The sequence below is a fragment of the Oncorhynchus gorbuscha genome, linkage group LG05 (assembly GCF_021184085.1).
Source record: "Oncorhynchus gorbuscha isolate QuinsamMale2020 ecotype Even-year linkage group LG05, OgorEven_v1.0, whole genome shotgun sequence".
Classification (NCBI taxonomy): Eukaryota; Metazoa; Chordata; class Actinopteri; order Salmoniformes; family Salmonidae; genus Oncorhynchus; species Oncorhynchus gorbuscha.
The window spans coordinates 97272316-97560673 of NC_060177.1; the positions used below are offsets into that span (position 1 = coordinate 97272316).

At 42.0% G+C, this 288358-nt stretch overlaps 1 protein-coding gene across 1 annotated transcript; it reads right to left on the reverse strand.

Moving 5' to 3' along the window:
* Nucleotides 1-739: 739 nt before the first annotated feature.
* adamts3 (ADAM metallopeptidase with thrombospondin type 1 motif, 3) lies at nucleotides 740-211522 on the reverse strand. Its single transcript, XM_046348366.1, has 25 exons — nucleotides 211405-211522; nucleotides 211179-211272; nucleotides 210765-210786; nucleotides 159848-160323; nucleotides 135577-135733; nucleotides 123634-123908; nucleotides 122490-122573; nucleotides 121176-121332; nucleotides 113241-113346; nucleotides 110534-110677; nucleotides 101708-101840; nucleotides 77951-78064; nucleotides 77714-77859; nucleotides 63123-63298; nucleotides 61782-61915; nucleotides 60743-60866; nucleotides 52112-52195; nucleotides 51313-51393; nucleotides 48629-48792; nucleotides 25021-25177; nucleotides 24553-24685; nucleotides 15220-15427; nucleotides 13064-13181; nucleotides 2883-3271; nucleotides 740-1216 (listed from the first exon to the last, which is right to left on the reverse strand). The coding sequence occupies exons 2-25, from the start codon at nucleotides 211239-211241 to the stop codon at nucleotides 740-742; spliced, it is 4122 nt and encodes a 1373-aa protein (XP_046204322.1). The 5' UTR covers nucleotides 211242-211272; nucleotides 211405-211522.
* Between the last annotated feature and the right edge of the window lie 76836 nt (nucleotides 211523-288358).

Genomic DNA, 288358 nt, shown 5'->3' on the forward strand with positions numbered 1-288358 from the left:
AGTCGCTAAGGATGATCATATTTATTTTACAGTTATAAGCAAAGTGAAATCGCACAGCAAGTCATTTATAATTTTATTGTTACTATATTTAGAAAGCATTTCAAGCCCCATTGCCCCACTTTTGTTGAATAAGGAAAAATATAATGTATGTGCCTCGTTTCAGGAAGCTAGGCATATGTCGCACTTCATTACTTCACAGGAGAGGTGTTTTAATGTAATTCCAAAAAATATATATGTATTTTTGGGCAAAAATGCCTTCTGGAAAACAACATTTTGCACTTTAACTTGTAAAAACCCAACTGTTTCCAGACAGAATACTTCCTGTAGGTTCAGCCTTACTTGTCGCCAATCTTTTATGTCTCGTTGGTTTCATAACCACGCCTTACTAAGAATTCAGTAATGATGAGACAGGAGACAGGAATTAGTTCAACCATTTATCTAGAACGTGACATCCACGACATACTAGAACCCCCATGATGCTCTCTACAGTAAATATGGAGGGGCAAATGGTACAACCCTAACAAACTAGCTAGCGTCCTCAATCATTAAAAGCTTTGCATAACATTAGCAGCAATGTCTTAAAGACAGCACATTAACCTTAAACGACAGGGGAAAATAAACTCACTGTAACTCTGAGCACTGTGTGTTTCAGCATAGTTTGAGACACCTACTACCCTCTATGTTCTCTGTGTTCAGTGTCTTGTTGGTTACTAACACAAGATCGTCTAATCTACCCACTCTACGTTTGACTGGCGGACTGCGGGTTGATTCCACTGGCGGACAGTGGGTTGATTCCACTGGCGGACAGTGGGTTGATTCCACTGGCGGACAGCGGGTTGATTCCACTGGCGGACAGCGGGTTGATTTCACTGGCGGACAGCGGGTTGATTCCACTGGAGGACAGTGGGTTGATTCCACTGGCTGACAGCGGGTTGATTCCACTGGCGGACAGCGGGTTGATTCCACTGACTGACAGCGGGTTGATTCCACTGACTGACAGCGGGTTGATTCCACTGGCGGACAGTGGGTTGATTCCACTGACTGACAGCGGGTTGATTCCACTGGCGGACAGTGGGTTGATTCCACTGACGGACAGCGGGTTGATTCCACTGGCGGACAGGGGGTTGATTCCACTGACTGACAGCGGGTTGATTCCACTGACTGACAGCGGGTTGATTCCACTGGCGGACAGTGGGTTGATTCCACTAATGATGATCTGAAGTGAAAGCGTTGAGCTGGAATGAGGTGGTTGGTCTTGATGTTGGGTTTAGTTTGGTTATTATTAGAACCTATAATAATAATGTTGTTTGGTTATTTCTACAACACCTCGGCAACCAGAAGGAGCTGCACAGGAAAAAGAGCAGTACCACTATCTTAATAAATATTGACCTTCTAAATCCTATTTACAAGTACTATAAACGACAACACTAGGTCCTATAATGACAACACAGGAGTAAGAATGATCGGTTGCACATTGAACTCAACTGAAACATTGTCAACGGTTTGTTCGCTATTGCAGTCAGATGCATTGTGGTTGGCAAAATCATTTTACAATAAATAGCTCTCTCTCTCCCTCTCTGATAAAGCTAGACATCTATTATCATTTGCTCCCTATAAAGATATTTTGTAAGTCCATCTTCACAAAAGCATTGGCATGGAGAGCTCACACAATGTGTGTGTTAAATACTAACAAACCCCCTGGTGGTATAGAATCCATAGATTCTCTCTCTAAAGGGCTTTAGGGATACTATATATCCCTCTCAGATGTGTTGATGGTCTGTTGTCTCTGCCTGTTGTCCCTGTGTCTTCATGAAGACATTAAACAGAGTATTGACAGCCTGATGCATATTCTGCTACAACAGCCTGTAGCCGAGAACTCTAGGGAACAAATAATACACCACCTGACATTTCATATTATGGTTCTGGAATATCTGCATATGGGTCTGGAATATCTGCATATGGGTCTGGAATATCTGCATATGGGTCTGGAATATCTGCATATGGTTCTGGAATATCTGCATATGGGTCTGGAATATCTGCATATGGGTCTGGAATATCTGCATATGGTTCTGGAATATCTGCATATGGTTCTGGAATATCTGCATATGGGTCTGGAATATCTGCATATGGTTCTGGAATATCTGCATATGGTTCTGGAATATCTGCATATGGTTCTGGAATATCTGCATATGGTTCTGGAATATCTGCATATGGTTCTGGAATATCTGCATATGGTTCTGGAATATCTGCATATGGTTCTGGAATATCTGCATATGGTTCTGGAATATCTGCATATGGTTCTGGAATATCTGCATATGGTTCTGGAATATCTGCATATGGGTCTGGAATATCTGCATATGGGTCTGGAGATGTTAGTATGTCTGTGGGCCTGTAGTTTAGGAACCAAAAGGTGATTTAACCTGTGACAGAGTCATCTTGCCTTCGTTATAATAATACTGACATTTTAACAATGTTTAACATATGTACTGTATATTATATAGTTTTTACAGTGACTTTTAGAAATATCTAGATTTGTTGAAGAAATAAGAGAGCGCCAGTAAACAAAAATAGCTGGATATTGAAATTCTATACAACTAGAACAATTTCCTAAGGGTAACGTTGTAACTTGACTGGGGCTTCAGTCCAACTGCTCTGGTGATACTGTATATGGTGGGTTTCAACTCAAACAACCTGTCACTGCTGCTTAGGGGGTCTCTAACACGAAAGTGAACCAGCACTTCTCCCTCCCTCCCTCCCTCCCTCGCCCCTCCCTCGCCCCTCCGGTGATGTAGTGAGGTGAGAAAGGCAGGGTGGAGTGATATCTGCATGGAGTCCAGAGGAGGAACGATCCCACTTCATCTCTCCGCCTCCGTTAGAGCCACCTTTGTCTCCCTGAGCAACCGGCTCTTCCTCAACGTGTCCGAGCTTTGACCCTCCGTGGCATGTGACTGAACCGCGCCACCGGCAGTAAGTGGGACCTTGTGGGCGTGTCTGATGCTGGGGCATAGCGTTGAGGATCCACGGGGGGTCAGTAGGGAGCGAAGAGACAAATCACGCATCCCATTGAGTGACTGAGTCTCCAGGAGCTGGGAGGCGGCGGCAAAGCGTACTTCCTGGTCCATCTCGGCGGCTTCTACTAGGAGGGGGGACAGGCTTCCTCTGCGTCTGCTACACGAGTCACAACACAGTTTATTGTATCCCGGGATAGAGCAGTATCTCACCAGGACCTCCATCTGACAGAATATAGACTTATCCCCATTACACGGCTCATCTGAAACACAAACATAATATCAGGCCTTTAAAACAGAGGATATTCAAAAGATTTGACATGGTAATGAAAACATTCTCTTTTATCATAGATTCCCACATCTGTACTTTCGTGTCATTATCTGCTTGGTCCAGTACACAGTGAACCACCACGGTGAAAAGCAGTTAAATAAAATAAATAAATAAATAAATATATGCCATTTAGCAGACGCTTTTATCCAAAGCGACTTACAGTCATGTGTGCATACATTCTACGTATGGGTGGTCCCAGTTAAAGGTTAGGGTATATCTCCTTATACTATATTTGTGAAAATCTCATCAGTTTGGTGTTATGGTCTTTAGTCTGAATAAAGCAGTGGATTTACAGCCTCCCTCTGCTGAATGCTGTGGAAATAGGCTAATTAATGTCTGCTATAGTTATTCAGCTCCCTCCCTCCCTCGTTATTCAGCTCCCTCCCTCCCTCCCTCGTTATTCAGCTCCCTCCCTCCCTCGTTATTCAACTCCCTCCCTCCCTCGTTATTCAACTCCCTCCCTCCCTAGTTATTCAACTCCCTCCCTCCCTAGTTATTCAACTCCCTCCCTTGTTATTCAACTCCCTCCCTTGTTATTCAACTCCCTCCCTAGTTATCAGCCACCTGGACGGCTGATGAAACCGAGGAGTATTTCTGTCTGTAATAAAGCTTTTTGTGGGGAAAAACAAATTCTGGTTTGCTGGTCCTGGCTCACCTATGGTGAATTTTTGGACGCCAAGATGGCGTAGCAGTAACTCGTCCTGTCGTATCGTCTCTCTGTAAATATCGTCACTTTTTCGTTTTAGATATTTTAGATATTTTTTTCTTCGCATATCTTTAAAAACATTTTGCTAAACCTAAGCTTCCAAATACTCTTCTGCAACCCTCCAATGTAGCTACTTTTCCTAAAGTAGTTATATTTACTTCGAAACCGAAACCGGAACCCTTCAACTGAAGCTAGCCAGCTATGCTAGCGGTCTTCAGCTAACCTTTAGCTCGGAAAGCTCTCGCCAGTTCGAACAACGCGACGCTAACCAGAGCATAACGGACCTATTTATTTTTTACCCCCGGATTCCCACCACAAACGGAACATTCTTCAGCCGGATCTTCACAACTAGCTATCGAGCTAAACAGCAACCCTGGTTGATTACTCCTGGCTAGCGTTTCCACCCACGTAGCTTGAAGCTAGCCCGGCTAGAGCTCCTAGCATATTCCTGGGCTTCTATACCCGGATCCACGACCGGTCTATTGATGTCACCGCATGAAGAGGAATAAACAGACTCACCCCATCGCAACGTCCTCCAAAGGCTAACTCACTAGCCCTCGCTATCTCCTTGCTTGCTAACTCGGCAGGCTAACTGCTAGCTTGTTTAGCTTGTTTAGCCCAGAACACACCCAAGAACCTCCAGAAGCTAACCAGCTAGCTACAAGCTATTTAGCTACCAGCTAGCTAGCTACAAGCTATTTAGCTACCAGCTAGCTAGCTACAAGCTATTTAGCTACCAGCTGGCTAGCTACAAGCTATTTAGCTACCAGCTAGCTAGCTACAAGCTACTTAGTCATTGTTAGTTTTCTTAACCTGGATAACACTCGCCAGCCCCGCCCCCCTGCCCCATCCACCGCTGCCCTTGGACTCTGATCACTTGGCTACATAGCTGATGCACGCTGGACTGTCCATTAATCACGGTACTCCATTCTGCTTGTTTGTTTTATCTGTCGGCCCCGTTGCCTAGTCAATGCCTTTTTACCTGCTGTTGTTATGCTAGCCGATTAGCTGTTGTCTCACCCACTGTTTTAGCTAGCTTTCCCAATTCAACACCTGTGATTACTGTATGCCTCGCTGTATGTCTCTCTCAAATGTCAATATGCCTTGTATACTGTTGCTCAGGTTAGTTATCATTGTTTTAGTTCACTATGGAGCCCCTAGTCCCACTCCGCATACCCCTGATACCTCCTTTGTCCCTCCTCCAACATATGCGGTGACCTCACCCATTACAACCAGCATGTCCAGAGATAAAACCTCTCTCATCATCACCCAGTGCCTGGGCTTACCTCCGCCATACCCGCACCCCACCATACCCCTGTCTGCGCATTATGCCCTGAATATATTCTACCATGCCCAGAAACCTGCTCCTCTAATTCTCTGTCCCCAACGCTCTAGGCGACCAGTTTTGATAGCCCTTAGCCGCACCCTCATACTACTCCTTCTCTGTTCCGCGGGTGATGTGGAGGTAAACCCTGGCCCTGCATGTCCCCAGGCACCCTCATTTGTTGACTTCTGTGATCGAAAAAGCCTTGGTTTCATGCATGTCAACATCAGAAGCCTCCTCCCTAAGTTTGTTTTACTCACTGCTTTAGCACACTCTGCTAACCCAGATGTCCTTGCCGTGTCTGAATCCTGGCTCAGGAAGGCCACCAAAAATTCAGAGATTTCCATACCCAACTATAACATCTTCCGTCAAGATAGAACTGCTAAAGGGGGAGGAGTTGCAGTCTACTGCAGAGATAGCCTGCAAAGTAATGTCATACTTTCCAGGTCCATACCCAAACAGTTCGAACTACTAATTCTGAAAATTACTCTCTCCAGAAATAAGTCTCTCACTGTTTCCGCCTGCTACCGACCCCCCCTCAGCTCCCAGCTGTGCCCTGGACACCATTTGTGAATTGATTGCCCCCCCATCTAGCTTCAGAGTTTGTTCTGCTAGGTGACCTAAACTGGGATATGCTTAACACCCCGGCAGTCCTACAATCTAAGCTAGATGCCCTCAATCTCACACAAATCATCAAAGAACCCACCAGGTACAACCCTAACTCTGTAAGCAAGGGCACCCTCATAGACGTCATCCTGACCAACTGGCCCTCCAAATACACCTCCGCTGTCTTCAACCAGGATCTCAGCGACCACTGCCTCATTGCCTGTATCCGCTACGGTGCCGCAGTCAAACGACCACCCCTCATCACTGTCAAACGCTCCCTAAAACACTTCTGTGAGCAGGCCTTTCTAATCGACCTGGCCCGGGTATCCTGGAAGGACATTGACCTCATCCCGTCAGTTGAGGATGCCTGGTCATTCTTTAAGAGTAACTTCCTCACCATTTTAGATAAGCATGCTCCGTTCAAAAAATGCAGAACTAAGAACAGATACAGCCCTTGGTTCACTCCAGACCTGACTGCCCTCGACCAGCACAAAAACATCCTGTGGCGGACTGCAATAGCATCGAACAGTCCCCGCGATATGCAACTGTTCAGGGAAGTCAGGAGCCAATACACGCAGTCAGTCAGGAAAGCTAAGGCCAGCTTCTTCAGGCAGAAGTTTGCATCCTGTAGCTCCAACTCCAAAAAGTTCTGGGACACTGTGAAGTCCATGGAGAACAAGAGCACCTCCTCCCAGCTGCCCACTGCACTGAGGCTAGGGAACACGGTCACCACCGACAAATCCATGATTATCGAAAACTTCAACAAGCATTTCTCAACGGCTGGCCATGCCTTCCGCCTGGCTACTCCTACCTTGGCCAACAGCCCCGGCCCCCCCGCAGCTCCTCGCCCAAGCCTCTCCAGGTTCTCCTTTACCCAAATCCAGATAGCAGATGTTCTGAAAGAGCTGCAAAACCTGGACCCGTATAAATCAGCTGGGCTTGACAATCTGGACCCTCTATTTCTGAAACTATCCGCCGCCATTGTCGCAACCCCTATTACCAGCCTGTTCAACCTCTCTTTCATATCGTCTGAGATCCCCAAGGACTGGAAAGCTGCCGCAGTCATCCCCCTCTTCAACGGGGGTGACACCCTGGACCCAAACTGTTACAGACCTATATCCATCCTGCCCTGCCTATCTAAGGTCTTCGAAAGCCAAGTCAACAAACAGGTGACTGACCATCTCGAATCCCACCGTACCTTCTCCGCTATGCAATCCGGTTTCCGAGCCGGTCACGGGTGCACCTCAGCCACACTCAAGGTACTAAACAACATCATAACCGCCATCGATAAAAGACAGTACTGTGCAGCCGTCTTCATTGACCTTGTCAAGGCTTTCGACTCTGTCAATCACCATATTCTTATCGGCAGACTCAGTAGCCTCGGTTTTTCGGATGACTGCCTTGCCTGGTTCACCGATTACTTTGCAGACACTGTTCAGTGTGTCAAATCGGAGGGCATGTTGTCCGGTCCTCTGGCAGTCTCTATGGGGGTGCCACAGGGTTCAATTCTCGGGCCGACTCTTTTCTCTGTATATATCAATGATGTTGCTCTTGCTGCGGGCGATTCCCTGATCCACCTCTACGCAGACGACACCATTGTATACACTTTCGGCCCGTCATTGGACACTGTGCTATCTAACCTCCAATCGAGCTTCAATGCCATACAACACTCCTTCCGTGGCCTCCAACTGCTCTTAAACGCTAGTAAAACCAAATGCATGCTTTTCAACCGATCGCTGCCTGCACCCGCATGCCCGACTAGCATCACCACACTGGATGGCTCCGACCTTGAATATGTGGACACCTATAAGTACCTAGGTGTCTGGCTAGACTGCAAACTCTCCTTCCAGACCCATATCAAACATCTCCAATCGAAAATCAAATCAAGAATCGGCTTTCTATTCCGCAACAAAGCCTCCTTCACTCACGCTGCCAAGCTTACCCTAGTAAAACTGACTATCCTACCGATCCTCGACTTCGGCGACGTCATCTACAAAATTGCTTCCAACACTCTACTCAGCAAACTGGATGCAGTTTATCACAGTGCCATCCGTTTTGTCACTAAAGCACCTTATACTACCCACCACTGCGACATGTATGCTCTAGTCGGCTGGCCCTCGCTACATATTCGTCGCCAGACCCACTGGCTTCAGGTCATCTACAAGGCCATGCTAGGCAAAGCTCCGCCTTATCTCAGCTCACTGGTCACGATGGCAACACCCATCCGTAGCACGCGCTCCAGCAGGTGTATCTCATTGATCATCCCTAAAGCCAACACCTCATTCGGCCGCCTTTCGTTCCAGTACTCTGCTGCCTGTGACTGGAACGAATTGCAAAAATCGCTGAAGTTGTAGACTTTTATCTCCCTCACCAACTTCAAACATCAGCTAGCTGAGCAGCTAACCGATCGCTGCAGCTGTACATAATCTATTGGTAAATAGCACACCCATTTTCACCTACCTCATCCCCACAGTTTTTATTTATTTACTTTTCTGCTCTTTTGCACACCAATATCTCTACCTGTACATGATCATCTGATCATTTATCACTCCAGTGTTAATCTGCAATATTGTAATTATTCGCCTACCTCCTCATGCCTTTTGCACACATTGTATATAGACTCCCCTTTTTTTCTCTGTGTTATTGACTTGTTAATTGTTTACTCCATGTGTAACTCTGTGTTGTCTGTTCACACTGCTATGCTTTATTTTGGCCAGGTCGCAGTTGCAAATGAGAACCTGTTCTCAACTAGCCTACCTGGTTAAATAAAGGTGAAATAAAAAAATAAAATATGGCTGCGCCCCTGCCCAATCATGTAAAAATCAAAGATTAGGGCCTACTTTATTTATTTCAATTGACTGATTTCCTTACATAATAATAAAACAATTATATTATATCTGTTTTTTCTTTAGTTTTAGTAAATATTTTCTTAACCAAATATCTAAATGATCCATAGTATGACCATCTTAAAACAATTCCATATGTCAGCTTAACAATCCCCCCCCCCCCCTCTGAGGGGTTAGCGTTAGGACTCCGGTTTCAGGAGTGGTTAGGGTTATTTAAAAAAAATATATATATATTTTTATTTCACCCTTATTTAACCAGGTAGGCAAGTTGAGAACAAGTTCTCATTTACAATTGCGACCTGGCCAATATAAAGCAAAGCAGTTTGACAGATACAATGACACAGAGTTACACATGGAGTAAAACAAACATACAGTCAATAATACAGTATAAACAAGTCTATATACAATGTGAGCAAATGAGGTGAGAAGGGAGGTAAAGGCAAAAAAGGCCATGGTGGCAAAGTAAATACAATATAGCAAGTAAAACACTGGAATGGTAGTTTTGCAATGGAAGAATGTGCAAAGTAGAAATAAAAATAATGGGGTGCAAAGGAGCAAAATAAATAAATAAATTAAATACAGTTGGGAAAGAGGTAGTTGTTTGGGCTAAATTATAGGTGGGCTAAATTATAGGTGGGCTATGTACAGGTGCAGTAATCTGTGAGCTGCTCTGACAGTTGGTGCTTAAAGCTAGTGAGGGAGATAAGTGTTTCCAGTTTCAGAGATTTTTGTAGTTCGTTCCAGTCATTGGCAGCAGAGAACTGGAAGGAGAGGCGGCCGCCAAAAAAAGAATTGGTTTTGGGGGTGACTAGAGAGATATACCTGCTGGAGCGTGTGCTACAGGTGGGAGATGCTATGGTGACCAGCGAGCTGAGATAAGGGGGGACTTTACCTAGCAAGGTTTTGTAGATGACATGATAGACTGCATCCAATTTGTTGAGTAGGGTATTGGAGGCTATTTTGTAAATGACATCGCCAAAGTCGAGGATTGCGGACGACACAACAGTGGTAGGCTTGATTACCAACAACGACTTGATTACCAACAACGACTTGATTACCAACAACGACGAGACGGCCTACAGGGAGGAGGTGAGGGCCCTCGGAGTGTGGTGTCAGGAAAATAACCTCACACTCAACGTCAACAAAACTAAGGAGATGATTGTGGACTTCAGGAAACAGCAGAGGGAACACCCCCCTATCCACATCGATGGAACAGTAGTGGAGAGGGTAGCTAGTTTTAAGTTCCTCGGCATACACATCACAGACAAACTGAATTGGTCCACTCACACTGACAGCGTCGTGAAGAAGGCGCAGCAGCGCCTATTCAACCTCAGGAGGCTGAAGAAATTCGGCTTGTCACCAAAAGCACTCACAAACTTCTACAGATGCACAATCGAGAGCATCCTGGCGGGCTGTATCACCGCCTGGTACGGCAACTGCTCCGCCCTCAACCGTAAGGCTCTCCAGAGGGTAGTGAGGACTGCACAACGCATCACCGGGGGCAAACTACCTGCCCTCCAGGACACCTACACCACCCGTTGTTACAGGAAGGCCATAAAGATCATCAAGGACATCAACCACCCAAACCACTGCCTGTTCACCCCGCTATCATCCAGAAGGCGAGGTCAGTACAGGTGCATCAAAGCTGGGACCGAGAGACTGAAAAACAGCTTCTATCTCAAGGCCATCAGACTGTTAAACAGCCACCACTAACACTGAGTGGCTGCTGCCAACACACTGTCATTGACACTGACCCAACTCCAGCCATTTTAATAATGGGAATTGATGGGAAATTATGTAAATATATCACTAGCCACTTTAAACAATGCTACCTTATATAATGTTACTTACCCTACATTATTCATCTCATATGCATATGTATATACTGTACTCTACATCATCGACTGCATCCTTATGTAACACATGTATCACTAGCCACTTTAACTATGCCACTTTGTTTACTTTGTCTACACACTCATCTCATATGTATATACTGTACTCGATACCATCTACTGTATGCTGCTCTGTACCATCACTCATTCATATATCCTTATGTACATGTTCCTTATCCCCTTACACTGTGTATAAGACAGTAGTTTTGGAATTGTTAGTTAGATTACTTGTTGGTTATCACTGCATTGTCAGAACTAGAAGCACAAGCATTTCGCTACACTCGCATTAACATCTGCTAACCATGTGTATGTGACAAATAAAATTTGATTTGATTTGATTTGATTTGGATTGGTAGGATGGTCAGTTTTACAAGGGTATGTTTGGCAGCATGAGTGAAGGATGCTTTGTTGCGAAATAGGAAGCCAATTCTAGATTTAACTTTGGATTGGAGATGTTTGATATGGGTCTGGAAGGAGAGTTTACAGTCTAACCAGACACCTAAGTATTTGTAGTTGTCCACGTATTTTAAGTCAGAGCCGTCCAGAGTAGTGATGTTGGACAGGCTGGTAGGTGCAGGTAGCGATCGGTTGAAGAGCATGCATTTAGTTTTACTTGTATTTAAGAGCAACTGGAGGCCACGGAAGGAGAGTTGTATGGCATTGAAGCTTGCCTGGAGGGTTGTTAACACAGTGTCCAAAGAAGGGCCAGAAGTATACAGAATGGTGTCGTCTGCGTAGAGGATCAGGATCAGGATCAGAGACTCACCAGCAGCAAGAGCGACCTCATTGATGTATAGAGAGAAGAGAGTCGGTCCAAGAATTGAACCCTGTGGCACCCCCATAGAGACTGCCAGAGGTCCGGACAGCAGACCCTCCGATTTGACACACTGAACTCTATCAGAGAAGTAGTTGGTGAACCAGGCGAGGCAATCATTTGAGAAACCAAGGCTGTCGAGTCTGCCGATGAGGATGTGGTGATTGACAGAGTCAAAAGCCTTAGCCAGATCAATGAATACGGCTGCACAGTAATGTTTCGTATCGATGGCGGTTAAGATATCGTTTAGGACCTTGAGCGTGGCTGAGATGCACCCATGACCAGCTCTGAAACCAGATTGCATAGTAGAGAAGGTATGGTGAGATTCGATATGGTTGGTAATCTGTTTGTTGACTTGGCTTTCGAAGACCTTAGAAAGGCATGGTAGGATAGATATAGGTCTGTAGCAGTTTGGGTCAAGAGTGTCCCCCCCTTTGAAGAGGGGGATGACCGCAGCTGCTTTCCAATCTTTGGGAATCTCAGACGCCACGAAAGAGAGGTTGCACAGGCCAGTAATAGGGGTGGCAACAATTTCGGCAGATAATTTTAGAAAGAAAGGGTCCAGATTGTCTAGCCCGGCTGATTTGTAGGGTTCCAGATTTTGCAGCTCTTTCAGAACATCAGCTGAACGGATTTGGGAGAAGGAGAAATGGGGAAGGCTTGGGCGAGTTGCTGTTGGGGGTGCAGTGCTGTTGACCGGGGTAGGAGTAGCCAGGTGGAAAGCATGGCCAGCCGTAGAAAAATGCTTATTGAAATTCTCAATTATGGTGAATTTATCAGTGGTGACAGTGTTTCCTATCTTCAGCGCAGTGGGCAGCTGGGAGGAGGTGTTCTTATTCTCCATGGACTTTAACGTGTTTTTGAGTTAGTGTTGCATGAAGCAAATTTCTGCTTGAAAAAGCTAGCCTTGGCTTTTCTAACTGCCTGTGTATAATGGTTTCTAGCTTCCCCGAACAGCTGCATATCACGGGGGCTGTTCGATGCTAATGCAGAACGCCATAGGATGTTTTTGTGTTAAGGGCAGTCAGGTCTGGGGAGCACCAAGGGCTATATCTGTTCCTGGTTCTAAATTTCTTGAATGGGGCATGTTTATTTAAGATAGTTAGGAAGGCATTTAAAAAAAAATATCCAGGCATCCTCTACTGACGGCATGAGATCAATATCCTTCCAGGATACCCCGGCCCCCTTTATGGGGGTTTGGGTTTTGATTCAGGCATTGGGGGTGGTTAGGGTTAGGTATGGGGGCCAGAGGGGTTAGGGTTAGAACTCATGTTTCAGGAGTTGTTAGGGTTAGGATTCAGGCTTTGGGGTGGTTAGGGTTAGGTATGGGGGTCTAAGGGGTTAGGGTTAGGATTCAAACCCTGGGGTTGGTTAGGGTTAGAATAGTTCCAGACAACAGTCCTTCAAAAGGAAATGTTTAAAGACTAGGCTGGTGATAGCTTCAATAATTATAAAACATTTAAACACACCAACAAATACAAAATGTAATTGATAGTCAGGGTTAATGTTAAGGTTAGAGTTAGGGTTGTATCTCACCGTGACAGGGTCCTGGTTTGCAGGGTCTGTGGGCCTCAGGTCTCTCTCCATTACACTGATCTCCAATACGACACGTCACTAAGCGCCTCTCCACCCCCTCACCACATGTCACTGAGCACTGAAACACAACACATATAAATGCCATAGTTATCAGTCACACTGCAATCCAGACACAACACTTACTGGAGTTATCAGTCACACAATAACTACAGCAAAACACCTAACACTCAACACATCAAGACTCAGGCCCTACATACGAAACCTCTGCTCCAGTCCTCACTAAGTATACCTCAATACCTCTGACTAGACCCCAGTCATAACTAAGTATCCCTCGATACTTCTGACTAGACCCCAGTCCTCACCAAGTATCCCTCCATACCTCTGACTAGACCCCAGTCATAACTATTGTTGTTGTAGAGAGCTCCATAGTTAGGGATGTCGTGGTTGTTGTAGGGAGCTCCATAGTTAGGGATGTAGTGGTTGTTGTAGGGAGCTCCATAGTTAGGGATGTCGTGGTTGTTATAGGGAGCTCCATAGTTAGGGATGTCGTGGTTGTTGTAGGGAGCTCCATAGTTAGGGATGTCGTGGTTGTTGTAGGGAGCTCCATCGTTAGGGATGTCGTGGTTGTTATAGGGAGCTCCATAGTTAGGGATGTCGTGGTTGTTGTAGGGAGCTCCATAGTTAGGGATGTCGTGGTTGTTGTAGGGAGCTCCATAGTTAGGGATGTCGTGGTTGTTGTAGGGAGCTCCATAGTTAGGGATGTCGTGGTTGTTGTAGGGAGCTCCATAGTTAGGGATGTCGTGGTTGTTGTAGGGAGCTCCATAGTTAGGGATGTCGTGGTTGTTGTAGGGAGCTCCAGAGTTAGGGATGTCGTGGTTGTTGTAGGGAGCTCCATAGTTAGGGATGTCGTGGTTGTTACAGGGACCTCCATAGTTAGGGATGTCGTGGTTGTTGTAGGGAGCTCCATAGTTAGGGATGTAGTGGTTGTTGTAGGGAGCTCAATAGTTCATCATTGATATATACAGAGAAAAGAGTCGGCCCAAGAATTGAACCCTGTGGCTCCCCCATAGAGACTGCCAGAGGACCAGACAACATGCCCTCCGATTTGACACACTGAACTCTGTCTGCAAAGTAGTTGGTGAACCAGGCAAGGCAGTCATTAGAAAAACCGAGCCTACTGAGTCTGTCGATAAGAATATGGTGATTGACAGAGTCGAAAGCCTTAGCCAGGTCGATGAAGACGGCTGCACAGTACTGTCTTTTATCGATGGCGGTTATGATATCGCTTAGTACCTTGAACGTGGCTGAGGTGCACCCGTGACCGGCTCGGAAACCAGATTGCCCAGCGGAGAAGGTACGGTGGGATTCGAGATGGTCAGTGACCTGTTTGTTGACTTGGCTTTCGAAGACCTTCGATAGGCAGGGCAGGATGGATATAGGTCTGTAACAGTTTGGGTCCAGGGTGTCTCCCCCTTTGAAGAGGGGGATGACTTCGGCAGCTTTCCAATCCTTGGGGATCTCAGACGATATGAAAGAGAGGTTGAACAGGCTGGTAATAGGGGTTGCGACAATGGCGGCGGATAGTTTCAGAAATAGAGGGTCCAGATTGTCAAGCCCAGCTGATTTGTATGGGTCCAGGATTCACAGCTCTTTCAGGACATCTGCTATCTGGATTTGGGTAAAGGAGAACCTGGAGAGGCTTGGGCGAGGAGCTGCGGGGGGGGGGGGCGGAGCTTTTGGCCGAGGTTGGAGTAGCCAGGAGGAAGGCATGGCCAGCCGTTGAGAAATGCTTGTTGAAGTTTTGTTGAAGTTTTCGATAATCATAGATTTATCGGTGGTGACCGTGTTACCTAGCCTCAGTGCAGTGGGCAGCTGGGAGGTTCTCTTGTTCTCCATGGACTTTACACTGTCCCAGAACTTTTTGGAGTTGGAGCTACAGGATGCAAATTTCTGCCTGATGAAGCTGGCCTTGGCTTTCCTGACTGACTGCGTGTATTGGTTCCTGACTTCCCTGAACAGTTGCATATCGCGGGGACTATTCGATGCTATTGCAGTCCGCAATATATATATATATATACCTGGTCAGAGGTATTGAGTTATAGTTATGCCTGGTCAAAGGTAATGAGATGTGTATATATATCTGTATATATCATTACCTCTGACCAGGCCCCAGGCCTCCAGTGTGCAGGACAGGGCAGTCTGTTACAGGGCCGTCTGCTCTCTGGTTTCTCCCCACTGCAGTACTTGCTGTGGACTGAGCGGTTGGTCCCCTCATTAAGGAACTGGACACAGCGAACCGTCCGGATATGGAAACCCAAACTGCCACAAGTCTTAGTGCAGTGCTCCCAGTCCTCTGAGATCCATCTGGAGAGATAATAACAAACATAGTTAGAACAGGATAGAAGCCATAGAGGAACCATGCAGTTTCAATGATAAAGTGACAGCCATAGAGGTTCAGCCATAGAGTGACACCTATATAGTTACAACAGAAGAGGAACCAGAGCGACCACCACAGAGCGACCACCAAAGAGCTACACTAGGAGAGGAACCGTAGAGCTACAACCATAGAGACACACTAGGAGAGGAACCATAGAGACACACTAGGAGAGGAACCATAGAGACACACTAGGAGAGGAACCACAGAGACACACGAGGAGAGGAACCATAGAGACACACTAGGAGAGGAACCATAGAGACACACTAGGAGAGGAACCACAGAGACACACGAGAAGAGGAACCATAGAGACACACTAGGAGAGGAACCACAGAGACACATGAGGAGAGGAACCATAGAGACACATGAGGAGAGGACCCATAGAGACACACGAGGAGAGGAACCATAGAGACACACTAGGAGAGGCACCATAGAGACACACTAGGAGAGGAACCATAGAGACACATGAGGAGAGGAACCATAGAGACACATTAGGAGAGGCACCATAGAGACACACTAGGAGAGGAACCATAGAAACACACTAGGAGAGGAACCATAGAGACACACTAGGAGAGGCACCATAGAGACACACTAGGAGAGGAACCACAGAGACACACTAGGAGAGGAACCATAGAGACACACGAGCAGAGGAACCACACGAGGAGAGGAACCACACGGGGAGAGGAATCACACGAGGAGAGGAACCACACGAGGAGAGGAACCACACGAGGAGAGGAACCACACGAGGAGAGGAACCACACGAGGAGAGGAACCACACGGGGAGAGGAACCACACGAGGAGAGGAACCACACGAGGAGAGGAACCACACGAGGAGAGGAACCATAGAGACACACTAGGAGAGGCACCATAGAGACACACTAGGAGAGGCACCATAGAGACACACTAGGAGAGGAACCACACGAGGAGAGGAACCACACGGGGAGAGGAACCACACGAGGAGAGGAACCATAGAGACACACGAGGAGAGGCACCATAGAGACACATTAGGAGAGGCACCATAGAGACACACTAGGAGAGGAACCACAGAGACACACTAGGAGAGGAACCACACGAGGAGAGGAACCACAGAGACACACTAGGAGAGGCACCATAGAGACACATTAGGAGAGGCACCATAGAGACACACTAGGAGAGGAACCATAGAGACACACGAGGAGAGGAACCACACGAGGAGAGGAACCACACGGGGAGAGGAACCACACGAGGAGAGGAACCACACGAGGAGAGGAACCACACGAGGAGAGGAACCACACGAGGAGAGGCACCATAGAGACACACTAGGAGAGGAACCAGAGTGAATAGGAGAGGCACCATAGAGACACACTAGGAGAGGCACCATAGAGACACACTAGGAGAGGAACCAGAGTGAATAGGAGAGGAACCATAGAGATACACTAGGAGAGGAACCATAGAGACACACTAGGAGAGGAACCAGAGTGAATAGGAGAGGCACCATAGAGACACACTAGGAGAGGCACCATAGAGACACACTAGGAGAGGAACCAGAGTGAATAGGAGAGGAACCATAGAGATACACTAGGAGAGGAACCACAGAGACACACTAGGAGAGGCACCATAGAGACACACTAGGAGAGGAACCACAGAGACACACGGGGAGAGGAACCATAGCGACACACTAGGAGAAGAACCATAGAGACACACTAGGAGAGGAACCATAGAGACACACTAGGAGAGGGACCATAGAGACACACTAGGAGAGGAACCATAGAGACACACGAGGAGAGGAACCACACGAGGAGAGGAACCACACGGGGAGAAGAACCACACGAGGAGAGGAACCACACGAGGAGAGGAACCACACGAGGAGAGGAACCACACGAGGAGAGGAACCACACGAGGAGAGGAACCACAGAGACACACTAGGAGAGGAACCATAGAGACACACTAGGAGAGGAACCATAGAGACACACTAGGAGAGGAACCATAGAGACACACTAGGAGAGGCACCATAGAGACACACTAGGAGAGGAACCATAGAGACACACTAGGAGAGGCACCATAGAGACACACTAGGAGAGGCACCATAGAGACACACTAGGAGAGGCACCATAGACACACACTAGGAGAGGAACCACAGAGACACACTAGGAGAGGAACCACAGAGACACACTAGGAGAGGAACCACAGAGACACACTAGGAGAGGCACCATAGAGACACACTAGGAGAGGAACCATAGAAACACACTAGGAGAGGAACCATAGAGACACACGAGGAGAGGAACCATAGAGACACACGAGGAGAGGCACCATAGAGACACACTAGGAGAGGAACCATAGAGACACACTAGGAGAGGAACCAGAGTGAATAGGAGAGGCACCATAGAGACACACTAGGAGAGGCACCATAGAGACACACTAGGAGAGGAACCAGAGTGAATAGGAGAGGAACCATAGAGATACACTAGGAGAGGAACCATAGAGACACACTAGGAGAGGAACCAGAGTGAATAGGAGAGGCACCATAGAGACACACTAGGAGAGGCACCATAGAGACACACTAGGAGAGGAACCAGAGTGAATAGGAGAGGAACCATAGAGATACACTAGGAGAGGCACCATAGAGACACACTAGGAGAGGAACCAGAGTGAATAGGAGAGGAACCATAGAGATACACTAGGAGAGGAACCATAGAGACACACTAGGAGAGGAACCAGAGTGAATAGGAGAGGAACCATAGAGATACACTAGGAGAGGAACCATAGAGACACACTAGGAGAGGAACCATAGAGACACACTAGGAGAGGAACCAGAGTGAATAGGAGAGGAACCACAGAGATACACTAGGAGAGGAACCAGAGTGAATAGGAGAGGAACCATAGAGATACACTAGGAGAGGCACCAGAGTGAATAGGAGAGGAACCATAGAGATCCTTCTGTAGCTCAGTTGGTAGAGCATGGCGCTTGTAACGCAGGGTAGTGGGTTCGATTCCCGGGACCACCCATACGTAGAATGTATGCACACATGACTGTAAGTCGCTTTGGATAAAAGCGTCCGCTAAATGGCATATTTCTTTCTTTCTTTATTTCTATAGAGTGAATAGGAGAGTTACCATAGAGATACACTAGGAGAGGAACCATAGAGATACACTAGGAGAGGAACCAGAGTGAATAGAGATACGTCCTTCTGTAGCTCAGTTGGTAGAGCATGGCGCTTGTAACGCCAGGGTAGTGGGTTCGATCCCCGGGACCACCCATACGTAGAATGTACGCACACATGACTGTAAGTCGCTTTGGATAAAAGCGTCTGCTAAATGGCATATATTATTATTATAGATACACTAGGAGAGGAACCAGAGTGAATAGGAGAGGTACCATAGAGTGAATAGGAGAGGAACCATAGAGTGAATAGGAGAGGAACCATAGAGTGAATAGGAGAGGAACCATAGAGTGAATAGGAGAGGAAGCATAGAGATACACTAGGAGAGGACCTAGGAAAGCTAAGGCTAGCTTTTTCAAGCAGAAATTTGCATCCTGTAGCACAAACTCAAAAAAGTTCTGGGACACTAAAGTCCATGGAGAATAAGAGCACCTCCTTCCAGCTACCAACTGCACTGAGGCTAGGAAACACTGTCACCACCGATAAATCCACTATAATTGAGAATTTCAATAAGCATTTTTCTACGGCTGGGCATGCTTTCCACCTGGCTACCCCTACCCCAATCACCAGCCCTCCACTCCCCACAGCAACTCGCCCAAGCTTCCCCCATTTCTCCTTCACCCAAATCCAGATAGCCGTTTCTGAAAGAGCTACAAAATCTGGACCCCTACAAATCAGCAGGGCTAGACAATCTGGACCCTCTCTTTCTAAAATTACCTGCCGAAATTGTTGCAACCCCTATCACTAGCCTGTTCAACCTCTCTTTCGTATTATCTGAGATTCCCAAAGATTGAATGCTGCTGCGGTCATCCCCATCTTCTAAGGGGGAGACACTCTAGACCCAAACTGCTACAGACCTATATCTATCCTACCCTGCCTTTCTAAGGTCTTCGAAAGCCAAGTTAACAAACAGATTACCGACCATTTTGAATCCCATTGTGCCTTCTCCGCTATGCAATCTGGTTTCAGAGCTGGTCATGGGTGCACCTCAGCCACAGTCAAGGTCCTAAACGATATCATAACCGCCATCGATAAGAAACATTACTGTGCTGCCATATTCATCGACCTGGCCAAGGCTTTACCACATTCTGATCGGCAGACTCAACAGCCTTGGTTTCTCAAATGATTGCCTCGCATGGTTCACCAACGACTCCTCTGATAGAGTTCAGTGTGTCTAACCGCAGGGCCTGTTGTCCGGACCTCTTGCAGTCTCTATGGGGGTGCCACAGTGTTCAATTCTAGGACCGACTCTCTTCTTTGTATACATCAATGATGTCGCTCTTGCTGCTGGTGATTCTCTGATCCACCTCTACGCAGACGACACGATTCTGTATACTTCAGGCCCTTCTTTAGACACTGTGTTAACTAACCTCCAGACGAGCTTCAATGCCATACAACTCTCCTTCAGTGGTCTCCAACTGCTCTAAAATGCAAGTAAAACTAAATGCATGCTCTTCAACCGATCGCTGCCTGCACCTGCCCGCCAGTCCAGCATCACTACTCTGGAAAGTTCTGACTTAGAATATGTGGACAACTACAAATGCCTAGGTTTCTGTTTAGACTGTAAACTCTCCTTCCAGACGGACATGAATATTAAGCATATTAATCTGCTTTATAATGGATGTAGAGCCTAATTGACATACATATGCAGCGCGTGAATTCCATAAAAATGCACCTTTATAACAAAAGCATTACATGCATAATCTACTAAGTCAAAACCTGGTTGTTTTCATCTACTAAGTCTGAAACCTGAAGGTGTTTTTATCTACTAAGTCTGAAACCTGAAGGTGTTTTTATCTACTAAGTCTGAAACCTGAAGGTGTTTTTATCTACTAAGTCTGAAACCTGAAGGTGTTTTTATCTACTAAGTCTGAAACCTGAAGGTGTTTTTATCCACTAAGTCTGAAACCTGAAGGTGTTTTTATCCACTAAGTCTGAAACCTGAAGGTGTTTTTATCCACTAAGTCTGAAACCTGAAGGTGTTTTTATCCACTAAGTCTGAAACCTGAAGGTGTTTTTATCTACTAAGTCTGAAACCTGAAGGTGTTTTTATCTACTAAGTCTGAAACCTGAAGGTGTTTTTATCTACTAAGTCTGAAACCTGAAGGTGTTTTTATCCACTAAGTCTGAAACCTGAAGGTGTTTTTATCCACTAAGTCTGAAACCTGAAGGTGTTTTTATCTACTAAGTCTGAAACCTGAAGGTGTTTTTATCCACTAAGTCTGAAACCTGAAGGTGTTTTTATCCACTAAGTCTGAAACCTGAAGGTGTTTTTATCTACTAAGTCTGAAACCTGAAGGTGTTTTTATCCACTAAGTCTGAAACCTGAAGGTGTTTTTATCCACTAAGTCTGAAACCTGAAGGTGTTTTTATCCACTAAGTCTGAAACCTGAAGGTGTTTTTATCCACTAAGTCTGAAACCTGAAGGTGTTTTTATCCACTAAGTCTGAAACCTGAAGGTGTTTTTATCCACTAAGTCTGAAACCTGAAGGTGTTTTTATCCACTAAGTCTGAAACCTGAAGGTGTTTTTATCCACTAAGTCTGAAACCTGAAGGTGTTTTTATCCACTAAGTCTGAAACCTGAAGGTGTTTTTATCCACTAAGTCTGAAACCTGAAGGTGTTTTTATCCACTAAGTCTGAAACCTGAAGGTGTTTTTATCCACTAAGTCTGAAACCTGAAGGTGTTTTTATCCACTAAGTCTGAAACCTGAAGGTGTTTTTATCCACTAAGTCTGAAACCTGAAGGTGTTTTTATCTACTAAGTCTGAAACCTGAAGGTGTTTTTATCTACTAAGTCTGAAACCTGAAGGTGTTTTTATCCACTAAGTCTGAAACCTGAAGGTGTTTTTATCTACTAAGTCTGAAACCTGAAGGTGTTTTTATCCACTAAGTCTGAAACCTGAAGGTGTTTTTATCCACTAAGTCTGAAACCTGAAGGTGTTTTTATCCACTAAGTCTGAAACCTGAAGGTGTTTTTATCCACTAAGTCTGAAACCTGAAGGTGTTTTTATCCACTAAGTCTGAAACCTGAAGGTGTTTTTATCTACTAAGTCTGAAACCTGAAGGTGTTTTTATCTACTAAGTCTGAAACCTGAAGGTGTTTTTATCTACTAAGTCTGAAACCTGAAGGTGTTTTTATCCACTAAGTCTGAAACCTGAAGGTGTTTTTATCCACTAAGTCTGAAACCTGAAGGTGTTTTTATCTACTAAGTCTGAAACCTGAAGGTGTTTTTATCCACTAAGTCTGAAACCTGAAGGTGTTTTTATCCACTAAGTCTGAAACCTGAAGGTGTTTTTATCTACTAAGTCTGAAACCTGAAGGTGTTTTTATCCACTAAGTCTGAAACCTGAAGGTGTTTTTATCCACTAAGTCTGAAACCTGAAGGTGTTTTTATCCACTAAGTCTGAAACCTGAAGGTGTTTTTATCCACTAAGTCTGAAACCTGAAGGTGTTTTTATCCACTAAGTCTGAAACCTGAAGGTGTTTTTATCCACTAAGTCTGAAACCTGAAGGTGTTTTTATCCACTAAGTCTGAAACCTGAAGGTGTTTTTATCCACTAAGTCTGAAACCTGAAGGTGTTTTTATCCACTAAGTCTGAAACCTGAAGGTGTTTTTATCCACTAAGTCTGAAACCTGAAGGTGTTTTTATCCACTAAGTCTGAAACCTGAAGGTGTTTTTATCCACTAAGTCTGAAACCTGAAGGTGTTTTTATCCACTAAGTCTGAAACCTGAAGGTGTTTTTATCCACTAAGTCTGAAACCTGAAGGTGTTTTTATCTACTAAGTCTGAAACCTGAAGGTGTTTTTATCTACTAAGTCTGAAACCTGAAGGTGTTTTTATCCACTAAGTCTGAAACCTGAAGGTGTTTTTATCTACTAAGTCTGAAACCTGAAGGTGTTTTTATCCACTAAGTCTGAAACCTGAAGGTGTTTTTATCCACTAAGTCTGAAACCTGAAGGTGTTTTTATTAAGTCTGAAACCTGAAGGTGTTTTTATCCACTAAGTCTGAAACCTGAAGGTGTTTTTATCCACTAAGTCTGAAACCTGAAGGTGTTTTTATCTACTAAGTCTGAAACCTGAAGGTGTTTTTATCTACTAAGTCTGAAACCTGAAGGTGTTTTTATCTACTAAGTCTGAAACCTGAAGGTGTTTTTATCCACTAAGTCTGAAACCTGAAGGTGTTTTTATCCACTAAGTCTGAAACCTGAAGGTGTTTTTATCCACTAAGTCTGAAACCTGAAGGTGTTTTTATCCACTAAGTCTGAAACCTGAAGGTGTTTTTATCCACTAAGTCTGAAACCTGAAGGTGTTTTTATCCACTAAGTCTGAAACCTGAAGATGTTTTTATCCACTAAGTCTGAAACCTGAAGGTGTTTTTATCCACTAAGTCTGAAACCTGAAGGTGTTTTTATCACTAAGTCTGAAAAAAGGTGTGTTTTTTTATCTACTAAGTCTGAAACCTGAAGGTGTTTTTATCTACTAAGTCTGAAACCTGAAGGTGTTTTTATCCACTAAGTCTGAAACCTGAAGGTGTTTTTATCCACTAAGTCTGAAACCTGAAGGTGTTTTTATCTACTAAGTCTGAAACCTGAAGGTGTTTTTATCCACTAAGTCTGAAACCTGAAGGTGTTTTTATCTACTAAGTCTGAAACCTGAAGGTGTTTTTATCTACTAAGTCTGAAACCTGAAGGTGTTTTTATCTACTAAGTCTGAAACCTGAAGGTGTTTTTATCTACTAAGTCTGAAACCTGAAGGTGTTTTTATCTACTAAGTCTGAAACCTGAAGGTGTTTTTATCTACTAAGTCTGAAACCTGAAGGTGTTTTTATCTACTAAGTCTGAAACCTGAAGGTGTTTTTATCTACTAAGTCTGAAACCTGAAGGTGTTTTTATCTACTAAGTCTGAAACCTGAAGGTGTTTTTATCCACTAAGTCTGAAACCTGAAGGTGTTTTTATCCACTAAGTCTGAAACCTGAAGGTGTTTTTATCCACTAAGTCTGAAACCTGAAGGTGTTTTTATCCACTAAGTCTGAAACCTGAAGGTGTTTTTATCCACTAAGTCTGAAACCTGAAGGTGTTTTTATCCACTAAGTCTGAAACCTGAAGGTGTTTTTATCTACTAAGTCTGAAACCTGAAGGTGTTTTTATCTACTAAGTCTGAAACCTGAAGGTGTTTTTATCTACTAAGTCTGAAACCTGAAGGTGTTTTTATCTACTAAGTCTGAAACCTGAAGGTGTTTTTATCTACTAAGTCTGAAACCTGAAGGTGTTTTTATCCACTAAGTCTGAAACCTGAAGGTGTTTTTATCTACTAAGTCTGAAACCTGAAGGTGTTTTTATCTACTAAGTCTGAAACCTGAAGGTGTTTTTATCCACTAAGTCTGAAACCTGAAGGTGTTTTTATCTACTAAGTCTGAAACCTGAAGGTGTTTTTATCCACTAAGTCTGAAACCTGAAGGTGTTTTTATCCACTAAGTCTGAAACCTGAAGGTGTTTTTATCCACTAAGTCTGAAACCTGAAGGTGTTTTTATCCACTAAGTCTGAAACCTGAAGGTGTTTTTATCCACTAAGTCTGAAACCTGAAGGTGTTTTTATCCACTAAGTCTGAAACCTGAAGGTGTTTTTATCCACTAAGTCTGAAACCTGAAGGTGTTTTTATCCACTAAGTCTGAAACCTGAAGGTGTTTTTATCCACTAAGTCTGAAACCTGAAGGTGTTTTTATCCACTAAGTCTGAAACCTGAAGGTGTTTTTATCCACTAAGTCTGAAACCTGAAGGTGTTTTTATCCACTAAGTCTGAAACCTGAAGGTGTTTTTATCCACTAAGTCTGAAACCTGAAGGTGTTTTTATCTACTAGTATTGTGTAAAACCTGTTTTAGCGTTGTGGTGTGCTGGAGGCTATACTCACTGTGGCTGTGTACAGTCCTGTAGGTTACACATTCTCCTGATGGGTTTTGGCTTCTTGCTGACATCACAGTATCCCCGGTGGACCATCTTGCTGTCACCCTTTTTCCTGCAGCCATACTTAGTGTACTGGAACCCTAGGAGAGGAAATGGAGAGGAAGATGTAGGAATACCACTAAACTATTAGAACAAAAGGTGCTATCTAGAAGCTAAAATGGTTATTTTTTGATGAATGCTTTTTGGTTCCAGGTAGAACCATGTTGGTTCCAAGTAAAACATGTTGGGTTCATTGTAGAACCATTTCCAGAGTGTGTTCTACATTAAACACAAAAGGGCTCAACCTGGAACCAAGAAGGATTATACAATGGGGACTGCTAAAGATTATACAATGGGGATTGCTAAACCTGAACTAGATCTTGCTTTTTGAGAGACCCACTCACACACAACACTGAGAACAGCTCTAGAATTTTACCTCCAGAACAGGGTCTAGAACACTGCGACCAGCTCTTCAGGGCCCATTCGTAGATGTCCTCCTGAATGACGTTGTTGTTGTTGACGGGGACAGAGTCTTCATGGATGATGTATTTATACATCAGGGTCGACCTGGTCTCGTTGTCCTGAGGGATTATCTAAATAGGAAACAGAATCAAGGAGAGGGGAGTTTGAGTTTAGGGAGAAATTTCATTCAAACATTCATGAGAGTTATATGCAGATCTATGCTAACCTTATGTCTTAGAAATCAAAAGATATGGGCTGCATGATGTGAATATACTGTAGGCTATTGATGATTTAGGAAAGTTGCAAAAAAAGCTTGTGCTCTGTCCTTGCCTCAGGCTGCACAGCTGTTCTCTTCATCAAGTGATCATATTTTCACCCATCAGACTATTCTCAATTTAATCTCGTCTTTACTAATATATAAAAAAATATATAAAAAAATAATGATTTAGAAGGGCCCTTTATCAAAAGAGCAGGAACATGGGTAGAGGGAAAATACATATAACCGGTGTGCGAATAGCGAATGGATTCCCCTCGCTTTCCCGCCGGTTCGTTATTCAATGATACAGATTAGGCTACTTCGGAATTATAGTGGAGAATGTGCTTAATATGAGCAGCTGAGAAATAAATATAAGATCACTTATTTCACTCCACACGTCAACCACAATTTGAGGAGCATGCTCCCGCTGCATGACAGGTGATATTCCACCAAACTCTGTATGACATGGGCTCTCCAACCCTTTTCCTGCAGCTACCCAGTGCTTCATTTGGGAAACATGTTAGGGGACTGAACATATTTCACTAAACTGTTGACAGCCCCTCTGCACACTCTAGAAAGGAATAAAGGAGAGGAGAGTGGAGGAGATGGAAACGCATGGTGCTGAGACATTCTGTATAAAAAAAAATATTTAAAAAAATGCCCTATTACTTGGCTATTCAAAGTCAAATACAAATTCACTATACTTCTAGGCTAACTCTGTAAGCTGCCCTGCACAATCAATGAATCCAGAGCATCGCCTAGGGCTATACGTTCTCCCTCAGACTCATGGATAGAAAGTGTGGAGTGTAGCATAAGGTAACCAGTCCATCCAGTATGAATAATAACAGTCTACACTCAAAGGTGATTACTCCAATTAGTGTAATTTATATAATAATAATTTTATTAAAAATAAAAAATACATCTTCACATTTTCAAACAGTAGCTTTATATTTTCCAACAGGGTGATACATTTCGGTGAGGTTTTTTTTCTCGCCTGAGTAGCCTCGTTTCACTGCCAAAAATAAAATTAAACCATCTAGTATTCAGTGAAATAACACAATGTCAAATATAGGTAGCCTAGTCAAATAATTAACATCGAATCACAACTGTTACTCTCTCACGGGAAACCTTCACTCTCGCACAGATATTTAGAAATGAAAAATGACAATTTGAAAAATAAACCACGGGAGCCTTTTGAGAGAATAATGACAACTTTCAAGTAGTATGACATGTATAAAAGCAACAGATACCGTTAATAATATTGTGGAGGACTTCATTATTCCTGCTCCTGCTCCCTGCCTGTGCCATTAAACCCCTACAACTCATCCAGAACGCCGCAGCCCGTCTGGTGTTCAACCTTCCCAAGTTCTCTCACGTCACCCCGCTCCTCCGCTCTCTCCACTGGCTTCCAGTTGAAGCTCGCATCCGCTACAAGACCATGGTGCTTGCCTACGGAGCTGTGAGGGGCACGGCACCTCAGTACCTCCAGGCTCTGATCAGGCCCTACACCCAAACAAGGGCACTGCGTTCATCCACCTCTGGCCTGCTCACCTCCCTACCACTGAGGAAGTACAGTTCCCGCTCAGCCCAGTCAAAACTGTTCGCTGCTCTGGCCCCCCAATGGTGGAACAAACTCCCTCACGACGCCAGGACAGCGGAGTCAATCACCACCTTCCGGAGACACCTGAAACCCCACCTCTTTAAGGAATACCTAGGATAGGATAAGTAATCCTTCTCACCCCCCCCCTTTAAAATTTAGATGCACTATTGTAAAGTGACTGTTCTACTGGATGTCATAAGGTGAATGCACCAATTTGTAAGTCGCTCTGGATAAGAGCGTCTGCTAAATGACTTAAAATGTAAATGACTTAAATGACACATCAGTGACATGGCAGTAGATGTTTTGAAATAATTACTGCTTCGCATACAAGCCAGTGAATTATATGCGTTGCAGCTGGATGAGTCAACAGACGTGGCGGGCCTGGCTTAGCTCCTGGTATACGTCCATTACGTGTATGAGATTCAATTAAGGAAGAAATCCTCTTCTGCAAACAACTGGAAATAAGGACTGTACTGATGGCGCAAAAGCCATGACAGGGAGAGTTGTACTGCGCATGCAAGCAGTTGCTTCCTACACCACTTGGGTACACTGCAGCATCCACCGAGAGGCTCATGCTGCTAAGGGAATGCCTGACAGCTTGAAAGATGTTTTGGACACTACAGTGGAAATTGTTAACTTTGTTAAAGCAAGGCCCTTAAACTCTCGTGTATTCTCTGCATTACGCAATGATATGGGTAGCGACCATGTAATGCTTTTATAAAATTAAGGGGCAAAGTAGACACTTTTTTTTAAAATTGAGAGATGAGCTTAAAGTTCTCTTTACTGACCATAACTTTCACTTGTCTGACAGCTTGAATGTTGACGAGTTTCTCATACGACTGGTCTATCTGGGTGATGTTTTTTCTTGCCTGAATGATTTGAATCTAGGATTACAGGGAATTTCCGCAACTATTTTCAACGTGCGGGACAAAATTGAGGCTATGATTAAGTGTTTGGAGCTCTTTTCTTTCTGCATTAACAAGGACAACACACAGGTCTTTCCATCATAGTATGATTTTTTGTGTGAAAATGAACTCAAGCTTACGGACAATGTCAAATGTGATATAGCGAAGCACCCGAGTGAGCTGGGTGCGCAATTATGCAGGTACTTTCACGAAACGGATGACAAACTGGATTTGTTATCCCAACATCTGAACAAGAGAGCCTCATTGAAATTGCAACAAAGTGGTTCTGTGAAAATTGAATTGAACCTTTTCATGTGTGAGTTCCAAATATCTCTAGCCCCAGCATGAGTTTAATGCACGTGATGTTAGAACGTTCTCTCCATTCCAGAATGTGATTGTTACTCAACAGTACATTTAATCCACGCTGCCCTCAAACCAAGAGTTGCCATACAACTCTCCTTCCGTGGCCTCCAACCGCTCTTAGACGCAAGTAAAACTAAATCCATGCTATTCAACCGATCACTGTCCGCACCTGCTCGCCCATCCAGCATCACCACTCTGGACGGCTCCGACTTAGAATACGTGGACAACCACAAATACCTAGGTGTCTAGTTAGACTAGTAAAACTGACTATCCTACCGATCCTCGACTCGGTGATGTCATCTATAAAATAGCCTCCAACACTCTACTCAACAAACTGGATGCAGTCTATCACAGTGCCATCCGTTTTGTCACCAAAGCCCCATACACTACCCACCATTGCGACCTGTACGCTCTCGATGGTTGGCCCTCGCGTCATATTCGTCACCAAATCCACTGGCTACAGGTTATCTACAAGTCTCTGCAAGGTAAAGCCCCGCTTTATCTCAGCTCACTGGTCACCATAGCAGCACCCACCCATAGCACGCGCTCCAGCAGGTATATCTCACTGGTCACCCCCAATGCCAATTCGTCCTTTGGTTGCCTCTCCTTCCAGTTCTCTGCTGCCAATGACTGGAACGAACTGCAAAAATCTCTGAAGCTGGATACTCATATCTCCCCTCACTAGCTTTAAGCACCAGCTGTCAGAGCAGCTCACAGATCACTGCACCTGTACATAGCCCATCTGTAAACAGCCCATCCATCTACCTACCTCATCCCCATACTGTATTTATTTATTTATCATGCTCCTTTGCACCCCATTATCTCTACTTACACATTCATCTTCTGCACTTCTACCATTCCAGTGTTTAATTGCTACATTGTAATTACTTCACCACCATGGCCTATTTATTGCCTTAACTCCCTTATCTTACCTCATTTGCACTCACTGTATATAGACTGTTTTCTTTTGTTCTACTGTATTATTGACTATGTTTTGTTTTTTCCATGTGTAACTCTGTGTTGTTGTATGTGTCGAATTGCTATGCTTTATCTTGGCCAGGTCGCAATTATAAATGAGAACTTGTTCTCAACTGGCCTACCTGGTTAAATAACAAGTAATATCTAACAATTTCACAACAAATACCTAATACACACAATTCTAAGTAAAGAAATGGAATTAAGAATATATAAATAAATGGATGAGCAATGTCAGAGCGGCATAGATTAAGATACTGTAGATAGTATACAATACAGTATATACATATGAGATGAGTAATGCATAGACTAAGATACTGTAGATAGTATACAATACAGTATATACATATGAGATGAGTAATGCATAGACTAAGATACTGTAGATGGTATAGAATACAGTATATACATATGAGATGAGTAATGCATAGACTAAGATACTGTAGATGGTATACAATACAGTATATACATATGAGATGAGTAATGCATAGACTAAGATACTGTAGATGGTATACAATACAGTATATACATATGAGATGAGTAATGCATAGACTAAGATACTGTAGATAGTATACAATACAGTATATACATATGAGATGAGTAATGCATAGACTAAGATACTGTAGATGGTATAGAATACAGTATATACATATGAGATGAGTAATGCATAGACTAAGATACTGTAGATGGTATACAATACAGTATATACATATGAGATGAGTAATGCATAGACTAAGATACTGTAGATAGTATACAATACAGTATATACATATGAGATGAGTAATGCATAGACTAAGATACAGTAGATAGTATAGAATACAGTATATACATATGAGATGAGTAATGCATAGACTAAGATACTGTAGATGGTATACAATACAGTATATACATATGAGATGAGTAATGCATAGACTAAGATACTGTAGATAGTATACAATACAGTATATACATATGAGATGAGTAATGCATAGACTAAGATACTGTAGATAGTATACAATACAGTATATACATATGAGATGAGTAATGCATAGACTAAGATACTGTAGATGGTATAGAATACAGTATATACATATGAGATGAGTAATGCATAGACTAAGATACTGTAGATAGTATACAATACAGTATATACATATGAGATGAGTAATGCATAGACTAAGATACTGTAGATAGTATACAATACAGTATATACAGTGCCTTGCAAAAGTATTCGGCCCCCTTGAGGTTAAATAAAGGTGAAATAAAAAATATAAACAAATCTCCCGTCCTGCACACACACACACACACACACACACACACACACACACACACACACACACACACACACACACACACACACACACACACACACACACACACACACACACACACACACACACACACACACACACACACACACACACACACACACACACACGTGTTCACATTTCTTGTCTGTTGCATGCATCGCAGTCATAGGTGTCTTCGTTACCAATAATAACTTTGGAAATGTGTTTCTATCAAAGTAAGTGCCTTATTACGTTATAATAGTTTCTGCATGTCGTGTTATGACGTTTCTACTGTAGCATAATATTTGTGTATATTCTTTATAACCGCGGACACGCAAGGTAACCCTACTCATTTCATAACCTTTATGGTGTTATACTCAATGCTTAGGTAGCTAGCTACATTCTTCTACATTCTTCTAAAACAATGCTAATTGCGTCAGAGAAGTATTAGCATGTGTTGTATTTTGAACCAACCCTGGCCCAAGTGGCGCAGCGGTCTAAGGCTCAGCATCTCAGTGCTAGAGGATGTCTGTAGAGGCGTCACTACAGACACCCAGGTTCAAATCCAGACTGCGTTTCTATCAAAGTAAGTGCCTTATTACATTATAAAACTCTGTATGTTGTTTTAAAATATTTCTACTGCAGCTCATTGTATGTACGAAGCATAATATATTTGTGTATATTCCTTATAACCGCAGACACGGGTGGTAACGTTACTCATTTCATAACCTTTATGGTGTTATATTCAATCGTGCGTATGTAGCTAGCTACATTCTTCTATTAGCTCTATAAAACTAATTGAGGGGTCACTACAGACATCCTGGTTCAAATCTAGGCTGTGTTTCTATCAAAGTAAGTGTCTTATTGCGTTAATAGTTTCTGTATATGATTTACATGTGAACTGTACATCAGAGAAGAAAATATCTTAAACCACTAGGTCGTTTTCTGAGCTCATTCAACAGAGCTGTTTATCATTACCACCTTATCCACTGCCTCCATCTTGAGGTTATAGTCAAGCACACAATCTGGTTTGATCTTTCTCTCTCCGGTCAGGTGGTCCACCTTCCCTCTGGCCGACATGGTTGCTGTATGGACAGTGGAGAGGAAATGGACGTCTCGTTTTTCATGCCACTTTACTGCCAGCTGTTGACATTTCTTATTTTGTATAACGGGTCATTTAGGATGGCAGTAGCATTGTTGATGAAATGCAGTCATCGCAGCAGAACTAGGAAGCGATCTTGGGAAAAGAGGGTGGCAAAGAAGGGAGTTGCAAACATAGGATCTGTGCTCCAGTATTATCTTAGGGAGTTCTTCTTTAGCATCTCTATGAGAAGGACTGTCACCAGGAAGGTATACATTTCACTAGTTGTGGTTGTCTCCCCTCACTCCTGGCTCTCTCTTCTCCTGTAGCCCCAAGGCATAGTAATTGGTCTCTTCTATGTCTCCCACCAGCTCCTCTGTCAGAAACAACTTGAAGCACTCCACCTCAGAGGGAAATGGCAAGTGGCGATGCACTCCAGACTGGGACTCATTAAAGCAAACAGCAGGGCCAGGAGGGGTGAAATGGCTGGCAGCCTTCCAGCTACCACAGAACTCCTGTACTTCATCCACTATCGGTCTGCCTCCATCATCACCAGCATCTTCAAAGGGACCTTTGGACAAGGAGTCCTCAGACTCAGGGTTCTCAATGGCTACAAGGTTGGGGGGCAGCTCCTCACTGTCACTGTCAGAATCTGATTCCTGACTTTCAGACTCATTGTCAGAATGTTTGAAAATCTCCAGAATTTCCGCATTTGTGAGTTGTCTCCTTTTGAAAGACATTGCTAATGCTACAGCTTAGCTCACTAGCTACAGACATAAACAACACTGAATGGCTCAGAGTGGGAGTGAGAGGTTACGGGATTAACTGACTGCACGCGCCATTTGAATCAATAAATCACTATCAGAAACTGTTTTGTGTGGTAATTATTGCTATATTTACTGTTTTATTCACATGTTTTCAAGTTCTGGTGATAAATCATAAATTCCGATTCTTTCATGTATTTTAATGGGCACATATGTGCGTAAAATACTTTTTTGAAGGTTGAACTGATTATCATGAGCTAAGCTAATTCCAGCTATGTCTGGAGCCATGTTTATTGACATACAATGCATTCTGGGTTTCACGTAATCATCTGTCAGACCAAAGATGTTATAACAAAATGAGGTGAGTAAGGGTTCACTCAGCAAAATTATTGATGATTATTAATTTAATTTGTGCCCTGGTCCCTGCTCTTTGTCACTTCCCACGAGCTGGGTTGTGACAAAACCTCACACTCATTCTTATGTTTAATAAATGTATTGTATAGTGTGTGTGTGACAGGCTTACAATGATGGCAAAAAACAACATTTGAGAGTGCGCTGACCCTGGTACTAGAAGGGATACACAGCTGGAGGTTGAATGTTTGAAGGGGTACGGGACTATACAAAGTTTGGGAACCACTGGTCTAGACCAATTTATCTAGCAAAGACATCTTAAATCAGTATTTTTGAATGATTGTTTTTGTCACGTGTAATATGCAGTATGTATTATATCACGGCACAATCATAATTTGAATTCATTTTTCAGGCTTGGGCTCATAAGCAGAAGCTCTAAAATGTGTATGGGTGTTTGAATTCAGCATCACCTTAGAGAGCACTGTCCATTTCATTGTGTTTGGCTTTGAAACAACATCCACAAAGACCCTAACCCTAACCCTAACCCTATGGGTGTTTGAATTCAGCATCACCTTAGAGAGCACTGTCCATTTCATTGTGTTTGGCTTTGAAACAACATCCACAAAGACCCTAACCCTAACCCTAACCCTAACCCTAACCCTAACCCTAACCCTAACCCTAACCCTAACCCTAACCCTAACCCTATGGGTGTTTGAATTCAGCATCACCTTAGAGAGCACTGTCCATTTCATTGTGTTTGGCTTTGAAACAACATCCACAAAGACCCTAACCCTAACCCTAACCCTAACCCTAACCCTAACCCTATGGGTGTTTGAATTCAGCATCACCTTAGAGAGCACTGTCCATTTCATTGTGTTTGGCTTTGAAACAACATCCACAAAGACCATGTTTAACACTCAGTTTCAACCTGTTCAATTTCTTTCTTGAAATTGTGAGGCGAGTTTAAAAAGCAAGATACTGTTTTGATGGGATTTTCCATTTAATTTGCATTGATGTCAGAGTGGTTAGAGGGACAATAGGGCCCTGAGTACCAGGCCATTAGGACCTGATAGAGGGACAATAGGGCCCTGAGTACCAGGTTATTAGGACCTGATAGAGGGACAATAGAGTCCTGAGTACCAGGTTATTAGGACCTGATGGAGGGACAAAAGGGCCCCGAGTACCAGGCCATTAGAACCTGATGGAGGGACAATAGAGCCCTGAGTACCAGGCCATTAGGACCTGATGGAGGGACAATAGGGCCCTGAGTGCCACACTATTAGGACCTGATGGAGGGACAATAGAGTCCTGAGTACCAGGCCATTAGGACCTGATAGAGGGACAATAGAGCCCTGAGTACCAGGCCATTAGGACCTGATGGAGGGAAAATAGTGCCCTGAGTACCAGGCCATTAGGACCTGATGGAGGGACAATAGAGTCCTGAGTACCAGGCCATTAGGACCTGATGGAGGGAAAATAGTGCCCTGAGTACCAGGCCATTAGGACCTGATGGAGGGACAATAGGGCCCTGAGTACCAGGCCATTAGGACCTGATGGAGGGACAATAGGGCCCTGAGTACCAGGTGATGGAAATGGGAGAGGGAGAATCTCCTTGGTGCTGGACATTCAGTGTAACCTGACTGGTATTATATGGAGACGGAGGAGGGGGAGTCTCCTTGGTGCTGGACGTTCAGTGTAACCTGACTGGTATTATATGGAGACGGAGGAGGGGGAGTCTCCTTGGTGCTGGACGTTCAGTGTAACCTGACTGGTATTATATGGAGACGGAGGAGGGGGAGTCTCCTTGGTGCTGGACATTCAGTGTAACCTGACTGGTATTATATGGAGACGGAGGAGGGGGAGTCTCCTTGGTGCTGGACATTCAGTGTAACCTGACTGGTATTATATGGAGACGGAGGAGGGGGAGTCTCCTTGGTGCTGGACATTCAGTGTAACCTGACTGGTATTATATGGAGACGGAGGAGGGGAGTCTCCTTGGTGCTGGACATTCAGTGTAACCTGACTGGTATTATATGGAGACGGAGGAGGGGAGTCTCCTTGGTGCTGGGCATTCAGTGTAACCTGACTGGTATTATATGGAGACGGAGGAGGGGAGTCTCCTTGGTGCTGGGCATTCAGTGTAACCTGACTGGTATTATATGGAGACGGAGGAGGGGGAGTCTCCTTGGTGCTGGGCATTCAGTGTAACCTGACTGGTATTATATGGAGACGGAGGAGGGGGAGTCTCCTTGGTGCTGGGCATTCAGTGTAACCTGACTGGTATTATATGGAGACGGAGGAGGGGGAGTCTCCTTGGTGCTGGGCATTCAGTGTAACCTGACTGGTATTATATGGAGACGGAGGAGGGGAGTCTCCTTGGTGCTGGACATTCAGTGTAACCTGACTGGTATTATATGGAGACGGAGGAGGGGGAGTCTCCTTGGTGCTGGACATTCAGTGTAACCTGACTGGTATTATATGGAGACGGAGGAGGGGGAGTCTCCTTGGTGCTGGGCATTCAGTGTAACCTGACTGGTATTATATGGAGACGGAGGAGGGGGAGTCTCCTTGGTGCTGGACATTCAGTGTAACCTGACTGGTATTATATGGAGACGGAGGAGGGGAGCCTCCTTGGTGCTGGGCATTCAGTGTAACCTGACTGGTATTATATGGAGACGGAGGAGGGGAGCCTCCTTGGTGCTGGGCATTCAGTGTAACCTGACTGGTATTATATGGAGACGGAGGAGGGGAGTCTCCTTGGTGCTGGGCATTCAGTGTAACCTGACTGGTATTATATGGAGACGGAGGAGGGGAGTCTCCTTGGTGCTGGGCATTCAGTGTAACCTGACTGGTATTATATGGAGACGGAGGAGGGGAGTCTCCTTGGTGCAGGGCATTCAGTGTAACCTGACTGGTATTATATGGAGACGGAGGAGGGGAGTCTCCTTGGTGCTGGGCATTCAGTGTAACCTGACTGGTATTATATGGAGACGGAGGAGGGGAGTCTCCTTGGTGCTGGGCATTCAGTGTAACCTGACTGGTATTATATGGAGACGGAGGAGGGGGAGTCTCCTTGGTGCTGGACATTCAGTGTAACCTGACTGGTATTATATGGAGACGGAGGAGGGGGAGTCTCCTTGGTGCTGGGCATTCAGTGTAACCTGACTGGTATTATATGGAGACGGAGGAGGGGGAGTCTCCTTGGTGCTGGGCATTCCTCTATAACAGGCGGAGACGACACGTAATCTCTGACATTCTGTAAGACGACACGTCCTCTCTGACATTATGTAAGACAGCATGTCCTTTCTAACAGGCTGAGACAACACGTCCTCCCTGACAGGCTGTGAGACAACACGTCCTCTCTGACAGGCTGTGAGACAACACATCCTCTCTAACAGGCTGTAAGACAACATCCTCTCTAACAGGCTATAAGACAACACATCCTCTCTAACAGGCTGTAAGAGAACACATCCTCTCTACCAGACTGAGACAACACATCCTCTCTACCAGACAGAGACAACACATCCTCTCTACCAGACAGACAACACATCCTCTCTACCAGACTGAGACAACACATCCTCTTTAACAGGCTGTAAGACAACACATCCTCTCTAACAGGCTGTGAGACAACACATCCTCTCTAACAGGCTGTAAGACAACACATCCTCTCTAACAGGCTGTAAGACAACACATCCTCTCTACCAGACAGACAACACATCCTCTCTACCAGACTGAGACAACACATCCTCTTTAACAGGCTGTAAGACAACACATCCTCTTTACCAGACAGACAACACATCCTCTCTAACAGGCTGTAAGACAACATCCTCTCTAACAGGCTGTAAGACAACACATCCTCTCTACCAGACAGACTACACATCCTCTCTAACAGGCTGTAAGACAACACATCCTCTAACAGGCTATTAGACAACACATCCTCTCTACCAGGCTATAAGACAACACATCCTCTCTACCAGACAGACAACACATCCTCTCTACCAGGGTGTAAGACAACATCCTCTCTAACAGGCTGTAAGGCAACACATCCTCTCTAACAGGCTGTAAGACAACACATCCTCTCTAACAGGCTGTAAGACAACACATCCTCTCTACCAGACAGACAACACATCCTCTCTAACAGGCTGTGAGACAACACATCCTCTCTACCAGACAGAGACAACACATCCTCTCTACAAGACTGAGACAACACATCCTCTTTAACAGGCTGTAAGACAACACATCCTCTATAACAGGCTGTGAGACAACACATCCTCTCTACCAGGCTGAGACAACACATCCTCTCTACCAGACAGAGACAACACATCCTCTGTACCAGACAGACAACACATCCTCTCTACCAGACTGAGACAACACATCCTCTTTAACAGGCTGTAAGACAACACATCCTCTCTAACAGGTTGTAAGACAACACATCCTCTCTAACAGGCTGTAAGACAACATCCTCTCTACCAGACTGAGACAACACATCCTCTCTACCAGACAGACAACACATCCTCTCTACCAGACAGACAACACATCCTCTCTAACAGGCTATAAGACAACACATCCTCTAACAGGCTATAAGACAACACATCCTCTCTACCAGACTGAGACAACACATCCTCTTTAACAGGCTGTAAGACAACACATCCTCTCTAACAGGTTGTAAGACAACACATCCTCTAACAGGCTGTAAGACAACATCCTCTCTACCAGACATACAACATCCTCTCTACCAGACAGACAACATCCTCTCTACCAGACAGACAACAACATCCTCTCTACCAGACAGACAACATCCTCTCTACCAGACAGACAACATCCTCTCTACCAGACAGACAACATCCTCTCTACCAGACAGACAACATCCTCTCTACCAGGCTGTAAGACAACATCCTCTCTAACAGGCTGTAAGACAACATCCTCTCTACCAGGCTGTGAGACAACACATCCTCTCTAACAGGCTGTAAGACAACATCCTCTCTACCAGGCTGTAAGACAACATCCTCTCTACCAGACAGACAACATCCTCTCTACCAGACAGACAACATCCTCTCTACCAGACAGACAACATCCTCTCTAACAGGCTGTAAGACAACATCCTCTCTACCAGGCTGTAAGACAACATCCTCTCTACCAGGCTGTGAGACAACACATCCTCTCTACCAGGCTGTAAGACAACATCCTCTCTAACAGGCTGTAAGACAACATCCTCTCTACCAGGCTGTGAGACAACACATCCTCTCTAACAGGCTGTAAGACAACATCCTCTCTACCAGGCTGTAAGACAACATCCTCTCTAACAGGCTGTAAGACAACATCCTCTCTAACAGGCTGTAAGACAACATCCTCTCTACCAGGCTGTAAGACAACATCCTCTCTAACAGGCTGTAAGACAACATCCTCTCTAACAGGCTGTAAGACAACATCCTCTCTACCAGGCTGTAAGACAACACATCCTCTCTAACAGGCTATAAGACAACATCCTCTAACAGGCTATAAGACAACACATCCTCTAACAGGCTATAAGACAACACATCCTCTAACAGGCTATAAGACAACACATCCTCTAACAGGCTATAAGACAACACATCCTCTCCAACAGGCTGTGTGTTTTCCCCAGCAGTCCCTTTTTATGACAGTCCTTAAAACCATTTAACCAACGCATTATATTGATACTACCCTCATGAAGTACGTTTTCTAAAATAGCAGGCCCAAAAAACATGAAATGTACCATTTTGTTTTGTAAATTTCTCTTCGGGAGTGGCTCCCCCAAATATCCCCATTTTGGGGAAAATGCTATTTGAGAGAAGTCACCAATTACCGTTCCAAAAATATTTGTCTTACAGGAATTATATATGGCGCCTTCAGAAAGGATAGTGGTTCTTCCTTTAAAAGTTGCATCATACAGACCTCTATGGCACGATGTCAGCCATTGTTACAATTAATGCTAGTTTGTGCTAGTTTGACCACCAGAGGGCATCTTTGAGAAGCATTTGATAGCCTTCAATACTGACTGCACTAGATAATTTAAAACCTTTTTTGTAAGAATATAGTATATGGGATTGATTTGAAGAAATGTAGCTTAACTAATGTGATTAATATTATGGTGTTCCTATTCCAAGAAAAACGAAAAACAAAACCCTCAGGGTTTCTGTTAGGATGGAACGGAAAAAATGGCGCTGTGCAACGTAATGGTCGGGAGGAGGCTATAGTACTAAGAGCATAACATTTCCACACCCTAATTGTAGTCTAACCAATACTCAAATGGAGATTCAGTGAAAATAAAAATCTCATTGATTCATCAAGACCAGTCCCCATGCTTGTCTCAGAGCAGTGCGAAATGGTGCTAAAATAGTTGTAGGCTAATGCTTCAAATCCTATGGCTTCTAACTTCAATATACTCTTTAAATAAATCAGACCTACATCACTTTTAACAGCACATTACTCACAAACTAGTGAGTCTCATGTCGCCTAGGGTAGACCTACAGTATATCAAAATATTTTTTTTTCAATGACGTGACTCTCTGCCAATAATGCAATTTAGAGGATTGGAGGATTCTAAATTAACATTTAAGGGGCCTTTTTTCATTTGGGCAAATCTGATCTGTGAGAATATCTAAGTGGGATTTTATATGGGGCAGCAGGTAGCGAATACCTGAGCTGACAAGGTAAAAATGTGTTGTTCTGCCACTGAACCAGGAAGTTAACCCACTGTTCCTAGGCCGTCAATGCAAATAAGAATTTGTTCTTAACTAACTTGCCTAGTTAAATAAATATATATATACACACACACGTGGCCAAAAGTTGAGAATGATACAAATATTAATTTTCACAAAGTCTGCTGCCTCAGTTTGTATGATGGCAATTTGAATATACTCCAGAATTTTATGTAGAGTGATCAGATGAATTGCAATTAATTGCAAAGTCCCTCTTTGCCATGCAAATGAACTGAATCCCCAAAATAATTTCCAGTGCATTTCAGCCCTGCCACAAAAGGAACAGCTGCCATCATGTCAGTGCTTGACAAGGACAGGGCTGGAGATCACTCTGTCATGCTGATTAAATTCAAATAACAGACTGGAAGCTTCAAAAGGAGGGTGGTGCTTGGAATCATTGTTCTTCCTCTGTCAACCATGGTTACCTGCAAGGAAACACGTGCAGTCATCATTGCTTTGCACAAAAAGGGCTTCACAGGCAAGGATATTGCTGCCAGTAAGATTGCACCTAAATCAACCATTTATCGGATCATCAAGAACTTCAAGGAGAGTGGTTCAATTGTTGTGAAGAAGGCTTCAGGGTGCCCAAGAAAGTCTAGCGAGCGCCAGGACCATCTCCTAAAGTTAATTCAGCTGCGGGATCGGTGCACCACCAGTACAGAGCTTGCTCAGGAATGGCAGCAGGCAGGTATGAGTGCACGCACAGTGAGGCAAAGATTTTGCAGGATGGCCTGGTGTCAAGAAGGGCAGCAAAGAAGCCTCTTCAGGAAAAACATCAGGGACAGAAGTTAATTAATTGACAGCATACCAGGGTGGAGGTCTTGAAAAAGAAGGGTCACACTGCCAATATTGACTCTTTGCATCAACTTCATGTAATTGTCAATAAAAGCCTTTGACACTTATGAAATGCTTGTAATTATACTTCAGTATTCCATAGTAACATCTGACAAAAATATCTAAAGACACTGAAGTAGCAGACTTTGTGAAAATGTATATTTATGTCATTCTCAAAACCTTTGGCTATGACTGTATATACAGTTGAAGTCAGACGTTTACATACACCTGAGCCAAATACATTTAAACTCTGTTTTTCACAATTCCTAATATATAATCCTAGTAAAAATCCTCTGTCTTACGTCAGATAGGATCACCACTTTATTTTAAGAACATGAAATATCAGAATAATAGTAGAGATAATTATTTATTTCAGCTTTAATTTCTTTCATTACATTCCCAGTGGGTCAGAAGTTTACATACACTCAGTTAGTAATTGGTAGCATTGCCTATAAATTGTTTAACTTGAGTCAAACGTTTTGGGTAGCCTTCCATAAGCTTCCCACAAAATTCAAAAATAAATATATCCAGGTGTTAGAATGGCCAAGTCAAAGTCCAGACCTGAATCCAATCGAGAATCTGTGGAAAGAACTGAAAACTGCTGTTCACAAATGCTCTCCATCCAACCTCACTGAGCTCGAGCTGTTTTGCAAAGGAGGAATGGGGAAAAGTTTCAGTCTCTCAATGTGCAAAACTGATAGAGACATACCCCAAGCGACTTACAGCTGTAATCGTAGCAAAAGGTGGCGCTACAAAGTATTATGGTTCCGGTTCCGGTTGGAACGAGTGGTCGCATCTGCACTTCGCTCCCGCGGGTTTTTCATTATATTTCATTATAGCACAACGGTTTGATTTGTCTAATCTTAGCAATTTCTTCTCAGCTAGCTACATAGCCGTCTTTGTATCAAAGATAATTGCGTAATTATCGTATTTCGCCGTCCTAACGTAGTCTTCACTAGCCAGCTAGCTAACGTCCACTGATTAGCTGCACTGGAGAAACTATTACACTCAACTGAACGACTTGATTAGTGTAGTGTTAGCTAGCTACATAGCTGTCTTTGCTGTCTTCGTATCATCGTATCCAAGATAATTGTGTTGTTTAGGTTTAGAGTGTGTAGTCTTAGAGTGATTATCTTAATTTACCGAGGTTAGCTAGCCAGCTATTTGTCGTCCTTAACGTAGGTGACTCTGCTAGCTAGCCAACGCTAGCCAACGTCTACCGAATAGACTCACAACCCGGTCGCATTCACAGGTAGTATCACATTTTTACTTCATTTCATTACAGTACAACGGTTTGATTTGTTTGATCGTAGCTAGCTACATAGCTAGCTACATAGCCGTCTTTGTATCAAAGATAATTGTGTAGTCTAGAGCGATTTTCTAGGTTCGCTAGCCAGCTATTGTCGTTCTTTTAACGCAACGTAACGTAAACAACACTGCTAGCTAGCCAGCTAGCCCCCGAATAGCAACACTGCAGAAACTATTACACTCAACGGAACGACTTGATTAGTGTAGTGTCAACAACGCACCCACTGCCAGCTAGCCTACTTCAGCAGTACTGTATCATTTTAATCATTTTAGTCAATAAGATTCTTGCTACGTAGCTTAACTTTCTGAACATTCGAGACGTGTAGTCCACTTGTCATTCCAATCTCCTTTGCATTAGCGTAGCCTCTTCTGTAGCCTGTCAACTATGTGTCTGTTTATCCCTGTTCTCTCCTCTCTGCACAGACCATACAAACGCTCCACACCGCGTGGCCGCGGCCACCCTACTCTGGTGGTCCCAGCGCGCACGACCCACGTGGAGTTCCAGGTCTCCGGTAGCCTCTGGAACTGCCAATCTGCGGTCAACAAGGCAGAGTTCATCTCAGCCTATGCCTCCCTCCAGTCCCTCGACTTCTTGGCACTGACGGAAACATGGATCACCACAGACAACACTGCTACTCCTACTGCTCTCTCTTCGTCCGCCCACGTGTTCTCGCACACCCCGAGAGCGTCTGGTCAGCGGGGTGGTGGCACCGGGATCCTCATCTCTCCCAAGTGGTCATTCTCTCTTTCTCCCCTTACCCATCTGTCTATCGCCTCCTTTGAATTCCATGCTGTCACAGTTACTAGCCCTTTCAAGCTTAACATCCTTATCATTTATCGCCCTCCAGGTTCCCTCGGAGAGTTCATCAATGAGCTTGATGCCTTGATAAGCTCCTTTCCTGAGGACGGCTCACCTCTCACAGTTCTGGGCGACTTTAACCTCCCCACGTCTACCTTTGACTCTTTCCTCTCTGCCTCCTTCTTTCCACTCCTCTCCTCTTTTGACCTCACCCTCTCACCTTCCCCCTACTCACAAGGCAGGCAATACGCTCGACCTCATCTTTACTAGATGCTGTTCTTCCACTAACCCCATTGCAACTCCCCTCCAAGTCTCCGACCACTGCCTTGTATCCTTTTCCCTCTCGCTCTCATCCAACACCTCCCACACTGCCCCTACTCGGATGGTATCGCGCCGTCCCAACCTTCGCTCTCTCTCCCCCGCTACTCTCTCCTCTTCCATCCTATCATCTCTTCCCTCCGCTCAAACCTTCTCCCACCTATCTCCTGATTCTGCCTCCTCAACCCTCCTGTCCTCCCTCTCTGCATCCCTTGACTCTCTATGTCCCCTATCCTCCAGGCCGGCTCGGTCCTCCCCTCCCGCTCCGTGGCTCGATGACTCATTGCGAGCTCACAGAACAGGGCTCCGGGCAGCCGAGCGGAAATGGAGGAAAACTCGCCTCCCTGCGGACCTGGCATCCTTTCACTCCCTCCTCTCTACATTTTCCTCCTCTGTCTCTGCTGCTAAAGCCACTTTCTACCACGCTAAATTCCAAGCATCTGCCTCTAACCCTAGGAAGCTCTTTGCCACCTTCTCCTCCCTCCTGAATCCTCCTCCCCCCCCTCCTCCCTCTCTGCAGATGACTTCGTCAACCATTTTGAAAAGAAGGTCGACGACATCCAATCCTCGTTTGCTAAGTCAAACGACACCGCTGGTTCTGCTCACACTGCCCTACCCTGTGCTCTGACCTCTTTCTCCCCTCTCTCTCCAGATGAAATCTCGCGTCTTGTGACGGCCGGCCGCCCAACAACCTGCCCGCTTGACCCTATCCCCTCCTCTCTTCTCCAGACCATTTCCGGAGACCTTCTCCCTTACCTCACCTCGCTCATCAACTCATCCCTGACCGCTGGCTACGTCCCTTCCGTCTTCAAGAGAGCGAGAGTTGCACCCCTTCTGAAAAAACCTACACTCGATCCCTCCGATGTCAACAATTACAGACCAGTATCCCTTCTTTCTTTTCTCTCCAAAACTCTTGAACGTGCCGTCCTTGGCCAGCTCTCCCGCTATCTCTCTCTGAATGACCTTCTTGATCCAAATCAGTCAGGTTTCAAGACTAGTCATTCAACTGAGACTGCTCTCCTCTGTATCACGGAGGCGCTCCGCACTGCTAAAGCTAACTCTCTCTCCTCTGCTCTCATCCTTCTAGATCTATCGGCTGCCTTCGATACTGTGAACCATCAGATCCTCCTCTCCACCCTCTCCGAGTTGGGCATCTCCGGCGCGGCCCACGCTTGGATTGCGTCCTACCTGACAGGTCGCTCCTACCAGGTGGCGTGGCGAGAATCTGTCTCCTCACCACGCGCTCTCACCACTGGTGTCCCCCAGGGCTCTGTTCTTGGCCCTCTCCTATTCTCGCTATACACCAAGTCACTTGGCTCTGTCATAACCTCACATGGTCTCTCTTATCATTGCTATGCAGACGACACACAATTAATCTTCTCCTTTCCCCTTCTGATGACCAGGTGGCGAATCGCATCTCTGCATGTCTGGCAGACATATCAGTGTGGATGACGGATCACCACCTCAAGCTGAACCTCGGCAAGACGGAGCTGCTCTTCCTCCCGGGGAAGGACTGCCCGTTCCATGATCTCGCCATCACGGTTGACAACTCCATTGTGTCCTCCTCCCAGAGCGCCAAGAACCTTGGCGTGATCCTGGACAACACCCTGTCGTTCTCAACCAACATCAAGGCGGTGGCCCGTTCCTGTAGGTTCATGCTCTACAACATCCGCAGAGTACGACCCTGCCTCACACAGGAAGCGGCGCAGGTCCTAATCCAGGCACTTGTCATCTCCCGTCTGGATTACTGCAACTCGCTGTTGGCTGGGCTCCCTGCCTGTGCCATTAAACCCCTTCAACTCATCCAGAACGCCGCAGCCCGTCTGGTGTTCAACCTTCCCAAGTTCTCTCACGTCACCCCGCTCCTCCGTTCTCTCCACTGGCTTCCAGTTGAAGCTCGCATCCGCTACAAGACCATGGTGCTTGCCTACGGAGCTGTGAGGGGAACGGCACCTCAGTACCTCCAGGCTCTGATCAGGCCCTACACCCAAACAAGGGCACTGCGTTCATCCACCTCTGGCCTGCTCGCCTCCCTACCACTGAGGAAGTACAGCTCCCGCTCAGCCCAGTCAAAACTGTTCGCTGCCCTGGCCCCCAATGGTGGAACAAACTCCCTCACGACGCCAGGACAGCGGAGTCAATCACCACCTTCCGGAGACACCTGAAACCCCACCTCTTTAAGGAATACCTAGGATAGGATAAGTAATCCCTCTCACCCCCCCCCTTAAGTTTTAGATGCACTATTGTAAAGTGACTGTTCCACTGGATGTCATAAGGTGAATGCACCAATTTGTAAGTCGCTCTGGATAAGAGCGTCTGCTAAATGACTTAAATGTAATGTAAATGTATTAATTTAAGGGGGCTGAATAATTTTGCACGCCCAATTTTTCAGTTTTTGATTTGTTAAAAAAGTTTGAAATATCCAATAAATGTCGTTCCACTTCATGATTGTGTCCCACTTGTTGTTGATTCTTCACAAAAAAATACAGTTTTATATCTTTATGTTTGAAGCCTAAAATGTGGCAAAAGGTCGCAAAGTTCAAGGGGGCCGAATACTTTCGCAAGGCACTGTATATGGGGCGGCAGTGTAGCCTAGTGGTTAGAGCGGTGGACTAGCAACCGGAAGGTTGCAAGTACCAATCCCCGACAAGGTACAAATCTGTCATTCTGCCCCTGAAAAGGCAGTTAACCCACTGTTCCTAGGCTGTCATTGAAAAACAGAATTTGTTCTTAACTGACTTGCCTAGTTAAATAAAGGTAAAATATCAACAATTTTTCTTTTTCATGAAGCCATCTATTTTGTAAAGTGCACCAGACCCTCCTGCAGCAAAGCACCACCACAACATGATGCTGCCACCCCATGCTTCATGGTTGGGATGGTATTCTTTGGCTTGCAAGCCTCCCCCTTTTTCCTCCAAACATAATGATGGTCATTATGACCAAACAGTTGTATTTTTGTTTCATCAGAACAGAGGACATTTCTCCAAAAAGTACAAAATTGGTCCCCATGTGCAGCTGTAAACCATAGTCTGGCTTTTTGATGGCGGTTTTGGAGCAGTGGCTTCTTCCTTGCTGAGCGGCCTTTCAGGTTATGTCGATATAGGACTCGTTTTACTGTGGATATAGATACTTTTGTACCCGTTTCCTCCAGCATCTTCACAAGGTCCTTTGCTGTTGTTCTGGGATTGATTTGTACTTTTCGCACCAAAGCACATTCAACTCTATGAGACAAAACGTGTCTCCTTCCTGAGCGGTATGACGGCTGCGTGGTCCCATAGTGTTTATACTTGCGTACTATTGTTAGTACAGATGAACGTGGTACCTTCAAGCATTTGGAAATTGCTCCCAAGGATGAACCAGACTTTGGCTGATAACTTTTGATTTATCCATGATGTCAAGCAAAAAGGCACTGAGTTTGAAGTTAGGCCTTGAAATGCATCCACAGGTACACCTCCAATTGACTCAAATTATGACAATTAGCCTATCAGAAGCTTCTAAAGCCATGACATCATTTTCTGGAATTTTCCAAGCTGTTTAAAGGCACTGTCAACTTAGTGTATGTCAACTTCTGACCCACTGGAATTGTTATACAGTGAATTATAAGTGAAATAATCTGTCTGTAAACAATTGTTGGAAAAATTACTTGTGTCAAGCATAAAGTAACCTGACTGGAACAAACTACATTTTGTTAACAAGAAATTTGTAGAGTGGTTGAAAAATGAGTTTTAATGACTACAACCTAAGTGTATGTAAACTTCCGACTTCAAATGTAATTCTAAATGTAATAATAATAATCGTTCTATTTTGGAGATGATTTCTTTTTCAAATAACCTTAAAGTGAGCAAGAAAAAGGCCATTCTTGAACATGGGGCGAGACACTGAGTCACTCAGCTTTATGTAGGTGGCGACGCTATATGACTGAGTCATTCAGCTTTATGTAGGTGACGCTATATGAATGAGTCATTCAGCTTTATGTAGGTGCTGAGGCTATATGACTGAGTCACTCAGCTTTATGTAGGTGCTGAGGCTATATGACTGAGTCATTCAGCTTTATGTAGGTGCTGAGGCTATATGACTGAGTCACTCAGCTTTATGTAGGTGCTAAGGCTATATGACTGAGTCACTCAGCTTTATGTAGGTGCTAAGGCTATATGACTGAGTCACTCAGCTTTATGTAGGTGCTGAGGCTATATACCTGCACCATGAACTTGATTATTTAGCAGACATCACTTGCTTACATTCAGTCAACACATATATCTTTAGAATATCATGGAATATAATTGAACATTTTCGTTTCTCTTAGAGTAAAAACCTTAGTGTAACAACAGTTTTAGTAAGTAATATTGAAAAGTATAAACAAAAAAATAAGTGTATTTTTCAGGGTGTGTGCATGCAGTACAGAGGAATAGCAATTCTTACACTATTGTTCTAAATTCAATCACCTTCTTCATCCTTATCAGTCAGATAATTGGAATTCAATTTTGAAGTCATGCACAATTATCAGTTTCTATTTGATTTATGTCGCCCATTCATTGTCAGTTAGAGACACATTAGCGCCTTGGGACCCAAAAGTATAATCAGTGCTCTAACTCCCCCTTGTGCTGGTCTGGAGCAGTGACTCAGTGATGCAAGGTACCATACTAAACCACGAATTACCTCCAAATCGCGCAGCATAATTGCAAAACATTTAGTGTAGCAACCACTGTATTCGTACCCCTTGACTTATTACACATTTTGTTGTGTTACAGCCCGAGTTAAAATTGATAGTATCACCTATCTACACACAATACCCCATAATGACATAGTGAAAATGTGTTTTTATAAAACTTGCACATTCATTGAAAAATAAATACTGAAATATCAAATTTACATAAGTATTCACACCCCTGAGTCAATACATGTTAGAATCACCTTTGGCAGCGATTACAGCTGTAAGTATGATTACAGCTGTGAGTCTTTCTGGGTAAGTCTCTAAGAGCTTTGCATACCTTAATTGTAGAATATTTGCACATGATTCTTTTAAAGATTCTTCAAGCTCTGTCAGGTTGGTTGTTGATCATTGCTAGACAGCCATTTTCAAGTCCTGCCTTAGATATTTTTTAACCCCACTGAGGAACATTCAATGTCATTGCGTTTTAGGTTGCGTTTTAGGTTATTGTCCTGCTGAAAGGTGTCCCAGTGTGTGTTGGAAAGCAGACTGAACCAGGTTTTCCTCTAGGATTTTTTTTGTCTGTGCTTAGCGCTAATCTGTTTCTTTTCATAGTAAAAAACCTCCCTAGTCCTTGCCGATGACAAGCATACCCACAGCATGATGCAGCCACCACCATGCTTGAAAATATGAAGTGTGGTACTCAGTGACATGTTGTATTGGATTTGCCCAAACATAACACTTTGTATTCAAGACATAAAGTTCATTTCTTTGCCAATTTTTGGGCAGTTGAACTTTAGTGCCTTGTTGCAAACAGGATGCATGTTTTGGAATATTTGTATTCTGTACATGCTTCCCTCTTTTCACTGTCATTTAGGTTAGCATTGTGGAGTAACTATAATGTTGTTGATCCATCCTCAGTTTCCTCCTATCACAGCTATTAAACTCTGTAACTGTTTTAAAGTCACCGTCGGCCTCATGGTGAAATCCCTGAGCAGTTTCCTTCCTCTCTGGCAACTGAGTTAGGAAGGATGCTTATATCTTTGTAGTGACTGGATGTATTGATACACCATCCACAGTGTAATGAATAACTTTACCATGATCAAAGGGATATTCAATGTCTGCTTTTTTGTTTACCCAGCTACCAATAAGAGCCTTTCTTTGCAAGGAATTGGAAAACCTCCCTGGTCTTTGTGGTTGAATCTGTGTTTGAAAGTCACTGCTCGACTGAGGGACCTTACAGGTAATGTATGAAGGCGCTACGGTAACCGGCAGCACATCACCGGAAACAAATTAAACATGTTGCTTGGCAAACACCATTTTGACAAATGAGGAATGAGGGTAAAATAATCTTTACCAGAACAGCCATGGCGTGCTTTCGTGTGTGTGTGATAGTTACCAGTACGACCACAGCGTCATGTAGTGGTCCATCAGTGTAGAGTGTCTCTTCGTCGTCTTCTATAATGTAATCCCACTCCACTCCCAGGTCTATGAAGCTCCGGGAGCGAGCCTCCTCTCCTCGGCCATTCAGGATGTAGCGGCCTGTCACCTGGTTCTTGATCGCTGGAATAAACAGATTGTTAGAAGACACAGGGAATTAGGGTTACACTGAGTGTACAAAACATTAGGAACACCTTCCTAATATTGAGTTGCACCCCCTTTTGCCGTCAGTTGCACCCCCTTTTGCCTCAATTCATCTGGGCATGGGACTCAACATGGGGTTGAAAGTGTTCCACAGGGATGCTGGCCCATGTTGACTCCAATGCTTCCCACTGTTGTGTCAAGTTGGCTGGATGTCCTTTGGGTGGTGGACCATTCTTGATATACAGGAAACGATTGAGCGTGAAAAACCCAGCAGCTTGCAGTTCTTGACACACTTAAACTTGTGCGCCTGGTAGTGCTGAGTGATTAGTGCTTTTTGTGGGCGGTTCTGTTTCGGTTCTATTATTTAAAAAATTATCACGGTTTTTGATTTCAATATATTTTTTAAACATTAAATGCACTTTGCATCATGTTGGTTGAATGCTGTAAAAAGCAGAATAAGATCATGTACAGAACAGAGGCGTCTATCCCACTTACACCACAGTTACCAAAGAAAACAATACTAAAGCACACATCGGTAGAAATAAAGATATTTTGTTGATATTCATATTCTCATCTTTTGGTTGCTAGAGTCGTTCGTTCCATTAGTTCTATATTCAAGACAAATCGTTCCATTAGTTCTATATTTAAGACAAATCGTTCCATTAGTTCTATATTTAAGACAAATCGTTCCATTAGTTCTATATTTAAGACAAATCGTTCCATTAGTTCTATATTTAAGACAAATCGTTCCATTAGTTCTATATTTAAGACAAATCGTTCCATTAGATCTATATTTATTTAAGACAAATCGTTCCATTAGTTCTATATTTAAGACAAATCGTTCCATTAGTTCTATATTTAAGACAAATCGTTCCATTAGTTCTATATTTAAGACAAATCGTTCCATTAGTTCTATATTTAAGACAAATCGTTCCATTAGTTCTATATTTAAGACAAATCGTTCCATTAGTTCTATATTTAAGACAAATCGTTCCATTAGTTCTATATTTAAGACAAATCGTTCCATTAGTTCTATATTTAAGACAAATTGTTCCATTAGTTCTATATTTAAGACAAATCGTTCCATTAGTTCTATATTTAAGACAAATCGTTCCATTAGTTCTATATTTAAGACAAATCGTTCCATTAGTTCTATATTTAAGACTTCTCCAGTCTTATCCGGTGTCCTGTGTGATTACAGGTGTCCTGTATGCTCTCTCTAATTCTCTCTTTCTTTCTCTCTCTTGGAGGACCTGAGCCCTAGGACCATGCCTCAGGACTACCTGGCATGATGACCCCTTGCTGTCTCCAGTCCACCTGGCCGTGCTGCTGCTCCAGTTTCAACTGTTCTGCCTGCGGCTATGGAACCCTGACCTGTTCACTGGATGTGCTACCTGTCCCAGACCTGCTGTTTTCAACTCTAGAGACAGCAGGAGCGGTAGAGATACTCCTAATTATCGGCTATGAAAAGCCAACTGACATTTACTCCTAAGGTGCTGACTTGCTGCACCCTCAACAACTACTGTGATTATTATGTTTTAACCATGCTGGTCATTTATGAACATTTGAACATCTTGGCCATGTTCTGTTATAATCTCCACCCGGCACAGCCAGAAGAGGACTGGCCATCCCCTCATAGCCTGGTTCCTCTCTAGGTTTCTTCCTAGGTTTTGGCCTTTCTAGGGAGTTTTTCCTAGCCACCGTGTTTCTACACCTACATTGCTTGCTGTTTGGGGTTTTAGGCTGGGTTTCTGTACAGCACTTTGAGATATCAGCTGATGTAAGAAGGGCTTTATAAATACATTTGATTTGATCTATATTTATGGACGTGATCCAGGTGTTCATTTTCCGTGTCCATGCTCGCTGGCATCGTTCTTATCCATTGCTTGAGAGATAGCTAACCAACTAGCTACGGGTAACACAGTCACAACCTCTGCAGACAAAATAAGTAACTGAACTTGTGTTTGTTTAAGCCGTTTTCTATTGACATTCATTTTGATACATCCATAACAATGAGCTGATGATGCCCAATTTTGCCTGGCATAGTGCCTTCTCACAGGACACTCGTGGACACTGTTCATTACGAGGAGATCACTTTGCATATCAAACACTAGGCTAGAGGATAGCTAAATAGTTTGTTGCTAGTGAACCTGCCAATATGACAACCGAACGGTCGCATGTGTAGGAGCATATTGCGCCATGATGTCTGCTACAAAGTTAGTGTTCTTAATGTTTTGTACAATCAGTTTATATTAACCATTTAACCAGCACTATCTATAAAGACAGGGGTTTAGTGAGAGGGAGAGATTCATTTTATGGCTATTATATAGTCCTACATTTTTCTTGAAAAGAAAGTGAGACTAGATTGAGGAATGTAGAAATGCATGTTCTGTAGCATGCTCCATTAATTAGAATCTGATCAAATCTCATTTCAACAATACTGCTCATTGTCATGCATTTCACCAGCCTTGAGTAGTGAAGGAGGAGATGCTGACTTACCAAGCATCTGAGGAGAAGCCTCATGCTCCTGAATGATCACATGTCTAGCCCCGGGAGGAATCAGAAACATCTTAAGGAAACCTTTGCACAGTGTGAGTCAGTCAGCAGAGGGGAAGAAGAGGGAGAGGAGGTGGTTTGGGAAAGAGAGGAAGGAGAGGAAGGAGAGGCAGCAGTTAGAGAGCAGAACACCAGATCTCTGTTTGCAGAGGTGGATGTGGACATGAACCTGAGGCTATGGCTTTGCTCTACTGAAGCTGGCAGCTTGGATAATCATCTAGACTCATTTAGAATCATTTAGACACCGAAAATCATCTAGAATCATCTAGACACCTATAATCATCTAGATACCTACAATCATCTAGAATCAACTAGAATAATGTAGAAATATCTAAACATCTAGAATCAGTTAGACATATCTAAACACCTAGAATCAGTTAGACACATCTAAACACATCTACAATCTTCTAGACTTGTTACAGCAGCTTCCACAACAGGGCACACATGGCTGTGATGGGTGAGGGAGCTCTATTGAAGCATGGCTGTTCCACTACCATTTAAAACTAAACGTCAAAAAACTTCATGTAATACAGGCCTACATTTCAAACTGGGTAGGTGTCCAATCTTGTATATAGCATGTATCATAATTACATTGATAGTAAAGACACTGAATGATGAGTGAATGGGAGAGCTTTGAGCCAGGTGTCAATAAACAGGAAACAGTAATTCCACAAGGAAGCTGCAAAGCCGTATTTTCTACTCCAAGGATATCCACCACCTCTGCAAACCCATCGAGACTCACCAAGTACATTTCTAAAATCTTCTGTTTCATTCAGATAAACATTCCGAGCTCCTATAGGCAAGGTAAATGCTCCTCTCGTCTTCCCTTCAAACAAAAAAAACAACAAGTTAGTTGTTTTCTGATGCCTTCGTTTCATTGACTTGCTGTTGAAACTATCACAATATGATCTCTCCCCCCCTCCTCTCTCTCTCCATCACCCTCTCTCTCTATCCCCCTCTCTCTCTCCCTCTCTCTCTCTCTCTCTATCCCCCTCTCTCTCCCTCTCTCTATCCCCCTCTCTCTCTCGCCCTCTCTCTCCATTCCCCTCTCTATCTCTCCATTCCCCTCTCTCTCCCTCTCTCCATTCCCCTCTCTCTCTCTCTCTCCATTCCCTCTCTCTCCCTCTCTCCATTCCCCTCTCTCTCCCTCTCTCCATTCCCCTCTCCATTCCCCCTCTCTCTCTCTCTCTCTCTCTCTCTCTCTCCATTCCACTCTCTCTCCCTCTCTCCATTCCACTCTCTCTCCCTCTCTCAATTACCCTCTTTCCCTCTCTCTCTCTCCATTCCCCTCTCTCTCTCTCCATTCGCCTCTCTCTCCCTCTCTCCATTCCCCTCTCTCTCTCTCCATTCCCCTCTCTCTCCCTCTCTCCATTCCCCTCTCTCCATTCCCCTCTCTCTCCCTCTCTCCATTCCCCTCTCTCTCCCTCTCTCCATTCCCCTCTTTCTCCCTCTCTCCATTCCCCTCTCTCTCCCTCTCTCCATTCCCCTCTCTCTCCCTCTCTCCATTCCCCTCTCTCTCACACACATTATTTTACCCTTCTTCCTAGGTTCCTGCCTTTCTAAGGAGTTTTTCCTATCCACCGTGCTTCTACATCTGTATTGCTTGCTGGGTTTCTGTATAGTACTTTGTGACATCTGCTGATGTAAAAAGGGCAGTATGTGTGTCTGCTCTACATTACAGAGATTAAATCTGTCATCAATCAGACGCCTGGGAGTGGCCAATATTCCCTTTATGGTTGGCAGACCTGTCTCACGATGAGCTATGGCACAGGAACAGGACAACATACAGATGTGGGATCTAAATTTGATCAAACTGTTGCAGGAGAACGTTCATGCAAAGCAGGACATTTAAAACATGTAGTGTATTTTATTTTCTCTTAAGAAACCCCTGCAAAAATGTAAATTAATTATAATCCACATAGTAGTTCACATTTCCTGTTGCTGCAGGATTATTGTCTTGCAGTAGCAAACTAGCTCAAATTAAGATCCTATATCTGTATCAATTCTACTGAGTGAAAATCAGTAGTTTTGTCATAATTCAGTGGTGTTGAAAGTTTCTAAGCTATCTGTAAAGCCTGATTAATAAAATTAGCTACCCAAATTGGTGATCCTGGGTATTGTATTTGTTTTAGTATGTGACATACACAGACATGCACAGATTTGCAATTCTAAACTTGATGTAAGTATGCAGGATCACCGTTTTGGGTAGCGACTTGCATTATTGCCTTGCGTACGTAGGTAAGGTATAAATTAGGGGACTAGTATGGAGTAGGGGCTAGGGGACTAGGGAGTAGGGGCTAGGGGACTAGGGAGTAGGGGCTAGGGGACAAGGGAGTAGGGGGCTAGGGGACTAGGGAGTAGGGGCTAGGTAACTAGGGAGTAGGGGGCTAGGGAACTAGGGAGTAGGGGCAAGGGGACTAGGGAGTAGGGGCTAGGGGACTAGGGAGTAGGGGCTAGGGGACTAGGGAGTAGGGGGCTAGGGGACTAGGGAGTAGGGGCTAGGTAACTAGGGAGTAGGGGGCTAGGGAACTAGGGAGTAGGGGCTAGGGGACTAGGGAGTAGGGGCTAGGGGACTAGGGAGTAGGGGCTAGGGGACTAGGGAGTAGGGGCTAGGCAACTAGGGAGTAGGGGGCTAGGTAACTAGGGAGTAGGGGGCTAGGGGACTAGGGAGTAGGGGGCTAGGGGACTAGGGAGTAGGGGACTAGGGAGTAGGGGACTATGGTGTGGGGGATAGGGGACTAGGGTATAGGGGCTAGGGGACTAGGGAGTAGGGGACTAGGGTATAGGGGCTAGGGGACTAGGGAGTAGGGGACTAGGGTATAGGGCCTAGGGGACTAAGGAGTTCAGAACAGTAGGTCTGGAACACTGGATACTTGCAGGTTGTGTCTTCCAAGAAAGGGATATCTTTTGGGCATCTCTTGCTTAACTTTTTTCCTGTTAAAAAAAGGTGAGGGGTTTAGTGACAACAGACAGAGGAAAGAACGGTGAGGGGTTTAGTGACAACAGACAGAGAGAAGAAAGAAAGGTGAGGGGTTTAGTGACAACAGACAGAGAGAAGAAAGAAAGGTGAGGGGTTTAGTGACAACAGACAGAGAGAAGAAAGAAAGGTGAGGGGTTTAGTGACAACAGACAGAGAGAAGAAAGAAAGGTGAGGGGTTTAGTGACAACAGACAGAGGAAAGAACGGTGAGGGGTTTAGTGACAACAGACAGAGGAAAGAAAGGTGAGGGGTTTAGTGACAACAGACAGAGGAAAGAACGGTGAGGGGTTTAGTGACAACAGACAGAGAGAAGAAAGGTGAGGGGTTTAGTGACAACAGACAGAGAGAAGAAAGGTGAGGGGTTTAGTGACAACAGACAGAGGAAAGAAAGGTGAGGGGTTTAGTGACAACAGACAGAGAGAAGAAAGGTGAGGGGTTTAGTGACAACAGACAGAGAGAAGAAAGGTGAGGGGTTTAGTGACAACAGACAGAGGAAAGAAAGGTGAGGGGTTTAGTGACAACAGACAGACAGACAGAGGAAAGAACGTTGAATGGTTTAGTGACAACAGACAGAGGAAAGAAAGGTGAGGGGTTTAGTGACAACAGACAGAGAGAAGAAAGAAAGGTGAGGGGTTTAGTGACAACAGACAGACAGACAGAGGAAAGAACGTTGAATGGTTTAGTGACAACAGACAGAGGAAAGAAAGGTGAGGGGTTTAGTGACAACAGACAGAGGAAAGAAAGGTGAGGGGTTTCGTGACAACAGACAGAGGAAAGAAAGGTGAGGGGTTTAGTGACAACAGACAGAGGAAAGAACGGTGAGGGGTTTAGTGACAACAGACAGAGAGAAGAAATGAGGGGTTTAGTGACAACAGACAGAGAGAAAGAAAGGTGAGGGGTTTAGTGACAACAGACAGAGGAAAGAAAGGTGAGGGGTTTAGTGACAACAGACAGAGGAAAGAAAGGTGAGGGGTTTAGTGACAACAGACAGAGGAAAGAAAGGTGAGGGGTTTCGTGACAACAGACAGAGGAAAGAACGGTGAGGGGTTTAGTGACAACAGACAGAGAGAAGAAAGGTGAGGGGTTTAGTGACAACAGACAGAGAGAAGAAAGGTGAGGGGTTTAGTGACAACAGACAGAGAGAAGAAAGAAAGGTGAGGGGTTTAGTGACAACAGACAGACAGACAGAGGAAAGACGTTGAATGGTTTAGTGACAACAGACAGTGGAAAAAGGTGAGGGGTTTAGTGACAACAGACAGAGAGAAGAAAGGTGAGGGGTTTAGTGACAACAGACAGAGAGAAGAAAGAAAGGTGAGGGGTTTAGTGACAACAGACAGAGGAAAGAAAGGTGAGGGGTTTAGTGACAACAGACAGAGGAAAGAACGGTGAGGGGTTTAGTGACAACAGACAGAGGAAAGAAAGGTGAGGGGTTTAGTGACAACAGACAGAGGAAAGAAAGGTGAGGGGTTTAGTGACAACAGACAGAGGAAAGAAAGGTGAGGGGTTTAGTGACAACAGACAGAGGAAAGAAAGGTGAGGGGTTTAGTGACAACAGACAGAGAGAAGAAAGGTGAGGGGTTTAGTGACAACAGACAGAGAGAAGAAAGGTGAGGGGTTTCGTGACAACAGACAGAGGAAAGAAAGGTGAGGGGTTTCGTGACAACAGACAGAGGAAAGAACGGTGAGGGGTTTAGTGACAACAGACAGAGAGAAGAAAGGTGAGGGGTTTAGTGACAACAGACAGAGAGAAGAAAGGTGAGGGGTTTAGTGACAACAGACAGAGGAAAGAAAGGTGAGGGGTTTAGTGACAACAGACAGAGGAAAGAACGGTGAGGGGTTTAGTGACAACAGACAGAGAGAAGAAAGGTGAGGGGTTTAGTGACAACAGACAGAGAGAAGAAAGGTGAGGGGTTTAGTGACAACAGACAGAGGAAAGAAAGGTGAGGGGTTTAGTGACAACAGACAGAGGAAAGAAAGGTGAGGGGTTTAGTGACAACAGACAGAGAGAAGAAAGGTGAGGGGTTTAGTGACAACAGACAGAGGAAAGAAAGGTGAGGGGTTTAGTGACAACAGACAGAGAGAAGAAAGGTGAGGGGTTTAGTGACAACAGACAGAGGAAAGAAAGGTGAGGGGTTTAGTGACAACAGACAGAGGAAAGAAAGGTGAGGGGTTTAGTGACAACAGACAGAGGAAAGAAAGGTGAGGGGTTTCGTGACAACAGACAGAGGAAAGAACGGTGAGGGGTTTAGTGACAACAGACAGAGAGAAGAAAGGTGAGGGGTTTAGTGACAACAGACAGAGAGAAGAAAGGTGAGGGGTTTAGTGACAACAGACAGAGGAAAGAAAGGTGAGGGGTTTAGTGACAACAGACAGAGGAAAGAAAGGTGAGGGGTTTAGTGACAACAGACAGAGAGAAGAAAGGTGAGGGGTTTAGTGACAACAGACAGAGAGAAGAAAGGTGAGGGGTTTAGTGACAACAGACAGAGGAAAGAAAGGTGAGGGGTTTCGTGACAACAGACAGAGGAAAGAAAGGTGAGGGGTTTCGTGACAACAGACAGAGGAAAGAACGGTGAGGGGTTTAGTGACAACAGACAGAGAGAAGAAAGGTGAGGGGTTTAGTGACAACAGACAGAGAGAAGAAAGGTGAGGGGTTTAGTGACAACAGACAGAGAGAAGAAAGAAAGGTGAGGGGTTTAGTGACAACAGACAGACAGACAGAGGAAAGAACGTTGAATGGTTTAGTGACAACAGACAGAGGAAAGAACGGTGAGGGGTTTAGTGACAACAGACAGAGAGAAGAAAGGTGAGGGGTTTAGTGACAACAGACAGAGAGAAGAAAGAAAGGTGAGGGGTTTAGTGACAACAGACAGAGGAAAGAAAGGTGAGGGGTTTAGTGACAACAGACAGAGGAAAGAAAGGTGAGGGGTTTAGTGACAACAGACAGAGGAAAGAACGGTGAGGGGTTTAGTGACAACAGACAGAGAAGAAAGAAAGGTGAGGGGTTTAGTGACAACAGACAGAGGAAAGAACGGTGAGGGGTTTAGTGACAACAGACAGAGGAAAGAACGTTGAATGGTTTAGTGACAACAGACAGAGGAAAGAACGGTGAGGGGTTTAGTGACAACAGACAGAGGAAAGAAAGGTGAGGGGTTTAGTGACAACAGACAGAGGAAAGAACGGTGAGGGGTTTAGTGACAACAGACAGACAGACAGACAGATGAAAGAACATTGAATGGTTTAGTGACAACAGACAGAGGAAAGAAAGGTGAGGGGTTTCGTGACAACAGACAGAGGAAAGAAAGGTGAGGGGTTTAGTGACAACAGACAGATGAAAGAACATTGAATGGTTTAGTGACAACAGACAGATGAAAGAACATTGAATGGTTTAGTGACAACAGACAGAGGAAAGAAAGGTGAGGGGTTTAGTGACAACAGACAGAGAGAAGAAAGGTGAGGGGTTTAGTGACAACAGACAGAGAGAAGAAAGGTGAGGGGTTTAGTGACAACAGACAGAGAGAAGAAAGGTGAGGGGTTTAGTGACAACAGACAGAGAGAAGAAAGAAAGGTGAGGGGTTTAGTGACAACAGACAGAGGAAAGAAAGGTGAGGGGTTTAGTGACAACAGACAGAGAGACAGACAGATGAAAGAACATTGAATGGTTTAGTGACAACAGACAGAGGAAAGAAAGGTGAGGGGTTTCGTGACAACAGACAGAGGAAAGAGCGGTGAGGGGTTTAGTGACAACAGACAGAGAGAAGAAAGGTGAGGGGTTTAGTGACAACAGACAGAGAGAAGAAAGGTGAGGGGTTTAGTGACAACAGACAGAGAGAAGAAAGAAAGGTGAGGGGTTTAGTGACAACAGACAGACAGACAGAGGAAAGAACGTTGAATGGTTTAGTGACAACAGACAGAGGAAAGAAAGGTGAGGGGTTTCGTGACAACAGACAGAGGAAAGAAAGGTGAGGGGTTTCGTGACAACAGACAGAGGAAAGAACGGTGAGGGGTTTAGTGACAACAGACAGAGAGAAGAAAGGTGAGGGGTTTAGTGACAACAGACAGAGAGAAGAAAGGTGAGGGGTTTAGTGACAACAGACAGAGAGAAGAAAGAAAGGTGAGGGGTTTAGTGACAACAGACAGACAGACAGAGGAAAGAACGTTGAATGGTTTAGTGACAACAGACAGAGGAAAGAACGGTGAGGGGTTTAGTGACAACAGACAGAGAGAAGAAAGGTGAGGGGTTTAGTGACAACAGACAGAGGAAAGAAAGGTGAGGGGTTTAGTGACAACAGACAGAGGAAAGAAAGGTGAGGGGTTTAGTGACAACAGACAGAGGAAAGAAAGGTGAGGGGTTTAGTGACAACAGACAGAGGAAAGAAAGGTGAGGGGTTTAGTGACAACAGACAGAGGAAAGAAAGGTGAGGGGTTTAGTGACAACAGACAGAGGAAAGAACGGTGAGGGGTTTAGTGACAACAGACAGAGGAAAGAACGGTGAGGGGTTTAGTGACAACAGACAGAGAGAAGAAAGAAAGGTAAGGGGTTTAGTGACAACAGACAGAGGAGAGAATGGTAAGGGGTTTAGTGACAACAGACAGAGGAAAGAAAGGTAAGGGGTTTAGTGACAACAGACAGAGAGAAGAAAGGTGAGGGGTTTAGTGACAACAGACAGAGGAAAGAACGGTGAGGGGTTTAGTGACAACAGACAGAGAGAAGAAAGAAAGGTGAGGGGTTTAGTGACAACAGACAGAGGAAAGAATGGTAAGGGGTTTAGTGACAACAGACAGAGGAAAGAAAGGTGAGGGGTTTAGTGACAACAGACAGAGAGAAGAAAGGTGAGGGGTTTAGTGACAACAGACAGAGAGAAGAAAGGTGAGGGGTTTAGTGACAACAGACAGAGGAAAGAAAGGTGAGGGGTTTAGTGACAACAGACAGAGGAAAGAAAGGTGAGGGGTTTAGTGACAACAGACAGAGGAAAGAAAGGTGAGGGGTTTAGTGACAACAGACAGAGGAAAGAATGGTAAGGGGTTTAGTGACAACAGACAGAGGAAAGAAAGGTAAGGGGTTTAGTGACAACAGACAGAGAGAAGAAAGGTGAGGGGTTTAGTGACAACAGACAGAGGAAAGAAAGGTAAGGGGTTTAGTGACAACAGACAGAGAGAAGAAAGGTGAGGGGTTTAGTGACAACAGACAGAGGAAAGAAAGGTGAGGGGTTTAGTGACAACAGACAGAGGAAAGAATGGTAAGGGGTTTAGTGACAACAGACAGAGGAAAGAAAGGTAAGGGGTTTAGTGACAACAGACAGAGAGAAGAAAGGTGAGGGGTTTAGTGACAACAGACAGAGAGAAGAAAGGTGAGGGGTTTAGTGACAACAGACAGAGAGAAGAAAGGTGAGGGGTTTAGTGACAACAGACAGTTAGAGGAAAGGGTTAACAAAGAGCAGGAAGGGGGGGGCAACACTCATGCAGGGTTTTGTTCCTGCCCTGCTCAAACAAACCTCATTCTACTAACCAGCAGTTCATCAGGAACTTAATGTGTTAGTGAAGTGTTGAAGGAAAGCCCTGCAGTATGTCTCACCAGCATCACCATCAATACCATCACTATCATCAATACCTTCATCAATACCATCATCCCTAGCAACATCACCTCCGTCATCCATACCACCATCACTATCAACATCACCTCCATCATCCATACCATCATCACTATCATCAATACCATCATCACTATCAACATCAACATCATCACTATCAATATCACCATCATCACTATCAACAATACCATCATCACTATCAACATCACAATCATCCATACCATCATCACTATCATCAATACCATCATCACTATCAACATCAACATCATCACTATCAAAATCACCATCATCACTATCAACAATACCATCATCACTATCAACATCACAATCATCCATACCATCACCACCACCACCTTCATCAATATCATCATAACCAACACCACCATCAATACCATCATCAGCTATATACTGTATAGGTACCCCCCGTATATAGCCTTGTTGTTATTTTATTGTGTTGTGTTACTATTTTTCCTTCAGTTTATTTAGCACATTTTTCTTACTTACTTTTAAACAACTCGACATTGTTGGGAAAGGGCTATTAAGTAAGCATTTCACAGTAAGATCTACACCTGTTGTATTCGGCGCATGCGACAAATACAATTCTATTTTGATATGAAACACAAAATGTGGACGGAGTGCTTGACACAGTGAGAGGACTGTTGCTAGGTGATGGACACAGTGAAATGACTGTTGCTAGGTGATGGACACAGTGAGAAGACAGTTGCTAGGTGATGGACACAGTGAGAGGACTGTTGCTAGGTGATGGACTGATGTGGATGTGTGTTGCAGTGTTATGTGTCTCCTACCAGCTTTCTTGGGGGTGCGGGTGAAGGTTCCCTTGATGGTACGACAGTGAGAATTGTCCCCACCACACACTCCACACTTATCCTCCACCTTGTTGGAACCAATCTCTTTGTCGCAGCCAACTTTCTGGAAGACAGAACCACACAGAAAAGCAACACCCGTCAAGTCCGTTTTTGGGAAATCAGGAGTGATATTTGTAACAAGCTTGAAGCTGTAGTTTAAGCCCTTGATTAGCTAGTGGCAAAACATGACATTCAGGAAAGATGCAGACTAATTCGGAAGGAGAGACATTAAGCTGGTTCTTTCACTTCAAATACATGATTTTATCTTCAACATTAATCTGATACTCTGCTACCTTTTACCTGTAACCTTCTTGAGCATTCATATTTCAGAACATTCACTGTCAATGTTTGTCCAGAATATCACCACACTCTCCCCTAACACAATATGTTTGGGGGGCTCCAGAGGAGCGCAGTGGTTTAAGGCACTGCATCTCAGTGCAAGTGGTGTCACTTCAGTCCCTGATTCAAATCCAGGCTGCATCACATCCGGCCGTGATTGGGAGTCCCATAGGGTGGCGCACAACTGGCCCGGCGTCGTTCCGGGTTTGGCCGTCATTGAGAGGCCTTTTGGTAGGCCGTCATTGAGAGGCCTTTTGGTAGGCCGTCATTGAGAGGCCTTTTGGTAGGCCGTCATTGAGAGGCCTTTTGGTAGGCCGTCATTGAGAGGCCTTTTGGTAGGCCGTCATTGAGAGGCCTTTTGGTAGGCCGTCATTGAGAGGCCTTTTGGTAGGCCGTCATTGTAAATAAGAATTTGTTCTTAACTGACTTGCCTAGTTAAATAAAGGTTCAATTAAAAAGAATAATACTAAAAATAGTAACACAGAGGGGTAGTCAACTCAAGGCACTCCCCTGACAGATGCTGTAGGGTTAGGTTTGGGTTAGTTTAAGGCTAGGTTACTCACCTAACATTCTCCCCTGATATAGTTGGGTTAGGTTAAGATTAGGTTAGGTAACATTAGGTTAGAGTTAGGTTACTCACCACACACTCTCCTCTGACACAGATGCTGTAGGGGTCTTTGTAGGAGCAGCGTGTCCCATCATGCACCAGCTGCTTCATGTACGCCACGTCAGCAGTCTCCTTCGACTGGCAGTACAGGTGGCACCTCTTATTGGCTGAAACACAGTACAGCTGACTTGGCAACTAAAACTCTCACAAACTTTTACAGATGCACTATTGAGAGCATCCTGTCGGGCTTAAGAAAAAATAAAAACAGCTTTTATCTCAAGGCTATCAGACTGTTAAACAGCTTTTACTAGCCGGCTAAAACCCGGTTACTCCACAATGCACCTTTGAGGCTGCTGCCATATTTACATAGACATAGAATCACTGGCCACTTTAATCATCTCATATGTATATACTGTATACTATTCTACTGTATTTTCGTCAATGCCACTCCGACATTGCTACATTTCTTAATTCTATTATTTTACGTTTAGATGTGTGTATTGTTGTGAATTGTTAGATACTACTCCACTTTTGGAGCTAGGAACACAAGCATTTCAATACACCCGTCATAACATCTGCTAAATATGTGTATGTAACCAATCAAATTTGATTTGATGCAATCTAAGTTAAATAAAGGTTAAGTACAAATAAAACAAAATAAAAAGCATGTTGAGGCACAGTGGTGCTCCGTGGCTGGCTAATAGGGCACGTTGAGGCACAGTGGTGCTCCGTGGCTGGCTAATAGGGCACGTTGAGGCACAGTGGTGCTCCGTCGCTGGCTAATAGGGCACGTTGAGGCACAGTGGTGCTCCGTGGCTGGCTAATAGGGCACGTTGAGGCCCAGTGGTGCTCCGTGGCTGGCTAATAGGGCACGTTGAGGCACAGTGGTGCTCCGTGGCTGGCTAATAGGGCACGTTGAGGCACAGTGGTGCTCCGTGGCTGGCTAATAGGGCACGTTGAGGCACAGTGGTGCTCCGTGGCTGGCTAATAGGGCACGTTGAGGCACAGTGGTACTCCGTGGCTGGCTAATAGGGCACGTTGAGGCACAGTGGTGCTCCATGGCTGGCTAATAGGACACGTTGAGGCACAGTGGTGCTCCATCGCTGGCTAATAGGGCACGTTGAGGCACAGTGGTGCTCCGTGGCTCGCTAATAGGGCACGTTGAGGCACAGTGGTGCTCCGTGGCTGGCTAATAGGGCACGTTGAGGCACAGTGGTGCTCCGTGGCTGACTAATAGTGCACGTTGAGGCACAGTGGTGGTCTGTGGCTGGCAAAAAAAATAATTCTACCTGGAACCAAAAAGTGTTCTCCTATAGGGATAGCTGAAGAACCCTTTTCCCAATGCTTTTTTCTAACAGTGAATACACTACTCACAGTCAGGGTGCTCATAGGGCAGCCAGTGGTGTTTGGTGTTCTGGAACTCAAAGTGGGAGTTGCGTAGCTGGCACTGCTGGGCCCTGAAGTCCTCAAAGTGTTTGGGGCAGTCCTCGGTGTTACACAGCTGGTACTCATAATTCACCCCGGGACAGTCCCCACCGCCGTTAGAGGGGCTGAGGAGAGGGGAGAAACATACACTATCAACATTATACATTTTCTAAATTACACAAACATACCTACTATCAGGTAGTGCAGGGGTACTTAAATACTATTTGAGAAAGTTCAGTCACACAAATGTCCTGTGTGTGTGTGGTAAAAGGTCCGGATGGATATTGTCATTTATCAACAAAAAACCCACCGCACGGCCCATGCCGACCCCAAACTGTTCACACCGCTTCTACACATTTTGCCATGGGCCGAGAGAACATTTTGAAGTTTTAAAGCTATTTTCCTGAAATTCAACACATTCTGCCAGGTTAAATCAAATCCAAGTGTATTGCCATGTCTTATGTGTGTTCATATGATACATGGGTGACTCAACAAAATCAATGGCGGCTTCCTAGGGGTTGAGGCCCCTGGGCACATAATCTGGCCATGATATTTACAAGATTTAGATAGGCTAACCAGCTAAAATGTGCTAAAACGTACCTACCTTAGCTTACTTACCTACCTACTGTCATGTTTTGTCATTTATTATCTTGTCTTGTCCCTGTGCTTCCCATTCTATTCGTTTCCCTCTGCTGGTCTTATTAGGTTCTTTCCCTCTTTCTATCCCTCTCTCTCCCCCTCCCTCTCTCACTCTCTCGCTCTCTCTTCTCTCTATCGTTCCGTTCCTGCTCCCAGCTGTTCCTATTCCCCTAATCAATCATTTAGTCTTCCCACACCTGTTCCCGATCCTTTCCCCTGATTAGAGTCCCTATTTCTTCCTTTGTGTTCCGTTCCTGTCCTGTCGGTTCCTTGTCTAGAATTCACCGTGCTGTGTTTGTGTATCGCCCTGTCGTGTCGTGTTTTCCTCAGATGCTGCGTGGTGAGCAGGTGTCTGAGTCTGTCTGGTTCAAGTGCCTTCCCGAGGCAACCTGCTGTTCACCTGCTGTTCAAGATCGAGTCTCCAGTTTGTCCTCGTCATTTCGAGTGAAAGTTGTGTTTTTTGTTTGTATTTACTTTACTGGATTAAAGACTCTGTTTTCGCCAAGTCGCTTTTGGGTCCTCTTTCACCTGCATGACAGAAGGAACCGACCAAGGAATGGACCCAGCGACTTCAGACGCTCGTTACACTGCCGTCGAGATCCAAGGAGCCATGCTCGGCAGACACGAGCAGGAATTGTCTGCTGCTCGCCATGCCGTGGAGAACCTGGCCGCTCAGGTTTCCGACCTCTCTGGACAGTTCCAGAGTCTACGTCTCATGCCACCTGTTACTTCCTGGCCTGCCGAGCCTCCAGAACCTAGGGTTAATAACCCACCTTGCTACTCCGGGCAGCCCACTGAGTGCCGCTCCTTTCTCACGCAGTGTGAGATTGTGTTCTCTCTCCAACCCAACACATACTCTAGAGAGAGAGCTCGGGTTGCTTACGTCATTTCACTCCTTACTGGCCGGGCTCGAGAATGGGGCACAGCTATCTGGGAGGCAAGGGCTGATTGCTCTAACAAGTTCCAGAACTTTAAAGAGGAGATGATTCGGGTTTTTGACCGTTCAGTTTTTGGTAGGGAGGCTTCTAGGGCCCTGGCTTCCTTATGCCAAGGTGAACGGTCCATAACGGATTATTCTATTGAGTTTCGCACTCTTGCTGCCTCTAGTGAGTGGAACGAGCCGGCGCTGCTCGCTCGTTTTCTGGAGGGACTCCACGCAGTGGTTAAGGATGAGATTCTCTCCCGGGAGGTTCCTTCAGATGTGGACTCTTTGATTGCTCTCGCCATCCGCATAGAACGACGGGTAGATCTTCGTCACCGGGCTCGTGGAAGAGAGCTCGCATCAACGGTGTTTCCCTGCTCCGCATCGCAACCATCTCCCTCCTCTGGCTCAGAGTCTGAGCCCATGCAGCTGGGAGGGATTCGCATCTCGACTAAGGAGAGGGAACGGAGGATCACCAACCGCCTGTGCCTCTATTGCGGAGTTGCTGGACATTTTGTTAATTCTTGTCCAGTAAAAGCCAGAGCTCATCTGTAAGCGGAGGGCTACAGGTGAGCGCAACTACTCAAGTCTCTCCATCAAGATCCTGTACTACTTTGTCGGTCCATCTACGCTGGACCGGTTCGGGTGCTACATGTAGTGCCTTGATAGACTCTGGGGCTGAGGGTTGTTTCATGGACGAAGCATGGGTTCGGAAACATGACATTCCTTTCAGAGAGTTAGAGAAGCCTACGCCCATGTTCGCCTTAGATGGTAGTCATCTTCCCAGTATCAGATTTGAGACACTACCTTTAACCCTCACAGTATCTGGTAACCACAGTGAGACTATTTCTTTTTTGATTTTTCGTTCACCGTTTACACCTGTTGTTTTGGGTCATCCCTGGCTAGTATGTCATAATCCTTCTATTAATTGGTCTAGTAATTCTATCCTATCCTGGAACGTTTCTTGTCATGTGAAGTGTTTAATGTCTGCCATCCCTCCCGTTTCTTCTGTCCCTACTTCTCAGGAGGAACCTGGCGATTTGACAGGAGTGCCGGAGGAATATCATGATCTGCGCACGGTCTTCAGTCGGTCCCGAGCCAACTCCCTTCCTCCTCACCGGTCGTATGATTGTAGTATTGATCTCCTTCCGGGGACCACTCCTCCTCGGGGTAGACTATACTCTCTGTCGGCTCCCGAACGTAAGGCTCTCGAGGATTATTTGTCTGTGTCTCTTGACGCCGGTACCATAGTGCCTTCTTCCTCTCCGGCCGGGGCGGGGTTCTTTTTGTTAAGAAGAAGGACGGTACTCTGCGCCCCTGCGTGGATTATCGAGGGCTGAATGACATAACGGTTAAGAATCGTTATCCGCTTCCCCTTATGTCATCAGCCTTCGAGATTCTGCAGGGAGCCAGGTGCTTTACTAAGTTGGACCTTCGTAACGCTTACCATCTCGTGCGCATCAGAGAGGGGGACGAGTGGAAAACGGCGTTTAACACTCCGTTAGGGCATTTTGAGTACCGGGTTCTGCCGTTTGGTCTCGCCAATGCGCCAGCTGTTTTTCAGGCATTAGTTAATGATGTTCTGAGAGACATGCTGAACATCTTTGTTTTTGTCTATCTTGACGATATCCTGATTTTTTCTCCGTCACTCGAGATTCATGTTCAGCACGTTCGACGTGTTCTACAGCGCCTTTTAGAGAATTGTCTCTACGTAAAGTCTGAGAAGTGCTCTTTTCATGTCTCCTCCGTTACTTTTCTCGGTTCCGTTATTTCCGCTGAAGGCATTCAGATGGATTCCGCTAAGGTCCAAGCTGTCAGTGATTGGCCCGTTCCAAGGTCACGTGTCGAGTTGCAGCGCTTTTTAGGTTTCGCTAATTTCTATCGGCGTTTCATTCGTAATTTCGGTCAAGTTGCTGCCCCTCTCACAGCTCTTACTTCTGTCAAGACGTGTTTTAAGTGGTCCGGTTCCGCCCAGGGAGCTTTTGATCTTCTAAAAGAACGTTTTACGTCCGCTCCTATCCTCGTTACTCCTGACGTCACTAGACAATTCATTGTCGAGGTTGACGCTTCAGAGGTAGGCGTGGGAGCCATTCTATCCCAGCGCTTCCAGTCTGACGATAAGGTTCATCCTTGCGCTTATTTTTCTCATCGCCTGTCGCCATCTGAGCGCAACTATGATGTGGGTAACCGTGAACTGCTCGCCATCCGCTTAGCCCTAGGCGAATGGCGACAGTGGTTGGAGGGGGCGACCGTTCCTTTTGTCGTTTGGACAGACCATAAGAACCTTGAGTACATCCGTTCTGCCAAACGACTTAATGCCCGTCAAGCTCGTTGGGCGTTGTTTTTCGCTCGTTTCGAGTTTGTGATTTCTTACCGTCCGGGTAGCAGGAACACCAAGCCTGATGCCTTATCCCGTCTGTTTAGTTCTTCTGTGGCTTCTACTGATCCCGAGGGGATTCTTCCTTATGGGCGTGTTGTCGGGTTAACAGTCTGGGGAATTGAAAGACAGGTTAAGCAAGCACTCACGCACACTGCGTCGCCGCGCGCTTGTCCTAGTAACCTCCTTTTCGTTCCTGTTTCCACTCGTCTGGCTGTTCTTCAGTGGGCTCACTCTGCCAAGTTAGCTGGTCATCCCGGTGTTCGAGGCACTCTTGCGTCTATTCGCCAGCGCTTTTGGTGGCCGACTCAGGAGCGTGACACGCGCCGTTTCGTGGCTGCTTGTTCGGACTGCGCGCAGACTAAGTCGGGTAACTCTCCTCCTGCCGGTCGTCTCAGACCGCTCCCCATTCCTTCTCGACCTTGGTCTCACATCGCCCTAGACTTCATTACCGGTCTGCCTTTGTCTGCGGGGAAGACTGTGATTCTTACGGTTGTCGATAGGTTCTCTAAGGCGGCACATTTCATTCCCCTCGCTAAACTTCCTTCCGCTAAGGAGACGGCACAAATCATTATCGAGAATGTATTCAGAATTCATGGCCTCCCGTTAGACACCGTTTCAGACAGAGGCCCGCAATTCACGTCACAGTTTTGGAGGGAGTTCTGTCGTTTGATTGGTGCGTCCGTCAGTCTCTCTTCCGGGTTTCATCCCCAGTCTAACGGTCAAGCAGAGAGGGCCAATCAGACGATTGGTCGCATACTACGCAGCCTTTCTTTCAGAAACCCTGCGTCTTGGGCAGAACAGCTCCCCTGGGCAGAATACGCTCACAATTCGCTTCCTTCGTCTGCTACCGGGTTATCTCCGTTTCAGAGTAGTCTGGGTTACCAGCCTCCTCTGTTCTCATCCCAGCTTGCCGAGTCCAGCGTTCCCTCCGCTCAAGCGTTTGTCCAACGTTGTGAGCGCACCTGGAGGAGGGTGAGGTCTGCACTTTGCCGTTACAGGGCACAGACTGTGAGAGCCGCCAATAAACGCAGGATTAAGAGTCCAAGGTATTGTTGCGGCCAGAGAGTGTGGCTTTCCACTCGCAACCTTCCTCTTACGACAGCTTCTCGTAAGTTGACTCCGCGGTTCATTGGTCCGTTCCGTGTCTCCCAGGTCGTCAATCCTGTCGCTGTGCGACTGCTTCTTCCGCGACATCTTCGTCGCGTCCATCCTGTCTTCCATGTCTCCTGTGTTAAGCCCTTTCTTCGCACCCCCGTTCGTCTTCCCTCCCCCTCCCGTCCTTGTCGAGAGCGCACCTATTTACAAGGTACATAAGATCATGGACATGCGTTCTCGGGGACGGGGTCACCAATACTTAGTGGATTGGGAGGGTTACGGTCCTGAGGAGAGGAGTTGGGTTCCGTCTCGGGACGTGCTGGACCGTTCACTCATTGATGATTTCCTCCGTTGCCGCCAGGATTCCTCCTCGAGTGCGCCAGGAGGCGCTCGGTGAGTGGGGGGTACTGTCATGTTTTGTCATTTATTATCTTGTCTTGTCCCTGTGCTTCCCATTCTATTCGTTTCCCTCTGCTGGTCTTATTAGGTTCTTTCCCTCTTTCTATCCCTCTCTCTCCCCCTCCCTCTCTCACTCTCTCGCTCTCTCTTCTCTCTATCGTTCCGTTCCTGCTCCCAGCTGTTCCTATTCCCCTAATCAATCATTTAGTCTTCCCACACCTGTTCCCGATCCTTTCCCCTGATTAGAGTCCCTATTTCTTCCTTTGTGTTCCGTTCCTGTCCTGTCGGTTCCTTGTCTAGAATTCACCGTGCTGTGTTTGTGTATCGCCCTGTCGTGTCGTGTTTTCCTCAGATGCTGCGTGGTGAGCAGGTGTCTGAGTCTGTCTGGTTCAAGTGCCTTCCCGAGGCAACCTGCTGTTCACCTGCTGTTCAAGATCGAGTCTCCAGTTTGTCCTCGTCATTTCGAGTGAAAGTTGTGTTTTTTGTTTGTATTTACTTTACTGGATTAAAGACTCTGTTTTCGCCAAGTCGCTTTTGGGTCCTCTTTCACCTGCATGACACCTACCTACTACCTAACATGTGCTAGATAGTTTACAAATAACTCTAACATGCCTGGGCATTTTTTTAAATTCACATTTGTTGAGAACAATTGAGAACAATTTCTCATTTACAACTGCGACCTGGCCAAGAAAAAGAAAAGCAGTTCGACCCATACAACAACACAGAGTTACACATGGAATAAACAAACTTACAGTCAATAATACAGAAGAAAAAGTCTCTATACAGTGTGTGCAAATGAGGTAGGATAAGGGAGGTAAGGCAATAAATAGGCCATGGTGGCAAAGTAATTACAATATATCAAATAAACACTGGAATGGTAGATATGCAGAAGATGAATGTGCAAGTAGAGATACTGGGGTGCAAAGGAGCAAGATAAATAAACACAGTATGGGGATCAGGGAGTTGGGTGGGCTGTTTACAGATGGGCTATGTACAGGTGCAGTGATCTGTGAGCTGCTCTAACAGCTGGTGCTTATTGCTAGTGAGGGAGATATGAGTATCCAGTTTCAGTGATTTTTGCAGTTCGTTCCAGTCATTGGCAGCAGAGAACTGGAAGGAAAGGGCTTTGGTGACAAAACGGATGGCACTGTAATATACTGCATCCAATTGATTGAGTAGAGTGTTGGAGGCTATTTTGTAAATGACATCGCTGAAGTCGAGGATTGGTAGGATAGTCGGTTTTACAATGGTATGTTTGGCAGCATGAGTGAAGGATGCTTTGTTGTGAAAAAGGAAGCCGAGTCTAGATTTAATTTTGGATAGGAGATGCTTAATGTGAGTCTGGAAGGAGTGTTTACAGTCTAGCCAGACACCTAGGTATTTGTAGTCCACATATTCTAAGTCAGAACCGTCCAGAGTAGTGATGCTGGACGGGCGGGTGGGTGCGGACAGTGATCGCTTGAAGAGCATGCATTTAGTTTTATTTGCATTTAAGAGCAGTTGGAGGCCATGGAAGGAGAGTTGTATGGCATTGAAGCTCGTCTGGAGGTTTGTTAACACGGTGTCAAAAGAAGGGCCAGAGTTATCCAGAATGGTGTCTTCTGCGTAGAGGTGGATCAGAGAATCACCAGCAGCAAGAGCGACATCATTGATGTATACTGAGAAGAGAGTCGGCCCGAGAATTGAACCCTGTGGCACCCCCATAGACACTGCCAGAGGTCCGGACAACAGGCCCTCCGATTTTACACACTGAACTCTATCAGAGAAGTAGTTGGTGAACCAGGCAAGGCAGTCATTTGAGAAATTTAGGCTGGTGAGTCTGCCGATAAGTATGTGGTGACCGCGGCAGCATTCCAATCTTTGTGAATCTCAGACGATACGATAGAGAGGTTGAACAGGTTAGTGATAGGGGTTGCAACAATTTCGGCAGATAATTTTAGAAAGAGAGGTTCCAGATTATCTAGCCCGGCTGATGTGTCGGTGTCCAGATTTTGCAGCTCTTTCAGAACATCAGCTGTCTGGATTTGGGTGAAGGAGAAATGGGGGAGGCTTGGGCGAGTTGCTGTGGGGAGTGGAGGGCTGGTGATCGGGGTAGGGGTAGCCAGGTGGAAAGCATAGCGAGCCGTAGATAAATGCTTCTTGAAATTCTCAATTACAGTGGATTTATCGGTGGTGACAGTGTTTCCTAGCCTCAGTGCAGTGGGCAGCTGGGAGCAGGTGCACGTATTCCCCATGGAGTTTACAGTGTCCCAGAACTGTTTTGAGTTTGTGCTACAGGATGCAAATTTCTGCTTGAAAAAGCTAGCCTTAGCTTTCCTAACTGCCTGTGTATATTGGTTCCTGATTTCCCTGAAAAGAGACATATCACGGGGGATATTCGATGCTAATGCAGTACGCCACAGGATGTTTTTGTGCTGGTCAAGGGCAGTCAGGTCTGGAGTGAACCAGGGGCTATATCTGTTCTTAGTTCTATATTTTTTGAATGGGGCATGGTTATTTAATATGGTGAGGAAAGCACTTTTAAAGAATAACCAAGCATCCTCTACTGAAGGGATGAGGTCAATATCCTTCCAGGATACCCAGGCCAGGTCGATTAGAAAGGCCTGCTCGCTGAGGTATTTTAGGGAGCGCTTGGCAGCGATGACGGGTGGTCGTTTGACGGACCCATTACAGATGCAGGCAATGAGGCAGTGATCGCTGAGATCCTGTTTGAAGCAGAGGGGTATTTGGAGGGCGAGATAGTTAGGATGATCTTATCATGACGTTGCCCTCTTTGGGTACTGCGAGCACCATCCCCCCTCTCTCTATACTCCCTACACCAGGCTCTGTTAGGCAGGTCATAAATTCCTGGAGGAGAATACTCCTCATGGCCAGAGTGAGAGAGTGAGTTTTCATAGAGAGAACAAAGTAATTTCTTCCACCTCACAGAACTGGAGAACTGAACAATATTCATGTTCTGGAGAATGTGTAAAAGGTTGGTAAAGTAACCAGCTACGAACTGGTCTATTTGGTACAATTTTGTGAAACTCATGAGAGACAATACAGCCACATTACCATAACCCTGTTTATACAAGAGTCTCAGTTATGAGGCTTACATCTAATTGTTGTATAAAATGAATGAGTAAAGATGAAACTATTTGTGAAATGATGTGATGCTTTGTAATGATGTTAATGTGAGAGAATTGTATTTCTGTTTAAAGTTTCACTAAGTCCTTGGCACGCCCCCAGGGGCACAGACAGGACCTGGCGTCATGAAACAGCCCTTTTCTATGTTCCGAATAAAACCCCCATCTTGGGAATTTATCTTTAGACCAAGCTTACCTCAATTACGAGAGGGCTAAGGTTTGAGACCAGACCAGTACCTCATCACAGAGGGAGATTGCTGAATCTTTTAACCATACCACGTGGTTAAACTCTTAGACTATCGATAACGACAAAATAAGAACAAATCTTTGATTGTGCCTTCCGGCGCCGACAGAGATGGCCGCCTCGCTTCGCATTCCTTGGAAACTATGCAGTTTTTAGTTTTTTTACGTGTTATTTCTTACATTGGTACCCCAGGTCATCTTAGGTTTCATTACATACAGTCGAGAAGAACTACTGAACATAAGAGCAGCGTCAACTCACCATCAGTAAGACCAAGAATATGACTTTCGCGAAGCGGATCCTGTGTTCTGCCTTTCACCCAGGACAACGGAATGGATCCCAGCCGGCGACCCAAAAAAACGACTTCGTAAAAGGGGGAAACGAAGCGGTCTTCTGGTCAGATTCCGGAGACGGGCACATCGTGCACCACTCCCTAGCATTCTTCTCGCCAATGTCCAGTCTCTTGACAACGAGGTTGATGAAATCCGAGCAATGGTAGCATTCCAGAGGGACATCAGAGACTGTAACGTTCTGTGCTTCACGGAAACATGGCTCACTGGAGAGACGCTATCGGAGTCGGTGCAGCCAGCTGGTTTCTCCACGCATCGCGCCGACAGAAACAAACATCTTTCTGGTAAGAAGAGGGGCGGGGGCATATGCTTCATGGTTAACGTGATGTGGTGTGGCCACAACAACATACAGGAACTCAAATCCTTCTGTTCACCTGAATTAGAATTCCTCATTATTCCTCATTATCTACCAAGGGAATTCTCTTCGATTATAATCACAGCCGTATATATTCCCCCCCAAGCAGACACATCGATGGTTCTGAACAAACTTTATTTGACTCTTTGCAAACTGGAATCCATATATCCGGAGGCTGCATTCATTGTAGCAGGGGATTTTAACAAGGCTAATCTGAAAACAAGACTCCCTAAATTGTATCAGCATATCGATTGCGCAACCAGGGCTGGAAAAACCTTGGATCATTGCTATTCTAACTTCCGCGACGCATATAAGGCCCTGCCCCGCTATCCTTCAGGAAAAGCTGACCACGACTCCATTTTGTTGATCCCTGCCTACAGACAGAAACTAAAACAAGAAGCTCCCAGCACTGAGGTCTGTTCAACGCTGGTCTGACCAATCTGATTCCACACTCCAAGACTGCTTCCATCACGTGGACTGGGATATGTTTCGTATTGCGTCAGACAACAACATTGACGAATACGTTGATTCGGTGAGCGAGTTCATTAGAACGTGCGTTGAAGATGTCATTCCCATAGCAACGATTAAAACATTCCCAAACCAGAAACCGTGGATTGATGGCAGCATTCGCGTGAAATTGAAAGCGCGACCCACTGCTTTCAATCAGGGCAAGGTGACTGGTAACATGCCCGAATACAAACAGTGCAGCTATTCCCTCCGCAAGGCTATCAAACAAGCTAAGCGTCAGTATAGAGACAAAGTAGAATCTCAATTCAACGGCTCAGACACAAGAGGTATGTGGCAGGGTCTACAGACAATCACGGATTAAAAAAAGAAAACCAGCCCCGTCACGGGCCAGGATGTCTTGCTCCCAGGCAGACTAAATAACTTTTTTGCCCACTTTGAGGACAATACAGTGGCACTGACATGGCCCGCAACTAAAACATGCGGACTCTCCTTCACTGCAGCCGACGTGAGGAAAACATTTAAACGTTTCAACCCTCGCAAGGCTGCAGGCCCAGACGGCATCCCCAGCCGCGCCCTCAGAGCATGCGCAGACCAGCTGGCTGGTGTGTTTACGGACATATTCAATCAATCCCTATCCCAGTCTGTTGTTCCCACATGCTTTAAGAGGGCCACCTCATTGTTCCTGTTCCCAAGAAAGCTAAGGTAACTGAGCTAAACGACTAACGCCCCGTAGCACTCACTTCTGTCATCATAAAGTGCTTTGAGAGACTAGTCAAGGACCATATCACCTCCACCCTACCTGACACCCTAGACCCACTCCAATTTGCTTACTTGCAAACTTCTACAGATGCACAATCGAGAGCATCCTGTCGGGCTGTATCACCGCCTGGTATGGCAACTGCTCCGCCTACAACCGTAAGGCTCTCCAGAGGGTAGTGAGGTCTGCACAACGCATCACCGGGGGCAAACTACCTGCCCTCCAGGACACCTACACCACCCGATGTCACAGGAAGGCCATAAAGATCATCAAGGACATCAACCACCCGAGCCACTGCCTGTTCACCCCGCTATCATCCAGAAGGCGAGGTCAGTACAGGTGCATCAAAGCTGGGACCGAGAGACTGAAAAACAACTTCTATCAAGGCCATCAGACTGTTAAACAGCCACCACTAACATTGAGTGGCTGCTGCCAACACACTGACTCAACTCCAGCCACTTTAATAATGGGAATTGATGGGAAATTATGTAAAATATATCACTAGCCACTTTAAACAATGCTACCTAATATAATGTTTACATACCCTACATTATTCATCTCATATGCATACGTATATACTGTATTCTATATCATCTACTGCATCCTTATGTAATACATGTATCACTAGCCACTTTAACTATGCCACTTTGTTTACATACTCATCTCATATGTATATACTGTACTCTATACCATCTACTGTATCTTGCCTATGCCGCTCTGTACCATCACTCATTCATATATCTTTATGTACATATTCTTTATCCCCTTACACTTGTGTCTATAAGGTAGTAGTTTTGGAATTGTTAGCTAGATTACTTGTTGGTTATTACTGCATTGTCGGAACTAGAAGCACAAGCATTTCGCTACACTCGCATTAACATCTGCTAACCATGTGTATGTGACAAATGTGTGACAAATTACTAATTACTAGTCTGCAGCGAGGAATTTGGTATCATAATTCATTAATAAGAAGACTAAATGATTAGATATTAAAATATCTGAAAGTTATATTAGGATAATTATAACTTTGTAATCTGAATATTTTCCTTGGTGCCCTGACTAGTTAATTACCGTTACATGATTAAGTAGTTTAATCACGTAATAATAATTACAGAGAATTTTTGATAAGGATTTATCTTCAGTTTAATGATGCCAAAGACACAACAATATCTATGAGGGTGCCCATGTTTACAGATTTAGGGTTGTACCTGGCAAATTCCATGATAATTTGTGTGAGATTGAGGGCATCTATTTTAGATTGTAGAACGGCAAAAAGCATATCCCAGTTTAGGTCACCAAACAGCACGAAATCTGAAAATAGATGGTGGGGAATCAATTCACATATGGTGTCCAGGGCACAGCTGGGGGCTGAGGGGGGTCTATAACAAGTGGCAACAGTGGGAGACTTGTTTCTGGAAAGGTGTATTTTTAAAAGTAGAAGCTCGAACTGTTTGTGCACAGACCTGGATAGTAAGACAGACCTCTGCAGGCTATCTCTGCAGTAGATTGCAACTCCGCCCCCTTTGGCAGTTCTATCTTGACGGAAAATGTTGAAATTGGGGATGGAAATTGGTCGGGAGAGCTAAGACAACAATGGGTAAACAGTGATGAATAGAGAGGGTCAGTTAGGTACACAGGACCTGAGTTCGAGGCTGGGGATAACAGATAAACAAAATGAGATACAGTATTAATGAACAGACCAGAAGGCATCAGCTGTATGGCTGAGTGATCATAGGGTCCAATGAGCAGCAATAGGTGGGTCAGGGAGCCATTCAGTATTCGCTACTACGCTAGGCGAGTGAGAGACACGGCGTTCAGAAAGCTAGCGGGCCGGGGCTAGCAGATGGGTCTTCAGCGACATCGCAACGGAAAAGCCTGTTGAAACCACATCGGACGATTACGTCGGCAGACCAGTTGTGATGGATCGGCGGAGCTCCGTGTCGACAATAAATGGCAAAAGAGGTATTGTAGCCCAAGAAATAGCTGGTATACTCTGTCGGCTGGCCGGGAGATGGGCCTGGCTCGAGGCTAGCTCAAGGCTAACTGGTGCTTGCTTTGGAACAAGAGGCGTTATCCCACAATAGCCACTCAGTTACAGCTAGCTAGCCGCGATGATCCGGTGTAATGGTCCAGAGATTGCGGCAGGAATCCGGTGATGTGGTAATTGTCCGAGCTAAAGGTGAAGACTGCTAGTAGCGCCTAACAATGACTAGTAGCTAGTTCGCTGGCTAGAGGTTCCAGTTATGAGGTATAAAAAAATAGCAGATCCATACCACATTGGATGAGGCGGGTTGCAGAAAAGTATATTTAGTTCCTAGATGAAAAGTGAGATTAAAATATATACGAAAAAAACGAAAACCAGACTATTTACAGACTATTAACACGTGACAAGACAAACACATTTCCGACTGCTACGCCATGTTGGAATCGCCATCTTGTTCTCAGATTAGCTTTGTTAAAATCCCCAGCTACAATAAATGCAGCCTCAGGATATATGGTTTCCAGTTTGCATAAAGTCCAGTGAAGTTCCTTGATGGCCGTCTTGGTATCAGCATGCGGGGGGATTTTCATGGCTGTGACGATTACCGAGCAGAGTTCTCTTGGGAGATAATACGGTCAGCATTTCATTTTGAGTAATTCTAGGTCAGGTGAACCAAAGGACTTGAGTTCTGGTATGTTGTTACAATTATACCATGAGTCGTTAATCATGAAACACACACCCCGTCCTTTTTCATACCAGAGACTGAAAATCCTGTTGGCTGTACGGACTTCGACAGCATGTCCCCAGCTAGCCATGTCTCCATGAAACAGAGTATGTTTTTTGTCGACTTTGTTATCTAGGGACTGGACATTAGCTGTGAGTAGTGTGAGCGCATCCGAAGCCTCACTAGAAGACCGCTCCGGCTCCCTCTCCTCCGGCGGCGTTGTTTCTGGTTGGCCTCTGGAATCAGTTCAAATGCCCTGGGAGGTGCAGACTAAGGATCTGCTTTGGGAAAGTTGTATTCCTGGTCGTAGTGCTGGTAAATTGACGTCTCGCTGATATCCAATAGTTCTCCCTGACTGTATGTAACAACACTTAAAGTTTTCTGGGCTAACAATGTAAGAAATAAAACAAAAAAATAAAAATACTGCACAGTTTCCTAAGGACTAGAAGCGAAGCTGCCATCTCTATTGGCACTATCTTGTTTGGAAATTGTGAGATGGGGCCGATAGATATGGCATGTATTATATCTGGTATAATTCTCCTGTCTTATCTGGTGTCCTGTGTGAATTTAAGTACAATCCCTCTAATTCCCTCGCTCTCGCTATGGGAGAGGTTAGGGGGAGTGTGGTGGTAGGAGTTAAAGGGAGTGTGGTGCTATGGGAGGGGTTAGGAGGAGTGTGGTGCTATGGGAGAGGTTAGGGGGAAGGTGGTGCTAGGAGTTAAAGGGAGTGTGGTGCTATCGGAGGGGTTAGGGGGAGTGTGGTGCTAGGAGTTAAAGGGAGTGTGGTGCTATGGGAGGGGTTAGGAGGAGTGTGGTGCTATGGGAGAGGTTAGGGGGAGTGTGGTGCTAGGAGTTAAAGGGAGTGTGGTGCTATGGGAGAGGTTAAGAGGAGTGTGGTGCTAGGAGTTAAAGGGAGTGTGGTGCTATGGGAGAGGTTAGGGGGAGTGTGGTGCTAGGAGTTAAAGGGAGTGTGGTGCTATGGGAGGGGTTAGGAGGAGTGTGGTGCTAGGACTTAAAGGGAGTGTGGTGCTATGGGAGGGGTTAGGAGGAGTGTGGTGCTATGGGAGGGGTTAGGAGCTTGGGGGAACGTGTGTCGGGTCTTACACTGGGTTGTTGCACTGGCGAGTTCTGAAGCGAACCCCGGTCCCACAGGAGCGGGAACAGGAACCATATTTCGTCCAAGAGCCCCAGGAGCCATCCTGCGTCACCTGGTTGACATTCTTCCACATGCAGTGACCTTTATAGCACCACTATAGAGGAGACAGAGGACAGTCAGACAGACACAACAACAAGCTGAGCTAATGGTTACGTAGTCATGCATAGTTTAGGAGGAGTTCTCACCTTCCCAGGAGCACACTCAGTACCATCCAGAGGAGGGCCTTTTTTGGTCTTGCAGAAGTATGGGTTGTCAGGGTGACTGCACCACAGCTGCTTACATGGGTCAAATGTGCGAAACTGAAAGAAGAAGAAGAATACATTTTAAAACGCTGTCTGTGGTTTACTACGTTGGAGTTCCAATGGAACGATAGACAGGAGATGTTCAGGAAGCCAGTCAGCCAGCTGCAGTATGGCATATCATTATCTACCTACCTCATCCCCATAATGTTTTTATTTACTTTTTTGCTCTTTTGCACAACCAGTATCACTAATTGCACATCATCATCTGCTCATCTATCACTCCAGTGTTAATTTGCTAAATTGTAATTACTTCGCTACTATGGCCTATTTATTGCCTTACCTCCTCACGCGATTTGCACACACTGTATAGAGATTGGTTATTTGTATTGTGTTATTGACTGTACATTTGTTTATTCCATGTGTAACTCTGTGTTGTTGTTTGTGTCGCACTGCTTTGCTTTATCTTGGCCAGCTAGCAGTTGTAAATGAGAACTTGTTCTCAACTGGCCTACCTGGTTAATATAAAGGTGTTCTCAACTGGCCTACCTGGTTAATATAAAGGTGTTCTCAACTGGCCTCCCTGGGTAATATAAAGGTGTTCTCAACTGGCCTACCTGGTTAATATAAAGGTGTTCTCAACTAGCCTACCTGGTTAATATAAAGGTGTTCTCAACTGGCCTACCTGGTTAATATAAAGGTGTTCTCAACTGGCCTACCTGGTTAATATAAAGGTGTTCTCAACTGGCCTACCTGGTTAATATAAAGGTGTTCTCAACTGGCCTACCTGGTTAATTAAAGGTGTTCTCAACTGGCCTACCTGGTTAATATAAAGGTGTTCTCAACTGGCCTACCTGGTTAATATAAAGGTGTTCTCAACTGGCCTACCTGGTTAATATAAAGGTGTTCTCAACTGGCCTACCTGGTTAATATAAAGGTGTTCTCAACTGGCCTACCTGGTTAATATAAAGGTGAAATAAAATTAAAAGGTGAAATAATATAAAGGTGAAATTTTAAAAAACTATTTAAAAAAATGTATGTGTATGGCTGAATGCATTTTATATTTTATTAGGATCCCCATTAGGAGACAGCTAGTCTTACTGGGGTCCAACACATATATCGAAAAATACATTACAGACAAAATACTTCCATTTAAAAACATGAACATGTAGTGTGTGTGTGCATCTATCAGTTAAACATACATGTCAGTAGATACACACAACAAGTAGGTCACATGTCAGTACATACAGACAACAAGTAGGTCACATGTCAGTACATACAGACAACAAGTAGGTCACATGTCAGTACATACAGACAACAAGTAGGTCACATGTCAGTACACACACACACAACAAGTAGGTCACATGTCAGTACAGACACACAACCAGTAGGTCACATGTCAGTACAGACACACAACCAGTAGGTCACATGTCAGTACACACACACACAACCAGTAGGTCACATGTCAGTACACACACACACAACCAGTAGGTCACATGTCAGTACAGACACACAACCAGTAGGTCACATGTCAGTACACACACACACAACCAGTAGGTCACATGTCAGTACAGACACACAACCAGTAGGTCACATGTCAGTACACACACACACAACAAGTAGGTCACATGTCAGTACACACACACACAACCAGTAGGTCACATGTCAGTACACACACACACAACCAGTAGGTCAGATGTCAGTACAGACACACAACCAGTAGGTCACATGTCAGTACACACACACACAACCAGTAGGTCACATGTCAGTACAGACACAAAACCAGTAGGTCACATGTCAGTACACACACACACAACCAGTAGGTCACATGTCAGTACAGGCACACAACCAGTAGGTCACATGTCAGTACAGACACACAACAAGTAGGTCACATGTCAGTACAGACACACAACAAGTAGGTCACATGTCAGTACAGACACACAACAAGTAGGTCACATGTCAGTACACACACACACACAACCAGTAGGTCACATGTCAGTACATACACACAACAAGTAGGTCACGTTAGTACACACACACACAACCAGTAGGTCACATGTCAGTAAACACACACAACCAGTAGGTCACATGTCAGTACCCACACAACCAGTAGGTCACATGTCAGTACACACACAACCAATAGGTCACATGTCAGTACAGACACACACAACAAGTAGGTCACATGTCAGTACACACACACAACCAGTAGGTCACATGTCAGTACACACACAATTAGTAGGTCACATGTCAGTACACACACACAACCAGTAGGTCACATGTCAGTACACACACAACTAGTAGGTCACATGTCAGTACACACACAACCAGTAGGTCACATGTCAGTACAGACACACACAACAAGTAGGTCACATGTCAGTACACACACAACCAATAGGTCACATGTCAGTACACACAACCAGTAGGTCACATGTCAGTACACACACAACTAGTAGGTCACATGTCAGTACAGACACACACAACAAGTAGGTCACATGTCAGTACAGACACACACAACAAGTAGGTCACATGTCAGTACAGACACACACAACAAGTAGGTCACATGTCAGTACAGACACACACAACTAGTAGGTCACATGTCAGTACAGACACACACAACAAGTAGGTCACATGTCAGTACAGGCACACAACCAGTAGGTCACATGTCAGTACAGACACACAACTAGTAGGTCACATGTCAGTACAGGCACACAACTAGTAGGTCACATGTCAGTACAGGCACACAACCAGTAGGTCACATGTCAGTACAGACACACAACCAGTAGGTCACATGTCAGTACAGACACACAACAAGTAGGTCACATGTCAGTACAGACACACAACCAGTATGTCACATGTCAGTACACACACACACAACAAGTAGGTCACATGTCAGTACACACACAACCAGTAGGTCACATGTCAGTACACACACAACAAGTAGGTCACATGTCAGTACAGACACACAACAAGTAGGTCACATGTCACATGTCATGTCACATGTCAGTACACACACACAACCAGGTCACATGTCAGTACACACACAACCAGTAGGTCACATGTCAGTACACACACAACCAGTAGGTCACATGTCAGTACACACACAACAAGTAGGTCACATGTCAGTACACACACACACAACCAGTAGGCCACATGTCAGTACACACACACACAACAAGTAGGTCACATGTCAGTACACACACAACCAGTAGGTCACATGTCAGTACACACAACCAGTAGGTCACATGTCAGTACAGACACACAACAAGTAGGTCACATGTCAGTACACACACACACACAACCAGTAGGTCACATGTCAGTACATACACACAACAAGTAGGTCACGTTAGTACACACACACACAACCAGTAGGTCACATGTCAGTAAACACACACAACCAGTAGGTCACATGTCAGTACCCACACAACCAGTAGGTCACATGTCAGTACACACACAACCAATAGGTCACATGTCAGTACAGACACACACAACAAGTAGGTCACATGTCAGTACACACACACAACCAGTAGGTCACATGTCAGTACACACACAATTAGTAGGTCACATGTCAGTACACACACACAACCAGTAGGTCACATGTCAGTACACACACAACTAGTAGGTCACATGTCAGTACACACACAACCAGTAGGTCACATGTCAGTACAGACACACACAACAAGTAGGTCACATGTCAGTACACACACAACCAATAGGTCACATGTCAGTACACACACAACCAGTAGGTCACATGTCAGTACACACACAACTAGTAGGTCACATGTCAGTACAGACACACACAACAAGTAGGTCACATGTCAGTACAGACACACACAACAAGTAGGTCACATGTCAGTACAGACACACACAACAAGTAGGTCACATGTCAGTACAGACACACACAACTAGTAGGTCACATGTCAGTACAGACACACACAACAAGTAGGTCACATGTCAGTACAGGCACACAACCAGTAGGTCACATGTCAGTACAGACACACAACTAGTAGGTCACATGTCAGTACAGGCACACAACTAGTAGGTCACATGTCAGTACAGGCACACAACCAGTAGGTCACATGTCAGTACAGACACACAACCAGTAGGTCACATGTCAGTACAGACACACAACAAGTAGGTCACATGTCAGTACAGACACACAACCAGTATGTCACATGTCAGTACACACACACACAACAAGTAGGTCACATGTCAGTACACACACAACCAGTAGGTGACATGTCAGTACACACACAACCAGTAGGTCACATGTCAGTACACACACAACAAGTAGGTCACATGTCAGTACACACACACACAACCAGTAGGCCACATGTCAGTACAGACACACAACCAGTATGTCACATGTCAGTACACACACACACAACAAGTAGGTCACATGTCAGTACAGACACACAACCAGTAGGTCACTTGTCAGTACACACACACAACTAGTAGGTCACGTCAGTACATTGGGCCGAGATTGCTGTACAACATTATAACACATTCAGTCTGTACAAACAGGCTCTCAAAGTGCTTGATAGGAAGCCCAACAGCAATCATCACTGTTACATCCTCAGAAAGCATGAGCTCCTGAGTTGGAAAAATCTTTTGCAATTCACTGACGCATGTCTTGTATTCAAGATCCTAAATGGCCTGGCTCCTGTCCCTCCACTCAGTACTTTAGTTAAACAGAAAACCCAAAGTCATGGCAGCTATTCCACAAGGTCTGCCATGAGAGGTGACTGTATAGTTCCCCTAAGGAAAAGCAACTTTAATAAATCTGCATTCTCTGTGAGAGCTTCCCATGTCTGGAATACACTGCCATCAGACACACAAAACTGCGTCACCTATCACACCTTCACAAAAATATAGTTTTAATTACTTAGCTCCATGGTCCTGGAATTCTCTCCTGAACATTTTAACATTTGATGATCTAGTTTCGTTGGTGGAGTTTAAACACTTGATCGATGTATATATCATAGATGAGTGTAATTGTTTTTAGGCCAGCTGTTTTTAGTCAAGACTTTCGTGTTTTTAAAGTAAAATGTTTTTGTTGTACTGTATGTGTGTTTATAGTTGTGTTTAATGTTGTGTTAGTGTCTGCAAGTTGTTAAGTCTGAAACGTTGTTCCCTCTGCTGCTATTGGACCAGGTCTCTTAGAAAAGAGATGCTGAAACGTTGTTCCCTCTGCTGCTATTGGACTAGGTCTCTTAGAAAAGAGATGCTGAAACGTTGTTCCCTCTGCTGCTATTGGACCAGGTCTCTTAGAAAAGAGATGCTGAAACGTTGTTCCCTCTGCTGCTATTGGACCAGGTCTCTTAGAAAAGAGATGCTGAAACGTTGTTCCCTCTGCTGCTATTGGACCAGGTCTCTTAGAAAAGAGATGCTGAAACGTTGTTCCCTCTGCTGCTATTGGACCAGGTCTCTTAGAAAAGAGATGCTGAAACGTTGTTCCCTCTGCTGCTATTGGACCAGGTCTCTTAGAAAAGAGATGCTGAAACGTTGTTCCCTCTGCTGCTATTGGACCAGGTCTCTTAGAAAAGAGATGCTGAAACGTTGTTCCCTCTGCTGCTATTGGACCAGGTCTCAATGAGAAAAACCTGTATAAATAAAGGTCAAATAAATCAAATGAAGACATGGCTAAAGACCAATTAGATTTGTGAACATAAAGACATGGCTAAAGACCAATCAGATTTGTGAACATAAAGACATGGCTAAAGACCAATCAGATTTGTGAACATAAAGACATGGCTAAAGACCAATCAAACTTGTGAACATAAAGACATGGCTAAAGACCAATCAGATTTGTGAACATAAAGACATGGCTAAAGACCAATCAAACTTGTGAACATAAAGACATGGCTAAAGACCAATCAAACTTGTGAACATAATCCCTAGCTGTGTATTGCTGCTTTCCATGTTGTCTGTAGCTGGTGAGGTGTGGAAACACTTTTGCTTTTATGTATTTAGTTTTGTTGCTTTTTGTGCTATTTCTCTGTCTGCATGCTACGTACGTGTTGCTTGTTCTATCTTTCTCTGTCTGCATGCTACGTACGTGTTGCTTGTTCTATCTTTCTCCGTCTGCATGCTACGTACGTGTTGCTTGTTCTATCTTTCTCTGTCTGCATGCTACGTACGTGTTGCTTGTTCTATCTTTCTCTGTCTGCATGCTACGTACGTGTTGCTTGTTCTATCTTTCTCTGTCTGCATGCTACGTACGTGTTGCTTGTTCTATCTTTCTCTGTCTGCATGCTACGTACGTGTTGCTTGTTCTATCTTTCTCTGTCTGCATGCTACGTACGTGTTGCTTGTTCTATCTTTCTCTGTCTGCATGCTACGTGTTGCTTGTTCTATCTTTCTCTGTCTGCATGCTACGTGTTGCTTGTTCTATCTTTATCTGTCTGCATGCTACGTGTTGCTTGTTCTATCTTTCTCTGCCTGCATGCTACGTGTTGCTTGTTCTACCTTTCTCTGTCTGCATGCTACGTGTTGCTTGTTATATCTTTCTCTGTCTGCATGCTACGTGTTGCTTGTTCTATCTTTCTCTGTCTGCATGCTACGTACGTGTTGCTTGTTCTATCTTTCTCTGTCTGCATGCTACGTGTTGCTTGTTCTATCTTTCTCTGTCTGCATGCTACGTGTTGCTTGTTCTATCTTTATCTGTCTGCATGCTACGTGTTGCTTGTTCTATCTTTCTCTGTCTGCATGCTACGTGTTGCTTGTTCTACCTTTCTCTGTCTGCATGCTACGTGTTGCTTGTTATATCTTTCTCTGTCTGCATGCTACATGTTGCTTGTTCTATCTTTGTCTGCATGCTACGTGTTGCTTGTTCTATCTTTCTCTGTCTGCATGCTACGTGTTGCTTGTTCTATCTGTCTCTGTCTGCATGCTACGTGTTGCTTGTTCTATCTTTCTCTGTCTGCATGCTACGTGTTGCTTGTTCTATGTTCCTCTGCCTGCATGCTACGTGTTGTTTGTTCTATGTTCCTCTGTCTGCATGCTACGTGTTGCTTGTTCTATCTTTCTCTGTCTGCATGCTACGTGTTGCTTGTTCTATCTTTCTCTGTCTACATGCTACGTGTTGTTTGTTCTATGCTCCTCTGTCTGCATGCTACGTGTTGCTTGTTCTATCTTTCTCTGTCTGCATGCTACGTGTTGCTTGTTCTATCTGTCTCTGTCTGCATGCTACGTGTTGCTTGTTATATCTTTCTCTGTCTGCATGCTACATGTTGCTTGTTATATCTTTGTCTGCATGCTACGTGTTGCTTGTTCTATCTTTCTCTGTCTGCATGCTACGTGTTGCTTGTTCTATCTGTCTCTGTCTGCATGCTACGTGTTGCTTGTTCTATCTTTCTCTGTCTGCATGCTACGTGTTGCTTGTTCTATGTTCCTCTGCCTGCATGCTACGTGTTGTTTGTTCTATGTTCCTCTGTCTGCATGCTACGTGTTGCTTGTTCTATCTTTCTCTGTCTGCATGCTACGTGTTGCTTGTTCTATCTTTCTCTGTCTACATGCTACGTGTTGTTTGTTCTATGCTCCTCTGTCTGCATGCTACGTGTTGCTTGTTCTATCTTTCTCTGTCTGCATGCTACGTGTTGCTTGTTCTATCTTTCTCTGTCTGCATGCTACGTGTTGCTTGTTCTATCTTTCTCTGTCTGCATGCTACGTGTTGCTTGTTCTATCTTTCTCTGTCTGCATGCTACGTGTTGCTTGTTCTATCTTTCTCTGTCTGCATGCTACGTGTTGCTTGTTCTATCTTTCTCTGTCTGCATGCTACGTGTTGCTTGTTCTATCTTTCTCTGTCTGCATGCTACGTGTTGCTTGTTCTATCTTTCTCTGTCTGCATGCTACGTACATGTTGCTTGTTCTATCTTTCTCTGCCTGCATGCTACGTGTTGCTTGTTATGTTCTTCTGTCTGCGTGCTACGTGATGCTTGTTATGTTCTTCTGTCTGCATGCTACGTGATGCTTGTTATACGTTTGTCTGTCTGCATGCTACGTGTTGCTTGTTATATGTTGCTATGGCCGCACCCCATACCTGATGCAGTGAAAATATTTTTAAAAATATAATGCGGCATCTTTTTGTCTCAATAAATGAGATTTATGCGACATCGTTTTGAGTGCAAACCCATTACACCTCTATCTCTGACCGATAACAGAACCCAACAGCACCAATAACACCATAAAGAACCCAACAGCACCAATAACACCATACAGAACCCAACACACCAATAACACCATACAGAACCCAACACACCAATAACACCATACAGAACCCAACAGCACCAATAACACCATACAGAACCCAACACACCAATAACACCATACAGAACCCAACACACCAGTAACACCATACAGAACCCAACACACCAATAACACCATACAGAACCCAACACACCAATAACACCATACAGAACCCAACAGCACCAATAACACCATACACCCAAACCAATAACAACACCCACCAATAACACCATACAGAACCCAACACACCAATAACACCATACAGAACCCAACACACCAATAACACCATACAGAACCCAACACACCAATAACACCATACAGAACCCAACACACCAATAACACCATACAGAACCCAACACACCAATAACACCATACAGAACCCAACACACCAATAACACCATACAGAACCCAACACACCAATAACACCATACAGAACCCAACAGCACCAATAACACCATACAGAACCCAACAACACCAATAACACCATACAGAACCCAACACACCAATAACACCACACAGAACCCAACACACCAATAACACCATACAGAACCCAACACACCAATAACACCATACAGACCCCAACAGCACCAATAACACCACACAGAACCCAACACACCAATAACACCATACATAACCCAACAGCACCAATAACACCATACAGACCCCAACAGCACCAATAACACCATACAGAACCCAACACACCAATAACACCATACAGAACCCAACACACCAATAACACCATACAGAACCCAACACACCAATAACAGCATACAGCACCAATAGCACCATACAGCACCCAATAGCACCAATAACACCATACAGCATCAATAACACCCAACAGCACCAATAACACCATACAGCACCCAACAGCACCAATAAGTCAGTCCAACTCCCCTAGAGGAAAGACTCCCCTCTATTTCCCCCCTTTCTTCTTTAAGGTTGCTGACCCTATCATCGCCAAGCTTATCTCCGACCTTTCTCTCCTTTCTGGGGAGGTTCCCATCGTTGGGAAGGCAGCCACGATTCATCCTTTATTTAAAGGGGAGTGACGGACTCCATCCTAGTTGGAGGGGTGCTCTCATCTTATCTAAGAACATAGACAGGGCTCTAACTCCCCTAGCTCCACAATGAGATAGGATGCAGGCCAGGCAGCAGGCTGTTAGCCAGTCTACTCAATCACTTTTTATAGCTACTGTTTACAGGCCTCCTGGGCCATATACAGCGTTCCTCACTGAGTTCCCTAAAATTCCTATCGGACCTTGTAGTCACGGCAGATAATATTCACATTTTTGGTGACTTTAATATTCACATGGAAAAGTCCACAGACCCACTCCAAAAGGCTTTCGGAGCCATCATCGACTCAGTGGGTTTTGTCCAACTTGTCTCCGGACCTACTCACTTCCACAGTCATACTCTGGACCTAGTTTTGTCCCATGGAATAAATGTTGTGGATCTTAATGTTTTTCCTTATAATCCTGGACTATCGGACCATAATTTTATTGCATTTGCAAACACAACAAATAATCTGCTCAGACCAACCAAGGATCATCAAAAGTCGTACTATAAATTCTCTGACAACCCAAAGATTCCTTGATGCCCTTCCAGACTCCCTCCGCCTACCCATGAAGTTCAGAGGACAAAAATCAGTTAACCACCTAACTGAGGAACTCAATTTAGCCCTAGATGCAGTCACACCCCTAAAAACCAAAAACATTTGTCATAAGAAACTAGCTCCCTGGTATACAGAAATTACCCAAGCTTTCTGTTGGCTTCCTGTTAAGGCAAGGGCTGATTTCAAGGTTTTACTGCTAACCTACAAAGCATTACATGGGCTTGCTTCTACCTATCTTTCCGATTTGGTCCTGCCGTACATACCTACACCTACACTACGGTCACAAGATGCAGGCCTCCTAACTGTCCCTAGAATTTCTAAGCAAACAACTGGAGGCAGGCCTTTCTCCTATAGAGCTCCATTGTTATGGAATGGTCTGCCTACCCATGTGAGAGACGCAGAATCGGTCTCAAATTTTAAGTCTTTATTGAAGACTTATCTCTTCAGTAGGTCCTATGATTGAGTGTAGTCTGGCCCAGGAGTGTGAAGGTGAATGGAAAGGCACTGGAGCAACGAACCGCCCTTGCTGTCTCTGCCTGGTTGGTTCCCCTCTCTCCACTGGGATTCTCTGCCTCTAACCCTATTACAGGGACTGAGTCACTGGCTTACTGGTGCTCTTCCATGCCATCCCTAGGAGGGGTGCGTCACTTGAGTGGGTTGATTCACTGACGTGATTTTCCTGTCTGTGTTGGCGTCCCCCCTTGGGATGTGCCGTGGTGGAGATCTTTGCGGGCTATACTCAGCCTTGTCTCAGGATGGTAAGTTGGTGGCTGAAGATATCCCTCTAGTGGTGTGGGGGCAGTGCTTTGGTAAAGTGGGTGGGGTTATATCCTGCCTGTTTGGCCCTGTCCAGGGTTATCGTCGGACGGGGCCACAGTGTCTCCCGACCCCTCCTGTCTCAGCCTCCAGTACTTATGCTACAGTAGTTTATGTGTCGGGGGCTAGGGTCAGTCTGTTATATCTGGAGTATTTCTCCTGTTTTATCCGGTGTCCTGTGTGAATTTAAGTATGCTCTCTTTCTTTCTTTCTTTCTCCCAAAGGACCTGAGACCTAGGACCATGCCTCAAGACTACCTGGCCTGATGACTCCTTGCTGTCCCCAGTCCACCTGGCCGTGCTGCTGCTCCAGTTTCAACTGTTCTGCCTTACTATTAGAGCTTCAACTGTTCTGCCTTACTATTATTCGACCATGCTGGTCATTTATGAACATTTGAACATCTTGGCCATGTTCAAATGTTATAATCTCCACCCGGCACAGCCAGAAGAGGACTGGCCACCCCCCATAGCCTGTTTCCTCTCTAGCTTTCTTCCTAGGTTCTGGCCTTTCTAGGGAGTTTTTCCTAGCCACCGTGCTTCTACACCTGCATTGCTTGCTGTTTGGGGTTTTAGGCTGGGTTTCTGTACAGCACTTTGAGATATCAGCTGATGTAAGAAGGGCTTTATAAAATAAATGTATTTAAAGGAGAGATCAAGCTGATCCTAATTGTTATATGCCTATTTCTATTTTTCTCTGTTAATCAAAAGTGTTGGAAAAACGTGTCAATAGTCAAATGATAGGTTTCTTGATGTTTATAGTATTCTCTTAGGTATGCAATCTGATTTCCGCTGAGGTTATGGATGTGTCACCGCAACCTTTAAGGTCCTCAATGATGTCACCATTGCCCTTGATTTTAAGCAATGTTGTGCTGCTATTTTTATTGACTTGGCCAAAGCTTTTGATACGGTAGACCATTCCATTCTTGTGGGTCGGCAAAGGAGTATTTGTGTCTCTGAGGGGTTTGCTAACTACCTCTCTCAAAGAGTGCAGTGTGTAAAGTCAGAAAATCTGTTCTCTCAACCACTGCCTGTCACCAAGGGAGTACCCCAAGGCTCAATCCAAGGCCCCACACTCTTTTCAATTTACATCAACAACATAGCTCAGGAAGTAGGAAGCTCTCTCATCAATTTATATGTAGATGATACAGTCTTATACTCAGCTGGCCCCTCCCCGGATTTGGTGTTAAATGCTCTACAACAAAGCTTTCTTAGTGTCCAACAAGCTTTCTCTACCCTTAACCTTGTTCTGAACACCTCCAAAACAAAGGTCATGTGGTTTGGTAAGAATAATGCCCCTCTCCCCACAGGTGTGATTACTACCTCTGGTTTAGAGCTTGAGGTAGTTGTTACGGATACAAGTATCCTGTGTGTGTGTGTGTATCCTGTGTTGTTTTCTCTCCTTCTCCCCTCACAGGTGAAAATCATCACTCCCCAATCAGTCACCAATCCAATCATCAATCAGAAGACATACCTCCTCCTGTTTCCTACCCAATCACAGTTCCTTTCCCTTGGTTTAAAAACCCCATCCGTTGTTTGCTCTGGAGCTCAATCTCTCTGTAAATGCCATGTCTGTAGGTCTCTGTGTTTCACTCTCTCTTTGTGTATTAACCTCTTTTGTTTGAGCACCTCCATAGCACTTTGTCATCACCTGTGAGTATTGTTTTTGGTTATGGTGTTTGTTTGTTTGCTGGTGGGAAAAGGGGAAACCAAGACAAGTCGCCCATAGGCATACACTACCCGTAGGTAAACTTTGTTAAATACACTAGTTAGAACTGGGCGGACCACCCTCTGTATTTTTTTGTTAGTTAGCTGTGGTTAAAGTAGGCTAGTCTAGCTTAGGGGTGTTTTTGAATACTTATTGTTTCTTTCCTTGGGTCCAGCTCAGCCCCTTTTCCTGCTCCCCCCATTACTGTGTGTTTATTAATAAACCCTGAGTTTGACGGTAGATTTCAGTTGTCCTGGTTATTTCGTTCACACTTTCACTTTGTCACTATTATAATTTGCCTGAGTTATGTTACGGGTTTCATTACCATCCCCCCTAGACTGTCGGGCCAAAAGGGATTCGTAACATAAGTGGGGGCTCGTCCGGGATTTGTCTTTACTGACACCCATGCCGCTCATGTAGATTGTTGCAGTGGTATAGTTCAGTGTTGACCGTTATAGCTAAGGTAGCATTAGTGTTTGCTATTTTCTTTGAAGTAGTGTAAAATTACTACTTTTGATTTGAAATCCTTTTTGGATAACCCTTCGTGGGATTTAATGACCTTGGCTGACCATTATTCAGTATCGATTCCACAGAATGTAGTTAAGTCAGAGGTTAAAAAGCTGGTGGTAAATGTATTGTTGGAAGAGCAGGTGCTTGTGTTACCGCTGCCTGAGCCTACTACCCCTGTAGCGGATGTTGCTGCTCCTGTAAGCCCATTGGTGTCTGATAATGAGGGTGAGGCTAAAACACCAGCCACATTGTCCCATTTTGATCCACTCTCCCCACTGTCAAACGGTGATGCCAGGAGGGATGTCTGTTTAGCACAGTTCCAACTGGAGGCGGAAGAGAGCCCAAATTAGGCGAGAGAGTCTCCAGTTGGAGATGTGTAAAATTGAGGCAGAAAAAGAACGAGAACAGCGGCAGTTAGATTTGGAGATGTGTAAAATTGAGGCAGATAAAGAACAGCGGCAGATGACGTTTAAAATGCGCCAGGTGGAACTGGAGACAGCGAGGCTAGCCTCCGGTCCTGCTGTCACTGTTAGTGAGTCGTCCTCACCTGCTGTGTCCTCAAACACGTTTGACATTAGTAGGCAGATTGCCTTAGTACCTTTGTTCAGAGAGTCGGGAGGTTGACTCTATTTTTGTGTATTTGAGCGTATAGCCGTAGCATTGAAATGGCCTGAAGAGGTATGGTGCCTATTACTTCAGTGTAAATTAACTGGTAAAGCCCAAGAGGTTTTGTCAGCGCTACCTCTGGAGGACAGTTTGAATTATGAAGTGGTCAAAGCTACTGTTCTTCGTGCCCATGAGCTTGTGCCTGAGGCATACCGACAGAGATTTAGGTCTCATAGAAAGTCTTCTAGTAAGACTTATGTGGAATTTGCTAGAGACAAGGGAAATCTGGTTGATAAATGGCACGCTGCTAGTAAGGTAACTGATTTCAACTCTCTCCGTGAGTTAATCTTGTTGGAAGAGTTTAAAAATTGCTTACCCGAACGCATTGTAGTTTACCTAAACGAACAGAAAGTATCCTCCCTGGCAGAAGCATCTGTGTTGGCAGACGAGTTTGTGTTGACGCACAAGAGTGTGTTTTCGGCTCAAACTGAGAGTAGAGCCACTGAGTTTCCTACTTTTAGCCCTAGTCGGCCAGCAGTAGTATATCAAGCACGCCAGAAGAATGAGCGTCCCTGTTTCTATTGTCATAAAGTGGGACATATGATTAATGATTGCTTCATGCTTAAACGCAAACAACGGATGCCTCTTCGTGCCAAGCCGCCAACAGGTGTTGGTATAATTTGTACGGTTGTGAGGTCTGCAACAAAACAGGTGCCTCGGGGTAACTGTAGTTTGAAAGTCTCAGTCCCCGACCGCAGTTATGAACTTCATTTGAACTTCATTCATTTGAGGGATTTGTGTCCCTAACGAATGACGAAGCGTCTCAGCGTCCGGTTAAAATCCTTAGAGATACTGGTGCGGAGCAGTCGTTTATATTGTCTGATGTGTTGCCCTTATCCGATGATACATACTGTGGTTACAGTGTGTTAGTGCAGGGTATTGAAATGGGTTTTGTCCCAGTGCCATTGCACTTTGTGAAAGTACACTCTGAGTTAATCAGTGGAATATTCAGAGTGGGGGTTTGTCCTCTGACAAATCAACTGTACATTTCGGTGTTCCTCAAGGTTCCGTTTTAGGACCACTATTGTTTTCACTATACATTTTACCTCTTGGGGATGTTATTCGAAAACATAATGTTAACTTTCACTGCTATGCGGATGACACACAGCTGTACATTTCAATGAAACATGGTGAAGCCCCAAAATTGTCCTCGCTAGAAGCATGTGTTTCAGACATAAGGAAGTGGATGGCTGCAAACGTTCTACTATTAAACTTGGACAAAACAGAGATGCTTGTTCTAGGTCCCAAGAAACAAAGAGATCTTCTGTTGAATCTGACAATTAATCTTAATGGTTGTACAGTCGTCTCAAATAAAACTGTGAAGGACCTCTGCGTTACTCTGGACCCTGATCTCTCTTTTGAAGAACATATCAAGACCATTTCGAGGACAGCTTTTTTCCATCTACGTAATATTGCAAAAATCAGAAACTTTCTGTCCAAAAATGATGCAGAAAAATGAATCCATGCTTTTGTCACTTCTAGGTTAGACTACTGCAATGCTCTACTTTCCGGCTACCCGGATAAAGCACTAAATAAACTTCAGTTAGTGCTAAATACAGCTGCTAGAATCCTTTGATCATATTACTCCAGTGCTAGCCTCTCTACACTGGCTTCCTGTCAAAGCAAGGGCTGATTTTAAGGTTTTACTGCTAACCTACAAAGCATTACATGGGCTTGCTCCTACCTATCTCTCTGATTTGGTCCTGCCGTACATACCTACACGTACGCTACGGTCACAAGACGCAGGCCTCCTAATTGTCCCTAGAATTTCTAAGCAAACAGCTGGAGGCAGGGCTTTCTCCTATAGAGCTCCATTGTTATGGAACGGTCTGCCTACCCATGTCAGAGAAGCAAACTCTGTCTCAACCTTTGAGTCTTTACTGAAGACTCATCTCTTAAGTAGGTCATATGATTGAGTGTAGTCTGGCCCAGGAGTGGGAAGGTGAACGGAAAAGCTCTGGAGCAACGAACCGCCCTTGCTGTCTCTGCCTGGCCGGTTCTCCTCTTTCCACTGGGATTCTCTGCCTCGGACCCTATTACAGGGGCTGAGTCACTGGCTTACTGGGGATCTCTCATGCCGTCCCTGCAGGGGGTGCGTCACCTGAGTGGGTTGATTCACTGTTGTGGTCATCCTGTCTGGGTTGGCGCCCCGCCCTTGGGTTGTGCCGTGGAGGAGATCGTTGTGGGCTATACTCAGCCTTGTCTCAGGATGGTAAGTTGGTGGTTGAAGATATCCCTCTTGTGGTGTGGGGGCTGTGCTTTGGCAAAGTGGGTGGGGTTATATCCTTCCTGTTTGGCCCTGTCCGGGGGTGTCCTCGGATGGGGCCACAGTGTCTCCTGTCCCCTCCTGTCTCAGCCTCCAGTATTTATGCTGCAGTAGTTTGTGTCGGGGGGCTAGGGTCAGTTTGTTATATCTGGAGTACTTCTCCTGTCCTATTCGGTGTCCTGTGTGAATCTAAGTGTGCGTTCTCTAATTCTCTCCTTCTTTCTTTCTCTCTCTCGGAGGACCTGAGCCCTAGGACCGTGCCCCAGGACTACCTGACGTGATGACTCCTTGCTGTCCCTGGTCCACCTGACTGTGCTGCTGCTCCAGTTTCAACTGTTCTGCCTTGTTATTATTCGGCCATGCTGGTCATTTATGAACATTTGAACATCTTGGCCATGTTCTGTTATAATCTCTACCCGGCACAGCCAGAAGAGGACTGGCCACCCCACATAGCCTGGTTCCTCTCTAGGTTTCTTCCTAGGTTTTGGCCTTTCTAGGGAGTTTTTCCTAGCCACTGTGCTTCTACACCTGCATTGCTTGCTGTTTGGGGTTTTAGGCTGGGTTTCTGTACAGCACTTTGAGATATCAGCTGATGTACGAAGGGCTATATAAATAAATTTGATTTGATTTTGATTTGGGTACGTCCTATGTTGCCAGTGAAAGGTGTGACCTTTATAATGGGTAACGATATTGCCGGAGGAAAAGTAGTACCCGTATTGGATAAAAGTGACCACTCTCTCTCGAATGAGCTGGCACAGAGTTATCCACATGTGTTCCCCGCTTGTGCTGTCTCTCGTGCTCAGGCACTACAAGAGGGTGACGTGATAGATTTGTCGAACACTGTTCTGTTCAAAGAGGTTGATCAAGAGGATGGATTGTGTGATGCCTCTGAGAAGCTGATCAACTCTGACAAACAGCCCAGGAAAGAATCAAAGAACGTTGAACTTATTGCTGATGCAATACAGTTACCAGTCACTCGTGAGCAGCTGATTGCTAATCAAAAGGTTGACAATAAGCTTGCTAAATGTTTTTCTAGTGTTGTCACATTGGAAGATGTGAAGAAGAAGAATGTGGCTTACTTCATTGATGGTAATCCCCTCATGCGTAAATGGAAATCCCATGTTGACGCGGATGGAGATTGGAATGCTGTTTACCAAATAGTGATTCCTAAAGCCTTTCAACAAAATGTGTTATCCCTTGCTCATGATCACCAGTGGTCTGGTCATTTAGGAATCACAGAAACTTATGATCGGATCCTTCAACATTTCTTTTGGCCGGGTTTAAAACAAGATGTGGCTCAGTTCTGTCGGACATGCCACACATGTCAGATAACAGGAAAACCAAATCAGGTTATTCCTCCCGCTCCTCTTTGTCCCATACCTGTCATAGGTGAACCATTCGAGCATGTGGTGGTTGATTGTGTCGGACCGTTACCGAAGACAAAATCGGGTAACCAGTTTTTGTTAACGATTATGTGTATGGCTTCAAGATACCCCGAGGCCATTCCTCTGCGAAGGATTACAGCCCCGGTAGTGAGTAAAGCCTTAATAAAATTCTTCACGACATTCGGGTTACCTAAGGTGATACAAAGCGATCAAAGTACCAATTTCCTATCCAAGCTCTTCAAGCAGGTGTTAAAATCCTTATCAATTACGCACCGTGTGTCAAGCGCCTATCACCCAGAGTCTCAGGGTGCGCTTGAAAGATGGCATCAGACACTGAAGTCTATGCTACGTAAATATTGTTTGGAATATGAAAAAGATGGGGATGAGGGAGTTCCTCTAGTTTTGTTTGCTGCTTGTGAAACTGTGCAGGAGTCCCTATGTTTCAGCCCGGCTGAACAGTTCTTGTCCCAAGAGTTGTGTACAGGAGACGAGAATGGGTTGGACTACGTTAGTCGCTTTCGTGAGCGCCTACACCAAGCTTGTGCTCTCGCAAAGGAAGCTCTGTCTTCCTCACAGAGGAGCATGAAAAGACACTATGATAAAGAGGCTGTTTCTCGCCCACTACAGCCAGGTGACCAAGTACTGGTGTTATTACCTGTTCCAGGATCTTCACTGTCAGCTCGTTTCTCTGGTCCTTATTTAATTTAAAAGAAAATAAGTGAAACTGACTGTGCTTCAAACTCCTGATAGACAACGCCAATCTCGTGTGGGTCACATTAACATGTTGAAAGCTTACCACACCCGACCCATCACACCGTTAGATAGTTCAAAAACAGAGTAAGGTACTGCTGTCTCCTCTGCTACTACTGCTATGCTAGTGGACTGTCATATTGATGATGTTGATGGATTGGAATTGTGCAATACTCAGCAGCAGTGTGTTACATTGCCCAACTCAGAAATGCTGCTGTCTATCCAATCCGGTCTGGTTCATTTAACGGATGGACAGGCCGACGATATTGTGAGGCTACTACACAGTTTTCCATGTCTCTTTAATGACGTTCCTACTCGCACAAACGTGTTGGAACATGACATTAATGTTGGAAATGCTACACCTATCAAGCAACACCCATATCGTATCAACGCTTCAAAGAGGAAGATAATGAGGGATGAGGTGAAAAATTTGTTGGAGAATGACCTGGCTAAGCCAAGTTCCAGCCCTTGGAGTTCTCCTTGCATTCTGGTTCCTAAACCTGATGGTACGTCCAGATTATGTACGGATTATCGAAAGGTAAATTCTGTCACTATTTGAATTTGCATGAGTTATGTTACGGGTATCATTACCATCCCCCCTAGACTGTCGGGCCAAAATGGATTCGTAACAGTAGTCAACACATACAAATACTTGGGAGTATGACTAGACTGTACACTGTCCTTCTCTAAGCACATATCAAAGCTGCAGGCTAAAGTTAAATCTAGACTTGGTTTCCTCTATCATAATCGCTCCTCCTTACATTTCACCCCAGCTGCCAAACTAACAATGATTCAGATGACCATGCTAGATTACGGAGACATAATTTATAAATTGGCAGGTAAGGGTGATCAGATTTGCCACCAATGCTCCTTATAGGACACATCACTGCATTCTATACTCCTCTGTAAACTGGTCATCTCTGTATACCCGTCGCAAGACCCACTGGTTGATGCTTATTTATAAAACCCTCTTAGGCCTCACGCCCCCCATCTGAGATATCTACTGCAGCCCTGATCCTCCACATACAACACCCATTCTGCCAGTCACATTCTGGTCCCCAAAGCACACACATCCCTGGGTTGCTCCACTTTTCAGTCCGCTACAGCTAGCGACTGGAACGAGCTGCAACAAACACTCAAACTGGATAGTTTGATCTCAATCTCTTCATTCAAAGAATCAATCATGGACACTCTTACTGACAGTTGTGGCTGCTTTGCGTGATGTATTGTTGTCTCGACCTTCTTGCCCTTTGTGCTGTTGTCTGTGCTCATGTTTTGTGCTGCTACCATTTTGTATTGCCGCCATGTTGCTACTATGCTTCCCTCTATTTAGAGTCAGTCTACGCCCCCCCCTAGAGGAATGACTCCCCTCTCTTTAGTCAGTCTAACCCCCCCTAGAGGACTGACTCCCCTCTCATTACAGTCAGTCTAACCCCCCTAGAGGAATGACTCCCCTCTCATTACAGTCAGTCTAACCCCCCTAGAGGAATGACTCCCCTCTCATTACAGTCAGTCTAACCCCCCTAGAGGAATGACTCCCCTCTCTTTAGTCAGTCTAACCCCCCTAGAGGAATGACTCCCCTCTCATTACAGTCAGTCTAACCCCCTAGAGGAATGACTCCCATCTCTTTAGTCAGTCTAACCCCCCTAGAGGACTGACTCCCTCTCATTACAGTCAGTCTAACCCCCTAGAGGAATGTCTCCCCTCTCTTTAGTCAGTCTAACCCCCTAGAGGAATGACTCTCCTCTATTTAGAGTCAGTCTAACCCCCCTAGAGGAATGACTCCCCTCTATTTACAGTCAGTCTAAACCCCCCTAGAGGAATGACTCCCCTCTATTTAGAGTCAGTCTAACCCCAGGCTCTCCACGTATTGTATTAATGGGGACCAGGTTTAGTCTAACCTTTGTCGTGACCCAAGCACAGTGTACCTAACCTTCTCCAGAGGTTAGATATTTGCCTGATGCGTGGTAGAATTCTGGTCTAGGGGAAGTTCCCCAAAATGGCAGTGACCGGGTTGGGTGCTACCAGCTGTATTACACAGATGTGAGAATGCCTCAAGAAATGGGGTCCCAGAGGCCACTCAAAGATTGGCATGACAAAACATGTGTCCCACAGTCGCTGGACTCCGGTGGCATCTCAAACACTTGGGGTCAACTTTTGGGTATATTTTTGACAATCTGTCACTTGAGTAATGGACACGATGCAAAACCTTAAACTGAATTAGCCCATGCCTTATGTAAAACGATGATGTGTGGATACGCTCAACTTTGTTACCATATATCATCGGGTAGCTTGCCACCTATGTCTTGCTCCATGCAGATTTTGTATTTGCAAAGGAAGGTGGCTTAATGTTCTGTATTATGTCATATAATCTAGAGATTGTGATTGTGCCCTTCAGATATGGGTTAATATCTAAGCACCTCTAGACTGGACACTTAGTAGGCTTGAGTGTAAATTATATATATATATAACTCACACACACAAAGTGTGAGACACACACACACACACAAACCCGTGCCATCCACCACCAAGCACCAGGGCAGACCAACCAGTCAAATAGTAAAGAATAATACACATGGTCCTTTGGGAGTATAAACTTGTATGTATTAAACATGCTCACAGTATGTTAGTAGGGTATCCTAATAAGGCATGGAAAGAGCGCTCAGCCCTAGCCTTAGGTAGCGACTAGGCTAATTATTACCGCACCACCTAGCACCGTCGCTGTACAGCCGCAGCTAGTTGGTAAAAGCTAATTGTGCCATGTACTGTAAATAAAATACTATTCAAACTATATTGTCCTTGTGAAAACATGTCACCCTATACATATCATCATTGTTCAGAACGTTAAGTTACTGGATGAATAATTGTAATTTTGGGGGGCAGCGGGCACGTTTCTAATCAAGATATGAATTCACTAGTTGGTCCTTGTTCGCGTTAGCACGGCTAGTGCAGGGTCACAGTATGAGACCACAATGGCTAGTTAATATTATGTCGCCAGTCCTCCTGTGGATGTAGGTGCGCGACAATGTATTCTTTGGTCTTGGTTGGGTCTAAGTATGTCTTCTGCTCGCCAGAGAGAGTAGTGATCTTCTGTACAGCTGGGTAAAGAATGCCGAACTTGGTGTTACGACAGCGGTGTAGGAGCCCCCTCACCTCGTTAAAGGCTGACCTCCTCTTCATGACTGCCGCCATGTAGTCGGGGTAAATGCCAATATTCTGGCTGTCGTGGGTGATGGGAGCCGCTGGCTGTCGTGGGTGATGGGAGCCGCTGGCTGTCGTGGGTGATGGGAGCCGCTGGCTGTCGTGGGTGATGGGAGCCGCTGGCTGTCGTGGGTGATGGGAGCCGCTGGCTGTCGTGGGTGATGGGAGCCACTGGCTGTCGTGGGTGATGGGAGCCACTGGCTGTCGTGGGTGATGGGAGCCACTGGCTGTCGTGGGTGATGGGAGCCGCTGGCTGTCGTGGGTGATGGGAGCCGCTGGCTGTCGTGGGTGATGGGAGCCGCTGGCTGTCGTGGGTGATGGGAGCCGCTCGCGCTGCCTTACAGAAGAAACTACTATGGGTCTGGATGGCTCCCCATTCTTCTGTGTGGACTGTATGCTTATGTGCGCACGGTCAAGGGTGGGGGTGTAATCGAGGCCCCGTTCCCCGGGCGCTGTCTCTTCTCAAGGTCCTCAACCTTGGAAGTGAGTTTGATGACATCTAATGATAGCTGGGTGACTTCCTCTTCCAGTGTCACCACTTTGTCGGAGTAAATATTTGCGCTATTCAGGCAGGTGTCATGTCTCGCCAAGTCGATCTTTATGTTGACCTCCGTGGCGAGAATAACTATTTGTGCGGATAGGTCAGTGGATAGTGACTCCACCTTAGCCAGCACAGTCTGTTCAGATTTCATGATAGCCACCATTACCATGGCTAGGTCGGGGGATCCGAGTCTGTGTCAGGTGAACCCAAGGCTTCAGCAGAGGCCTGCTCCTTTGTGGCCGTTGTTGTTTCGACATTTTACGATTAAAAGGCCAACATTTTCAGAAAAAAAGCCAGATTAATAAATGTTACAAAATTAACACCGTGGGTGTCACGACTTCGGCTGAGGTCGGCTCCTCTCCTTGTTTGGGCGGCGTTAGGCTGTCGACGTCACCGGCTTTCTAGTCATCACGATCCATTTTTCCTTTTGTTTTGTCTTGATTATGCTGATTTCTATTCCCTTATTATGTTCCTTATTTAACCTCTCGTCTACCTTTCTGTTTTGTCCATGATTGTTTTGTGTTACTGTGTGTGTTGGAGGGTTTTCTCGATACGTGATGTTTCCTTGTTGTTGATATTCCGTTTTTTTTGTATTAATGTTTTGAGTAAAGACTTGTGTTTTTCCTCAAACCTGTGTCCTGCGCCTGACTCCGACAACGAGCCCAGCACATTGTTACAGTGGGGGAGGTGATGGTCAAGTATTAATAGAAATTGTTCGGAGCGCATCTTCATATGTTGCTGGTCACAGCTAATTCTGTAGAAAATAGTAAATTAACAGTTGAACTCAGTAAATAACGATTGAAATCGGATTCCTCTGGAGTCGCCAGACACTAAGGAGCTCGTTAAGAACCAAACACTGTTCACCAGGACTCAGGAATGAAGAACACATTTCAAGCTGCATTTTGATTAAAGCCTTAAATCAACGAAACAGGAAATAATGATCTGGGTTCAGAGAGTGGCATGGAGCAGAGCTCTGACAGACTGGATGTTTATTTCCAGGGACGACCCATGGACCACCCATGGACCACCCATGGACATGACCAAGTCGCTTTGCGTCTGCTAAATGGCATATATTAATTGCCACAATGTATTCAGATCTATCTTATTAGCATTGGTTCTGGATAGTTTTTAATTACTCAAACTTTTAGCGTCACAATTCTTCTATGCCCCTGCATGATCCCCCACCTCTAATCTCCTTACTGAAACTATTTCCCTGATAAACAGACACAATATACACTTTATATACATCAGTATGTGGACACCCCATCATACACTATATACAGTTGAAGTGTATATATAGTGTGTGTGTACAGTTGAAGTCAGACGTTTACATACACCTTAGCCAAATACATTTAAACTTAGTTTTTCACAATTCCTGACATTTAATCCTAGTAAAAATTCCCTGTTTTAGGTCAGTTAGGATTACCACTTTATTTTAAGAATGTGAAATGTCAGAATAATAGCAGAGATAATTATTTAGACCACACAAGCTCACAGAGCAGGACTGTCGAGTGCTGAAGCACCTAGTGATTAAAAATAGTCTGTCCTCAGTTGCAACACTCACTACCGATTTCCAAACTACCTCTGGAAGCAACGTCAGCACAAGAACTGTTCGTCAGGAGCTTTATGAAATGGGTTTCCATTGCCAAGCAGCCGCACACAAGCCTAAGATCACCATGAGCAATGCCAAGCATCGGCTGGAGTGATGTGAAGCTCACGGCCATTAGACTCTGGAGCAGTGGAAACACGATCTCTTGAGTGATGAATCACGCTTAACCATCTGGCCGTCCGACGGATTTAACAGATGCCAGGATAAGGCTACCTGGCCCAATGCATAGTGCCAACTGTAAAGCAGTTTGGTCATGTGTATTTCCCTCCAACACAGAGGTTATATTTCTCTGCTCTTCAAAGGGATATCTGAGCGGAAGGGAGTCTGAATTATCAGACAGCTCTATAGGGTATCTCTGTCTCCCTACTAGACTAGACGATGTCCGAGACCAAACTTACTGATGTGCAGATTTTGTATCCGACTCCGAAGTCGAAGCGACACTGTTCATCCATGGAGTAGTTGATCCCTGGCAGCTCCGGCAGCTGGGGCCAGTCGTGTTTGAACGGGTCGTCCAGGAGACAGTCATACGAACTATGAGACACAAGAAGAGTTTCATTTCATTTTCAGAAATGTTGTTAAATTAATTTATTGTTTAACACTTGAACCGCTGTGACTCGAGGGACTGCCCCAAGCTAAGGAGCAGAGTCATTCTGACTGCAACACTCTAAACGCATTCATGAAGGTGTTCGGTAACATTAGAATAGAATTTTATTTTAATGTAAAAAAAACAACTGTTCAATAAATTGTGTGTGTGTTGGAACAAGGTAACAAAGATGCACAGTAAGCAAAATGTGAGGTCAAATAATGAAAACGGCACCGGTGGGTCGGCCCAATTGAGGTAGTATGTACATGAATGTATAGTTAAAGTGACTATGCATATATGATAAACAGAGGAGCAGCAGCGTAAAAAGAGGAGTTGGGGGGGGGGTACACAATGCAAATAGTCCAGGTAGCCATTTGATTAGATGTTCAGGAGTCTTATGACTTGGGGGTAAAAACTGTTGAGAAGCCTCTTGGTCCTAGACTTGGCACTCCGGTACCACTTGCCATGCGATAGCAGAGAGAACAGTCTATGACTAGGGTGGCGGGGGTCTTTGACAATTTTTAGGGCCTTCCTCTGACACCGCCTGGTGTAGAGGTCCAAGATGGCAGGAAGCTTGGCCCCAGTGATGTACTGGGCCGTACACACTACCCTCTGTAGTGCCTTGCAGTCGAAGGCCAAAGCAGTTGCTGTACCAGGCAGTGATGTTGCAGCTGTAGAACCTTTTGAGGATCTCAGGACCCATGCAAATCTTTTTAGTTCCTGAGGGGGAAATAGGCTTTGTCGTGCCCTCTTTGTATTTGTTTGGAATATGATTAATTTCAGAGAGACAAATTATCAGTTTTTTTTAGCAAAATGCTGTACATCTGCCTCCCTCTCAGATAAATAAGTAATACTGCTAGGTTTTACCAATGACTGTATCTATGATTGGACAAAGCCATTGATCAGGTGACACCATGCAATAGATGCTAAAAGATCCAAATATGATGCAATCTGATGCAATCTCTATTGCACTCAACACTCCCTTTCCCACTAGGACAAAAGGAACACCTATGTGAGAATGCTATTCATTGACTACAGCTCAGCGTTCAACACAATAGTGCCCTCAAAGCTCATCACTAAGTTAAGGACCCTGGGATAAAACACCTCCCTCTGAAACTGGATCCTGGATTTCCTCACGGGCCACCCCCCAGGTGGTAAGCGTTGGTAACAACACATCCGCCACGCTGATCCTCAACACTGGGGCTCCTCAGAGGTGTGTGCTCAGTCCTCTCCTGTACTCCCTGTTCACTCATGACTGCATGGCCAGGCAATACTCCAACACCATTAAGTTTGCCAATGACACAACAGTGGTAGGCCTGATCACCGACAACGACAAGACAGTCTATAGGAAGGAGGTCAGAGACCTGGTCGTGTGGTGCCAGGACAAAGGAGATGATTGTGGACTACAGGAAAAAGAGGACCGAGCACATCCCCATTCTCATCGATGGGGCTGTAGTGGAGCAGGTTGAGAGCTACAAGTTCCTTGGTGTCCACATCACCAACAAACTAACATGGTCCAAGCACACCAAGACAGTCGTGAAGAGGGCACGACAAAATATTTTCCCCCCTCGAGAGACTAAAAAGATATGACATGAGTCCTCAGATCATAAAAAAGGTTCTATAGCTGCACCATCGAGAGCATCCGGTTGCATCACTGCCTGGTATGGCAACTGCTCGGCCTCCGACCGCAAGGCACTACAGAGGGTAGTGAGTATGGCCCAGTACATCACTGGGGCAAAACTTTCTGCCATCCAGGACCACTCTTCCAGGCGGTGTCAGAAGGCCCTAAAAATTGCCAAAGACTCCAGCCACCCTAGTCATAGACTGTCCTCTCTGCTACCGCACGGCAAGTCTAGGTCCAAGAGGCTTCTTAACAGTTTCTACCCCCAAGCCATATAACACCTGAACAGCTAATCAAAGGGCTACCCAGACCCCTCTCTTACGCAGCTTCTACTCTCCGTTTATTATCTATGCATAGTCACTAACTCTACCTCCATGTACATATTACCTCAATTACCCCGATTAACCGGTGCCCCCGCACATTGACTCTGTACCGGTACCCCCTGTATATAGCCTCCACATTGACTCTGTACCGGTACCCCCTGTATATAGCCTCCACATTGACTCTGTACCGGTACCCCCTGTATATAGCCTCCACATTGACTCTGTACCGGTACCCCCTGTATATAGCCTCCACATTGACTCTGTACCGGTACCCCCTGTATATAGCCTCCACATTGACTCTGTACCGGTACCCCCTGTATATAGCCTCCACATTGACTCTGTACCGGTACCCCCTGTATATAGCCTCCACATTGACTCTGTACCGGTACCCCCTGTATATAGCCTAGCTATTGTTATTTTACTGCTGATGTTTAATTATTTGTTACTTATATATTTTTTACTTAATCCTTGTTTTTAGTAAAACTTCTTAAAGCATTGTTGGTTAAGGGCTTGGAAGTAAGCATTTCACTCTAGGCAGAGTTACAGAGAAAAAGCCATATCTCAGACTGGCCAATAAAGATAAAAGAATAAGATAGGCAAAAGAACACAAACTGGACAGAGGAACTCAGCCTAGAAGGCCAGCATCCTTGAGTCGCTTCTTCACTGTTGACGTTGAGACTGGTGATTTGCGGGTCCTATTTAATGAAGCTGCCAGTTGAGGACTTGTGAGGTGACTTGTAATGGTAATACTGTAAGTCTCAGAGTACAGTCCCATGTTAGTACCGTAAACTTTCAGAAGATTACAGTATTGTGGTCATTTGTAAAATCTTAGTAGAGTACAGTACCATGATAGTCTTGCACTTTTCCTACAAGCACAGAATTTGCTGATAACTGTTTTGAGGAAAATCCAACTTACTACAACTGTGATATGTGGTTGTCTGACCTTAAGAAGATGTTTCAGTAACAGTAAAGTAATAGTATTAGTTATAATAACAGCAATAGTAAAAGTATCAGTTATAGTAAGAGTAAAGTAATAGTATTGTTTTAATAACAGTAAAGTAATAGTATTAGTTTCAGTAACAGTAAAGTAATAGTATTAGTTTCAGTAACAGTAAAGTAATAGTATTAGTTTCAGTAACAGTAAAGTAATAGTATTAGTTTCAGTAACAGTAAAGTAATAGTATTAGTTTCAGTAACAGTAAAGTAATAGTATTCGTTTCAGTAACAGTAAAGTAATAGTATTAGTTTCAGTAACAGTAAAGTAATAGTATTAGTTTCAGTAACAGTAAAGTAATAGTATTAGTTTCAGTAACAGTAAAGTAATAGTATTAGTTTCAGTAACAGTAAAGTAATAGTAATAGTATTAGTTATAATAACAGCAATGGTAAATGTATCAGTTTTAGTAAGAGTAAAGTAATAGTATTAGTTTCAGTAACAGTAAAGTAATAGTATTAGTTTCAGTAACAGTAAAGTAATAGTATTAGTTTCAGTAACAGTAAAGTAATAGTATTAGTTTCAGTAACAGTAAAGTAATAGTATTAGTTTCAGTAACAGTAAAGTAATAGTATTAGTTTCAGTAACAGTAAAGTAATAGTATTAGTTTCAGTAACAGTAAAGTAATAGTATTAGTTATAATAACAGTAAAGTAATAGTATTAGTTTCAGTAACAGTAAAGTAATAGTATTAGTTTCAGTAACAGTAAAGTAATAGTATTAGTTATAATAACAGTAAAGTAATAGTATTAGTTTCAGTAACAGTAAAGTAATAGTATTAGTTTCAGTAACAGTAAAATAATAGTATTAGTTATAATAACAGCAATAGTAAAAGTATCAGTTTTAGTAAGAGTAAAGTAATAGTATTGTTTTAATAACAGTAAAGTAATAGTATTAGTTTCAGTAACAGTAAAGTAATAGTATTAGTTATAATAACAGTAAAGTAATAGTATTAGTTTCAGTAACAGTAAAGTAATAGTATTAGTTTCAGTAACAGTAAAATAATAGTAATAGTATTAGTTATAATAACAGCAATAGTAAAAGTATCAGTTTTAGTAAGAGTAAAGTAATAGTATTGTTTTAATAACAGTAAAGTAATAGTATTAGTTTCAGTAACAGTAAAATAATAGTAATAGTATTAGTTATAATAACAGCAATAGTAAAAGTATCAGTTTTAGTAAGAGTAAAGTAATAGTATTGTTTTAATAACAGTAAAGTAATAGTATTAGTTTCAGTAACAGTAAAGTAATAGTATTAGTTTCAGTAAGAGTAAAGTAATAGTATTAGTTTCAGTAACAGTAAAGTAATAGTATTAGTTTCAGTAACAGTAAAGTAATAGTATTAGTTTCAGTAACAGTAAAGTAATAGTATTAGTTTCAGTAACAGTAAAGTAATAGTATTAGTTTCAGTAACAGTAAAGTAATAGTATTAGTTATAATAACAGTAAAGTAATAGTATTAGTTATAATAACAGTAAAGTAATAGTATTAGTTTCAGTAACAGTAAAGTAATAGTATTAGTTTCAGTAACAGTAAAATAATAGTAATAGTATTAGTTATAATAACAGCAATAGTAAAAGTATCAGTTTTAGTAAGAGTAAAGTAATAGTATTGTTTTAATAACAGTAAAGTAATAGTATTAGTTTCAGTAACAGTAAAGTAATAGTATTAGTTTCAGTAACAGTAAAGTAATAGTATTAGTTTCAGTAACAGTAAAGTAATAGTATTAGTTTCAGTAACAGTAAAGTAATAGTATTAGTTTCAGTAACAGTAAAGTAATAGTATTAGTTTCAGTAACAGTAAAGTAATAGTATTAGTTATAATAACAGTAAAGTAATAGTATTAGTTTCAGTAACAGTAAAGTAATAGTATTAGTTTCAGTAAGAGTAAAGTAATAGTATTAGTTTCAGTAACAGTAAAGTAATAGTATTAGTTTCAGTAACAGTAAAGTAATAGTATTAGTTTCAGTAACAGTAAAGTAATAGTATTAGTTTCAGTAACAGTAAAGTAATAGTATTAGTTTCAGTAACAGTAAAGTAATAGTATTAGTTATAATAACAGCAATAGTAAAAGTATCAGTTATAGTAAGAGTAAAGTAATAGTATTGTTTTAATAACAGTAAAGTAATAGTATTAGTTTCAGTAACAGTAAAGTAATAGTATTAGTTTCAGTAACAGTAAAGTAATAGTATTAGTTTCAGTAACAGTAAAGTAATAGTATTAGTTTCAGTAACAGTAAAGTAATAGTATTAGTTTCAGTAACAGTAAAGTAATAGTATTCGTTTCAGTAACAGTAAAGTAATAGTATTAGTTTCAGTAACAGTAAAGTAATAGTATTAGTTTCAGTAACAGTAAAGTAATAGTATTAGTTTCAGTAACAGTAAAGTAATAGTATTAGTTTCAGTAACAGTAAAGTAATAGTAATAGTATTAGTTATAATAACAGCAATGGTAAATGTATCAGTTTTAGTAAGAGTAAAGTAATAGTATTAGTTTCAGTAACAGTAAAGTAATAGTATTAGTTTCAGTAACAGTAAAGTAATAGTATTAGTTTCAGTAACAGTAAAGTAATAGTATTAGTTTCAGTAACAGTAAAGTAATAGTATTAGTTTCAGTAACAGTAAAGTAATAGTATTAGTTTCAGTAACAGTAAAGTAATAGTATTAGTTTCAGTAACAGTAAAGTAATAGTATTAGTTATAATAACAGTAAAGTAATAGTATTAGTTTCAGTAACAGTAAAGTAATAGTATTAGTTTCAGTAACAGTAAAGTAATAGTATTAGTTATAATAACAGTAAAGTAATAGTATTAGTTTCAGTAACAGTAAAGTAATAGTATTAGTTTCAGTAACAGTAAAATAATAGTATTAGTTATAATAACAGCAATAGTAAAAGTATCAGTTTTAGTAAGAGTAAAGTAATAGTATTGTTTTAATAACAGTAAAGTAATAGTATTAGTTTCAGTAACAGTAAAGTAATAGTATTAGTTATAATAACAGTAAAGTAATAGTATTAGTTTCAGTAACAGTAAAGTAATAGTATTAGTTTCAGTAACAGTAAAATAATAGTAATAGTATTAGTTATAATAACAGCAATAGTAAAAGTATCAGTTTTAGTAAGAGTAAAGTAATAGTATTGTTTTAATAACAGTAAAGTAATAGTATTAGTTTCAGTAACAGTAAAATAATAGTAATAGTATTAGTTATAATAACAGCAATAGTAAAAGTATCAGTTTTAGTAAGAGTAAAGTAATAGTATTGTTTTAATAACAGTAAAGTAATAGTATTAGTTTCAGTAACAGTAAAGTAATAGTATTAGTTTCAGTAAGAGTAAAGTAATAGTATTAGTTTCAGTAACAGTAAAGTAATAGTATTAGTTTCAGTAACAGTAAAGTAATAGTATTAGTTTCAGTAACAGTAAAGTAATAGTATTAGTTTCAGTAACAGTAAAGTAATAGTATTAGTTTCAGTAACAGTAAAGTAATAGTATTAGTTATAATAACAGTAAAGTAATAGTATTAGTTATAATAACAGTAAAGTAATAGTATTAGTTTCAGTAACAGTAAAGTAATAGTATTAGTTTCAGTAACAGTAAAATAATAGTAATAGTATTAGTTATAATAACAGCAATAGTAAAAGTATCAGTTTTAGTAAGAGTAAAGTAATAGTATTGTTTTAATAACAGTAAATTAATAGTATTAGTTTCAGTAACAGTAAAGTAATAGTATTAGTTTCAGTAACAGTAAAGTAATAGTATTAGTTTCAGTAACAGTAAAGTAATAGTATTAGTTTCAGTAACAGTAAAGTAATAGTATTAGTTTCAGTAACAGTAAAGTAATAGTATTAGTTTCAGTAACAGTAAAGTAATAGTATTAGTTATAATAACAGTAAAGTAATAGTATTAGTTTCAGTAACAGTAAAGTAATAGTATTAGTTTCAGTAAGAGTAAAGTAATAGTATTAGTTTCAGTAACAGTAAAGTAATAGTATTAGTTTCAGTAACAGTAAAGTAATAGTATTAGTTTCAGTAACAGTAAAGTAATAGTATTAGTTTCAGTAACAGTAAAGTAATAGTATTAGTTTCAGTAACAGTAAAGTAATAGTATTAGTTATAATAACAGTAAAGTAATAGTATTAGTTATAATAACAGTAAAGTAATAGTATTAGTTTCAGTAACAGTAAAGTAATAGTATTAGTTTCAGTAACAGTAAAATAATAGTAATAGTATTAGTTATAATAACAGCAATAGTAAAAGTATCAGTTTTAGTAAGAGTAAAGTAATAGTATTGTTTTAATAACAGTAAAGTAATAGTATTAGTTTCAGTAACAGTAAAATAATAGTAATATTTTTAGTTATAATAACAGCAATAGTAAAAGTATCAGTTTTAGTAAGAGTAAAGTAATAGTATTAGTTTCAGTAACAGTAAAGTAATAGTATTAGTTTCAGTAACAGTAAAGTAATAGTATTAGTTTCAGTAACAGTAAAGTAATAGTATTAGTTTCAGTAACAGTAAAGTAATAGTATTAGTTTCAGTAACAGTAAAGTAATAGTATTAGTTTCAGTAACAGTAAAGTAATAGTATTAGTTTCAGTAACAGTAAAGTAATAGTATTAGTTATAATAACAGTAAAGTAATAGTATTAGTTATAATAACAGTAAAGTAATAGTATTAGTTTCAGTAACAGTAAAGTAATAGTATTAGTTTCAGTAACAGTAAAATAATAGTAATAGTATTAGTTATAATAACAGCAATAGTAAAAGTATCAGTTTTAGTAAGAGTAAAGTAATAGTATTGTTTTAATAACAGTAAAGTAATAGTATTAGTTTCAGTAACAGTAAAATAATAGTAATAGTATTAGTTATAATAACAGCAATAGTAAAAGTATCAGTTTTAGTAAGAGTAAAGTAATAGTATTAGTTTCAGTAACAGTAAAGTAATAGTATTAGTTTCAGTAACAGTAAAGTAATAGTATTAGTTTCAGTAACAGTAAAGTAATAGTATTAGTTTCAGTAACAGTAAAGTAATAGTATTAGTTTCAGTAACAGTAAAGTAATAGTATTGTTTTAATAACAGTAAAGTAATAGTATTAGTTTCAGTAACAGTAAAATAATAGTAATAGTATTAGTTATAATAACAGCAATAGTAAAAGTATCAGTTTTAGTAAGAGTAAAGTAATAGTATTGTTTTAATAACAGTAAAGTAATAGTATTAGTTTCAGTAACAGTAAAGTAATAGTATTAGTTTCAGTAACAGTAAAGTAATAGTATTAGTTTCAGTAACAGTAAAGTAATAGTATTAGTTTCAGTAACAGTAAAGTAATAGTATTAGTTTCAGTAACAGTAAAGTAATAGTATTAGTTTCAGTAACAGTAAAGTAATAGTATTAGTTTCAGTAACAGTAAAGTAATAGTATGTTTTAGTAACAGTAAAATAATAGTAATAGTATTAGTTATAATAACAGCAATAGTAAAAGTATCAGTTATAGTAACAGTAAAGTAATAGTAGTGTTTGTTTTAGCAACAGTAAAGTAATAGTATTGTTTTAGTAAGAGTATTGTTTTAGTAAGAGTATTGTTTTAGTAACAGTAAAGTAATAGTATTAGTAATAGTACACATATTAGTGATAGTATTAATATTAGTAATGGTAGAGTAATTGTAACATACTAGTAAAGTAACAATACTTGTAAAAGTAGGTTAATAGAAGGTAACATACTGTATATATCTCTTGAGCTCCTGTCCACTACACATGGACCAGTGGTATCGGTGGAAGGCAGCTTGAACCAGTGGAGCCATCACACTCCCCATGGCTGTCTCGTCCCCACAACGATTACCCTGACCATCATGCTCCATACCCAGCCTTTACACACACAAGAAAGAGAAAGGGAAAGAGAGAGAGAGAGAGTTAGGGACGTTGTCATGGACGTTGATTCCTAATAAGATTTAATTTGACTTAGAGAATATGTTACCTGTCCAGCTCCCCACTTCCTCTCCAGCTCCTCTGGGTTCCCCACTACCTCTCCAGCTCCCCACTACCTCTCCAGCTCCTCTGGGTTCCCCACTACCTCTCCAGCTCCCCACTTCCTCTCCAGCTCCTCTGGGTTCCCCACTACCTGTCGAGCTCCCCACTACCTCTCCAGCTCCTCTGGGTTCCCCACTACCTCTCCAGCTCCCCACTACCTCTCCAGCTCCTCTGGGTTCCCCACTACCTCTCCAGCTCCCCACTTCCTCTCCAGCTCCTCTGGGTTCCCCACTACCTCTCCAGCTCCTCTGGGTTCCCCACTACCTCTCCAGCTCCTCTGGGTTCCCCACTACCTCTCCAGCTCCCCACTACCTCTCCAGCTCCTCTGGGTTCCCCACTACCTCTCCAGCTCCCCACTTCCTCTCCAGCTCCTCTGGGTTCCCCACTACCTGTCGAGCTCCCCACTACCTCTCCAGCTCCTCTGGGCTCCCCACTACCTCTCCAGCTCCCCACTACCTCTCCAGCTCCCCACTACCTCTCCAGCTCCTCTGGGTTCCCCACTACCTCTCCAGCTCCCCACTACCTCTGCAGCTCCTCTGGGTTCCCCACTACCTCTCCAGCTCCTCTGGGTTCCCCACTACCTCTCCAGCTCCCCACTACCTCTCCAGCTCCTCTGGGTTCCCCACTACCTCTTCAGCTCCTCTGGGTTCCCCACTACCTCTCCAGCTCCCCACTACCTCTCCAGCTCCCCACTACCTCTGCAGCTCCTCTGGGTTCCCCACTACCTCTCCAGCTCCTCTGGGTTCCCCACTACCTCTCCAGCTCCCCACTACCTCTCCAGCTCCCCACTACCTCTCCAGTTCCTCTGGGTTCCCCACTACCTCTCCAGTTCCCCACTACCTCTCCAGCTCCTCTGGGTTCCCCACTACCTCTCCAGCTCCCCACTACCTCTCCAGCTCCCCACTACCTCTCCAGCTCCTCTGGGTTCCCCACTACCTCTCCAGCTCCCCACTACCTCTCCAGCTCCCCACTACCTCTCCAGCTCCTCTGGGTTCCCCACTACCTCTCCAGCTCCCCACTACCTCTCCAGCTCCTCTGGGTTCCCCACTACCTCTCCAGCTCCCCACTACCTCTCCAGCTCCCCACTACCTCTCCAGCTCCTCTGGGTTCCCCACTACCTCTCCAGCTCCCCACTACCTCTCCAGCTCCCCACTACCTCTCCAGCTCCTCTGGGTTCCCCACTACCTCTCCAGCTCCCCACTACCTCTGCAGCTCCTCTGGGTTCCCCACTACCTCTCCAGCTCCTCTGGGTTCCCCACTATCTCTCCAGCTCCTCTGGGTTCCCCACTACCTCTCCAGCTCCCCACTACCTCTCCAGCTCCCCACTACCTCTGCAGCTCCTCTGGGTTCCCCACTACCTCTCCAGCTCCTCTGGGTTCCCCACTACCTCTCCAGCTCCCCACTACCTCTCCAGCTCCCCACTACCTCTGCAGCTCCTCTGGGTTCCCCACTACCTCTCCAGCTCCTCTGGGTTCCCCACTACCTCTCCAGCTCCTCTGGGTTCCCCACTACCTCTCCAGCTCCCCACTACCTCTCCAGCTCCCCACTACCTCTGCAGCTCCTCTGGGTTCCCCACTACCTCTCCAGCTCCTCTGGGTCCCCCACTACCTCTCCAGCTCCCCACTACCTCTCCAGTTCCTCTGGGTTCCCCACTACCTCTCCAGTTCCCCACTACCTCTCCAGCTCCTCTGGGTTCCCCACTACCTCTCCAGCTCCCCATTACCTCTCCAGCTCCTCTGGGTTCCCCACTACCTCTCCAGTTCCTCTGGGTTCCCCACTACCTCTCCAGCTCCTCTGGGTTCCCCACTACCTCTCCAGTTCCTCTGGGTTCCCCACTACCTCTCCAGCTCCTCTGGGTTCCCCACTACCTCTCCAGCTCCTCTGGGTTCCCCACTACCTCTCCAGTTCCCCACTACCTCTCCAGCTCCTCTGGGTTCCCCACTACCTCTCCAGCTCCCCACTACCTCTCCAGCTCCTCTGGGTTCCCCACTACCTCTCCAGTTCCTCTGGGTTCCCCACTACCTCTCCAGCTCCCCATTACCTCTCCAGCTCCTCTGGGTTCCCCACTACCTCTCCAGCTCCTCTGGTGTCCCTATGGCCTGCCGCTCTACGGCCTGCCGCTCTACGGTCTGCCGCTCTACGGCCTGCCGCTCTATGGATGTTATGTCTGATTGACGTAATTTGGGAGGAGGCAGGACATGATGTAATATCATAATAGAGGAGAGGCTGTAGAATAGGTGGGCCTGTCTCTGAAAGGTGGTTGATGCTAACGTCAGATCACAGAGGAGCCAACTGAACACAAAACCACTGAATAGATTATGGGAAACATTATATTTCCACACTATGGAACCTTGAACCGCCCCCGTGTAAACACACACAGACACAGATAATCAGAATTTACACATGTCCGGTCTCGTGGGCGACAACGAAGGCAGAGGAGAATCCATCCTCATGGTTCAGCGTGCAGCTCCGGACTGTATGGCACATGCCTGTTACGGGGGCGTAGCCTGGAGAAGAGAGAAATCATTCTACATTGAGGTAGATATGGTGAAAGAGAGAGGAGAGAAATCATTCTACATTGAGGTAGATATGGTGAAAGAGAGACAATGGTGCGTACTAGTGCTGCGCGAATAGTGGTTTTTGAGGTCGCTTCAGTATCATTATTAAAAAATAATCCTGGTTTTCACAATAAATGCATTATGTGGGTTGAATGCTGAAACACAGAATAAAACATTGAATAAAAGTCCCATGATGGACTGCCCATTACCGCTCTCTATCCTTTTGTCATTTCTCTCTGGTACTGTTCGGGGATTTAAAGTATTGATTGGGGACATTTGTGGAGGAATGTAACTGTTTTTCTTGGTGATTTGTGATGTTTAATTTGCAATAACAGTAGTTGCAAAGAAAAAGCCATATCTCAGACTGGTCAATAAAAAGAGAGAGAGGAACTCTGCCTAGAAGGCCAGCATCCTTGAGTCGCCTCTTCACTGTTGACGTTGAGACTGGTGATTTGCAGGTACTATTTGATGAAGCTAGCCTTCATTCAGCTAGCCTTAATTTTTCAGAACAAAACGAAAATAGACTGAATAAGTTTCAGAAGAAACTCGTTTCTGGACATTTTGAGCCTGTAATCGAACCCACGAATGCCGACGCTCCAGATACTCAACTAGTCTACTGAAGGCCAATTGTATTGCTTCTTTAATCAGGACAACAGTTTTCAGCTGTGCTAACATAATTGCAAAAGTTTTTATTTTATTTTTACCCCAATTTCATGGTATCCAATTGTTTTAGTAGTTACTATCTTGTCTCATCGCTACAACTCCTGTACGGGCTCGGGAGAGACGAAGGTTGAAAGTCATGCGTCCTCCGATACACAACCCAACCACAGCGCGCATCCAACCCGGAAGCCAGCCGCACCAATGTGTCGGAGGAAACACCGTGCACCTGGCAACCTTGGTTAGCGTGCACTGTGCCCGGCCTGCCACAGGAGTCGCTGGTGAGCGATGAGACAAGGATATCCCTACCGGCCTAACCCGACGACACTAAGCCAATTGTGCGTCGCCCCAAGGACCCCCCCGGTCGCAGCCGGTTACGACAGAGCCTGGGCGTGAACCCAGAGTCTCTTGTGGCACAGCTGGCGCTGCAGTACAGCGCCCTTAACCACCCGGGAGGCCGCAAAAGGGTTTTCTAATGATCAATTAGCCTTTTAAAATGCTAAACTTGGATTAGCTAACACAACGTGCCATTGGAACATGTCTACACTATTTTTGATTAATTTGATGTTATTTTAATAGACAAAAGTGGTTTTTTTTTAAAGGACATTTCTAAGTGACCCCAAACTTTTGAATGGAAGTGTATATAAACCCAGCAAAAAAAGGAATGTCCTCTCACTGTTAACTGCGTTTATTTTCAGCAAACTTAACATGTGTAAATATTTATATGAACATAACAAAATTCAACAACTGAGACATAAACTGAACAAGTTCCACAGACATGTTGTCACGACAAAGGTAACTCCTCTCCCTGTTCGGGCGGCGCTCAGCGTCCCGGGTTTACTAGCCGCCACGATCCCTTTTTCCCTTTCTGGTTGTTTTGTCTGTGTTCCTTTTCACACCTGGTTTCATTTGTGTTTATTTCTGTGTGTATATAGGGCACCTGTTGCCTGCCTTAGTTCGTGCAGGATTAAGCTTGTGTGTATTTGCGCTCGATTATCTTTGATGTTTATTGTTTTCGCTATTACGCACGTGTATGTAAATTTCGGAACTGAGTCTGGTCCTCCGTGCGTTTTGCATGAGTTTCTGTATTGTTTTCACTACTACTCTTTGAAAGACAGGGTCAAGAAAAAGGGACGTTTCCTTTTTGCTGATTTTATATACACACAGTACCGGTCAAAAGTTTTAGATCACCTACTCATTGAAGAGTTTTTCTTTAATTTTTACATAGTTTTGATGTCTTTATTATAATTATACTATGAAATAACACACATGGAATCATGTAGTAGGCAAAAAAGTGTTAAACAAATCAGAATATATTTTATATTCTTCAAATTGCCACCCTTTGCCTTGATGACAGGTTTCGATTAATAGATGTGCCTTCTTAAATGTTAAGTGTGTGTGGGATTTCATTTCCTCTTAATGTGTTTAAGCCAATTAGTTGTGTTAAGGTAGGGGTGGTACACAGAGGATAGCCCAATCTGGTAAAAGACCAAGTCCATATTATGGCAAGAACAGCTCAAATAAGCAAAGAGAATCGACAGTCCATCATTACTTTAAGACATGAAGGTCAGTCAATACGGAACATTTCAAGAACTTTGAAAGTTTCTTCAAGTGCAGTCGCAAAAACCATCAAGCACTAAGATGAAACTGGCTCTCATGAGGACCGCCACAGGAAAGGAAGCTGCAGAGGATAAGCTCATTAGAGTTACCAGCCTCAGAAATTGAATCCCAAATAAATGCATCACAGTTCAAGTAACAGACACATCTCAACGTCAACTGTTCAGAGGAGACTTTGTGAATCAGGCCTTCATGGTTGAATTGCTGCAAAGAAACCACTACTAAAGGACACCAATAATAAGTAGAGACTTGCTTGGGCCAAGAAACATGAGTAATGGACATTTGACCGGTGGAAATGTGTCCTTTGGTCTGGAGTCCAATTTGGAGATTTTTGGTTCCAACCTCTGTGTCTTTATAATACGTGTGTGGGTGAACGGATGATCTCTGCATGTGTGGTTCCCACTGTAAAGCATGGAGGAGGTGTGATGGTGTGGTTGTGCTTTGCTGATGACACTGTCGGTGATTGAATTAGAATTCAAGGCACACTTTAACCAGCATGGCTACAACAGCATTCTGCAGCGATATGCCATCGCATCTGGTATGCACTTAGTGGGACTATTTGTTTTTCAACAGAACAATGACCCAACAAACCTCTAGGCTGTGTAAGGGCTATTTTACCAAGAAGGAGAGTGATTGAGTACTGCATCAGAAGACCTGGCCTCCCGAATCACCCGACCTCAACCCAATCGAGATGGGATGGGATGAGTTGGACCACAGAGTGAAGGAAAAGAAGCCAACAAGTGCTCAGCATATGTGGGAACTCCTTCAAGACTGTTGGAAAAGCATTCCTCATTAAGCTAGTTGAGGGAATGCCAAGAGTGTGCAAAGCTGTCATCAAGGCAAAGGGTGGCTACTTTGAAGAATTTGAAATGTAAATAAATATTGATTTGTTTAACACTTTTTTGGTTTCTACATGATTCCATATGTGTTATTTCATAGTTATGATGTCTTCACTATTATTCTACAATGTAGAAAAAAGTAAAAAGAAAACTCTGGAATGAGTAGGTGTGTTCAAACCTTTGACTGGTATCTATATATATATATATATATATATATATATATATATATATATATATATATATATATATATCTTCACCAAATCTATGAAACTGGTATTGTTCCTGAAGATTTGAAAATTACCAAAGTTATACCCCTCTAGATATCTGGGTATCCAAGATCTTTACAAAATATCACCCAATATCTGTACTACCATGTTTTTATAAAATCCTGAAGAATAGTGAAACATGTCATTCAACACTGTTTTCTGTATGAGCATCATTATGGTTTTGGTAAAAAACTATTCCACAGATACTGCTCTTTTGCAATTAGTTTATACAATATTTATAGCCCTGAACAATGAATACACTCTTGGCATCTTTTTGGATTTATCCAAAGCGTGGCTCAGGTAGTGCAGCTCATCCAGGATGGAACATCAATGTGAGCTGTGGCAAGAAGGTTTGCTGTGTCTGTCAGCATAGTGTCCAGAGCATGGAGGCGCTACCAGGAGACAGGCCAGTACATCAGGAGACATGGAGGAGGCTGCAGGATCGCTACCTCCGCCTTTGAGCAAGGAGGAGCAGGAGGAGCACTGCCAGAGCCCTGCAAAATGACCCCCAGCAGGCCACAAATGTGCATGTGTCTGCTGAAACGGTCAGAAACAGACTCCATGAAGGTGGTATGAGGGACCGACATCCACAGGTGGGGGTTGTGCTTACAGCCCAACACCGTGCAGGACGTTTGGCATTTGCCAGGGAACACCAAGAATGGCAAATTCGCCACTGGCGCCCTGTACTTTTCACAGATGAAAGCAGGTTCACACTGAGCACGTGACAGACATTACAGAGTCTGGAGACGCCGTGGAGAACATTCTGCTGCCTGCAACATCCTCCAGCATGACTGGTTTGGCGGTGGGTCAGTCATGGTGCGGGGTGGCATTTCTTTGGGGGGCCGCACAGCCCTCCATTGGCTCGCCAGAGGTAGCCTGACTGCCATTAGGTACTGAGATGAGATCCTCAGACCCCTTGTGAGACCGTATGCTGTTGCGGTTGGCCCTGGGTTCCTCCTAATGCAAGACAATGCTGGACCTCATGTGGCTGGAGTGTGTCAGCAGTTCCTGCAAGAGGAAGGCATTGATGCTATGGACTGGCCTGCCCATTCCCCAGACCTGAATCCAATTGAGCACATCTGGGACATCATGTCTCGCTCCATCCACCAACAGTTGCACCACAGACTGTCCAGGAGTTGGCGGATGCTTTAGTCCAGGTCTGGGAGGAGATCCCTCAGGAGACCATGCGCCACCTTACCAGGAGCATGACCAGGCGTTGTAGGGAGGTCATACAGGCACGTGGAGGCCACACACACTACTGAGCCTAATTTTGACTTGTTTTTAGGACATTACATCAAAGTTGGATCAGCCTGTAGTGTAGTTTTCCACTTTCATTTTGAGTGTGACTCCACATCAAGACCTCCATGGGTTGATAAATTTGATTTCCATTGATAACTGTGTGATTTTGTTGTCAGCACATTCAACTATGTAAAGAAAAAAGTATTTAATAAGAATATTTCATTCATTCAGATCTAGGATGTGTTATTTTAATGTTCCCTTTATTTTTTTGATCAGTGTAGTTATGTTTATGGTATACCGGAGCCAAGATATCCTGTGGCGTGCCAAAGGGTTCGATAATTGGACCTTTGTTATTTGTAATCTATATCAATGACCTCACTGCTGGGTCTTCTACCGTACTTCCCCTTCTCTCATTGCTGATGATACCAATTAGATTTTATCACACAAGAATCTTGACTCACTAATTAATATAGCCAACTCAGGCATAGCCACAGTTTCTGAATGGTTCCAGATAAAACAATTTATCTTCAAATGTTTTTAAAAAATCGACTTTAAAAAATCCCAAAATAAAGAGAGGCAGAACCTCAATAAGTGGGAATGAAATGGAACTAGTCACATCCATTAGATTCCTCAGAGTTCTAATTGATGAAAATGTATCCTAGAAAGATCACATTGAATCTGTCTGCAGCAAAGTGATGAAATCTGTTGGTATCATCAGACAAATTAGTGGTTTGGTTCATCAGGCTTCCTAACTCTATACTAGAGCTTCATTTACCCATATGTCATTTACTGTAATATTGTCTGGGTGGGCCAGTACATATACCTCCTACCTACACAAATTACTCATCATACAATTGCAAGACAAGCCACCTCGAATTACCCGGCTCCATCTGCAAGTTTGTTTAAGAAACTAATTATATTGTCTATTTATGACATTAATGTACTCCAATTATGCCCTTTCATCTACAAATACTCATACCTCCCAGACAGTTTACCTACACCCTTCAATGGATGCTTCCATGTTAATTCTGAAATACATCTACACAACAAAAGACACTGCAATAACCTTCACCCTCCATACTGCTGCACCTCACATAGTCATTTCTATATTAGATATAGAGCTACCATACTCTAAAATTATTATCTTCACATTACCAAACATCATTATCCCTCAATAACTTCAAGCAAAGACTGGGGGTTCAGCCTGACTACTCAGTAATCTCCCCCATATAACTCCCACACACTCACATCCACACGCACATGTAAACAAAACATATACAGTTGATTATTCTTTTGATTGCTGGTGAATTCATTTACACATTTATAATTAGCAGTTTTTGTTAGTTGTATTTGTATTTATTATGGATCCCCATTAGTTCCTGCCAAGGCAGCAGCTACTCTTCCTGGGGTTTATTATGGATCCCCATTAGTTTCTGCCAAGGCAGCAGCTACTCTTCCTGGGGTTTATTATGGATCCCCATTAGTTCCTGCCAAGGCAGCAGCTACTCTTCCTGGGGTTTATTATGGATCCCCATTAGTTCCTGCCAAGGCAGCAGCTACTCTTCCTGTGGTTTATTATGGATCCCCATTAGTTCCTGCCAAGGCAGCAGCTACTCTTCCTGGGGTTTATTATGGATCCCCATTAGTTCCTGCCAAGGCAGCAGCTCCTCTTCCTGGGGTTTATTATGGATCCCCAGTTTGCCAAGGCAGCAGCTCCTCTTCCTGGATCCCCAAGGCCAAGGCAGCAGCTACTCTTCCTGGGGTTTATTATGGATCCCCATTAGTTCCTGCCAAGGCAGCAGCTCCTCTTCCTGGGGTTTATTATGGATCCCCATTAGTTCCTGCCAAGGCAGCAGCTACTCTTCCTGGGGTTTATTATAGATCCCCAATAGTAATGTTTTAAAATCATATTACTCCTCTGCTAGCCTCCCTACACTGGCTTCCTGTCATGGCAAGGGCTGATTTCAAGGTTGAGTCACTGACGTGATCTTCCTGTCCGGGTTGGCGCCCCCTTCGGGTTTGTTCCGTGGGGGAGATATTTGTGGGCTATACTCGGCCTTGTCTCAGGGTAGTAAGTTGGTGGTTGAAGATATCCTTCTGCTGTGTGAGGGCTGTGCTTTGGCAAAGTGGGTGGGGTTATATACTGCCTGTTTGGCCCTGCATGAGGTTATCATCGGAGGGGGCCACAGTGTCTCCAAACCCCTCCTGTCTCAGCCTCCAGTATTTATGCTGCAGTAGATTATGTGTTGGGTGGCTAGGGTCAGTATGTCTTATCCGGTGTCTTGTGTGAATTTAAGTATGCTAATTTTCAATTTTTCTCTCTTTATCTCTCTTTCTCTCAGAGGACCTGGGCCCTAGGACCATGCCTCAGGACGACCTGGCCTGATGACTCCTTGATGTCCCCAGTCCACCTGGTCATGCTACTGCGCCAATTTCGACTGTTCTGCCTGTGGCTATGGAACCTGTTCACCAGACGTGCTACCTCCCGGACCTGCTGGTTTGGACTCTCTCTACTGGACCTGCTGTCTCTAACTCTGAATGATCGGTGTTGAAAAGCCAGCTGACATTTACTCCTGAGGGGCTGACCTGTTGCACCCTCTACAACCACTGTGATTATTATAATCTGACCCTGCTGGTCATCTATGAACGTTTGAACATCTTGGTCATGTACTGTTATAATCTTTGGTGCAAACAAATAAATACAAAATAAATGGATAACTTAGTATGAAAAATGAGAGCCTGAAACTATAAATGTTGGTGGAAGATACAGCAGACTGTTCTTCAGAGCAACTCTGGTATAACAAATGAATCCAGCATGTCTAAAATCAAATACAACTGTGATCACCAGGTTGACTAGCTAACACCTCTGTTGGGCACATTCAACAACTACCAAATAGAGTTTTTTAACATCAAATAGTGCAACTGGCTGCTTCAACAAATAGTACTAAGAGTAACATTAGGAGGGCTTCTTCAAACACTACATTATGTGACCTAACGTTTTCAGAACACTGCAGGCCCGGTAGGGAGCTGGAATGAAGTCAGTGAGACTGACAGGAGGAGGAAGCAGTACACATGGGGTAATCCTGGACCAACCCTACATTCCAGGGGGTTAGAGGTACGGGTTAGGGTCAGAGTTAGGGATCAGGGGTCGTGGTCTTACCCTGCATGCCTGTGGGTCCAAAGCCCTGTCTGGTCAGGAAGATGGCGTGATCATGGTGCTCAGAATGGTCATGGTCTGCCTTCTGCTGAACGAACGCCCAGCGACACACGTTCTCCAGACTCCTGGACGGGTTCCCTCGTTCTATCAGGCTGATGGACTGACAGGACAGACAAACTGTTAGAACCTGATAGCATGGTGTTAGCAACACCAAGGTCATGGGTTCAATTCCTTCAAGAATCACAAACACATGCTGTAACCAGTAGTGGTGCATGGGTAAAATCACTGGGGAAGCCAAGACCCCCCTAAAAAGACATATTACAACATGCGTGTTGTGATAGTGTTTTCTCTATAACCTGTTCATTTATATGCCTTGACACCGTGATATATAGGCCTAAAGGCAGAGACAATAAATGGCAGAATAAATTAAACCACACCTTTGGTTCATCACAAAACTGGATAGCAACATCTGTCCATTGAAGTCCACAAAGCATATTGACTCACCCAGAAATACCGCTCCCCTCTCTTTCATGACTCTGTCATACAGTACACACTTCTAGGTTTTGTTGTCCTAGGCTACCTGACTCGCTAGGCTAACTTCCTTGGGACAACGGTGCCCCAGGCCAGCTAGTTAACATTAGCCTATTACATCAAGCAACAATTTGAACTTCCATCCTCTCAGACCAGGGGCACAATGCATGAATTTATGGTTGGATCAGAATTGTCATTAAAATCATTGGCGAGTACGGAGAATTAAGTAAAACCACAAATCCCTATCTCCATCTATGGGTAATTTAGGAAAGGGACAATTTTTTTGGTATTTTTTTGGTAAATTACATTTGGCTTGTGATTGGAGTGAAGCCAAACCAAATGGGCTTCCCTTGACACATTTGTTTTGATAAATTAAGCTCACTCAGTTTAGCTCAATGCTGATTGACTAATATCAATATGTTGTCAAGGAAGGACAAATGCTCGCTGGTTTCTCTTGTATTCAATGCCACGGGCAGCAACAATGTCATACTCTTTTTGACCAGATAGCATCAGATAGATGGCCGACACATACTGAGACAGAGGGGCGCTGTTTCGCTAGCTCGGATGCTTTCTCCAGTAAGATACATTCAGCCTTTTCCAAATTGAAGGACCACTATGAAACACATTTTTTTTGTGGACGCCTGGCTTCCCTTGGCATCCATGAATACACACCACTGGCTGTAACTGTATGCACTCACTGTACTGGATAGAATAATTGTGGATAGAATATTCTTCTAAGTGGTATCCTATTTAGAGCTTTATCGAAGCGGTATCTTTAAAGCCTACCTTAGCATAGCCCAGCATGATCATCCTCACCAACACCACATTAATGTGGACTCCTAGAGACTCATCGTGGTAGATCTCATTCACCTGAAACAAACAGCAAGACAGGATCGAAAACAGATGGAAATATAAATGAATAAAATATGGAGATGAGGTAATTGGGTGGGATATTTAGAGATGGGCTATGTACAGGTGCAGTGATCTGTGAGCTGCTCTGACAGCTGATGCTTAAGGTTAGTGAGGGAGATATGAGTCTCCAGCTTCAGTGATTTTTTCAGTTCGTTCCAGTCATTGGCAGCAGAGAACTGGAAGGCAAGGCGTCCAAAGGAGGAATCGGCTCTGGGGGATGACCAGTGAGATATACCTGCTGGAGCGTGTGCTACGAGTGGGTGATAATGTGGTGACCGGTGAGCTGAGATAAGGCGGAGCTTTACCTAGCAAAGACTTGTAGATGACCTGGAGCCAGTGGGCTTGGCGGCGAGTATGAAGCGAGGGCCAGCCAACGAGAGCTTACAGGTCGCAGTGATTGGTAGTATATGGGGCTTTGGTGACAAAACGGATGGCACTGTGATATACTGCATATAATCTGTGAAGTAGAGTGTGGGAGGCTATGTTATCGATGACATCGCCGAAGTCGAGGATCGGTAGGATGGTCAGTTTTACGAGGGTATGTTTGGCAGCATGAGTGAAGGAGGCTTAGTTGCGAAATAGGAAGCCGATTCTAGATTTAATTTAGGATTGGAGATGCTTAATGTGAGTCTGAAAGGAGAGTTTACAGTCTAGCCAGACACCTAGGTACTTGTAGCTGTCCACATATTCTAAGTCAGAACCGTCCAGAGTAGTGATGGTGGGCTGGCAGGCAGTTGCGGGCAGCGATCGGTTGAAGAGCATGCATTTAGTTTAACTTGCATTTAGGAGCAGTTGGAGGCCACGGAAGGAGGGTTGCATGGCATTGAAGCTCATCTGGGGTGAATACTTTTGCAAGGCACTGTACACAGAGCTAAATGTATCAGGAGGAGAAAGAGAAGTGACTAACAATGAGGGTTAGAGTTAGATAAGAGAAGCGACTAACAATGAGGGTTAGAGTTCGATAAGAGAAGTGACTAACAATGAGGGTTAGAGTTCATTAAGAGAAAAAGTGACTTACAATGTTCATGAGGGTCAGCAGGTAGTTCTGCACATGCTCCTTGCCATGGAAACGCACCACGGAATAGTCGACACCGAGGAGAACTTCAATGTTGTAGTCGTCATCTCCGGCGTGGCGGCGCTTCCTCACCGCCTGGTTCACCTGCTGGGACACCTGGTCTAGAACCCTCGGAACACCTGGCAGGGACAACTGGTCTAGAACCCCCAGAACACCTGACAGGGACACCTGGTCTGGAATCCCCGGAACACCTGGTAGGGACAGCTCTATTTCTGGTTCTGGAGAGGAAGGATGAACAGACAGTTAGCTGTAAACTTTTCATTGACAGCTAACTTTTTAGTTAAATTAAGTTTGTATTTGGGTTTGCTAGCTGACTGCTAACTTTTCATTTGGGTGGTTAGCTAGCCAACAGCTATGTCTTAACTTTAGATTTCAGATATTTTATTTATTTATTTATTTATTTTTTATTTCACCTTTATTTAACCAGGTAGGCAAGTTGAGAACAAGTTCTCATTTACAATTGCGACCTGGCCAAGATAAAGCAAAGCAGTTCGACAGATACAATGACACAGAGTTACACATGGAGTAAAACAAACATACAGTCAATAATACAGTATAAACAAGTCTATATACAATGTGTGTCATGTTTTGTCATTTATTATCTTGTCTTGTCCCTGTGCTTCCCATTCTATTCGTTTCCCTCTGCTGGTCTTATTAGGTTCTTTCCCTCTTTCTATCCCTCTCTCTCCCCCTCCCTCTCTCACTCTCTCGCTCTCTCTTCTCTCTATCGTTCCGTTCCTGCTCCCAGCTGTTCCTATTCCCCTAATCAATCATTTAGTCTTCCCACACCTGTTCCCGATCCTTTCCCCTGATTAGAGTCCCTATTTCTTCCTTTGTGTTCCGTTCCTGTCCTGTCGGTTCCTTGTCTAGAATTCACCGTGCTGTGTTTGTGTATCGCCCTGTCGTGTCGTGTTTTCCTCAGATGCTGCGTGGTGAGCAGGTGTCTGAGTCTGTCTGGTTCAAGTGCCTTCCCGAGGCAACCTGCTGTTCACCTGCTGTTCAAGATCGAGTCTCCAGTTTGTCCTCGTCATTTCGAGTGAAAGTTGTGTTTTTTGTTTGTATTTACTTTACTGGATTAAAGACTCTGTTTTCGCCAAGTCGCTTTTGGGTCCTCTTTCACCTGCATGACAATGTGAGCAAATGAGGTGAGAAGGGAGGTAAAGGCAAAAAAGGCCATGGTGGCAGAGTAAATACAATATAGCAAGTAAAACACTGGAATGGTAGTTTTGCAATGGAAGAATGTGCAAAGTAGACATAAAAATAATGGGGTGCAAAGGAGCAAAATAAATAAATTAATTAAATACAGTTGGGAAAGAGGTAGTTGTTTGGGCTAAATTATAGGTGGGCTATGTACAGGTGCAGTAATCTGTAAGATGCTCTGACAGTTGGTGCTTAAAGCTAGTGAGGGAGATAAGTGTTTCCAGTTTCAGAGATTTTTGCAGTTCGTTCCAATCACTGGCAGCAGAGAACTGGAAGGAGAGGCGGCCAAAGAAAGAATTTGTTTTGGGGGTGACCAGAGAGATATACCTGCTGGAGCATGTGCTACAGGTGGGAGATGCTATGGTGACCAGCGAGCTGAGATAAGGGGGGACTTTACCTAGCAGGGTCTTGTAGATGACATGGAGCCAGTGGGTTTGGCGACGAGTATGAAGCGAGGGCCAGCAAACGAGAGCGTACAGGTCGCAATGGTGGGTAGTATATGGGGCTTTGGTGACAAAACGGATTGCACTGTGATAGACTGCATCCAATTTGTTGAGTAGGGTATTTTGTAAATGACATCGCCAAAGTCGAGGATTGGTAGGATGGTCAGTTTTACAAGGGTATGTTTGGCAGCATGAGTGAAGGATGCTTTGTTGCGAAATAGGAAGCCAATTCTAGATTTAACTTTGGATTGGAGATGTTTGATATGGGTCTGGAAGGAGAGTTTACAGTCTAACCAGACACCTAAGTATTTGTAGTTGTCCACGTATTCTAAGTCAGAGCCGTCCAGAGTAGTGATGTTGGACAGGCGGGTAGGTGCAGGTAGCGATCGGTTGAAGAGCATGGATTTAGTTTTACTTGTATTTAAGAGCAATTGGAGGCCACGGAAGGAGAGTTGTATGGCATTGAAGCTTGCCTGGAGGGTTGTTAACACAGTGTCCAAAGAAGGGCCGGAAGTATAAAGAATGGTGTCGTCTGCGTAGAGGTGGATCAGGGACTCACCAGCAGCAAGAGCGACCTCATTGATGTATACAGAGAAGAGAGTCGGTCCAAGAATTGAACCCTGTGGCACCCCCATAGAGACTGCCAGAGGTTCAGACAGCAGACCCTCCGATTTGACACACTGAACTCTATCAGAGAAGTAGTTGGTGAACCAGGCGAGGCAATCATTTGAGAAACCAAGATAGCCGAGTTTGTGTGTAGAGGTGTTCTTGGAGACCCCTCCGGCTAGAATGCTTGTTTGTTCTAGATTATAACTACATTTTCCAGAAACCTAAATTATGTGACAAATCAGTCAGCAATCAACATCCCTTCTGAGCACAGTCTAGGTTGCATTCCAGGTTGATTTTGGAATGCGATAACAGAAAAAGAAGATACATCAATTCCATCTTACAATGTCTTCAGAACATGTAAAAATGTGAATCATTGGTTATAAATCACATTTTTATATTGAAATAAAAAGTGTTTAGGTTGTTAGCCAGAAAGTTAGCAATGTAAGGTAGGCTACATTGTTATATAATGTTATAACTAGCTATCTAATGTGAGCTAACGGCCTTCCCTTGAATTTCTCTGCCTGATAAAAGATTGGATTTCAATCTGACGAGAGCTAGCAAGCTAAGTTGGTAGCTACATTAGCTAGCTATCACACTTGTGGAAAAAAAGTTAAACAATATATTTTCATTTTCAAAGTGTTGCATTCACGGAAAATAGCTTGGCTTGGCTTACTTGGCCCTTTTGCCCTTTCCTTTGCCCCTTTGACTCTAATACTTGGTATGGCCCCTTGCATTCTCAAAAACAAGCTGGTAGTTAGTCCTTCGCGAGCTAGCTACCTAGTTAGACTAGCTAGATCTCTAGCTACAAAGAGTACTGTCATGCAACATACAGACAGTATGTTGTTTGGCAGTATTGAGCACTTGGATGAGGGAACACAGTGGTAATCCCTAGCTGTTGTGTCAATATGTTGTTTGGCAGTATTGAGCACTTGGATGAGGGAACACAGTGGTGATCCCTAGCGGTTGTGACAATATATTGATGGGAGTATTGAGCCCTGGGACGAGGAAACAGTGTGGTGATCCCTAGCGGTTGTGACAATATATTGATGTGAGTATTGAGCCCTGGGACGAGGAAACAGTGTGGTGATCCCTAGCTGTTGTGACAATATATTGATGTGAGTATTGAGCCCTGGGACGAGGAAACAGTGTGGTGATCCCTAGCGGTTGTGACAATATATTGATGTGAGTATTGAGCCCTGGGACGAGGAAACAGAGTGGTGATCACTAGCTGTTGTGTAAATATGTTGTTGGCAGTAAGGAGCACTGAGACGAGGGAACAGAGTGGGGATCGATAGCTGTTGTGACGATATGATGTTTGGTAGTTTTCCATCTACATGGAATAGTAGGCTGGCTAACGAATCACTAACCCACACCCATCAACATGGAAGTGTAAACTGACTAACCACTCACTAACCCACACCCATCAACATGGAAGTGTAAACTGACTAACCACTCACTAACCCACACCCATCAACATGGAATAGTATCAATGATGTCACTCTCACTGCTGGTGTTTCTCTGATCCACCTCTACGCAGATGACACCATTCTGTATACCTCTGTCCCTTCGTTGGACACTGTTAACTAACCTCCAGATGAGCTTCAATGCCATACAACTCTCCTTCCTTCCAGACATCTCCAATCCAAAATTAAATCTAGAATCAGCTTCCTATTTCGCAACTAAGCCTCCTTCACTCATGCTGCCAAACATTCCCTTGTAAAACGGACTATCTTACCGATCCTCGACTTCGGCGATGTCATTTACAAAATAGCCTCCAACACTCTACTCAGCAAATTGAATGCAGTCTATCACAGTGCCATCTGTTTTGTCACCAAAGCCCCATATACTACCCACCACTGCGACCTGTATGACCTCGTTGGCTGGCCCTCGCTTCATACTCGTCACCAAATCCACTGGCTCCAGGTCATCTACAAGTCTCTGCTAGGTAAAGCCCTGCCTTATCTCAGCTCACTGGTCAACATAGCAGCACCCACCCATAGCACGCGCTCCAGCAGGTAATTCTTCCTTTGGCCACCTCTTCTTCCAGTTCTCTGCTGCCAATGACTGGAACGAACTGAAAAAATCTCTGAAGCTGGAGACTCTTACCTCTCTCACTAGCTTTAAGCACCAGCTGTCAGAGCAGCTGACAGATCACTGAACCTGTACACAGCTCATCTGTAAATAGGCCATCCAATCTACCTCATCCCCATACTGTATTTATTTATTTATCTTGCTCCGTTGCACCCCAGTATCTCAACTTACACATTCAGCTTCTGCACAGCCTACCATTCCAGTGTTTAATTGTTATATTGTAATTACTTTGCCACCATGGCCTATTTATTGCCTTACCTCCCTTATCCTACCTCATTTGCACATGCTGTATATAGATTCTTCTACTGTATTATTGATTGTATGTTTGTTTATTCCATGTGTAACTCTGCTGTTTTATGTGTCGAACTGCTTTGCTTTATCTTGGCCAGGTCACAGTTGCAAATGAGAACTTGTTCTCAACTAGCCTACCTGGTTAAATAAAGGTGAAATAAAATAAAATGGAAAAGTAGACTGGCTAACCACTCACACCCACCAGATAGAATAATAGGCCGTCAAAACACTGACACCCATCTACATGGAACGGTAGTCTAGCAACCCACTCACACCTACCTACATGGAAAAGTAGGCTGGCTAACCACTCACAACCATCAACATGGAATTGTAGGATACCTAATCACTGTCGTGTCTTTGGCTATGCCGGATTATGATATGATATGTGATATGACATGCTATATGTGATATGACATGCTATAACCACTAACCCACCTACATGGAATAGTAGGCTGGTTAACCACTAACCCACCTACATGGAATAGTAGGCTGGTTAACCACTAACCCACCTACATGGAATAGTAGGCTGGTTAACCACTAACCCACCTACATGGAATAGTAGGCTGGTTAACCACTCACATCCATCTACATGGAATAGTAGGCTGGTTAACCACTCACATCCATCTACATGGAATAGTAGGCTGGTGAACAACTCACATCCATCTACATGGAATAGTAGGATACCTAACCACTCACACCAATCTACATAGAATAGTAGGCTGGCTAACCACTCACATCCACCAACATGGAATAGTAGGCTGGCTAACCACTCACATCCATCTACATGGAAGAGTAGGCTGGCTAACCATTCACATCCATCTACATGGAATAGTAGGCTGGTTAACCACTCACATCCATGGAATAGTAGGCTGGTTAACTACTAACCCACCTACATGGAATAGTAGGCTGGTTAACCACTCACATCCATGGAATAGTAGGCTGGTTAACCACTAACCCACCTACATGGAATAGTAGGCTGGTTAACCACTCACATCCATGGAATAGTAGGCTGGTTAACCACTCACATCCATCTACATGGAATAGTAGGCTGGCTAACCACTCACATCCATCTGCATGGAATAGTAGGATACCTAACCACTCACACCAATTTACATAGAATATTCAGCTGGTTAACCACTCACATCCACCTACATAGAAAAGTAGGCTGGCTAACCACTCACATCCATCTACATGGAATAGTAGGCTGGCTAACCACTCACATCCACCTACATAGAAAAGTAGGCTGGCTAACCACTCACATCCATCTACATGGAATAGTAGGCTGGCTAACCACTCACACCCATCTACATGGAATAGTAGGCTGGCTAACCACTCACATCCATCTACATGGAATAGTAGGCTGGCTAACCACTCACACCCATCTACATGGAATAGTAGGCTGGCTAACCACTCACATCCACCTACATAGAAAAGTAGGCTGGCTAACCACTCACATCCATCTACATGGAATAGTAGGCTGGCTAACCACTCACACCCATCTACATGGAATAGTAGGCTGGTTAACCACTCACATCCATCTACATAGAATAGTAGGCTGGTTAACCACTCACACCAATCTACATGGAATAGTAGGCTGGTTAACCACTCACACCCACCTACATGGAATAGTAGGCTGGTTAACCACTCACACCCACCTACATGGAATAGTAGGCTGGCTAACCACTCACATCCATCTACATGGAATAGTAGGCTGGTTAACCACTCACACCAATCTACATGGAATAGTAGGCTGGTTAACCACTCACACCCACCTACATGGAATAGTAGGCTGGTTAACCACTAACCCACCTACATGGAATAGTAGGCTGGTTAACCACTCACATCCATGGAATATTAGTCTGGTTAACCACTCACATCCATCTACATGGAATAGTAGGCTGGTTAACCACTAACACACCTACATAGAATAGTAGACTGGCAAACCACTAACCCACCTACATGGAATAGTAGGCTGGCTAACCACTCACACCAATCTACATGGAATAGTAGGCTGGTTAACCACTCACATCCATCTACATGGAATAGTAGGCTGGCTAACCACTCACATCCATCTACATGGAATAGTAGGCTGGCTAACCACTCACACCCACCTACATGGAATAGTAGGCTGGCTAACCACTCACACCAATCTACATGGAATATTAGGCTGGTTAACCACTCACATCCATCTACATGGAATAGTAGGCTGGCTAACCACTCACATCCATGGAATAGTAGGCTGGTTAACCACTAACCCACCTACATAGAATAGTAGGCTGGCTAACCACTAAACCACCTACATGGAATAGTAGGCTGGTTAACCACTCACATCCATGGAATATTAGTCTGGTTAACCACTCACATCCATCTACATGGAATAGTAGGCTGGTTAACCACTAACACACCTACATAGAATAGTAGACTGGCAAACCACTAACCCACCTACATGGAATAGTAGGCTGGCTAACCACTCACATCCATCTACATGGAATAGTAGGCTGGCTAACCACTCACATCCATGGAATAGTAGGCTGGTTAAACACTCACACCAATCTACATGGAATAGTAGGCTGGTTAACCACTCACATCCATCTACATGGAATAGTAGGCTGGCTAACCACTCACATCCATGGAATAGTAGGCTGGTTAAACACTCACACCAATCTACATGGAATAGTAGGCTGGCTAACCACTCACACCAATCTACATGGAATAGTAGACTGGTTAACCACTCACATCCATCTACATGGAATAGTAGGCTGGCTAACCACTCACATCCATCTACATGGAATAGTAGGCTGGCTAACCACTCACACCCACCTACATGGAATAGTAGGCTGGCTAACCACTCACACCAATCTACATGGAATAGTAGGCTGGTTAACCACTCACATCCATCTACATGGAATAGTAGGCTGGCTAACCACTCACATCCATGGAATAGTAGGCTGGTTAACCACTAACCCACCTACATAGAATAGTAGGCTGGCTAACCACTAACCCACCTACATGGAATAGTAGACTGGCAAACCACTTACACCAATCTACATGGAATTATGATAAGCTGTAGACCACACTATTGACCAAGAGAGTTCTCATCTATAATATTCATAGCCGTCTATTTACCACCACAGAATGATGTTGGCACTAAGACCGCTCTCAACCAACTCTATAAGGCCATAAGCAAACAAGAAAATGCTCACCAAGAAGCGTCGCTCCTAGTGGCCGGGGACTTTAATGCAGCCACACTTGAATCTGTTTTATGAAATTTTACCAGCATGTCACATATGCATCCAGAGAAAAACCAATCCTAGACCACCTTTATTCCACACACAGAGATGCATACAAAGCTCTCCCCTGCCCTCCATTAGACAAATCTGACCATAATTCTATTCCTGCTTACAAGCAAAAACTAAAGCAGGAAGTACCAGTGACTCGCTCAAAACGGAAGTGGTCAGATGACGCGGATGCTACACTACAGGACTGTTTTGCTAGCACAGACTGGAATATGTTCCGGGATTCATCCAATGGCATTGAAGAGTACACCACCTCAGTCATCGACTTCATCAATAAGTGCATTGACAACGTCATCCCCACAGTGATTGTACGTACATATCCCAACCAGAAGCCATGGATTACAAGCAACATCTGCATCGAGCTAAAGGCTAGATTTGCCGCTTTCAAGGAGTGAGAGACTAATCCGGACGCTCATAAGAAATCCCATTATGCACTCAGACCAACCATCAAACACGCAAAGCGGCAATACAGGATTAAGATTGAATCCTACTACACTGGCTCCGACACTCGTCGGATGTGACAGGGCTTTGAAAACTATTACAGACTACAAAGGGAAACCCAGATGTGAGCTGCACATTGACGCGAGCATACCAGATTAAATAAATGCCTTTTATGCTCACTTTGAGGCAAGCAACACTGAAGCATTCACGAGAGCACCAGCTGTTCTGGATGTATGTGTGATAACATTCTTGTTAGCCGATGTGAACAAAACCTTTAAACAGGTCAACATTCACAAAGCCGCTGGGCCAGACGAATTACCAGGACGTGTACTCAAATCACGCGCTGACCAACTGGCAAGTGTTTTCACTGACATTTTCAACCTCTCCCTGACCAAGTCTGTAATACCTACATGTTTCAAGCAGACCACCATAGTCCCTGTGCCTAAGGAAGCGAAGGTCACCTGCTTAAATGTTTACCGCCCCGTGGCACTCACGTCGGTAGCCATGAAGTGCTTTGAAAGGCTGGTCATGGCTCACGTCGACAGCATCCTTCCGGATACCCAGGACACACACTCCAATTCGCATACCGCCCAGACAGATACACAGATAACGCAATCTCAATTGCACTCCACACTGCCTTTTCTCACCTAGACAAAAGGAACACCAATGTGAGAATGCTGATTTTTGACTATAGCTCTGTGTTCAACACCATAGTGCCCACAAATCTCATCACTAAGCTAGGGACTCAGGGACTAAACACTTCCCTCTGCCACCTTATCCTGGACTTCCTGACGGGCAGACCCCAGGTGGTAAGAGTGGACAACAACATGTCTGCCACGCTGATCCTTAACACGGGGGCCCCTCAGGGGTAGGTACATTGTCCCCTCCTGTATTCTGTTCACCCATGACTGCGTGGCCAAACACAACTCCAACACCATCAATAAGTTTGCTGACAACACAACAGTGGTAGTCCTGATCACCAACAACGATGACACGGCCTCAGGAGGTCAGAGAACTGGCAGTGTGGTGCCAGGACAACAACCTCTCCCTCAATGTGAGCAAGACAAAGGAGCTGATCGTGGACAACAGGAAAAGGTGAGCCGAACAGGCCCCCATTCAGGGCTGTAGTGGAGCGAGTCAAGAGTTTCAAGTTCCTTGGTGTCCACACCACCAATGAAATATCATGGTCCAAACATACCAAGATAGTCGTGAAGAGGGCATGACAAAACCTTTTCCCCCTCAGGAGACCCCCCAAGCCATAAGACGATTGAACAATTAATTAAATTGCCGCCAGACAATTTACATTGACACCCCTCCCCTCCCTTTTGTACACTGCTGCTACTCGCTGTTTAGTATCTATGCATAGTCACTTCACCCCTACCTACTTGTACAAATTACCTCAACTAACCTGTACCCCCGCACACTCAGTACCGGTGCCCCCTGTATATAGCCTCATTATTGTTATTCTTATTGTGTTAGTTTATATTATTACTTTTTATTTGAGTCTTTTTTACTTTTTATTTTTTGAACTGCGCTGTTGATTAAGGGCTTGTAAGTAAGCATTTCACAGTAAAGTCTACGCAATGTCGGCGCATGTGACAAATAAAGTTTGATTTGATTAGTAATCTGACTAAACACTCCCTAACCACTCATCCATCTACATGGAACAGTAGGCTGGCTAACCACTCACAACCATCTACATGGAACAGTTCGCTGGCTAACCACCCACAACCATCTACATGGAACAGTAGGCTGGCTAACCACTCACAACCACCTACATGGAATAGTAGGCTGGCTAACCAATCACAACCACCTACATGACAGACTTCTACCATACCTCTAACAGACTCATTATAACATCAGCAGATGACAGGTGAGTGATGCAGACTACTCTGCTTCATTAACTATTCATCTGTAGTTTTACACAAACAAACACACCACACACACACCTGATATGCCAGGATAGTGGGTTCAATTACCGGTTCAATTCTCGGCACCATCCACACGTAAAAAATGATGGGCACAAGAATGTAAGTCACTTTGGTTAAAAGTGTCTGATAAATTATACAATATACTGTACATACACGCACTACCGTTCAAAAGTTTGGGGTCACTTAGAAATGTCCTCGTTTTTGAAAGAAAAGCACATTTTTTTGTCCATTAAAATAACATCAAAGTGATCAGAAATACAGTGTAGACATTGTTAATGTTGTAAATTACTATTGTAGCTGGAAACGGCAGATTTTTTAATGGAATATCTACATAGATGTACAAAGGCCCATTATCAACAACCAGCTAACGTTGTGTTAGCTAATCCGAGTTTATAATTTTAAAAGGCTAATTGATCATTAGAAAACCCTTTATGTTAATTAATTATGTTAGCACAGCTGAAAACTGTTGTCCTTAAAGAAGCAATAAAACTGGCCCTTTTTTTTTTGAATAGATGAGTATCTGGAACATCAGCATTTCTGGGTTCGATTACAGGCCAGAAACAAAGAACTACTTCTGAAACCCGTCAGTCTATTCTTGTTCTGAGAAATGAAGGCTATTCCATGCGAGAGAAAAAAGCCATCTCTGTCCAGTGTGTTATTTTCCCCATCTTAATATTTTCTTTTTATTGGCCAGTCTGAGGTATGTTTTTTTCTTTGCAACTCTGCCTAGGCCAGCATCCCGGAGTTGCCTTTTCGCTGTTGACATTGAGACTGGTGTTTTGCGGGTACTATTTAATGAAGCTGCCAGTTGCGGACTTGTGAGGCGTCTGTTTCTCAAACTAGACAATAATGTACTTGTCCTCTTTCTCAGTTGTGCACCGGGGCCTCCCACTCCTCTTTCTATTCTGGATAGAACGAGTTTGCGCTGTTCTGTGGAGGGAATAGTACACAATGTTGTACGAGATCTTCAGTTTCTTGGCAATTTCTCACACGTAATAGCCTTCATTTCTCAGAACAAGAATAGACTGACGAGTTTCAGATGAAAGTACTTTGTTTCTGGCCATTTTGAGCCTGTAATTGAACCCACAAATGCTGATGCTCCAGATACTCAACTGGTCTAAAGAAGGCCAGTTGTATTGCTTCCTTAATCAGGAAAAAAGTTTTCAGCTCTGCTAACATAATTGCAAAAGGGTTTTCTAATGATTAATTAGAATTTTAAAATGATAAACTTGGATAAGCTAATACAACACGCCATTGGAACACAGGAGTGATGGTTGCTGATAATGGGCCTCTGTACTTGGATTAGCTAACACAACGTGCCATTGGAACACAGGAGTGATGGTTGCTGATAATGGGCCTCTGTACGCCTATGTAGATATTTGTTTCCAGCTACAATAGTCATTTACAACATTAACAATGTCTACACTGTATTTCTGATCAATTTGATGTTATTTTAATGGACAAAACATTTGAGCATTTGATTTTCTTTCAAAAACATGGAAATTGCTAAGTAAACCCAAACTTTTGAATGGTAGTATATATATATATATATATATATCACACACAAGCATACACACAGCTTACCTTCCAGTTGGTAGTCCAGTGAGATATCAGAGGGGGCCTGTAGAACAGCAGATCTCCTGTAGACAACATGGACTCTGCCCTGGTCCTCATGTTCCTGAGTCCCTCTCTCCAATGGCTCAATGAAGTACTCATCTGAGTCTGTCCGGATCATACCAGCCTGAAGAGAGAGCGGGAAAAGAGTCAGAGAGAATCTATATATGACCAAATGGGTGATTCTTCAGAAGTGATGCACAATGGGAATGGAAATGAAAGGGATTCCTAGTCAGAGGAGCCTCTTAAAGAAGAAGTTACAGGTCTGTGAGAGCCAGATATCTTGCTTGTTTGTAGGTGACCAAATACTTATTTTCCACCATAATTTGCAAATAAATTCATTACAATGTGATTTTCTTGATTTTTTTCTAATTTTGTCTGTCATAGTTACCTCAAGTGTACCTATGATGAAAATTACAGGCCTCTCTCATCTTTTTAAGTGGGAGAACTTGGTGGCTGACTAAATACTTTTTTGCCCCACTGTACATATCTACCTCAAATACCTTATTATTATCTATCCTGACGCCTAGTCACTTTACCCTGCCTTCATGTATTTACCCTGCCTGCATGTACATATCTACCTCAAATACCTTATTATTATCTATCCTGATGCAATGTCACTTTTCCCTGCTTTCATGTACGTACACTACATGACCATAAGTATGTGGACACCTGCTCACCCAACATCCCATTCCAAAATCATGGGCATTAACAAGGAGCTGTTCCCCACTTTGCTGCCATAATAGCCTCCACTCTTCTGGGAAGGCTTTCCACTAGTTGTTGGAACATTGCTGCGTGGACTTGCTTCCATTCAGCCACAAGAGCATTAGTGAGGGGTGATTAGCACTGATGTTGGGTGATTAGGCCTGGCTCGCAGTTGGAATTCCAATTCATCCCAAAAGTGTTAGATGGGGTTGAGGTCAGGGTTCTGTGCAGGCCAGTCAAGTTCTTCCACACGGATCTCACCAAACCATTTCTGTATGGACCTCGCTTTGTGCATGGGGGCATTGCCATGCTGAAACAGGAAAGGGCCTTCCCCAAACTGGCCAAAAAGTTGGAAACACAGAATCGTCTAGAATATCATTGTATGCTGTAGCGCTAAGATTTCCCTCCACTGGAACTAAGGGGCCTAGCCCAAACCATGAAAAACAGCCCCAGACCATTATTCCTCCTCCAAACATTGCAGCTGGCACTATGCATTGGGGCAGGTAGCGTTCTCCTGATTTCCACCAAACCCAAATGCGTCCATCGGACAGCCAGATGGCGCCGGAAGGGATGGCTGCCGTTTAAAGGGCTCCTAACCAACTGTGCTATTTTGTTAATTTTTTTTTCACATTGTTTGTAACTTACTTTTTTACTTATTTTGTACATAATGTTTCTGCTACTGTTTCTTATGACCGAAAATAACTTCTGGACATCAGAACAGCGATTACTCACCTCGAACTGGACAAAGATTTTTTCTTTAACAAGTCCGACGCAAAGGATATACTGCTTTCTCGGGAACGGGCCAGATCCCCGTCATTTGCATGTAGAAAAGACGGAGAAAAAGGGGGTGGAGGTCAGGCTGCCTTCTGAGAATTCGTAGGTGAGTAAACCTCCACTACCATCGGTTCTATTGGCCAACGTGCAATCATTTTGCTTGCAAGCAAAAACAGAAGCAGGAAGTACCAGTGACTCACTCAATACGGAAATGGTCAGATGATGTCTATGCTACAGGACTGTTTTGCTAGCACATACTTTAATATGTTCCGGAATTCATCCAATGGCATTGAGGAGTATACCACCCAACCAGAAGCCATGGATTACAGGCAACATCCACATCGAGATAAAGGTTAGAGCTGCCGCTTTCAAGGAGCAGGACATAAGAAATCCCTTAACGCCCTCAGACGAACCATCAAACAGGCAAAGCGGCAATACAGGATTAAGATTGCATCCTACTACACCGGCACTGACGCTCGTCGGTTGTGGCAGGGCTCGAAAACTATTACAGACTACAAAGGGAAACCCAGCCGCGAGCTGCCCAGGGAGTGGTCTGAGTCGGGAAGGGAAAAGTGAAAACGTGTTATTGGTAGAGGCATTTAGCACTATTTCTTATTGGTCTATTCACTAATTTACCTCCTGGGGATTTCACCAGGCAGGCCAAAACTCCATTCAACCAAAACAGGCTGACATTTCAGGCAGTCTTTTCAAACAGCTTTTATGCTAAAAGGGCATTATAGCCCCATATTGGCTTTGTTGCATCACTGACAGGAGAGAACATTTTGGAACTCCCAAAAATGGCTGAATTTACAGAGTAGCTCCGAGTCTGAGAATGAGTTTACAGAGAATGAAATAATATTAGTTAGGGAGCCAATAAACCTACTGAAGCCGTTCATGTTCAAGCCGATCGTTGCCCCAGATCAAAGAGTCCTAGGAGCCGTAACAACAGACATGCTGCCTGAAACACCTCAGCTAGAGGTTCAGCGTAGCCAAACACAAACTGGTGTTAGTGGGGATGCTGTCAGATTTTTAAAATTTCTTATCTTTATTTAACTAGGCAAGTCAGTTAAGAACAAATTCTTATTTACAATGACGGCCTACCCTGGCCAAATCCTAACAACGCTGGTCCAATTGTGCACCGCCCTACGGGACTCCTAATCACAGTCGGTTGTGATACAGACTGGAATCGTACCAGGGTCTGTAGTGACGCCTCTAGCACAGATGCAGTGCCTTTGACCGCTGTGCCACTCAGGAGCCCCTCAATACAGGCTGGCAGATAATGGCAGCATCATGATTCATGAAATCTCATTCTAACCAATAATGGGGCATGCTCATTATAAATACATTGTGATTTAGTTTCAGTATCAGACTAACTTTTCTTATGAATTTATTTGCAGAGCATACAGGCTGGCAGTTTGTCGCCAGTTCACCCTGTGGGCACAAGGGAGAATTAGACGAGGAGTACGGCATGTCATCCCTGCATGTGTCGTCTCTTCCATAAAGTGTGCATACCCAGAAGCAAAGGCATTCACATAGGGTTTGAGTTTGAATAAAACAGTTCACTTAGTAAATCGAGCCTGATGTCATTCTTTTCAAGACATAGACCTAATGACTGCACCTTATGTATAACAACAGGTCCAAGCGTAACCAGATAAACTTGCTTTGAAGATAAAACTACTTTCAACATGCACTAAACCTGTGTCCCTGTTGCTAAAGTAGTAACTTTGGTTGCTATCCTTGGAAAGGAATGGTAACTACATTGGACAGCTAGGTGGCAGAATCAAAGTAGAATTTAATAATATAGACAAGTGGAAACAGATCATAGAAACAGGATTACAATTTTGATATCATGGATGGTCAGTCCTTGTATCTATAGCTCTTGTCTATGAATTTGAGAGTGGTTACATTTCTCCAGCCCCATCCCTCAGCTTTTACTGAAAGAGGAGCAGGGAGACACTTTGTAATTGTTTCTACTGCTGATTGCCACTTTAAGAAGTTAAGATGCAGGCAAATTACATACCAAAATACTTTACACATACTATATCGCCAAACCCACTGGCTCCAGAACATCTAGAAGTATTTGCTAGGTAAAGCTCCACCTTATCTCAGCTCACTGGTCACAATAGCAGCACCCACCCGTTGCACGCGCTCCTGCAGGTATATTTCACTGGTCACCCCCAAAGCCAATTCTTACTTTAGCCGCCTTTCCTTCCAGGTCTCTGCTGCCAATGACTGGAACAAACTGCAAAAATCACTGAAGCTGGAGACTCATATCTCCCCTCACTAGCTTTAAGCACCAGTGGTCAGAGCAGCTCACAGATCACTGCACCTGTATATAGCCCATCTGTAAATTGCTCATCCAACTACCTCATCCCCATGCTGTTATTTATTTTATTTAGCTCCATTGCACCCCAGTATCTCTACTTGCACATTCATCTTCTGCACATCTATCACTCCAGTGTTTAATTGCTATATTGTAATTATTTCGCCACTATTGTCTATTTATTGCCTTACCTCCATTATCCTACCTCATTTGCACACAATGTATATAGACTTTTTCAATTTTATTATTGACTGTATGTTTGTTTATTCCATGTGTAACTGTGTTGTTGTTTGTTTTGCACTGCTTTGCTTTATCTTGGCCATGTCACAGTTGTTAATGAGAACTTGTTCTCAACTAGCCTACCTGTCAAATAAAGAAAAAATATATACAGCTGAAGTCGGAAATTTACATACACCTTAGTCAAATACATTTAAACTCCGTTTTTCACAATTCCTGACATTTAATTCTAGTTCAAATTCCCTGTCATTAGGTCAGTTGGGATCACCACTTTACTTTAAGAATGTGAAATGTTAGAATAATAGTAGAGAGAATTATTTATTTCAGCTTTTATTTATTTCATCACATTCCCAGTTGGTCAGGAGTTTACATACACTCAATTAGTATTTGGTAGCATTGCCTTTAAATTGTTTAACTTGGGTCAAATATTTCGGGTAACTTTCCACAAGCTTCCCAAAATAAGTTTGGTGAATTTTGGCCCATTCCTCCTGACAGAGCTGGTGCAACTGAGTCAGGTTTGTAGGGCTCCTTGCTCGCACACACATTTTTCAGTTCTGCCCACAAATGTTCTATAGGATAGTGGTCAGGGCTTTGTGATGTCCACTCCAATACCTTGACTTTGTTGTCCTTAAGCCATTTTGTCACAACTTTGGAACTATACTTGGGGTCATTGTCCATTTGGAAGACCCATTTAAGACCAAGCATTAACTGATGTCTTGAGATGTTGCTTCAAAATATCCACATAATTGTCCTTCCTCATGACGCAATCTATTTTGTGAAGTCCACCAGTCCCTCCTACAGCAAAGCACCCCCACAACATGATGCTGCCACCCCTGTGCTTCCCAGTTGGGATGGTGTTCTTCGGCTTGCAAAACCCACCTTTTTCCTCCAAACATAACGATGGTCATTATGGCCAAACAGTTCTATTTTTGTTTCATCAGACCAGAGGACATTTTTCCAAAAATGTCTATGTGGACATCTTGCTTTGTCTATTTGATGACAAATACTTACAGTAGGCCTACATAGTATTTTTCTCAGCACATAAGATGCATATGCTGTTGCCTGAGGTCCATATCAGGAACTTGATATGCTAAATGTGACCCGATTCAAGAAACTAGGTGTATGTCACGACATCACACAAGAGCTGTTTGAACTTAACTGTGGTGTTGGGAGGTATTGGTGGGACTGTGATGTACTGTGGTGTTGGGAGGTATTGGTGGGACTGTGATGTACTGTGGTGTTGGGAGGTATGGGTGGGACTGTGATGTACTGTGGTGTTGGGAGGTATTGGTGGTATAGGACTGGGTCTGATGTAAAGGCCTGGGTCTGAGGTATAGGACTGGTTGTAGAGGGTGGGTCTGAGGGAGAGAGGTGTCGGTCAAGCAGACCGCACCTCCCTGCCAAAACAAACAGCCTGCTGGACTGAAGCGGTCCCGTTCTCTGAGACGGCCTCTCCAGTCTCCACTTCAGAACTTGCTTTATTAAAAAAAAAAAATTTTAAAAGCCACTTTTAAAAAGCCTGGATTCAGACAGGACACTGCCACCTTTCATCGGGTGTGTTGTTTAAAGGTGTATTTAGTTTAGAAATGTGTGCAAACCTTCGTCATCATTACTTGCCATTTTTATCCACCCTTAAAAAGGAACTTTAAAGAAAAACTACAACGGCAAACGTCTTCAGATTTGAAAAAACTAAAAAGAGGTAGAAGTGAAAGTCACCTGTCGGCGGAGAAAAAATTATATCTGTATTTCTGGGCGGGAAAATAAAATAAAGATCAAGAAAATATTTCACAAACGTACTTAGAAAACTGACCATATTAGAGGGCTCCTACATTGGAGTTGTAGCTTGGGGAGCATATCACAGGAGCAAAGGGAAATATGTTCTCCTCACACAAGAGCTCAGCAGATATCATGTCTTCTCTCCTGAACTACAGATGGCTCTCTAAACTCTCTACCTCACTCTGTTAATGAAATACAAGAACTGGCAGAACTATCCTGAAGGGAATATTCTGGAAAAATTTTGAGACCATGAGTAGGAGTCAGTAGTAGTAGGCAGGAGGTCAGTAGGTGGTAGTAGTAGTAGGTAGGAGGTCAGTAGGTGGTAGTAGTAGTAGGCAGGCGTTCAAAAGGTAGAAGTAGTAGTAGGTAGGAGGTCAGTAGGTGGTAGTAGTAGTAGGCAGGAAGTCAGTAGGTGGTAGTAGAAGTAGGCAGGAGGTCAGTAGGTGGTAGTAGTAGTAGGCAGGAGGTCAGTAGGTGGTAGTAGTAGGCAGGAGGTCCGTAGGTAGTAGTAGTAGGCAGGAGGTCAAAAGGTAGAAGTAGTAGTAGGTAGGAGGTCAGTAGGTGGTAGTAGTAGTAGGCAGGAAGTCAGGAGGTGGTAGTAGTAGTAGGCTGGAGGTCAGTAGGTGGTAGTAGGTGGTCCTTCTGTAGCTCAGTTGGCTTACATGACTGTAAGTCATGTAAGTCATGTAAGTCTGCTAAATGGCATATATTATTATATTATATTGTTATTATATATAGTAGTAGTAGGCAGGAGGTCAGTAGGTAGCAGTAGTAGGCAGGAGGTCCGTCGGAGTCAGTAGATAGTAGTAGTAGTAGGCAGGAGGTCAGTAGGTGGTAGTAGTAGTAAGCAGGAGGTCAGTAGGTGGTAGTAGTAGGCAGGAGGTCAAACGGTAGAAGTAGTAGTAGGTAGGAGGTCAGTATGAGTCATAAGGTAGTAGTAGTAGGCAGGAGGTCAGTAGGTAGTAGTAGTAGGCAGGAGTCAGTAGGTAGTAGTAGTAGTAGGCAGGAGTCAGTAGTAGGCAGGAGTCAGTAGGTAGTAGTAGTAGGCAGGAGGTCCGTAGGTAGTAGTAGTAGGCAGGAGATAGGAGGTAGTAGTAGTAGGCAGGAGTCAATAGGTAGTAGTAGTAGGCAGGAGGTCCGTAGGTAGTAGTAGTAGGCAGGAGTCAGTAGTAGGCAGGAGTCAGTAGGTAGTAGTAGTAGTAGGCAGGAGTCAGTAGGTAGTAGTAGTAGTAGGCAGGAGTCAGTAGGTAGTAGTAGTAGTAGGCAGGAGTCAGTAGGTAGTAGTAAGCAGGAGGTCAGTAGGTAGTAGTAGTAGGCAGGAGTCAGTAGGTAGTAGTAGTAGGTAGGAATCAGTAGTAGGTAGGAGGTCAGTAGGAGTCAGTAGTAGGCAGGAGGTCAGTAGGAGTCATAAGGTAGTAGTAGTAGGCAGGAGGTCAGTAGGAGTAATAAGGTAGTAGTAGTAGGCAGGAGGTCGGTTGGAGTCAGTAGGTAGTAGTAGTAGGCAGGAGGTCAGTAGGTGGTAGTAGGAAGGAGTCATTAGGTAGTAGTAGCAGTAGGCAGGAGTCAGGAGGCAGTAGGTAGTAGTAGTAGGCAGGAGGTCAGTCGGAGTCAGTAGGTAGTAGTAGGTAGGAGGTCAGTATGAGTCATAAGGTAGTAGTAGTAGGCAGGAGGTCAGTAGGTAGTAGTAGTAGGCAGGAGGTCCGTAGGTAGTAGTAGTAGGCAGGAGTCAGTAGGTAGTAGTAGTAGTAGGCAGGAGTCAGTAGGTAGTAGTAAGCAGGAGGTCAGTAGGTAGTAGTAGTAGACAGGAGTCCGTAGGTAGTAGTAGTAGGCAGGAGTCAGTAGGTAGTAGTAGTAGGCAGGAGTCAGTAGGTAGTAGTAGTAGGCAGGAGGTCAGTAGGTAGTAGTAGTAGGCAGGAGGTCAGTAGGTAGTAGTAGTAGGCAGGAGTCAGTAGGTAGTAGTAGTAGTAGGCAGGAGTCAGTAGTAGGCAGGAGTCAGTAGGTAGTAGTAGTAGGCAGGAGGTCCGTAGGTAGTAGTAGTAGGCAGGAGTCAGTAGGTAGTAGTAGTAGTAGTAGACAGGAGTCAGTAGGTAGTAGTAGGCAGGAGTCAGTAGGTAGTAGTAGTAGGCAGGAGATAGGAGGTAGTAGTAGTAGGCAGGAGTCAATAGGTAGTAGTAGTAGGCAGGAGGTCCGTAGGTAGTAGTAGTAGGCAGGAGTCAGTAGTAGGCAGGAGTCAGTAGGTAGTAGTAGTAGTAGGCAGGAGTCAGTAGGTAGTAGTAGTAGTAGGCAGGAGTCAGTAGGTAGTAGTAGTAGTAGGCAGGAGTCAGTAGGTAGTAGTAGTAGGCAGGAGGTCAGTAGGTAGTAGTAGTAGGCAGTAGGTCAGTAGGTAGTAGTAGTAGGCAGTAGGTCAGTAGGTAGTAGTAGTAGGCAGGAGGTCAGTAGGTAGTAGTAGTAGGCAGGAGGTAGTAGGTAGTAATAGTTGGCAGGAGTCAGTAGGTAGTAGTAGTAGGCAGGAGGTCAGTAGGTAGTAGTAGTAGGCAGGAGTCAGTAGGTAGTAGTAGTAGGCAGGAGGTCAGTAGGTAGTAGTAGTAGGTAGTAGTAGTAGGTAGGAGTCAGTAGTAGGCAGGAGGTCAGTAGGAGTCATAAGGTAGTAGTAGTAGGCAGGAGGTCCGTTGGAGTCAGTAGGTAGTAGTAGGTAGGAGTCAGTAGGTAGTAGTAGTAGGTAGGAGTCAGTAGGTAGTAGTAGTAGGCAGGAGTCAGTAGGTAGTAGTGGTAGGCAGGAGGTCAGTAGGTAGTAGTAGTAGGCAGGAGTCAGTAGGTAGTAGTAGTAGGTAGGAGGTCAGTATGAGTCATAAGGTAGTAGTAGTAGGCAGGAGGTCAGTAGGTAGTAGTAGTAGGCAGGAGTCAGTAGGTAGTAGTAGTAGTAGGCAGGAGTCAGTAGTAGGCAGGAGTCAGTAGGTAGTAGTAGTAGGCAGGAGGTCCGTAGGTAGTAGTAGTAGGCAGGAGTCAGTAGGTAGTAGTAGTAGTAGTAGACAGGAGTCAGTAGGTAGTAGTAGGCAGGAGTCAGTAGGTAGTAGTAGTAGGCAGGAGATAGGAGGTAGTAGTAGTAGGCAGGAGTCAATAGGTAGTAGTAGTAGGCAGGAGGTCCGTAGGTAGTAGTAGTAGGCAGGAGTCAGTAGTAGGCAGGAGTCAGTAGGTAGTAGTAGTAGTAGGCAGGAGTCAGTAGGTAGTAGTAGGCAGGAGTCAGTAGGTAGTAGTAGTAGTAGGCAGGAGTCAGTAGGTAGTAGTAGTAGGCAGGAGGTCAGTAGGTAGTAGTAGTAGGCAGTAGGTCAGTAGGTAGTAGTAGTAGGCAGTAGGTCAGTAGGTAGTAGTAGTAGGCAGGAGGTCAGTAGGTAGTAGTAGTAGGCAGGAGGTAGTAGGTAGTAATAGTTGGCAGGAGTCAGTAGGTAGTAGTAGTAGGCAGGAGGTCAGTAGGTAGTAGTAGTAGGCAGGAGTCAGTAGGTAGTAGTAGTAGGCAGGAGGTCAGTAGGTAGTAGTAGTAGGTAGTAGTAGTAGGTAGGAGTCAGTAGTAGGCAGGAGGTCAGTAGGAGTCATAAGGTAGTAGTAGTAGGCAGGAGGTCCGTTGGAGTCAGTAGGTAGTAGTAGGTAGGAGTCAGTAGGTAGTAGTAGTAGGTAGGAGTCAGTAGGTAGTAGTAGTAGGCAGGAGTCAGTAGGTAGTAGTGGTAGGCAGGATTCAGTAGGTAGTAGTAGTAGGCAGGAGTCAGTAGGTAGTAGTAGTAGGTAGGAGGTCAGTATGAGTCATAAGGTAGTAGTAGTAGACAGGAGGTCAGTAGGAGTCAGTAGGTAGTAGTAGGCAGGAGGTCAGTATGAGTCATAAGGTAGTAGTAGTAGGCAGGAGTCAGTAGTAGGCAGGAGGTCAGTAGGTAGTAGTAGTAGGCAGGAGTCCGTAGGTAGTAGTAGTAGGCAGGAGTCAGTAGGTAGTAGTAGTAGTAGGCAGGAGTCAGTAGTAGGCAGGAGTCAGTAGGTAGTAGTAGTAGGCAGGAGGTCCGTAGGTAGTAGTAGTAGGCAGGAGTCAGGAGGCAGTAGTAGTAGTAGGCAGGAGTCAGTATAGGCAGGACTCAGTAGGTGGTAGTAGTAGTAGGCAGGAGTCAGGAGGCAGTAGTAGGCAGGAGTCAGTAGGTTGTAGTAGTAGTAGACAGGAGTCAGTAGGTAGTAGTAGGCAGGAGTCCGTAGGTAGTAGTAGTAGGCAGTAGGTCCGTAGGTAGTAGTAGTAGGCAGGAGTCAGTAGTAGGCAGGAGTCAGTAGGTAGTAGTAGTAGTAGGCAGGAGTCAGTAGGTAGTAGTAGTAGTAGGCAGGAGTCAGTAGGTAGTAGTAGTAGTAGGCAGGAGTCAGTAGGTAGTAGTAGTAGGCAGGAGGTCAGTAGGTAGTAGTAGTAGGCAGGAGGTCAGTAGGTAGTAGTAGTAGGCAGGAGGTAGTAGGTAGTAATAGTTGGCAGGAGTCAGTAGGTAGTAGTAGTAGGCAGGAGATAGGAGGTAGTAGTAGTAGGCAGGAGTCAATAGGTAGTAGTAGTAGGCAGGAGGTCCGTAGGTAGTAGTAGTAGGCAGGAGTCAGTAGTAGGCAGGAGTCAGTAGGTAGTAGTAGTAGTAGGCAGGAGTCAGTAGGTAGTAGTAGTAGTAGGCAGGAGTCAGTAGGTAGTAGTAGTAGTAGGCAGGAGTCAGTAGGTAGTAAGTAGTAGGCAGGAGGTCAGTAGGTAGTAGTAGTAGGCAGTAGGTCAGTAGGTAGTAGTAGTAGGCAGTAGGTCAGTAGGTAGTAGTAGTAGGCAGGAGGTCAGTAGGTAGTAGTAGTAGGCAGGAGGTAGTAGGTAGTAATAGTTGGCAGGAGTCAGTAGGTAGTAGTAGTAGGCAGGAGGTCAGTAGGTAGTAGTAGTAGGCAGGAGTCAGTAGGTAGTAGTAGTAGGCAGGAGGTCAGTAGGTAGTAGTAGTAGGTAGTAGTAGTAGGTAGGAGTCAGTAGTAGGTAGAAGGGCAGTAGGAGTCAGTAGTAGGCAGGAGGTCAGTAGGAGTCATAAGGTAGTAGTAGTAGGCAGGAGGTCCGTTGGAGTCAGTAGGTAGTAGTAGGTAGGAGTCAGTAGGTAGTAGTAGTAGGTAGGAGTCAGTAGGTAGTAGTAGTAGGCAGGAGTCAGTAGGTAGTAGTGGTAGGCAGGAGGTCAGTAGGTAGTAGTAGTAGGCAGGAGTCAGTAGGTAGTAGTAGTAGGTAGGAGGTCAGTATGAGTCATAAGGTAGTAGTAGTAGACAGGAGGTCAGTAGGAGTCAGTAGGTAGTAGTAGGCAGGAGGTCAGTATGAGTCATAAGGTAGTAGTAGTAGGCAGGAGTCAGTAGTAGGCAGGAGGTCAGTAGGTAGTAGTAGTAGGCAGGAGTCCGTAGGTAGTAGTAGTAGGCAGGAGTCAGTAGGTAGTAGTAGTAGTAGGCAGGAGTCAGTAGTAGGCAGGAGTCAGTAGGTAGTAGTAGTAGGCAGGAGGTCCGTAGGTAGTAGTAGTAGGCAGGAGTCAGGAGGCAGTAGTAGTAGTAGGCAGGAGTCAGTATAGGCAGGACTCAGTAGGTGGTAGTAGTAGTAGGCAGGAGTCAGGAGGCAGTAGTAGGCAGGAGTCAGTAGGTAGTAGTAGTAGTAGACAGGAGTCAGTAGGTAGTAGTAGGCAGGAGTCCGTAGGTAGTAGTAGTAGGCAGTAGGTCCGTAGGTAGTAGTAGTAGGCAGGAGTCAGTAGTAGGCAGGAGTCAGTAGTAGGCAGGAGTCAGGAGGCAGTAGTAGGCAGGAGTCAGTAGGTAGTAGTAGTAGTAGACAGGAGTCAGTAGGTAGTAGTAGGCAGGAGTCAGTAGTAGGCAGGAGTCAGTAGTAGGCAGGAGTCAGGAGGCAGTAGTAGGCAGGAGTCAGTAGTAGGCAGGAGGTCAGTAGGTAGTAGTAGTAGGCAGGAGTCCGTAGGTAGTAGTAGTAGGCAGGAGTCAGTAGGTAGTAGTAGTAGTAGGCAGGAGTCAGTAGTAGGCAGGAGTCAGTAGGTAGTAGTAGTAGGCAGGAGGTCCGTAGGTAGTAGTAGTAGGCAGGAGTCAGAAGGCAGTAGTAGTAGTAGGCAGGAGTCAGTATAGGCAGGACTCAGTAGGTGGTAGTAGTAGTAGGCAGGAGTCAGGAGGCAGTAGTAGGCAGGAGTCAGTAGGTAGTAGTAGTAGTAGACAGGAGTCAGTAGGTAGTAGTAGGCAGGAGTCCGTAGGTAGTAGTAGTAGGCAGTAGGTCCGTAGGTAGTAGTAGTAGGCAGGAGTCAGTAGTAGGCAGGAGTCAGTAGTAGGCAGGAGTCAGGAGGCAGTAGTAGGCAGGAGTCAGTAGGTAGTAGTAGTAGTAGACAGGAGTCAGTAGGTAGTAGTAGGCAGGAGTCAGTAGTAGGCAGGAGTCAGTAGTAGGCAGGAGTCAGGAGGCAGTAGTAGGCAGGAGTCAGTAGTAGGCAGGAGTCAGTAGTAGGCAGGAGTCAGTAGTAGGCAGGAGTCAGGAGGCAGTAGTAGGCAGGAGTCAGTAGGTAGTAGTAGTAGTAGACAGGAGTCAGTAGGTAGTAGTAGGCAGGAGTCCGTAGGTAGTAGTAGTAGGCAGTAGGTAGTAGTAGTAGGTGTCACGAATATTACCGAAGGTGACTCCCCTTCTTGTTCGGGTGGCGCTCGGCGGTCGTCGTCGCCGGTCTACTAGCTATCGCCGATCCGTTGTTCTGTGTTCGTTTAGTTTTGTCTAATTGGTAGCACCTGTTTCTAGTTTGATTGTTAGGATAGGGTATATATAGTCTGTTTAGCCCGCTTCTGTTTCGTGCGGGCTTGTTCGTCTGTTTTGTTGGTTGATTGTATTTTGTTGTATTTTGGGTTACACGCTGTCCGGTTATATTTCTGTTATTTTGTGTTTTCACTTTGTACATGTTGTGTTTCGGGACATTAAAGCGTGTTGTTTTTCCCACATCTTTGCTCTCTGTGCCTGACTCCACACCTCTTCACTCATAACTGTGACAGTAGGCAGGAGATAGGAGGTAGTAGTAGTAGGCAGGAGTCAGTAGTAGGCAGGAGTCAGTAGGTAGTAGTAGTAGGCAGGAGGTCCGTAGGTAGTATTAGTAGGCAGGAGGCAGTAGGTAGTAGTAGTAGGCAGGAGGTCAGTAGGTAGTAGTAGTAGGCAGTAGGTCAGTAGGTAGTAGTAGTAGGCAGTAGGTCAGTAGGTAGTAGTAGTAGGCAGGAGGTCAGTAGGTAGTAGTAGTAGGCAGGAGGTCAGTAGGTAGTAGTAGTAGGCAGTAGGTCAGTAGGTAGTAGTAGTAGGCAGTAGGTCAGTAGGTAGTAGTAGTAGGCAGGAGGTCAGTAGGTAGTAGTAGTAGGCAGGAGGTCAGTAGGTAGTAGTAGTAGGTAGGAGGTAGTAGTAGTAGGCAGGAGTCAGTAGGTAGTAGGTAGGAGTCAGTAGGTAGTAGTAGGTAGGAGTCAGTAGGTAGTAGTAGTAGGCAGGAGTCAGTAGTTGGCAGGAGGTCAGTAGGAGTCATAAGGTAGTAGTAGTAGGCAGGAGTCAGTAGTTGGCAGGAGGTCAGTAGGAGTCATAAGGTAGTAGTAGTAGGCAGGAGGTCAGTAGGAGTCATAAGTTAGTAGTAGTAGGCAGGAGGTCAGTAGGTGGTAGTAGGAAGGAGGTCAGTAGGAGTCATTAGGTAGTAGTAGCAGTAGGCAGGAGTCAGGAGGCAGTAGGTAGTAGTAGTAGGCAGGAGGTCAGTCGGAGTCAGGAGGCAGTAGTAGTAGGCAGGAGGTCAGTCGGAGTCAGTAGGTAGGAGGTCAGTATGAGTCAAAAGGTAGTAGTAGTAGGCAGGAGATAGGAGGTAGTAGTAGTAGGCAGGAGTCAGTAGCAGGCAGGAATCAGTAGGTAGTAGTAGTAGGCAGGAGGTCAGTAGGTAGTAGTAGTAGTAGGCAGGAGTCAGTAGGTAGTAGTAGTAGGCAGGAGTCAGTAGGTAGTAGTAGTAGGCAGGAGTCAGTAGGTAGTAGTAGTAAACAGGAGTCAGTAGGTAGTAGTAGTAGGCAGTAGGTCAGTAGGTAGTAGTAGTAGGCAGGAGGTCAGTAGGTAGTAGTAGTAGGTAGGAGGTAGTAGTAGTAGGTAGGAGTCAGTAGGTAGTAGTAGTAGGTAGGAGTCAGTAGGTAGTAGTAGTAGGTGGGAGTCAGTAGGTAGTAGAGGTAGGTAGGAGTCAGTAGGTAGTAGTAGTAGGTAGGAGTCAGTAGGTAGTAGTAGTAGTCAGGAGTCAGTAGGTAGTAGTAGTAGGCAGGAGGTCAGTAGGTAGTAGTAGTAGGCAGGAGGTCCGTAGGTAGTAGTAGGCAGGAGTCAGTAGGTAGTAGTAGTAGTAGGCAGGAGTCAGTAGTAAGCAGGAGTCAGTAGGTAGTAGTAGTAGGCAGGAGTCAGGAGGCAGTAGTAGTAGTAGGCAGGAGTCAGTAGTAGGCAGGAGTCAGTAGGTAGTAGTAGTAGGCAGGAGGTCCGTAGGTAGTAGTAGTAGGCAGGAGTCAGGAGGCAGTAGTAGTAGTAGGCAGGAGTCAGTAGTAGGCAGGAGTCAGTAGGTAGTAGTAATAGTAGTAGGCAGGAGTCAGTAGTAGGCAGGAGTTAGTAGGTAGTAGTAGTAGGCAGGAGGTCCGTAGGTAGTAGTAGTAGGCAGGAGTCAGGAGGCAGTAGTAGTAGTAGGCAGGAGTCAGTAGGTAGTAGTAGTAGGCAGGAGGTCCGTAGGTAGTAGTAGTAGGCAGGAGTCAGTAGGTAGTAGTAGTAGGCAGGAGGTCCGTAGGTAGTAGTAGTAGGCAGGAGTCAGGAGGCAGTAGTAGTAGTAGGCAGGAGTCAGTAGGTAGTAGTAGTAGGCAGGAGGTCCGTAGGTAGTAGTAGTAGGCAGGAGTCAGTAGGTAGTAGTAGTAGGCAGGAGGTCCGTAGGTAGTAGTAGTAGGCAGGAGTCAGTAGGTAGTAGTAGTAGGCAGGAGGTCCGTAGGTAGTAGTAGTAGGCAGGAGTCAGGAGGCAGTAGTAGTAGTAGGCAGGAGTCAGTAGTAGGCAGGACTCAGTAGGTGGTAGTAGTAGACAAGAGTCAGTAGGTAGTAGTAGGCAGGAGTCCGTAGGTAGTAGTAGTAGGCAGGAGTCCGTAGGTAGTAGTAGTAGGCAGGAGGCAGTAGGTAGTAGTAGTAGGCAGGAGGCAGTAGGTAGTAGTAGTAGGCAGGAGGTCAGTAGGTAGTAGTAGTAGGCAGTAGGTCAGTAGGTAGTAGTGGTAGGCAGTAGGTCAGTAGGTAGTAGTAGTAGGCAGGAGGTCAGTAGGTAGTAGTAGTAGGCAGGAGGTCAGTAGGTAGTAGTAGTAGGCAGGAGGTCAGTAGGTAGTAGTTGTAGGCAGGAGGTCAGTAGGTAGTAGTAGTAGGCAGGAGGTCAGTAGGTAGTAGTAGTAGGTAGGAGTCAGTAGGTAGTAGTAGTAGGCAGGAGTCAGTAGGTAGTAGTAGTAGGTAGGAGTGAGTAGGTAGTAGTAGTAGGTAGGAGTCAGTAGGTAGTGGTAGTAGGTAGGAGTCAGTAGGTAGTAGTAGTAGGTAGGAGTCAGTAGGTAGTAGTAGTAGTCAGGAGTCAGTAGGTAGTAGTAGTAGGCAGGAGGTCAGTAGGTAGTAGTAGTAGGCAGGAGGTCCGTAGGTAGTAGTAGTAGGCAGGAGTCAGTAGGTAGTAGTAGTAGGCAGGAGTCAGTAGTAGGCAGGAGTAGGCAGGAGTCAGTAGTAGGCAGGAGTCAGTAGGTAGTAGTAGTAGTAGGCAGGAGGTCAGTAGGTAGTAGTAGTAGGCAGGAGGTCCGTAGGTAGTAGTAGTAGGCAGGAGTCAGTAGTAGGCAGGAGTCAGTAGGTAGTAGTAGTAGTAGGCAGGAGTCAGTAGGTAGTAGTAAGCAGGAGGTCAGTAGGTAGTAGTAGTAGGCAGGAGTCAGTAGGTAGTAGTAGTAGGTAGGAGTCAGTAGTAGGTAGGAGGTCAGTAGGAGTCAGTAGTAGGCAGGAGGTCAGTAGGAGTCATAAGGTAGTAGTAGTAGGCAGGAGGTCAGTAGGAGTCATTAGGTAGTAGTAGTAGGTAGGAGTCAGTAGGTAGTACTAACTACTGACATGGAGATGAGTAATAACTACTAACTACTGACATGGAGATGAATAATGACTACTAACAGACTACTAACATGGAGATGAGTAATAACTACTAACTACTGACATGGAGATGAGTAATAACTACTAACAGACTACTGACATGGAGATGAGAAATAACCAATAATAGACTACTAACATGGAGATGAGTAATAACTACTAACAGACTACTGACATGGAGATGAGGAATAACTACTAACTACTGACATGGAGATGAGTAATAACTACTGACATGGAGATGAGTAATACCTACTGACATGGAGATGAGAAATAACTACTGACATGGAGATGAGTAATAACTACTGACATGGAGATGAGAAATAACTACTAACTACTGACATGGAGATGAGTAATAACTACTAACAGACTACTAACATGGAGATGAGTAATAACTACTAACTACTGACATGGAGATGAGTAATAACTACTAACAGACTACTGACATGGAGATGAGTAATAACTACTAACAGACTACTAACATGGAGATGAGTAATAACTACTAACAGACTACTGACATGGAGATGAGAAATAACTACTAACTACTGACATGGAGATGAGAAATAACTACTAACTACTGACATGGAGATGAGTAATAACTACTAACTACTGACATGGAGATGAGTAATAACTACTAACTACTGACATGGAGATGAGTAATAACTACTAACTACTGACATGGAGATGAGTAATAACTACTAACAGACTACTGACATGGAGATGAGAAATAACTACTAACATGGAGATGAGTAAGAACTACTAACTACTGACATGGAGATGAGTAATAACTACTAACTACTGACATGGAGATGAGAAATAACTACTAACAGACTACTGACATGGAGATGAGAAATAACTACTTACAGACTACTGACATGGAGATGAGAAATAACTACTAACTACTGACATGGAGATGAGAAATAACTAATAACAGACTACTAACATGGAGATGAGTAATAACTACTAACTACTGACATGGAGATGAGTAATAACTACTAACAGACTACTGACATGGAGATGAGTAATAACTACTAACTACTGACATGGAGATGAGTAATAACTACTAACAGACTACTGACATGGAGATGATAAATAACTACTAACTACTGACATGGAGATGAGTAATAACTACTAACATACTACTGACATGGAGATGAGTAATAACTACTGACATGGAGATGAGTAATAACTACTGACATGGAGATGAGTAATAACTACTAACATACTACTGACATGGAGATGAGTAATAACTACTGACATGGAGATGAGTAATAACTACTGACATGGAGATGAGTAATAACTACTGACATGGAGATGAGTAATAACTACTGACATGGAGATGATAAATAACTACTAACTACTGACATGGAGATGAGTAATAACTAATAACAGACTACTGACATGGAGATGATAAATAACTACTAACTACTGACATGGAGATGAGTAATAACTACTAACTACTGACATGGAGATGAGTAATAACTACTAACTACTGACATGGAGATGAGTAATAACTACTAACTACTGACATGGAGATGAGTAATAACTACTAACTACTGACATGGAGATGAGTAATAACTACTAACTACTGACATGGAGATGAGTAATAACTACTAACTACTGACATGGAGATGAGTAATAACTACTAACTACTGACATGGAGATGAGTAATAACTACTAACTACTGACATGGAGATGAGTAATAACTACTAACAGACTACTGACATGGAGATGAGTAATACCTACTAACTACTGACATGGAGATGAGTAATAACTACTAACAGACTACTGACATGGAGATGAGTAATAACTACTAACTACTGACATGGAGATGAGTAATAACTACTAACATACTACTGACATGGAGATGAGTAATAGCTACTAACATACTACTGACATGGAGATGAGTAATAACTACTAACTACTGACATGGAGATGAGTAATAACTACTAACAGACTACTGACATGGAGATGAGTAATAACTACTCACAGACTACTGACATGGACATGAGTAATAATTACTAACTACTGACATGGAGATGAGTAATAACTACTAACATACTACTGACATGGAGATGAGTAATAACTACTAACAGACTACTGACATGGAGATGAGTAATAACTACTAACTACCGACATGGAGATGAGTAATAACTACTGACATGGAGATGAGAAATAACTACTAACTACTGACATGGAGATGAGTAATAACTACTCACAGACTACTGACATGGAGATGAGTAATAACTACTAACAGACTACTGACATGGAGATGAGTAATATCTACTAACAGACTACTGACATGGACATGAGTAATAACTACTAACTACTGACATGGAGATGAGTAATAACTACTAACATACTACTGACATGGAGATGAGTAATAACTACTAACTACTGACATGGAGATGAGTAATAACTACTGACATGGAGATGAGAAATAACTACTGACATGGAGATGAGTAATAACTACTGACATGGAGATGAGAAATAACTACTAACTACTGACATGGAGATGAGTAATAACTACTAACAGACTACTGACATGGAGATGAGTAATAACTACTAACAGACTACTGACATGGAGATGAGTAATAACTACTCACAGACTACTGACATGGAGATGAGTAATATCTACTAACAGACTACTGACATGGAGATGAGTAATAACTACTAACTACTGACATGGAGATGAGTAATAACTACTAACTACTGACATGGAGATGAGTAATAACTACTAACTACTGAAATGGAGATGAGTAATAACTACTAACTACTGACATGGAGATGAGTAATAACTACTAACAGACTACTGACATGGAGATGAGTAATAACTACTAACTACTGACATGGAGATGAGTAATAACTACTGACATGGAGATGAGAAATAACTACTAACTACTGACATGGAGATGAGTAATAACTACTAACAGACTACTGACATGGAGATAAGAAATAACCAATAACAGACTACTGACATGGAGATGAGTAATAACTACTAACTACTGACATGGAGATGAGTAATAACTACTGACATGGAGATGAGAAATAACTACTGACATGGAGATGAGTAATAACTACTGACATGGAGATGAGAAATAACTACTAACTACTGACATGGAGATGAGTAATAACTACTAACAGACTACTGACATGGAGATGAAAAATAACCAATAATAGACTACTAACATGGAGATGAGTAATAACTACTAACAGACTACTGACATGGAGATGAGAAATAACTACTAACTACTGACATGGAGATGAGTAATAACTACTAACAGACTACTAACATGGAGATGAGTAATAACTACTAACTACTGACATGGAGATGAGTAATAACTACTAACAGACTACTGACATGGAGATGAGGAATAACTACTAACTACTGACATGGAGATGAGTAATAACTACTGACATGGAGATGAAAAATAACTACTAACAGACTACTGACATGGAGATGAGTAATAACTACTAACAGACTACTGACATGGAGATGAGAAATAACCAATAATAGACTACTAACATGGAGATGAGTAATTACTACTAACTACTGACATGGAAATGAGAAATAACTACTAACTACTGACATGGAGACGAGAAATAACTACTAACTACTGACATGGAGACGAGTAATAACTACTAACTACTGACATGGAGACGAGTAATAACTACTAACTACTGACATGGAGATGAGAAATAACTACTAACTACTGACATGGAGATGAGAAATAACTACTAACTACTGACATGGAGATGAGTAATAACTACTAACAGACTACTGACATGGAGATGAGTAATAACTACTAACTACTGACATGGAGATGAGAAATAACCAACAACAGACTACTGACATGGAGATGAGTAATAACTACTAACTACTAACATGGAGATGAGTAATAACTACTAACTACTGACATGGAGATGAGTAATAACTACTAACTACTGACATGGAGATGAGTAATAACTACTAACTACTGACATGGAGATGAGTAATAACTACTAACTACTGACATGGAGATGAGTAATAACTACTAACTACTGACATGGAGATGAGTAATAACTACTAAGTACTGACATGGAGATGAGTAATAACTACTAACTACTGACATGGAGATGAGTAATAACTACTAACTACTGACATGGAGATGAGTAATAACTACTAACAGACTACTGACATGGAGATGAGTAATACCTACTAACTACTGACATGGAGATGAGTAATAACTACTAACTACTGACATGGAGATGAGTAATAACTACTAACATACTACTGACATGGAGATGAGTAATAACTACTAACTACTGACATGGAGATGAGTAATAACTACTAACAGACTACTGACATGGAGATGAGTAATAACTACTCACAGACTACTGACATGGAGATGAGTAATAACTACTAACAGACTACTAACATGGAGATGAGTAATAACTACTAACTACTGACATGGAGATGAGTAATAACTACTAACAGACTACTGACATGGAGATGAGGAATAACTACTAACTACTGACATGGAGATGAGTAATAACTACTGACATGGAGATGAAAAATAACTACTAACAGACTACTGACATGGAGATGAGTAATAACTACTAACAGACTACTGACATGGAGATGAGTAATAACTACTAACTACTGACATGGAGATGAGTAATAACTACTGACATGGAGATGAGAAATAACTACTGACATGGAGATGAGTAATAACTACTGACATGGAGATGAGAAATAACTACTAACTACTGACATGGAGATGAGTAATAACTACTAACAGACTACTGACATGGAGATGAAAAATAACCAATAATAGACTACTAACATGGAGATGAGTAATAACTACTAACAGACTACTGACATGGAGATGAGAAATAACTACTAACTACTGACATGGAGATGAGTAATAACTACTAACAGACTACTGACATGGAGATGAGTAATAACTACTAACAGACTACTGACATGGAGATGAGGAATAACTACTAACTACTGACATGGAGATGAGTAATAACTACTGACATGGAGATGAAAAATAACTACTAACAGACTACTGACATGGAGATGAGTAATAACTACTAACAGACTACTGACATGGAGATGAGAAATAACCAATAATAGACTACTAACATGGAGATGAGTAATAACTACTAACTACTGACATGGAGATGAGAAATAACTACTAACAGACTACTGACATGGAGATGAGTAATAACTACTAACTACTGACATGGAGATGAGTAATTACTACTAACTACTGACATGGAAATGAGAAATAACTACTAACTACTGACATGGAGACGAGAAATAACTACTAACTACTGACATGGAGACGAGTAATAACTACTAACTACTGACATGGAGATGAGTAATAACTACTAACTACTGACATGGAGATGAGTAATAACTACTAACTACTGACATGGAGATGAGTAATAACTACTAACTATTGACATGGAGATGAGTAATAACTAATAATTACTGACATGGAGATGAGTAATAACTACTAACTACTGACATGGAGATGAGTAATAACTACTAACTACTGACATGGAGATGAGTAATAACTACTAACAGACTACTGACATGGAGATGAGTAATAACTACTAACAGACTACTGACATGGAGATGAGTAATAACTACTAACTACTGACATGGAGATGAGTAATAACTACTAACTACTGACATGGAGATGAGTAATAACTAGTAACAGACTACTGACATGGAGATGAGTAATAACTACTAACTACTGACATGGAGATGAGTAATAACTACTAACAGACTACTGACATGGAGATGAGTAATAACTACTAACAGACTACTGACATGGAGATGAGTAATAACTACTAACTACTGACATGGAGATGAGTAATAACTACTAACTACTGACATGGAGATGAGTAATAACTAGTAACAGACTACTGACATGGAGATGAGTAATAACTACTAACTACTGACATGGAGATGAGTAATAACTACTAACAGACTACTGACATGGAGATGAGTAATAACTACTAACAGACTACTAACATGGACATGAGTAATAACTACTAACTACTGACATGGAGATGAGTAATAACTACTAACTACTGACATGGAGATGAGTAATAACTACTAACAGACTACTGACATGGAGATGAGAAATAACTACTAACTACTGACATGGAGATGAGTAATAACTACTAACAGACTACTGACATGGAGATGAGTAATAACTACTAACAGACTACTGACATGGAGATGAGGAATAACTACTAACTACTGACATGGAGATGAGTAATAACTACTGACATGGAGATGAAAAATAACTACTAACAGACTACTGACATGGAGATGAGTAATAACTACTAACAGACTACTGACATGGAGATGAGAAATAACCAATAATAGACTACTAACATGGAGATGAGTAATAACTACTAACTACTGACATGGAGATGAGAAATAACTACTAACAGACTACTGACATGGAGATGAGTAATAACTACTAACTACTGACATGGAGATGAGTAATTACTACTAACTACTGACATGGAAATGAGAAATAACTACTAACTACTGACATGGAGACGAGAAATAACTACTAACTACTGACATGGAGACGAGTAATAACTACTAACTACTGACATGGAGATGAGTAATAACTACTAACTACTGACATGGAGATGAGTAATAACTACTAACTACTGACATGGAGATGAGTAATAACTACTAACTATTGACATGGAGATGAGTAATAACTAATAATTACTGACATGGAGATGAGTAATAACTACTAACTACTGACATGGAGATGAGTAATAACTACTAACTACTGACATGGAGATGAGTAATAACTACTAACAGACTACTGACATGGAGATGAGTAATAACTACTAACAGACTACTGACATGGAGATGAGTAATAACTACTAACTACTGACATGGAGATGAGTAATAACTACTAACTACTGACATGGAGATGAGTAATAACTAGTAACAGACTACTGACATGGAGATGAGTAATAACTACTAACTACTGACATGGAGATGAGTAATAACTACTAACAGACTACTGACATGGAGATGAGTAATAACTACTAACAGACTACTAACATGGACATGAGTAATAACTACTAACTACTGACATGGAGATGAGTAATAACTACTAACTACTGACATGGAGATGAGTAATAACTACTAACAGACTACTGACATGGAGATGAGTAATAACTACTAACTACTGACATGGAGATGAGTAATAACTACTAACAGACTGCAATGGGTCGAAGCAAAGCAAAGCAATGGGTCGAAATAATTATGGAAATATGGTATTTCTGTTTTTTATTTGTAATAAATTAGCAAACATTTCTGTTTTTGAAATAAAATTATGTTTTTGCTTTGTCATTATGGGGTGTTGTGTGTAGATTGATGAGGAAAATGTTTTTTAAAAATGGAAAAAAGTCAAGGGGTCAATACTTTCCTAAGGCACTGTAGTTTACGTGTGGAAAGATTGACGTCAAGTTAGCAGAGTAATGGAGGACCACTCATCCATGACAAACATCAGTAGCAGAGAGTAATGGAGGACCACTCATCCATGACAAACATCAGTAGCAGAGAGTAATGGAGGACCACTCATCCATGACAAACATCAGTAGCAGAGAGTAATGGAGGACCACTCATCCATGACAAACATCAGTAGCAGAGAGTAATGGAGGACCACTCATCCATGACAAACATCAGTAGCAGAGAGTAATGGAGGACCACTCATCCACTCATCAGGACAAAGCCTCTTCCAGCTGTCAGAATGAGGAATATCTGGAGCAGAATGTGCTGTAAACCACCATATATAGAGAAGACTAACCCCTCAGCTATAGACCAGAGCCATAGAGCAGACAGCAGAGTTACAACCATCTAAAACCACATGATAAGTTCAAGCCTCAGTTACAGACCAGAGCTATAGAGCAGACAGCAGAGTTACAACCATCTAAAACCACATAAGTTCAAGTCTCAGTTAAAGACCAGAGTTCCAACCATCTAAAACTACTGACCACCACATGATTAGGTCAAGGAATGTCGAGGGGGCAGTGTGTGTGTGTGTGTGTGTGTGTGTGTGTGTGTGTGTGTGTGTGTGTGTGTGTGTGTGTGTGTGTGTGTGTGTGTGTGTGTGTGTGTGTGTGTGTGTGTGTGTGTGTGTGTGTGTGTGTGTGTGTGTGTGTGTGTGTGTGTGTGTGTGTGTGTGTGTGTGTGTGTGTGTGTGTGTTTGCGTTAAAGGCTGACGAGAATTTACCAGTCCATCACAGTTGTTAATGGCGACGGAGGCTCCCTTTACGTCAGTGATGTCACCGATAAAGGTGCAGTCTGTTTTCAGCAACCTCCTCCTGAGAATCCTCTCCGTTCCACCGCTGGTCGACTCACTCCCATTCTCTCCACCAACACGGATAGTACCTCTGCTACCACTATTACTAGTGATTGTACTACTTCTGCTGGCGTTGCCTGGTTCAGGGACCTGGTCGTGCCACTCCACCATGGCCCCAGGAGACACCAGGCGGTCGTTGGGACGGAGCCTCAGGTGGAACTCCCTGCCGAATACCGTGATGTTGAAGAACAGCCTATCACTGGCCTGCTCCGAGCCCTCTGCCCCAACCTCCCTCTTCACTCGCTGCTTGTGATTGGCAGAGAGCAGGTGGGACAGGAAGTGACCATGGGAGTCGGTGCTGATGGGGGTGATGAGGCCATACTCTCTCAGGCGGCTACGCAGCTGGTCTGGAATAAACAACAACAACAATATTAATAATCAATATTTTATAATCAATATACACTGAGTATACCAAACATTAGGAACACCTTCCTAATATTGAGTTGCACCCCTCCCCTTTCACCCTCAGAACAGCCTCAATTATTTGGGGCATGGACTCTACAAGGTGTCCAAAGCATTCCATAGAGATGCTGGCCCATGTTGACTTCAATGCTTCCCAAAATTGTGTCAAGTTGGCTGGATGTCCTTTGTATGGTGGACCATTCTTGATACACACGGGAAACTGTTGAGCGTGTAATACCCAGCAGAGTTGCACTTCTTGACACAAACTAGTGCGCCTGGCAACTACTACCATACCCCGTTCAAAGGCACTTAAATATTTTGTCTTGCCCATTCATCCTCTGAATGGCACAAAAATCCATGTCTCAAATATCTCAAACAATCAGTCTCTTCCCCTTCATCTACACCAGGTTTTCCCAAACAATCAGTCTCTTCCCCTTCATCTACACCAGGTATTCCCAAACAATCAGTCTCTTCCCCTTCATCTACACCAGGTATTCCCAAACAATCAGTCTCTTCCCCTTCATCTACACCAGGTATTCCCAAACAATCAGTCTCTTCCCCTTCATCTACACCAGGTATTCCCAAACTGGGGCGTCAGGGGTACGCCAAATAAAAATGTGATTCACATTTTCAAACAGTCCATTTGAATTTTCCAACGGGGCTATACATTTGAGGGAGGTTTTTTTCTCACCTGAGTAGCCTCGTTTCACTGCCAAAAATAACATGAAACCATCTGGTGTTCAGAGAAATAACAACACAATGTCAAATACAGGAAGCCCAGTCAAATAATTAACATCCAATCAAATCATCCAGTCTGTTACAGATACAAGTATCCTGTGTATTTATTTTCTCTCCTTCCTCCCCTCACAGGTGGCAATCATCATTCCCCAATCAGAAGACACCTGCTCCTTTTCTCTTACCCAATCACATCCTTTCCCTTGGTTTAAAAATCGATTCAGATGTTTTCTCTGGAGCTCGATCTCTCTGTTTCCATTTCTCTGTGTCTATCTCTCTGTTTCCATCTCTCTGTTTCCATCTCTCTGTTTCCATCTCTCTGTTTCCATCTCTCTGTGTCCATCTCTCTGTTTCCATCTCTCTGTTTCCATCTCTCTGTTTCCATCTCTCTGTTTCCATCTCTCTGTTTCCATCTCTCTGTTTCCATTTCTCTGTGTCTATCTCTCTGTTTCCATCTCTCTGTTTCCATCTCTCTGTTTCCATCTCTCTGTTTCCATCTCTCTGTGTCTATCTCTCTGTTTCCATCTCTCTGTTTCCATCTCTCTGTTTCCATCTCTCTGTTTCCATCTCTCTGTTTCCATCTCTCTGTTTCCATCTCTCTGTGTCTATCTCTCTGTTTCCATCTCTCTGTGTCTATCTCTCTGTGTCTATCTCTCTGTTTCCATCTCTCTGTTTCCATCTCTCTGTTTCCATCTCTCTGTTTCCATCTCTCTGTTTCCATCTCTCTGTTTCCATCTCTCTCTCTGTTTCCATCTCTCTGTTTCCATCTCTCTGTTTCCATCTCTCTGTTTCCATCTCTCTGTTTCCATCTCTCTGTTTCCATCTCTCTGTGTCTATCTCTCTGTTTCCATCTCTCTGTGTCTATCTCTCTGTTTCCATCTCTCTGTTTCCATCTCTCTGTTTCCATCTCTCTGTGTCTATCTCTCTGTTTCCATCTCTCTGTGTCTATCTCTCTGTTTCCATCTCTCTGTTTCCATCTCTCTGTTTCCATCTCTCTGTTTCCATCTCTCTGTTTCCATCTCTCTGTTTCCATCTCTCTGTTTCCATCTCTCTGTTTCCATCTCTCTGTGTCTATCGCTACATCTCTATTTGTATGCAGAGATCTCGCTTTTGGTTTTTGCAACTACATTTAACTTTGTCAACCACCATTTAACATTTAACATTTAACTTTGTCCGTTATTATGTGAGTATTGTATTGTTGTGCTTCGTGACTGTTTGTTTGTTGGTGGGAAAAGGGGGTACCAAGTCAAGTCACCCTTGGGCAAACATTATCCGTAGGAATACTTTGTCTAAGAACACTAGTTAGAACTGGGTGGACCACCTGCTGTAATTTTGGTTAGTTAGTTAGCTGTATTGAAGTAGGCTAGTCTAGCTTAGGGGTGTTTTTGGATATTTGTTTCTTTCCTTGGGTCCAGCTCAGCCCCTTACCTGCCCCCCTTTACCGTGTGTTTGAAAATAAACCATGAGTGTTTGACGGTAATTTAGTTGTCTGTGGCTTTTCGTTCTCACTGTTACTTTGTCACTATTATACTTTGCATGAGTCATGTTACGGGTCTCGTTACCATCCCCCCTAGACTGTCAGGCAAAAAGGGATTCGTAACAACGTCCCTCGCTGGAATTCCACTAACGGTCCCGCTGTAGCCAAACTTAACTGCTGCTCATGTTGATATCTGTACTGACGGTGCAAAAGCCATAACAGGGAGACCTAGTGGGCCTAGTTCTTTACTGACCATCATTTTCATGTGTCTGACTGCTTGCATGTTGACGAGTTTCTCACACGACTGGCCTATCTGGGTGATGTTTTTTCTCGCCTGAATGATCTGAATCTAGGATTACAGGGACTCTCCGCAACTATATTCAATGTGCGGGACAAAATTAAGGCTATGACTAAGAAGTTGGAGCTCTTTTCTTTCTGCATTAACAAGGACAACACACAGGTCTTTCCATCATTGTATGATTTTTTTGGGTGCAAATGAACTCAAGCTTACGGACACAAACAACTGGATTCATTATCCCTTTCATGCCCTGCTGCCAGACCACTCATTGAAATTGCAACAAGCGATTCTGTGAAAATTGAATTTAATCAGAAGCCACTGCCAGATTTCTGGATAGTGCTGCGCTCAGAGTATCCTGCCTTGGCAAATCACACTGTTAAGACACAGATGCCCTTTGCAACCACGTACCTATGTGAGAGTGGATTCTCGGCCATCACTAGCATGAAAACTAAATACAGACACAGACTGTGTGTGGAAAATGATTTAAGACCGACTCTCTCCAATACAACCCAACACTGCAGAGTTATGAGCATCCTTTCAAGCAGACCCTTCTCATTAACCTGTGGCGAGTTATTCACAATTTTCTATGAATAAATAAGGTTAAAGAAAGAGCAAAATGATTGATTATTATTATTTGTGCCCTGGTCCTATAAGAGCTCTTTTTCACTTCCCATTAGCTGGGTTGTGACACAACTTCGCACTCATTCTAATGTTTAATAAATGTATTGTCATGACGTTGGCCTCTTTGAGTACAGCGAGCACCATCCCCTGCTCTCTGCTTCTACAACCAGACTGCTGTGGTCAGAAGTCGTAAATTCCTCAGAAGACTCTGCCTCATGGCCACACAGTATTAGAGATAGGGTAAACTTTCAGAGGACAAAGGAAATCCTTCCACCTCACAGAACTTGAGGTCCGAACAAATTTCATGTTCAGGAGAAAGTATAGAAGACCGGTGAAGAATCCAGCTAAGAACTGGTCCGTTTGTTACAACTTGGGAAGCTTAAGAGAGATGGTGTGGCCACATTACCATAACGCTGTTTATATAATTGCCTCAGATATGAGGTTTACATCTAATTGTTGTATAAGATGAATGAGTGAGTATGATACTGTTTGTATAATTGTGTAATATGATTGTGGACTGTTTAACCTCTTCAGTCGACCCTCTACTTTTTCAAACATTCTGTTAAAAATCGCGCAACATTTCAGCGCCCTGCTATGCATGCCAGGAATATAGTATATGCATTGATGCATGATTACTATGTGTGGATAGAAAACACTCAGACGTTTATAAAACTGGTTAAATCACGGCTGTGACTTTAACAGAACGTGCGTTTCATTGAAAAGTGCAGGAAAATCTGATCACTGAAAGTGGAAAAATATATCCATCGGCCGCTTCAACCCATTGTTATGAGCGAAAGACATTAAATAGGGCTGAGGTTGCAGTACCTACAGCTTCCACACGATGTCAACAGTCTTGTCATTTGCCAATTCTTTGTTTCTTGGTCAAACGAACAAGAGACAGGCTTTTTCTTCAGGTCTCCAACCGGATATTTTGGTTGAGAAATACACGGACAGTATTTCCAGACGGACCCCTATAGAAAACACTTCGTCTCGTGATTAATTTGATCGCTTATTAACGTTTACTAATACCTAAAGTTGCATTACAAAAGTATTTTGTGTTTTGTGAAAGTTTATCGTCGACTTTTTTAATTTAAAAAAATGACGTTACGTTATGAAACGCTATTTTTTTCCGTTTATCACACAGTCTTCATAGATCGATATCTAGGCTATATATGGACCGATTTAATCGAAAAAAAGACCCAATAGTGATTATGGGACATCTAGGAGTGCCAACAAAGAAGATGGTCAAAGGTAATGAATGTTTTATATTTTATTTGTGCGGTTTGTGTAGTGCCGACTATGCTAATTATTTTGTTTGGGGTGTTACATGCTATCAGATAATAGCTTCTCATGCTTTCGCCGAAAAGCATTTTAAAAATCTGACTTGTTGCCTGGATTCACAACGAGTGTAGCTTTAATTCAATACCCTGCATGTGTATTTTAATGAAAGTTTGAGTTTTAACTAATACTATTAGCATTTAGCGTAGCGCATTTGCATTTACATTTACATTTAAGTCATTTAGCAGACGCTCTTATCCAGAGCGACTTACAAATTGGTGCATTCACCTTATGACATCCAGTGGAACAGTCACTTTACAATAGTGCATCTAAATCTTAAAGGGGGGGTGAGAAGGATTACTTATCCTATCCTAGGTATTCCTTGGATAGGATAAGTAATCCTTCTCACCCCCCCCTTTAAGATTTAGATGCATTTCCAGAGCTCTAGATGGGACGACTGCGTGCCAGGTAGGAGCAAGAGGTTAATGAAGAAAAATACAATTCCCTTTTGATTTGAACTAAATCAGAGGACTGCCACAGCCCAGTTAGGGTCAGGCATCCTGGGACAGCCCCTTTTCTGCCATTCTGAATAAAACCCAACTTTGAGAAATTATCACCAGACCAAGCTTACCTCAATTTCGAGAGGGCTAAAGGTGTAGACCATTGCTGAATCTTTTAACCATACGACGTGGTTAAACTCTTAAGACTATCGATACCGACAGAATGAGAACAAGTCTTTGATACTAATTACTAGTCTGCAGCTAGGAATTCGGCATCATTGAACACGAAGAACAACAACCGCAGAAACACCCATTCTATAATGAATGTCACTTTGAACTATCCCCTCTAACCAAGACAGAAAGAGAGAGGGAGAGAGACGGACAATTCTACAAAAGAAAGACTTTTACCGGCGATCAAGACGACACACTGAGCGTAAATATATATATTGATTGCAATTGTTCCCGAATGAGTGAGCATTCATGTGTAAGGGATTAGCATTTTAATTGTAATAATTAACTCTGTAGGGACTTCTTAGTCGACCCCCATTGCCCCTTTGTATAACAAGCCGCCATGCCGGTTCAGCCCACTAGGGGCACATTCTATCATTTCATGTAACCATATTTACTGTTTGTTTATGCATTTCTGTGAATTACTTAGTTAGTAATAAATAAATGATTTAAGACAATTGATGTATGGATGACTCATACTGAAGACTGGATTCGTGCAGATAACCAACAATTTACGAATTTTGGAATGAGACTATGGTCAAATAAATAAATCATTAAGACTATTGATCAGATATGAAAAAATCTTAAAGGTTATATTAGGAAATTATAACTTTGCAATCTGAATACTTTCCTTGGTGCCCCAACTTCCTAGGTAATTACAGTTACATGATTATTCAGTTTAATCGAGTAACTAATTACAGAGAATCTTTGATAAAAACAGAGTCTTCAGTTTAATGATAGTGAAGACACGACAGTATCGTATAGTGTGTATGGCAGGCTTACAATGATGGCAAAAGACATTTGAGAGTGCGCTGACCTTAGTGCTACAGGGGGTGCGCAGCTGGAGGTTGAATGTTTGACGGGGTACGGGATTCTAAAAAGATTGGGAACCACTGATCTACACTGATTGAAGTAGATTTAACAAATGACATCAATAAGGGATCATAGCTTTCATCTGGATTCATCTTGTCAGTCTATGTCATGGCAATACTGTTTCTGGCGGCTACACATCTGGTCTGGAATAACAACAACACTATATTAATCAATATATTACCATCATTGCTTTTCTGAACATATGAATTAAAGTCAACTAAACTCTTAGTCCTCTCCTGCACTCCCTGTTCACCCACGAGTGTATGACTCCAACACCATCATTAAGTTTGCCGAGGACAAAACAGCGGTTGTGTCCTCGACAAACAGTGGTCCAACAGTGGACACAACAGCCTGATTACTGATGGGGATGAGACAGCCTATAGGGAGGAGGTCAGAGACCTGGCTGTGTGGTTCCAGGACAACAACCACTCCCTCAATGTCAGCAATACAAAGGAGCTGATCGTGGACTACAGGAAACGGAGGGCCGAGCACGCCCCCATTCACATCGACGGAGCTCTAGTGGAGTGAGTCGAGAGCTTCAAGTTCCTCGATGTCCACATCACTAAGAAATTAACATGGTTCACACACACACCAACACAGTCATGAAGAAGGCATGACAAATCCTCTTCCCCCTCAGGATGCGGAAAATGTGACCCTTTTTGCACAAACTCTTATGACTCACATACACTGCTGCTACTGTTTATTATCTATCCTGTTGCTCAGTCACTTTATCCCTATCTATATGGACATATCTACCCCAACTACCTCTCCACTGGCTTCCAGTTGAAGCTCGCATCCGCTACAAGACCATGGTGCTTGCCTACGGAGCTGTGAGGGGAACGGCACCTCAGTACCTCCAGGCTCTGATCAGGCCCTACACCCAAACAAGGGCACTGCGTTCATCCACCTCTGGCCTGCTCGCCTCCCTACCACTGAGGAAGTACAGCTCCCGCTCAGCCCAGTCAAAGCTGTTCGCTGCTCTGGCCCCCCAATGGTGGAACAAACTCCCTCACGACGCCAGGACAGCGGAGTCAATCACCACCTTCCGGAGACACCTGAAACCCCACCTCTTTAAGGAATACCTAGGATAGGATAAGTATTCCCTTCCCCCCCGCCCCTTTAAGATTTAGATGCACTATTGTAAAGTGACTGTTCCACTGGATGTCATAAGGTGAATGCACCAATTTGTAAGTCGCTCTGGATAAGAGCGTCTGCTAAATGACTTAAATGTAAATGTAAATGTAATACCCCTCTACATGGACTGGGTACCCCGTGTATATAGCCAAGTTATTCTTCGCTCATTGTGGTTTTATTCCTCCTGTTACTATGTTTCTATTTTTCTCTCTGCATTGCTGGGAAGGGCCTGTAAGTAATTATTTCACTGTGAGTCTACACCTGTTGTTCACGAAGCATGTGACAAATAAAATGTGAATTGATTTGATGACAGGCAATGTAAAGCCATAACAAGTGAGTTATATCAATAACATCAAAGGCTGCACTGAAATCTAAAAATACAGCTCCAATTATCATCTAACAATACAGCTCCAACTATCACCTAACAATACAGCTCCAACTATCGTCTAACAATACAGCTCCAACTATCATTAACAATACAGCTCCAACTATCAACTATCTATACAGCTCCAACTATCATCTAACAATACAGCTCCAACTAGCATCTATCTATACAGGTCCAACTATCATCTAACAATACAGCTCCAAATAGCATCTAACAATACAGCTCCAACTATCATCTAACAATACAGCTCCAACTATCAACTATCTATACAGCTCCAACTATCATCTAACAATAAAGCTCCAACTAGCATCTATCTATACAGGTCCAACTATCATCTAACAATACAGCTCCAACTAGCATCTATCTATACAGGTCCAACTATCATCTAACAATACAGCTCCAAATAGCATCTAACAATACAGCTCCAACTATCATCTAAAAATACAGCTCCAACTATCATCTATCAATACAGCTCCAACTATCATCTAACAATACAGCTGCAACTATCATCTAACAATACAGCTCCAACTATCATCTAACAATACAGCTCCAACTATCATCTAACAATACAGCTCCAACTATCATCTATCAATACAGCTCCAACTATCATCTAACAATACAGCTCCAACTATCATCTAACAATACAGCTCCAACTATCATCTAACAATACAGCTCCAACTATCATCTAACAATACAGCTCCAACTATCATCTATCAATACAGCTCCAACTATCATCTATCAATACAGCTCCAACTATCATCTAACAATACAGCTGCAACTATCATCTAACAATACAGCTCCAACTATCATCTAACAATACAGCTCCAACTATCATCTATCAATACAGCTCCAACTATCATCTAACAATATAGCTCCAACTATCATCTAACAATAAAGCTCCAACTAGCATCTATCTATACAGGTCCAACTATCATCTAACAATACAGCTCCAACTATCATCTAACAATACAGCTCCAACTATCATCTAAAAATACAGCTCCAACTATCATCTATCAATACAGCTCCAACTATCATCTAACAATACAGCTGCAACTATCATCTAACAATACAGCTCCAACTATCATCTAACAATACAGCTCCAACTATCATCTAACAATACAGCTCCAACTATCATCTATCAATACAGCTCCAACTATCATCTATCAATACAGCTCCAACTATCATCTATCAATACAGCTCAAACTATCATCTATCAATACAGCTCCAACTATCATCTAACAATACAGCTGCAACTATCATCTAACAATACAGCTGCAACTATCATCTAACAATACAGCTCCAACTATCATCTAACAATACAGCTCCAACTATCATCTAACAATACAGCACCAACTATCATCTATCAATACAGCTCCAACTATCATCTAACAATACAGCTCCAACTATCATCTAACAATACAGCTCCAACTATCATCTATCAATACAGCTCCAACTATCATCTATCAATACAGCTCCAAATATCATCTAACAATACAGCTCCAACTATCATCTAACAATACAGCTCCAACTATTAACTATCAATACAGCTCCAACTATCATCTAACAATACAGCTCCAACTATCATCTATCAATACAGCTCCAACTATCATCTAACAATACAGCTCCAACTATCATCTAACAATACAGCTCCAACTATCATCTATCAATACAGCTCCAACTATCATCTAACAATACAGCTCCAACTATCATCTAACAATACAGCTCCAACTATCATCTATCAATACAGCTCCAACTATCATCTATCAATACAGCTCCAACTATCATCTATCAATACAGCTCCAACTATCATCTTATAATCCATGTATTTTAACCAATCATCAGTCATCTGAGTCAGTGCAGTACAAGTTGAGTGCTCTTCTCTATATACACATCCTGAAAGTCAGTAATTAGCTTGTTCTCTGAAAAATAGCATTGTAAATTATTTGTTCAAACACAATTCTCTCCATCAGTTTACTAAGAATAGGCAGCAAACTGATGGGTGGCGGTTAGAGCCAGCAAAGGATCACTTACACACTCTCACTCACGTTAGGCTTTAGTTAAAGATATAGCAAAAAGGTGTGGCAATACAGTTTGCTGCCATTCTCAATAGTTTCCCTTCAAGGTTGTCTATACCTGGTAGCATATCTATATTGATAAATAACACGTTTTCCACCTCTCACACACTAAATTGACCAAATTCAAAATGGCAATCCTTCTCTTTCATTATTAGATCTCTTATTAAAAAATATCATGGTTCACAATGTTGTCATTTCGTGTCTGAGTTTTTCCACTTTACCAGTGAAATAGTCATTGGAACGATTATGTGACAAGGTGCGTCTCGGTGAGAGGTGTAGGAGTCAGGCGCAGGAGAGCAGGGATTTTTGAGAAGCATGTTTTAATATATATAGTCCACCGATACAAAAATGGCACAGACGAAAATCCCAAAAAACTACCATCTTGAAGAATCAGAAACTCGTGCCAACACACGGAGGAACAACCACAGTTCCGACACTTACAAACAAGTGCCTTAATAGTGAAAACGATACAGAAACTCGTGCAAAATGCACGGAGGACCAGACTCAGTTCCCAAACTTAACTACACGTGCATAATAGTGAAAACAATAAACATCAAAGATAATCGAGCTTAATCCTGCACGAACTAAGGCAGGCAACAGGTGCCCTATATACACACAGAAATAAACGCAAATGAAACCAGGTGTGAAAAGGAACACAGACAAAACAACCAGAAAGGGAAAAAGGGATCGGTGGCGGATAGTAAACCCGGGACGCTGAGCGCCGCCCGAACAGGGAACGGAGATTAATTGGGTTTTCTGCCATGATATCATTTAAGGTACTAAGTATTTTTCCATTGTGTTTTATGTAATTTATCTTGGTATGGTAATGTAAATTCCTTCTTATTTTTGTGAATTGAAAAATGTCACAAAAAAATATGCCTAAACTTGACAGTATGTCAACCAATCAGCTGAGCAGCCTGACTTGATTAACTCTTTGGCATAATTTCCTTTTCAATTCATCATCAATCCAGAGGGCTCTAACCGTTCTCTCAGTAGGTAACACTATAGAACTAATATTATAATCTAAATCACTGTAACACTAAAGAACTGTAACACTATAGAACTAATATTATAATCTAAATCACTGTAACACTATAGAACTAATATTATAATCTAAATCACTGTAACACTAAAGAACTGTAACACTATAGAACTAATATTATAATCTAAATCACTGTAACACTATAGAACTGTAACACTATAGAACTAATATTATAATCTAAATCACTGTAACACTATAGAACTGTAACACTATAGAACTGACATTATAACCTAAAGCACTGTAACACTATAGATCTGTAACACTATATAACTGTAACACAATAGAACTGACATTATAACCTAAAGCACTGTAACTGTCATGTTTTGTCTTATTTTGTCTTGTCATTTTGCTTTTCCCTCAGTTCGTTTTCCCCCTGCTGGTCTTTTTAGGTTCGTTCCCCTCTTTCTCTCTTCCTCCCTCTCTCTCTTCTCTCTATCGCTCCGTTCCTGCTCCCAGCTGTTCCTATTCCCCTAATCAATCATTTAGTCTTCCCACACCTGTTCCTTATCTTTTCCCCTGATTAGAGTCCCTATTTCTTCCCTTGTTTTCCGTTCCTGTCCTGTCGGATCCTTGTCTATTGTTCACCGTGCTGTGTTTGTGTATCGCCCTGTCGTGTCGTGTTTCCCTCAGATGCTGCGCTGTGAGCAGGTGTCTGAGTCTGCTGAGTTCAAGTGCCTTCCCGAGGCAACCTGCAGTTCAAGATCGAGTCTCCAGTCGGTTCTCGTCTTTACGAGTGGAAATTGTGTTTTTTTGATTGTATTTTTACTTTACTGGATAAAAGACTCTGTTTTCGCCAAGTCGCTTTTGGGTCCTCATTCACCTGCATAACAGAAGGATCCGACCAAGAATGGACCCAGCGACTATGGATTCTCTCTACTCTACTCTCGAGTTCCAGGGAGCGATGCTCGGCAGACACGAGCAGGAATTGTCTGCTGCTCGGCATGCCGTTGAGACCCTGGCCGCTCAGGTCTCCGACCTCTCAGGACAGTATCAGAGTCTTCGTCTCGTGTCACCAGCTACTTCCGGTTCTTCCGAGCCTCCGGAACCTAGGGTTAATAACCCACCATGTTATTCTGGGCAGCCCACTGAGTGCCGCTCCTTTCTCACCCAGTGTGATATCGTGTTCTCTCTCCAACCCAACACATACTCAAGAGAGAGAGCTCGGATTGCCTACGTCATATCACTCCTTACTGGTCGGGCTCGGCAGTGGGGCACAGCTATCTGGGAGGCAAGCGCTGAGTGTACTAACAATTATCTGAACTTTAAAGAGGAGATGATAAGGGTTTTTGATCGCTCAGTTTTTGGGAAAGAAGCTTCCTGGTCCCTGTCTTCCCTATGTCAAGGTAATCGATCCATAACGGATTACTCTATAGAGTTTCGCACTCTTGCTGCCTCCAGTAACTGGAACGAGCAGGCGTTGCTCGCTCGTTTTCTGGAGGGACTCCACGCTAAGGTTAAGGATGAGATTCTCTCTCGGGAGGTTCCATCCAGCGTGGATTCTTTGATTGAACTCGCTATTCGCATTGAACGACGGGTAGATCTTCGTCACCGAGCTCATAGAAGAGAGCTCGCGTTAACTGTGTCTCCCCTCTCTCCGACACTACCGTCTTTCCCCACTGACTCAGGTGTTGAGCCCATGCAGCTGGGGGTATTCGCATCTCGACTAAGGAGAGGGAACGGAGAATCACCAACCGCCTCTGTCTCTATTGCGGTTCCGCTGGTCATTTTGTCATTTCATGTCCAGTTAAAGGACAGAGCTCATCAGTAAGCGGAGGGCGATTGATAAGCGCTACTAGACGGTCCTCTCCGTCAAGTACATGTACTACTTTACCGGTCCATCTACGCTGGACCGGATCGGCAGCTTCCTGCAGTGCATTAATAGACTCTGGGGCAGAGGGCTGTTTTATGGACGAAGCCTGGGCGCGGGAACATGACATTCCTCTCAGACAGTTAGGGGAGCCCACGGTCATGTTTGCCTTGGATGGTAGTCCTCTCCCCAGTATATTATGTGAAACACTACCTTTAACCCTCACTGTATCTGGTAACCATAGTGAGACCATTTCTTTTTTGATTTTTTGTTCACCTTTTACACCTGTTGTTTTGGGTCATCCCTGGCTAGTGTGTCATAATCCTTCTTTTGATTGGTCTAGTAATTCTATCCTTTCCTGGAACATTTCTTGTCATGTGAAGTGTTTAATGTCTGCTATTTCTCCTGTTTGTTCTGTCCCCTCTTCTCAGGAGGAACCTGGTGATTTGACAGGAGTGCCGGAGGAATATCATGGTCTGCGCACGGTCTTCAGTCGGTCCAGAACCAACTCCCTTCCTCCTCACCGGTCGTATGATTGTTGTTCTGATCTCTTTAAGAAGCGTTTTGCATCCGCTCCTATCCTTGTTGCACCTGACGTCACTAAACAGTTTATTGTTGAGGTTGACGCGTCGGGGGTGGGCGTGGGAGCCATTCTGTCCCAGCGCTCCGATACTGACGATGGGGTTCACCCTTGTGCGTATTTTTCTCATCGCCTGTCACCGTCGGAACGTAACTATGATGTGGCTAACCGCGAACTGCTCGCCATCCGTTTAGCCCTAGGCAAATGGCGACAGTGGTTGGAGGGGGCGACCGTTCCTTTGTCGTTTGGACTGACCAAAGGAACCTTGAGTACATCCGTTATGCCAAACGACTGAATGCGCGTCATGCTCGTTGGGCGTTGTTTTTCGCTCGTTTCGAGTTCGTTATTTCTTATTGCCCGGGTACTAAGAACACCAAGCCTCATGCTTTATCCCGTCTCTTTAGTTCTTCTGTGGCTTCTACCGATCCCGAGGGGATCCTTCCTGTTGGGCGTGTTGTCGGGTTGACTGTCTGGGGAATTGAGAGACAGGTTAAGCAAGCACTCACGCACACTGCGTCGCCGCGCGCTTGTCCTAGTAACCTTCTTTTCGTTCCTGTTTCTACTCGTCTGGCTGTTCTTCAGTGGGCTCACTCTGCCAAGTTAGCTGGCCATCCCGGCGTTCGGGGTACGCTTGCTTCTATTCGCCAGCGGTTTTGGTGGCCTACTCAGGAGCGTGACACGCGCCGTTTCGTGGCTGCGTGTTCAGACTGCGCGCAGAAGAAGTCTGGTAATTTTTTTTTTTCTGCTTCTGCTCCTGGTCTTGCTGGGTCTCAGTCTGTTCCCTGCCATCGCATCTCTCCTGTTCTTGTTCCTGCCCTTGCTGTGTCTCAGTCTGTCCCTAGTTGTTACTCTCCTGGCCTGTTTGGTCCTGTTTGCTCTAAAGTTTTCAGTTCTCTACCCGTGTCTCATTTTTTTTTAGAGTAGTACCCTAGTTTCCCTTTTTATCGTTTTTCGTTACGGTCCTGAGGAGAGGAGTTGGGTTCTTTCTCGGGACGTGCTGGACCGTTTGATCTATGATTTCCTCCGTTGCCGCCAGTGTTCCTCCTCGAGAGCGCCAGGAGGCGCTCGGTGAGTGGGGGGGTACTGTCATGTTTTGTCTTATTTTGTCTTGTCATTTTGCTTTTCCCTCAGTTCGTTTTCCCCCTGCTGGTCTTTTTAGGTTCGTTCCCCTCTTTCTCTCTTCCTCCCTCTCTCTCTTCTCTCTATCGCTCCGTTCCTGCTCCCAGCTGTTCCTATTCCCCTAATCAATCATTTAGTCTTCCCACACCTGTTCCTTATCTTTTCCCCTGATTAGAGTCCCTATTTCTTCCCTTGTTTTCCGTTCCTGTCCTGTCGGATCCTTGTCTATTGTTCACCGTGCTGTGTTTGTGTATCGCCCTGTCGTGTCGTGTTTCCCTCAGATGCTGCGCTGTGAGCAGGTGTCTGAGTCTGCTGAGTTCAAGTGCCTTCCCGAGGCAACCTGCAGTTCAAGATCGAGTCTCCAGTCGGTTCTCGTCTTTACGAGTGGAAATTGTGTTTTTTTGATTGTATTTTTACTTTACTGGATTAAAGACTCTGTTTTCGCCAAGTCGCTTTTGGGTCCTCATTCACCTGCATAACAGTAACACTATTGATCTGTAACACTATAGAACTGACATTACAACCTAAATCACTGTAACACTATAGAACTGACATTATAACCTAAAGCACTGTAACACTATAGAACTGACATTATAACCTAAAGTACTGTAACACTATAGATCTGTAACACTATAGAACTGTAACACTATAGAACTGACATTATAACCTAAAGCACTGTAACACTATAGATCTGTAACACTATAGAACTGTAACACTATAGAACTGACATTATAACCTAAAGCACTGTAACACTATAGATCTGTAACACTATATAACTGTAACACTATAGAACTGACATTATAACCTAAATCACTGTAACACTATAGATCTGTAACACAATAGAACTGTAACACTATAGAACTGTAACACTATAGAACTCACATTATAACCTAAAGCACTGTAACACTATAGAACTGTAACACTATAGAACTGTAACACAATAGAACTGTAACACTATAGAACTGTAACACTATAGAACTGTAACACAATAGAACTGTAACACTATAGAACTGTAACACTATAGAACTGTAACACAATAGAACTGTAACACAATAGAACTGTAACACTATAGAACTGTAACACTATAGAACTGTAACACTATAGAATTGTAACACTATAGAACAGACATTATAACCTATAGAACTGTAACACTATAGAACTGTAAAAGTACATTATAACCTAAATACTGTAACACTATAGATCTGTAACACTATAGAACTGTAACACCATAGAACTGTAACACTATAGAACTGTAACACTATAGAACTGTAACACTATAGAACTGTAACACTATAGAACTGTAACAATTATAGAACTGACATTAAAAACTAAAGCACTGTAACACTATATAACTGTAACACTATAGAACTGTAACAGTATAGAACTGACATTATAACCTAAAGTACTGTAACACTATAGAACTGTAAACACTATAACCTAAAATCACTGTAACACTATAGAACTGATAACACTAGAAGAACTGTAACACTATAGAACTGTAACACTATACTGTAACACTATAGAACACATTATAACCTAAAGTACTGTAACACTATAGAACTGACATTATAACACTGTAACACTATAGAACTGTAACACTATAGAACTGTAACAACTATAGAACTGTAACACTATAGAACTAACATTATAACCTAAAGTACTGTAACACTGTAACTGTAACACTATAGAACTGACATTATAACCTAAAGTACTGTAACACTATAGAACTGTAACACTATAGAACTGACATTATAACCTAAAGTACTGTAACACTATAGAACTGTAACACTATAGAACTGACATTATAACCTATAACACTATAGAACTGAGATTATAACCTAAAGAACTGACATTATAACCTAAAGGACTGTAACACTATAGAACTGTAAACTATAGAACTGACATTATAACCTAAAGTACTGTAACACTATAGAACTGTAACACTATAGAACTGACATTATAACCTAAAAGTACTGTAACACTATAGAACTGACATTATAACCTAAAGAACTGTAACACTATAGAACTGACATTATAACCTATTACTGTAACACTATAGAACTGACATTATAACCTAAAGTACTGTAACACTATAGAACTGTAACATTATAACCTAAAGTACTGTAACACTATAGAACTGTAACCTAAAGACTGTAACACTATAGAACTGTAACACTATAGAACTGACATTATAACCTAAAACTGTAACACTATAGAACTGTAACACATAGAACTGTAAACTATAGTAAACTGACATTATAACCTAAAGTACTGTAACACTATAGATCTGTAACACTATAGAACTGTAACACTATAGAACTGACATTATAACCTAAAGTACTGTAACACTATAGAACTGTAACACTATAGAACTGACATTATAACCTAAAGTACTGTAACACTAACATTATAACCTAAAGTACTGTAACACTATAGAACTGACATTATAACCTAAAGGACTGTAACACTATAGAACTGTAACACTATAGAACTGACATTATAACCTAAAGTACTGTAACACTATAGAACTGTAACACTATAGAACTGACATTATAACCTAAAGTACTGTAACACTATAGAACTGACATTATAACTAATAGAACTGTAACACTATAGAACTGACATTATAACCTAGACTGTAACACTATAGAACTGACATTATAACCTAAAGTACTGTAACACTATAGAACTGTAACACTATAGAACTGTAACACTATAGAACTAGAACTGTAACACTATAGATCTGTAACACTATAGAACTGTAACACTATAGAACTGACATTATAACCTAAAGTACTGTAACACTATAGAACTGTAACACTATAGAACTGACATTATAACACTATAGTACTGTAACACTATAGTAAACTAGAATATTATAACCTAAAGTACTGTAACACTATAGAACTGTAACACTATAGAACTGTAACACTATAGAACTGACATTATAACCTAAAGTACTGTAACACTATAGATCTGTAACACTATAGAACTGTAACACTATAGAACTAACATTATAACCTAAAGTACTGTAACACTATAGAACTGACATTATAACTATAGAACTGTAACACTATAGAACTGACATTATAACCTAAAGAACTGTAACACTATAGAACTGTAACTAAGTACTGTAACACTATAGAACTGTAACATAGAACTGACATTATAACCTAAAGTACTGTAACACTATAGAACTGTAACACTATAGAACTGACATTATAACCTAAAGTACTGTAACACTATAGAACTGACATTATAACCTAAAGTACTGTAACACTATAGAACTGTAAAGACATTACTGTACTGTAACACTATAGAACACTATAGAACTGACTGTAACACTATAGTACTGTAACACTATAGAACTGACATTATAACCTAAAGTACTGTAACACTATAGAACTGTAACACTATAGAACTGACATTATAACCTAAAGTACTGTAACACTATAGAACTGACATTATAACCTAAAGACTGTAACACTATAGAACTGACATTATAACCTAAAGTACTGTAACACTATAGAACTGTAACACTATAGAACTGTAACATTAGAATAACACTATAGAACTGTAACACTATAGAACTGACATTATAACCTAAAATAGTACTGTAACACTATAGAACTGACATTATAACCTAAAGGACTGTAACACTATAGAACTGACATTATAACCTAAAGTACTGTAACACTATAGAACTGTAACACTATAGAACTGTAACACTATAGAACTGACATTATAACCTAAAGTACTGTAACACTATAGAACTGACATTATAACCTAACGTAACACTGTAACACTATAGATCTGTAACACTATAGAACTGTAACACTATAGATCTGTAACACTATAGAACTGTAACACTATAGAACTAACATTATAACCTAAAGTACTGTAACACTATAGATCTGTAACACTATAGAACTGTAACACTATAGAACTAACATTATAACCTAAAGTACTGTAACACTATAGATCTGTAACACTATAGAACTGTAACACTATAGAACTAACATTATAACCTAAAGTAGTAACACTATAGATCTGTAACACTATAGAACTGTAACACTACATTATAACCATTATAAAGTACTGTAACACTATAGAACTAACATTATAACCTAAAGTACTGTAACACTATAGAACTGACATTATAACCTAAAGGACTGTAACACTATAGAACTGACATTATAACCTACTGTAACACTATAGAACTGTAACACTATAGAACTGACATTATAACCCTGTAACAGTACTGTAACACTATAGAACTGTAACACTATAGAACTGACATTATAACCTAAACTGTAGAACTGTAACACTATAGAACTGACATTATAACCTAAAGTAGTAACACTAACAATAGAACTGTAACACTATAGAACTGACATTATAACCTAAAGGACTGTAACACTATAGAACTGACATTATAACCTAAAAGTAACACTATAGAACTGTAACACTATAGAACTGTAACACTATAGAACTGACATTATAACCTAAAGTACTGTAACACTATAGAACTGTAACACTATAGAACTGACATTATAACCTAAAGTACTGTAACACTATAGAACTGTAACACTAACACTATAGAACTGACATTATAACCTAAAGTACTGTAACACTATAGAACTGACATTATAACCTAAAGTACTGTAACACTATAGAACTGTAACACTATAGAACTAACATTATAACCTAAAAGTAACACTATAGACTGTAACACTATAGAACTGAACTAACATTATAACTAAAGAACTGTAACACTATAGAACTAACATTATAACACTATAGAACTGTAACACTATAGAACTGACATTATAACCTAAAGTACTGTAACACTATAGAACTAACATTATAACCTAAAGTACTGTAACACTATAGAACTGACATTATAACCTAAAGTACTGTAACACTATAGAACTGTAACACTATAGAGTACTGTAACACTATAGAACTGTAACACTATAGAACTGACATTATAACCTAAAGTACTGTAACACTATAGAACTGACATTATAACCTAAAGTACTGTAACACTATAGAACTGACATTATAACCTAAAGGACTGTAACACTATAGAACTGACATTATAACCTAAAGTACTGTAACACTATAGAACTGTAACACTATAGAACTGTAACACTATAGAACTGACATTATAACCTAAAGTACTGTAACACTATAGAACTGACATTATAACCTAAAGTACTATAGAACTGTAACACTATAGAACTGACATTATAACCTAAAGTACTGTAACACTATAGAACTGTAACACATTATAACCTAAAGTACTGTAACACTATAGATCTGTAACACTATAGAACTGTAACATTATAACCTATAGATCTGTAACACTATAGAACTGTAACACTATAGAACTGACATTATAACCTACATTATAAAGTACTGTAACACTATAGAACTGTAACACTATAGAACTGACATTATAACCTAAAGTACTGTAACACTATAGAACTGACATTATAACACTATAGAACTGTAACACTATAGAACTGACATTATAACCTAAAACTGTAACACTATAGAACTGTAACACTATAGAACTGTAACACTATAGAACTGACATTATAACCTAATAGTACTGTAACACTATAGAACTGACATTATAACCTAAAAGTAACACTATAGACTGTAACACTATAGAACTGAACATTATAACCTAAAGTACTGTAACACTATAGAACTGACATTATAACCTAAAGTACTGTAACACTATAGAACTGACATTATAACCTAAAGTACTGTAACACTATAGAACTGTAACACTATAGAACTGTAACACTATAGAACTGTAACACTATAGAACTGTAACACTATAGAACTAACATTATAACCTAAAGTACTGTAACACTATAGATCTGTAACACTATAGAACTGTAACACTATAGAACTAACATTATAACCTAAAGTACTGTAACACTATAGATCTGTAACACTATAGATCTGTAACACTATAGAACTGTAACACTATAGAACTAACATTATAACCTAAAGTACTGTAACACTATAGATCTGTAACACTATAGAACTGTAACACTATAGAACTAACATTATAACCTAAAGTACTGTAACACTATAGAACTAACATTATAACCTAAAGTACTGTAACACTATAGAACTGACATTATAACCTAAAGGACTGTAACACTATAGGACTGTAACACTATAGAACTGACATTATAACCTAAAGTACTGTAACACTATAGAACTGTAACACTATAGAACTGACATTATAACCTAAAGTACTGTAACACTATAGAACTGACATTATAACCTAAAGGACTGTAACACTATAGAACTGACATTATAACCTAAAGTACTGTAACACTATAGAACTGTAACACTATAGAACTGTAACACTATAGAACTGACATTATAACCTAAAGTAGTACTGTAACACTATAGAACTGACATTATAACCTAAAGGACTGTAACACTATAGAACTGACATTATAACCTAAAGTACTGTAACACTATAGAACTGTAACACTATAGAACTGACATTATAACCTAAAGTACTGTAACACTATAGAACTGACATTATAACCTAACGTACTGTAACACTATAGATCTGTAACACTATAGAACTGTAACACTATAGATCTGTAACACTATAGAACTGTAACACTATAGAACTAACATTATAACCTAAAGTACTGTAACACTATAGATCTGTAACACTATAGAACTGTAACACTATAGAACTAACATTATAACCTAAAGTACTGTAACACTATAGATCTGTAACACTATAGAACTGTAACACTATAGAACTAACATTATAACCTAAAGTACTGTAACACTATAGATCTGTAACACTATAGAACTGTAACACTATAGAACTAACATTATAACCTAAAGTACTGTAACACTATAGATCTGTAACACTATAGAACTGTAACACTATAGAACTAACATTATAACCTAAAGTACTGTAACACTATAGAACTAACATTATAACCTAAAGTACTGTAACACTATAGAACTGACATTATAACCTAAAGGACTGTAACACTATAGAACTATAGATCTGTAACACTATAGAACTGTAACACTATAGAACTAACATTATAACCTAAAGTACTGTAACACTATAGATCTGTAACACTATAGAACTGTAACACTATAGATCTGTAACACTATAGAACTGTAACACTATAGAACTAACATTATAACCTAAAGTACTGTAACACTATAGATCTGTAACACTATAGAACTGTAACACTATAGAACTGACATTATAACCTAACGTACTGTAACACTATAGAACTGTAACACTATAGAACTGACATTATAACCTAACGTACTGTAACACTATAGAACTGACATTATAACCTAAAGTACTGTAACACTATAGAACTGACATTATAACCTAAAGGACTGTAACACTATAGAACTGACATTATAACCTAAAGTACTGTAACACTATAGAACTGTAACACTATAGAACTGTAACACTATAGAACTGACATTATAACCTAAAATAGTACTGTAACACTATAGAACTGACATTATAACCTAAAGGACTGTAACACTATAGAACTGACATTATAACCTAAAGTACTGTAACACTATAGAAGAACTGTAACACTATAGAACTGTAACACTATAGAACTGACATTATAACCTAAAGTACTGTAACACTATAGAACTGACATTATAACCTAAACGTACTGTAACACTATGATCTGTAACAACTGTAACACTATAGATCTGTAACACTATAGAACTGTAACACTATAGAACTAACATTATAACCTAAAGTACTGTAACACTATAGAATCTGTAACACTATAGAACTGTAACACTATAGAACTAACATTATAACCTAAAGTACTGTAACACTATAGATCTGTAACACTATAGAACTGTAACACTATAGAACTAACATTATAACCTAAAGTACTGTAACACTATAGATCTGTAACACTATAGAACTGTAACACTATAGATCTGTAACACTATAGAACTGTAACACTATAGAACTAACATTATAACCTAAAGTACTGTAACACTATAGATCTGTAACACTATAGAACTGTAACACTATAGAACTGACATTATAACCTAAAGTACTGTAACACTATAGAACTGTAACACTATAGAACTGACATTATAACCTAAAGTACTGTAACACTATAGAACTGACATTATAACCTAAAGTACTGTAACACTATAGAACTGACATTATAACCTAAAGGACTGTAACACTATAGAACTGACATTATAACCTAAAGTACTGTAACACTATAGAACTGTAACACTATAGAACTGTAACACTATAGAACTGACATTATAACCTAAAATAGTACTGTAACACTATAGAACTGACATTATAACCTAAAGTACTGTAACACTATAGAACTGACATTATAACCTAAAGTACTGTAACACTATAGAACTGACATTATAACCTAAAGGACTGTAACACTATAGAACTGACATTATAACCTAAAGTACTGTAACACTATAGAACTGTAACACTATAGAACTGTAACACTATAGAACTGACATTATAACCTAAAGTACTGTACTGTAACACTATAGAACTGACATTATAACCTAAAACTGTAACACTATAGAACTGACATTATAACCTAAAGTACTGTAACAGAACTGTAAACTATAGAACTGACATTATAACTAAAGTACTGTAACACTATAGAACTGACATTATAACCTAAAGTACTGTAACACTATAGTAACTGTAACACTATTATCTGTAACACTATAGAACTGTAACACTATAGAACTGACATTATAACCTAAAGGACTGTAACACTATAGATCTGTAACACTATAGAACTGTAACACTATAGAACTAACATTATAACCTAAAGTACTGTAACACTATAGATCTGTAACACTATAGAACTGTAACACTATAGAACTAACATTATAACCTAAAGTACTGTAACACTATAGATCTGTAACACTATAGAACTGTAACACTATAGAACTAACATTATAACCTAAAGTACTGTAACACTATAGATCTGTAACACTATAGAACTGTAACACTATAGAACTAACATTATAACCTAAAGTACTGTAACACTATAGAACTAACATTATAACCTAAAGTACTGTAACACTATAGAACTGACATTATAACCTAAAGGACTGTAACACTATAGAACTATAGATCTGTAACACTATAGAACTGTAACACTATAGAACTAACATTATAACCTAAAGTACTGTAACACTATAGATCTGTAACACTATAGAACTGTAACACTATAGATCTGTAACACTATAGAACTGTAACACTATAGAACTAACATTATAACCTAAAGTACTGTAACACTATAGATCTGTAACACTATAGAACTGTAACACTATAGAACTGACATTATAACCTAACGTACTGTAACACTATAGAACTGTAACACTATAGAACTGACATTATAACCTAAAGTACTGTAACACTATAGAACTGACATTATAACCTAAAGTACTGTAACACTATAGAACTGACATTATAACCTAAAGGACTGTAACACTATAGAACTGACATTATAACCTAAAGTACTGTAACACTATAGAACTGTAACACTATAGAACTGTAACACTATAGAACTGACATTATAACCTAAAATAGTACTGTAACACTATAGAACTGACATTATAACCTAAAGGACTGTAACACTATAGAACTGACATTATAACCTAAAGTACTGTAACACTATAGAACTGTAACACTATAGAACTGTAACACTATAGAACTGACATTATAACCTAAAGTACTGTAACACTATAGAACTGACATTATAACCTAACGTACTGTAACACTATTGATCTGTAACACTATAGAACTGTAACACTATAGATCTGTAACACTATAGAACTGTAACACTATAGAACTAACATTATAACCTAAAGTACTGTAACACTATAGATCTGTAACACTATAGAACTGTAACACTATAGAACTAACATTATAACCTAAAGTACTGTAACACTATAGATCTGTAACACTATAGAACTGTAACACTATAGAACTAACATTATAACCTAAAGTACTGTAACACTATAGATCTGTAAACTATAGAACTGTAACACTATAGAACTGTAACACTATAGAACTGTAACACTATAGAACTAACATTATAACCTAAAGTACTGTAACACTATAGATCTGTAACACTATAGAACTGTAACACTATAGAACTGACATTATAACCTAACGTACTGTAACACTATAGAACTGTAACACTATAGAACTGACATTATAACCTAACGTACTGTAACACTATAGAACTGACATTATAACCTAAAATAGTACTGTAACACTATAGAACTGACATTATAACCTAAAGGACTGTAACACTATAGAACTGACATTATAACCTAAAGTACTGTAACACTATAGAACTGTAACACTATAGAACTGTAACACTATAGAACTGACATTATAACCTAAAATAGTACTGTAACACTATAGAACTGACATTATAACCTAAAGGACTGTAACACTATAGAACTGACATTATAACCTAAAGTACTGTAACACTATAGAACTGTAACACTATAGAACTGTAACACTATAGAACTGACATTATAACCTAAAGTACTGTAACACTATAGAACTGACATTATAACCTAAAGTACTGTAACACTATAGAACTGTAACACTATAGATCTGTAACACTATAGAACTGTAACACTATAAACTAAATTACTGTAACACTATAGATCTGTAACACTATAGAACTGTAACACTATAGAACTAACATTATAACCTAAAGTACTGTAACACTATAGATCTGTAACACTATAGAACTGTAACACTATAGAACTAACATTATAACCTAAAGTACTGTAACACTATAGAACTGTAACACTTAGAACTGTAACACTATAGAACTAACATTATAACCTAAAGTACTGTAACACTATAGAACTAACATTATAACCTAAAGTACTGTAACACTATAGAACTGACATTATAACCTAAAACTGTAACACTATAGAACTATAGATCTGTAACACTATAGAACTGTAACACTATAGAACTAACATTATAACCTAAAGTACTGTAACACTATAGAACTGTAACACTATAGAACTGTAACACTATAGACTGTAACACTATAGAACTGTAACACTATAGAACTAACATTATAACCTAAAGTACTGTAACACTATAGACTGTAACACTATAGAACTGTAACACTATAGAACTGACATTATAACCTAACGTACTGTAACAGTACTGTAACACTATAGAACTGAATTACTATAGAACTGTAACATTATAACTGTAACACTATAGAACTGACATTATAACCTAACTGTAACACTATAGAACTGACATTATAACCTAAAGTACTGTAACACTATAGAACTGTAACACTATAGAACTGTAACACTATAGAACTGACATTATAACCTAAAGTACTGTAACACTATAGAACTGTAACACTATAGAACTGACATTATAACCTAAAGTACTGTAACACTATAGAACTGACATTATAACCTAAAGTACTGTAACACTATAGAACTGACATTATAACCTAAAGTACTGTAACACTATAGAACTGACATTATAACCTAAAGTACTGTAACACTATAGAACTGTAACACTATAGAACTAACATTATAACCTAAAGTAGTAACACTATAGACTGTAACACTATAGAACTGTAACACTATAGAACTAACATTATAACCTAAAGTACTGTAACACTATAGAACTGTAACACTATAGAACTGTAACACTATAGAACTAACATTATAACCTAAAGTACTGTAACACTATAGAACTAACATTATAACCTAAAGAACTGTAACACTATAGAACTGACATTATAACCTAAAGTACTGTAACACTATAGGAGTAAACTGACATTATAACCTAAAGTACTGTAACACTATAGAACTGTAACACTATAGAACTGACATTATAACCTAAAGTACTGTAACACTATAGAACTGACATTATAACCTAAAGTACTGTAACACTATAGAACTGACATTATAACCTAAAGGACTGTAACACTATAGATCTGTAACACTATAGAACTGTAACACTATAGAACTAACATTATAACCTAAAGTACTGTAACACTATAGATCTGTAACACTATAGAACTGTAACACTATAGAACTAACATTATAACCTAAAGTACTGTAACACTATAGATCTGTAACACTATAGAACTGTAACACTATAGAACTAACATTATAACCTAAAGTACTGTAACACTATAGAACTAACATTATAACCTAAAGTACTGTAACACTATAGAACTGACATTATAACCTAAAGGACTGTAACACTATAGAACATTATAATCTGTAACACTATAGAACTGTAACACTATAGAACTAACATTATAACCTAAAGTACTGTAACACTATAGATCTGTAACACTATAGAACTATAGATCTGTAACACTATAGAACTGTAACACTATAGAACTAACATTATAACCTAAAGTACTGTAACACTATAGATCTGTAACACTATAGAACTGTAACACTATAGAACTGACATTATAACCTAACGTACTGTAACACTATAGAACTGTAACACTATAGAACTGACATTATAACCTAACGTACTGTAACACTATAGAACTGACATTATAACCTAAAGTACTGTAACACTATAGAACTGACATTATAACCTAAAGGACTGTAACACTATAGAACTGACATTATAACCTAAAGTACTGTAACACTATAGAACTGTAACACTATAGAACTGTAACACTATAGAACTGACATTATAACCTAAAATAGTACTGTAACACTATAGAACTGACATTATAACCTAAAGGACTGTAACACTATAGAACTGACATTATAACCTAAAGTACTGTAACACTATAGAACTGTAACACTATAGAACTGTAACACTATAGAACTGACATTATAACCTAAAGTACTGTAACACTATAGAACTGACATTATAACCTAACGTACTGTAACACTATTGATCTGTAACACTATAGAACTGTAACACTATAGATCTGTAACACTATAGAACTGTAACACTATAGAACTAACATTATAACCTAAAGTACTGTAACACTATAGATCTGTAACACTATAGAACTGTAACACTATAGAACTAACATTATAACCTAAAGTACTGTAACACTATAGATCTGTAACACTATAGAACTGTAACACTATAGAACTAACATTATAACCTAAAGTACTGTAACACTATAGATCTGTAACACTATAGAACTGTAACACTATAGATCTGTAACACTATAGAACTGTAACACTATAGAACTAACATTATAACCTAAAGTACTGTAACACTATAGATCTGTAACACTATAGAACTGTAACACTATAGAACTGACATTATAACCTAACGTACTGTAACACTATAGAACTGTAACACTATAGAACTGACATTATAACCTAACGTACTGTAACACTATAGAACTGACATTATAACCTAAAGTACTGTAACACTATAGAACTGACATTATAACCTAAAGGACTGTAACACTATAGAACTGACATTATAACCTAAAGTACTGTAACACTATAGAACTGTAACACTATAGAACTGTAACACTATAGAACTGACATTATAACCTAAAGTACTGTAACACTATAGAACTGACATTATAACCTAACGTACTGTAACACTATTGATCTGTAACACTATAGAACTGTAACACTATAGATCTGTAACACTATAGAACTGTAACACTATAGAACTAACATTATAACCTAAAGTACTGTAACACTATAGATCTGTAACACTATAGAACTGTAACACTATAGAACTAACATTATAACCTAAAGTACTGTAACACTATAGATCTGTAACACTATAGAACTGTAACACTATAGAACTAACATTATAACCTAAAGTACTGTAACACTATAGATCTGTAACACTATAGAACTGTAACACTATAGAACTAACATTATAACCTAAAGTACTGTAACACTATAGAACTAACATTATAACCTAAAGTACTGTAACACTATAGAACTGACATTATAACCTAAAGGACTGTAACACTATAGAACTATAGATCTGTAACACTATAGAACTGTAACACTATAGAACTAACATTATAACCTAAAGTACTGTAACACTATAGATCTGTAACACTATAGAACTGTAACACTATAGATCTGTAACACTATAGAACTGTAACACTATAGAACTAACATTATAACCTAAAGTACTGTAACACTATAGAACTGTAACACTATAGAACTGTAACACTATAGAACTGACATTATAACCTATAGTACTGTAACACTATAGAACTGTAACACTATAGAACTGACATTATAACCTAAAACTGTAACACTATAGAACATTATAACACTATAGAACTGTAACACTATAGATCTGTAACACTATAGAACTGTAACACTATAGAACTAACATTATAACCTAAAGTACTGTAACACTATAGATCTGTAACACTATAGAACTGTAACACTATAGAACTGACATTATAACCTAAAGGACTGTAACACTATAGAACTGACATTATAACCTAAAGTACTGTAACACTATAGAACTGTAACACTATAGAACTGTAACACTATAGAACTGACATTATAACCTAAAGTACTGTAACACTATAGAACTGTAACACTATAGAACTGACATTATAACCTAAAGTACTGTAACACTATAGAACTGACATTATAACCTAAAGTACTGTAACACTATAGAACTGACATTATAACCTAAAGTACTGTAACACTATAGAACTGACATTATAACCTAAATCTGTAACACTATAGAACTGTAACACTATAGAACTAACATTATAACCTAAAGTACTGTAACACTATAGATCTGTAACACTATAGAACTGTAACACTATAGAACTAACATTATAACCTAAAGTACTGTAACACTATAGACTGTAACACTATAGAACTGTAACACTACTATAGAACTAACATTATAACCTAAAGTACTGTAACACTATAGAACTAACATTATAACCTAAAGTACTGTAACACTATAGAACTGACATTATAACCTAAAGGACTGTAACACTATAGGACTGTAACACTATAGAACTGACATTATAACCTAAAGTACTGTAACACTATAGAACTGTAACACTATAGAACTGACATTATAACCTATAGAACTGTAACACTATAGAACTAACATTATAACCTAAAGTACTGTAACACTATAGAACTGACATTATAACCTAAAGGACTGTAACACTATAGAACTGACATTATAACCTAAAGTACTGTAACACTATAGAACTGTAACACTATAGAACTGACATTATAACCTAAAGTACTGTAACACTATAGAACTGACATTATAACCATTATAGAACTGACATTATAACCTAAAGTACTGTAACACTATAGAACTGACATTATAACCTAAAGTACTGTAACACTATAGAACTGTAACACTATAGAACTAACATTATAACCTAAAGTACTGTAACACTATAGATCTGTAACACTATAGAACTGTAACACTATAGAACTAACATTATAACCTAAAGTACTGTAACACTATAGATCTGTAACACTATAGAACTGTAACACTATAGAACTAACATTATAACCTAAAGTACTGTAACACTATAGAACTAACATTATAACCTAAAGTACTGTAACACTATAGAACTGACATTATAACCTAAAGGACTGTAACACTATAGGACTGTAACACTATAGAACTGACATTATAACCTAAAGTACTGTAACACTATAGAACTGTAACACTATAGAACTGACATTATAACCTAAAGTACTGTAACACTATAGAACTGACATTATAACCTAAAGTACTGTAACACTATAGAACTGACATTATAACCTAAAGGACTGTAACACTATAGATCTGTAACACTATAGAACTGTGACACTATAGAACTGACATTATAACCTAACGTACTGTAACACTATAGAACTGTAACACTATAGAACTGACATTATAACCTAACGTACTGTAACACTATAGAACTGACATTACACTATAGAACTGACATTATAACCTAATGTACTGTAACACATACTGTAACACTATAGAACTGTAACACTATTAGAACTGACATTATAACCTAAAGTACTGTAACACTATAGAACTGACATTATAACCTAAAGGACTGTAACACTATAGAACTGACATTATAACCTAAAGTACTGTAACACTATAGAACTGTAACACTATAGAACTGTAACACTATAGAACTGACATTATAACCTAAAATAGTACTGTAACACTATAGAACTGACATTATAACCTAAAGGACTGTAACACTATAGAACTGACATTATAAGAACTGTAACACTATAGAACTGTAACACTATAGAACTGTAACACTATAGAACTGACATTATAACCTAAAGTACTGTAACACTATAGAACTGACATTATAACCTAACGTACTGTAACACTATAGATCTGTAACACTATAGAACTGTAACACTATAGATCTGTAACACTATAGAACTGTAACACTATAGAACTAACATTATAACCTAAAGTACTGTAACACTATAGATCTGTAACACTATAGAACTGTAACACTATAGAACTAACATTATAACCTAAAGTACTGTAACACTATAGATCTGTAACACTATAGAACTGTAACACTATAGAACTAACATTATAACCTAAAGTACTGTAACACTATAGATCTGTAACACTATAGAACTGTAACACTATAGAACTAACATTATAACCTAAAGTACTGTAACACTATAGAACTAACATTATAACCTAAAGTACTGTAACACTATAGAACTGACATTATAACCTAAAGGACTGTAACACTATAGAACTATAGATCTGTAACACTATAGAACTGTAACACTATAGAACTAACATTATAACCTAAAGTACTGTAACACTATAGATCTGTAACACTATAGAACTGTAACACTATAGAACTGAACTGTAAACTATAGAACATATAGAACTGACATTATAACCTAAAGTACTGTAACACTATAGAACTGTAACACTATAGAACTGACATTATAACCTAAAGGACTGTAACACTATAGAACTGACATTATAACCTAAAGTACTGTAACACTATAGAACTGTAACACTATAGAACTGTAACACTATAGAACTGACATTATAACCTAAAGTACTGTAACACTATAGAACTGTAACACTATAGAACTGACATTATAACCTAAAGTACTGTAACACTATAGAACTGACATTATAACCTAAAGTAACACTATAGAACTGACATTATAACCTAAAGTACTGTAACACTATAGAACTGACATTATAACCTAAAACTGTAACACTATAGAACTGTAACACTATAGAACTAACATTATAACCTAAAGTACTAAAGTACTGTAACACTATAGATCTGTAACACTATAGAACTGTAACACTATAGAACTAACATTATAACCTAAAGTACTGTAACACTATAGACTGTAACACTATAGAACTGTAACATTATAGAAGTACTGTAACATTATAGAACTGACATTATAACCTAAAGTACTGTAACACTATAGAACTAACATTATAACCTATAAAAGTACTGTAACACTATAGAACTGACATTATAACCTAAAACTGTAACACTATAGAACTGTAACACTATAGAACTGACATTATAACCTAAAGTACTGTAACACTATAGAACTGTAACACTATAGAACTGACATTATAACCTAAAGTACTGTAACACTATAGAACTGACATTATAACCTAAAGTACTGTAACACTATAGAACTGACATTATAACCTAAAGGACTGTAACACTATAGAACTGACATTATAACCTAAAGTACTGTAACACTATAGAACTGTAACACTATAGAACTGTAACACTATAGAACTGACATTATAACCTAAACTAGTACTGTAACACTATAGAACTGACATTATAACCTAAAGGACTGTAACACTATAGAACTGACATTATAACCTAAAGTACTGTAACACTATAGAACTGTAACACTATAGAACTGACATTATAACCTAAAGTACTGTAACACTATAGAACTGACATTATAACCTAAAGTACTGTAACACTATAGAACTGACATTATAACCTAAAGGACTGTAACACTATAGAACTGACATTATAACCTAAAGTACTGTAACACTATAGAACTGTAACACTATAGAACTGTAACACTATAGAACTGACATTATAACCTAAAGTAGTACTGTAACACTATAGAACTGACATTATAACCTAAAGGACTGTAACACTATAGAACTGACATTATAACCTAAAGTACTGTAACACTATAGAACTGTAACACTATAGAACTGACATTATAACCTAAAGTACTGTAACACTATAGAACTGACATTATAACCTAACGTACTGTAACACTATAGATCTGTAACACTATAGAACTGTAACACTATAGATCTGTAACACTATAGAACTGTAACACTATAGAACTAACATTATAACCTAAAGTACTGTAACACTATAGATCTGTAACACTATAGAACTGTAACACTATAGAACTAACATTATAACCTAAAGTACTGTAACACTATAGATCTGTAACACTATAGAACTGTAACACTATAGAACTAACATTATAACCTAAAGTACTGTAACACTATAGATCTGTAACACTATAGAACTGTAACACTATAGAACTAACATTATAACCTAAAGTACTGTAACACTATAGATCTGTAACACTATAGAACTGTAACACTATAGAACTAACATTATAACCTAAAGTACTGTAACACTATAGAACTAACATTATAACCTAAAGTACTGTAACACTATAGAACTGACATTATAACCTAAAGGACTGTAACACTATAGAACTATAGATCTGTAACACTATAGAACTGTAACACTATAGAACTAACATTATAACCTAAAGTACTGTAACACTATAGATCTGTAACACTATAGAACTGTAACACTATAGATCTGTAACACTATAGAACTGTAACACTATAGAACTAACATTATAACCTAAAGTACTGTAACACTATAGATCTGTAACACTATAGAACTGTAACACTATAGAACTGACATTATAACCTAACGTACTGTAACACTATAGAACTGTAACACTATAGAACTGACATTATAACCTAACGTACTGTAACACTATAGAACTGACATTATAACCTAAAGTACTGTAACACTATAGAACTGACATTATAACCTAAAGGACTGTAACACTATAGAACTGACATTATAACCTAAAGTACTGTAACACTATAGAACTGTAACACTATAGAACTGTAACACTATAGAACTGACATTATAACCTAAAATAGTACTGTAACACTATAGAACTGACATTATAACCTAAAGGACTGTAACACTATAGAACTGACATTATAACCTAAAGTACTGTAACACTATAGAACTGTAACACTATAGAACTGTAACACTATAGAACTGACATTATAACCTAAAGTACTGTAACACTATAGAACTGACATTATAACCTAACGTACTGTAACACTATAGAACTGTAACACTATAGATCTGTAACACTATAGAACTGTAACACTATAGAACTAACATTATAACCTAAAGTACTGTAACACTATAGATCTGTAACACTATAGAACTGTAACACTATAGAACTAACATTATAACCTAAAGTACTGTAACACTATAGATCTGTAACACTATAGAACTGTAACACTATAGAACTAACATTATAACCTAAAACTGTAACACTATAGATCTGTAACACTATAGAACTGTAACACTATAGAACTAACATTATAACCTAAAGTACTGTAACACTATAGAACTAACATTATAACCTAAAGTACTGTAACACTATAGAACTGACATTATAACCTAAAGGACTGTAACACTATAGAACTATAGATCTGTAACACTATAGAACTGTAACACTATAGAACTAACATTATAACCTAAAGTACTGTAACACTATAGATCTGTAACACTATAGAACTGTAACACTATAGATCTGTAACACTATAGAACTGTAACACTATAGAACTAACATTATAACCTAAAGTACTGTAACACTATAGATCTGTAACACTATAGAACTGTAACACTATAGAACTGACATTATAACCTAACGTACTGTAACACTATAGAACTGTAACACTATAGAACTGACATTATAACCTAAAGTACTGTAACACTATAGAACTGTAACACTATAGAACTGACATTATAACCTAAAGGACTGTAACACTATAGAACTGACATTATAACCTAAAGTACTGTAACACTATAGAACTGTAACACTATAGAACTGTAACACTATAGAACTGACATTATAACCTAAAGTACTGTAACACTATAGAACTGTAACACTATAGAACTGACATTATAACCTAAAGTACTGTAACACTATAGAACTGACATTATAACCTAAAGTACCCTAACACTATAGAACTGACATTATAACCTAAAGTACTGTAACACTATAGAACTGACATTATAACCTAAAGTACTGTAACACTATAGAACTGTAACACTATAGAACTAACATTATAACCTAAAGTACTGTAACACTATAGATCTGTAACACTATAGAACTGTAACACTATAGAACTAACATTATAACCTAAAGTACTGTAACACTATAGATCTGTAACACTATAGAACTGTAACACTATAGAACTAACATTATAACCTAAAGTACTGTAACACTATAGAACTAACATTATAACCTAAAGTACTGTAACACTATAGAACTGACATTATAACCTAAAGGACTGTAACACTATAGAACTATAGATCTGTAACACTATAGAACTGTAACACTATAGAACTAACATTATAACCTAAAGTACTGTAACACTATAGATCTGTAACACTATAGAACTGTAACACTATAGATCTGTAACACTATAGAACTGTAACACTATAGAACTAACATTATAACCTAAAGTACTGTAACACTATAGATCTGTAACACTATAGAACTGTAACACTATAGAACTGACATTATAACCTAACGTACTGTAACACTATAGAACTGTAACACTATAGAACTGACATTATAACCTAACGTACTGTAACACTATAGAACTGACATTATAACCTAAAGTACTGTAACACTATAGAACTGACATTATAACCTAAAGGACTGTAACACTATAGAACTGACATTATAACCTAAAGTACTGTAACACTATAGAACTGTAACACTATAGAACTGTAACACTATAGAACTGACATTATAACCTAAAATAGTACTGTAACACTATAGAACTGACATTATAACCTAAAGGACTGTAACACTATAGAACTGACATTATAACCTAAAGTACTGTAACACTATAGAACTGTAACACTATAGAACTGTAACACTATAGAACTGACATTATAACCTAAAGTACTGTAACACTATAGAACTGACATTATAACCTACGTACTGTAACACTATAGATCTGTAACACTATAGAACTGTAACACTATAGATCTGTAACACTATAGAACTGTAACACTATAGAACTAACATTATAACCTAAAGTACTGTAACACTATAGATCTGTAACACTATAGAACTGTAACACTATAGAACTAACATTATAACCTAAAGTACTGTAACACTATAGATCTGTAACACTATAGAACTGTAACACTATAGAACTAACATTATAACCTAAAGTACTGTAACACTATAGATCTGTAACACTATAGAACTGTAACACTATAGAACTAACATTATAACCTAAAGTACTGTAACACTATAGAACTAACATTATAACCTAAAGTACTGTAACACTATAGAACTGACATTATAACCTAAAGGACTGTAACACTATAGAACTATAGATCTGTAACACTATAGAACTGTAACACTATAGAACTAACATTATAACCTAAAGTACTGTAACACTATAGATCTGTAACACTATAGAACTGTAACACTATAGATCTGTAACACTATAGAACTGTAACACTATAGAACTAACATTATAACCTAAAGTACTGTAACACTATAGATCTGTAACACTATAGAACTGTAACACTATAGAACTGACATTATAACCTAACGTACTGTAACACTATAGAACTGTAACACTATAGAACTGACATTATAACCTAAAGTACTGTAACACTATAGAACTGTAACACTATAGAACTGACATTATAACCTAAAGGACTGTAACACTATAGAACTGACATTATAACCTAAAGTACTGTAACACTATAGAACTGTAACACTATAGAACTGTAACACTATAGAACTGACATTATAACCTAAAGTACTGTAACACTATAGAACTGACATTATAACCTAAAGTACCCTAACACTATAGAACTGACATTATAACCTAAAGTACTGTAACACTATAGAACTGACATTATAACCTAAAGTACTGTAACACTATAGAACTGTAACACTATAGAACTGACATTATAACCTAAAGTACTGTAACACTATAGAACTGTAACACTATAGAACTGACATTATAACCTAAAGTACTGTAACACTATAGAACTGTAACACTATAGAACTGACATTATAACCTAAAGTACTGTAACACTATAGAACTGTAACACTATAGAACTGACATTATAACCTAAAGTACTGTAACACTATAGAACTGTAACACTATAGAACTGACATTATAACCTAAAGTACTGTAACACTATAGAACTGTAACACTATAGAACTGTAACACTATAGAACTGTAACACTATAGAACTGACATTATAACCTAAAGGACTGTAACACTATAGAACTGACATTATAACCTAAAGTACTGTAACACTATAGAACTGACATTATAACCTAAAGTACTGTAACACTATAGAACTGTAACACTATAGAACTGTAACACTATAGAACTGACATTATAACCTAAAGGACTGTAACACTATAGAACTGACATTATAACCTAAAGTACTGTAACACTATAGAACTGACATTATAACCTAAAGTACTGTAACACTATAGAACTGACATTATAACCTAAAGTACTGTAACACTATAGATCTGTAACACTATAGAACTGTAACACTATAGAACTGACATTATAACCTAAAGTACTGTAACACTATAGAACTGACATTATAACCTAAAGTACTGTAACACTATAGATCTGTAACACTATAGAACTGTAACACTATAGAACTGACATTATAACCTAACGTACTGTAACACTATAGATCTGTAACACTATAGAACTGTAACACTATAGAACTGACATTATAACCTAAAGTACTGTAACACTATAGATCTGTAACACTATAGAACTGTAACACTATAGAACTAACATTATAACCTAAAGTACTGTAACACTATAGAACTGACATTATAACCTAAAGGACTGTAACACTATAGAACTGACATTATAACCTAAAGGACTGTAACACTATAGAACTGACATTATAACCTAAAGGACTGTAACACTATAGAACTGACATTATAACCTAAAGGACTGTAACACTATAGAACTGACATTATAACCTAAAGTACTGTAACACTATAGAACTGACATTATAACCTAAAGTACTGTAACACTATAGAACTGACATTATAACCTAAAGGACTGTAACACTATAGAACTGACATTATAACCTAAAGTACTGTAACACTATAGAACTGTAACACTATAGAACTGTAACACTATAGAACTGACATTATAACCTAAAGTACTGTAACACTATAGAACTGACATTATAACCTAACGTACTGTAACACTATAGATCTGTAACACTATAGAACTGTAACACTATAGATCTGTAACACTATAGAACTGTAACACTATAGAACTAACATTATAACCTAAAGTACTGTAACACTATAGATCTGTAACACTATAGAACTGTAACACTATAGAACTAACATTATAACCTAAAGTACTGTAACACTATAGATCTGTAATACTATAGAACTGTAACACTATAGAACTAACATTATAACCTAAAGTACTGTAACACTATAGAACTGACATTATAACCTAAAGGACTGTAACACTATAGGACTGTAACACTATAGAACTGACATTATAACCTAAAGTACTGTAACACTATAGAACTGTAACACTATAGAACTGACATTATAACCTAAAGTACTGTAACACTATAGAACTGACATTATAACCTAAAGTACTGTAACACTATAGAACTGACATTATAACCTAAAGGACTGTAACACTATAGAACTGACATTATAACCTAAAGTACTGTAACACTATAGAACTGTAACACTATAGAACTGTAACACTATAGAACTGACATTATAACCTAAAGTAGTACTGTAACACTATAGAACTGACATTATAACCTAAAGGACTGTAACACTATAGAACTGACATTATAACCTAAAGTACTGTAACACTATAGAACTGTAACACTATAGAACTGTAACACTATAGAACTGACATTATAACCTAAAGTACTGTAACACTATAGAACTGACATTATAACCTAACGTACTGTAACACTATAGATCTGTAACACTATAGAACTGTAACACTATAGATCTGTAACACTATAGAACTGTAACACTATAGAACTAACATTATAACCTAAAGTACTGTAACACTATAGATCTGTAACACTATAGAACTGTAACACTATAGAACTAACATTATAACCTAAAGTACTGTAACACTATAGATCTGTAATACTATAGAACTGTAACACTATAGAACTAACATTATAACCTAAAGTACTGTAACACTATAGATCTGTAACACTATAGAACTGTAACACTATAGAACTAACATTATAACCTAAAGTACTGTAACACTATAGAACTAACATTATAACCTAAAGTACTGTAACACTATAGAACTGACATTATAACCTAAAGGACTGTAACACTATAGGACTGTAACACTATAGAACTGACATTATAACCTAAAGTACTGTAACACTATAGAACTGTAACACTATAGAACTGACATTATAACCTAAAGTACTGTAACACTATAGAACTGACATTATAACCTAAAGTACTGTAACACTATAGAACTGACATTATAACCTAAAGGACTGTAACACTATAGAACTGACATTATAACCTAAAGTACTGTAACACTATAGAACTGTAACACTATAGAACTGTAACACTATAGAACTGACATTATAACCTAAAGTAGTACTGTAACACTATAGAACTGACATTATAACCTAAAGGACTGTAACACTATAGAACTGACATTATAACCTAAAGTACTGTAACACTATAGAACTGTAACACTATAGAACTGTAACACTATAGAACTGACATTATAACCTAAAGTACTGTAACACTATAGAACTGACATTATAACCTAAAGTACTGTAACACTATAGAACTGTAACACTATAGAACTGTAACACTATAGAACTGACATTATAACCTAAAGTACTGTAACACTATAGAACTGACATTATAACCTAACGTACTGTAACACTATAGATCTGTAACACTATAGAACTGTAACACTATAGATCTGTAACACTATAGAACTGTAACACTATAGAACTAACATTATAACCTAAAGTACTGTAACACTATAGATCTGTAACACTATAGAACTGTAACACTATAGAACTAACATTATAACCTAAAGTACTGTAACACTATAGATCTGTAACACTATAGAACTGTAACACTATAGAACTAACATTATAACCTAAAGTACTGTAACACTATAGATCTGTAACACTATAGAACTGTAACACTATAGAACTAACATTATAACCTAAAGTACTGTAACACTATAGAACTAACATTATAACCTAAAGTACTGTAACACTATAGAACTGACATTATAACCTAAAGGACTGTAACACTATAGAACTATAGATCTGTAACACTATAGAACTGTAACACTATAGAACTAACATTATAACCTAAAGTACTGTAACACTATAGATCTGTAACACTATAGAACTGTAACACTATAGATCTGTAACACTATAGAACTGTAACACTATAGAACTAACATTATAACCTAAAGTACTGTAACACTATAGATCTGTAACACTATAGAACTGTAACACTATAGAACTGACATTATAACCTAACGTACTGTAACACTATAGAACTGTAACACTATAGAACTGACATTATAACCTAAAGTACTGTAACACTATAGAACTGTAACACTATAGAACTGACATTATAACCTAAAGGACTGTAACACTATAGAACTGACATTATAACCTAAAGTACTGTAACACTATAGAACTGTAACACTATAGAACTGACATTATAACCTAAAGTACTGTAACACTATAGAACTGTAACACTATAGAACTGACATTATAACCTAAAGTACTGTAACACTATAGAACTGACATTATAACCTAAAGTACCCTAACACTATAGAACTGACATTATAACCTAAAGTACTGTATCACTATAGAACTGACATTATAACCTAAAGTACTGTAACACTATAGAACTGTAACACTATAGAACTGACATTATAACCTAAAGTACTGTAACACTATAGAACTGTAACACTATAGAACTGACATTATAACCTAAAGTACTGTAACACTATAGAACTGTAACACTATAGAACTGACATTATAACCTAAAGTACTGTAACACTATAGAACTGTAACACTATAGAACTGACATTATAACCTAAAGTACTGTAACACTATAGAACTGTAACACTATAGAACTGACATTATAACCTAAAGTACTGTAACACTATAGAACTGTAACACTATAGAACTGTAACACTATAGAACTGTAACACTATAGAACTGACATTATAACCTAAAGGACTGTAACACTATAGAACTGACATTATAACCTAAAGTACTGTAACACTATAGAACTGACATTATAACCTAAAGTACTGTAACACTATAGAACTGTAACACTATAGAACTGTAACACTATAGAACTGACATTATAACCTAAAGGACTGTAACACTATAGAACTGACATTATAACCTAAAGTACTGTAACACTATAGAACTGACATTATAACCTAAAGTACTGTAACACTATAGAACTGACATTATAACCTAAAGTACTGTAACACTATAGATCTGTAACACTATAGAACTGTAACACTATAGAACTGACATTATAACCTAAAGTACTGTAACACTATAGAACTGACATTATAACCTAAAGTACTGTAACACTATAGATCTGTAACACTATAGAACTGTAACACTATAGAACTGACATTATAACCTAACGTACTGTAACACTATAGATCTGTAACACTATAGAACTGTAACACTATAGAACTGACATTATAACCTAAAGTACTGTAACACTATAGATCTGTAACACTATAGAACTGTAACACTATAGAACTAACATTATAACCTAAAGTACTGTAACACTATAGAACTGACATTATAACCTAAAGGACTGTAACACTATAGAACTGACATTATAACCTAAAGGACTGTAACACTATAGAACTGACATTATAACCTAAAGGACTGTAACACTATAGAACTGACATTATAACCTAAAGGACTGTAACACTATAGAACTGACATTATAACCTAAAGTACTGTAACACTATAGAACTGACATTATAACCTAAAGTACTGTAACACTATAGAACTGACATTATAACCTAAAGTACTGTAACACTATAGAACTGACATTATAACCTAAAGTACTGTAACACTATAGATCTGTAACACTATAGAACTGTAACACTATAGAACTGACATTATAACCTAACGTACTGTAACACTATAGAACTGACATTATAACCTAAAGGACTGTAACACTATAGAACTGTAACACTATAGAACTGACATTATAACCTAAAGTACTGTAACACTATAGATCTGTAACACTATAGAACTGACATTATAACCTAAAGTACTGTAACACTATAGATCTGTAACACTATAGAACTGTAACACTATAGAACTGACATTATAACCTAAAGTACTGTAACACTATAGAACTGACATTATAACCTAAAGTACTGTAACACTATAGAACTGACATTATAACCTAAAGTACTGTAACACTATAGAACTGACATTATAACCTAAAGTACTGTAACAGTATAGAACTGACATTATAACCTAAAGTACTGTAACACTATAGAACTGACATTATAACCTAAAGTACTGTAACACTATAGAACTGTAACACTATAGAACTGACATTATAACCTAAAGTACTGTAACACTATAGAACTGTAACACTATAGAACTGACATTATAACCTAAAGTACTGTAACACTATAGAACTGTAACACTATAGAACTGACATTATAACCTAAAGTACTGTAACACTATAGAACTGTAACACTATAGAACTGACATTATAACCTAAAGCACTGTGACACTATAGAACTGACATTATAACCTAAAGTACTGTAACACTATAGAACTGTAACACTATAGAACTGTAACAGTATAGAACTGACATTATAACCTAAAGTACTGTAACTGTCATGTTTTGTCTTATTTTGTCTTGTCATTTTGCTTTTCCCTCTGTTCGTTTTCCCCCTGCTGGTCTTTTTAGGTTCGTTCCCCTCTTTCTCTCTTCCTCCCTCTCTCTCTTCTCTCTATCGCTCCGTTCCTGCTCCCAGCTGTTCCTATTCCCCTAATCAATCATTTAGTCTTCCCACACCTGTTCCCTATCTTTCCCCCTGATTAGAGTCCCTATTTCTCCCCTTGTTTTCCGTTTCTGCCCTGTCGGATCCTTGTCTATTGTTCACCGTGCTGTGTATCGCCCTGTCGTGTCGTGTTTCCCTCAGATGCTGCGTGGTGAGCAGGTGTCTGAGTCTGCTACGTTCAAGTGCCTTCCCGAGGCAACCTGCAGTTCATGATCGAGTCTCCAGTCTGTTCTCGTCATTACGAGTGGAATTATGCTTTATGATTGTAGATTTACTTTACTGGATTTAAGACTCTGTTTTCGCCAAGTTGCTTTTGGGTCCTCATTCACCTGCATAACAGAAGGATCCGACCAAGAATGGACCCAGCGACTATGGATTCTCTCTACTCTACTCTCGAGTTCCAGGGAGCGATGCTCGGCAGACACGAGCAGGAATTGTCTGCTGCTCGGCATGCCGTTGAGACCCTGGCCGCTCAGGTCTCCGACCTCTCAGGACAGTATCAGAATCTTCGTCTCGTGCCACCAGCTACTTCCGGGTCTTCCGAGCCTCCGGAACCTAGGGTTAATAACCCACCATGTTATTCTGGGCAGCCCACTGAGTGCCGCTCCTTTCTCACCCAGTGTGATATAGTGTTCTCTCTCCAACCCAACACATACTCAAGAGAGAGAGCTCGGATTGCCTACGTCATATCACTCCTTACTGGTCGGGCTCGGCAGTGGGGCACAGCTATCTGGGAGGCAAGCGCTGAGTGTACTAACAATTATCTGAACTTTAAAGAGGAGATGATAAGGGTTTTTGATCGTTCAGTTTTTGGGAAAGAAGCTTCCTGGTCCCTGTCTTCCCTATGTCAAGGTAATCGATCCATAACGGATTACTTTATAGAGTTTCGCACTCTTGCTGCCTCCAGTAACTGGAACGAGCAGGCGTTGCTCGCTCGTTTTCTGGAGGGACTCCACGCTAAGGTTAAGGATGAGATTCTCTCTCGGGAGGTTCCATCCAGCGTGGATTCTTTGATTGAACTCGCTATTCGCATTGAACGACGGGTAGATCTTCGTCACCGAGCTCATAGAAGAGAGCTCGCGTTAACCGTGTCTCCTCTCTCTCCGACACTACCATCTTCTCCCACTGACTCAGGTGTTGAGCCCATGCAGCTGGGGGGTATTCGCATTTCGACTAAGGAGAGGGAACGGAGAATCACCAACCGCCTCTGTCTCTATTGCGGTTCCGCTGGTCATTTTGTCATTTCATGTCCAGTTAGAGGCCAGAGCTCATCAGTAAGCGGAGGGCGACTGATAAGCGCTACTAGACGGTCCTCTCCGTCAAGTACCTGTACTACCTTACCGGTCCATCTACGCTGGACCGGATCGGCAGCTTCCTGCAGTGCATTAATAGACTCTGGGGCGGAGGGCTGTTTTATGGACGAAGCCTGGGCTCGGGAACATGACATTCCTCTCAGACAGTTAGGGGAGCCCACGGTCATGTTTGCCTTGGATGGTAGTCCTCTCCCCAGTATATTATATGAAACACTACCTTTAACCCTCACTGTATCTGTTAACCATAGTGAGACCATTTCTTTTTTGATTTTTTGTTCACCTTTTACACCTGTTGTTTTGGGTCATCCCTGGCTAGTGTGTCATAATCCTTCTTTTGATTGGTCTAGTAATTCTATCCTTTCCTGGAACGTTTCTTGTCATGTGAAGTGTTTAATGTCTGCTATTTCTCCTGTTTGTTCTGTCCCCTCTTCTCAGGAGGAACCTGGTGATTTGACAGGAGTGCCGGAGGAGTATCATGGTCTGCGCACGGTCTTCAGTCGGTCCAGAACCAACTCCCTTCCTCCTCACCGGTCGTATGATTGTTGTCCTGTTCTCTTCAAGAAGCGTTTTGCATCCGCTCCTATCCTTGTTGCACCTGACGTCACTAAACCGTTTATTGTTGAGGTTGACGCGTCGGGGGTGGGCGTGGGAGCCATTCTGTCCCAGCGCTCCGATACTGACGATGGGGTCCACCCTTGTCCGTATTTTTCTCATCGCCTGTCACCGTCGGAACGTAACTATGATGTGGCTAACCGCGAACTGCTCGCCATCCGTTTAGCCCTAGGCAAATGGCGACAGTGGTTGGAGGGGGCGACCGTTCCTTTTGTCGTTTGGACTGACCAAAAGAACCTTGAGTACATCCGTTCTGCCAAACGACTGAATGCGCGTCATGCTCGTTGGGCGTTGTTTTTCGCTCGTTTCGAATTCGTTATTTCTTATTGCCCGGGTACTAAGAACACCAAGCCTCATGCTTTATCCCGTCTCTTTAGTTCTTCTGTGGCTTCTACCGATCCCGGGGATCCTTCCTGTTGGGCGTGTTGTCGGGTTGACTGTCTGGGGAATTGAGAGACAGGTTAAGCAAGCACTCACGCACACTGCGTCGCCGCGCGCTTGCCCTAGTAACCTTCTTTTCGTTCCTGTTTCTACTCGTCTGGCTGTTCTTCAGTGGGCTCACTCTGCCAAGTTAGCTGGCCATCCCGGCGTTCGGGGTACGCTTGCTTCTATTCGCCAGCGGTTTTGGTGGCCTACTCAGGAGCGTGACACGCGCCGTTTCGTGGCTGCGTGTTCGGACTGCGCGCAGAAGAAGTCTGCAGCTCCAAAAAAAAAATTCTGCTTCTGCTCCTGGTCTTGCTGGGTCTCAGTCTGTTCCCTGCCATCGCATCTCTCCTGTTCTTGTTCCTGCCCTTGCTGTGTCTCAGTCTGTCCCTAGTTGTTACTCTCCTGGCCTGTTTGGTCCTGTTTGCTCTAAAGCTTTCAGTTCTCTACCCGTGTCTCATGGCACAGCCAGAAGAGGCAAACTGGCTTCTGCTCCTGGTATGCTGGGTTTTTTTTTTTTTTTTTTAGAGTAGTACCCTAGTTTCCCTTTTTATCGTTTTTCGTTACGGTCCTGAGGAGAGGAGTTGGGTTCTTTCTCGGGACGTGCTGGACCGTTTGTGATCTATGATTTCCTCCGTTGCCGCCAGTGTTCCTCCTCGAGAGCGCCAGGAGGCGCTCGGTGAGTGGGGGGGTACTGTCATGTTTTGTCTTATTTTGTCTTGTCATTTTGCTTTTCCCTCTGTTCGTTTTCCCCCTGCTGGTCTTTTTAGGTTCGTTCCCCTCTTTCTCTCTTCCTCCCTCTCTCTCTTCTCTCTATCGCTCCGTTCCTGCTCCCAGCTGTTCCTATTCCCCTAATCAATCATTTAGTCTTCCCACACCTGTTCCCTATCTTTCCCCCTGATTAGAGTCCCTATTTCTCCCCTTGTTTTCCGTTTCTGCCCTGTCGGATCCTTGTCTATTGTTCACCGTGCTGTGTATCGCCCTGTCGTGTCGTGTTTCCCTCAGATGCTGCGTGGTGAGCAGGTGTCTGAGTCTGCTACGTTCAAGTGCCTTCCCGAGGCAACCTGCAGTTCATGATCGAGTCTCCAGTCTGTTCTCGTCATTACGAGTGGAATTATGCTTTATGATTGTAGATTTACTTTACTGGATTAAAGACTCTGTTTTCGCCAAGTTGCTTTTGGGTCCTCATTCACCTGCATAACAGTAACACTATAGAACTGACATTATAACCTAAAGTACTGTAACACTATAGAACTGTAACACTATAGAACTGACATTATAACCTAAAGTACTGTAACACTATAGAACTGTAACACTATAGAACTGACATTATAACCTAAAGTACTGTAACACTATAGAACTGACATTATAACCTAAAGTACTGTAACACTATAGAACTGTAACACTATAGAACTGACATTATAACCTAAAGTACTGTAACACTATAGAACTGACATTATAACCTAAAGTACTGTAACACTATAGAACTGACATTATAACCTAAAGTACTGTAACACTATAGAACTGACATTATAACCTAAAGTACTGTAACACTATAGAACTGACATTATAACCTAAAGTACTGTAACACTATAGAACTGTAACACTATAGAACTGACATTATAACCTAAAGTACTGTAACACTATAGAACTGACATTATAACCTAAAGTACTGTAACACTATAGAACTGTAACACTATAGAACTGACATTATAACCTAAAGTACTGTAACACTATAGAACTGTAACACTATAGAACTGACATTATAACCTAAAGTACTGTAACACTATAGAACTGTAACACTATAGAACTGACATTATAACCTAAAGTACTGTAACACTATAGAACTGACATTATAACCTAAAGCACTGTGACACTATAGAACTGACATTATAACCTAAAGTACTGTAACACTATAGAACTGTAACACTATAGAACTGTAACAGTATAGAACTGACATTATAACCTAAAGTACTGTGACACTATAGAACTGACATTATAACCTAAAGTACTGTAACACTATAGAACTGTAACACTATAGAACTGACATTATAACCTAAAGTACTGTAACACTATAGAACTGTAACACTATAGAACTGACATTATAACCTAAAGTACTGTAACACTATAGAACTGTAACACTATAGAACTGTAACACTATAGAACTGTAACACTATAGAACTGACATTATAACCTAAAGTACTGTAACACTATAGAACTGACATTATAACCTAACGTACTGTAACACTATAGATCTGTAACACTATAGAACTGTAACACTATAGATCTGTAACACTATAGAACTGTAACACTATAGATCTGTAACACTATAGAACTGTAACTCTATAGAACTGACATTATAACCTAAAGTACTGTAACACTATAGATCTGTAACACTATAGAACTGACATTATAACCTAAAGTACTGTAACACTATAGATCTGTAACACTATAGAACTGTAACACTATAGAACTGACATTATAACCTAAAGTACTGTAACACTATAGATCTGTAACACTATAGATCTGTAACACTATAAAACTGTAACACTATAGAACTGTAACACTATAGAACTGTAACACTATAGAAATGACATTATAACCTAAAGTACTGTAACACTATAGAACTGACATTATAACCTAAAGCACTGTGACACTATAGAACTGACATTATAACCTAAAGTACTGTAACACTATAGAACTGACATTATAACCTAAAGTACTGTAACACTATAGAACTGACATTATAACCTAAAGGACTGTAACACTATAGAACTGACATTATAACCTAAAGTACTGTAACACTATAGAACTGACATTATAACCTAAAGGACTGTAACACTATAGAACTGTAACACTATAGATCTGTAACACTATAAAACTGTAACACTATAGAACTGTAACACTATAGATCTGTAACACTATAAAACTGTAACACTATAGAACTGTAACACTATAGAACTGTAACACTATAGAACTGACATTATAACCTAAAGGACTGTAACACTATAGAACTGACATTATAACCTAAAGCACTGTAACACTATAGAACTGTAACACTATAGAACTGTAACACTATAGAACTGTAACACTATAGAACTGACATTATAACCTAAAGTACTGTAACACTATAGATCTGTAACACTATAGAACTGTAACACTATAGAACTGACATTATAACCTAAAGGACTGTAACACTATAGAACTGTAACACTATAGAACTGACATTATAACCTAAAGGACTGTAACACTATAGAACTGACATTATAACCTAAAGGACTGTAACACTATAGATCTGTAACACTATAGAACTGACATTATAACCTAAAGTACTGTAACACTATAGAACTGACATTATAACCTAAAGGACTGTAACACTATAGAACTGACATTATAACCTAAAGGACTGTAACACTATAGAACTGACATTATAACCTAAAGGACTGTAACACTCTAGATCTGTAACACTATAGAACTGACATTATAACCTAAAGGACTGTAACACTATAGAACTGACATTATAACCTAAAGGACTGTAACACTATAGAACTGACATTATAACCTAAAGGACTGTAACACTATAGAACTGACATTATAACCTAAAGTACTGTAACACTATAGAACTGACATTATAACCTAAAGTACTGTAAACTATAGAACTATAGAACTGACATTATAACCTAAAGTACTGTAACACTATAGATCTGTAACACTAAGAACTGTAACACTATAGAACTGACATTATAACCTAAGATCTGTAACACTATAGAACTGACATTATAACCTAAAGGACTGTAACACTATAGAACTGTAACACTATAGAACTGACATTATAACCTAAAGTACTGTAACACTATAGATCTGTAACACTATAGAACTGACATTATAACCTAAAGTACTGTAACACTATAGATCTGTAACACTATAGAACTGTAACACTATAGAACTGACATTATAACCTAAAGTACTGTAACACTATAGAACTGACATTATAACCTAAAGCACTGTGACACTATAGAACTGACATTATAACCTAAAGTACTGTAACACTATAGAACTGTAACACTATAGAACTGTAACAGTATAGAACTGACATTATAACCTAAAGTACTGTAACACTATAGAACTGACATTATAACCTAAAGTACTGTAACACTATAGAACTGTAACACTATAGAACTGACATTATAACCTAAAGTACTGTAACACTATAGAACTGTAACACTATAGAACTGACATTATAACCTAAAGTACTGTAACACTATAGAACTGACATTATAACCTAAAGGACTGTAACACTATAGAACTGACATTATAACCTAAAGTACTGTAACACTATAGAACTGTAACACTATAGAACTGACATTATAACCTAAAGGACTGTAACACTATAGAACTGACATTATAACCTAAAGTACTGTAACACTATAGATCTGTAACACTATAGAACTGTAACACTATAGAACTGACATTATAACCTAAAGTACTGTAACACTATAGAACTATAACACTATAGAACTGTAACACTATAGAACTGTAACACTATAGAACTAACATTATAACCTAAAGTACTGTAACACTATAGAACTGACTTTATAACGTAAAGTACTGTAACACTATAGAACTGTAACACTATAGAACTGACATTATAACCTAAAGGACTGTAACACTATAGAACTGACATTATAACCTAAAGCACTGTAACACTATAGAACTATAGATCTGGGCCCAGAGCTCACGGCTGATGCAGTAGGATGTGGAGGGGATCTCTGGTCCAGGGGCGTTAGTGTGTGTTCCTCTACCAAAGAGATCGTAGTAAAGGAACACGCTAACACCCTGGACCAGAGCTAGAGGGAATCCTGATGTAGGATGTTGTGGTGATTTTGGATGGGGAAGTAGGATATGTATTTGGGATCCTGCAGGACATTGTTGCAGCTCACTGCTTCCTGACCTCAGAGTGGCTGCAGATGTAAAGGATTCTAGCAATAGCAGTTTTCCCCTTCTAATAAAACCTTTCAAGAAACTCAGTCATGTCATGAAAGTGTGTGTGTATGGCTGACCAGACACACATACAGAGAGACAGACACACTCCTCCCCTTCCTCCCAGATTAGACATTAGTTACCATATTACCTTGAGTTGATCATAACACTACAGCTGTTGTTTACAAATCAGCTTGTTATATATGAATTCAGTTCAAGTTTTAGTTTTGATTTGTCACATGCACCAGTCTTGCCAGTCCTACCCAACACTGCAGTATTCAATATCAAAATAGTAGAACTAAAAATACAAAATAAAAACCCATGAGAAATAAGTGAGTTAAGTTAATAGATTTTAACGTTAATTAATAAATGGGGTAAAAAAATAACAACAAATAGTCTTACCTTCTTTATCTATGGCATCAGCCTGGAGAGGGAGAGAAAAACATTTTAATTTAATCAAAATCAAAGGATCACATTTTAATAAAGGGTTTTCTATAAAATATGAATGGTCTTTCAACTAGGTTTGCCTACGATATTTTTGGTAAGAAATAACATCTATAGGCCTATCTAAATTCCTTACAATTTTACATCAGAAGCTCCAGGTGGAGTCACGAAGTTCCAGACTTTCGTTCAGTGACAGAAAGTATATCTGCAGTTAGATCTAACTTCTCAATATATTTTAGAGAAGCGTTCTGCTAGAAGTTACAATCAACTTTTTAAAATTCTGCTTTTGCAAAACTTTGTAACTTAAAGGTAGTTAACAAACACAAAGTACCTACAGAGTATCCAGATAACGGTAAAGTGAAAGACACTTACGTTTTCGGCTGAAGTCAGACTTCCTATAAATCCTACTAGTACCGTCAGTGACAGGACAACCATCTCGATCGAGTCTTACAGTTTCTCTTCGAGACTAAGAAAATATCAACCAATCCAAAAGTAGAGTTTTAACAAGCAATCCGCTCTTCAGCAAAAAGAAACAAAAAAGGACAGACAACTTTCGTCAAACTTCAGTGAATGTGCAACTGACTTTTAAACTAATTACCGTTTAGTTAAAGTTAGGAGAGTTACAGCACTTGTGTCAATGTTTGCGTTGTCCTCTGTTTATAAAGTAGTTAGTAAAACATCCCTAGCTGAGTGTATGGGGTGAGCTAGCCCTCTAAGTTTCCAGGCAGACACAGCGCACTGTGTGAAGCGAGCTCTTGCAACCTGGCACTTCGGTTTGCCTAATAAACGAGAGACCAACCCTGCCGTGACGTCATCCATTTACTCTTTCCCAGGGAGAGAAAAAACACATAGTCAGGGTTGGGTAAGTTACTTTCTAAATGTAATCCGTTAGTTACTAGTTACCTATCCAAAATTGTAATCAGTAACATAACTTTGGGATTACCCAAACTCAGTAACATAATCTGATTACTTTTCCTTAAAGAGGAATTTGAATCATTTGTACTCAACTAGGCAACTCAGTTACGAACAAATTCTTATTTACAAAGACGCCTACCCTGGCCCAATTGTGCACCGCCCTATGGGACTCCCAATCACAGCCAGATGTGATTCAGCCTGGATTTCAACCAGGGACTGTAGTGTCCCCTCTTGCATTGAGATGCAGTGCCTTAGACCGCTGCGCCACTTGGGAGCCCAGAAGAATATCACTATTGCAGTTAGAGTTTACATAGCTGGCCAGAAATGGATTTTACATATGACTTTATGGGTTGATTATGTAGGCTTCTTCTAACCCATTGCTTTCTACTACAGATAATAGTATATTAGGTTATATCTTTACATTAAAAAGCAGTCTGTCAGATTTCCAGTCATTCCAATCAATTGAATATTGCTTGAGCTTCAAAAACAGTACTTGGAAATATGGAAGTATAGATTAGCCTAATTGTTATACCTGAGCATAACCTCAAAACTATGGATATATTAGCCAGCCCTACTCTGTTGTTTATGCTTCCCTAAGCTCTTGACCTCAGCTGAATCTGGTAATAAATTGTGGGCTGTTGAACAAGTTGAGGGGGCTAAAATACTCTGTGTTACCTTAGATTGTAAACTGTCATGGTCAAAACATATAGATGCAATGGTTGTAAAGATGGGGAGAGGTCTGTCCGTAAAAATAGATTACCTGCTTTTTTGACACCACACTCCACAAAGCAAGTACTTCAGGCTCTAGTTTTATATGATCTTGATTATTGTCCAGCCCTGTGGTCAAGGGCTGCTAATAAAAACGTAGTTAAGCTGCAGCTGGCCCAGAACAAAGCAGCACATTTTGTTCTTCATTGTAATCAGAGAGCTAATAAACTCAGCAAAAAAAGAAATGTCCCTTTTTCTGGACCCTGTCTTTCAAAGATAATTTGTAAAAATACAAATAACTTCACAGATCTTCATTGCAAAAAGGTTTAAACACTGTTTCCCATGCTTGTTCAATGAACCATAAACAATGAATGAACATGCACCTGTGGAACGGTCGTTAAGACAATAACAGTCTACAGATGGTAGGCAATTAAGGTCACAGTTATGAAAACTTAGGACACTAAAGAGGCCTTTCTACTGACTCTGAAAAACACCAAAAGAAAGATGCCGAGGATCCCTGCTCATCTGTGTGAACTTGCCTTAGGCATGCTGCAAGGAGGCATGAAGACTGCAGATGTGGCCAGAGCAATAAATTGCAATGTACATACTGTGAGATGCCTAAGACAGCGCTACAGGGAGACAGGACAGACAGCTGATCGTCCTCACAGTGGCAGACCACGTGTAACAACACCTGCACAGGATCGGTACATCCGAACATCACACCTGCGGGACAGGTACAGGATGGCAACAACAACTGCCCGAGTTACACCAGGAATGCACAATCCCTCCATCAGTGCTCAGACTGTCCGCAATAGGCTGAGAGAGGCTGGACTGAGGGCTTGTAGGTCTGTTGTAAGGCAGGTCGTCACCAGACATCACCGGCAACAACGTCGCCTATGGGCACAAACCCACCATTGCTGGACCAGACAGGACTGGCAAAAAGTGCTCTTCACTGACGAGTTGTGGTTTGTCTCACCAGGAGTGAGTACATGAACCTCCAGCATGACAATGCCACCAGCCATACTTCTCGTTCTGTGCGTGATTTCCTGCAAGACAGGAATGTCAGTGTTCTGCCATGGCCAGCGAAGAGCCTGGATCTCAATCTCATTGAGCACGTCTGGGACCTGTTGGATCGGAGGTTGAGGGCTAGGGCCATTCACCCCAGAAATGTCTGAGAACTTGCAGGTGCCCTGGTGGAAGAGTGGGGTAACATCACACTGCAAGAACTGGCAAATCTGGTGCAGTCCATGAGGAGAAGATGCACTACAGTACTTAATGCAGATGGTGGCCACACCAGATACTGACTGTTGCTTTTGATTTTGAACCCCCCCGTTGTTCAGGGACACATTATTCCATTTCTGTTCGTCACATGTCTGTGGAACTTGTTCAGTTTATGTCTCAGTTGTTGAATCGTGTTATGTTCATACAAATATTTACACATGTTAAGTTTGCTGAAAATAAACGCAGACAGAGAGAGGAGTTTATAATACTATGCATGCCAGTCTCTCTTGGCTAATACTTGAGGAGAGACTGACTGCATCACTTCTTATTTTTCTAAGAAACATTCACGTGTTGAAAATTCCAAATGTTTTGCATAGTCAACTTACACAGAGCTCTGATACACACACTTACCCCACCAGACATGCTATCAGGGGTCTTTTCCAGATGGAATTCAAGAAAGCATACAATATTATATAGCACGATGATTGCATGGAACTCCCTTCCATCTCACATTGCTGAAGTGAACAGCAAACCTCAAAAACAGATAAAGCACTGAGCAATGTCAGAGCGGCAGATAGTATACAATACAGTAGATAGTATACAATACAATAGATAGTATAGAATACAGTAGATAGTATAGAATACAGTAGATAGTATACAATGCAGTAGATAGTATACAATACAGTAGATAGTATACAATACAATAGATAGTATAGAATACAGTAAATAGTATAGAATACAGTAGATAGTATACAATACAATAGATAGTATAGAATACAGTAGATAGTATAGAATACAGTAGATAGTATAGAATACAGTAGATAGTATACAATACAGTAGATAGTATACAATACAATAGATAGTATACAATACAATAGTATAGAATACATAGATAATACAATACAATAGATAGTATAGAATACAGTAGATAGTATATACAATACACAGTAGATAGTATAGAATACAGTAAATAGTATAGAATACAGTAGATAGTATAGAATACAGTAGATAGTATACAATACAATAGATAGTATAGAATACAGTAAATAGTATAGAATACAGTAGATAGTATACAATACAATAGATAGTATAGAATACAGTAAATAGTATAGAATACAGTAGATAGTATACAATACAATAGATAGTATAGAATACAGTAGATAGTATAGAATACAGTAGATAGTATACAATACAGTAGATAGTATACAATACAATAGATAGTATAGAATACAGTAAATAGTATAGAATACAGTAGATAGTATACAATACAATAGATAGTATAGAATACAGCAGATAGTATAGAATACAGTAGATAGTATAGAATACAGTAGATAGTATAGAATACAGTAGATAGTATACAATACAATAGATAGTATAGAATACAGTAAATAGTATAGAATACAGTAGATAGTATACAATACAATAGATAGTATAGAATACAGTAGATAGTATACAATACAGTAGATAGTATACAATACAATAGATAGTATAGAATACAGTAAATAGTATAGAATACAGTAGATAGTATACAATACAGTAGATAGTATACAATACAATAGATAGTATACAATACAGTAAATAGTATAGAATACAGTAGATAGTATACAATACAGTAGATAGTATACAATACAATAGATAGTATACAATACAGTAAATAGTATAGAATACAGTAGATAGTATACAATACAGTAGATAGTATACAATACAATAGATAGTATAGAATACAGTAAATAGTATAGAATACAGTAGATAGTATACAATACAGTAGATAGTATACAATACAATAGATAGTATACAATACAGTAAATAGTATAGAATACAGTAGATAGTATACAATACAGTAGATAGTATACAATACAATAGATAGTATAGAATACAGTAAATAGTATACAATACAGTAAATAGTATACAATACAGTAAATAGTATAGAATACAGTAAATAGTATACAATACAATAGATAGTATACAATACAATAGATAGTATAGAATACAGTAAATAGTATACAATATAGTAAATAGTATAGAATACAGTAAATAGTATACAATACAGTAGATAGTATACAATACAATAGATAGTATAGAATACAGTAAATAGTATAGAATACAGTAGATAGTATACAATACAATAGATAGTATAGAATACAGTAGATAGTATACAATACAGTAGATAGTATAGAATACAGTAGATAGTATACAATACAGTAGATAGTATACAATACAATAGATAGTATAGAATACAGTAAATAGTATAGAATACAGTAGATAGTATACAATACAATAGATAGTATAGAATACAGTAGATAGTATACAATACAGTAGATAGTATAGAATACAGTAGATAGTATACAATACAGTAGATAGTATACAATACAGTAGATAGTATACAATACAATAGATAGTATAGAATACAGTAAATAGTATAGAATACAGTAGATAGTATACAATACAATAGATAGTATAGAATACAGTAGATAGTATACAATACAGTAGATAGTATAGAATACAGTAGATAGTATAGAATACAGTAAATAATATAGAATACAATAGATAGTATAGAATACAGTAGATAGTATACAATACAGTAGATAGTATACAATACAGTAGATAGTATACAATACAGTAGATAGTATAGAATACATTTGATAGTATACAATACAGTAGATAGTATAGAATACAGTAGATAGTATACAATACAGTAGATAGTATACAATACAGTAGTTAGTATAGAATACAGTAGATAGTATAGAATACAGTAGATAGTATAGAATACAGTAGATAGTATAGAATACAGTAAATAATATAGAATGCAATACAGTAGATAGTATACAATACAGTAGTTAGTATAGAATACAGTAGATAGTATAGAATACAGTAGATAGTATAGAATACAGTAAATAATATAGAATACAATACAGTAGATAGTATACAATACAGTAGATAGTATACAATACAATAGATAGTATAGAATACAGTAGATAGTATAGAATACAGTAGATAGTATAGAATACAGTAGTTAGTATACAATACAGTAGATAGTATAGAATACAGTAGATAGTATACAATACAGTAGATAGTATAGAATACAGTAGATAGTATAGAATACAGTAGATAGTATAGAATACAATACAGTAGATAGTATAGAATACAATACAGTAGATAGTATACAATACAGTAGATAGTATAGAATACAGTAGATAGTATAGAATACAGTAGATAGTATACAATACAGTAGATAGTATAGAATACAGTAGATAGTATAGAATACAGTAGATAGTATAGAATACAATACAGTAGATAGTATACAATACAGTAGATAGTATACAATACAGTAGATAGTATAGAATACAGTAGATAGTATAGAATACAGTAGTTAGTATAGAATACAGTAGATAGTATAGAATACAGTAGATAGTATACAATACAGTAGATAGTATAGAATACAGTAGATAGTATACAATACAGTAGTTAGTATAGAATACAGTAGATAGTATAGAATACAGTAGATAGTATAGAATACAGTAAATAATATAGAATACAATACAGTAGATAGTATACAATACAGTAGATAGTATACAATACAGTAAATACAGTATAGTATACAATACAGTAGATAGTATAGAATACAGTAAATAATATAGAATACAATACAGTAGATAGTATACAATACAGTAGATAGTATACAATACAGTAAATAGTATAGAATACAGTAGATAGTATACAATTCAGTAGATAGTATAGAATACAGTAGATAGTATAGAATACAGTAGATAGTATAGAATACAGTAGATAGTATACAATACAGTAGATAGTATATAATACAGTAGATAGTATAGAATACAGTAAATAATATAGAATACAATAGATAGTATAGAATACAGTAGATAGTATACAATACAGTATATAGTATAGAATACAGTCAATAGTATAGAATACAGTAGATAGTATACAATACAGTAGATAGTATACAATACAGTAGATAGTATACAATACAGTATATAGTATAGAATACAGTAGATAGTATACAATACAGTATATAGTATACAATACAGTAGATAGTATACAATACAGTAGATAGTATACGATACAGTATATAGTATACGATACAGTAGATAGTATACGATACAGTATATAGTATACAATACAGTATATAGTATACAATACAGTATATAGTATAGAATACAGTAGATAGTATAGAATACAGTAGATAGTATAGAATACAGCAGATAGTATACAATACAGTAGATAGTATAGAATACAGTAGATAGTATAGAATACAGCAGATAGTATACAATACAGTAGATAGTATAGAATACAGTAGATAGTATAGAATACAGTAGATAGTATAGAATACAGTAGATAGTATACAATTCAGTAGATAGTATAGAATACAGTAGATAGTATACAATTCAGTAGATAGTATAGAATACAGTATATACATATGAGATGAGTAATGCATAGACTAAGATACAGTAGATAGTATAGAATACAGTATATACATATGAGATGAGTAATGCATAGACTAAGATACTGTAGATAGTATAGAATACAGTATATACATATGAGATGATCAGCAATTCAGTGTAGGCATTGCTCTCCTGTTTCCAGCTACAATAGTCATTTATAACATTAACAATGTCTACACTGTATTTCTGATCAATTTGATGTTATTTTAATGGAAAAAAAGCTTTTATTTCAAAAACAAGGACATTTCTAAGTGACATCCACAATTTAGAATGGTGGTGAACATATGAGATGAGTACAAGATATGTAAACATTATTAAAGTTACATTATTAAAGTGACTAGTGTTCCATTTATTAGAGGCCAGTGTTTTCAAGTCTTTGTATATAGGCAGCAGCCTCTCTGTGTTAGTGATGGCTATTTAACAGTCTGATAGTCTTGAGATAGAAGCTGTTTTTCAGTCTCTCGGTCCCAGCTTTGATGCACCTGTACTGACCTCGCCTTCTGGATGATAGCGGGGTGAACAGGCAGTGGCTTGGGTGGTTGTTGTCCTTGATAATCTTTTTGGCCTTCATGTGACATCGGTTGCTGTTGGTGTCCAGGAGGGCGGGTAGTTTGCCACCGGTAATGCGTTATGCAGACCGCACCACCCTCTGGAGAGCCCTGCGGTTGTGGGCAGTGCAGTTGCCGTACCAAGCAGTGATACAGCCCAACAGGATGCTCTCAATTGTGCATCTGTAAAAATGTGTGAGGGTTTTAGGTGACAAGCCAAATTTCTTCAGCCTCCTCAGGTTGAAGAACCACTGTTGCACCCTCTGCACCACACTGTCTGTGTGGGTGGACCATTTCAGTTTGTCAGTGATGTGTACGCCGAGGAACTTAAACCTTCTCCACTGCTGTCCCATCGATGTGGATAGGGGGGTGCTCCCTCTGCTGTTTCCTAAAGTCCATGATCATCTCCTTTGTTTTGATGATGTTGAGTGAGAGGTTATTTTCCTGGCACCACACTCCGAGTGCCCTCACCTCTCTGTAGGCTGTCTCATTGTTGTTGGTAATCAAGCCTACTACTGTTGTGTCGTCTGCAAACTTGATGATTAAGTTAGAGGTGTGCTTGGCCTCCAACTCAATGAGCACGCACCCTTGAGGGGCCACGGTGTTGAGGATCAGTGAAGTGGAGGTGATGTTTCCTACCTTCACCACCTGGGGGCAGCCCGTCAAGAAGTCCAGGATCCAATTGCACAAGACGGGATCGAGACCCAGGGTCTCAAGCTTGTTTGGAACCTTGCGGGAGCCACGCAAAACTGTGCTACAACACTGCCGTAGGCTACATCACTGCTGTCCTCTTTACCTCCAAGCGTTTCTTCATGTTGGATAATCTTTGGATACCAACAGCAGTCGCACCATTGGAAGACATAGGTTGGACTGTTGCCTCCAAAAGCCTGTTCCTGATCTTTTCCCTGTTCCATCAAACATGACTTGTGTTCAGATTCACTCAGGCAGAACAAACTTAAACTTGCCCTTTTTTCACATTGTAAAAAAGAAAGGTGTGAAGAAAACAATAATATCTGTAGTTTTTCAAAAGTATCTGTAATCTGATTACAATATTTTTGCTTGTAACGTAATGGATTACAGTTAAAAAAAAAAGTTTTTAAGTTATCCGTTACTCCCCAACCCCGCACATGGTAGTACTTTTCTTCCTGCGTGATGGACTGCTGTGAAAGCTTGTCCTCTACCCGGGACATTACTAATTTTCCTAAACCTCTTTGGGGTCTAGGCTGGGTTACAGTAAAGCAGTTTGGAACAACTGCTGATGTAAAAATGGGCTTTATAAATAAATGTGATTGATTATAAAAACTCACGCTTAATAAATGAATGGGGAAAGTTGCTGGGTCTGGGTCAAACTCAGTATAATATGGGTGAAAAACATAGATTTATAGTCTACATGAATTTTGTGAACAAATGTAAAGTATAACATTTTAGGATTATCTTTCAGACATCTCCAACATTGAGGAAACATGTAAGCCTACCCATTGTAGTTGATATAATATTCTTCACAAGTGCTGATGGTTTCACAGCTGTTTTTCTCAAGACTGTCAGATATTGGAGACATTAATAACTCATGGAGTAGCACTATGTCAGCCTCAGATGCACAACACTGTGAATGCAATGATTCGTAGACAACACAGAGGAAACAATCTATTGAGTGATTCCTCACGAAACACAGACAAAAAAAGAACATGATTTAGGGGATTTTCATGAAATAGCTTTCATAGAATGGTCCTTTGGAGGAAGGAGTGTTGACACACATTTAACATTTGTATCTTTGTATAATTGAGAAATATTTAATCAAAGTTGGCATATTTATGACATTACGACATTACCCAGGCCTCCTTTAAAACTCCATAATGTTTCATCTGTAGGTGCTACAGGCCTCCTTTAAGACTCCATAATGGTTCATCTGTAGGTGTTACAGGCCTCCTTTAAAGACTCCATAATGGTTCATCTGTAGGCGTTACAGGCCTCCTTTAAGACTCCATAATGGTTCATCTGTAGGTGTTACAGGCCTCCTTTAAGACTCCATAATGGTTCATCTGTAGGTGTTACAGGCCTCCTTTAAGACTCCATAATGTTTCATCTGTAGGTGCTACAGGCCTCCTTTAAGACTCAGTAATGTTTTATCTGTAGGTGCTACAGGCCTCCTTTAAGACTCAGTAATGTTTTATCTGTAGGTGTTACAGGCCTCCTAAAAGACAGCATATTATTTCATCTGTAAGTGCTACAGGCCTCCTTAGGCTAGCGGAACCCCTTGACAACATCCGCTGAAATGGCAGAGCGCGAAATTCAAAAATATGTTTTTTGAAATATTTAACTTTCATGTATTCACAAGGCAGTACACCAAATTAAAGCTTAACTTCTTGTTAATCTACCCATCGTGTCCCATTTCAAAAAGGCTTTACAGTGAAAGCACACCATACGATTATGTTAGGTCACCGCCTAGTCACAGAAAAACATATAGCCATTTTCCAGCCAAAGAGAGGAGTCACAAAAAGCAGAAATAGAGATCAAATGAATCACTGGCACTCATATGACTTCATGTTACACAATACATGTATGTTTTGTTTGATAAAGTTCATATTTATATTCAAAAATCTCAGTTTACATTGGCGCGTTATGCTCACTAAAGTTGTGCCTCGAAAACATCCGGCGAATTTGCAGAGAGCCACATCAATTTACAGAAATACTCATCATAAACCTTGATAAAAGATACAAGTGTTATACACAGAATTAAAGATATACTTCTCCTTAATGCAACTGCTGTGTTCGATTTCAAAAAAGCTTTACGGAAAAAGCACACCATGCAATAATCTGAGTACAGCGCTAAACCACAAAAACAAGCCATACAGATACCCGCCATGTTGTGGAGACAGTAAAAGTCAGAAATAGCAATATAAATATTCACTTACCTTTGATCTTCATCAGAATGCACTCCCAAGAATTCCATTTCCACAATAAATGTTTGTTTTGCTCGATAAAGTTCATCTTTATGTCCAAATATCTCATTTTTGTTAGCGCGTTTAGTTCACCAATCGAAATTCACAAGACAAGTCCAAGATGAAAGTCCAGATGAAAGTCCAGACGAAAAGTCCAAAAAGTTCTATTACAGTTCATAGAAACATGTCAAATGATGTATAGAATTAATCTATAGGATGTTTTCTATCATAAATCTTCAATAATGTTTCAACTGGACAATTCCTTTGTCTTTAGAAATGAAAGGGAACGCAGCTCACTCTCATGGACGTGCACATGACTTAGCTCATCGCCTTCTGCCAGACCTCTTAGTCAAACAGCTCTTATTCGCTCCCCCTTCACAGTAGAAGCCTGAAACAAGGTTCTAAAGACTGTTGACATCTAGTGGAAGCCTTAGGGAGTGCAATATGACCCCACACTATCTTGGAAAGGCAATGAGTTCCAACCTCAGATTTCCCACTTCCTGGTTGGATTTTTCTCAGGTTGACTGCCATATGAGTTCTGTTATACTCACAGACATCATTCAAACAGGTTTAAAAACTTCAGAGTGTTTTCTATCCAAATCTACTAATAATATGCATATATTAGCTTCTGGGCCTGAGTAGCAGGCAGTTTACTCTGGGCACGCTTTTCATCCGAACGTGAAAATAATGCCCCCTATCCCAAACACGTTAAGACTCCATAATATTTCAACTGTAAGTAATACAGGCCTCCTTTAAGACTCCATAATGTTTCATCTGTAGGTGCTACAAAGTGAAACTTGGTGTCATATGAAGCTTTACTGCTTGCTTTGATAGCTTGCACGATTCTTGTCATTCTCCTTCGACCTCTCCACACCACTGCCACTCTCTGTTGTCATCTATGCATAGTCACTTCAATAACTCAACCTACATGTACATACTACCTCAACTAACTGGTGCCCCTGCACATTGACTCTGTACCAGCACCTCCCTGTATATAGCCTCCACATTGACTCTGTACCAGCACCTCCCTGTATATAGCCTCCACATTGACTCTGTACCGTAATACCCTGTATATAGCCTCCACATTGACTCTGTACTGTAATACCCTGTATATAGCCTCCACATTGACTCTGTACCGTAATACCCTGTCTATCGCCTCCACATTGACTCTGTAACGTAATACCCTGTATATAGCCTCCGCATTGACTCTGTACTGTAATACCCTGTCTATCGCCTCCACATTGACTCTGTACTGTAATACCCTGTCTATCGTCTCCACATTGACTCTGTACCGTAATACCCTGTCTATCGTCTCCACATTGACTCTGTACTGTAATACCCTGTATATAGCCTCCACATTGACTCTGTACCGTAATACACTGTCTATCGCCTCCACATTGACTCTGTACCGTAATACACTGTCTATCGCCTCCACATTGACTCTGTACCATAATACCCTGTATATAGCCTCCACATTGACTCTGTACCGTAATACCCTGTATATAACCTCCACATTGACTCTGTACCGTAATACCCTGTATATAGCCTCCACATTGACTCTGTACCGTAATACCCTGTATATAGCCTCCACATTGACTCTGTACTGTAATACCCTGTCTATCGCCTCCACATTGACTCTGTACTGTAATACCCTGTATATAACCTCCACATTGACTCTGTACCGTAATACCCTGTCTATCGCCTCCACATTGACTCTGTACCGTAATACCCTGTATATAGCCTCCACATTGACTCTGTACTGTAATACCCTGTATATAGCCTCCACATTGACTCTGTACTGTAATACCCTGTATATAGCCTCCACATTGACTCTGTACTGTAATACCCTGTCTATCGCCTCCACATTGACTCTGTACTGTAATACCCTGTCTATCGCCTCCACATTGACTCTGTACCGTAATACCCTGTCTATCGCCTCCACATTGACTCTGTACCGTAATACCCTGTATATAGCCTCCACATTGACTCTGTACCGTAATACCCTGTATATAGCCTCCACATTGACTCTGTACCGTAATACCCTGTCTATCGCCTCCACATTGACTCTGTACCGTAATACCCTGTATATAGCCTCCACATTGACTCTGTACCGTAATACCCTGTATATAACCTCCACATTGACTCTGTACCGTAATACCCTGTATATAGCCTCCACATTGACTCTGTACTGTAATACCCTGTATATAGCCTCCACATTGACTCTGTACCGTAATACCCTGTCTATCGCCTCCACATTGACTCTGTACCGTAATACCCTGTATATAGCCTCCACATTGACTCTGTACTGTAATACCCTGTCTATCGCCTCCACATTGACTCTGTACTGTAATACCCTGTATATAACCTCCACATTGACTCTGTACCGTAATACCCTGTCTATCGCCTCCACATTGAATCTGTACCGTAATACCCTGTATATAGCCTCCACATTGACTCTGTACTGTAATACCCTGTATATAGCCTCCACATTGACTCTGTACTGTAATACCCTGTATATAGCCTCCACATTAACTCTGTACTGTAATACCCTGTATATAGCCTCCACATTGACTCTGTACCGTAATACCCTGTCTATCGCCTCCACATTGACTCTGTACCGTAATACCCTGTATATAGCCTCCACATTGACTCTGTACCGTAATACCCTGTATATAGCCTCCACATTGACTCTGTACCGTAATACCCTGTCTATCGCCTCCACATTGACTCCGTAACGTAATACCCTGTATATAGCCTCCGCATTGACTCTGTACTGTAATACCCTGTCTATCGCCTCCACATTGACTCTGTACTGTAATACCCTGTCTATCGTCTCCACATTGACTCTGTACCGTAATACCCTGTATATAGCCTCCACATTGACTCTGTACCGTAATACCCTGTCTATCGCCTCCACATTGACTCTGTACCGTAATACCCTGTATATAGCCTCCACATTGACTCTGTACCGTAATACCCTCTATATAACCTCCACATTGACTCTGTACCGTAATACCCTGTCTATCGCCTCCACATTGACTCTGTACTGTAATACCCTGTCTATCGCCTCCACATTGACTCTGTACTGTAATACCCTGTCTATCGTCTCCACATTGACTCTGTACCGTAATACCCTGTCTATCGCCTCCACATTGACTCTGTAACGTAATACCCTGTATATCGTCTCCACATTGACTCTGTACCGTAATACCCTGTCTATCGCCTCCACATTGACTCTGTACCGTAATACCCTGTATATAACCTCCACATTGACTCTGTACCGTAATACCCTGTATATAGCCTCCACATTGACTCTGTAACGTAATACCCTGTATATAGCCTCCGCATTGACTCTGTACCGTAATACCCTGTATATAGCCTCCACATTGACTCTGTACCGTAATACCCTGTCTATCGCCTCCACATTGACTCTGTAACGTAATACCCTGTATATAGCCTCCGCATTGACTCTGTACCGTAATACCCTGTCTATCGTCTCCACATTGACTCTGTACTGTAATACCCTGTATATAGCCTCCACATTGACTCGGTACCGTAATACCCTGTCTATCGCCTCCACATTGACTCTGTACCGTAATACCCTGTATATAGCCTCCATATTGACTCTGTACTGTAATACCCTGTCTATCGCCTCCACATTGACTCTGTACTGTAATACCCTGTATATAACCTCCACATTGACTCTGTACCGTAATACCCTGTCTATCGCCTCCACATTGACTCTGTACCGTAATACCCTGTATATAGCCTCCACATTGACTCTGTACTGTAATACCCTGTATATAGCCTCCACATTGACTCTGTACCGTAATACCCTGTATATAGCCTCCACATTGACTCTGTACCGTAATACCCTGTCTATCGCCTCCACATTGACTCTGTACCGTAATACCCTGTATATAGCCTCCACATTGACTCTGTACCGTAATACCCTGTATATAACCTCCACATTGACTCTGTACCGTAATACCCTGTATATAGCCTCCACATTGACTCTGTACTGTAATACCCTGTATATAGCCTCCACATTGACTCTGTACCGTAATACCCTGTCTATCGCCTCCACATTGACTCTGTACCGTAATACCCTGTATATAGCCTCCACATTGACTCTGTACTGTAATACCCTGTCTATCGCCTCCACATTGACTCTGTACTGTAATACCCTGTATATAACCTCCACATTGACTCTGTACCGTAATACCCTGTCTATCGCCTCCACATTGAATCTGTACCGTAATACCCTGTATATAGCCTCCACATTGACTCTGTACTGTAATACCCTGTATATAGCCTCCACATTGACTCTGTACTGTAATACCCTGTATATAGCCTCCACATTGACTCTGTACTGTAATACCCTGTATATAGCCTCCACATTGACTCTGTACCGTAATACCCTGTCTATCGCCTCCACATTGACTCTGTACTGTAATACCCTGTATATAGCCTCCACATTGACTCTGTACCGTAATACCCTGTATATAGCCTCCACATTGACTCTGTACCGTAATACCCTGTCTATCGCCTCCACATTGACTCTGTAACGTAATACCCTGTATATAGCCTCCACATTGACTCTGTACCGTATACCCTGTCTATCGCCTCCCTGTCTATCGTATATCTCCACATTGACTCTGTACTGTAATACCCTGTATATAGCCTCCACATTGACTCTGTACCGTAATACCCTGTCTATAGCCTCCACATTGACTCTGTACCGTAATACCCTGTATATAGCCTCCACATTGACTCTGTACTGTAATACCCTGTCTATCGCCTCCACATTGACTCTGTACTGTAATACCCTGTATATAACCTCCACATTGACTCTGTACCGTAATACCCTGTCTATCTATCGCCTCCACATTGACTCTGTACCTGTAATACCCTGTATATAGCCTCCACATTGACTCTGTACTGTAATACCCTGTAATATAGCCTCCACATTGACTCTGTACTGTAATACCCCTGCCTCCACATTGATATAGCCTCCACATTGACTCTGTACCGTATACCCTGTCTATCGCCTCCACATTGACTCTGTACCGTAATACCCTGTATATAGCCTCCACATTGACTCTGTACCGTAATACCCTGTATATAACCTCCACATTGACTCTGTACCGTAATACCCTGTATATAGCCTCCACCTGTAATATAGCCTCCACATTGACTCTGTACTGTAATACCCTGTATATAGCCTCCACATTGACTCTGTACCGTAATACCCTGTCTATCGCCTCCACATTGACTCTGTACCGTAATACCCTGTATATAGCCTCCACATTGACTCTGTACTGTAATACCCTGTCTATCGCCTCCACATTGACTCTGTACTGTAATACCCTGTATATAACCTCCACATTGACTCTGTACCGTAATACCCTGTCTATCGCCTCCACATTGACTCTGTACCGTAATACCCTGTATATAGCCTCCACATTGACTCTGTACTGTAATACCCTGTATATAGCCTCCACATTGACTCTGTACTGTAATACCCTGTATATAGCCTCCACATTAACTCTGTACTGTAATACCCTGTATATAGCCTCCACATTGACTCTGTACCGTAATACCCTGTCTATCGCCTCCACATTGACTCTGTACTGTAATACCCTGTATATAGCCTCCACATTGACTCTGTACCGTAATACCCTGTATATAGCCTCCACATTGACTCTGTACCGTAATACCCTGTCTATCGCCTCCACATTGACTCTGTAACGTAATACCCTGTATATAGCCTCCGCATTGACTCTGTACTGTAATACCCTGTCTATCGCCTCCACATTGACTCTGTACTGTAATACCCTGTCTATCGTCTCCACATTGACTCTGTACCGTAATACCCTGTATATAGCCTCCACATTGACTCTGTACCGTAATACCCTGTCTATCGCCTCCACATTGACTCTGTACCGTAATACCCTGTATATAGCCTCCACATTGACTCTGTACCGTAATACCCTCTATATAACCTCCACATTGACTCTGTACCGTAATACCCTGTCTATCGCCTCCACATTGACTCTGTACTGTAATACCCTGTCTATCGCCTCCACATTGACTCTGTACTGTAATACCCTGTCTATCGTCTCCACATTGACTCTGTACCGTAATACCCTGTCTATCGCCTCCACATTGACTCTGTAACGTAATACCCTGTATATCGTCTCCACATTGACTCTGTACCGTAATACCCTGTCTATCGCCTCCACATTGACTCTGTACCGTAATACCCTGTCTATCGCCTCCACATTGACTCTGTACCGTAATACCCTGTATATAGCCTCCACATTGACTCTGTACCGTAATACCCTCTATATAACCTCCACATTGACTCTGTACCGTAATACCCTGTCTATCGCCTCCACATTGACTCTGTACCGTAATACCCTGTATATAGCCTCCACATTGACTCTGTACTGTAATACCCTGTATATAGCCTCCACATTGACTCTGTACCGTAATACCCTGTCTATCGCCTCCACATTGACTCTCTAACGTAATACCCTGTATATAGCCTCCGCATTGACTCTGTACTGTAATACCCTGTCTATCGCCTCCACATTGACTCTGTACTGTAATACCCTGTCTATCGTATATAGCCTCCACATTGACTCTGTAATACCCGTAATACCCTGTATATAGCCTCCACATTGACTCTGTACCGTAATACCCTGTATATAGCCTCCACATTGACTCTGTACTGTAATACCCTGTCTATCGCCTCCACATTGACTCTGTACTGTAATACCCTGTCTATCGTACCTCCACATTGACTCTGTACCGTAATACCCTGTATATAGCCTCCACATTGACTCTGTACCGTAATACCCTGTCTATCGCCTCCACATTGACTCTGTACCGTAATACCTCCCCTGTATATAGCCTCCACATTGACTCTGTACCGTAATACCCTGTATATAGCCTCCACATTGACTCTGTAACGTAATACCCTGTATATAGCCTCCACATTGACTCTGTACCCTGTATATAGCCTCCACATTGACTCCTGTATATAGCCTCCACATTGACTCTGTACCGTAATACCCTGTCTATCGCCTCCACATTGACTCTGTAACGTAATACCCTGTATATAGCCTACCCCTCCACATTGACTCTGTGTACCGTAATACCCTGTCTATCGCCTCCACATTGACTCTGTACTGTAATACCCTGTATATAGCCTCCACATTGACTCTGTACCGTAATACCCTGTCTATCGCCTCCACATTGACTCTGTCTATAGCTCTCCGTAATACCCTGTATATAGCCTCCACATTGACTCTGTACTGTAATACCCTGTCTATCGCCTCCACATTGACTCTGTACTGTAATACCCTGTAATACCCTATATAACCTCCACATTGACTCTGTACCGTAATACCCTGTCTATCGCCTCCACATTGACTCTGTACCGTAATACCCTGTATATAGCCTCCACATTGACTCTGTACTGTAATACCCTGTCTATCGTCTCCACATTGACTCTGTACTGTAATACCCTGTATATAGCCTCCACATTGACTCTGTACCGTAATACCCTGTATATAGCCTCCACATTGACTCTGTACTGTAATACCCTGTCTATCGCCTCCACATTGACTCTGTACTGTAATACCCTGTATATAACCTCCACATTGACTCGGTACCGTAATACCCTGTCTATCGCCTCCACATTGACTCTGTACCGTAATACCCTGTATATAGCCTCCACATTAACTCTGTACTGTAATACCCTGTATATAGCCTCCGCATTGACTCTGTAACGTAATACCCTGTATATAGCCTCCGCATTGACTCTGTACTGTAATACCCTGTCTATAGCCTCCCCATTGACTCTGTACTGTAATACCCTGTCTATCGTCTCCACATTGACTCTGTACCGTAATACCCTGTATATAGCCTCCACATTGACTCTGTACCGTAATACCCTGTCTATCGCCTCCACATTGACTCTGTACCGTAATACCCTGTATATAGCCTCCACATTGACTCTGTACCGTAATACCCTGTATATAACCTCCACATTGACTCTGTACCGTAATACCCTGTATATAGCCTCCACATTGACTCTGTACTGTAATACCCTGTATATAGCCTCCACATTGACTCTGTACCGTAATACCCTGTCTATCGCCTCCACATTGACTCTGTACCGTAATACCCTGTATATAGCCTCCACATTGACTCTGTACTGTAATACCCTGTCTATCGCCTCCACATTGACTCTGTACTGTAATACCCTGTATATAACCTCCACATTGACTCTGTACCGTAATACCCTGTCTATCGCCTCCACATTGACTCTGTACCGTAATACCCTGTATATAGCCTCCACATTGACTCTGTACCGTAATACCCTGTATATAGCCTCCACATTGACTCTGTACTGTAATACCCTGTATATAGCCTCCACATTGACTCTGTACCGTAATACCCTGTATATAGCCTTCACATTGACTCTGTACCGTAATACCCTGTCTATCGCCTCCACATTGACTCTGTACCGTAATACCCTGTATATAACCTCCACATTGACTCTGTAACGTAATACCCTGTATATAGCCTCCACATTGACTCTGTACCGTAATACCCTGTATATAGCCTCCACATTGACTCTGTACCGTAATACCCTGTATATAGCCTCCACATTGACTCTGTACCGTAATACCCTGTATATAGCCTCCACATTGACTCTGTACCGTAATACCCTGTATATAGCCTCCACATTGACTCTGTACCGTAATACCCTGTATATAGCCTCCACATTGACTCTGTACCGTAATACCCTGTATATAGCCTCCACATTGACTCTGTACCGTAATACCCTGTCTATCGCCTCCACATTGACTCTGTACCGTAATACCCTGTCTATCGCCTCCACATTGACTCTGTACCGTAATACCCTGTCTATCGCCTCCACATTGACTCTGTACCGTAATACCCTGTATATAGCCTCCACATTGACTCTGTACCTTAATACCCTGTCTATCGCCTCCACATTGACTCTGTACCGTAATACCCTGTCTATAGCCTCCACATTGACTCTGTACCGTAATACCCTGTCTATCGCCTCCACATTGACTCTGTACCGTAATACCCTGTATATAGCCTCCACATTGACTCTGTACCGTAATACCCTGTCTATAGCCTCCACATTGACTCTGTACCGTAATACCCTGTCTATCGCCTCCACACCCCCTGTATATATTGTTATTTTTTACTGCTCCTCTTTAATTACTTGTTACTCTTATCTCTTATTCTTATCCGTATTTTTTAAACTGCACTGTTGGTTAGAGCCTGTAAGTAAGCATTTCACTGTGACTAATAACATTTGATTTGATCAACGAGCTGTTTTCGCCCACAGGACTGCCGCTGACTGGATGCTTGTCGCACAATGTGCTAGGTAAAACCTAGACATTGTCCTGCGTGAAAAGGGGCTAGCTGTTTCTGAGATACTGGAACTGGCCATCCTGGCACCAATGATCATACCTCAACGTTGCTTAGAATGCCTCGATACCTGTCTGCCTGCTTTAGGAGGAAAGCATTTTTGTGAGCGGGTACCTAATAAACTGGCCACTGGTGTTATCTTCAGGCAAGAAGTCTCAAATAGATACAAACATGGCTGCAGTAGTAATATTCTGTCACAGATTCCAACAGTGTGTGTATGTGTGTGAGAGAGAGAGAGACATGTTGGCCTCTAAACAGGGGGAGTGTTTTCCTTGTGTTCCTGGGCCATTTGCCATGCAGACCCAGAGGTGACGGAGAGCACATAGTTGAAGGCCGAGCGTACAAGTCCTCCCTGGACAGAAACTGTACATGAACAGCCTGTGTCCAATATAGGAAGAAACGGACCACAAGATAGTTTGTCCTTTAGTCTTCAGTCCAGCTTATGGAACCCAACCTCTAGTCCTTGGGCCGATGGCATCAGGAGTTTCTTCCAGGGGAGCTTTAGACATGCAAATGTCCCTGGGACACATTCCTTCAAACAAGCTCAATAAAACGGTATTATTTGTTAAAGGCAGAGAGAACACAGCAATTCAATCACATCAAAACATTATTACAGTGAAGAGTTACCAGTCATTGTTTGGCTTTGTATGGTGATCTGGTCAATGGTAACCTCAGAGTTGATCAAGTATTAATCAGATGGATATAAAATGGAACGAAAGACCATTGAATGCATATTTAACATTACACTATCAGAGAAAGAGAGAAAGTTCAGATTGAAATAGCCTCCCCCTCTAGGAGCAGGTTGGCCTTGAAAATATGAAAACCATTGATAAAAACAACTTAAGATGAATTCTTGAGTTTAGATAACTAGAAACAGATCTAAAAACAATAAGACGTTCTGTAAAACAGTTCAATAACAATATTAAAGATGACATACACTATATACAGTGGGGCAAAAAAGTATTTAGTCAGCGACCAATTGTGCAAGCTCTCCCACTTAAACAGATGAGAGAGGCCTGTAATTTTCATCATAGGTACACTTCAACTATGACAGACAAAATGAGAAAAAAAATCCAGAAAATCACATTGTAGGATTTTTTATGAATTTATTTGCAAATTATGATGGAAAATAAGTATTTGGTCACCTACAAACAAGCAGGATTTCTGGCTCTCACAGACCTGTAACTTCTTCTTTAAGAGGCTCCTCTGTCCTCCACTCGTTACCTGTATAAATGGCACCTGTTTGATGAATCACGCTTCACCATCTGGCTGTCTGACGGACAAATCTGGGTTTGGCGGATGCCAGGAGAATGCTACCTGCCCGAATGCATAGTGCCAACTGTAAAGTTTGGTGGAGGAGGAATAATGGTCTAGGGCTGTTTTTCATGGTTCAGGCCCCTTAGTTCCAGTAAAGGGAAATCTTAAGGCTACAGCATACAATGACATTCTAGAAGATTCTGTGTTTTCAACTTAGTGGCAACAGTTTGGGGAAGGCTCCTTCCTGTTTCAGCTTGACAATGTCCCCATCCATACAGAAATGGTTTGTCAATATCGATGTGCAAGAACTTGGCTGGCATTGCACAGAGCCCTGACCTCAACCCCATCGAACACCTTTGGGATGAATTGGAACGCTGACTGCGAGCCAGGCCTAATCGCCCGACATCAGTGCCTAATGCTCTGAAGAGGATGCCAGCAACATTCACAATAAAACTTGATAGTGAGATCCAAAGCTCACCCACTGCTTGTGTAAAACAAGGTGAAGGATATAAGACAGGAATTAGGCAGTGCCTATCTGACCCCCCCACGACCCACAACCCAATGTGTCTAATGTCACGTATTGAAGGATATAAGACAGGAATTAGGCAGTGCCTATCTGACCCCCCCACGACCCACAACCCAATGTGTCTAATGTCACGTATTGAAGGATATAAGACAGGAATTAGGCAGTGTCTATCTGACCCCCCCACGACCCCCAACCCAATGTGTCTAATGTCACTTATTGAAGGACATAAGACAGGAATTAGGCATTCCGGCGCCGACTGAGATGGCCGCCTCGCTTCGCGTTCCCGCCTCGTTCCCGCCTCGCTTCGCGTTCCTAGGAAACTATGCAGTTTTTTGTTTTTTTACGTGTTATTTCTTACATTAGTACCCCAGGTCATCTTAGGTTTCATTACATACAGTCGAGAAGAACTACTGAATATAAGATCAGCGTCAACTCACCATCAGTACGACCAAGAATATGTTTTCCGCGACGCGGATCCTGTGTTCTGCCTTACAAACAGGTCAACGGAATGGATCGCATGCAGCGACCCAAGGAAACGACTCCGAAAAAGAGGGAAACGCGGCGGTGTTCTGGTCAGACTCCGAAAAAGGGCACATCGCGCACCACTTCCCAGTATTCTTCTTGCCAATGTCCAGTCTCTCGACAACAAGGTTGATGAAATCCGAGCAAGGGTGGCATTCCAGAGGGACATCAGAGACTGCAACGTTCTTTGCTTTACGGAGACATGGCTTACTGGGAAAACGCTATCCAGGGCGGTGCAGCCAACGGGTTTCTCCACGCATCGCGCCGACAGAAACAAACATCTCTCTGGTAAGAAGAGTGGCGGGGGCGTATGCCTCATGACTAACGGGACATGGTGTGATGAAGGAAACATACAGGAACTCAAATCCTTCTGTTCACCTGATTTAGAATTCCTCACAATCAAATGTAGACCGCATTATCTTCCAAGAGAATTCTCTTCGATTATAATCACAGCCGTATATATCCCCCAAGCAGACACATCGATGGCTCTGAACGAACTTTATTTAACTCTTTGCAAACTGGAAAACATTTATCCGGAGGCTGCATTCATTGTAGCTGGGGATTTTAACAAAGCCAATCTGAAAACAAGACTCCCTAAATTTTATCAGCATATCGATTGCGCAACCAGGGGTGGTAAAACCTTGGATCATTGTTACTCTAACTTCCGCGACGCATATAAGGCCCTGCCCCGCCCCCCTTTCGGAAAAGCTGACCACGACTCCATTTTGCTGATCCCTGCCTACAGGCAGAAATTAAAACAAGAGGCTCCCACGCTGAGGTCTGTCCAACGCTGGTCAGACCAAGCTGACTCCACACTCCAAGACTGCTTCCATCACGTGGACTGGGATATGTTTCGTATTGCGTCAGATGGGAATATTGACGAATACGCTGATTCGGTGTGCGAGTTCATTAGAACGTGCGTCGAAGATGTCGTTCCCATAGCAACGATAAAAACATTCCCTAACCAGAAACCGTGGATTGATGGCAGCATTCGCGTGAAACTGAAAGCGCGAACCACTGCTTTTAATCAGGGCAAGGTGTCTGGCAACATGACTGAATACAAACAGTGCAGCTATTCCCTCCGTAAGGCTATCAAACAAGCTAAGCGTCAGTACAGAGACAAAGTGGAATCTCAATTCAATGGCTCAGACACAAGAGGCATGTGGCAGGGTCTACAGTCAATCACGGACTACAAGATGAAATCCAGCCCAGTCACGGACCAGGATGTCTTGCTCCCAGGCAGACTAAATAACTTTTTTGCCCGCTTTGAGGACAATACAGTGCCACTGACACGGCCTGCAACGGAAACATGCGGTCTCTCCTTCACTGCAGCCGAGGTGAGTAAGACATTTAAACGTGTTAACCCTCGCAAGGCTGCAGGCCCAGACGGCATCCCCAGCCGCGCCCTCAGAGCATGCGCAGACCAGCTGGCCGGTGTGTTTACGGACATATTCAATCAATCCCTATACCAGTCTGCTGTTCCCACATGCTTCAAGAGGGCCACCATTGTTCCTGTTCCCAAGAAAGCTAAGGTAACTGAGCTAAACGACTACCGCCCCGTAGCACTCACTTCCGTCATCATGAAGTGCTTTGAGAGACTAGTCAAGGACCATATCACCTCCACCCTACCTGACACCCTAGACCCACTCCAATTTGTTTACCGCCCAAATAGGTCCACAGACGATGCAATCTCAACCACACTGCACACTGCCCTAACCCACCTGGACAAGAGGAATACCTATGTGAGAATGCTGTTCATCGACTACAGCTCGGCATTCAACACCATAGTACCCTCCAAGCTCGTCATCAAGCTCGAGACCCTGGGTCTCGACCCCGCCCTGTGCAACTGGGTACTGGACTTCCTGACGGGCCGCCCCCAGGTGGTGAGGGTAGGCAACAACATCTCCTCCCCGCTGATCCTCAACACGGGGCCCCACAAGGGTGCGTTCTGAGCCCTCTCCTGTACTCCCTGTTCACCCACGACTGCGTGGCCACGCACGCCTCCAACTCAATCATCAAGTTTGCGGACGACACAACAGTGGTAGGCTTGATTACCAACAACGACGAGACGGCCTACAGGGAGGAGGTGAGGGCCCTCGGAGTGTGGTGTCAGGAAAATAACCTCACACTCAACGTCAACAAAACTAAGGAGATGATTGTGGACTTCAGGAAACAGCAGAGGGAACACCCCCTATCCACATCGATGGAACAGTAGTGGAGAGGGTAGCTAGTTTTAAGTTCCTCGGCATACACATCACAGACAAACTGAATTGGTCCACTCACACTGACAGCGTCGTGAAGAAGGCGCAGCAGCGCCTATTCAACCTCAGGAGGCTGAAGAAATTCGGCTTGTCACCAAAAGCACTCACAAACTTCTACAGATGCACAATCGAGAGCATCCTGGCGGGCTGTATCACCGCCTGGTACGGCAACTGCTCCGCCCTCAACCGTAAGGCTCTCCAGAGGGTAGTGAGGACTGCACAACGCATCACCGGGGGCAAACTACCTGCCCTCCAGGACACCTACACCACCCGTTGTTACAGGAAGGCCATAAAGATCATCAAGGACATCAACCACCCGAACCACTGCCTGTTCACCCCGCTATCATCCAGAAGGCGAGGTCAGTACAGGTGCATCAAAGCTGGGACCGAGAGACTGAAAAACAGCTTCTATCTCAAGGCCATCAGACTGTTAAACAGCCACCACTAACACTGAGTGGCTGCTGCCAACACACTGTCATTGACACTGACCCAACTCCAGCCATTTTAATAATGGGAATTGATGGGAAATGATGTAAATATATCACTAGCCACTTTAAACAATGCTACCTTATATAATGTTACTTACCCTACATTATTCATCTCATATGCATATGTATATACTGTACTCTACATCATCGACTGCATCCTTATGTAACACATGTATCACTAGCCACTTTAACTATGCCACTTTGTTTACTTTGTCTACACACTCATCTCATATGTATATACTGTACTCGATACCATCTACTGTATGCTGCTCTGTACCATCACTCATTCATATATCCTTATGTACATGTTCCTTATCCCCTTACACTGTGTATAAGACAGTAGTTTTGGAATTGTTAGTTAGATTACTTGTTGGTTATCACTGCATTGTCGGAACTAGAAGCACAAGCATTTCGCTACACCCGCATTAACATCTGCTAACCATGTGTATGTGACAAATAAAATTTGATTTGATTTGATTTGATTTGAGGCAGTGCCTATCTGACCCCCCCACGAGCCACAACCCAATGTGTCTAATGTCACTTATTGAAGGACATAAGACAGGAATTAGGCTGTGCCTATCTGACCCCCCCACGACCCCCAACCCAATGTGTCTAATGTCACGTATTGAAGGATATAAGACAGGAATTAGGCAGTGCTTATCTGACCCCCCCACACCCCCAACCCAATGTGTCTAATGTCACTTATTGAAGGATATAAGACAGGAATTAGGCACTATTCCTGGAACAACTCACCATTTTCTCAAATCTTCACACACAATTTTAAAAACTCACACCCAACGCTACAAACATCTAACTTCTGGGTCCCAATTCAAACGTTTACCTCAGACAACACACACAAGCTGTTAAAAACACAGACTACATGTTTGTTACAGAGGGATTCATTCAAAACACTGCTACCAAAATGTTAAGATTAGATTTTCAGATAAATATTTTAGAACTTGGTCAAATCCCAGCACTGACAGATAGCCCTTTCAGAAACACCCTGGCGAGAGAAATTCAAAACACTACTGTAATAAATGCCTCTTACATTAGTGGATAAGGGAATACTACTGGAATAAATACCTCTTACATTAGTGGATAAGGGAATACTACTGGAATAAATACCTCTTACATTAGTGGATAAGGGAATACTACTGTAATAAATACCTCTTACATTAGTGGATAAGGGAATACTACTGGAATAAATACCTCTTACATTAGTGGATAAGGGAATACTACTGGAATAAATACCTCTTACATTAGTGGAGAAGGGAATACTACTGGAATAAATACCTCTTACATTAGTGGATAAGGGAATACTACTGCAATAAATACCTCTTACATTAGTGGATAAGGGAATACTACTGGAATAAATACCTCTTACATTAGTGGATAAGGGAATACTACTGGCCTTTTTTTGCCTTTACCTCCCTTATCTCACCTCATTTGCTCACATCGTATATAGACTTTTTTCTACTGTATTATTGACTGTATGTTTGTTTCACTCCATGTGTAACTCTGTGTCGTTGTATGTGTCCAACGGCTTTGCTTTATCTTGGCCAGGTCGCAATTGTAATTGATAACTTGTTCTCAACTTGCCTACCTGGTTAAAAAAAGGTGAAATAAATCAAATAAAAAACACATTATGTTTGCTCTTTCCAGGCAGCGTGGGAAAAATGCCCTTGTCTGCCTTAGAAAACCCTGGATAGACTCCACAGACACATCACCACAGACACATCACCACAGACACATCACCACAGACACATCACCACAGACACATCACCACAGACACATCACCACAGACACATCAGCCGTCTCCAGGAGTGTATGTAACGGCGTTCGTCTGTTGAAGAAAGAGAGTCGGACCGAAATGCAGCGTGTTGGTTACTCATGACTTTAATGAACAGAATAGCGGTACATGAAATAACTGAAACTAAATACAAAAACAACAGAACGGAACGTGAAACTAATTACAGCCTATCTGTTGACTACAACACAGAGACAGGTACAATCACCCACGAAATACAAAGCGAAACTATGGCTCCCTAAATACGGTTCCCAATCAGAGACAACGATAAGCACCTGACTCTGATTGAGAATCGCCTCAGGCAGCCAAGCCTAACAACACCCCTAATCAGCCGCGATCCCAAATAATACAAACCCCAATACGAAAACAACATATAAACCCATGTCACACCCTGGCCTACCCAAACAACATATAAACCCATGTCACACCCTGGCCTACCCAAACATATAACAAAAACACAAAATACAATGACCAAGGCGTGACAGCGTAAGGGTTGCAGTCATACACTCTCCACCGCCATGCTGAGATAAAGTCCTCAATCAGATTCAGAAATGGGGAATATGCTGGCAAATAAAGAACGGTGAACCTGGGGTGGTCATTGAACCAGGCGCGAACCAGAGCAGCCTGATGGAAACTCACATTATCCCAAATGACAAGATATTGGGCTTGCCCTGGTTGCCCTGTCTCCCCTTCCTTTTGAATAATTTTACTCTACAGCTGATCTAGAAATGTATGCAGTTGTGCCGTGTTGTATGGACCTACTTTGACATGGCGGTGGAGCACGCCACGATTGTTGATGGCTGCACATAGGATGACGTTGCCTCCCCTCAGGCCAGGAACCTGTATGATGGCACGGTGACAAATGTTGCTGTGCCCCCTTTTGCACCTTTTAGTTAAGTTGAACCCTGCCTCGTTGATGAATATGTACTCCTGTGTCAGCCATGGCATCCAGCTCAAAGATTCCCTACAGAAGTAAGAAACAAAAACACACATTTTACTGCACTACAAATACAGTACTGTAGTGTACTACTGTACTGGAATGAAAGATTGTGTACTGCAGTTACTGTAACACATTACTATAAAGTACTGAATTGATATGCTGGAGATGGGCCATACTCTATATAATGTAAATGATCTACAGTATAGCAATTACCTGCAGAAATTGGAATCATTGCTCCTTAATTAACTCTGTTTGAATTCCTTTAAAAAGGCACACGGTACAGCTGTTTCGTCCTTATGTGGTTCCTCTGAACGATCCGGTCAATGGTGGGGATGCTATCAATTCCTTGGAAGACTACCTGGTCTTCAACTATATGGGTTTGAATTTCCCTCAAATGGATGGTATTATTGGCAATCACCATATTCACCAGGTCAGTCTCCTGCTCAGCTGTGAGAAGTCTCCGCCTACCACCGATAGATGGCTGCCTCTCAGTTCTGCAAAAATGAAATTTGACAATTACTGACCTATGGTCATCCATTACTGACCTATGGTCATCCATTACTGTGGTAAAAACTACACTGAAAGCAAAGTGGAGATGCAGTCTATATGCACTACAACATTACATGTATCACGGTAACAACAAGGCAAATGACCTGTTTTCCCTTCTGAAAGTATGGACAATGGATGCAACCGTGTAACGGCTTAGGTTGGGTTGCACTAGCTGTCCAGCTTCTCTCATAGTCCTCCCATGTATGAGCACGTGATGAACTTGGGTGGCACGGATTTCATCTGAGATTACTTGTCTTTGTTGCTGTCGTCCTTGTCCTTGTCATCATCCACTTCCTCTCTGTTGTCTTGCAACATTGTTTTGATCCGTTGTTCCAAAGCACATGGGCATACCTCTAGGCCCTATTAATTGATCCTACAATTCTGATTGGTGTGTTAACAATTTTGAGATTTACACAGAACCCAAACCGGCTGCTCGCGTGCACCATTGTGCGCCAGCGTGCATACATTTATTTTGTCCTCCCACACCAAACGCGATCACGACACGCAGGTTAAAATATAAAATCAAACTGAACCAATTCCATTAATTTGGGGACAGGTCGAAAAGCTTTAAACATTTATGGAAATTTAGCGAGCTGGCGTGCACTTGCGAGCTAACTTGTCCTATTTAGCTAGCTTGCTGTTGCTAGCTAATTTGTCCTGGGATATAAACATTGAGTTGTTATTTTACCTGAAATGCACAAGGTCCTCTACTCCGACAATTAATCCACACATAAAACGGTCAACCGAATCGTTTCTAGTCATCTCTCCTCAACTTTCATAAATTAGGTGCATTACCTCCACCAACCTCGTTCGTATTTCAGTCACCCACATGGGTATAACCAATGAGGAGATGGCACATGGGTACCTGCTTCTTTAAACCAATGAGGAGATGGGAGAGGCAGGACTTGCAGCGTGATCTGCATCAGAAACAGAATGGTCTTCTATTTTAGCCCTTGGCAACGCAAATGCTCGTTGGTGCGTGCGGACAGTGTGGGTGAATAATTGAATAATATAGATTTCTAAATATATTTAGAACACGACACGAGCGGTTATACTGTTAGTGTTTGCACCTGGAGAAAGGTGTGCTCTTTGAGTTTAGGTTGAAATGACTTGAGTTAAATATATTGAGAGCATGTGTTTGCTGAATTAATATATAGTGCAATGAATGATTCATTTGGCCACTTTTGTGTAAGGTATTGAATATAATATTAAATATTGAAACGTCTGTAAACAGGTGAATAGTGTTTACGGTTATGGAAAATGTGTGTGTGTTTTTGGGAATGACGTAAGGGTATGGGTTTTGTGCTACACAAACCAGTTTTTGTGTTTAAGCAATCAAGAAAAACTGTAATACACCATACATTTTAAAACAGCTGCGTTTGACAGGTTTATCTAGATATACTGACCAGCTCAAATAAACTGAAGCGTGCTATATGGCCGACCAATCCAAACTCATCTCTTGGCATGTCCAGCCCCCTCATTATCTCAGCCAAGCTGTGTGTTATCTGTGTATTAGCTGTGTGCTAGTGTGTGTTAGCTGTGTGTTAGCTGTGTGTTAGTAAGCTTGTCATTATCAAGAATCTTGATGAAAAGCCTTTTCACTCTGTTATCATCCAGAAGGCGAGGTCAGTACAGGTGTTTCAAAGCTGGGACCAAGAGACTGAAAAACAGCTTCTGTCTCAAGGCCATCAAACTGTTAAATAGCCATGACTAGCCAGCCTCCATCCCAGCAGCCTGCCCTAAACTAAGTCACTGTCACTAGCCGGCCTCCATCCCAGCAGCCTGCCCTAAACTAAGTCACTGTCACTAGCCGGCCTCCATCCCAGCAGCCTGCCCTAAACTAAGTCACTGTCACTAGCCGGCCTCCATCCCAGCAGCCTGCCCTAAACTAAGTCACTGTCACTAGCCGGCCTCCATCCCAGCAGCCTGCCCTAAACTGTCACTAGCCGGCCTCCATCCCAGCAGCCTGCCCTAAACTGTCACTAGCCGGCCTCCATCCCAGCAGCCTGCCCTAAACTGTCACTAGCCGGCCTCCATCCCAGCAGCCTGCCCTAAACTGTCATTAGCCGGCCTCCATCCCAGCAGCCTGCCCTAAACTGTCACTAGCCGGCCTCCATCCCAGCAGCCTGCCCTAAACTGTCACTAGCCGGCCTCCATCCCAGCAGCCTGCCCTAAACTGTCACTAGCCGGCCTCCATCCCAGCAGCCTGCCCTAAACTGTCACTAGCCGGCCTCCATCCCAGCAGCCTGCCCTAAACTGTCACTAGCCGGCCTCCATCCCAGCAGACTGCCCTAAACTAAGTCACTGTCACTAGCCAGCCTCCATCCCAGCAGCCTGCCCTAAACTATAAATCCACTGCTTCACATTGAGAGCGAAGTTGAGGAAACCACCCAGGTCTATGTGATCCCCTTGACATAAAAGGGGTGTCGAGCCAAAGCAAAGACATCCAAGGACTCAGCTTTCTATATTGCCAGTGATTAGATAAAAACAACAGGTTGATTCATATAGCAACAGGTTGATTCATATAAAGTTAACATTTGAAACCTGAAGTAATCTTCGCTGTGTAAAGGAATACAAGTCAATCATCATTACAACAACAACGAGAAAGCATATGTAAAGAACTCAATAAACCGCCACTGGCTAGCAGAGGGGTGGGACAAAACTCACACACATCTTCACCTACACTACATGACCAAAAGTATGTGGACACCTGCTTGTCCAACATCTCATTCTAAAATCATGGGCATTAATATGGAGTTGGCCCCCCTTTTGCTGCTATAACAGCCACCACTCTTCTGGGAAGGCTTTCCTCTAGATGTCCTCTAGATGGGGACTTGCTTCCATTCAGCCACGAAAGCATTAGTGAGGTTGGGCACTGATGTTGGGTGATTAGGCCTGGCTCATAGTCGGCGTTCCAATTCATCCCAAAGGTGTTTGATGGGGTTGAGGTCAGAGCTCTGTGCAGACCAGACCAGCACCAGTACTTACGCACCGATCTCGACAAACCATTTCTGTATGGACCTCGCTTTGTGCACGGGGGCATTGTCATGCTGACCCAGGAAAGGGCCTTCCCCAAACTGTTGCCACAAAGTTGGAAGGACAGAATCATCTAGAATGTCATTGTAAGCTGTAGCCTTAAGATTTCCCTACAATGGATGTAACAGGCCTAGCCCGAACCATGAAAAACATTTTTTTATCCTCCACCAAACCTTACAGTTGGCACTATGCATTCGGGCAGGTAGCGTTCTCTTGGCTTCCGCCAAACCCAGATGCGTCAGTCGGACTGCCAGATGGGGAAGTGTGATTCATCAGTCCAGAGAACACGTTTCCACTGCTCCACAGTCCAATAGCGGCAAGTTTTACACCACTCCAGCCAATGCTTGGTATTACGCATGGTGATCTTAGACTTGTGTGCGGCTGCTCGGCCATGGAAACCCATTTCATGAACCTCCCAATTAACTGTTCTAACTGACTATTTTTACGCGCTGTGTGCTTTTTGCGCCTGAGCTGTTGTTGCTCTTAGATGTTTCCACTTCACAATAACATCACTTACAGTAGACAGGGGCAGGTCTAACAGGGTAGAAATTTGACAAACTGACTTGTTAAAAAGATGGCATTCTATGATGGTGCCACATTGAATGTCACTGAGCTCTTCAGTAAGGCCATTCTACTGCCAATGTTTGTCTATGGAGATCGCATGGCTGTGCGCTCGATTTTATACACCTGTCAGTAACGTCTGTGGCAAAAAATACCCGAATCCACTCATTTGAATGGGTGTCCACATACTTTGGTATACAGTATATAGTGTTTCAGATGGACTTGGCCATAGGAACACAAACAAGAGCCACTCGACTAGCACTCTGTATAACCTTGAATAAAACACATTTATAAAGGTAACAACAGATTGCAAGGGATCAGCTAATATTGATATGGCGGACATGGCTAAATCCCACCATGATGTGTGCGTGTTCAAGAGGGACGGGGGCTCAGACAGCCACTTTCTTGTCCCCGACCTTCTGTTTTGTCTCTCCCTCTCCCCCTCTCTTCCTTCCTCTCCCTCTCTCTCTTTCTCTCTCTCCCTTCCTCTCTCTGTCTCTCTCCCACACCTGCTGTCTCGACCTATGAAAAGCCAACTGACATTTACTCCTAAGGTGCTGACCTGTTGCACCCTCTACAACCACTGTGATTATTATTTGACCCTGCTGGTCATCTATGAACATTTGAACATCTTGAAGAACGATATACCCTTAATGGCCATGTGCTCTTATAATCTCCACCCGGCTCAGCCAGAAGAGGACTGGCCACCCCTCAGAGCCTGGTTCCTCTCTAGGTTTCTTCCTAGGTTCCTGTCTTTCTAGGGAGTTTTTCCAAGCCACCGTGCTTCTACATCTGCATTGCTTGCTGTTCGCAGTATTAGGCTGGGTTCCTGAATAGCACTTTGTGACATCTGGTGATATAAAAAGCGCTTCATAAATACATTTGATTGATTGATTACCACACAGGATGAAAAGGGTAAAACACATGTTTGAGACTACATTGTCGCAGCCTACCCCGCTATGTTAGAACTACAGTTAGTCTGAGCTCCAGCTGCATTTTGAGTTTAAAACATTGGGATAGAGACTGCACCTTTTCTCAAATAGGTCAGGATATTTATCAAAGAGGGTGTTCAGGATCATTTTCTCTATAACAGCATTTCCCAAACTCGGTCCTGGGGACCCCAAGAGGTCTACATTTAGTTTTTTGCCCCGAGCACTCCACAGCTGATTCAAATAGTCAAAGCTTGATGATGAGTTGGTTCTTTGAATCAGCTGTGTAGTGCTAGGGGCAAAAAACCTAAACTTGCACCTCTTGGGGTCTCCAGGACCGAGTTTGGGAACTCTATAATTACCGCTCACACCATGCAGTGGGAGGATGTCTAGACATCGTAAAAGTTTAAACCTGTCCTATGCTTAACCAAGACAACACCAGCATAATGAAAACCCATGTCTCCTAAAGAATACAGCGGTCTGTCCAATGATTGCATTGTTGGTTAAAACTTGCTATTCATGTTAAAAAACAAGGAACACTTGACAGATTAGGGTTTCAATGAATAGGAAAATGGCTCTGTAGTTTGGCCTGTCTGGTTGCTGGAGAGAGACAGATGCGGCCGCCACCAGGGACAGACGAGTCCTATTCAAGGCTGGAAATTTTGCTCCATTGTGCCTAGTTTATGACGCATAAAGAAAGGCGGATTCCCAAATCTATGGTCCCACCACTTTGATGATAGATGACCTGTCCTGAGACATGCAGTACATTGACTGGGAAGAGTCTACACCGTGGCTGCCCCTCCTCAAGTCCCAATACGTGTTCACTACACGTTGTGTTCGTTTGCAGTTAGCACACTGTGGGATAACATACAGTGGGGAGAACAAGTATTTGATACAAGTATTTGCCGATTTTGCAGGTTTTCCTACTTACAAAGCATGTAGAGGTCATTTTTATGATAGGTGCACTTCAACTGTGAGAGACGGAATCTGAAACAACAATCCAGAAAATCACATTGTAATAATAATAATATAATAATAATATAATAATAATAATAATAATATATAATATAATAATAATAATATAATATTAATATAATAATAATAATAACATTGTCTGATTTTTAAGTATTTAATTTGCATTTTATTGCATGACATAAGTATTTGATACATCAGAAAAGCAGAACGTAATATTTGGTACAGAAACCTTTGTTTGCAATTACAGAGATCATACGTTTCGTGTAGTTCTTGACCAGGGTTTGACACACTGCAGCAGGGATTTTGGCCCACTGTTAAGCATTGAAAATGTAGAGTACCTTTGGGTGTCAGGGGACATGTATGGAGTAAAAAGTACATCCTTTTCTTTAGGAATGTAGTGAATTAAAAGTAAAAAGGTGTCGAAAAAAACAAATAGTAAAGTACAGATACCCCCAAAAATACTTAAGTAGTACTTTAAAGTATTTTTACTCAAGTACTTTAAACCACTGACAGCGGCTGGGAGTTTGAATATGGGTGCGGCAGAACGTGCCAACACCACTATCGGTGTGTGAAATGTCACTAGTACCTGAATCGTGAGTCTCGAAGCAGAGCTGTGGGCACAGGGCTCCAGGGCTCCAGGGCTCCAGGGTCTTGATTCTTTTTCTGGAACTTACATTCCTGCTTCAAAAGGTTCTCACTCTAAGGAGGAAACATATTCAACATTCTCACTCTAAGGAGGAAACATATTCAACATCCTCACTCTGAGGAGGAAACATATTCAACATCCTCACTCTGAGGAGGAAACATATTCAACATTCTCACTCTAAGGAGGAAACATATTCAACATTCTCACTCTAAGGAGGAAACATATTCAACATCCTCACTCTGAGGAGGAAACATATTCAACATTCTCACTCTAAGGAGGAAACATATTCAACATTCTCACTCTGAGGAGGAAACATATTCAACATTCTCACTCTGAGGAGGAAACATATTCAACATTCTCACTCTAAGGAGGAAACATATTCAACATTCTCACTCTAAGGAGGAAACATATTCAATATTCTCACTCTGAGGAGGAAACATATTCAACATCCTCACTCTGAGGAGGAAACATATTCAACATTCTCACTCTAAGGAGGAAACATATTCAACATTCTCACTCTGAGGAGGAAACATATTCAACATTCTCACTCTAAGGAGGAAACATATTCAACATTCTCACTCTGAGGAGGAAACATATTCAACATTCTCACTCTGAGGAGGAAACATATTCAACATTCTCACTCTGAGGAGGAAACATATTCAACATTCTCACTCTAAGGAGGAAACATATTCAACATTCTCACTCTGAGGAGGAAACATATTCAACATTCTCACTCTAAGGAGGAAACATATTCAACATTCTCACTCTGAGGAGGAAACATATTCAACATTCTCACTCTAAGGAGGAAAAACAATATTCAACATTCTCACTCTGAGGAGGAAACATATTCAACATTCTCACTCTGAGGAGGAAACATATTCAACATTCTCACTCTAAGGAGGAAACATATTCAACATTCTCACTCTGAGGAGGAAACATATTCAACATTCTCACTCTAAGGAGGAAACATATTCAACATTCTCACTCTGAGGAGGAAACATATTCAACATCCTCACTCTAAGGAGGAGGAGGAAACATATTCAACATCCTCACTCTAAGGAGGAAACATATTCAACATTCTCACTCTGAGGAGGAAACATATTCAACATTCTCACTCTAAGGAGGAAACATATTCAACATTCTCACTCTAAGGAGGAAACATATTCAACATTCTCACTCTGAGGAGGAAACATATTCAACATTCTCACTCTAAGGAGGAAACATATTCAACATTCTCACTCTGAGGAGGAAACATATTCAACATTCTCACTCTGAGGAGGAAACATATTCAACATTCTCACTCTGAGGAGGAAACATATTCAACATTCTCACTCTAAGGAGGAAACATATTCAATCATTCTCACTCTGAAACATATTCAATATTCTCAGGAGGAAACATATTCAACATCCTCACTCTGAGGAGGAAACATATTCAACATTCTCACTCTAAGGAGGAAACATATTCAACATTCTCACTCTGAGGAGGAAACATATTCAACATTCTCACTCTGAGGAGGAAACATATTCAACATTCTCACTCTGAGGAGGAAACATATTCAACATTCTCACTCTGAGGAGGAAACATATTCAACATTCTCACTCTGAGGAGGAAACATATTCAACATTCTCACTCTAAGCAGGAAACATATTCAACATTCTCACTCTGAGGAGGAAACATATTCAACATCCTCACTCTAAGGAGGAAACCTATTCAACATTCTCACTCTGAGGAGGAAACATATTCAACATTCTCACTCTGAGGAGGAAACATATTCAACATTCTCACTCTAAGGAGGAAACATATTCAACATTCTCACTCTGAGGAGGAAACATATTCAACATCCTCACTCTGAGGAGGAAACATATTCAACATTCTCACTCTAAGGAGGAAACATATTCAACATCCTCACTCTGAGGAGGAAACATATTCAACATTCTCACTCTAAGGAGGAAACATATTCAACATTCTCACTCTAAGGAGGAAACATATTCAATATTCTCACTCTGAGGAGGAAACATATTCAACATCCTCACTCTGAGGAGGAAACATATTCAACATTCTCACTCTGAGGAGGAAACATATTCAACATTCTCACTCTAAGGAGGAAACATATTCAACATCCTCACTCTGAGGAGGAAACATATTCAACATCCCACTCTAAGGAGGAAACATATTCAACATTCTCACTCTAAGGAGGAAACATATTCAACATCCTCACTCTGAGGAGGAAACATATTCAACATCCTCACTCTAAGGAGGAAACATATTCAACATCCTCACTCTAAGGAGGAAACATATTCAACATTCTCACTCTAAGGAGGAAACATATTCAACATCCTCACTCTGAGGAGGAAACATATTCAACATTCTCACTCTGAGGAGGAAACATATTCAACATTCTCACTCTGAGGAGGAAACATATTCAACATTCTCACTCTAAGGAGGAAACATATTCAACATTCTCACTCTAAGGAGGAAACATATTCAACATTCTCACTCTGAGGAGGAAACATATTCAACATTCTCACTCTGAGGAGGAAACATATTCAACATTCTCACTCTGAGGAGGAAACATATTCAACATTCTCACTCTGAGGAGGAAACATATTCAACATTCTCACTCTGAGGAGGAAACATATTCAACATTCTCACTCTGAGGAGGAAACATATTCAACATTCTCACTCTAAGGAGGAAACATATTCAACATTCTCACTCTGAGGAGGAAACATATTCAACATTCTCACTCTAAGGAGGAAACATATTCAACATTCTCACTCTGAGGAGGAAACATATTCAACATTCTCACTCTGAGGAGGAAACATATTCAACATTCTCACTCTAAGGAGGAAACATATTCAACATTCTCACTCTAAGGAGGAAACATATTCAACATCCTCACTCTAAGGAGGAAACATATTCAACATTCTCACTCTAAGGAGGAAACATATTCAACATCCTCACTCTGAGGAGGAAACATATTCAACATCCTCACTCTAAGGAGGAAACATATTCAACATTCTCACTCTAAGGAGGAAACATATTCAACATCCTCACTCTGAGGAGGAAACATATTCAACATCCTCACTCTAAGGAGGAAACATATTCAACATCCTCACTCTAAGGAGGAAACATATTCAACATTCTCACTCTAAGGAGGAAACATATTCAACATCCTCACTCTGAGGAGGAAACATATTCAACATTCTCACTCTGAGGAGGAAACATATTCAACATTCTCACTCTGAGGAGGAAACATATTCAACATTCTCACTCTAAGGAGGAAACATATTCAACATTCTCACTCTAAGGAGGAAACATATTCAACATTCTCACTCTGAGGAGGAAACATATTCAACATTCTCACTCTGAGGAGGAAACATATTCAACATTCTCACTCTAAGGAGGAAACATATTCAACATTCTCACTCTGAGGAGGAAACATATTCAACATTCTCACTCTAAGGAGGAAACATATTCAACATTCTCACTCTGAGGAGGAAACATATTCAACATTCTCACTCTGAGGAGGAAACATATTCAACATTCTCACTCTAAGGAGGAAACATATTCAACATTCTCACTCTAAGGAGGAAACATATTCAACATTCTCACTCTGAGGAGGAAACATATTCAACATTCTCACTCTAAGGAGGAAACATATTCAACATTCTCACTCTGAGGAGGAAACATATTCAACATTCTCACTCTGAGGAGGAAACATATTCAACATTCTCACTCTGAGGAGGAAACATATTCAACATCCTCACTCTAAGGAGGAAACATATTCAACATCCTCACTCTAAGGAGGAAACATATTCAACATTCTCACTCTGAGGAGGAAACATATTCAACATTCTCACTCTAAGGAGGAAACATATTCAACATTCTCACTCTGAGGAGGAAACATATTCAACATTCTCACTCTAAGGAGGAAACATATTCAACATTCTCACTCTGAGGAGGAAACATATTCAACATTCTCACTCTGAGGAGGAAACATATTCAACATTCTCACTCTGAGGAGGAAACATATTCAACATCCTCACTCTAAGGAGGAAACATATTCAACATCCTCACTCTAAGGAGGAAACATATTCAACATTCTCACTCTGAGGAGGAAACATATTCAACATTCTCACTCTAAGGAGGAAACATATTCAACATTCTCACTCTGAGGAGGAAACATATTCAACATTCTCACTCTAAGGAGGAAACATATTCAACATTCTCACTCTGAGGAGGAAACATATTCAACATTCTCACTCTGAGGAGGAAACATATTCAACATTCTCACTCTGAGGAGGAAACATATTCAACATTTTGCTCATGTTTCTTTTCCCAAGAAACATTTTTGGAACGCATCTCATCAGAGAATAGTTCCAAAGCGCATATATTTTCCTTCAAACTGAATGCAGAGACATTTTTATATTTTCTAACCTTTATTTTACTAGGCAAGTCCCTTAAGAACAAATACAAATTCTTATTTTCAATGACGGCCTAGGATCAGTGGGTTAACTGCCTGTTCAGGGGCAGAACGACAAACCTTTCGGTTACTAGTCCAATGCTCTAACCACTAGGCTACCTAGTGGTATCCACTGGTTCATCTGACTCTGGGGAAGTAGATAAAGGGCCTCATTGCTAGAATCCTGGACTATCCCTTTGTGTTCCTGACTCAGGCTTGTTTCAAGGCTCTACAAATACATTGCTGTTTTGATTGGCATTGAATCACTGGCTACGACAGGCAATACAGTACAAATGGGATTGATATAGACAAACATTTGAAATATGAAGAGGAAATTGTATCATTTTGTTTGTAGCTTTTGCGCGGGGAGAAGTTTGGAGAGGCTCTTTGGAGAGTTGATATGTCCAGGAGTGACACAATCTCCTCTCCTGATTGGTTCTGAGTTTGGCTTCCGTCCAAAGTGTATACTCCTTCTACTTCTCAGAATGGACAGATTAAATGTTATGGTTGTTTAAAGGCCCAATGCATCCACTTTTATCTCAATATCAAATCATTTCTGGGTAACAATTAAGTACCTTACTGTGATTGTTTTCAATCAAAATGGTCAAAAATAACAAAAATAGCTTCTTAGCAAGAGCAATTTCTCAAGCAATCATTTTCTAAGACTGTCTGGGAGGGGTCTGAGTGGGGAGGGGAAAACTGAGTCCTAGCTGTTATTAGCAGAGAGGTTTGGAAATCTCTTTTCTAATGGTCAATTAACAAAATTCACTGCTTGGTTAACTCCACCCCACTTAAACAGGCTGAAATTTCAGGCGGTCTTTTCAAACAGCTCTTACACTAAAAGGGCATTATTATCATTTTCACAATTTCACAGTATTATTCCAACCTCATGGTGTGGAAATATATATAAAACACAGGCAAATCACATTTTTGGCTGCACTGGGCCTTTAAAGAGGAACTCAGAGGTCCTGAGAAATGGGCCCTGCTCTGGTTGGTAAGGTTTAGTAAGCTGTTAGGGTTCTAGCTCTAAGGGTTGGAGTTACATTACAGTGCCTTCAGAAAGCATTCACACGCCTAGACTTTTTCCACATTTCATTGTGTTGCAAAGTGGAACTAAAATTGGTTTAATTGTCATTTTTTTGTCAACGATCTACATAAAATACTCTTATGTCAAAGTTGAAGTAAGATTCTAACGTGTAAAACTTAATGAAAAATAAAATACTAATACTGTGTACAGTATCTTGATTAGATAAATATTCAACCCCCTGAGTCAATACATCCTATTCTCGCTATACACCAAGTCACTTGGCTCTGTCATAACCTCACATGGTCTCTCCTATCATTGCTATGCAGACGACACACAACTAATCTTCTCCTTTCCCCCTTCTGATGACCAGGTGGCGAATCGCATCTCTGCATGTCTGGCAGACATATCAGTGTGGATGACGGATCACCACCTCAAGCTGAACCTCGGCAAGACGGAGCTGCTCTTCCTCCCAGGGAAGGACGGCCCGTTCCATGATCTCGCCATCACGGTTGACAACTCCATTGTGTCCTCCTCCCAGAGCGCTAAGAACCTTGGTGTGATCCTGGACAACACCCTGTCGTTCTCAACCAACATCAAGGCGGTGGCCCGTTCCTGTAGGTTCATGCTCTACAACATCCGCAGAGTACGACCCTGCCTCACACAGGAAGCGGCGCAGGTCCTAATCCAGGCACTTGTCATCTCCCGTCTGGATTACTGCAACTCGCTGTTGGCTGGGCTCCCTGCCTGTGCCATTAAACCCCTTCAACTCATCCAGAACGCCGCAGCCCGTCGGGTGTTCAACCTTCCCAAGTTCTCTCACGTCACCCCGCTCCTCCGTTCTCTCCACTGGCTTCCAGTTGAAGCTCGCATCCGCTACAAGACCATGGTGCTTGCCTACGGAGCTGTGAGGGGAACGGCACCTCAGTACCTCCAGGCTCTGATCAGGCCCTACACCCAAACAAGGGCACTGCGTTCATCCACCTCTGGCCTGCTCGCCTCCCTACCACTGAGGAAGTACAGCTCCCGCTCAGCCCAGTCAAAACTGTTCGCTGCTCTGGCCCCCCAATGGTGGAACAAACTCCCTCACGACGCCAGGACAGCGGAGTCAATCACCACCTTCAGGAGACACCTGAAACCCCACCTCTTTAAGGAATACCTAGGATAGGATAAGTATTCCCTCTCACCCCCCCTTTAAGATTTAGATGCACTATTGTAAAGTGACTGTTCCACTGGATGTCATAAGGTGAATGCACCAATTTGTAAGTCGCTCTGGATAAGAGCGTCTGCTAAATGACTTAAATGTAAATGTAAATGTACATTTTAGAATCACCTTTGGCAGCGATTGCAGCTGTGAGTCTTTCTGGGAAGTCTCTAAGAACTTTCCACACCTGGATTGTCCAACATTTGCCCATTATTCTTTTTTTTTTTTTTTAAAATCTTCAAGCTCTGTCAAATTGGTTGCTGATCATTGCTAGACAACCATTTTCAAGTCTTGCCATAGATTTTCAAGCAGATTTAAGTCAAAAAGAAAACTCAGAAACATTCACTGTCTTCTTGATTAACCATTGGCGGCTAAAGAAATGAGAACATATACCTCAGAGATATAGGCCAATGTAGCAGTAGGTCTATAACTCAGAGATATAGGCCAATGTAGCAGAAGGTCTATAACTCAGAGATATAGGCCAAAGTAGCAGTAGGTCTATAACTCAGAGATATAGGCCAATGTAGCAGTAGGTCTATAACTCAGAGATATAGGCCAATGTAGCAGTAGGTCTATAACTCAGAGATACAGGCCAATGTAGCAGTAGGTCTATAACTCAGAGATATAGGCCAGCAGTAGGTCTATAACTCAGAGATATAGGCCAATGTAGCAGTAGGTCTATAACTCAGAGATAACCTATAGACCAATGTAGCAGTAGGTCTATAACTCAGAGATATAGGCCAATGTAGCAGTAGGTCTATAACTCAGAGATATAGGCCAATGTAGCAGTAGGTCTATAACTCAGAGATATAGGCCAATGTAGCAGTAGGTCTATAACTCAGAGATATAGGCCAATGTAGCAGTAGGTCTATAACTCAGAGATATAGGCCAATGTAGCAGTAGGTCTATAACTCAGAGATATAGGCCAATGTAGCAGTAGGTCTATAACTCAGAGATATAGGCCAATGTAGCAGTAGGTCTATAACTCAGAGATAACCTATAGACCAATGTAGCAGTAGGTCTATAACTCAGAGATAACCTATAGACCAATGTAGCAGTAGGTCTATAACTCAGAGATATAGGCCAATGTAGCAGTAGGTCTATAACTCAGAGATATAGGCCTATGTAGCAGTAGGTCTATAACTCAGAGATATAGGCCAATGCAGCAGTAGGTCTATAACTCAGAGATAGCCTATAGGCCAATGTAGCAGTAGGTCTATAACTCAGAGATAACCTATAGACCAATGTAGCAGTAGGTCTATAACTCAGAGATAGCCTATAGGCCAATGTAGCAGTAGGTCTATAACTCAGAGATAGACTATAGGCCAATGTAGCAGTAGGTCTATAACTCAGAGATAGCCTATAGGCCAATGTAGCAGTAGGTCTATAACTCAGAGATAGCCTATAGGCCAATGTAGCAGTAGGTCTATAACTCAGAGATAGCCTATAGGCCAATGTAGCAGTAGGTCTCTAACTCAGAGATAGGCTATAGGCCAATGTAGCAGTAGGTCTATAACTCAGAGATATAGGCCAATGTAGCAGTAGGTCTATAACTCAGAGATATAGACCAATGTAGCAGTAGGTCTATAACTCAGAGATATAGGCCAATGTAGCAGTAGGTCTATAACTCAGAGATAGGCTATAGGCCAATGTAGCAGTAGGTCTATAACTCAGAGATATAGGCCAATGCAGCAGTAGGTCTATAACTCAGAGATAGCCTATAGGCCAATGTAGCAGTAGGTCTATAACTCAGAGATAGGCTATAGGCCAATGTAGCAGTAGGTCTATAACTCAGAGATAGCCTATAGGCCAATGTAGCAGTAGGTCTATAACTCAGAGATAGGCTATAGGCCAATGTAGCAGTAGGTCTATAACTCAGAGATAGCCTATAGGCCAATGTAGCAGTAGGTATATAACTCAGAGATAGGCTATAGGCCAATGTAGCAGTAGGTCTATAACTCAGAGATAGCCTATAGGCCAATGTAGCAGTAGGTCTATAACTCAGAGATAGCCTATAGGCCAATGTAGCAGTAGGTCTATAACTCAGAGATAGCCTATAGGCCAATGTAGCAGTAGGTCTATAACTCAGAGATAGGCTATAGGCCAATGTAGCAGTAGGTCTATAACTCAGAGATATAGGCCAATGCAGCAGTAGGTCTATAACTCAGAGATATAGGCCAATGTAGCAGTAGGTCTATAACTCAGAGATATAGGCCAATGTAGCAGTAGGTCTATAACTCAGAGATATAGGCCAATGTAGCAGTAGGTCTATAACTCAGAGATATAGGCCAATGTAGCAGTAGGTCTATAACTCAGAGATATAGGCCAATGTAGCAGTAGGTCTATAACTCAGAGATATAGGCCAATGTAGCAGTAGGTCTATAACTCAGAGATAACCTATAGACCAATGTAGCAGTAGGTCTATAACTCAGAGATATAGGCCAATGTAGCAGTAGGTCTATAACTCAGAGATATAGGCCAATGTAGCAGTAGGTCTATAACTCAGAGATATAGGCCAATGCAGCAGTAGGTCTATAACTCAGAGATAGCCTATAGGCCAATGTAGCAGTAGGTCTATAACTCAGAGATAACCTATAGACCAATGTAGCAGTAGGTCTATAACTCAGAGATAGCCTATAGGCCAATGTAGCAGTAGGTCTATAACTCAGAGATAGGCTATAGGCCAATGTAGCAGTAGGTCTATAACTCAGAGATAGCCTATAGGCCAATGTAGCAGTAGGTCTATAACTCAGAGATAGCCTATAGGCCAATGTAGCAGTAGGTCTATAACTCAGAGATAGCCTATAGGCCAATGTAGCAGTAGGTCTCTAACTCAGAGATAGGCTATAGGCCAATGTAGCAGTAGGTCTATAACTCAGAGATATAGGCCAATGTAGCAGTAGGTCTATAACTCAGAGATATAGACCAATGTAGCAGTAGGTCTATAACTCAGAGATATAGGCCAATGTAGCAGTAGGTCTATAACTCAGAGATAGGCTATAGGCCAATGTAGCAGTAGGTCTATAACTCAGAGATATAGGCCAATGCAGCAGTAGGTCTATAACTCAGAGATAGCCTATAGGCCATTGTAGCAGTAGGTCTATAACTCAGAGATAGGCTATAGGCCAATGTAGCAGTAGGTCTATAACTCAGAGATAGCCTATAGGCCAATGTAGCAGTAGGTCTATAACTCAGAGATAGGCTATAGGCCAATGTAGCAGTAGGTCTATAACTCAGAGATAGCCTATAGGCCAATGTAGCAGTAGGTCTATAACTCAGAGATAGGCTATAGGCCAATGTAGCAGTAGGTCTATAACTCAGAGATAGCCTATAGGCCAATGTAGCAGTAGGTCTATAACTCAGAGATAGCCTATAGGCCAATGTAGCAGTAGGTCTATAACTCAGAGATAGCCTATAGGCCAATGTAGCAGTAGGTCTATAACTCAGAGATAGGCTATAGGCCAATGTAGCAGTAGGTCTATAACTCAGAGATATAGGCCAATGCAGCAGTAGGTCTATAACTCAGAGATATAGGCCAATGTAGCAGTAGGTCTATAACTCAGAGATAGGCTATAGGCCAATGTAGCAGTAGGTCTATAACTCAGAGATAGGCTATAGGCCAATGTAGCAGTAGGTCTATAACTCAGAGATAGGCTATAGGCCAATGTAGCAGTAGGTCTATAACTCAGAGATAGGCTATAGGCCAATGTAGCAGTAGGTCTATAACTCAGAGATAGGCTATAGGCCAATGTAGCAGTAGGTCTATAACTCAGAGATAGGCTATAGGCCAATGTAGCAGTAGGTCTATAACTCAGAGATAGCCTATAGGCCAATGCAGCAGTAGGTCTATAACTCAGAGATAGGCTATAGGCCAATGTAGCAGTAGGTCTATAACTCAGAGATATAGGCCAATGTAGCAGTAGGTCTATAACTCAGAGATAGCCTATAGGCCAATGCAGCAGTAGGTCTATAACTCAGAGATAGGCTATAGGCCAATGCAGCAGTAGGTCTATAACTCAGAGATAGGCTATAGGTCAATGTAGCAGTAGGTCTATAACTCAGAGATATAGGCCAATGTAGCAGTAGGTCTATAACTCAGAGATAGGCTATAGGCCAATGTAGCAGTAGGTCTATAACTCAGAGATAGGCTATAGGCCAATGTAGCAGTAGGTCTATAACTCAGAGATAGCCTATAGGCCAATGTAGCAGTAGGTCTATAACTCAGAGATAGCCTATAGGCCAATGCAGCAGTAGGTCTATAACTCAGAGATAGGCTATAGGCCAATGTAGCAGTAGGTCTATAACTCAGAGATAGGCTATAGGCCAATGTAGCAGTAGGTCTATAACTCAGAGATAGCCTATAGGCCAATGTAGCAGTAGGTCTATAACTCAGAGATAGGCTATAGGCCAATGTAGCAGTAGGTCTATAACTCAGAGATAGCCTATAGGCCAATGTAGCAGTAGGTCTATAACTCAGAGATAGCCTATAGGCCAATGTAGCAGTAGGTCTATAACTCAGAGATAGCCTATAGGCCAATGTAGCAGTAGGTCTATAACTCAGAGATATAGGCCAATGTAGCAGTAGGTCTATAACTCAGAGATATAGGCCAATGTAGCAGTAGGTCTATAACTCAGAGATATAGGCCAATGTAGCAGTAGGTCTATAACTCAGAGATATAGGCCAATGTAGCAGTAGGTCTATAACTCAGAGATATAGGCCAATGTAGCAGTAGGTCTATAACTCAGAGATATAGGCCAATGTAGCAGTAGGTCTATAACTCAGAGATATAGGCCAATGTAGCAGTAGGTCTATAACTCAGAGATAACCTATAGGCCAATGTAGCAGTAGGTCTATAACTCAGAGATATATAGACCAATGTAGCAGTAGGTCTATAACTCAGAGATATAGGCCAATGTAGCAGTAGGTCTATAACTCAGAGATATAGGCCAATGTAGCAGTAGGTCTATAACTCAGAGATAGCCTATAGGCCAATGTAGCAGTAGGTCTATAACTCAGAGATAACCTATAGGCCAATGTAGCAGTAGGTCTATAACTCAGAGATAGCCTATAGGCCAATGTAGCAGTAGGTCTATAACTCAGAGATAGCCTATAGGCCAATGTAGCAGTAGGTCTATAACTCAGAGATAGGCTATAGGCCAATGTAGCAGTAGGTCTATAACTCAGAGATAGCCTATAGGCCAATGTAGCAGTAGGTCTATAACTCAGAGATAGGCTATAGGCCAATGTAGCAGTAGGTCTATAACTCAGAGATAGCCTATAGGCCAATGTAGCAGTAGGTCTATAACTAGACCAGAGATAGGTCTATAATAGGCCAATGTAGCAGTAGGTCTATAACTCAGAGATAGGCTATAGGCCAATGTAGCAGTAGGTCTATAACTCAGAGATAGGCTATAGGCCAATGTAGCAGTAGGTCTATAACTCAGAGATATAGGCCAATGTAGCAGTAGGTCTATAACTCAGAGATAGCCTATAGGCCAATGTAGCAGTAGGTCTATAACTCAGAGATAGGCTATAGGCCAATGTAGCAGTAGGTCTATAACTCAGAGATAGCCTATAGGCCAATGTAGCAGTAGGTCTATAACTCAGAGATAGGCTATAGGCCAATGTAGCAGTAGGTCTATAACTCAGAGATAGGCTATAGGCCAATGTAGCAGTAGGTCTATAACTCAGAGATAGGCTATAGGCCAATGTAGCAGTAGGTCTATAACTCAGAGATAGGCTATAGGCCAATGTAGCAGTAGGTCTATAACTCAGAGATAGGCTATAGGCCAATGTAGCAGTAGGTCTATAACTCAGAGATAGGCTATAGGCCAATGTAGCAGTAGGTCTATAACTCAGAGATAGGCTATAGGCCAATGTAGCAGTAGGTCTATAACTCAGAGATAGCCTATAGACCAATGTAGCAGTAGGTCTATAACTCAGAGATAGGCTATAGGCCAATGTAGCAGTAGGTCTATAACTCAGAGATAGCCTATAGGCCAATGCAGCAGTAGGTCTATAACTCAGAGATAGGCTATAGGCCAATGCAGCAGTAGGTCTATAACTCAGAGATAGGCTATAGGTCAATGTAGCAGTAGGTCTATAACTCAGAGATATAGGCCAATGTAGCAGTAGGTCTATAACTCAGAGATAGGCTATAGGCCAATGTAGCAGTAGGTCTATAACTCAGAGATAGGCTATAGGCCAATGTAGCAGTAGGTCTATAACTCAGAGATAGCCTATAGGCCAATGTAGCAGTAGGTCTATAACTCAGAGATAGCCTATATGCCAATGTAGCAGTAGGTCTATAACTCAGAGATATAGGCCAATGTAGCAGTAGGTCTATAACTCAGAGATAGCCTATAGGCCAATGCAGCAGTAGGTCTATAACTCAGAGATAGGCTATAGGCCAATGCAGCAGTAGGTCTATAACTCAGAGATAGGCTATAGGTCAATGTAGCAGTAGGTCTATAACTCAGAGATATAGGCCAATGTAGCAGTAGGTCTATAACTCAGAGATAGGCTATAGGCCAATGTAGCAGTAGGTCTATAACTCAGAGATAGGCTATAGGCCAATGTAGCAGTAGGTCTATAACTCAGAGATAGCCTATAGGCCAATGTAGCAGTAGGTCTATAACTCAGAGATAGCCTATATGCCAATGCAGCAGTAGGTCTATAACTCAGAGATAGGCTATAGGCCAATGTAGCAGTAGGTCTATAACTCAGAGATAGGCTATAGGCCAATGTAGCAGTAGGTCTATAACTCAGAGATAGGCTATAGGCCAATGTAGCAGTAGGTCTATAACTCAGAGATAGCCTATAGACCAATGTAGCAGTAGGTCTATAACTCAGAGATAGGCTATAGGCCAATGTAGCAGTAGGTCTATAACTCAGAGGTAGGCTATAGGCCAATGTAGCAGTAGGTCTATAACTCAGAGATAACCTATAGACCAATGTAGCAGTAGGTCTATAACTCAGAGATAGGCTATAGGCCAATGTAGCAGTAGGTCTATAACTCAGAGGTAGGCTATAGGCCAATGTAGCAGTAGGTCTATAACTCAGAGATAGCCTATAGACCAATGTAGCAGTAGGTCTATAACTCAGAGATAACCTATAGACCAATGTAGCAGTAGGTCTATAACTCAGAGATAGCCTATAGACCAATGTAGCAGTAGGTCTATAACTCAGAGATAGGCTATAGGCCAATGCAGCAGTAGGTCTATAACTCAGAGATAGGCTATAGGCCAATGTAGCAGTAGGTCTATAACTCAGAGATAGGCTATAGGCCAATGTAGCAGTAGGTCTATAACTCAGAGATAGCCTATAGGCCAATGTAGCAGTAGGTCTATAACTCAGAGATAGGCTATAGGCCAATGTAGCAGTAGGTCTATTACTCAGAGATAGGCTATAGGCCAATGCAGCAGTAGGTCTATAACTCAGAGATAGGCTATAGGCCAATGTAGCAGTAGGTCTATAACTCAGAGATAGGCTATAGGCCAATGTAGCAGTAGGTCTATAACTCAGAGATAACCTATAGGCCAATGCAGCAGTAGGTCTATAAGTCAGAGATAGGCTATAGGCCAATGTAGCAGTAGGTCTATAACTCAGAGGTAGGCTATAGGCCAATGTAGCAGTAGGTCTATAACTCAGAGATAGGCTATAGGCCAATGTAGCAGTAGGTCTATAACTCAGAGATATAGGCCAATGTAGCAGTAGGTCTATAACTCAGAGATATAGGCCAATGTAGCAGTAGGTCTATAACTCAGAAATAGTCTATAGGCCAATGCAGCAGTAGGTCTATAACTCCGAGACAGCCTATAGGCCAATGCAGCAGTAGGTCTATAACTCAGAGATAGCCTATAGGCCAATGCAGCAGTAGGTCTATAACTCAGAGACAGCCTATAGGCCAATGCAGCAGTAGGTCTATAACTCAGAGATAGCCTATAGGCCAATGCAGCAGTAGGTCTATAACTCAGAGATAGCCTATAGGCCAATGCAGCAGTAGGTCTATAACTCAGAGGTAGGCTATAGGCCAATGTAGCAGTAGGTCTATAACAGAGATAGCCTATAGGCCAATGCAGCAGTAGGTCTATAACTCAGAGATAGCCTATAGGCCAATGTAGCAGTAGGTCTATAACTCAGAGATAGCCTATAGGCCAATGTAGCAGTAGGGCTATAACTCAGAGATAGTCTATAGGCCAATGCAGCAGTAGGTCTATACCTTCCATCGTCAACTAAATCAAATACATAGGCCTAAAGCCGACAAATAAAAACAGTAGAAAATATCCTGATGAAAATTCTGGTTCTTTCAAACTCATTAATTTCTCTTTTCCGCCTGTAGTAGTAATAGTAGTAGTAATAGTAGTAGTGGTGTAGTAGTAGTAATAAGTAACAGTAGTAGTAGTAGTAGTAGTAGTAGTAGTAGTGGTGTAGTAGTAGTAACAAGTAACAGTAGTAGTAGTAGTAGTAGTGTAGTAGTAGTAACATTAGTAGTAGTAAAAGTAGTAGTAGTAGTGGTAGTAGTGGTGTAGTAATAGTAACATTAGTAGTAATAATAGTAGTAATAGTAGTAGTAGTAGTGGTGTAGTAGTAGTAGTAACATTAGTAGTAATAGTAGTAGTAGTAGTAGTAATAGTAGTAGTGTAGTAGTAATAGTAGTAGTAGTAGTAGTAATAGGAGTAGTAGTAACATTAGTAGTTATAGTAGTAATAGTAGTAGTAATAGTGGTGTAGTAGTAGTAACATTGGTAGTAATAGTATTAGTAGTAGTAGTAATAGTAGTAGTGTAGTAGTAATAGTAGTAGTAGTAGTAGTTGTGTAGTAGTAGTAACATTAGTAGTAATAGTAGTAGTAGTAGTAGTAGTAATAGTAGTAGTGTAGTAGTAATAGTAACATTATTAGTAATAGTATTAGTAGTAGTAGTAGTAGTAGTAGTAGAAATAGTAGTAGTGTAGTAGTAATAGTAGTAGTAGTAGTAGTGGTGTAGTAGTAGTAACATTAGTAGTAATAGTAGTAGTAGTAGTAGTAATAGTAGTAGTGGTGTAGTAGTAGTAACATTGGTAGTAGCAACAGCAGTAGCAGCAGTAGTAGCAGTAGTAGCAGCAGCAGCAGCAGCAGCAGTGGTGTAGCAGTAGTAACATTAGTAGTAATAGTATTAGTAGTAGTAGTAGTAGTAGTGTAGTAATAGTAACATTATTAGTAATAGTAGTAGTAGTAGTAGTAACATTAGTAGTAACATTAGTAGTAGTAGTAGTAGTGCAGCAGTAGTAATAGTAGTAGTAGTAGTAGTAGTAGTAGTAGTAGTAGTAATAGTAACATTATTAGCAATAGTAGTAGTAGTAGTAGTAGTAGTGGTGTAGTAGTAGTAACATTAGTAGTAATAGTAGTAATAGTAGTAGTAGTAGTGGTAGTAGTGGTGTAGTAATAGTAACATTAGTAGTAATAATAGCAGTAACAGTAGTAGTAGTAGTGGTGTAGTAGTAGTAGTAACATTAGTAGTAATAGTAGTAGTAGTAGCAGTAATAGTAGTAGCAGCAGTAGTAATAGGAGCAGCAGCAGTAGCAGTGGTGCAGCAGCAGTAACATTAGCAGTAATAGCAGTAGCAGTAGCAGTAGTAATAGCAGCAGTGCAGTAGTAATAGTAACATTATTAGTAATAGCAGTAGCAGCAGTAGTAGTAGCAGCAGCAGTAGCAGAAACAGTAGCAGTGTAGTAGTAATAGTAGTAGTAGTAGTAGTGGTGTAGTAGTAGTAACATTAGTAGTAATAGTAGTAGTAGTAGTAGTAATAGTAGTAGTGGTGTAGTAGTAGTAACATTGGTAGTAATAGTAGTAGTAGTAGTAGTAGTAGTAGTAGTAGTAGTAGTAGTAGTAGTAGTAGTAGTGGTGTAGTAGTAGTAACATTAGTAGTAATAGTAGTAGTAGTAGTAGTAGTAGTAGTAGTAGTGTAGTAATAGTAACATTATTAGTAATAGTAGTAGTAGTAGTAGTAACATTAGTAGTAACATTAGTAGTAGTAGTAGTAGTAGTGCAGTAGTAATAGTAGTAGTAGTAGTAGTAGTAGTAGTAATAGTAACATTATTAGCAATAGTATTAGTAGTAGTAGTAGTAGTAGTGGTGTAGTAGTAGTAACATTAGTAGTAATAGTAGTAATAGTAGTAGTAGTAGTGGTAGTAGTGGTGTAGTAATAGTAACATTAGTAGTAATAATAGTAGTAATAGTAGTAGTAGTAGTGGTGTAGTAGTAGTAGTAATAGTAGTAGTAGTAGTAGTAATAGTAGTAGTAGTAGTAGTAGTAATAGGAGTAGTAGTAACATTAGTAGTTATAGTAGTAATAGTAGTAGTAATAGTGGTGTAGTAGTAGTAACATTGGTAGTAATAGTAGTAGTAGTAGTAGTAATAGTAGTAGTAGTAGTAGTAGTAGTAGTAGTAGTAGTAGTAATAGTAACATTATTAGCAATAGTAGTAGTAGTGGTGTAGTAGTAGTAACATTAGTAGTAGTAGTAGTAGTAGTAGTAGTAATAGTAGTAGTAGTAGTAGTAGTAGTAGTGTAGTAGTAGTAATAGTAGTAGTAGTAGTAGTGTAGTAGTAGTAATAGTAGTAGTAGTTGTAGTAATAGTAGTAGTAGACGTAGTAGTAGTGGTGTAGTAGTAGTAACATTAGTAGTATGTAGCTTAGTAGTATTAGTAGTAGTATTAGTAGTATGTAGCTGATGCTGTCTGGATCAAAATAATATGGCGTGTCATACTAGCTACATGGCTACATGGGCTACACCCACTGAGACAGAGGGGTGCTGTTTCACTGTCCAGACAGCATCAGCTACATGGGCTACACCCACTGAGACAGAGGGGTGCTGTTTCACTGTCCAGACAGCATCAGCTACATGGGCTACACCCACTGAGACAGAGGGGTGCTGTTTCACTGTCCAGACAGCATCAGCTACATGGGCTACACCCACTGAGACAGAGGGGTGCTGTTTCACTGTCCAGACAGCATCAGCTACATGGGCTACACCCACTGAGACAGAGGGGTGCTGTTTCACTGTCCAGACAGCATCAGCTACATGGGCTACACCCACTGAGACAGAGGGGTGCTGTTTCACTGTCCAGACAGCATCAGCTACATGGGCTACACCCACTGAGACAGAGGGGTGCTGTTTCACTGTCCAGACAGCATCAGCTACATGGGCTACACCCACTGAGACAGAGGGGTGCTGTTTCACTGTCCAGACAGCATCAGCTACATGGGCTACACCCACTGAGACAGAGGGGTGCTGTTTCACTGTCCAGACAGCATCAGCTACATGGGCTACACCCACTGAGACAGAGGGGCGCTGCTTCACTGTCCAGACAGCATCAGCTACATGGGCTACACCCACTGAGACAGAGGGGTGCTGTTTCACTGTCCAGACAGCATCAGCTACATGGGCTACACCCACTGAGACAGAGGGGCGCTGCTTCACTGTCCAGACAGCATCAGCTACATGGGCTACACCCACTGAGACAGAGGGGTGCTGTTTCACTATCCAGACAGCATCAGCTACATGGGCTACACCCACTGAGACAGAGGGGTGCTGTTTCACTGTCCAGACAGCATCAGCTACATGGGCTACACCCACTGAGACAGAGGGGTGCTGTTTCACTGTCCAGACAGTATCAGCTACATGGGCTACACCCACTGAGACAGAGGGGTGCTGTTTCACTGTCCAGACAGCATCAAAAACATGGTCTATACACCCTCTCTGTCCCTCCTCTCTCCTCTCCTCACCTCTCTACTCTCCCTCTCCATTCTCCTCTCTCCTTCCCTCTTCTCTCCTCACCTCTCTACTCAATTCAATTCAATGCAAGGGGCTTTATTGACAGGGGAAACATATGTTAACATGGCCAAAGCAAGTGAAGTAAAAAATATACAAAAGTGAAATAAACAAAAATGAACAGTAAACATTACACTCACAGAAGTTCCAAAAGAATAAAGACATTACAAATGTCATATTATGTATATATACAGTATTGTAGTGATGTGCAAATGGTTCAAGTACAAAAGGGAAAATAAATAACCAGGCAAGTCATTAAGAACAAATTCTTATTTTCAATGACGGCCTAGGAACAGTGGGTTAACTACCTTGTTCAGGGGCTGAACGACAGATTTGTACCTTGTCAGCTCAGGGGTTTGAACTTGCAACTTTCCAGTTACTAGTCCAACGCTCTAACCACTAGGCTACCCTGCCGCCCCGTGTCTCTAATATGGTCACACATTTGGCAGGAGGTTTGGAAGTGCAGCTCAGTTTTCACTTAATTTTGTGGGCAGTGTGCACATGGCCTGTATTCTCTTGAGAGCCAGGTCTGCCTAAGGCGGCATTTCTCAATAGCTGAGTCTGTACATAGTCAAAGCTTTCCTTAAGTTTGGGTCAGTCACAGTGTACTCTCTGTTTAGGGCCAAATATAATTCTAGTTTGCTCTGTTTTTTCATTCAACACTACTACTACTACTACTACTACACAACAACAACACCACCACTACTACTACTACTACTGCACAACAACACCAACACCACTACTACTACTAGACTACTACACTACTACTACACAACAACAACACCACCACTACTACACAACAACAACACCACTACTATTACTACTACTACACAACAACACCACTACTACTACTACTACTACTACAACTACTACAACACAACAACAACACCAACACTACTACTACTACTACTGTTTTTTCGGTAAAGCTTTTTTAAATCTGACACAGCGGTTGCATGAAGTTTATCTAAAGTTCCATGCATGACACTTGTATGTTTATTATGAGTATTTCTGTAAATTGATGTGGCTCTCTGCAAAATCACTGGATGTTTTGGAAGCAAAACATTACTGAACGTAACACGCCAATGTAAATGACTGGAATGGCAGTGATGCATAAATCACTGAAGCTGGAGACTCATATCTCCCTCACTAACTTTAAGCACCAGCTGTCAGAGCAGCGAGGAGAGCAGAGTCAGCCGGAGAGAGGAGCCGGCGATATGAGGGAACACGGTTGGCAAGGAAGCCTGAGAGTCAGCCCCAAAAATTTATTTGGGGGGGGCTCAGGGAGAGTGTGGCAGAGTCAAGGAGGAGACCTGAGCCAACTCTCCCTGTTTATCGAGGAGCCAAGGAGGAGACCAGAGCCGGTGTTGGAGGTGAGCGAAGCAGAGACTGTGAAGGAGTTAATGGGGAAATTGGAGGAGAGAGAAATGAGGGAGTTGCTGTGTTGGTGCTTTTTGCATGGAATTCGCCCGACGGAACGTGTCAGGGATTTGATGGCACCTGGGTCAGCGCTCCATACTCGTCCTGAGGTGCGTGTTAGTCGGCTGGTGAAGTTGGTGCCAGCCTCACGCACCAGGCCTCCTGTGTACATCCCTAGCCTTGCACGTCCTGTGCCAACACTGCTCTCAAGATCTCCAGTACGCCTTCACGGTCTAGCCCATCCTGTGCCCATCCGGTCTAGCCCATCCTGTGCCCATCCGGTCTAGCCCACCTCCACACACCAGCCCTCCGGTAGCAGCTCCCCGCACCAGGCTTCCTGTGCGTGTCCTCGGCCCAGTACCACCAGTGCCAGCACCACGCATCAGGCCTACAGTGCGCCTCGCCTCGCCTGCGCTGCCGGAGCCTCCCGCCTGTTCAGCGCAGCTAGAGCCTTCTTCCTCTACAGCGCTGCTGGAGTCTCCTGTCTGTTCAGCGCAGCCAGAGCTGTCAGCCTGCATGGAGCAGTCAGAGCTGTCAGTCTGCATGGAGCAGCCAGATCTGTCAGTCTGCAAGGAGCTGCCAGTCTGCAAGGTGTTGCCAGCCTGCATGGAGCAGCCAGAGCTGTCAGCCTGCATGGAGCAGTCAGAGCTGTCAGTCTGCATGGAGCAGCCAGAGCTGTCAGTCTGCATGGAGCAGCCAGAGATGTCAGTCTGCATGGAGCAGCCAGAGCTGTCAGTCTGCATGGAGCAGCCAGAGATGTCAGTCTGCATGAAGCAGCCAGAGATGTCAGTCTGCAAGGAGCTGCCAGTCTGCAAGGAGCTGCTGCCAGTCTGCATGGAGCAGTCAGAGCTGTCAGTCTGCATGGAGCAGCCAGAGCTGTCAGCCTGCATGGAGCAGCCAGAGATGTCAGTCTGCAAGGAGCTGCCAGTCTGCAAGGAGCTGCCAGTCTGCAAGGAGCTGTCAGTCTGCAAGGAGCTGTCAGCCTGCATGGAGCAGCCAGAGCTGTCAGTCTGCAAGGAGCTGTCAGTCTGCAAGGAGCTGTCAGCCTGCATGGAGCAGTCAGAGCTGTCAGCCTGCATAGTGCAGCCAGAGCTGCCAGTCTACATGGAGCAGCCAGAGCTGTCAGTCTGCATGGAGAAGCCAGAGCTGTCAGTCTGCAAGGAGCTGCAAGTCTGCAAGGAGCTGCCAGTCTGCAAGGTGCTGCCAGCCTGCATGGAGCAGCCAGAGCTGTCAGTCTGCAAGGAGCTGCCAGTCTGCAAGGAGCAGCCAGTCTGCAAGGTGCTGCCAGCCTGCATGGAGCAGCCAGAGCTGCCCGCCTGCATGGAGCAGTCAGAGCTGTCAGTCTGCATGGAGCAGCCAGAGCTGTCAGTCTGCATGAAGCAGCCAGAGATGTCAGTCTGCAAGGAGCTGCCAGTCTGCAAGGAGCTGCCAGTCTGCAAGGAGCTGTCAGTCTGCAAGGAGCTGTCAGCCTGCATGGAGCAGCCAGAGCTGTCAGTCTGCAAGGAGCTGCCAGTCTGCAAGGAGCTGCCAGTCTGCAAGGTGCTGCCAGCCTGCATGGAGCAGCCAGAGCTGCCAGCCTGCATGGAGCAGTCAGAGCTGTTATTATTTTTTTGCTCCTTTGTACCCCAGTATCTCTACTTGCACAATCATCTTCTGCACATCTATCACTCCAGTGTTTAATTGCTATATTGTAATTATTTTGCCACTATGGCCTATTTCTTGCCATACCTCCCTTATCCTACCTCATTTGCACACACTGTATATAGACTTTTTCTATTTTATTACTGAATGCATGTTTATTTATTCCATGTGTAACTCTGTGTTGTTGTTTTTGTCGCACTGCTTTGCTTTATCTTGGCCAGGTAGCAGTTGTAAATGAGAAATTGTTCTCAACTGGCCTACCTGGTTAAATAAAGGTGATCTGGCCTACCTGGTTAATTAAAGGTGATCTGGTCTACCTGGTTAAATAAAGGTGATCTGGTCTACCTGGTTAAATAAAGGTGATCTGGCCTACCTGGTTAAATAAAGGTGATCTGGCCTACCTGGTTAAATAAAGGTGATCTGGCCTACCTGGTTAAATAAAGGTGATCTGGTCTACCTGGTTAAATAAAGGTGATCTGGTCTACCTGGTTAAATAAAGGTGATCTGGTCTACCTGGTTAAATAAAGGTGATCTGGCCTACCTGGTTAAATAAAGGTGATCTGGTCTACCTGGTTAAATAAAGGTGATCTGGCCTACCTGGTTAAATAAAGGTGATCTGGCCTACCTGGTTAAATAAAGGTGACATCAAAATAAATAAATACAAATTTGAGGTAAATATGTACATGTAGGCAGAGTTATTAAAGTGACTATGACAACAGAGAGTAGCAGTAGTGTATGGGTAGCCATTTGACTAGATGTTCAGGAATCTTATGGCATGAGGGTAGAAGCTGTTTACTAGCCTCTTGGACCTAGACTTGGTACTCCGGTACCGTCGCTTGCCATGCTGTAGCAGAGAGAACAGTCTATGACTAGGGTGACTGGAGTCTTGGACAATTTTTGGGTCTTTCCTCTGTCATTGCCTGGTATGGAGGTCCTGGATGGCAGGAAGCTTGGCCTCTGTGATGTACTGGGCCGTTCCCACTACCCTCTGTACCCTCTGTTTACAAGTCCAAAACTTGTTTTTTTACAAGTCCAAAACTCTAACCACTAGGCTACCTGCCACCCTGGTCAGAGGCCGAGCAGTTGCCGTACGAGGCAGTGATGCAACCAGTCAGGATGCTCTCGACGGTGCAGCTGTAGAACCTTTTGAGGGTCTGAGGACCCATTCCATGGACCATGCTAGTTTGTTGGTGATTTGGACGCCAAAGAACGTGTTTAGCTTGTCTGGAAGCAAGATATTGGTGTCCCCAAAGTGGCTGGTTTTCCTTTTGTAGTCCATGGATTAACTGTAGACAATGCCACATACGTCCAGTGTCTGAGCCGTTAAATTGCGACTCCACATTGTCTCTAATACTGACGTTTTGCCTGTTTGATTGTCTTGCGGAGGGACTACTACACTGTTTGACTTCAGCCATTTTCCCAGTCACCTTTCCATGATTAAATATGGTGGATTGAGTTTTGCATGAATTCCGCCATCCATCCACGGTTTTACGGTTATTGTAGGTTTTAAATTAATAGTCACAGTGGGTACAACATCTCCTATGCCCTTCCTTATAAACTCACTCACCGAATCAGCAATGAAGAGAAAGACGTAATGACTACTCTGTTTTTATAATTGTTTATTGTTATTATTATTTTATTAATTGTTTTAGGGAGTGGATCAGCTTTAATACTGTGGTCCTTCTGTAGCTCAGATCGGCCAGGATCAGTTAGATCCGCCATTCAGCCAGGATCCGCCAGTCTGCCAGAATCCACCAGTCAGCCAGGATCTGCCAGAAGTGCCAGTCAGCCAGGATCTGGTAGATCCATCAACCTGCCTGAGCTTCCTCTCACTCCCGAGCTTCCCCTCGGTCCCGAGCTTCCCCTCGGTCCCGAGCTTCCCCTCGGTCCCGAGCTACCTCAGCTACCTAGGCAAGGTTAGCGGCGAGGGTCGCCACTCAAGGGACACTAAGGAGGTGGACTAAGACAATTATGGAGTGGGGTCCACGTCCAGCGTTCTGTCCATCGTTCGTATGTGTTTTCCTTGTTTTAGTGTTGGTCAGGACGTGAGCTGGGTGGGCATTCTATGTTGTGTATCTGGTCTGTCTATTTCTATGTTTGGCCTGATATGGTTCTCAATCAGAGGCAGGTGTTAGTCATTGTCTCTGATTGGGAACCATATTTAGGTAGCCTGTTTTGTGTTGGGTTTTGTGGGTGATTGTTCCTGTCTCTGTGTTTTGCACCAGATAGGACTGTTTTTGGTTTTTCACGTTCATTGTTTTGTAGTGTTCATGTTTATCCGTTTTTGATTAAACATGAGTCAATATAACCACGCTGCGTTTTGGTCCTTCTCTACTTCACCACAGGAAAACCCTGACAATAACCAACTTTGAATTATTTTTTAAACTTTAGTATGACAATTTTTTTCTTGACATCATGACAAAATCTAAAGAAATCAGCTGTCACGCCCTGGTCGAAGTATTTTGTGTTTATCTTTATGTATTGGGTCAGGCCAGGGTGTGGCATGGGGTTTTTGTATTGTGGTGTGTTTTGTCTTGGGGTTTTGGTATATAGTGGGATTGTAGCTAGTGGGGTGATCTAGCAGAGTCTATGGCTGTCTGGAGTGGTTCTCAGAGTCAGGTGTTTATCGTTGTCTCTGATTGGGAACCATATTTAGGCAGCCATATTCTTTGGTTGTTTTGTGGGTGATTGTCCTTTGTAACTAGTGTCTTTGTAACTATCTACTGTTAGTTTGCACCAGTTTAGGCTGTTTCGGTTTTCATTACGTTTATTGTATTTTTTGTATTGATTCGTGTTTTACGCGTGTTTTTTCCATTAAACATGGATCACAATCTACACGCTGCATTTTGGTCCGACTCTCCTTCACCACACCTAGAAAACCGTTACATCAGCCAAGACCAGATTTTTTTTGTAGACCTCCACAAGTCTGGTTCATCCTTGGTAGCAATTTCCAATCGCCTGAAGGTCCCACATTCATCTGTACACACAATAGTATGCAACTATAAACACCATGGGACCACGGAGCCGTCATACTGCTCTGGAAGGAGACACGTTCGGTCTCCTAGAGAGGAACGTACTTTGGTGCAAAAAGTGCAAATCAATCCCAGAACAGCAGCAAAGGACCTTGTGAAGATGCTGGAGGAAACAGGTACAAAAGTATCTGTCATGTTTGTCATTTATTATCATGTCTTGTCCCTGTGCTCCCCATTCTATTCGTTTCCCTCTGCTGGTCTTATTAGGTTCTTTCCCTCTTTCTATCCCTCTCTCTCCCCCTCCCCCTCTCACTCTCTCGCTCTCTCTTCTCTCTATCGTTCCGTTCCTGCTCCCAGCTGTTCCTATTCCCCTAATCATCATTTAGTCTTCCCACACCTGTTCCCGATCCTTTCCCCTGATTGGAGTCCCTATTTATTCCTTTGTGTTCCGTTCCTGTCCTGTCGGTTCCTTGTTTAGAATTCACCGTGCTGTGATTGTGTATCGCCCTGTCCTGTCGTGTTTTTGCCTTCATCAGATGCTGCGTGTGAGCAGGTGTCTCTGTCAACTACGGCCTGCGCCTACCCGAAGCGACCTGCAGTCTGTGGCCGCTTCTCCTGTTATTCCCCTCTACAGACTAGAGGATTTCTGTTATTCCCTGTTTGGACATTTCCTGTTAAGGATTCAGGATTTGTCGTTTTCTGTTTGGACTTGAATAAACTCTGTTTCTGTTAAGTCGCTTTTGGGTCCTCTTTCACCTGCATGACAGAAGGAACCGACCAAGGAATGGACCCAGCGACTTCAGACGCTCGTTACACTGCCGTCAAGATGCAAGGAGCCATGCTCGGCAGACACGAGCAGGAATTGTCTGCTGCTCGCCATGCCGTGGAGAACCTGGCCGCTCAGGTTTCCGACCTCTCTGGACAGTTCCAGACTCTACGTCTCGTGCCACCTGTTACTTCCTGGCCTGCCGAGCCTCCAGAACCTAGGGTTAATAACCCACCTTGCTACTCCGGGCAGCCCACTGAGTGCCGCTCCTTTCTCACGCAGTGTGAGATTGTGTTCTCTCTCCAACCCAACACATACTCTAGAGAGAGAGCTCGGGTTGCTTACGTCATTTCACTCCTTACTGGCCGGGCTCGAGAATGGGGCACAGCTATCTGGGAGGCAAGGGCTGATTGCTCTAACAAGTTCCAGAACTTTAAAGAGGAGATTTTTGACCGTTCAGTTTTTGGTAGGGAGGCTTCTAGGGCCCTGGCTTCCTTATGCCAAGGTGAACGGTCCATAACGGATTATTCTATTGAGTTTCGCACTCTTGCTGCCTCTAGTGAGTGGAACGAGCCGGCGCTGCTCGCTCGTTTTCTGGAGGGACTCCACGCAGTGGTTAAGGATGAGATTCTCTCCCGGGAGGTTCCTTCAGATGTGGACTCTTTGATTGCTCTCGCCATCCGCATAGAACGACGGGTAGATCTTCGTCACCGGGCTCGTGGAAGAGAGCTCGCATCAACGGTGTTTCCCTGCTCCGCATCGCAACCATCTCCCTCCTCTGGCTTTGAGACTGAGCCCATGCAGCTGGGAGGGATTCGCATCTCGACTAAGGAGAGGGAACGGAGGATCACCAACCGCCTGTGCCTCTATTGCGGAGTTGCTGGACATTTTGTTTATTCATGTCCAGTAAGAGGCCAGAGCCCATCAGTAAGCGGAGGGCTACTGGTGAGCGCTACTACTCAGGTCTCTTCATCTAGATCTTGTACTACTATGTCGGTCCATCTACGCTGGACCGGTTCGGGTGCTACATGCAGTGCCTTGATTGACTCTGGGGCTGAGGGTTGTTTCATGGACGAAGCATGGGTTCGGAAACATAACATTCCTTTCAGACCGTTAGACAAGCCTACGCCCATGTTTGCCTTAGATGGTAGTCATCTTCCCAGTATCAAATTTGAGACACTACCTTTAACTCTCACAGTATCTGGTAACCACAGTGAGACTATTTCTTTTTTGATTTTCCGTTCACCGTTTACACCTGTTGTTTTGGGTCATCCCTGGCTAGTATGTCATAATCCTTCTATTAATTGGTCTAGTAATTCTATCCTATCCTGGAACGTTTCTTGTCATGTGAAGTGTTTAATGTCTGCCATCCCTCCCGTTTCTTCTGTCCCTACTTCTCAGGAGGAACCTGGCGATTTGACAGGAGTGCCGGAGGAATATCATGATCTGCGCACGGTCTTCAGTCGGTCCCGAGCCAACTCCCTTCCTCCTCACCGGTCGTATGATTGTAGTATTGATCTCCTTCCGGGGACCACTCCTCCTCGAGGTAGACTATACTCTCTGTCGGCTCCCGAACGTAAGGCTCTCGAGGATTATTTGTCTGTGTCTCTTGACGCCGGTACCATAGTGCCTTCTTCCTCTCCGGCCGGGCGGGGTTCTTTTTGTTAAGAAGAAGGACGGTACTCTGCGCCCCTGCGTGGATTATCGAGGGCTGAATGACATAACGGTTAAGAATCGTTATCCGCTTCCCCCTTATGTCATCAGCCTTCGAGATTCTGCAGGGAGCCAGGTGCTTTACTAAGTTGGACCTTCGTAACGCTTACCATCTCGTGCGCATCAGAGAGGGGACGAGTGGAAAACGGCGTTTAACACTCCGTTAGGGCATTTTGAGTACCGGGTTCTGCCGTTCGGTCTCGCCAATGCGCCAGCTGTTTTTCAGGCATTAGTTAATGATGTTCTGAGAGACATGCTGAACATCTTTGTTTTTGTCTATCTTGACGATATCCTGATTTTTTCTCCGTCACTCGAGATTCATGTTCAGCACGTTCGACGTGTTCTACAGCGCCTTTTAGAGAATTGTCTCTACGTAAAGGCTGAGAAGTGCTCTTTTCATGTCTCCTCCGTTACTTTTCTCGGTTCCGTTATTTCCGCTGAAGGCATTCAGATGGATTCCGCTAAGGTCCAAGCTGTCAGTGATTGGCCCGTTCCAAGGTCACGTGTCGAGTTGCAGCGCTTTTTAGGTTTCGCTAATTTCTATCGGCGTTTCATTCGTAATTTCGGTCAAGTTGCTGCCCCTCTCACAGCTCTTACTTCTGTCAAGACGTGTTTTAAGTGGTCCGGTTCCGCCCAGGGAGCTTTTGATCTTCTAAAAGAACGTTTTACGTCCGCTCCTATCCTCGTTACTCCTGACGTCACTAGACAATTCATTGTCGAGGTTGACGCTTCAGAGGTAGGCGTGGGAGCCATTCTATCCCAGCGCTTCCAGTCTGACGATAAGGTTCATCCTTGCGCTTATTTTTCTCATCGCCTGTCGCCATCTGAGCGCAACTATGATGTGGGTAACCGTGAACTGCTCGCCATCCGCTTAGCCCTAGGCGAATGGCGACAGTGGTTGGAGGGGGCGACCGTTCCTTTTGTCGTTTGGACAGACCATAAGAACCTTGAGTACATCCGTTCTGCCAAACGACTTAATGCCCGTCAAGCTCGTTGGGCGTTGTTTTTCGCTCGTTTCGAGTTTGTGATTTCTTACCGTCCGGGTAGCAAGAACACCAAGCCTGATGCCTTATCCCGTCTGTTTAGTTCTTCTGTGGCTTCTACTGATCCCGAGGGGATTCTTCCTTATGGGCGTGTTGTCGGGTTAACAGTCTGGGGAATTGAAAGACAGGTTAAGCAAGCACTCACGCACACTGCGTCGCCGCGCTTGTCCTAGTAACCTCCTTTTCGTTCCTGTTTCCACTCGTCTGGCTGTTCTTCAGTGGGCTCACTCTGCCAAGTTAGCTGGTCATCCCGGTGTTCGAGGCACTCTTGCGTCTATTCGCCAGCGCTTTTGGTGGCCGACTCAGGAGCGTGACACGCGCCGTTTCGTGGCTGCTTGTTCGGACTGCGCGCAGACTAAGTCGGGTAACTCTCCTCCTGCCGGTCGTCTCAGACCGCTCCCCATTCCTTCTCGACCATGGTCTCACATCGCCTTAGACTTCATTACCGGTCTGCCTTTGTCTGCGGGGAAGACTGTGAGAGCCGCCAATAAACGCAGGATTAAGAGTCCAAGGTATTGTTGCGGCCAGAGAGTGTGGCTTTCCACTCGCAACCTTCCTCTTACGACAGCTTCTCGTAAGTTGACTCCGCGGTTCATTGGTCCGTTCCGTGTCTCCCAGGTCGTCAATCCTGTCGCTGTGCGACTGCTTCTTCCGCGACATCTTCGTCGCGTCCATCCTGTCTTCCATGTCTCCTGTGTTAAGCCCTTTCTTCGCACCCCGTTCGTCTTCCCTCCCCCCCTCCCGTCCTTGTCGAGAGCGCACCTATTTACAAGGTACATAAGATCATGGACATGCGTTCTCGGGGACGGGGTCACCAATACTTAGTGGATTGGGAGGGTTACGGTCCTGAGGAGAGGAGTTGGGTTCCGTCTCGGGACGTGCTGGACCGTTCACTCATCGATGATTTCCTCCGTTGCCGCCAGGATTCCTCTCGAGTGCGCCAGGAGGCGCTCGGTGAGTGGGGGTACTGTCATGTTTGTCATTTATTATCATGTCTTGTCCCTGTGCTCCCCATTCTATTCGTTTCCCTCTGCTGGTCTTATTAGGTTCTTTCCCTCTTTCTATCCCTCTCTCTCCCCCTCCCCCTCTCACTCTCTCGCTCTCTCTTCTCTCTATCGTTCCGTTCCTGCTCCCAGCTGTTCCTATTCCCCTAATCATCATTTAGTCTTCCCATACCTGTTCCCGATCCTTTCCCCTGATTGGAGTCCCTATTTATTCCTTTGTGTTCCGTTCCTGTCCTGTCGGTTCCTTGTTTAGAATTCACCGTGCTGTGATTGTGTATCGCCCTGTCCTGTCGTGTTTTTTGCCTTCATCAGATGCTGCGTGTGAGCAGGTGTCTCTGTCAACTACGGCCTGCGCCTACCCGAAGCGACCTGCAGTCTGTGGCCGCTTCTCCTGTTATTCCCCTCTACAGACTAGAGGATTTCTGTTATTCCCTGTTTGGACATTTCCTGTTAAGGATTCAGGATTTGTCGTTTTCTGTTTGGACTTGAATAAACTCTGTTTCTGTTAAGTCGCTTTTGGGTCCTCTTTCACCTGCATGACAGTATCTATATCCACAGTAAAGCAACTCCAAAACCGCCATAAATAAGCCAGACTACGGTTTGCAACTGCACATGGGGACAAAGATTGTACTTTTTGGAGAAATGTCTTCTGGTCTGATGAAACAAATAAAGAACTGTTTGGCCATAATGACCATCGTTATGTTTGGAGGAAAAGGGGGGGCTTGCAAGCCAAAGAACACCATCCCAACTGTGAATCACGGGGGTGGCAGCATCATGTTGTGGGGGGTGCTTTGCTGCAGGAGGCACTGGTGCACTTCACAAAATAGATGGCTTCATGAGGAAAGATAATTATATGGATATGTTGATGCAACATCTCAGGAAGTTAAAGCTTGGTCGCAAATGTGTCTTCCAAATGGACAATGACCCCAAGCATACTTCCAAAGTTGTGGCAAAACTGCTTAAGGAGCAAGGAGGCCTACAAACCTGACTCAGTTACAACATCTCTGTCAGGAGGAATGGGCCAAAAAATTCACCCAACTTGTTGTGGGAAGCTTGTGGAACGCTATCTAAAACTTTTGACCCAAGATAAACAATTTAAAGTCAATGCTACCAAGTACACTCAATTCGTATGTAAACTTCTGACCCACTGGGAATGTGATGAAAGAAATAAAAGCTGAAATAAATAATTCTCTCTACTATTATTCTGACATTTCACATTCTTAAATTAAAGTTGTGATCCTAAATGACCTAATACAGGGAAGTTTTACGAGGATTAAATGTCAGGAATTGTGAAAAACTGAGTTTAAATGTATTTGGCTAAGGTGTATGTAAAGTTCCGACTTCAACCCTCCTCCAATTGGAGTAAACTAATAAACAATAACACTTAGGTTTCTACTTCCAGCTGACACATACTATACACATTTTACAGACGTTATATTCTGTTTTTAGTCCTTGCCTTCCTCTATTTCTGATGTCCATCCAGTTCTATTTGTAACTGTGCTATTTCACAAAAGTTCTGAACTTATATACATTTTACAGACCCCGTATGTTCTACATGTTTTATCTTGTTACTAGTTACTAGTCCCACCCTTCAGCTCCATTTAACCCCTCCCATCTATATCTTAACACCATCCATTTTGGATTTCTATTTGCCATATATTTTTCAACTCTGCTGTGACTGTGCTGTGATGACATTTCTGAACCTTTCTATTGTCATAGTTTCAACAGATTGTGAATGAAAGATAAACATTCCTGGACCTGTGACCAAAAACGAGCAACATGTGGACAGTACCAAAATAAATGATCTAGTGACTGCCTCCTTGCAGCAAAATCTGCAGAGCTGGGAAGATTGTATCCCCCATATATATAACATTCTATTGGTTGCAAGAATGTTGTATTCTAATTTAAATTGAAAAATTAGAAGTTTTGAATCCGGCATCATTTTGCGTGTCAATTTATAAACCATGTGCCATGGAATTGGTAGATCGAAAATTTCTTTCCAACTATTGCAATTTATTTGGCAGAGATGTACATTTTTTTGTCCTTAAATGAAACTGGTATATATTTGTATTTATCACAATTTTCTTTAAACAAATTTGGTCTTTAATCCAGGGCCGAAACACAAAAATGTTGGTCTGATTAAAGAAGCAATAAAACTGTCCATCTTTAGACTAGTTGAGTATTTGGAGCATCAGCATTTGTGGGTTCGAATACAGGCTCAAAATGCCCACAAAGAAGTGTCTTCTGAAACTCGGCAGTCTATTCCATTAAAAAATCCGCCGTTTCCAGCTACAATAGTCATTTACAACATTAACAATGTTTACACTGTATTTCTGATCAATTTGATGTTATTTTCATCGACCAAATTATATATATATACATTTTAAAACAACAACATTTCTAAGTGACCCCAAACTTTTGAAGGGTAGTGTATGTTTGTAAACGTACCATTAAAAACGAACATGATGATTGACTACTCTGTCTGTATTCTTCCATATTCCCAGTCAGCTTGCCATGGTTAAAGCAATCGCGCAAAACACTTTCAGTTTTGCACGATTGCTGCCATCTATCCACGGCCTCTGGTTAGGGTAGGTTTTAATAGTCACAGTGGGTACAACATCTTCTATGCACTTCTTGATAAATTCACTAACCGTCTCAGTGTACACATCAGTATTATTCTCGGAAGCTGCTTGGAACATATCCCATTCCGCGTGATCAAAACATTCTTAAATCATGGATTCCGATTGGTCAGACCAGCGTTGAATAGTCCTTAGCACGGGGGATATACACGGCTGTGACAATAACCGAAGAGAATTCTCTTGGGAGATAATACAGTCTGCATTTGATAGTGAGGTATTCTTGGTCGGGTGAACAAAAAGACTTGAGTTCCTGTATGTTATTACAATTATAACATGAGTCGTTAATCATGAAACATACACCCCCGCCCGTCTTCTTCCCGGATAAATGTTTATTCCTGTCGGTGCGATGAACTGAGAATCCAGATGGCAGGACGACAGACCCGATGTTTCTGTGAAACAGAGTGTAACCTGACTCTAATTGAGAATCGCCTCAGGCAGCCAAGCCTAACAACACCCCTAATCAGCCGCGATCCCAAATAATACAAACCCCAATATGAAACACAACATATAAACCCATGTCACACCCTGGCCTACCCAAACATATAACAAAAACACAAAATACAATGACCAAGGCGTGACACAGAGTCTGTTTCAGATTGAGGACCTTATTACTGATTAATGACTTTGTTGTTTATGACTGTGTTGTTCTTTCTGTTTGTATTTTGATGTATTTTCTGTAATTTATGTAATTCTGGGCTTATCTGTAAAAGAGACCTTGGTCTCAGTATAAAAAATAAAATAAAGGTTAAATAAAATAAAAACAAAAAAATCCCTAAAAATAGCAAGTTACAATGTTTCCCTTTGTTTTTTATTTGATATAACCTTTATTTGACCTTTATTTAAATAGTCAGTTAAGAACAAATTCTTATTTTACAATGATGGCCTACCCAGACCAAACACTCCCCTAACCCGGGACGACGCTGGGCCAATTGTGCGCCGCCCTATGGGACTCATGATCATGGCCGGTTGAGACACAACCCGGGATTGAACCAGAGTCTGTAGTGACACCTCTAGCACTAAGATGCAGTGCCTTAGACCACTGCACCACTCGAGAGCATTGTTTACACTGTGTGAACGTTCGTTGGTCCTGTCGCCATGACTATGACAGGCTAGCTTGCCCGGAGCAACTTTAGCCGATGTTAGCTCCTATGCTAACTGAGTTTTGTAAATGAATTAAACTATCAAAACATCATTAAAAATAACAACAATATCATTACACTTCACTTACCTTGGTGTTTCATATTCTATCTTTATAACTCGCTCACCTTGATGTTAAAATTTAAAACATTTAGTTTATCTGCATCCTATCTCTTCAGTCTTCAGTTGGCTTAGCTCTCTCACTCAACTAACTCGGCCAGCTAGCGCAAGAGCCACTGTAGAGTGAGAGTGCGGGAAGCGACCACTAGAGGGAGCGGCTCCCTCTGCCGGCTGATATAAGTACAACACCCCTTGACTATATATACTGTAAAATTATTACAACATGCAAAAGACTAGGCTACTATATCTCTCACATACTCCCACATTTCAGGTTGGCAAAACAGGGACCCAAACACGAGCAACAAATGGTACAATTAATACACGAGCAACAAATGGTACAATTAATACACGAGCAACAAATGGTGCAATTAATACACGAGCAACAAATGGTACAATTAATACACGAGCAACAAATGGTACAATTAATACACGAGCAACAAATGGTACAATTAATACACACAGTATTACCCCTTCTACACAGCAACTATTTCCCTTTGATGTTACAGACTAACTAGGATCAACAATAGTCGCATGCCTCTGACTTCATCAGACACTTGCCATATAAATTCAACAATATAATACCAACCATACTTTTTTATTTACCTTGGGGGGGGGTTAAATTATTTAATATATATATATATAAAATAAATGATGTTCGTAGAGCATGGCACTTGCACCGTCAGGCTTGTGGGTTAAATGACTCAGTACTGTAATTGGCTCTGGATCAGAGAGTCTGTTAAATGATTCACTACTGTAAGTGGCTCTGGATCAGAGAGTCTGCTAAATTACTAAAATGTAAAATGTTCTGTGGCTGAGAGTCTGTCTGTCGTTTCTCTCCTGTAGTGTCTTTGGCCTGTGGCTGAGAGTCTGTCTGGAAACAAGATAATTACTGCCTGAGAGATGTTCTCCAGTGATCAGATCTGTTAATGAGAGATGTTCTCCAGTATTCAGATCTGTTAATGAGAGATGTTCTCCAGTGATCAGATCTGTTAATGAGAGATGTTCTCCAGTGATCAGATCTGTTAATGAGAGATGTTCTCCAGTGATCAGATCTGTTAATGAGAGATGTTCTCCAGTGTTCAGATCTGTTAATGAGAGATGTTCTCCAGTGATCAGATCTGTTAATGAGAGATGTTCTCCAGTGTTCAGATCTGTTTCTCAGTCAGATCTAAAAAATAAACCATGATAAACTCAACTCAAACAACTCAACTCAATCATCAAGTTTGCGGACGACACAACAGTGGTAGGCTTGATTACCAACAACGACGAGACGGCCTACAGGGAGGAGGTGAGGGCCCTCGGAGAGTGGTGTCAGGAAAATAACCTCACACTCAACGGCAACAAAACTAAGGAGATGATTGTGGACTTCAGGAAACAGCAGAGGGAGCACCCCCCTATCCACATCGATGGAACAGTAGTGGAGAGGGTAGCAAGTTTTAAGTTCCTCGGCATACACATCACAGACAAACTGAATTGGTCCACTCACACAGACAGCATCATGAAGAAGGCGCAGCAACGCCTCTTCAACCTCAGGAGGCTGAATAAATTCGGCTTGTCACCAAAAGCACTCACAAACTTCTACAGATGCACAATCGAGAGCATCCTGTCGGGCTGTATCACCGCCTGGTACGGCAACTGCTCCGCCCACAACCGTAAGGCTCTCCAGAGGGTAGTGAGGTCTGCACAACGCATCACCGGGGGCAAACTACCTGCCCTCCAGGACACCTACACCACCCGATGTCACAGGAAGGCCATAAAGATCATCAAGGACAACAACCACCCGAGCCACTGCCTGTTCACCCCGCTATCATCCAGAAGGCGAGGTCAGTACAGGTGCATCAAAGCTGGGACCGAGAGACTGAAAAACAGCTTCTATCTCAAGGCCATCAGACTGTTAAACAGCCACCACTAACACTGAGTGGCTGCTGCCAACACACTGACTCAACTCCAGCCACTTTAATAATGGGAATTGATGGGAAATGATGTAAAATATATCACTAGCCACTTTAAACAATGCTACCTAATATAATTTTTACATACCCTACATTATTCATCTCATATGTATATGTATATACTGTACTCTATATCATCTACTGCATCTTTATGTAATACATGTATCACTAGCCACTTTAAACTATGCCACTTTGTTTACATACTAATCGCATATGTATATACTGTACTCGATACCATCTACTGCATCTTGCTATGCCGCTCTGTACCATCACTCATTCATATATCTTTATGTACATATTCTTTATCCCCTTACACTTGCGTGTATAACGAAGTAGTTTTGGAATTGTTAGCTAGATTACTTGTTGGAACTAGAAGCACAAGCATTTCGCTACACTCGCACTAACAACTGCTAACCATGTGTATGTAACAAATACAATTTGATTTGATTTTAAACCATTATAAAGGACCAGCGGTGCGATTGCTCTTGTACCCAGAAGGCATTGCACTGAGGGGCGGACCCTTCATTCCATGTGTACAGTGGGATTCACTAAGGCTGAGATGTCCTTCCCTCTGTCCCTCTCTCCCCCTCTCCCTAAGGATCATGGGAAGGGCTACATTCTGTCTGCATCCCAAATGGAACCCTATTCCCAATTAAGTGCACTACTTTTGACCCATAGGGTTCATATCCCCAGTCCTGGCAGCAGCCTCCGACCACAGGCCAGACACCGCCGCCCAGTGTCACTCTACCTCTCCCCCTTTCATCAAACCAGCTACACAGGAAAGGCCAATATTTGAACATTTCACTCCCACTGCTATGCAGAGCACTCTGCTCGGCCTGAAGAGATCCAGCTTTGTACAGGAGCTGACGGCCAGACTGAGAAAATAGTGTGACGGTCCGGCTGGCTGCTAGGGCTTTGCTGGGCTGCTGCTGGGCACAGACTCCCTAAGAACACACCACTTCGATAAAGCTACGACCGGAAGCCACCCCCCCCACACACACACACACACACACACACTTCGCTGTGGGGTTAAAGAACGCATCCTTCAGACAAATAAAGTTACTTTGTCTGTCAAACTGACAGTAAAAAGCCTACTTCTATATGTCCATGGATGAGTAGGATCCAGTGTGGAGATTTAAATGAATCCAGTGTGGAGGTTTAAGTGAATCCAGTGTGGAGATTTAAATGAATCCAGTGTGGAGGTTTAAATGAATCCAGTGTGGAGGTGTAAATGAATCCAGTGTGGAGATTTAAATGAGTCCAGTGTGGAGGTTTAAATGAATCCAGTGTGGAGGTGTAAATGAATCCAGTGTGGAGGTGTAAATGAATCCAGTGTGGAGGTTTAAATGAATCCAGTGTGGAGGTTTACATGAATCAGTGTGGAGTTTTACACCAATCCAGTGTGGAGGTTTAAATTCAGTTTAAAAACACAGATTCAGTTTTCAATCAGTGTGGAGGTTTAAATGAATCAAGTGTGGAGGTGTAAATAATCCAGTGTGGAGGTGTTGTCTGTTTAAATTAATCAGTGTGGAGGTTTAAAAACTGACAGTGTGGAGGTGTAAAAGCCAGTGTGGAGGTTTAAATGAATCCAGTGTGGAGGTGTAAATGAATCAGTGTGGAGGTGTAAATGTCCATGGATGAGTTTTACACCAATCCAGTGTGGAGGTTTAAATGAATCCAGTGTGGAGGTTTAAATGAATCCAGTGTGGAGGTTTTGAATTCAGTGTGTTTTAATCCAGTGTGGAGGTTTAAATGAATCCAGTGTGGAGGTTTAAATGAATCCAGTGTGGAGGTTTACATGAATCCAGTGTGGAGGTTTAAATGAATCCAGTGTGGAGGTTTAAATGAATCCAGTGTGGAGGTTTAAATGAATCCAGTGTGGAGGTTTAAATGAATCCAGTGTGGAGGTTTAAATGAATCCAGTGTGGAGGTGTAAATGAATCCAGTGTGGAGGTTTAAATGAATCCAGTGTGGAGGTTTAAATTAATCCAGTGTGGAGGTTTAAATCCCATTAAATTCTTCACGGGTAATAAAATGGAAGTCAAATAAATAGTCTGGTGAAACAGAGACTGAAAGCTCAGCCAGGTTTCCATTCTGAACAGGGTTGTGTAATGGGCCTGGTACTGTAGGGTGTTGGGTCTATTCAATTACATACAACCTGGCTGTGCTACAAAGGGGACATTTTGAACGTAGGCTATAAACTGTGGGTTAGGGTTGTGCCCTGTGTAAAACGACCATCCTCGTCTCCTTGCCTAAAGAATGCTGCTTCAAACAGATGATAACAGAATGTTGTCAGAACGTTGTCCGCCTGACGAGGTCCAGCTAACTCTAACCCAGATGGCATGTTGACAATGCAGACACCTGCCATGGCTCTAACCCTCTAACTCTAACCCTGGTCTGTAATCCAGTTTCATTCAGACTTACATTCCTTCTGACCACATCAGGACACAGAGAGAGAGATGGAAAGGAGGGTTTAGAGCGTGAGGTAGTCACCTCATACAAGTACTTGGGAGTATGGCTAGACGGTACACTGTCCTTCTCTCAGGACAAATAAAAGCGGCAGGCTAAAGTTCAATCTAGACTTGGTTTCCTCTATTGCAGTGGTTCCCAAACTCTTTATAGCCCCGTACCCCTTCAAACATTCAACCTCCAGCTGTACCCCCTCTAGCACTGGGGTCAGCACACTATCAAATGTGTTTTTGTTGTTGCCATCAGTGTAAGCCTGCCACACACACACTATACAATACATTTATTAAACATAAGAATGAGTGTGAGTTTTTATCTCAACCAGGCTCTGTGTTGCGACAAAGAGCTAATAATAATAATAATAATCAATAATGTTGCTCTTTATTTAACCATCTTACATATTAAACTTTATTTGTTCATTGAAAATTGTGAATAACTCACCACAGGTTAATGAGAAGGAAAAGATACACATACAGTTGAAGTCAGAAGTTTACATACACTCAGGTTGAAGTCATTAAAACTTGTTTTTCAACCACTTGACAAATTTCTTTTTAACAAACTATAGTTTTGGCAAGTCGGTTAGGACATCTACTTTGTACAAGTCATTTTTCCAACAATTGTTTACAGTCAGATTATTTCACTTATAATTCACTGTATCACAATTCCAGTGGGTCAGAAGTTTACATACACTAAGTTGACTGTGCCTTTAAACAGCTAGGAAAATTCCAGAAAATGATATCATGGCTTTAGAAGCTTCTGATAGGCTAATTGACAAGATTTGAGTCAATTAGGGGTGTACCTGTGGATGTATTTTAAGGCCTACCTTCAAACTCAGTGCCTCTTTGCTAAATCAGCCAAGACCTTAGAAAAATAATTGTAGACCTCCACAAGTCTGGTTCATCCTTGGGAGCAATATCCAAACACCTGAAGGTATAAACACCATGGGACCACGCAGCCGTCATACCGCTCAGGAGATCAACGTACTTTGGTGTGAAAAGTGCAAATCAATCCCAGAACAACAGCAAAGGACCTTGTGAAGATGCTGGAGGAAACAGGTTTAAATGTATCTATATCAACAGTAAAACGAGTCCTATATCGACATAACCTGAAAGGCCGCTCAGCAAGGAAGAAGCCACTGCTCCAAAACTGCCATAAAAAGCCTACGGTTTGCAACTGCACATGGGGACAAAGATCGTACTTTTTGGAGAAATGTCCTCTGGTCTGATGAAACAAAAATAGAACTGTTTGGCCATAATGACCATGGTTATGTTTGGAGGAAAAAGGGAGAGGCTTGTAAGCCGAAGAACACCTTCCCAACCGTGAAGCACGGGGGTGCCAGCATCATGTTGTGGGGGTGCTTTGCTGCAATAGGGACTGGTGCACTTCACAAAATAGATGGCATCATGAGGGTGCAAAATGATGTAGATATATTGAAGCAACGTCTCAAGACATCAGTCAGGAAGTTAAAGCTTGGTCGCAAATGGGTCTTCCAAATGGACAATGACCCCAAGCATACTTCCAAAGTTGTGGCAAAATGGCTTAAGGACAACAAAGTCAAGGTATTGGAGTGGCCATCACAAAGCCCTGACCTCAATCCTATAGAAAATTTGTGGGCAGAACTGAAAAAGCGTGTGCGAGCAAGGAGGCCTACAAACCTGACTCAGTTACACCAGCTCTGTCAGGAGGAATGGGCCAAAATTCACCCAACTTATTGTGGGAAGCTCGTGGAAGGCTACCCGAAATGTTTGACCCAAGTTAAACAATCTAAAGACAACACTACCTAATACACCTGTATTGCTTGCTGTTTGGGGTTTTAGGCTGGGTTTCTGTACAGCACTTTGAGATATCAGCTGATGTACGAAGGGCTATATAAATACAATTTGATTTGATAATACTAATTTAGTGTATGGAAACTTGTGATGAATGAAATAAAAGCTGAAATAAATCATTCTCTCTACTATTATTCTGACATTTCACATTCTTAAAATGGTGGTGATCCTAACTGACCTAAGAGAGGGAATTTTTACGAGGATTAAATGTCAGGAATTGAGAAAAACTGAGTTTAAATGTATTTGGCTAAGGTGTATGTAAACTTCAGACTCCAACTGTAACTCTGCAATGTTGGGTTATATTGGAGAAACTCAGTCTTAAATCATGTTCCACACACAGTCTGTGCCTGTATTTAGTTTTCATGCTAGTGAGGGCAGAGAATCCACTCTCACATAGGTACGTGGTTGCAAAGGGCATCAGTGTCCTAACAGCGTGATTTGCCAAGGCAGGATACTCTGGGCGCAGCCCAATCCAGAAATCTGGCAGTGGCTTCTGATGAAATTTTCACAGAAGCGCTTGTTACAATTTCGATGCGTCTCTCTTGTTCAGATATCGAACTGTAAGTGGACTGGAGGCAGGGCATGAAAGGGACAACGAATCTAGTTGTATGTGTCGTCCGTTTCGGGACAGTACCTACGTAATTGCACACCCAACTCACTCAGGTGCTTCGCTATATCACATTTGACATTGTCCGTAAGCTTGAGTTCAATTGCACACAAAAAAATCATACAATGATGAAAAGACCTGTGTGATGTCCTTGTTAATGCAGACAGAGAAGAGCTCAATCATGTCCTCAATTCTGTTCCGCACATTGAATATCGTTGCGGTGAGTCCCTGTAATCCTAGATTCAGATCATTCAGGCGAGAAAAAACATAACCCAGATTGGCCAGTCGTGTCAGAAACTAGTCATCATGCAAGCGGTCAGACAAGTGACAATTATGGTCAGTAAAGAAAACTTTAAGCTAGTCTCTCAATTCAAAAATATGTGTCCATACTTTACCTCTTGATAACCAGCGCATTTCTGTATGTTGTAAAAGTGTTACATGGTTGCTGCCCATATAATTTCACAATTTAGCAAATACACGAGAGTTCAGGGGCAAAGTTAACCATTTTCACTGTAGTGTCCAGAACGTCTTTCAAGCTGTCAGGCATTCCCTTGGCAGCAAGAGCCTCTCGGTGGATGCTGCAGTGTACCCAAGAGCCTCTCGGTGGATGCTGCAGTGTACCCAAGAGCCTCTCTGTGGATGCTGCAGTGTACCCAAGAGCCTCTCGGTGGATGCTGCAGTGTACCCAAGAGCCTCTCGGTGGATGCTGCAGTGTACCCAAGAGCCTCTCGGTGGATGCTGCAGTGTACCCAAGAGCCTCTCGGTGGATGCTGCAGTGTACCCAAGAGCCTCTCGGTGGATGCTGCAGTGTACCCAAGTGGTGTTGGGAGCAACTGCTTGCACGCCCGTTACCACTCCACTATGTCTCCCTGTCATGGTTTTGCGCCATCAGTACAGATACCAACACATCAAGTCCATTTGATGTCACAAAGCTGTCCAGTACTTAAAAAATATCCTCTCCTATTGTCCTCTTGTTTCCAGTAGTTTGCAGAAGAGGATGTCTTCCTTAATTTACCCTCCATAAATGTAACGGACATATACCAGGAGCTGTGCCAGGCCCACCACCTCTGTTGACTCATCCAGCTGTAACGCATAGAATTCACTGGCTTGTATGCGAAGCAGTGATTGTTTCAAAACATCTCCTGCCATGTCACTGATGTGTCATGAAACAGTGTTGTTTGATGAAGAAATTGTCTGTATAGTTTTTTTGCCCTTTTCCTCTAGCATTGTCCCAGCCATAAGACGCTTCTAGCTCCTTCTTAATAATGTCTTACTACACGAAAGTTGTCATAATTCTCACTCAAAAAACTCCTGTGGCTTATTTTTCAAATTGGCATGTTTTGTTCCTAAATGTCTGGGCAAGGGTGATGGTTTCATTGAGTTGTGAGATAGTACTTATGCACATATAACACACTGTGGCTGAGGAAAGGCACTACTCCCAATATAAGTGAACCCAAATTAATGTAGTTCTCATATTTGCGCCTCTTCGATGGTCCAACCCTGTCTGTTGTTCGGTGCTTTCCCGGGTTAGGCGGCAGTAGCTCTTCGGCTGCAACAGATTCACAAAATTACTGATGCTAGCATTGGATGTGTTCGTGGAAGCAGAACAACTTGTGTTGTCGACAGGTGCAGGTGTAGTACTGCTGGTAGTAGCAGTACCAGTAAAGCTGGTATGTGTCTCTATGGACGCGGGCCTTACTTTTTTTGGACCATTTATCAATTTTTGAGCAAACGGAATGAGCAGCAGCTACGTTTGGCTCCATACGGACCGTTAGTGGAATTCCTGCGAGAGAGTACCGGTTAATGTGATTGGATGAGCAATGGTTAATGTGATTTGATGTTCATTATTTGACTAGGCTACCTGTATTTGACATTGTGTTGTTATTTACATTTTTTTTTTTTAGATGTAAGTCTCCAACTTCAGCGATTTCTGCAATTCGTTTCAGTCATTGGCAGCAGAGAACTGGAAGGAAAGGCAGCCAAGGGAGGTGGAGATGACCAGTGAGATATACCTGCTGGAGCAGGTATGAAACGAGGCTATGCAGGCAATAAAAAAACCTCACAGTTGGAAAATATAAATGGAAAATTTGAAAATGTGAAATGTTTATTTTATTTTTGAAATATATATATATTTTTATTTGGCGTACCCCTGACGGAATTGCAGTTTGGGAATACCTGCTCTATTGTAATCCCTCCTCTTTCACCCCAGCTGCCAAACTAACCTTGATTCAGATGACCATCCTACCCATGCTAGATTACGGAGACGTAATTTATAGATCGGCAGGTAAAGGTGCTCTCTAGTGGCTAGATGTTCTTTACCATTCGGCCATCAGATTTGCCACCAATGCTCCTTATAGGACACATCACTGCACTCTATACTCCTCTGTAAACTGAGAGAATGGCAAGAGTGTGCAAAGCTGTCATCAAGGAAAAGGGTGGCTATTTGAAGAATCTCAATTATAAAATATATTATCAATCCACTTTAATTATCACATTTATTTATAAAGTCCTTCTTATATCAGCTGACAACGTGCTGTACAGAAACCCAGCCTAAAACAACAAACAGCAAGCAATGCAGATGTAGAATCACGGTGGCTAGGAAAAACTCCCTAGAAAGGCCAAAACCTAGGAAGAAACCTAGAGAGGAACCAGGCTATGAGGGGTGGCCAGTCATCTTCTGGCTGTGCCGGGTGGAGATTATAACAGAACATAGCCAAGATGTTCAAATGTTCATAAATGACCAGCAGGGTCAAATAATAATAATCACAGTAGTTGTCGAGGGTGCAACAAGTCAGCACCTCAGGAGTAAATGTCAGTTGGCTTTTCATAGCCGAGTCATAGCCAATCATTGAGAGTTTCTCTACCGCTCCTGCTGTCTCTAGAGAGTTGAAAACAGCAGGTCTGGGACAGGTAGCACGTCCGGTTGAACAGGTCAGGGTTCCATAGCCGCAGGCAGAACAGTTGAAACTGGAG

Excerpts from the sequence above, each read along its gene's own strand:
- adamts3 (XM_046348366.1), bottom strand. The coding sequence starts at position 211,241 with ATGGTTGTCCTGTCACTGACGGTACTAGTAGGATTTATAGGAAGTCTG. Across the intron at positions 160,324-210,764 it reads TGATGCCATAGATAAAGAAG|ACCAGCTGCGTAGCCGCCTG; the intron begins GTAAGACTATTT and ends TGTTTATTCCAG. Across the intron at positions 15,428-24,552 it reads CAGGACTGTACACAGCCACA|ATGGATCTCAGAGGACTGGG; the intron begins GTGAGTATAGCC and ends TTATCTCTCCAG.